Below are 284,345 nucleotides of genomic sequence, written 5' to 3' on the forward strand. Positions count from 1 at the left end.
TGTCTTTACATAAAATTTTGACCATTTGTGCATCATGGAGTTTTTGCATTATTTTAAAAAACTTAATTGCATTAAAATACCACTTATCTTGACCCTGAGATCTTTGGCCTCCCTTTAACTTTCACTTTATTGATTTATTGACTAGAACGTAAGCTACACTGAATGCAGGGAACCCTGTCTGTTTTGTTCACCATTCCCAGTTTCTTCAAAGGGCTGGGACACGGCAGCTGCTCAAAAAATATTTTATGAATAAAAGTTTGTCTTAGTGTCTTAAAGATGAAATAAAGGTGCTTCATTTCCACTGTTTAAACTTTTTAATTTATTTAAATTGAAAGCCTGTAAAATCGCAGGATAGATTCAAACTCGCTTGGCCCGCTGTTGTCATAGTTACAACATCCAAGGCGGGTCTCCTATTCCGAGAGTGGGGCGGGCCCTGGCAGTGGGTGGGAACTTTAGGCTCAAAACCTGGGAAATTGGCCTTGATCATAGAGTTACACCTCCCTAAATCCTAGAGGGCACTTCCCGGATGGTGATTTACTTATTGCTGCCCAGGCCAATCTACGAGCATGTTCTTTCTCCGCGGCTAAGTTTCCTGCAAACCTCTAGCGTGGGGTGGGGCCAGTCCCCCGAGCACGGCTTTGTGATTGGCGGTAAGGACAGGAGGCGGAGTTTGACGTGGATACGCCCCCGGCGCACGCGCGCTGGTCGGGCACGGCGGTCGCCGCGCGGGCCGAGTTGGCAGGGAGTAAATCTGGTGAGCATGGGTGACAGCGAGGGCTGAGGGTTGAGGGAAGGGCGGGAGGCTGCGGAACAAAGACTGCGCTCGGTCCTGGACGCCGAGACCTAGAACCCTGGCGTCCGTTTTCTCACGTGCCTCCGGTCCTTGGATTGGGGCGGGGTCACAGTCACTGAAACTCTTGGATTATGCTTGTCTCCTAGTCTGTTTCCTCCCTTGTGAAATGGGGGCAGGACTTCCTCCCTTGTCTGCCTCGGGTCGTTGTAACTGAGGATTTGTTAGAAATCTCCGAGACCTAATGAATCAGAAACTCTAGGGATGAGGCCCCATAATCAGTGTTTAATAAGCCCTCCAGGTGATTCGGATGCTTGCTTGAATTTCAGATCCACGGGGCTACCGGCATGTAGCAGGCTGTATTGAGGGACTTCCAAACCCGAGTTGGGAAGGAAGGTGAGAGACAGAAAGAAGGGCGTGCACATGAAAGAAATCTTACAGACAGACTCATTTACTTGGAGAGGAATCAAGGGTGAAGGTGTTTCTGGTTTGGGCCACGGTCCTGAGGTGGGGCCTTAAGTGGTGGTGCCACGAGTGAACCAGACATGCTCTGCCTCCAGAGTCTGCACTTTTCTACTCAGTCACATTAGGGCTCCCATCCTTTTTCAGGTCATAGGCCACATAGGAAATGATACTGTTTGTACAGTGCCCGGGGGAAATGGATGAAGCTGCTTGAGGTTGGAGTGGACCAGCTGTGGGATGTGAAGCCGCTGAAAGCTGGAGGGAACCACCTGGGGAATTTGACATTCCCAGAGCGGCAGACTCCCTTCTGCCGAGAATGGGAGTCAGTAACCCATTCTCGGCATAAGGCTGGAGAACTTTGCTCCATGAGGATATGCTGGAGATTAGAGGTGCTCGTTTTATTCGGCAATAAATCAAGAACCTTGAAAGGGTTTATATACTTTTTGATGCAGTAATTCCATTCCTGAAAATCTCTCCCAAATATGTAACAAGAAACCCTTCTGTTTATTGTAGATTATGTTATAACAGAAAAAATTGGTAACTCTGAAGAATCATTTTTGTTTTTTTGTTTTTCTTTTTAGGGCCACACCTGCAGCCTATGGAAGTTCCTGGGCTAGGGGTCAAATCAAAGCTGCAGCTGTGGGCCTACACAGCCACAGCAACTTGGGATCTGAGCCATGTCTGCAGCCTACACTGAGTGAGGCCAGGGATTGAACTTGCATCCTCGTAGATACTAGTTGGGTTTGTAACCCACTGAACCACACGGGAACTCCCCAGAGAATTGTTTTTTGTTTTTTTGTCTTTTGTCATTTTAGGGCTGCACCCTCAGCGTATGGAGGTTCCTAGGCTAGGGGTCCAATTGGAGCTATAGCTGCCGGCCTACGCCACAGCCACAGCAACGCCAGATCCGGGTGGCATCTGCGACTTACACCTTAGCTCACGGCAATGCTGGATCCCTAACCCACTGAGCGAGGCTAGGGATCGAACCCACAGCCTCACGGTTCCTAGTCGGATTCGTTTCTGCTGTGCCATGATGGAACTCCAGGAATTGTTTTTGATTTAATCAGTGGGATATTGTGCTGCCCTTAGGAATGTGTAAATATTTTATAAAATCAGGCAGAGCTTCTTTGCCTGCCCACCTGCTTATATCCCTCACAAGCATTCTGTCTTAATAAATCTATTTCTTGCCTAAAAAAAATAAAATCAGAGCTCCTGTTATGGCTTAGCAGGTTATGAACCCAACCAGTATCCATGAGGATGCGGGTTCCATCCCTGGCTTCATTCATTGGGTTAAGGATCCTGCGTTGCCATGAGCTGTGGTGTAGGTCGCAGATTCAGCTTGGTTCCTGAGTTGCTGTGGCTGTGGTGTAGGCTGGCAGCTACAGCTCTGATTCGACCCCTAGCCACGGAACTTCCATATGTTGTGGTGCGGCCCTAAAAAGCAAAAAATAAAAATAATAATAAAAAATAATAAAATTATCCAGAAAGCTACACGCTCATAAGCCCCTGCTATGTGACAAGCAAGTGAGATATGGCCCTTGCATGCACAGCCGAGTGCCTGGAGGAAGACCAGCGGCCAAAGGAGCAGTAACTCCAAAGACTGATTGGTGTTCCATGGGGGAGAGGGGTGCTCCCACAGGAGAAACTGGTCTTTGGGGTATGGGACGTGGGTCCAGAAAGGTATCCCAGACGACAGGGTGGCACTCCTGAGGCCTGGAGGGTGAGTAGACGTCAGTACGCGAGGGGGAGAGGAGCATTCTATGCAGAGGGGACTGTGTTTTAGTGCTGCAGCTGGAGCACGAGAGGGCAAGGGTCCGAGGAGGCCAGAGGGGACCAGCAGGCAGCTCACGTGGGGCCATGGGCACCATGAAGGTCGAAGCTTAGACCTGATTCTAAGGGTAGCAGGAAGCTTTTGGAGGATCTTTTTTTTTTTTTTTAACATATAGTGATTTTTATTTTTTCCATTTTAGTTGGTTTACAGTGTCGTGTCAATTTCTACTGTACAGTAAAGTGACCCAGTCACATATATACATTCTTTTTCTCGCATTATCCTCCATCATGTTTCAGAAATGACTGGATGTAGTTCGCTGCGCTATACAGCAGGATCTCATTGCTTATCCACTCCATGCTGGAGGATCTCAAGCAAGAAAAGCTGCTGCCGTCTTTGTTTTGGATGTGTCCCCTGTGACGGCAGAGTGGAGAATGGGCTGGAGGGGAGTGGGTATGGAAGCTGGGGGCCCAGGTGAGAGATGATGGTGCCCTGCATCTGGGCAGAGGAGATCCCCCCCTTACCCCACCCTCATATACCCACCCTCACCAAGCCCTCTGGACCAGCAACGCCGGATCATTAACCCACTGAGCAAGGGCAGGGATTGAACCTGCAACCTCATTGTTCCTTGTCGGATTCGTTAACCACTGTGCCACGACGGGAACTCCCAGATACCGTTCTAATAACATTTTATAACTTCTCTAAGTTCCCGCAATAGGAGTTCCCATCGTGGTGCAGCGGAAACAAATCCAACTAGGAACCATGAGGTTGTGGGTTCAATCCCCAGCCTCATTCAGTGGGTTAAGGATCGGGTGATGCTGTGAGCTGTGGTGTAAGTCACAGACGAGGCTCGGATCTGGCATGGCTGTGACTGTGGCATAGGCCAGCAGCTGTAGCTCCAATCGGACCCCTAGCCTGGGAACCTCCATATGCCTCGAGTGCAGCCCTAAAAAGCAAAAAAATAAATAATTCCCACAATAGACCTACAAGATAGGTCCTGTTGTAATACCATTTTATCGATCACAAGGAGTTAAGGTTCATGTCCCAAGGTACACAGAGTGTAGTTATTAGGAAGCCTGACTGGGATCCAGGTCTTCTGATTTCAGAGCCTGTGCCATCACCAGGCATTGGTGTCTCTGCAGTATGCTGTCGTCTTTTTATAAATGGGAAAATAGTGATTTTTTAAAAATGGCCGTAAGAGGTAAGCAAAGTAGTACTTTGATGGGCTAGCATATTAGAAAAGGAAGGATCTGCACCCACAAAATTGGTGGCTGTCTTAGAAGTCTGTTGGAGACCCGCAGGTGCTGGCTCCTGCCTGGTATCCGGTCACAATAAGTTAATGCTTATTTCTGCCTGGCTCGTTTTCTTCAGGCACCAGTGCCTCCCAGTGCTGGGGTGTCATGGAAGGGCTGCTGACAAGATGCCGAGCGCTGGCCACCTGCAGGCGCCAGCTCTCAGGGTCCGCTCCTCACAGGTTTCAGCAGGGCGCCCCAGGGAGAGGGAAGCGCTTGCTGCTGTCCCGCGTGTTCCAGCCCCAGAACCTTCGGGAAGACCAGGTGCTCTCTCTCGAGGGCAGACCTGGCGACCTGACCTGTAAGAGCCAGCGGCTGATGCTGCAGGTGGGCCTGATCCACCCGGCCAGCCCTGGCTGTTACCACCTCCTGCCTTACACCGTCCGCGCCATGGAGAAGCTCGTGCGGGTGGTAGACCAGGAGATGCAGGCCATCGGGGGCCAGAAGGTCAACATGCCCAGCCTCAGCCCAGCAGAGCTGTGGCGAGCCACCAGCCGGTGGGACTCAATGGGCAAGGAGCTGCTCAGACTTAGAGACAGGCACGGCAAGGAGTACTGCTTGGGCCCAACTCACGAGGAAGCCATCACGGCCCTGGTCGCCTCCCAGAAGACCCTGTCTTACAAGCAGCTCCCCGTCCTGCTGTACCAGGTGACGCGGAAGTTTCGGGATGAGCCCAGGCCCCGCTTTGGTCTCCTCCGAGGCCGAGAGTTTTACATGAAGGACATGTACACCTTCGACTCCTCCCCCGAGGCCGCCCGGCGGACCTACAGCCTGGTGTGCGATGCCTACGGCAGCCTCTTTGACAGGCTGGGGCTGCAGTGCCTGCAGGTCCAGGCAGACGTGGGCAGCATCGGGGGCACGATGTCTCACGAGTTCCAGCTGCCGGTGGACGTCGGGGAGGACCGGCTTGCGCTCTGTCCCCGCTGCAGCTTCTCGGCCAACGTGGAGACCCTGGACTTGGCACAGACGAACTGCCCTGCTTGCCAGGGACCACTGACCGAAACCAAAGGCATCGAGGTGGGGCACACGTTTTACCTGGGCACCAAGTACTCCTCCATCTTCAATGCCCAGTTCACCAATGTCCACGGCAAAGCATCCCTGGCTGAAATGGGGTGCTATGGCTTGGGGGTGACCCGGATCTTGGCCGCTGCCATTGAAGTCCTCTCTGCAGAAGACTGCATCCGCTGGCCCGGCCTCCTGGCCCCTTACCAAGTCTGCCTCATCCCCCCTAAGAAGGGCAGCAAGGAGGAGGCAGCCGCAGAGCTCACAGGGCACCTGTACGACCACATCACCGAGGCGGTGCCACAGCTCCGTGGGGAGGTCCTGCTGGACGACAGGACCCATCTGACCATCGGGAACAGACTGAAAGATGCTGACAAGCTCGGCTACCCCTTCGTGATCATCGCGGGCAAGAGGGCCCTGGACGAGCCTGCACATTTTGAGGTTCGGTGCCAGAACACAGGCGAGGTGGTCTTCCTCACCAGAGAGGGAGTCCTGGAATTACTGAGCCAAGTGCAGGTGGCGTAAACACGCCCCCCTCATATCTCACCGCCTCAGTGTCCATCCTAACGCTGCCTTACCCGCAGGAGCTGGTCTCCCCAGAAACAGGGCAGCTCATGGAAGGTGAGACCCTGTGAGGGAAACCAGTTATTCAGTCATTTGTTCAGACGCTTTGTATTTAAAGTTGTCACCTTGAGAAGTTCCCGTTGTGGCTCAGTGGTTCATGAATCCAACTAGGAACCATGAGGTTGCGGGTTCGACCCCTGGCCTCCCTCAGTGGGTTGGGGATCTGGCGTTGCCATGAGCTATGGTGTAGGTCGCAGACATGGCTTGGATCCCGAGTTGCTGTGGCTCTGGCATAGGCCGGCAGCTGCAGCTCTGTTTGGACCCTTAGCCTGGGAACCTCCGTATGCCACGGCTGCCGCCCTAGAAAAGACCAAAAAAATAAAGTTGCCACCTTGATCCCTTTGTCTGCACTGGCCCTACTGCCACGTACCATTCCTTTTGTATTCCACTGTGGAAGCTTCTGTTGGAGGTGGAGTGGCTAGAAACAGCCAAGTTGTCATCTTGGCCTTCAAGTGAGTCCCTTCCTGTCTCCCAGGAGAGGTTCCCATGCATCGGATGCCGTGGCTGAGGAGCGAGGCTCCTGGAGCTCTGACAGTCTGACCACGGGCCTCTTGCAGCTTTCAGTCCAGAGAGGCGGCCTGCCAGCCCTCCTCCGTTGAGAAGATGGGCTGAGAGTCTGGGTAGAAGAATCAGGACACCTGGCCGCCCCTGACTCACTGATGACTTGGACACGACCCCTCCCCTGCTGGGGCCCCGGTTTCCCCATCTATGCCATGAGAAAATGGAACTGGATTTGTTAGTTCCTCGGGGCCGTGACTGGCAGATCTGGTTCCTCTGGTCCTCCATCATTTAAGCTACCCAGAAAGTTAATATACTTAGCTAATGGCCCCCAAACCACCTCCAGAGACCCGGCCCTATTGAGGCGGTTTAGCCCGAAGATCGTATTATATTGGTTGAATAAAGTCGAGCTGTTGGGATGAGCTTTGCGTGTTAATTGGAAACAGTTCTGGGAATACCTGCCATTTTAACAGTGCAGCGGCTTCCTGCATGGAGCCTCTTTGCTCGTTCTCCTGTTTCTCCCAAAAAGAAAACTGAGTGGCTGGGATAATTGTGTGTGAAACCATTTCTTCCCACACGTATCAAGGGCAGCAGGCTTCATGTGCCACGGTGACCTCGTCCTGGGTGCAGAGTGGGATCCTACCTGGAGCCCCGCACGACAGGGGTGAGTATTAAGAGGTCTCTGCCTGAATCCTGGGGCGTACGGGCAGCGGCCTTGAGCTGCCCTTGTCGGGCCCCCCAGGTCATGAGCAGAACCCGGTTCTCCATCCTTGGCCCCTCCCACTCGGCACTGATGCCCTTCCTCCTCGCTCGGCAGGCACGGCCCACCCACCGGGTGCAGGCCAGCGGCTTGTCGTTGATGGTCAGCTTCCGGAGGCCAGGGTTGATTCTTGGCTTATGGCGAAGTACTTGTCTCGGCCAAATGTTCTACCTGCCAGACAGCTTCCCAGCAGCTTCTGACTGCTGTTCCAGCCAGAGTAACCTCACCCCCAGCACACACCATCAGGTTCCTAATGAGTGTAGATGCCAAGCACTAATGACTCCCAGGCTTACTGCTGGGCTCTGGGCCAGCACTCAGGCCAGGAGACGGGGATTCTGAGAGCAAAGCTAGAAAGGCTGGATTTTTAAAGCAGGGATCTTAGCCTTGGCTTCACAGTGGAATCCCCTGCGTCCCACCCAGAGGTTCTGTTCTGGGGTGTGGCCTGGCCATTGGCAGTTTTAGAGCGCCCCCGATGCTTCTAATTTGCAGTGTCCATGGAGCACTCATGGTACAGGTGACCACCTTCTGAGACCACATTGCAGTTGAGTGTGAGTCGTTTCGGTTGTGTGTTAGTAGATTGATGTGAGCGCTGCTGTCACTGGCCTGGTCATTCATTTGTTGCGGGCCTGCATGTGCCCCTGCTGTGAGGCACTTTTGCATGCCATGTTCAGACCTTAAAACTGCAAGGTAGGTGCCATGAAATCCTCATTTTACAGATAAGGAAACCTGAAATTCCATTAAAGCAATTTAATCAAGGATGCACAGCTATTCACATATCAGAGCTAGCATCTGAGTATTGACCCAAACCTGTTTGCACCCTTCCTGCTACACCACATGGCCCCTATGTGGGCAAAATGATTCCAATAAGTAAAATGGATCATTTGGCTAATCAGGCTCGCCTAAAGCAGATACGAAGTTACAGTTCACACAAACGGGCGCATTACATATTTTTAAAATTTTAAACTTGTGCTCTATCAGCTTATTTATGAAAGGCTAGCCTAATGTAAGAATAAGCACTTTTGAAAACTAGATTCAGAGACTAGAGAGACAGTCAATGTAAACGCTCAAAAAATGTGTGCAATATAAAATGATTTGAGGAACTTTAAGAGAAAGTGGAGCCTGCCTGTCCAGCCCTCATTTCACAGGTGGGAAAAAAGGCCTGCAGTGGGAATTAACCTGCCACCACCCACCTGGCTGGCAGACCGCCTGATCGCAGGCCGGGTGCTACGACCCCTAAACTAGGCTACCTGGGGTCGATCTTGGTGCAGGGAGAGATGTCCGGCTGAGTCAGCCTTTGAGCTACAGGGTGCGCTGTCGATTTGAAACAGGTACCCATCTATTTTCCAAGGGAGAAGCATACAGAGAATACAGTGATTTGCCTGAGGTCAAGTTGAACTAAAAACCACATGTCCTGATTACCTAGCCAGTGTTTCCTCCAGTAGCCAGAGGTGGTACAATTGGGTGGAAAGATCAGAACCTTGAAGAGACTGCCCTAAATCCACCACTTAGCAGGGATGTGACCTTAGACGAACAGCTTGCCCTTTGTGCATCTCCGAATTCTTTGTAAGATGTGCTCGCGACAGTGGTACCCTCTCCCAGGGCTGTCTGAGGGTTGCTGAGCTGACTTATGTGAAATGTTTAACCCTGAGTGTCCTCACAGGAAATACCTTACACCAGATGATTTAGGAAGTGCCTCCATTGGGATCTCAGGCTCCGCTGTTAACATCATCTGGAAACCTGGGTTTTGTTTTCTTGCTTCACAACCTTCCCAGGGAGTGTCTCGAGCAAGAATTAAGTAATGGCTGCAGAATGGTTCCATCTCCTTAGAGGAAAGATGGAGCTATTCAAACCATGTACCTTCCTCTCTCCTTTCTGAACTTGCCTTTCTTTACCTCTTGCCATAAATTGATGAAACAGGGCTGCTGGCAAAATAACAGGTACAGGCTGTATTATCACTGCTCATTCCTTGGGGAGATGGAGAAGGAGCTGGCTGGGAAATATTTAGCAGAATTAATATTTGGGGACAAAGGCTGGTGCATAACCAAACCATCTTGTAAATCAAGCTTAGAATGTAAATCAAGGGCTCCATTAATATTCGGTGTTTTAATGGAAGAAACACCTGCTGGGCTGTCAATAAAGGAGCTTGGCTGCTTTTATCTGTTGAAATTGTCATTTCCTTAACTGCTTGAGTACCAGGTCTCTTCTCAGAGTGCCTACCATCCATTCTTATACTGAGATGCCAGAATGCTTTTTAGAGTGGATTGTTACACATCCAAGGGCATGTGCAGCTTTTTTTTAGAATTAAGAAAAGGATTTTTTTTTAAGTTTTCTTTCATGTGGAAAATGAACAAATAAAGATTTTTATGATGTTATTGCAGACTTTGGGAACATTTGAGAAAAATCAAAGTACCCCGTTTAACCTAAAATAATGGCTTCCATCACAGTGACCCAGACTAGAGACTCTGGCTTCAGACTGCCTGGGCCACTTAGTAACTTTGTGACCTTGTGCAAGATACTTCTCATACCCCCTGTGCTTCTCGTAAAACAGGGACAGGAGTACCTACCATGGCAGGTGCTTGGGAAGTGGCAGCTGCCCTTACGGAAGGTCCATTAGTCCTTTGCTCTTAGTAGGTGGGTGGGTGGTGCAGCGGGGGCAGCACAATGGGGTGGCACCTTTAGGCTGCCACATCCAGGCAGCACCTCGGTGTGGGCATGGTGTCCACTCCTTTTTTTTCCCTTAAGTTTTATTCAAGTATAGTGGATTTACAATGTTGTGCTAACTTCTGATGTACAACACAGTGATGCGGTTATATATGTACACACATCCATTCTCTTTCAGATTCTTTCCTCACGTTGGACTTCCCGTGTGGCACACAACAGGTTCTTTTCGGACACAGATTCTCATAGAATATTGGGTAGAGTTCCCTGTGCTCTACAGCAGGTCCCCATTGGCCAGTCATTCCATACACCTCAGTGTGCATGCGCCCGTCCCTAACCCCCAGCCTATCCCTCCCTTGCTACAACTGTCCTGTTTGGTAACTGTTAAGTGTTTTGTTTTTTTTTTTTTTTGTCTTTTTGCTATTTCTTTGGGCCGTTCCCATGGCATATGGAGGTTTCCAGGCTAGGGGTCGAATCGGAGCTGTAGCCACTGGCCTACGCCAGAGCCACAGCAACTCGGGATCCGAGCCGCATCTGCAACCTACACCACAGCTCATGGCAACACCGGATTGTTAACCCACTGAGCAAGGGCAGGGACCGAACCCGCAACCTCATGGTTCCTAGTCAGATTCGTTAACCACTGCGCCACGACAGGAACTCCTGTTTTGTTTTTTAAATGGTTTTCTTTTTTCGTTAACTCAATGAATTTTATTGTATTTATAGTTGTACAACCATCATCCCACCCCAATTTTACAGCATTTCCATCCCAAACCCTCAGCCCATCCTTCCCCCACAACCTGTCTCCTTTGGTAACCACAAGTTTTTTTTCTTTTTTTTTTTTAACCAAATTTATTTATTTGTGTGTGTGTGTGTGTCCTTTGTCTTTTGAGGGCCACACCCATGGCATATGGAGGTTCCCAGGCTAGGGGGGTCTAATCGGAGCTACAGCTGCCGGCCTACGCCACAACCACACCAGATCTGAGCTGTGTCTGTGACCTACACCACAGCTTACGGCAACACTGGATCCTTAACCCACTGAGCGAGGCCAGGGATCAAACCAGCAACCTCATGGTTCCTAGTTGGATTCATTTCTGCTGCGCCACGACAGGAACTTCAGGTAACCGTAAGTTTTTCAAAGTCCATGAGTCAGTTTGTGTTCTGCAAAGAAGTTCATTGTATGCTTTTTTTAGATTCCACGTTTAAGTGATAGCATGTGACCTTTGTGTCTTACTGTCTGCCTAACTTCAGTTAGCATGATAGTTTCTGGTTCTATCCATGTTTCTGCAAATGCTGTTATTTCATTCCTTTTTATGGCTGAGTGATATTCCATCGTGTGTATGTACCACATCTTCTTTATGCACTCCTCTGTCGATGGACATTTAGGTTAGGTCCATGTCTTGGCTATTGTACATAGTGCTGCAGTGAACACTGGAGTGCATGTATCTTTTCGAGTCATGGTTTTCTCTGGATAGATACCCAGGAGTGGGATTGCTGGGTCAAATGGTAATTCTATTTTCAGTTTTTTGAGGAATCTCTATACTGTTTTTCATAGCTGTTGCACCAGTTTATATTCCCACCAACAATTTAATAGAGTTCCCTTTTCTCCACACCCTTCCAGCATTTATTGTTTGTAGACTTTTTGATGATGGCCATTCTGGCTGGTGTAAGGTGGTACCTCATAGTAGTTTTGATTTGCATTTCTGTAATAATTAGTGATGTTGAACATCTTTTCATGTATTTTTTGGCCATCAGTATGTCTACTTTGGAGAATCTTCTGCCCATCTTTTGATGTGGTTTTTTTTTCCGTATTGAGCTGCAGGAGGTATTTACATATTTTGGAGATTAATCCTTTGTCCATCATTTTGTTTCCAAATATTTTCTCTCATTACGTGGGTTGTCTTTTCATTTTGTTTAGGGTTTTCTTGCTGTGCAAAAACTTTTCAAGTTTAATTAGGTCCCATTTGTTTATTTTTGTTTCTTTGTTTTTTTTGTCTTTTTTTTTTTTGTCTTTTTGGGGCCACAGTGGTGGCATATGGAGGTTCCCAGGCTAGAGGTTGAATTGGAGCTATAGCTGCTGGCTAATGCCACAGCCACAGCAACACCAGATCCGAGCCATGTCTGTGACCTACACCAGAGCTCACAGCAATGCTGGATCCTTAACCCACTGAACAAGGCAGGGATTGGGTCTGTGTCCTCATGGATACTAGTCAGATTTGTTTCTGCTGAGCCACAACAGGAACTCCCTATTTTTGTTTTTATCATCATTGCTCTAGGAGGCAGATCTGAGAAGATATTGCTGTGGTTTATGTCAGAGAGTGGCCTATGTTTTCCTCTAAGAGTTTTATAGTTTATTTTTGTGTATGGTATTAGGGAGTGTTTTAATTTCATTCTTTTACATGTAGCTGTCCAGTTTTCCCATTACCACTTATTAAAGGGACTGTCCTTTCTCCATTCTATATTCTTGACTCCTTTTCCATGGATCAGTTGACCATAGGTGCATGGGTTTAATTCTGGGCTTTCTAGTCCACTGATCTATATTTCTATTTTTGTGCCAGTACCATACTGTTTTGATGACTGTACCTTTGAAGTATAGTCTAAACTCAGGAAGCCTGATTCCTCCAGGTCTGTTTTTCTTCCTTAGTATGGCTTTGGCTATTCAGGGTCTTTTGTGTTTCCAAACAAAAGTAAAATATTTTGTTGTAGTTCTGTGAAAAATGGTAATTGGTAATTTCATAGGGATTGCATGGAATCTGTAAATTGCCTTGGATAGTATAGTCATTTTGACAATATTTATTCTTCCAATCTTGTATATCTTTCCATCTGTTTGTGTTAATTTTGATTTCTTTCATTGGCATCTTATAGTTTTCAGAGTACAGGTCTTTTGTCTCTTTAGGTAGGTTTATTCCTAGGTATTTTATTCTTTTTGACATGATGGTAAATGGGATTTGTTCCCTAATTTCTCTTTCTGATCTTTCATAGTTAGTATCTAGAAATGCAGTCAATTTCTGTATATAAATTTTGTATCCTGCAACTTTACCAGAATCACTGATGAGCTCTAATAGTTTTCTGGTAGTGTCTTTAGGATTTATTGGGTATAGTATCATGTCATCTGCAGTCAGTGATAGTTTTACTTCTTCCTTTCCAATTTGGATTCCTTTTATTTCTTTTTCTTCTTTGATTGTCATGGCTAGGACTTCCAAAACTTTGTTGAATAGTAGTGGCAAGAGCAGACATCCTTGTCTTGCTCCTGATCTTAGTAGGAGTTCTTTCAGCTCTTCACCATTGAGAATGACGTTAGCTGTGGGTTTGTCATATATGGCCTTTATTATGTTAAGATAGGTTCCCTCTTTCTGGAGGGGTTTTATCAGAAATGGGTGTTGGGTTTTGTCAAAAACTTTTTGTGCATCTATTGAGAGGATCATATGGTTTTTATTCTTTAGTTTGTTAATGTGGTGTATCACACTGATTGATTTGAGGTATTGAAAAATCCTTGTATCCCTTGGATAAATCCCACTTGATCATGGTGTACAATCCTTTTAATGTATTGCTGGATTCAGTTTGTTAGTATTTTGTTGAGGATTTTTGCATCTATGTTCTTCAGTGCTTTTGGCCTGTAAATTTCTTTTTTTTTTTTTCTTTTCTTTCTTTTTTTTTGTGGTATCTTTGTCTGGCTTTGGTACCAGGGTGATGGTGCCCTCATAGAATGAGTATGGGATTGTTCCTTTCTCTGCAATTTTTTGGAATAGTTTCAGAAGGATAGGTGTTAATTCTTCTCTAAACGTTGATAGAATTTGCCTGTGAAGGAGTTCCCATCGTGGCTCAGCAGAAATGAATCAGACTAGGAACCATGACGTTGCAGGTTCAATCCCTGGCCTTACTCAGTGGGTTAAGGATCTGACGTTGCCATCAGCTGTGGTGTAGGTTCAAGATGCAGCTTGGATCTGGTGTGGCTGTGGCATAGGCTGGCAGCTACAGCTCTGATTCGATTCAATCCCTAGACAGGGAACCTCCATGTGCCGTGAATTAAGCCCTAAAAAGCAAAAAAAAAAAAAAAAAAAAAAAAAAAAAGAATTTGTCTGTGAAGCCATCTGGTCCTGGACTTTTGTTTCTTGAAACTTTTTTTTTTTATTAAAGTATAGTTGATTTACAATGTCGTGTTAATTTCTGCTGTGCAGCAAAGTGACCCAGTCATTCATATATATATATGTATATATGAATACATGTTATAAATGAATATATATATATGGAATACATTCTTTTTCTCATATTATCTTTCCTCATGTTCTATCACAAGAGATTGGATATAGTGTCCTGTGCTATACAGTATGACTTCATTGCTTATCCATTCTAAATATAATAGTTTGCATCCACTAACTCCAAACTCCCAGTCCATCCCACTCCCTCCTCCTGCCCCCTTGGCAATCACAAGTTTGTTCTCCATGTCTTTGAGTCTGTTTCTGGCCAGTAAATAGGTTCATTTGTGCCATATTTTAGATTCCAGATATAAGGGATATCATATGGTATTTGTCTTTTTCTTTCTTACTTCACTTAGTATGAGAGTTTCTAGTTCCATCCATATTGCTGCAAATGGCATTATTTTGTTCTTTTTTATGGCTGAGTCATATTCCATTGTGTATATGTACCACATCTTAATTCATTTATCTGTTTAGGTTGTTTCCATGTCTTGGCTATTGTGAATAGTGCTGCAGTGAACATATAGGTGCCTGTGTCTTTTTCAATGAAAGTTTTGTTAGAATAGATGCCCAGGAGTGGGATTGCTGGATCATATGGTAGTTCTATATTTAGTTTTCTGAGGTACCTCCATACTGTTTTCCATAGTGGTTGTACCAATTTACATTCCCACCAACAGTGCAGGAGGGTTCCCTTTTCTCCACCCTCTCCAGCATTTGTTATTGTAGACTTTTTAATGAAAGCCATTCTGACTGGTGTGAGGTGGTACCTCACTGTAGTTTTTAATTTACATTTCTTTAATAATTAGTGATGTTGAACATTTTTTCATGTGCCTCTTGGCCATCTGTATGTCTTCTTTAGAGAAATGTCCATTCAGGTCTTCTGCCCATCTTTCAATTGGTTTTTTGTTGTTGTTTTTGTTGTTTTTTGTTTTTTTGCTTTTTTTTTTTTTTTTTTGCTGTTGAGTTGTAAGAGTTGTTTGCAAATTTCGGAGATTAAGCCTTTGTTGGTTACATCATTTGCAACCATTTTTCCCATTCTATATGTTGTCTTTTTTTTTTTATGGTTTCCTTTGTTATGCAAAAGATTATAAGTTTTTGTTTTTGTCTTCTTTAGCGCCACACCTGCAGCATATGGAAGTTCCCAGGCTAGGGGTCAAATCAGAGCTACAACTGCCAGCCTGCACCACCCCTCATTGCAATGCCAGATTATTAACCCAGTGAACATGGCCAGGGATGAACCCGCATTCTCCTGACTGGTCAGATTTGTTACTGCTGAGCCACAACAGGAACTCTGAAAGCTTTTAAGTTTGATTATGTCCCATTGGTTTATTTTTGTTTATATTTCTATTGCCTTGGGAGACTGACTTAAGAGACCATTTGTACAGTTGATGTCAGAGAATGTTTTGCCTATGTTCTCTCTAGGAGTTTTAAGGTGTCTGTCTTACATTTAAATCTTTAAGTCATTTTTAGTTTATTTTTGTTCCTGGTGTGAGGAAGTGCTCTAGTTTCATTGATTTACATGCAGCTGACTAGTTTTCTCAGCACCACGTGCTGAAAAGACTGTCTTTTTCCCATTTTATATTCTCCCTCCTTTGTTGAAGATTAATTGACCCTAGGTGTCTGGGTTTTTTTCTGGGTTCTCTATTCTGTTCCACTGGTCTGCATGACTGTTTTGGTGCCAGTACCACACTGTCTTGATTACTGTAGCTTTGTAATATTGTCTGATGTCTGGTAAAGTTATACCTCCTGCTTGGTTTTTGTTCCTCAGGATTGCTTTGGCAATTCTGGGTCTTTTGTTGTTCCATATAAATTTTTGGATTGTTTGTTCTAGTTCTGTGGAAAATGTCATGGGTAATTTGATGGGGATTGCATTGAATCTGTATATTGCTTTGGGTAGTATGGCCATTTTAACAATATTACTTCTTCCCATTCAGGGGCATGGAATATCTTCCCACTTCTTCTAATCTTCTTTAATTTCCTTGATTAATCTTTTATAGTTCTCAGCACATTTGTCTTTTACCTCCTTAGTCAGGTTTATTCTTAAGTATTTAATTTTTTGAGGGTGCAATTTTTAAAGGTATTGTATTTTTATATTGCTTTTCTAAAATTTCATTGTTAGCATACAGAAATGCAAATGATTTCTGAATGTTTATCTTGTATCCTACTTTGCTGGATTCGTTGATCAGTTAGAGAAGTTTTTGTCTGGAGTCTTTGGGATTTCAATATATAGTATCATGTTATCTGCATAGAGTGACAATTGTACCAGCATTGCCAAGAGCTGTGGTGCAGGTCACAGACGCGGCTTGGATCCAGCATTGCTGTGGCTGTGGTGTATCTTCCAATTTAGATACCTTTTATTTCTTTTGTTTGTCAGATTGCTGTGGCTGAGACTTGCAATACTATGTTGAATAAAAGTGATGAGAGTGGGCATCCTTGTCTTGTTCCAGATTTTTGTGGAAAGGCCAGCTTTTATTTTTTTATTTTTTAGGTTTTTGTTGTTTCTACTATAGTTTATTTGCAAGCTTTTCTCCATTGAGTATTATATTGGCTGTTGGTTTGTCATAATGGCTTTTATTATGTTAAGGTATGTTCCCGCTATACTCATTTTGATAAGAGTTTTTATCATGAATGGATGTTGGATATTGTCAGATGCTTTTTCTGCATCTATTGAAATGATCATGTGGTTTTTGATTTTTCTTTTGTGTTTTTTTTTTTGTTTATTTTTGTTTTTGTCTTTTTAGGGCCACACCTGTGGCACATGGAGGTTCCCAGGCTAGGAGTCAACCGAAGCTGTAGCTGCCAGCCTACACCACAGCCACAGCAATGCTGGATCCGAGCCACGTCTGTAACCTGCACCACAGCTCTTGGCAATGCTGGATCCTTAACCCACTGAGTGAGGCCAGGGATCAAACCCACATCCTCATGGATCCTAGTTGGGTTTGTTAATCGCTGAGCCACAAGGGAACTCCTGACTTTTCTTTTGTTAATGTGGTATATGACATTGATTGATTTGGGTATGTTGAACCATCCTTGTGAACCTGGGATGAATCCCACTTGGTTGTGGTGTATGATCTTTTCTATATGTTGTTGGATTCAGTTAGATAAAATTTGGTTGAGAATTTTTGTAGTCATCAGAGATATTGGCCTATACTTTTCTTTTTTGTTAGTATCTTTGTCTGGTTTTGGTATTAGGGTGATGGTGGCTTCATAGAATGTCTTTGGGAGTGTTCCTTCTTCAGCCTTTTGGAAAAGTTTAAGAAGGATGGAAATAAGTTCTTTGTATGTTTGGTAGAATTCACTTGTGAAGCAAGCCATCTGGTCTTGGATTTTGGCTTATAGGGAGTGTTTTTATTACATATTCAGTTTCATTTCTAGTGATCAGTCTGTTCAATTAATCTATTTCTTCTTGATTCACTGTTGGTGGGTGTCTCTAGAAGGTTGTCCATTTCTTCTAGGTTGTCAAATTCGTTGGCATAAAATTGTTCATAGTATTCTCTTATGGTTTTTCATATTTCTGTAATATCCGTTGAGATTTCTCCTTTTTCATTTCTTTTGTTTATTTTAGTTTTCTTTCCTCTTGGTGAGTTTGGCCAGAGGATTGTCAATTTTGTTTACCCTTTCAGAGAACTAACTTTTAGTTTTATTGATTTTTTTATATTGTTGTTTGAATGTCTATTTTATTGACTTCCTCTCTGAGTCTTTTTGATTTCCTTCCTTCTGCTGACTTTAGGTTTTGTTTGTTTTCTAATTCTTTTAGATGGTAGGTTAGTTTGTTGATTTTTGATTTGAGATGTTTCTTTGCTTTTTTTTGCATTTCAGGGCCTCTCATACAGTATATGGAAGTTTCTAGGCTAGGGGTTGAACTGGAGCTGCAGCTGCTGGCCTATGACATAACCACTGCAATGCAGGATCTGAGCTGTGTCTGCATCCTACACCACAGCTCACAGCAACCCTGGATACTTAACCCATTGAGTGAGGCCAGGGATCGAACCTGTATCCTCATGCATACTAGTTGGGTTCCTTATTACTGAGCCAAAATGGGAACTCCAATATGAGGAAGGCATATTGCTGTGACCTTCCCTCTAAGAACTGCTTTTGCAGCATCCCATAGATTTTGAGTGGTTGTGTTTTCATTATCATTTGCCTCGAGGTATTTTTTCATTTCCTTTTTGATTTCTCCATTGACCCACTGGTCTTTTAGTAGCTTGTTGTTTACTCTTTATGTAGATAGTTTTTTCTCGTTTCTTTTCTTGTGGTGGATTTCTAGTTTCATGCCATTGTGATCAGAGCATATACTTGAAATAATTTCTGTACTCTTGTAATTTGTTGAGATTAGTTTTGTGCCCCACTGTTCATTTAATCCTTGAGAATGTTCCATGTGCACTTAAAAAGAACGTATGTTCTGATTTTCTTGGATGTAGTATCCTGAAAACATCAATTTTTAACTTTTCTATTGTGTCATTTAGGATCTCTGTTGCTGTACTGTTTTTCTGTCTAGAGGATCTGTCCATTGATGTAAGTGGAGTGTTAAAGTCTCTTACTATTGTTGTATTCCCATCAATTTCTCCTTTTATGTCTGTTAGTATTTGTTGTATGTATTTGGGTGCTCCTATATTAGGGGCATATATATTGACGAGTATAATGTCCTTTCCTTGAATGGATCCTTTCGTCATTAAATAGTGTCCTTCTTTGTCTGTCGTCATGGCTTTTGTTTTAAAGTCTATTTTGTCTGTTATGAGTTTTGCAACTCCCACTTTCCTGTCTTCTCCATTCACATGAAATATCTTCATCCCCTTACTTTCAGTTTATATGTCTTCTTTGCCCTAAGGTGAGTCTCTTGTAGGCAGCATGTTGTAAGCTCTTGTTGTTTTTATCCAGACTGCCACTCTATGTCTTTTGATTAGAGCATTTGTTCCATTGACATTTAAGTTAATTATTGATAAATATGTATTTGTTCCCATTTAAAAACCTTTTTTTCCAGTTGATTGTTTTTCCTTTCTTCCTTTCTTCCTTTTTTTGGTTGGATGATTTCCTTTTATTTTATCCTTGTGCCCTCCTCTTTTTAGTTTTTGTGAGCATATTGTTTGGTTTTGATTTGTGGTTGCCCTGTTAAGCTCTTCCTATATCTGCTTGCTTTATCCTGATAATCATATAAGCTCAAACACATCTTTTTTTTTTTCAATTTTTTTATCTATTGTCTTTTTAGGATGCCACCCGTGGCACATGGAGGTTCCCAGGATAGGGGCTGAAGTGGAGCTGGGGCTGCCAGCCTATGCTACAGCCACAGCAACATGGGATCTGAGCTGCATCTGTGACCTATACCACAGCTTATGGAAACACTGGCTCTTTAACCCACTGAACAAGGCTGGGGATCAAATCTGCATCATCATGGATACTAGTTGGGTTCGTTAACCACTGAGCCACAACAGGAACTCAACACATTCTTAAAAGAAAGAGAGAGAGAGTCAAGATTTTCTGACTCTCCTTTCCCACATTTTATGATTTTGATGTTCTTTTTAACATCTTCGTATTTATCCTTTTGCTGTTCTTTGTGTTTATTGTTGCTTTTACAATAGGTTTTTTCTTTCCTTTTAGATCTGTATACCAGCTTATTTAAGTGATTACTTTCCAATTGTGATTTTCTCCATCATGTATCTTCTTACTTCTTTCCTATTTAGAGGAGACCTTTCAGTGTTTCTTTTAGAATGGGTTTAGTATCACTGTATTCTTCTAGTTTTTGTTTGCTGGAGAAATTCTGTATTTATCCTATTTTAAATGATATTCTTGCTGGGTAGAGTATTCTAGGCTGCAAATTTTTCCCTTTTACAATTTTGAATATAGCTTGCCACTCTCTTCTGGCCTGTAGTGTTTCTGTAGAGAAATCAGCCGATAGCCTTGCTTGTGTTCCCCATAATTAACTTTTTGTTTTTGTCTTGCTGTCTTTGGAATCCTCTTTAATTTCTGCCATTTTTGTTACAGTATGTTTTGGTGTTGAACTGTTTGGTTTCAACTTGTTTGGGGCCCTTTGTGCTTCCTATATCTTGGTATCTGTTTCCTTTAGATTAGGAAAGTTTTCAGCCATAATTTCTTCAAATGTATTTTCAATCCCTTTCTCTCCTTCTGAAATCCCTATTGTGCATTGATTGGCCCACTTTATGTTATCCTATAGATCTGTTCATATTGCTTTCATGTTTTTTCATTTGGTTTTCTGTCTGCTGTTCTGATTGGGGGATTTCCATTATTCTGTCTTCCAAGTCACTTATTCATTTCTCTGCATTATTTATTCTGCTGTTCATTGCCTTTAACTCAGCTTTCATCTCTGCAAATGGATTTTCCGATTTTTCTTGGCTCCTCGTATTCTACTTCCTTTCTAAAGTAATCTGCATTACTCTTGATATCCAATCTTATAATTCCTTCAATATTTTCATTACCTCCTTTTTGAACTGGGTGTCTGTTAAACGCTAGAGGTCTGTTTCATTGTTTGCTCTTTTGGGGAATTCTTCTGTTTTTTTAACTGGGAATGGTTCCTGTGTTCTTCATTTTGCTTTTATTTGTCTTTTTTGTTGCTGTTCTTTTTAGTTGGTTTACAGCCTTCTGTCAACTTTCTACTGTACAGCATGGTGACCCAGTTACACATACATGTATAGATTATTTTTTCTTACATCATGCTTCATCGCAAGTGACCAGACATAGTTCCCAGCGCTATACAGCAGGATCTCATTGCCTATCCATTCCAAAGGCAATAGTCTGCATCTATTAACCCCAAGTTCCCCATTGCTTCTATTTGTCTTATTCTGTTAGTTTAGGGAAACCAACTATCCCTTGTCATCTTGGAGGGCTATTTATATTGGGGAGCATCCCTGGGTATCTTGTAAGCTACAATTTTCTTTTTTTTTTTTTTTTTTTGGTCTTAGGGCTGCTTTTGGTTTGGATGCTTGCTGTCTCTTTCTTCAGTTTGTGTTGGCTATTATCTCCTTGATAGGGGGTGTCCAGGTTTATGGCCTGCATGTGCTTCCAGGGCAATGGGAGCACCGGACATTGCCCGTAGCCATTTCTTGGTTGCTGGGCCCCTGGCAATGGTGAGGACACACAGGGAGGTGGGGGCACAGGCTGTTCCTGGTTGCAGGGCCTTTAGCATTGGCATTAGCTCTCAGTGTGGTGCCCAGAGCCTTTGGCAGCGGCAGCAGTGGGGTGTGTGCATCCCCAAGGGGGTGAGAGCAATGAGTCATGATTGGTTGCACAGCCCTCCATGGCAGCAATCCCTGAAGTGACTGGGGCCACAGGTAGTGCCTGGTTATGGGACCTTTAGTGGTGGTGGGACACTTCAGGAGTCCAAGATGGATATGGCAGTTTCACCTGCCCCTGCAGCCCACTTAAGAGGCACCACCCTGCTCATGTCCCCACTCGTGTGCAGGGAAAGATGTTCCTATGGCCATCCTGCCCCCCATCCTCTTGCCATCCCTAACAACGGTTCCTTTCTTCTTGCATGGGCCCAGGCCTCCTCTCACACTCACTTGGCTAAGGACACCTAACTGATGGGGAGATCAGCTGAGACAGAGGGGGAGCCTCAAGGCCTCTGAGAAAAGTGCAGCAGCTGAACTGAGAAGGGCAAAGCAGAGAGAGTGCTGCACAGACCGTTGGTACCACTGTGGGGGACACCACAGCCAGCTGGGTGCTGAGACTCTGGCTTTGGAGGTCAGTTCCAGGGATAGGACTAGGGAGAATTAGTGTGTGCAGACACCTGAGCAGGCCTAGGGGCAGTGCACCCCAGGGTGGGGAGCAGTGTTCCACAGCCTGTCCTGATTCCTTTTTTTCTCTTTGTCTCTTCCCCACCCCCTTTTGTTCTACCAGTTACGTGGAGGGTTTCTTGCCCTTTTTAGAGGTCTGCGGTCTTCTGCTGGCATTCAGTAGATGTTCTGTTGGAATTGTTATATATGTAGATTTTTTTTTTTTGGAGTTCCCGTTGTGGCACAGCAGAAACAAATCCGACTAGGAACCATGAGGTTGTGGGTTTGATCCCTGGCCTTGGTCAGTGGGTTAAGGATCTGGCGTTGCTGTGAGCTGTGGTGTAGGTCACAGACGAGGCTCAGATCTGGCTTTGCTGTGGCTGTGGGTGCGGCCCTAAAAAGACAACAGACTATATATATATATATATATATGGATATAGATTTTTTTTTTTGATGTGTTTGTGGGAAAAGAAGAGTGACACTTCTAACTCCTCCACAGTCTTAATCTGTTTGTTCGAAGTTTTTAAATCACAGTTTCAATTTCAGTACTTGTGTTTGGTCTGTTCTTTTCTCTTCCTTCCTGGTTTAGTCTTGGAAGATTGTACCTTTCTAAAACTTTGTCCGTTTCTTCTAGACTGTCCATTTTATTGGTATATAGCTGCTTGTAGTAATCTCTTATGATTCTTTGTATTTCTGTGATGTCTGTTATAACATCTCCGTTTTCATTTCTAATTTTATTCACTTGAATCCTTTCCCTTTTTTTCTTAATTTGGCTAAAGGTTTATCAATTTTGTTGATCTTTTCTGGGAACCAGGTTTTAGTTTCATTGATCTTTTCTATTGTTTTCTTCATTTCTATTTATTTCTTCTCTGATCTTTCTTTCTTTCCTTCTACTAACTTGTGTTTTGTTTGTTCTTCTTTTTCTACTTACCTTAGGTTATTTCAGATTTTTCTTGTTTTGAGGTAGCTTGTATTGCTATAAACTTCCTTCTTAGAACTGCTTTCCCGTATCCCATAGGTTTTGGATCATTGTGTCTTCTTTGTCATATGTTTCTCGGTATTTTTAAATTTCCTCTCTGATTTCTTCAGTGATCCATTGGTTGTTTAGTAGCATATTGTTTAGTCTCCATGTGTTTGTGGGTTGTTTTTTTTTTTTTTTTTTTTGGCAATTTTTTCCTTATTGAGTTCTAGTGTTACAGCATTCTGGTCGGAAAAGATGCCTGATATGGTTTCAATTTTTGTAAATTTACTGAGGCTTGATTTGTGGCCCAAAATGTGATCTATTCTAGAGAATATTCTGTGTTTGCTTGAGAAGAATGCATAATCTGCTTTTGGATGGAATATTCTATAAATACTTACTACGTCCATCTAGTCTGATACATCATTTAAGGCCTGTGTTTCCTTGTTGATTTTCTGTCTGATCTGTCCTTCACTGTAAGTGGGGTGTTAAAGTCCCCCACTGTTATTGTGTTATTGCCGATTTCTCCTTTTAAGGCTGTCAGCAGTTGCCTTATATATTGAAGTGCTCCTATTTTGGGTGTGTATGTATTTACAATTGTTAAATCTTCTTTGCTTGATCCTTTGATCATTATATAATGTCCTTCTTTGTCTCTTGTAACCATCTGTTTTGTCTGTGATGAGTATTGCTACTCTTTTCTTTCTTTTGATTTCCATTTGCATGAAATATTTTCTTCCATCCTCTCACTTTCAGTTTGTATGTGTCCCTAGAACTGAATTGGGTATCTTGTACACAGCATATACATGGGTCTTATTTCTGTGTCCATTCAGCCAGTCTCTGTCTTTTGGTTGGAGCATTTAGTCCATTTAAATTTAAGGTAATTATTGTTGCATATGTTCTGATTGCCATTTGTTAATTGTTTTGGATTCGGTTTTGTTGGTCTTTTTTCTTCCCTTTTATTGTTCCTGTCTCTTGTGGTTTGAGGACTGTCTTTAGTATTGTGTTTAATTTTTTTGATTTTTGTGTGTATTGTAATTTTTTGTTTCTGGTTACTATGAGGTTTTGATGCAGGAGTCTGTCTCTATGTAAGATTTTGGTAAGTTGTTGGTGTCTTAACTGCAGATGCATCTCCAATATCCTGCATTTGTACCCTCCTCTTCTCATGATTGCTGGTATCATATTTGTGTGTGGATGGTTTCTTACCTTTACTATATGTTTGCCTTTACCAATGAGCCTTCTCATTTGTAATTTTCTTGTTTCTAGTTGTAACACCTAGAGAAGTTCCCTTAGCATTTCTTGTAATGCTGGTTTAGTGGTTCTCTTAACTTTTGATTGTCTGTAAAGCCTTTGATTTCTCCATCAAATCTGACTGAGAGCCTTGCTGTGTAGAGTATTCTTGGTTGGAGCGTTTTTTCTTTCATCATTTTAAGTATATGATGCCATTCCCCTCTGGCCTGCAGTTTCTCCTGAGAAATCAGCTGATAAACTTATTGTGATTCCCTTGTATGTTGTCTCTTTTCCCTAACTACTTTTAGTAGTTCTCTTGTTCTTTAATTTTGGTCAGTTTGATTATTATTTATCTCAGGGTGTTCTCCTTGGGTGTATTCTATATGGTGTTTGTTGTGCTTCCTGAATTTTAATGAGTGATTCCTTTTCCACATTAGGGAAGTTTTTGGCTGTTATCTCTTCAAATATTTTTTCAGGCCCTTCTCTCTCTCTTCTCCTCCTGGCTCACCTGTAAAGTGTATGTCAGTGTGTTTAAAGTTCTCCCAGCATTCTCTTAGGCTGTCCTTATTTCTTTTCATTCGTTGTTGTTTGCTCTGCGGCAGTGATTTCCACTAGTCTGTCTTCCACCTCACTTATTTTGTTTCCGCCTCCTGTATTCTGCTATCAGTTCCTTCTAGTTAATGTTTGATTTTGATTATTGTATTTTGCATCTCTGCTTAATCTTTAAATCATCTATTTTTTTTTGTTCTAAAGTCTTTTTCATGAGGGTCTTTATCTCCATTTCATTTAGCTGTTTTTCTGGGGTTTTGTCTTTTTCCTTCATCTAGCTCAGATTTCTCTGTCTTTTTCATTTTGTGTAGCTTTTTGTGTGGTCTCTTTTGTAAGTTGCAGCTCTCTTGATTCTGGTGTCTGCCCCTAGTGTGTGAAGTTAATACAGGGGCTTGTGATGGGCTTCCTGATGGGAGGAACTGCTGCCTGCCCACTGGTAGATGGAGCTGAGTCTTGTCCCTCTGTTGGATGGGCCTTTGGGTGGGTGTGATTAGAGGTGGCTATGTGCCTAGGAGGACTTAAAGCAGCCTGTTTGCTGATGGGTGGGGCTGTGTTCCCACCCTCTTTGTTGTTTGGCCTGGGACTTCTCAGCCCTGATGGGTGAGGCCAGATTTTTCCAAAATGGCAGCCTCCAGGGAAACTCACACTGATGATTATTAGATGATTATTGCTGGACTTCCTCCTCCAATGTCCTGCCCCCACAGCAAACCATAGCTGCCCCCCTGCTTTCCCAGGAGACCCTCCTAGACCCACAGGAAGGTCTGACCAAGATCGTTATGGAGCTTCTGCCTTGCCATGGGACCCAGTGCACATGAAACCTTGTGTACGCCCTCCAAGAGTGGAGCTCCTGCACACACCCTACGGGCCTCCACGCTAAATGCTCTGGGAGCTTCTTCTCCCAATGCCAGACCCTCAGATTGGGAAACTTGACATGGGATTTGCACTCACTCCTGTGGGAGAACCTCTGTAATAATAGTTATTTTCCAGTCTGTGGGTCTTCCGCCTTCGTCTTTGGGTGTAGGGTATCTTTTTTGGTAGTTTCCAGTCTGTTTTGTTGGTGGTTGTTCAGCAGTTATTGTAACTTTGGTGTTTTCATGAGAGGAAGTGAGCTTAAGTCCTCTATTCTGCCATCTTGTCCCAATCTCTGTCTGGTGCCCACTCCTATTAAGCCAGCAGCAGCCCTCAATGCTGCCAGTGAGCTTCTGTGGTTAAAGCTTAATTTCTCTTGGCTCATTCAAACCATGTCAGGCTGGGAGAGGTGAGGGCACTAACTGGTTAACGGTAACTGAGGACACCCTGTGTGCAAGGGGCGATCTTGTTGCCCAGCTCACCTAGAAAGCTTGTGAGCAGATGGGAATGCCATGCACAGGATGTTGGATGCTGGCAGGGGGTTCTGCAGACTGGATTCTTCTGCCCAGGCAGACAGGTCGGGGACATTGCAGGTCACAGTGCCAGGACTTTACCATAACCCTGGAGTGAGCAGGCAAGGGTTTCTGGGTTTATTGCCAATGTGGAGGCGGGGGCTCAGTCTTGGTACTATATATATATATATATATAAAATCTCCTGAGGAGTTTTCCTGAATCCAAGTTCTGGCTCTACCTTTCACTAGCTAGCTGGCTCTGTAAGTTACTTACCCTTTCTATGCTGCTTATCAGTAAAATGATGCTGTGAAGCTCATTGGCTCCTGGAAGTGTTGCCAGGATTGAGCCTGCCCTCTTGAAGCATGTGGATGCTATCTGGCATAGCCTAAGCACTCAAGAGATGGCAGTTGTTACTACTGAGCCATGATGAAGGAATGGGGAGCAGAGGCATAGACAGACTAGCTTGTTTTGGCTGCATTTCTCTTCACTGGAGCAGTTCGCAGCCAGGGTTAGGTTTATGACACCCACTCAACTGTGTGACCCTGAGATGCACTGCAGCCTTGATGCCCATTAAACGTTTGTGAAGAAATGGTAGGAAAGGAGCACGGGAGAGAAGGCAGGTAGACTCTGGAGTGAGATGCTTGGGCTCATCCTGGCTCTGACAGTCCCTGTGAGGCAGCATGCCACCATCTCATTTATAAAGTCGGGATCATAGCCCTGAGAGCATGGCTGTTAGGATGAGAGAATTCAGGTACAGTTGCATGGTGCCAGGACTGTTGATGGCCACCATCACCTCCCTGCTGTGCCTTTGTGTGCCTACTGGCACATCTACCCACTAAATGCCAACAGCATGCCACCAAGTTGACAACCAAAAATGTCTCTAGATATTGGCAAATGTCCGCTGGGGTGCAAAGCTGCGCCTGGTTGAGAATCACTGATTAGTGCTACTGGTCTTCATGGGTGTGCCCCTGGGTAGTTCACTGAGTTAGGAGCTGTTCTTTGAATAATTATGTGCCAGGCACTGCACTGAGCACCTTGCATATGACATCTGCACAAATCTACATCAGTGTGCCCGTGAGGGGGCCACAGGGAACTTTTTACAAAGTAGACGCCACACAGCCACCCCTCAATCACAGTAAGTCAGCAGCACCAGGATCCCACCTCTGGTCTAACAGTCCAGCACCCCAAGTCCCTTTTCTCTCCTTTGCGCCTCTGTCCCACCCTGGCAGGAGCAGTGGCAGGGACTGAAGAGCAGGTGGAGCAGAAGCGGCTCAGGACCTGGGTGACAGGGATGACAGTCACATAAGGACCATTCTCAGGTATGTGTATTTTGAACGTATAATGTACTCTCTCATCTGGCATCTCACCCCAGCCTCAGTGTCCAGAGCAGAGTAGGGTAAGAAGTTTCTGTCACATGAGGCAGTGCCCTGGAACCTGCATTGCCCCACGAGAGCACAGTGGTTGCTGAGGCACCTGCTAGGATTGCTGCTGGCTAAATGTGAGCCTCTGGCACAATGTGCAGGGTCTAGCTGAGAAGTGCGAGGATGGCCTCAGTGTGGCCAAGCCAGACTTAGGATGGATTGGGGGCCACAAGCCACAGGCAGGACCTGCACCTGGAATGAAAGGTCCCTGGTTCTTTGTAAATATTCCACAGCAAAGTGCCCTTCAAAGATGGCAAAGCACACAGCACCAAATCCCAAGTCAGTCCACCTTAAGGGCAGCAGCTGGATTCAGTTTTCTGATGTATTAGTTAGCCTCACTATAGTAAAAACCCCAAAGGGTCAGCACTTACTACTGCAAGATTTACTTCTCATTCAGATTACAGCCCATGGTTGCAGGCCAGCTACTTGAGCTCTGCTCCACTGTCTCAGCATCTGGCACCCAGGCTGAAGAAGCAGCGCCTCAGGAAGTGTTCTCATGGCTGAGGGAAAAGAGCATGAGCCCACCACACGATGCTCTGCAAGTTCCATCTGAACGTGTCCGCTCCTGTCCCTTTCCATCAGGCGTGCGGAAGGGCACTCCTCCCTAGGGGGTGAGGTAGGCACTGCCAGGTAAGGATATACGGAATCCTCTAGGAACGAGGAAGAGCAAATAGCTGTAAACAAAAATACAACTCATGACAGTGACTCAACATGCAAAAAGATTTTCCAGTTTATAAGGCACAAAATCCTAAAATGTGGAAACTGGAGAGAAACTCAAAGCCACCATCCAAGAACAGTCACAGCTCTCCATACGGCAAAGATCAGCAAAACTGGCAAACTGTTTAGGTGTTCTGGAAGACCCTGGTGTGGAGGTCTTTATAGATGCAGAAACAGGACCCCCTTCCTGGCCCCATTCTCATCCCAAGGCATTTATAGCGTCCCCACAGAGCAGCCTGCTGTGCTCATGAAACAATGGGAGGCCCGAGTCTCAGCTCTAATCCCTTACATTACACGCTTGGTTTGTGTACAGTGCAGTGTGAGGCCTAGCTTCTCCAGGCCTCTGACTCCACAAAGCTTCAGACCATGTCACTGGATCCTGAGTCAGTTTCCGCAGGCCAGTGCGTTTCCCAGGTCAGAGATGGAGGCTGGAGGCCGCTGGGTCCAAGGGTGTCATGACCAAGGCACACAGTTTTGTATCGAGAGGAGAATGGAGTTTTCATCGTGGTGCAGCAGAAACAAATCCAACTAGGAACCATGAGGTGGATTTGATCCCTGGCCTCGCTCAGTGAGTTAAGGATCTGGTGTTGCTGTGGCTGTGTCGTAGGCTGGCAGCTGCAGCTCCAATTAGACCCCTAGCCTGGGAACCTCCACTTGCCACGGGTGTGGCCCTGAAAACAAACAAACAAAAAGAGTGAAGACCAGGGGAGCTCAGCACTCTGACCAGAAAGGCTGCAGTTCTGGAAGTTGACAGCTCTTCCCCACCACGATGTGGGGAAGGCCTGTCCTCAGGGTGATAAAAATAAAGTGCTAGATTCTAGGAGTAGGACCCACTGATTCAAGTGTACTGGACTCCAGGCTGCGGAGGCGGAGGGAGGAGATCTAGAGGCCTGGCTCCCACAGCTTGACCCGATCACTTTATCTGGTGCACCTTTCGCCCCCGGAGGTAATTCCTGCAGAAAGCAGAGGATCCTACACAGACCAGAAATGCTGGCGTCAGGGCTTTTACAGAGTACCTGCAGTGAACACAACAAAAGAGAGGGATTCACTGAGTTGCAATCTGAATCGTCCATGGACGTTCCCAGCAACATTCAAGGTGAACCTTTGGGCATAAGTCAACATTCAAATGCAAGGTAGCACATTTATTTGTTTGGTTTCTTAATCTGCAAATCAGCATGACCTTCTGCCCCTTAAAACCAAGCCAGAACCTTTGGGCCAGTCCTGTAGCATCATGTATGTCTGTGGCTAAACATGAAATGAGACCATGCTTTCATTCCTTCATTCAACAGTGAGTGTCCAGGGTAAGCCAGGCCCTGTGCTGAGAAAACAGATGAAACAACAAGCAAAAGCCACCATCCCAGCTCTCAGGTACTGAGGGGAGGGCAGTAAATAAACCAGGACAGCAGGGCACAACTATAGAAGCATCTGCGAGGTACAGTGTCAGCCTTTAAGGGATATTATTCCCTCTATGGAAAGGGAATTGGGAAGGACTTCTGGAAAGCAGTCGTGTCTCAGCTGGCTTTAATTTGGAAAAGCGTTAGTGACGGGGCAGGAGGGAGCCAAAGCCAGGAGGTGCAGGTCACTAAGGTGCTTGCAGCTGCTGGGCAAAAAGCCAATGAAGTGGGCAGACTGGAGGGCAGGCAGGGCCTTGGCTTCTCAGGTCGAGGGATGTTAGCATCGCTCAGTGAGCTCGAATCTGGACAGCAGGGCCTCTATCTTGGCCTAGCACCCAACTCAGGGCCTGAAGTTGCCAGAAACCTGTGCTAGGTAGCCTCTTGCCCATGCTAGTCATTTAAAAAGTAATCACTTCCAATGCACTTATACTGTCTGGGGAGAACGAAACTGGTTTTTCTCCACAAATCAGTCAGCTTTCTGTTTAGATTTCTCCATTTGGGGGAGATGGTGTAGGGTAGACCTCAGGCCTTTAAAGAATTCTGGGTAGTTTGCTAACAACAGAAAGAAATGAACAGCTAGAAACCTGTCTATGAACTAGAAGGGAGATTTGGGGCTAAGGAAAAAAAAAAAATACTGCCAATTCATCAATGATACTTGAAGAAATTGCCACCTGCTGCCTGCCAGGCCAAAGCAGAAGCATCAAGACTAGCTGGACACCCCCCCACCGAGTCAGTCAACACATCCCCGGCCCCTATTCAACCTGCCTCTGCAACGTCTCCCCCATCCCTGCCCCTACTTCAGGCCTCACCACTGAAGAGTGCACTTCAGATCTGTACATCACATGCTAAGTTTTACCTAAACAAACAGCCTCTGGGGCTCCATACACCATCAGGATACGGAACCCTGCTCCATAGCAGGGTGCTCAAAGCCTTTGCACGTGGCCGTAACCTCTCCCTCCAGCCTCATTTCCCACCACGCCCTTTGCCCTAGAGCATTGGACTCTCTCAGCCTAAATGTAAGACATGTGCTCTGCTCAAAGCTTAGAAGTAGGCCAAGAGTCAACTAAGAAAGCTACTGAGGGCATCCCCTTATAACCTAGGAACATGGCCAACCCCCCCCCACCCCCGGTCCCCAAAGCTGAACAGAGACAACTGCCAAATCCATCTGGTTGCCACTGTGACTAACAAAGACTCCCCCTCACAGCAAGACCACCCCTTTAGTTTATCAGAGTACACGGGCTCCTACTCTTGCAAACACCTGAGACGTATGCAGGCCAAGAGTAATGATCCCCATTTTAAAGAGGGAATAGCCTCAGAGTCACACAGCCAGTAAATGATGGTGCCTGACTTCGAGAGGCACTGCTGTTTCCAGATGATGGTATCAGGCATCCAGGCACAATCAGGAAGAGGAACTTCTGCGTACAAAAGTCAGGCAGCTTCTTCCTTCCCAACCAGCCCTGTTCCTCTCCCAGTCTGAGGGTGTCCTGGCTGCAGTGCAGGGGGCCAAGTCATCACACTGCAGCCTCTTTGGCTGCTGGCCCAGGCCAGTCTCCTAAGTTACTGTCTCTCAGTTTTGTGTCCAGAGCTGAAGGGAGAGGACCCCGTACCAGGCTAACACTCAGAAGTGGAATAAGAACCTGGCAGCATCCCAAGGAAGGTGCCTGAGCATCTTTTCCTGGGTCTACTCACCTGGGGTGCTGCAGCACCTGCAGGAGGGTGCTCTTGGGAGGTACCTGGTATAGTTCTGCCCTGTCCTCATCCTCAAAGTAGACCTGCAAGAGGAAGAGAGGAGCAAGAGTCAAGATATGAATAAAGGGCTTCAGCACTGGAGTTCCCGTTGTGGCTCGGAGGAAACAAATCCCACTAGGAACCATGAGGTTGTGGGTTTGATCCCTGGCCTCGCTTGGTGGGTTAAGGATCTGGCATTGCCATGAGCTGTGGTGTAGGTTGCAGATGAGGCTTGGATCTGGCGTGGCTATGGTGTAGGCCAGAAGCCCAGAAGCTGTAGCTCTGATTCGACCCCTAGCCTGGGAACTTCCAGGTGCCACAGGTGCGGCCCTAAAAAGCAAAAAAATAAAGCGGGGGGTTTAAGCACAGCTAGGCATGATGACAGGAGGGGGATTAAATATGGGGAGATTGATAAAATAAGTAATTAAGAATAAAAGAAGCCACTGTTAGAAATATGGGAAGAGAGAAAAGAGGTCCTATGGTGTTGGGATTATAACTGGAGAAACCAGTGAGAGCTCATGTTTTCACACACACACGGCACTGGAGCAGTGAGCAGCCCTCTCCTCACCCTCGTGCTACACAGATTTTGACTTCAAAATACCATTTTCTACTAAAAAGAACCAGGGCTCCTTGGGAAAAAAGGCTGATTCTAGAGCTGGGGCAAAGAAAGCACAGTTTGAGCCTGGAACATCTTGTGACAGGAAGCAAGGAAGTGCTTAAGATATGGGAGACAAATCGAAAGGACACAGAAGCAAATCTGAAGGCATTCCCATGGACCAAACCTGACACAAGCTGAGCATAACATATCATAGTAAGAGATTACACCTCAATGAATAAAACAGGAAACCATAAATCCACTGATACAAACAAGTTAAGTGGATGGTTGATGAACAGTGAACTACTTAGATCATTCAGAGTACCTCCCTGTAAAATACTAACTACAAAGGGGAAAAGGTTAACTTTATAGTAGAGAAGCCTAGCAGGCCCTTACCTCAATCAAGTGATTAAAAGTGAACATCATCAGTAATGGGACATTTGAAATCATGTGTATCTGATGAGATGCAACAAGACGACAGTATTGCTGCTCTGATGTTCCAAACATGCACAATCCAGGCCAAAGCTACACGGAAACAGGAGTTCCCACTGTGGCACAGTGGGAACGAATCTCACTAGTATCCATGAGAATGCAGGTTAGATCCCTGGCCTCAGTGGGTTGGCGATCTGGCGTTGCTGTGAGCTGTCCTACAGGTTGCAGACATGGCTCAGATCCCGCATTGTTGTGGCTGTGGTGTAGGCCAGCAGCTGTAGCTCTGATTCAGCCCCTAGCCTGGGAACCTCTGCAGGTTGGCCCTCAAAAAAAAAAAAAAAAAGGACAATTCAAATGCCAAGATAAAAATTGATTTAGATGCAATGGTTACAAGACTTAATGACAAAACAGGCCAGTTGGATTTAACTGATATCTACAGGACCCTATATCCAAAATAAACAAACAAAAAAAACAGATTCTTTTCAGGCAGGCATGGAACATTCTCTAGGATAGACCGCCTACTAGGACAAGCCTCAACAAATTTAAGAGGACAGCAATTATTTCGAGTGTCTTTTCTGACTACAATGGTATGAAACTGTAAAAATGAACCACAGAAAAAAATGGGAAAAGAACAAAAACATGCTACTAAAAAATGAATGGGTCAATCATGAAACCAGGGAAGAAATTAAAAAAAACCTTCAGACAAACATCAATGAAAACACAAAACTGAGTGATACAGGAAACAGTTCCAAAGAGGGAAGTTCATAGCAATACAGCAGGCTTTCCTCAAAAAACTAGAGAAATGGCCAATGAACAAGCTAACCTACTTACCTAACAATCAGAAAAATACCAAAATCCAAAAACAAGAGCTGGTTTTTTGAAAAGAGAAACAAAACGAGCAGACTTCTAGCCAGGCTCACCAAGAAGAAAAGGGTGGACCCAAATAAAGTAAGAGATGAAAGAGGAGAAGTAACAAATGATGCCACAGAAATACAAAATCATGAGTCTACTATGAACAGTTATATGCCAACAAACTGAACAAGCTAGAAGAAATGGGTACTAAGCTCCTAGAAGCACAAAGCCTGCCAAAACTGAGTCAAGAAGATAGATAATTTGAACAGACCAAGCAGTGGAAATAAAACAGAATCTGTTTTTTAAAAAACCTCCCTGCAGGAGTGCCCACCATGGCTCAGCAGAAATGAGGACACAGGATTGATCCCTGGCCTTGCTCAGTGGGTTAAAGGATCTGGTGCTGCTGTGAGCTGTGGCGTAGGTCACAGATGTGGCTCAGATCTGGCGTGGTGTAGGCCACCAGCTTTGGCTCCATATGCCATGGATGTGGCCCTAAAAAGACATGAATAAAAATGAATAAAAAATTAATAAAAAAACCTCCCTGCAAACAAAATTCTAGGACCAGACAGCTTCACTGGAGAATTCTACCAAACATACAAAGACGAAATTATACCTGTCCTTCTCACACTCTTCTGGAAAGTTGAAAAGGAGGGGAAACTCCCAAATTCATACTATGAAGCCACCATCACCCTGATACCAAAACCAAAGACACTACAAGAAAATAACATTACAGGTCAATATCTTTGATGACTATAGATGCAAAGATCCTCAAAATATTATCAAACCAGGAGTTCCTGTTGTGGCTCAGCGGTAACAAAACCCCACTATTATCCATGAGGACGTGGGTTTGATCCCTGGCCGTGCTCAGTGGGTTAAGGATCCAGCATTGCTGTAAGCTGTGGTGTAGGTTGCAGGTGCAGCTCAGATCCCATGTTGCTGTGGCTGTGGTATAGGCTGGCAGCTGCAGCTCCGATTCAACCCCTAGCCTGGGAACGTCCCTATGCTGCAGGTGTGGCCCTAAAAAGCAAAACAAAGCAAAACAAAAAATACTACCAAACCAAATCCAACAACACATAAATAGGATCATACACCACGATCAAGTTGCATTCTGTCCAGGGTCATAAGAATGATTCCATATATGCAAATCAATCAATGTAATCCACTGCATTAACAAAAGGAAGGACAAAAAACACGTGATCATATCAATAAACACCAAAAAAGCATCTGGAAAATTCAAGATGTGATAAAAATTCTCACCAAAGTGGGCACAGAGAGAACATATTTCAACATAACAAAGGCCATTTATGACAGCTCGCAGCTAATATAATATTTAGTTGTGCAAAATTAAAAGTCTTCCCACTAAATTCTGGAATAGGACAAGGATGCCCACTCTCATCACTTCTATTGAACATAATAATGGAAGTCATAGGCATAGCAGACAAAAAAAATAAAAAGTATCCAAACTGTCCCTACTTGCAGATAACATGACAGTCTATATGGAGAACCCTAAAGTTTCTACACAAAAACTATTAGAATAAGTGAATTCAGCAAGGAAGCAAGACAGAAAGTTAATATATTGAAATCTGTTGCAATTCTTTAACATAAAATATAAAAAAGTAGAAAAAAAAATCCTGTTTAAAAACCACGGCTAAAAACAAAAAAAAACCCACCTAGGAATAAACTTAACCAAGGAGGTTAAAGACCTAAGCACTTAAAATTATAAAACACCGATAAAGTATATTGCTGACTGAAAGAGATATAAAGCAAGCCCATGCCCTTGGATTGGAAGGATTAGTATTGTTAAAATGTGCATGCTGCCTGAAGCAATCTATAGATTTAATGCAATTCCTTATCAAAACATCCAGGACATTTTTCACAGAACTAGAACAAATAATCCAAAAATTTATATGGAACCATAAAAGACCCAGAATTGCCAAAGCAATCCTGAGGGGAAAAAAACAAGGCAGGAGGCATAACTCTTCCAGATTTCAGACAATACTACAAAGCTACAGTAATCAAAACAGCATGATGGTACTCGGGCAGGGCAGGGGGGACAGACACAGAGATCAATGGAACAGAACAGAGTCCAGAAATAAACCCACACACCCCGGAGTTCCGGTTATGGCTCAGTGGCAAAAAACCCAACTAGTATCCGTGAAGATGCGGGTCCAATCCCTGGCCTTGCTCAGTGGGTTAAGTAAGGATCTGGCACTACCGTGAGATGTGTAGGTCACAGACACAGCTCAGATCTGGCATTGCTGTGGCTATGGCTATGGCTGGGAACTTCCATATGCCACAGGTGCAGCCCTAAAAAGCAAATAAATAAACAAACCCACATGCCTCCATTCAATTAATGCAAGAATATACAATGGAGAAACGACAGTCTCTTCAGTAAGTGGTGCTGGGAAAGTTGGACAGCTACGTGTAAACCAAGGTAATCAGAGCAGTCCCTCACATCACATATAAAAATAGAATCAAATGGTTTTAAGACCTAAATATTAAATATGACATCATAAAACTCCTACAAGAGGACACAGGCAAAACATTCTTTGACACAACCATTGTAATATTTTCTTAGGTCTCCCAAGGCAAAAGAAATAAAAGCAAAAGTAAACAAATGGGATGTAATCAAACATGAAAACTTTTGCACAGCAAAAGAAACAATCAGCAAAATGAAAAGACAACCTGCAGAATGGGAGAAAAATATCTGCAAATGTTGTGACTGACAAGGGGTTAATATTCAAAGTTTACAGCCACTCATTCAACTCAGTATCAAAAAAACCAACAACTCAATCAAAAACGGGCAGAGGACCCAGACAGACATTTCTCTAAAGATACACAGATGGCCACGAGGCACGTGAAAAGATGTTCGTCACTTATTATTAGAGAAATGCAAATCAAAAACCACAATGAGGTATTACTCACACTGGTCAGAAAGACTATCATCAAAGTCTACAAATAATAAATGCTGGAAAGGGTGTGGAGAAAAGGGAACCCTCCTGCACTGTTGATGGGAATGTAAATTAGTGCAGCCATTATGGAAAACAATATGAAGATTCCTTAAAAAATTAAAAATAGATCTACCATATGATCCAGCAATCCCACTGCTGGGCATATATCCAGAAAAGAAAAAACCTCTAATTCAAAAAGATGCATGCTCCCCACTGTTCACAGGCGCACTATTTATAATAGCCAAGATATGGAAACCACCCAAGTGCCCATCAACAGATAACTGGCTTAAGAAAACATATACACACAGACACACACATATATTATTCAGCCGTAAAAAAGAATGATATATTGCCATTTGCAGCACACGGATGGACCTAGACAATACTAAGTGAAGTAAGACAAAGACAAATATAAATATTATATGATATCACTTATGTGTGGAATCTAAAAGAAATAATACAAATGAAGCTACATACAAAATAGAAACAGACTCAAACACAAAACAAACTTTGCTATCAAAGGGGAAAGGGTGAGAGGGAGGGATAAATTAGGAGTTTGGGATTAACAGACACAAACTGTGGCTCAGTGGACATGAATCTGACTAGCATCCATGAGGACGCAGATTTGGTCCCTGGCCTTGCTCAGTGGGTTAAGGAGCCGGCATTGCCGTGAGCTGTGGTATAGGTCGCAGATGCAGCTTGGATCCCACGTTGCTATGGCTGTGGTATGAACCAGCAGCTACAGCTCCAATTCGACCCCTAGCCTGGGAACCTCCATATTCCCTGGGTGTGGCCCTACAAAGCCAAAAAAAGAAAAAACCAGATGCAAACTACTATACATAAACTATATAAGCAACAAGGATTTATTCTCTAGCAAAGGGAATTATATTCAATATCTTATAATAACGTAAAATGAAAACTATATATAAGTGAATCACTTTTCTGTATACCTGAAACTAACAGAATACTGTAAATCAACTATACTCCAATTAAAATTTTTTTAAAATAGTAGTATGCCCAAAAAAAGAGAAAAACACAAACACCATATGCTATCACTTATGTATGGAATCTAAAAAAAAGGATACAACGAACTTATTTGCAGAACAGAAACAGACTCACAGACTTTGAAAAACTTAATGGTTACCAAAGGAGAGAGCTTAGGGGGCAGAGATGGGCTGGGAGTTTGGGATGCAATGTTCTAAAATTAGGTTATGATGATGGTTGTACAACTATAAATATAATAAAACTCACTGAATTAAAAAAATAAAATTTTATTTATTTATTTATTTTTTTGGGGGGCTTTTTGCTATTTCTTTGGGCCGCTCCCGCGGCATATGGAGGTTCCCAGGCTAGGGGTCTAATCGGAGCTCTAGCTGCCAGCCTACGCCACAGCCACAGCAACGCGGGATCCGAGCTGCGTCTGCAACCTACACCACAGCTCATGGCAACGCCGGATCCTTAACCCACTGAGCAAGGGCAGGGACCGAACCCTGCAACCTCATGGTTCCTAGTCGGATTCGTTAACCACTGCGCCATGACGGGAACTCCTAAAAAAATAAAATTTTAAATACACTAAAGAAAAAAAAGGACATTGCTGGGGGAAAATTTGTGAAAACAGAATGGAGTCTGAAGATTAGCTGGTTAGTAGTGTATCAAAGTTAACTTCCCAATTTTGATGACTGATTGGGATTATGAAAGAAAATGTCCTTGTATTTAGGAAATAGACACTAAAGTATTCAGGGGTACTGAGGGCATCAGCTGGCATCTTACTCTCAAATAGTTAGAAGACAAATTCTTTTTTTTTTTTTTTTTTTTTTTTTGTCTTTTTATGGCCACACCCACAGCATATGGAGATTCCCAGGTTAGGATCCCACTAGCTAGGGGCTGAATTAGAGCTGTAGCCCCTGGCCTACGCCACAGCCACAGCCACATCAGATCCAAGCTATGTCTGCAACGTACACCACAGCTCATGGCAACACTGGATCCTTAACCCACTGAGCAAGGCCAGGGATCCACTCCGCATCCTCATGGATACTAGTTGGGTTCGTGAACCACTGAGCCACAATGGGAACTCCCAGAAGACAAATTCTTTGTTCTATAAATTGCGATTATTTTTTTTTTAAGAGTTGCAACAATGGAATGTTATTCAGCCTTAAAAAAGGAAGAGGATTCTGACATGCTACAACACAATGAACATTAAAGACATTATACCAAGTGAAATAAGCCAAAAGGACAAATACTGTATGATTCCACTTAAGTGAGGCACCTAGAGCAGATAAATTCAGAGACAGAAAGTCGAAGGGTGGATGCCATGGGCTGGGGAGTAGGGAGGTAAAATAACTCACTATTTTCATTAATAGGGATAGAGTTTCAGTTTAGAAGGATGAAAATGGAGACAGGTGGTGGTGTGATCAACAAGGTCACTGTACCTAATGCTACTGAACTGTGCACTTAAAAATTGTTAAAATGGTAAATTTTATGTTCTGTACATATTACCACAATTTTTTTTTAAAAGGGCAGTGAATTCTAGCCGCATCCCCTGTTCCCCTGCTCCCCCAATTCTCATGGAGGAACAAAATAAAACTCTTACCTCTAAATTATCAGGGCAGTATTTTTGCTCTAAGTCCCAAGAGGGCGTTTCACCAAACATCACCATTAGGTGATCAATAAACCTAAGGAGATAAAATATCAATTGATCTGGGTATCAATAACTCATGCTCTGTTTTTCACACACCACAGTCCCCAGACACCAAATCACAGAGATACTAAGAATGTATAAATCATGAAATGCAGGATTAATGCATTTTGAGAGCAGTGCCCAAAATGTGCGTATCACTAGTTTTATTATGATACAGTAATTCTCTTTAAAGGGACTCAAGATTAACAACATTCCCACACTGACCCTATCAAATCACGTTAAAATAGCCAGTTATATGTTTTCTAATAAATACACTCTTCAATTACTATGCATGTACTACCTCTATGACTTCATCTCTCACCAGAGAGAAGTAGCAGTGCTTGACACTGTACATGATATTACTATGAAGGTGAGAAAGTATCTGTCACTGCAAAGCTACTTAGTCAAAGGAGAAATCAGCTATGGGATAGAGAGATTATGCCAAACCAAACTGTGCAAAACCCTCTAAAACCATTCTCTTCCCTCCTCAACCAAAAATCTATCTATCTGTCCTGCTGAGACAGCAGGAAGCTCAGAAGCATAAGCAGAGGGCTCCTGGGGAAGGAAGTACCTGGAGTCCTCGTGAAAAGCAGAGATGAAGTCCGACTGGGCATACTCCGGGTACAGAAAGAGCACAGGCCAGCTCAGTCTGCCCTGGTCATCTACACTCAGCCTGGCTCCATAGGGGTTCTCAGAACTGAGCCCATTCAGGAAAAGCTCACCAAGACCTTCTGAGGCTGAATCTTCATCTTCTCCAGCAGCTTCAGAGACTAGCCTGATGCTCCTAGCCTGGGTTATGGACAGAAGCACATACATTATACATGGAAGGATGCAAACCCCTTTCACTAAAAAGAGAAACCAAAACACTGCGAGCTCCCTGAGGGCCAGCTCTACATGATTCAGCTTCATTATCCCTGAGGCCTGGCACAGAGCAGGCATCATCTGTTTAACTCGCCTTCACTGGGCACCTACCACATGCTAGACTCTGACACAGAGATGAACTAAATGTGGTAATAAGTGCGACATGAGGGAAGAAGTAAAGTGGTGGAACTGCAGACCATGAATAATTCATGCAGCCTGGGGGCTGCAGGTGACTGAGGAATGCTAGGCCTTGAACAATGATTCTGAAAGGCAGAAAAAGTGGAGGCTGGAGGGAGTGGGAAGGGCATTCTGCCCCAAGGAACAGCCAAGTAACACCATGTGCAAAGGTACAGAAAGATGCAGAGTTCCTGTTATGGCTCCGTGGGTTAAGAATCCAACTAGTATCCATGAGGATGCAGGTTTGATCCCTGGCCTCATTCAGTGGGTTAAGGATCTGGTGTTGCCACAAGCTTCGGTGTAGGTCACAGATGAGGCTTGGATCCCAAGTTGCTTTGGCTGTGGCGGAGGCCAGCAGGTGCAGCAGACTCCTAGCCTGGGACGTCCACATACAGCAGGTATGGCCCTAAAAAGAAAGAGAAAACAAAAGAAAAAAAAAAGTACTGAAAGATGCAGAGAGTGGAAGGTACAAAAATGGCAAATGTTGGGAGTTCCCGTCATGGCTCAGCAGAAACGAATCTGACTAGCAACCATGAGGACACAGGTTGGATCCCTGGCCTCACTCAGTGGGTTAAGGATCCGGTGTTGTTGTGAGCTGTGGTGTAGGTCACAGACATGGCTCAGATCCAGCGTGGCTGTGGCTATGGCTGTGGCACAGGCCAGCGGCTCCAGCTCCGATTTGATCCCTAGCCTGGGAACCTCCATATGCCACAAGCACATGGCCCTAAAATGACCAAAAAGGAAAAAAAAAAAGAGAAAAAAAAAAAAAAAAAGGCAAATGTCTCAGTTTGGCCAGGACATGGACACTAAATATAATTCACATGCTGGCTTAATCTTGACTGTCTCATGGAAATAAGGACAAATCAAAGGTCTGAAAAGTAAAGTCACCTCTTACGTATGCTGTGTGGAGGTTCATAAGGCTAGCACCCAAGGGGAAAATTACATGTAATCAAAATTACTTCAATGGTATCTCATAAATCAGGAGTTGGCAAGCTTTCCCTTAAAGGGTCACACAAGAAATACTTAAGCTTTGCAGGCCCAATGGTCTCTGTGCTATTACTCAACTCTGCCATTGTAAGTATGAAAACAGCCACCAGTACATAACACATACATAAGCAGGCATGCCGTGAGCCATTGGCAACAGCTTGCTGACCCTGCTTTAAATGATTAAAATACCATATATACAGCTTTGTGTATATTACCGTTGAGAGTAATTCTTACCTACACTGAAGTCTGAGATGCAGAGTTAAAGGAGAGACCCAAAAGAAGGTCTGTATGCAAATGTCTGGGCATTCCAATATTCTACATTTTAGATCCCTCTAGAGTATTCCCTTCTGTTTAGTCTGTTAATGTGTTGAGAGATTTCTTGTTGCCAGGAGGGACAACTGGAGTGCATCTTAGTAGTATGAAGTTCTCAAAGTCAACAAGTAACTTAAATAGGCAAATAACTTAACAAAGAATCAAACAAAGAACCCATCCCCAAACCTCATGGCCAAGTATTACTTCCCTTGTGAATCCAAGGCTCAGCAGGTGACCTTTGGGGTATCCAGGTGAAAACAAAATCAGACTATATTCATTTAAAATGCCAGAAAGAGAGGAAGGGAGAGGTAGAATTTTGTGTGGTTATTACAATTACAAGAGCAACATCCTAAATATTCAGGCTTTCTCAGGACGCAGTATAACACAGGGGCTAAGAGCAAGGACCTGGCTCTGAAAAAGTAGCTGTGTGAGGTTTCTTCATCTCCCTGAGACAATGTAATCATCTACCAAAACAGGAGCAGGAGGACTTACTTCAGAAGGCTACTGTGAAGATTAGAGAATCTTTAACCCATGGCAACTATTCAGTGTATGTTACCTGAGACCAACACAGGTACACAAGTCAGAAGCCGACTGAACACAGGGGGTCTGACTTGTCACACCACTTTACCAAAAGCAGAAAGAGAATTCAGGCAAAGCATCCCCAGAAAGGTTCCCAACAGGTTTCAGGATTAGGGGATTTCACAAGACCCATAGGGCCTAAGGTTTGAAGACTCACCTTGATGGCCTGGAGTAAAGCCTCATTCTGATTCTGCTCCTTCTTTTCTTTCAACTTTGCTTTCCTTATATCCCTCTGTTCAGTTCGCTGAAAGTGAAATTCAGATGCATCAGCTCTAGGGAACTTGCCTCCTCTTCTGATCCCAAATAACTACTTCTGTTCTCTATTCAACCCAGGCTGCTGTACATCAAGGCATACCAGAGGCTGGATTCAGTTCCAGCCAAAGAGCTCAGTCTACCGAGGGGGACAGACACGTAAAAGGTCTGCTATGTGTTACCCTCGTTGTGTCCATCAAGGGTTAGGAAACACAGAGCAGGGAGGGACTGATGCTGCCCCACCTCGGAGGTGGGTTTAGACAGAAACCAGATGAAAGAGAAAGGGCACTCTTGGTGGATGGACTGACACAGGGCCCACGGGGCATTTTAACTTTCTGCTATGGCTGGAATATAGGGTTACACTGGAACAACCCAGGCCAAGAACTTACCAGAGGCTCTGCCTTTTGACAATTATAGTCCATGAGAGAAAAATACCACCAGTCTGCTTCATTTCACAGAAAATTTCCATTTCCTCTTCTGGCTAATCTACCAAAAAAACAGTTGATGCTACTCCTACCCTCAGGATTGTGGATGAATAGGGGCCAGCCAACTTTTTCCGTAAAGTGTCAGATAATAAATACTTTAGGCTTTGCAGACCATGTATGGGCTCTGTCATATTATCGGGTTTTGTTTGTGAAAAACATTCTTGGTTCACAGAATGTACAAAGAGAGGACACAGGGTGGATTTAGCCTGTGGGTCAGTTTCATGAGCCCTGCTCTAAAATATAGCACGACCACCCTTACCTTCTCCAGAGAAGCCCCACAGATGCTAACACAGATTTTTTTTTTTTTTTCCCCTCATGAAGAGTCTAGCTCCTTTCAAGAAACAAGGGCTGATAACTCTTGGCCATGACTTCTCCAATCGAGTCTGCCAAAGCAACTGCAAAAGCCCTTTCTGCTGTTAGGAAGTTTGATGACACCATCAAGAGTAATCAAACCCCACCCCATGTACGCTATTACAACTATGTCCAATTCTGCCCTCACAGTGAGCTGAGCCACACTAACCAGCCACATTAGAGAATGATAAGGTAGATGATTAAGGATGACTTGAATTTTGTCCCGTGTTGTTTTTCTTCTGATTTACAGACACAAGTGGGTGGGTGTGGCTTCCCTGCTTCTTACCTGAAGTTTGGGCCACATAAAGCCTCTATAACCCCCAGGTCACAGGAGCCCTAAACTATGGAGTTTGCTGCCCTTTATTAAAAAAAAAAAAAACAAAAAACACTCCAACTAAGACAGAGAACATTTCTATTCCCTGGAAAGCTCCCTCATATCCTCATACCCCTTTGCAGTCACTGATAGGTTGGTTTCTTTTCATTACCAAGTCATATTCCATTGTTTGAATATACCACATTTTACCTATCCTCCTACTGTTGGACACAAAGCCTGTTTCCGGATTATTATGAATAAAATAGGCTATCAACATTCTTACACAAGTCTTTTCATGAGCATGTTTTCATTTCTCTTAGGTAGATACCTACGAGTAAAATTGCTGGATCAAAGGTATACGAAACTGTCAAACTGATTTCCAAAGTGGTTGTACAGTTTTATATCCCACTGGGAATGTATGAAGAGTTCCAATTCCTCCACATCTCCAGTATTTGCTATTGTCAGTCCTGTGAACTGGGATCTTTACAGATTTACCTATTTTGGATATTTCATATATATATGGAATCATACAATATATGATCTTTTATACACTGCCTTCTTTCACTCAACATAATGTTTCTGAGATTCAGCTACACTGTAGCATGATGTATCAGTACTTCCTTCCTTTTTACAACTGAATAATATTCCACTGTATGGACATACCACATTTTATCTATCATCAGTTGATAGACATTTAGATTGTTTTCAGTTTTTGGCCATTGTGAATAATGTTGCTATGTACATTTATGTACAAGTATTTGAATACTTGGTTTCAATTCTCTTGGGTACATACCTAGGAGTGGAAATGCTGGGTCATGTGGCAATTCTACCATTAATTTTTTGAGGAACTTTCAAATTGCCTTCCATGGAGGCTGCACCATTTTATATTCCCACCAGCCATGTATGAGTGTTTCAGTTTCTCCACATCTTTATCATTTGTTATTTTCCTTGAAAAATTAGAGCCTTCCTAGAGGGTATGAAATACTATCTCCCATTCTGGGGTTGTCTCTTCACTTTCTTATCAAACCTGGGATATTTTCAGATATTATTTCCTCAGATATTCCTTTGTGTCTGTCTCTCCTCTCCTGGGACTCCCATTATGCCTATGATATGCTTCACAGCATACCACAGGTCTCCCACTTTCCACCTTTCTCTGTTCTTTTTTCTTTCTATTCCTCAGGCTAATTACCGTTGACCTATCTTCAAAGTTCTACTCTTGAGCCCCTTAGTGAATTTTTTATTTCATTTGTTCATTTTTCTTTATTGATATTCCCTATTTGATGAGACACTGTTCTCGTTATGTCTTTTTAAAGTTCTTTAGGCATTGTTTCCTTTCATTGCTGGATGAAAGAATGTTCCTTTGTAGACAAAGAATGTCATCTGCCATTTCAGTGAACAAAAGACACTGCAGCCATAAAGCCATCAGCCACCGCAGCCACCCCCAGTGGTGCTCCCTGAGGGAAACTCAGGATGGAGAAAAACAGGGTACCCATATCAAGCCATCAGCCACTGCAGGCACCCTTGACCATGGACCCTGAGGGAATTCAGGATGGAGAAAAACAGGATACTGGCTCTAGATATTTGCCATGCTGTTATCAAAGGAATAATTTCAATAATCCCAGACTCTTTACATACACAGAAAATCACTGAAATCTTTAACTTGAGATATCTGTTGCTTTAATTATAAGTAATCTTTTGATGTTCAAGTACATACTTTGTTTGTTTTGCAAAAATTCCCATATACCTTAGCTCCTCCCTTGCCTCTTTGATCAGTCCCTCAGAACTATCTGACAAGCTGTATTCCAGGCCTAAGTCCTCAGTAAGTCAGCAGAAAAAAATACAATTCTCAACTCTTTAAGTTGTGCTTTTTTCCCCCAGTCAACAATTCTGGTAACCATAAAGGGACCAAGAGCAGACTTCTCTCTGTCTGAACTCTACAAGGAGCCAGAGCCTTAGTACCAGCAGAGGCCTCTTGTGCCTGTTTGCCTCAGAGGGTTCAAATTTGGGTGAGTCCTCTTGCTTCCCAGATCTCTCAATTATTGGTTGATGATCCTGAGTTTTAGTTGGTGGTATATATATTATCAAAATTAAATTTATAAAAGAGCTCCATTTAACTGACTTAAAAGTAAGCACTTACAAATTAAATATTTCTAAATACAAAGGAAACTGGCCAGAACAAATTTCAGGTTCACATGATCTAGCAAATATTCAGTATCAAATTAGTATCTGGTATTAAAGGTGGCTTAAACATGCAGTATAAACATATCTGTCTTTTTTATTTTTTTTTTTTTGTTGCGGCCATAGTATGCCGAAATTCCCAGGCCAGAGGTTGAACCCACAGCACTGCACTGACAACACCTAATCCCTAACTGCTAGGCCACCAGGGAACTTCAATGCAGGTCTTACTTGACTGTACTTAGATTGTACCTAGGTTAACCCAAGTTCATGTTATTTCTGTTGCAGAGCTTGCTGGCAAGAAATTAACTTGGTATTGTCAACAGAAGAAAAATGGTACAACCTAAAAGTTGAGAATTATGTTTTACACAGAGGACTTGCTGAGGACTTAAGCCTGGGGAGGCAGTCTCTCAGATGGCTCTGAGGGAAAGCTCTGAAGAGATAAATAGAGGAGGAACAGGATATTTAGGAGTTTGCAAAAACAACAAACAAGTAGTCAGAACCACAAAATATTGTTAAATAAAAACAGACAATGTGAGTTAATGAATTTAGAGCTTTCCTGTGTATGGGAAGACTCAAGAGTCTAGGCTCACTGAAATCATTCCTTTGATATGCATCTAACTATTTAGGGCCATGGAGTTTCCTTTGTGGATCAGCAGAAAATGAACCCAACTAGTGTCTGTGAGGACGTGGGTTCAACACCTGGCCTCGCTCAGTGGGTTAAGGATCCAGCACTGCCATGAGCTGTGGTGTAGGCTGGCAGCTGCAGCTCCAATTCAATCCCTAGCCTGAGAACTTCCATATGCCATAGGCATGGCCCTAAAAGACAAAACAAAACAAAACAACCATTTAGGGCAAGTATCCTGTCCCTTCCCCTCCCCCAAAAAAGCTGCAACATCTTCTGTTTACTGATATGGCAGGTGACATTCTTCATCCATAGTATGACGATATTTTCACAAGTTATAAAGGAAAGGTAAATGCGATAAGAGTAGGTGAACTCTTTAGGAATAATTATGTTTGGGATATGCTTACCTAAAAAAGTTTCTCTAGTGACTTGAGTTTTGCTAAGTTAAATGATGGAAATTCACTGAATATCCAGATCATTTCAAATAAGATAAAATACTGGAACATTAATTGCTAAACAGGTCTAAATTTACCTACTTTTGTCTCCTTACAAGAGGAAAACTAAAGATGTTTGGCTTTTTTAGACACATCTTGTACCACACTGAGGAAAGAAATTATGCTATGTGAAGATGTATGTTTCTATGGGTTTTAGAATATTCCTAAACTTGCCTATTAGGAAATGCTAGTATGAAAACAGTTCACAGTTACTTGCTGCTTGCTGGCTTTTGCTAGAGATTGAGGTTTTTAAAGGTTATGTTTTCAGCAAAATAAAGTATGAGGAATTGAAATACACTTTAAGGGGAACATGTGATTTTGTCCCAGAGCTCACTGTTTCTAGATGGAAAAATAAGGAATAAACTAGTTTAATAGAAAACAAAGTTTTGGCATTCCTGCCGTGGCTCAGCAGTTAAAGAACCCAACTAATATCCATGAGGACACAGGTTCAATCTCTGGCCTTGCTCAGTGGGTTAAGGATCCAGTATTGCCGTGAGCTGTAGTATAGGTTGCAGACACAGCTTGGATCTGATGTGGCTGTGGCATAGGCCGGTGGCTAGAGCTCCAATTTGACCCCTAGCTGGGGAACTTCCATATGCCATGGTGTTGCTCTAAAAAGACAAAAAAAGAAAACAAAAGTTTTCTTGGAATACTGCTTTTGATAACAGATTGTATGAGTTTCTTTGCCTTTAAGTGATCTATATTTGCTTTCTGGAAGTCTGTCACTTTGGTCAAGTATTATTTCACAGTGACTCATGATTCTATTTGACCAAGAATTTTGAAAACTTTTTGATATTTTTTGACAAAATTCCCAAATATCAAATTCTAATTGAAGTTCTTTTGACCCTCAGCTAACTCTGGGAAGTTTCAAAGGAACCCTGAGGCATCTAAGAGGAATATTAAACTAATTAGGTTTATTTGGTAAATTCAGTTACTTAAAAAACATTGTCAAGTGACTGGAGATAAACCTTCTTAGACTGCATGAGTAAATGTCATTCATATAGATATTCCAAAATTTATACAGCATTCCTAAAAATCTGATATATGGAGTTCCTGAGTTAAGGATCCAGCATTGTCTCTGTGGCAGCACAGTTCGATCCCCAGCCCAGTGCAGTGGGTTAAGGATCTGCTGTTGCCACAGCTATGGCGTAGGTTGCACCTACAGCTGGGATTCAATCCCTGGCCCAGGAACTTCCATATGCCATAGGTGCAGCCAAAAATATTAAAAAGAAAAAGAAAGTCTGATATGTCTTGGTTTAATGTTATGCTAATTATTATCTTAAAATGTTGTATGGCAAAGAAATAACCAAGTTTCTTGTCAATTTCATTATACTCAGATCTTTAACCATGCCATTTTAAGTCTTTTGTCATTCATAGACAATCGCTGTTTTACTTTGATGCTTTTATAAAATGAAGATCTCCAAGAAGATTCATAAAAGGGACTCTGACAAATATAAACTTCTGGTAACTTACCACTGAACTGGGTAAGAAATTACAAAACAATAAAGGAAAACGTGATGAATTCATCTAGATCAACAGGAATTAATTACATGCTACTGAATGAACTTTGATTAATATGACTTCTAACTTCATGACTCTTTTCTGAAATATACTGGCTGGGTTTTTTTTGTTTGTTTTTTGTTTTTTAATGGCTGCACCCGTGGCATATGTAAGCTCCCAGGTGCTGGATCCTTTAACCCACTGCGCTGGGCCAGGATTGAACCTGCACCTCTGCAGCAACCCAAGCCTCTGCAAGTCAGATTCTTCCACCCACTGCACCACAGCAGGAACTCCTGAAGTATACTGGCTTTTAATCTTTGTGTTCCAGAAAACCTTTTCTCTTATGGTAACTATGACCTACAGCACATATAAAAAGTATACCTTCATAAACAAAGATGAAACATTTATTTTTTCTCTCTGCTTGATCCCTCCAGAATTTGGCTTCTACAGCTGGCTCCTCTGGGAACTTGCTGGCTTATCATGACCAGATTACAACTAGTTACACGAACCACTGTTTTTATTTGCTCTCTCATTGTTTTCAAGTTATTTGTACCCCGTTCCTTTCTTTGCTGCACTATGACTCCATTAATGCTACTGCCTGTATTACCTACATCCTGTCTGTTTTAGAAGATTGTCGTCTCTTGCACTACCCTATTGTAGCCATGATTCTGACAAAATTAACGACAGCTAAACATCTTGAAGCAGTGGATCAAATATTTAACTCCACATAGAATAATTGTAACCCTAGATGTGGGAAGAAGACATAAGTGAAAACGTTTCCTGGGTAACAGACTAGTAAAACAGGCAATCCAGAGAATTTTAGATCATCAACTGGTCCTGATCCAAAAATTAGTGCCCTGAGTGGCCTCTCAGTAGAATCTTTGCCTGTTCTAGGAATGAGCCTTCCTTTGTCCTATAGGACAAAACTGGCCATGAAATACCTTCCAACCATTGGTTAAATTTATAACCAAGAGGAAGTGGTGTAGACAAAGAATGTAACCTGCCATTTTAGCAAACAAAGGATGTTGCAGTCATAAAACCAGCAGCTACTGCAGCCACCCTGATGGTGCACCCTGAAGGACACTCAGGAGGGAGAAAAACAGGATAATGATCCTACAGTTAAGGTGCATATCAAAGGAATAATTTCAACAGGGCCAGACTCTTGTATCCTCTCATACACAAAAAAGCACTATATTCATTAACTTGAGATGTCTATTTCTTTAATTAGCAGTGATTTTTTGATGTCCAACTACATGTTTTCTTGTCTTTTATTTTCAAAAACTCCTAAATCCTTGCTCCTCCCTTACCTCTTCAGAACAGTCCTTTGATCTGAGTGGCTGTATCCCAGGCTTAAGTCCTCAGTAAGTCTGCTGAATAAAACTTAATTCCCAAGTTCTAGGGTGTGCTCTTTTTTTTTTTCAGTCAACAGTTCTTAGAACATTTTAAATAGTTTTAAAGTCTTTGTGTTTTTTCTTTTTTCTTTTTAGAGTTACACCTGTGGCATTTGGAAGTTCCCAGGCAAGAGACCAAATCAGAGCTGCAGCTGCCAGCCTACACCATAGCCATAGCCATGCCAGATCCAAGCTGCATTTGCAACCTATGCCACAACCTTCGGCAACGCCAGATCATTAAACACTGAGTGAGGGTAGGGATCAAACCCACATCCTCATGAACACCACGGTGGGTTCTTAACCCACTGAGCCACAACAGGAACTCCATGTCTTTGTATTTTAAGTCCCACACCTGGACTTCCTCAGCAAGTTTCTGTTGATTTTTATTTCCTGGGTATGACCCATACTTTTAAGGCAGGAGGTAGATGGGCTCCAGGATAGACATTCGCAACTAGCCTCTTAGTTACACTTCCTGAGAAAGGAGATAGGTAGGCTCTGGGATAAATGTTTATAACCAGCCATCTATCTATACTTCGAGATAGAAATAACAACAGGCACAAGGCAAATCACTGGTACATGTCTCCTGTGAATTTGTTAAACAGTTGTAATGACAGGTTCAAAAGAGGGGCTGAGCCCTGCTGGGACGGAAGAACAAGGAGGTCCCATACCACCCATCCTCAGGAACAAGGAGACCCCAACTACACACGGGCAGAGAGACCCTCTGGGTCAGAAAGGGAGGAGGTGCCAAGCCATAAGAAGTCTGGATAACCATCCCGCCATGCTTGCTTTGGAACCCATCTTGGCCAAAAGATGCACACGCAGATCAGGGAAGGGCCCTGGGTCTGGTCAGGTGTAAAAGAAAGCAAGACGACCGACTAAAGGAAGCTGAAGACCCAGAAAGAAAGACTTCCCCATATAAGTGCTTAAGTCACCCTCTGGCATGCTCCTCATTGAGGCGGATGCCCACACCCTCACTCCTGTGGCTGTGGGTTACTGCTTTATTTCTGCCTTAGATAAAGAGACGACTTCTCTGTGCGCTCCCACATGCTGTACTGTGTTTCTACCAATAAACTTTCTACCTGTTTTTACAGTCTTTGCCTCCTTGAAGCATTTTTGCTTTCAAAGGGGGCAAGAATCAGGGCAACTCTGCTTTCAGCCTCTACCTAGTCTAGTGGATAGGATTTCTGGTTTTCATCCAGGCTGTCCAAGTTCAATTCCTGAGCAGAGAATTAAGATCTCGCTTTTAGCCATCACCCACTGCTGTCTCTCTGAAATCACTTTCTTAATTATTTACATATCTTGTGATTTTTTTGTTGAAAACTGGACATTTAAAATAATATAATGTAGCAGCTTTGAAAAGCATTCTCTCTTATCTCCCCAGTGTTTGTTGTTGCTGCTGTTTAGTGGTTTTCCTGAGTTGATTCTTGTAATCTGTTGTTATGTGACTACTAAAGACTCCAATCAGTTAGCTTAGTAGTCAGTTTTCCCTAAATGCCTGAAGCCAAAAAGTCTGCCTGTCTTTACCAAAGGGCTCTGCATGCAGGCTTTTTGACAAGCCTTCAACAATCATTCCAGCAAGTTCCAGTCATAGTTCAGCAGGTTACAAACCCAACTAGTATCTGTGAGGATGGGGTTTGATCCCTGGCCTCGCTTAGTAGGTTAAGGATCCAGTGTTGCTATGGCTGTTAGGCCAGCAGCTGCAGCTCTGATCTGACCCCTAGCCTGGGAACTTCCATATGCTGCAGATGTGGCCCAAAAAAAAAAAAAAAAAAAACACTCCAGCAGTTAACAATCCAGCCTTAGCCTTCACTTCCTGCTTAAAGAGTTTCCAAATCAGCCAGAGTAAGAACTCAGGATCATCTTAGATCTTTAGTGAACACATGCATAGTCAGAGCACATATATATGACCTACGTTCCCAGAAATATGTTGGAGGTTTTCAAAGCCCCTATAGAATCTCGTTCCCTAGTTTTTCCGTTTAAGTTTTCTGGTAAACCTATTATTTGCCTCAACTATTTTCCACTGCTTCAGGCAGATGCAATCTTAAATAATAGCTTCAAATTGTTTTTAACAAATGCTTTCCACCCCAACCCTTTGTGAAAAAGCTTTTCAACTGGGATAGTTCCAAGATGGTCAAATAAAAAGTTTGTAAGTGGGGTTTTCTAGACGATCAAATGATGACAGTTCTCTGGGAACTGGACTGTGAAGGAGCTCCAATCCTGTTCTGCTTCCTCTGGTGGCTGCCAGGGTGCTCATTTTCCCCATGATTGTGGGCTGCTGGCTTTCATCCAGCTACTATGGAACCCGTAGCAGAGTGGGGGTGGGGGGAGACAGGAACAGGGCAAGTTAAAATGGCATAAAGCTTGCTGTTCTTATGGAGGGTCGGGCATCCTTTTTTTTTTTTTTTTTTTTTTTTTCTTTCCCCAGGGCCAAAAGTGCAGCATGGCCACAGCAAAGTGAGATCTGCACCAGGTCTACAACCCACACCACAGCTCGCATCAATACCAGATCTTTTTAACCCACTGAGTGAGGCCAGAGAGCTAACCCACATCCTCATGGGTATTAGTTGGACTCATCTCCACTGAGCCACAACAGGCTCCTCAGCCAATCTTCTTGAATAAACATTCCTCAGATTATTGCAAATCTTCAGTTCATTTCAGGGTTATGAGAAAGCTGATTCTACTATTTCTTTGCTGGTTTTCCATTGACTTTATGGAGAAATTTTTGCAGGTCTTTAGTTGGCCATTTTTGCAGACATCACCTCTCTACTGAGTCTTCACCTACTTATTCTGATAGGGATAGAGTAAAGGGATAAAGCAGGTGATTAAATGGTTAATCTCACCAGGAGACTGCAAGAAAAGTATGGGAGACCCCTGTAAGGTAATGATCACTCAAGAAAGCAGATTTACTTAACAACTAGGCAGGCTTGCTTAGCCACAAAAACCTTGCAGTAGAAGCACTAGGCATACCCCCAAACAATAAAACAATGGAATGAGACCCACATCCTGCCCAGTGAGGTCAGTAAGTTAGTGACTCCCAGGACACACTCCTCTACACACACTAAAACAAAAATATAAGGAAAGGTAACATAATAAAACCGGTGATGACTGACCGTATTCTAGTATATGTTACCACCTTTTTGCTCATTTCCACTGCACCATGACAATCCCACCCTGACTGTGTAGGGAGAAGAAAACTCCCGATGTGGAGGAGGAGCTGACGGTGGAAGTCTGACATCTACTCAAGACTGAGGGAGCAAGTGGTCCCCACGTTTCCTTGGATTATACAACTGTAGCCCACCACGTGCTCAGCGTGGAACCCTCTTGCCCACCTGCTTATAAATCTCACAGGTGTCCTATGCTAATAAACTCTTTCCTTATCTGTCTCTCTGCCTCTCGCTGAATTCCTTCTGTGCCGAGTCAGAAGAACCTACACTTTACTAAGTCCTGAAACACACTTTACGGTTTCAATTCTATCAATTACTCTGAGAGAGGGATGTTGACAGCTCCACCTATTTCTACATTTGTCTCTTCCTTCTTTGAGTTGTCAATTTTTTGCTTCATGCATTTTGAAGTTCTGCTATTAGGTACATACATATTTAGAACTATTAAATACTCTGATTAAACTGACCCTTTAATCAAGATCCTGCTTGATCTCTGGTAAGGCTCACTGCCTTGAAATCTATTTTGTCTGATATTAACATAAGCACATGAGGTCTACTGCTTACATACACCAAACACATGGGAATCCAGAATCAATTTATACTCGGATAAAAGGGAATAATCCTGATACACAGCAAGCAATGTCACCTATACCTAATGTCGGGCTTTTGAGCCCTGAAATCTCCCTTTAATTATGCCTGTGCTGCAGGGCCTAGAAGCTTTCATTGAGGTCCAACAAGGGTTTTTCTGTGGCTAAGCCTGGTGATGGCTTCCCACAGCAGCCCTCTAGACATTCTCTCCTTTTAGAAATTCTAGCCCATATCCCCTCACCTAGGCTCAGAATTCTATCCATGTGGGTCTGCACATATCTACTTTTTCTACCATTTCATGTGACCAGAGTGACTTCTGAAGAAAACTGATCCCTTATCCCTGTATAGGGCCAGCACTAGGCTCCTAGGCGTCCATTCCACAGTGTAAGCAGTGATGAGGGACCCAGACCAAGAATCAGAACTTAGATCTAGTTCTGGATTTGTACTGAAAAGGCATGTGAGGCAGTACTGCACAGGGACCAAGAGTATGGACTCTGGAGCCAGAATGCTTGACTTCAAAGCCCAGCCTCACCAACTGTGTGACTTAGGAAACTTCCTGAGCTCTCTGTGCTTCAGCTACCTCACTACTGGAAGCTGAATTAGAACAGTGCTTCCTTATATGACTGTGCATGGTTTAGATGGATTCATTTAAGTAAAAAAAAAAAAAAAAATTTTTTTTTTTTTGTCTTTTGTTCTTTTAGGGCCGCACCCGAGGCATACGGAGACTCCCAGGCTAGGGGTCTAATCGGAGCTGTAGCCACTGGCCTACACCACAGCTACAGCAATGCCAGATCCGAGCCATGCCTGCAACCTACACCACAGCTCACGCCATCACCGGATCCTTAACCCACTGAACAAGGCCAGGGATTGAACCTGCATGCTCGTGGATACTAGTTGGATTCATTTCTGCTGCGCCAGAATGCAAACAAAGGGTTATGTTTTAAAGAAGAAAAAGTTTACAACGACCCAAGATGTGACCTAGGCTGTGCTAATTAATTAATGTTAATTAACAAATACCAAGTGACTACTAATTTTGCCACCAACCTTCAACTTGTCTGCTTTTGCCCTCATTTCCAGAAGCTTCTTCTCTGTCGCATCTATCTGCAGTCCCTCATCACACCAAGTCACAGCTTCACCGTAGTTTTTCAGTTCCAGATGACACAGGGCACCTGTAGAAGCCAGAACCCTTAGTATCCTTGGACAACATGCATGGAGAGAACCCCCGCCCCCAACCAGCCACAGCCAGTACCTTGAAGGGAAAATGGATGATAGAGCCCCTTGCAGTGCATTCCCCAGACAAGGAAGAGTACTTCTTGTACCTTAGATCAGAAAGATTTCTAGGGCCCATTCAGCTTAAAATGCCTGTGAGCCTTTCTGACATCAAGGACCCTTAAAGTAGGGAAAGCTACAGCTTAGGGGCAAAGAACATAGTTTTTGGAATCAGACAGATCTGGGCCGGAAATCTGGCTGTCATTTACCAAGGAAACAGCAGACAAAGGACTGAGTGTCCCCGACCTTCAGGTTCCTTGTCCATAAATGAGAATAAGGCCCATCTCAGACGACTTTTTTTAAACGGAGAGAGAAAGCAGAATTCACCTCGGTCTTTCATAAAAGCAATGGCAAAACCAAAGACATTAGGTCTCTCCTAAAACTATTCCTGATGGCTACCAGTTTAAGCTGCCTCTCCTTAAATCATGTTTTTCCTCCAGTTAGCCTCTTTGGGCTTTCCACAGAATTTAAAAATCTAAGATCTGTAAAGGCTTAAATGTCAAATGAATCCAACTTCATCTTCCAGAGACAGGCAAACTGGCAGGGTGGGTGTCTTGCCAAGATAACATGGTAACGTAAAGCTGACAGTTCCGTCAAGGTATAGACTTCTAGCCTGTGGCCAATTCCATAGGACTATGCTCAATTCACTTGCCCATCTCTGTTTCATACCGTCTTTCCTACAGTGAAGGTCATGGATCTACTTAAACCCCCCAACCATGAATCCTTAACAATGCATAACTTTGATAAAGCGTTTTAAGTTGGTCCATGGCAATGTAGAGATTAATATGTGATGAATAAAGTTTACAAAGCATCTTTGAGCATCTCAAAGAAACGGTGAAGTATAAAAGCAATAAAAACACTATTATTACACACAAAGGTCAGATTACAGTAGGAAAAATAATCTGGGAACATCTCAGCATTAGAGTTACCAGCAAAAGTCCCATAACTTGTCTTTTAATTAACATTAACATAGAATTTGAGGAGCTAGGCTATACATCAGCTAATCTGGAAAAAAAAATAGAATGTGGTTTTTTGGAACTGCTTGATTTTAATTAATTTTATTCTTTATTAATTTAAAATGAGGAGCTCCCATTTCCCTACAAATTTTTAAAACACAGATGATTGGGTTATTCTCTGGGTGGGGAATTCTTTTAAAAATATCATGTTGTTGATAAGAACCAAGAACTTAATATCAAAATTGCGAAAATAAGGTGACTTCATTAGCATCACAGCACAGTAATTAGATTGAAATACTTCTGGTGCAGGGCATGCCAACTTTTCTGTGATGACAATCAGACTATAGCTCTCCAAGACTTACCTCTTACTATCGCTTTGAGGTGGCAGGGTTTTAGCTTTCTGGCAGCCGTCACATCATTGAGAGCAGAACGAAAGTTGCCTAGTAAGACATTTAGTAAAAGAGAAAATAAGTTTTGAGAGCCAAATTATTTCCAAAATGTTGTGTGCAGAAACAAAAACACTCTTGACAATCTTGGAGAAATATAAATCAGAGCAACTGTTTATAGAAAAAAAGCCTTAGAAATGTTTGCAACATCAGGCAATCCACCAAAAAACTAGTAAGCACATGGAGATGCTCAACATCACTAATCATTAGAGAAATTAAAATTAACATGAAAATAGTAAAAATTTTAAAGATAATGTTCAGTGAGTTCCCACTGTGGTGCAACAGGATCGGTGGCATCTCTGCAGCACCAGGATGAAGGTTCGATCCTCAGCCCGGCACAGTGGGTTAAATGATCCGCAGTAGCATTGTCACAACTGTGGCGTGGATCTGATCCCTGGCCCGGAACTCCATATGCTATAGGGTGGCCAAAAAAGAAAAAAGAAAAAAAAAAAAAAAGATAATGTCCAATACTGGTGAAGATATAGAAAAAGGGCACCCTAAGAGTAAACAAGAGGATGAAGTGGCATGAACTTCTTGCATACTTTGACCCAACAACACTCCTCTAAGAATTTATCCTTACCGAGTTCCTGTTGTGGCTCAGTGGTAACAAACCCAAATAGTCGATCCCTGGCCTTGCTCAGTGAGTGAAGTATCCAGCATTGCCATGAGCTGTGGTGTTGGTCACAGGCAAGGCTCAGATCTGGTGTGGCTGTGGCTGCGGCATAGGCTGGCAACTGCAGCTATGATTCAACCTCTAGCCTGGGAACTTCCATATGCTGCACCTACGGCCCTAAAAAGAAAAAAACATTTATCCTAAAAATGCTTGCAAAAATGTGCAAGGATAAATGTAAAAGCATAGTTAACTGCAGCATTATTTTTAGTTATGAAAAGTCAGAGATAACCTACCATATCCTCAAGTGACTAATGATTAAATTACGGTGAATCCATAGTATTGAATACTATGCAGCTATTAAAAAGAGTAAGCTAGGAGTTCCCGTTGTGGCACAGCGGAAACGAATCCGTCTAGGAACAATGAGGCTGTGGGTTTGATCCCTGGCCTCACTCAGTGGGTTAAGTGTGGTGTAGTCGCAGACGAGGCTCGGATCTGGCATTGCTGTGGCTCTGGTGTAGGCCGGCAGCTGTAGCTCCGATTAGACCCCTAGCCTGGAAACCTCCATATGCCTCGGGTATGGCCCTAAAAAGACAAAAAAATAAATAAATAAAAATTTAAAAAATAATAAAAAGAGTCAGCCAGAGCTATATGTAAAAGGAATAACAGGAGTCGCATGGCACAGTGGTTAACAAATCCGACCAACAACCATGAGGTTGCGGGTTCAATCCCTGGCCTTGCTCAGTGGGTTAAGGATCCAGCGTTGCCGTGAGCTGTGGTGTAGGTCACAGACGCTGCTCGGATCTCGTGTTGCTGCGGCTCTGGCATAGGCCGGTGGCTACAGCTCTGATTAGACCCCTAGCCTGGGAACCTCCATATGCCACAGGAAGCGGCCCTAGAAAAGGCAAAAAGACAAAAAATAAATAAATGAATAAAAGGCATGACAGGTTTCTGTGTTATATTGTTTTAAGAGGTGGGTCAGTATGAATAGAAGCCTATATTTATAAAACAAACAAACCAATCTAAATATATGGATACATATATGCACACTTTTTTTTTTTTTTTGCCTTTTCTAGGGCCGCTTCCTGTGGCATATGGAGGTTCCAAGGCTAGGGGTCCAATCAGAGCTGTAGCCACAGGCCTACGCCAGAGCCACAGCAACACGGGATCCAAGCTGCGTCTGCGACCTACACCACAGCTCACGGCAACGCCGGGTCCTCAACCCACTAAGCAAGGCCAGGGATCGAACCCACAATCTCATGGTTCCTAGTCAGATTCATTAACTACTGCGCCACGACGGGAACGCCCACACATATATGTATTTAAGTGCATCTAAAACAGGTTTGCAATCATATATACTGGTTATCCAAACTATGAAGCATGAGGCACACTTATACTTTCTGGCTTATACTGAAAACATTACCTAACAGTTTGGTATTTTCCTATTAACTTCACTGCTAAAACTCTAGCCCAGGGTCAGCAAAATTTTTCCTTAAAGTGCCATGTAGTAAGATTCTGCAGGCTACATATGTTCTGTCACACACTCTTTGTTTTACGATCCTTTAAAAATGTAAAAAAACACTTTTAGCTCAGAGGAGGCCAGGGATCTAGATGTAGCCTATGAGCCAAAGTTGGCCAAACCCTGCTCTAGCCTAAAGAATAATCAGAATTATTGGAAAAACTTTATCACTAACTTTATTTTTGCATTACTTAAACCTAAAAGCAGTTATATACACAATAGCAGAATAGTAAAGCAAATAGTATAAACACTGATTTGTCCATATGATGTATGTTATGTATCTATTAAAACAGCATTCACTGGAGTTCCCATCATGGCGCAGAGGTTAACGAATCCAACTAGGAACCACAAGGTTGCGGGTTCAATCCCTGGCCTTGCTCAGTGGGTTAAGGATCTGGTATTGCTGTAAGCTGTAGTGTAGGTCGCAGACTCGGCTCGGATCCCGAGTTGCTGTGGCTCTGGTGTAGGCGGCGGCCACAGCTCTGATTTGACCACTAGCCTGGGAACCTCCATATGCCTCAAGAGTGGCCCTAGAAAAGACAAAAAACAAAACAAAACAAAACAGCATTCATGGAGTTCCCACTGTGGCTTGGGTAATGAACGTGACTAGCATCCATGGGGACACAGGTTTGATCTTTGGCCCCACTCAGTGGGTTAAGGAAAATGCAGAGCTGTGAGCTGTGGTGTACGTCGCAGAAACAGCTCAGATTCGACCCCTAGCCTGGGAATTTCCATATGCTTAAGGTGCAGCCCTGAAAAAAAAAAAAGAAAAAAAACAGTATTCGCAAATAATTTAATGACAAGTGAAACTGTTTATGTTATAAAATTAAGTGATAAGAACTGAATACAAGATTGGAAGAATATGATCTTAACTATGGGAAAAATACATATAAAAGAAATTCAAAAAATTTTGGTTAAAGGCAATAGACTGAACATGCATTTCAACCCCATCCACTGCCCCCCCCCATAAGTCCACAAGGACAAGAACATAGAACACACTTTTTTTTTTTTTTTTTTTTGTCTTTTTAAAGCAGCACCTGTGGCATATGGAGGTTCCCAGGCTAGGGGTCTAATCGGAGTTGTAGCTGCCGGCCTACACCACAGCTCATAGCAACACCAGATCCCCAACCCATTGAGCAAGGCCAGAGATTGAACCTACAACCTCACGGTTCCTAGTCAGATTTGTTTCTGCTGCGCCATGACGGACACTCCATAGAACACATTTTAAAGCTGAGAAACAAAGAAACACAGGCTAAATGACTAAACAAGCTTAAGAAAAATGAATTCTAAGCCAGCCGAGGGAAACTCAAATGCTATCAAGCTACAGCACGGAAGCTAGAAAGTACTCAGTACTCAGCTATGGAATCAAGAGCGCCAGGTACCTCCAGAAGTGTGGCGAAAGGGGTCTTCCGTTTAGTGTACTTTGAATCAAACCAGATTCTGCATTCTAGTCCTAGCACCGTGTATCTTCAGACAATTTATTTGACCACATCTACTACATTTTACCAGTTTCTTATTCTGCTAACTAGGAATAAAGCTGTTAACCTCACTTACCTTACAAAGCTGCTATGAGGTCAAGAGAGAGAAAAAAACGGCAAAGTGCTTGGTAAGCCGTACCAGTGACATCATTTAAGGAATGTCTGATTATTACACATTTGCTCCTCTGGTATCATACACACACACGGTTTTTCTTGAAAAGTGCTCTGGTCTGATTAGCCCTGTCTGTGACCATTTTTAAGTTCCCCAAGGAAAGGAACTATGTAGCTCTTGTTCACAGTGCAATGCCTGGCATACAATAAATGCCTGATGGTTACTTACTGAATAAGTAAATGAATGAAACTCCTTTAGGGAAAGGTCAGGTCTCACTCATTTCTACGATGCCAGCGCCCAGCACAGAATAAAAACTCAGTTTGCAGAATTAAGAAAATGTATTCCCCCAGAAGCTGCAAGACTGGGTTTCTAGTCCAGGTTTTAGCAGTAACCAAAGGATCCCTCTCCAGGCCCATGTAAAATGAAGGTGCTGGTTGGCTCAAAGAACATACAAAGTTCTCTACCACTCTTACGTTTTAGAATTTTATAATGAAATAGGCTAAAGGAGTAAAGAGTTGGAGCAAACGATGATTCAGGAGAAGCTCTGCTCCAAAGATGATGAGTCCCAACAGACTTATCCTAGCTAGACGGCAAGGCTTATTCTCTGCCAGTCCCTCAGACAGCCTGAGGTCATTCCCAGGTCCTCTCTAAATGCTGTGGTAAGAAACGTGGGTCTAACGTGACCAAGACCAGTCACCAGCAATCAGGCCACACAATGTTTCCCAAAGTCATGTCTGCAGAACAGTCCTGCATGTTATTAAGTGTTACTTGAAAAGGGGCTTACAAAACCTGAGAATCACGGGGTACAGTTCTCTGCTGTAGGCTATCTCAGTGTTAACATGATAACGTGCACTGCAAATCTCCCATGAAGAAGCAACACTGCACATTCACTAGTCCAAAGAATATGTTTTACGTAAAAAGTTCCTCAGAATACCCTTTGAAAAATTCTCCCTTGGATTAATAGTTTCTCTCACACAAAGAATTCTATTGCCTTCATTCTTCTAGTATCCTTAAGAGGGTAAAAGGCCAGAAAAAAACTTTTTGAGAGAGATTAGAAGCACATGGGCTCAAAAATCTCAGATCATACCAACTCATGTATTAAGGTATTTGATGTTACTCATTTGGGTCAGATAATAAAACTATACAATCTACCTGGTTTCCCTCTTCACCAAGTCTACCTAGAAGATCAGAGTTCAACTAGAGTCAACTATCCTAGGTTTCTGGGATAAGCAGCTCCTCTTCCACTGACATTCTCAAACCCTCTACTAGCTATCATGTAATGCTTTTTATCATAAGTTAATTTTTTAGAAAGCACTAAATAATGGAATAAATTACCCAGGTAATACTGTGCTGCTGCCCGGTTGGTGTAAAGAACAGCATTCAAATCAGGGTCTGCACATTTCTTCTTTAATCCTTCCGTGTAAGAAATCACAGCTTTCTTATAGTCTTTTTCTTTAAAGTAATCATTGCCCTCATCTTTATAGGTTTTGGCCTGTTCTGCAAAAAAAAAAAAAAAAAAAAGGAAGAGAGAGAGAGAAAAAATAATCACTATAGCCTATTTTTTAAAGGTTCATTAAAAACAGATTCTAGGGAGTTCCCATTGAGGCTCAGTGGTAATGAACCCAACTAGGATCCCTGAGGATGCAGGTTCAATCCCTGGCCTCACTCAGTGGGTTAAGGATCTGGCGTTGCCTTGAGCTGCAGTGTATGTTGCAGACGAGGTTTGGATCCTGTGTTGTTCTGGCTGTGGCACATGCTGGCGGCTGCAGCTCTGATTCCATCCCTAGCCTGGGATCTTTCATATGCTGCACCTGTGGTCCTAAAAGGCCAAAAAAAAAAAGGTTCTAAATCATGCAATAATGTTGATATATGATAAACCAAACAGAAGAAAACAACAGGGCAAGAAAACAAAAATGAATGCTGTAAAACTGGGTATCAACATAGAGAAATTTTTTTTTTTTCTTTTTAGGGCCACACCTGTGGCATATGGAGGTTCCCAGGCTAGAGGTCCAATCAGAGCTACAGCTGCCAGCCTATACTACAGCCATAGCAACGCCGGATCCTTAACCTACTGAGCGAGGCCAGGGATCGAACCCACAATCTCATGGTTCCTAGACAGATTCCTTTCCGCTGTGCTGCACTGGGAACTCCCAACATGGAGAAACATTAAGTCACATGTACTGAATGCTAAAATCAATCCCAAATAGCTTACAAGGTGTAGATTATTAAGTGCTTACCAAGAACAAGAAGCATAAAGGAGGAGTTCCCGTCGTGGCGCAGTGGTTAACGAATCCGACTAGGAACCTTGAGGTTGCGGGTTCGGTCCCTGCCCCTGCTCAGTGGGTTAACGATCCGGCGTTGCCGGGAGCTGTGGTGTAGGTTGCAGACGCAGCTCGGATCCCGAGTTGCTGTGGCTCTGGCGTAGGCCGGTGGCTACAGCTCCAATTCAACCCCTAGCCTGGGAACCTCCATATGCCGCGGGAGCGGCCCAAGAAATAGCAACAACAACAACAACAACAACAAAAAAAAGAGGCAAAAAGAAGCATAAAGGAAAAAAGATGCTCATGCTAGCTCTTGAAGATAGGACTTTTTTTTTTAATTACTGAAGAAATAGGGGGAAATTACACTTCTGCTTTTGTGTATGTTGTTTGATTTCCTGCAATGCAAATTCCCCCTCATCACCCTAGCCAAGAGCCTATAAAATTGTTACAATTCAGTTCAAATTTTCAATCCACTGAAAGCCCATTCCTATCTCCCCGGGCAGCACCAGGTGTTCCGGCAGCTCCGAGAATATTGCTAGGTTTGCCCTGATCACACACAGCTGTCCTGATGCTTTAGGAAGATTTGTCCATCCCTTGGAATAGGACCTTTCTCCCAAATCCCCAATGGCTAGTGTTTAGCGGGTATCCAAAGAAGTATATCCGCAATAATAGTGACACATTAGCTTAGGCTAACTACTTCTTGTTATCAATCAGAACCTTTCTGACTCACGCTTTATCTCAATTTAATGGAGAAGCAAAACAAATGTTAGAGTCTTTGAAGATACCTTCTGGAAATCGTTCTTCATCAAAAATAATTGACTGGAGGCAAGCCAAGTCAGGATTCTCTTTGGGATCAATTTCTGATGGTGCTTTCTTCATAAATAGGGGGATCTTTTCAAATTCCTAGAAGAGAAGAATGAACTGTACAAATAGGATTTCCTCCCAAATAGATCCAATTCCATGTTCCTACATCAAAGTTTTCTCATCATGATTTGCAAATCATCGTGATTGACTCTATCTCTTCCTAGCCAGGCCTCAGTTTCCTATCTGTAAAAGAGAGTAGAAAACCCCTAAAGATCCTTCAGTTCTCACATTCTTACAAAAGCAATAATAATCATCATGAGTTGAGCACTCATGTGCCCGGCACTTTCCCCACCCTCTCACTTTAGCTTCGCCGCAACTCTGGGGATTGGTGCTCGAGTTAGGGGAATTTTACAAATGAGGAGACGGGCTCAGATAAGTGAAGTAAGTAACAGCCAGTAAGTAGAATCACCGGTGTCTGACCCCAAAACCTGCACGCCTAAATGTACCTGCAGCTTAAGAAGACCCTGGAAACTCAGAGGCCGATTTTTCACACTCAAGTAGAAACCATCTATCCTCCGGCAGCGCTAGAAGTGGCGAGGGAGGCACCTTCGGGACAGAGGAGGCCCCAGGAGTTCTGACGACGCCCCCCGCCCCCCACGAGACACACACACACACACACACACACACACACACACACACACACACACACACGTGCGGAGACCCCGGGCCCACCCACCTCCTCCCATTGGTCCTCGTGGAAGCCGCCGCTGTAAGGCTGGCTCTGAAACTTTTCCAGAAACGAGTCCATAGCGTCGTCTGAACTGGCCTCCAGCTCTGGGCGCTCCATGGCAGCTCCTCTGTCCCACCGCCACGGTCTAGGCGCTGAGAACCACTCGGCCACTTCCGGCGGCGCGGGTGCTCTTCCTTCAATCTTCCGGGCGGCGCCGGCCCGCTGGCCTCGCGTTCCGCTCTGCTGGGGGCGTGGCCGACCCGACTCCACCCTTCCCACTCTACCCCGCCCCCCCATCCCCAAACCCCGGGCAAGTTGTTGGCCCGTCCCACCCCTCAGTCATGCTGCTGCCCTGCCCTCAAGAATAATTTTGGGGTCGTGGATGAGCCCAGGGCCCCACAATACTATCACTTCATTTACTCATTCAGTCAGTCAGCACCTATTCCTAAGCCCCTTCTGTGTTTCAGGGCTGTTCTAGTCGCTGGGTGTACAGTGCTGGACAAAGCAGGTATAATCCCTGCCCTCTAGATGATAAGGCAGAGGGAGAGACAGACAAAACCTGAGAGTTTGTCAGAATTGTTGAAGAAAAGTGTTAAACAGGGTGTCAGGCATTCAAAAGCAAAGAAAGAGGCCTGGGAATGGCCAGGGTTTTTCTAGGGAAGAGCATTCCCCATGGAGGGAACAGAGAGGGCTGGGGTGGTGGTTGCAGCAAAGAGTGTGAGCAAAAGGCAGGTGGGAGGGATAATAGGCTGAGATTCTGCAAGCTCGGGTTTTCCTTGGGTTTCAGAGTGCAGTGTGCAGTGAGACCTTTCAGAGAGTTTTTGGTTTTGTTTGTTTGGGGGGCACCCTTGGCATGTGGAAATTCCTGGACCAAGACTCAAACCCACCCCACAGCAGTAACCACAGTAGTGACGTTGCTGGATCCTTAACCTCCTGAGCCACCAGGGAACTCCCTTTTGGAGAGCTATGAGAAAAGGGGTGATGTGATCAGACTCTTTCTGAAGTTAACCACCCCTACTCCCAGCCCGCACAGCAGAGATGGAAACAAGTCCTCTGGGCCAGGTGTGCCTTCCTACAGTCACTGAGTTACCCAGTAAATGATTGCTGGACCCTGCCTTGGGTGCTATGCTCTGAGGAGCTTATAGCCTGATCTAGAAGGAAGAACAGGTAGGCAGCAGACCTATCTCACCTGGGCTGGTCACAAGCCTGCACGATGGAGGCACAGGGACTTGACAATCCCTGAGGTATTCGGGCAGGTTTCACAGAGGAGGTGATGCAGACCTAAGAGCAGAGATGGGGTAGGTCTCTGCAGACAGATGAGGGCTGCAGGGAAGTTGGGCATTTTAGGCAGTGGGAGCCATGTGCAGAGACATGGGGGTGGGCAACAGCCTGCATGCTGGATACTGCAAGAGTTAAGAAAAAGGCTGACTGCCCTGTAGCCCATTATCCTGCAGAGAAGAGTGAGCCCCTCTCAGATCTGAGGGCAAATTTGTTTCAGGAAGGCCTGGGTTGCCAGGTGAAGGATGGATGGGGGAGGCTGGGTTAAGAGATGGACAAGGAGGGCGCTGGTGAGAGGCCAGGGAAGAAAAGAGATCTAAAGCCCAGAAGCAGAGCTGGCAGGCTTGCTCATTATTTGATATGAGGATGAGACAGACAGCAGGGCTAACGATGACACATGAAGGGCCATGAGCCTTCCAGAGCCAAGACTGTGTCTTTTCCCTTCTACTTCGCCCACACCCAGCAGAACACCTGGTCCAAATGCTCCCTTTCCTCCAAATCCAAACCTCCTTTGCCACTTCCCTCTCCAACAACGTACAGAATGGGAGAAAATAGTTTCAAATGATGCAAATGACAAGGGCCTAATCTCTACAATATACAAACAACTTATACAACTCAACAGCAAAAAAGCCAACCACCCAATGGAAAAATGGGCAAAAGACCCGAATAGACATTTCTCCAAGGAAGATATACAAATGGCCAACAAGCACTTGAAACAATGCTCAACATCACTGATTATTCAAGAAATGCAAATCAAATCCACTTCCCTCTCCAGTCTGCTCCCTAAAGGTCCCCTTCTTATTCTCCTCTTCCTTATCCTTTCCCTTCTTGCATACAGAGCCTACACAGTCCTTCTGCTTCCATTTAAAAATTTGATTCCTCGGAGTTCCTGTCGTGGCTCAGTGGTTAATGAATCTGACTAGGAACCATGAGGTTGAGGTTCGATCCCTGGCCTTGCTCACTGGGTTAAGGATCTGGCATTGCCATGAGCTGTGGTGTAGGTTGCAGGCGAGGCTTGGATCCTGAGTTGCTGTGGCTCTGGTGTAGGTCGGCAGCTACAGCTCCGATTAGACCCCTAGCCTGGGAACCTCCATATGCCGCGGGAGCAGCCCTGGAAATGGCAAAAAAGATAAAAATAAAAAATAAAATAAAAAAAATTTGATTCCTGGAGGTTCCCATGTGTGGCACAGTAGGTTAAGGATCCTGAGTTGCTCAGCTGCGGTGCAGGTTGCAGCTATGGCGTGGATTTGATCCCTGGCCTGGGGAAGCCAACTGGAGATTACTTGGGGCCCTGGGCCAATAACTGAACCTATCAGCCTCCATTGTGCTTCAAGACCACCCAGACCCAGAATGTGGCAGCTGCTGTCAAAGCTACTCCAGACCTGGCTTCTGGCAGCAGTGTCTCTGGTTGGAAAGAGCTCAGGCATGGGAATTGGGGGGCTCTGGAATCCACATTTCTATTGATTCCCTTTTGTGATCCTGGACAAGACCTACCCATCTTTGAGCCCCGTCCTCATCTGTGGAATGTGGGCAGTGAAGCTTGCCTGCCTTCCCCATAGCTCCATGCGGCTCCTGTGAGACTCCAACGAGGCAAAGCTTGTGAACATTCTTGGCCATGGACAGGGTTATGCAATAGGACCACCCCATTTCCGACTCTCTCTTAGGCCCAGAATCCAGATGGCCTTGGCCTACATTTACTGGGGGATGATCATGTGGTCAGATTCACGGGTTCCTCATCCCCAGCAGGAGCTTAGATGGAGGTGCTCCTCAGGCCTTCAGCTCTGCACACTCACCCAGGGAAGCTCAGCTCACACCTGTGCACAGGTGGATCCAAAACCTGTTTCCATCTGAGAGCCCTCTGTTGAGCTCCACTGCATACAGCCAGCATGTGGGGGATGTCTCCACCAGCATGGCGCACAAGCCCTGCTTCACTACGTCTGGATCAAAGTCATCCTTCTGCAGACCCACTCCAGGTTGCAAGGGACACTCTGGCGGCAGGGGGCTGGGCACTGTTGGCCTGGTCATCCACCCAGAAACCTGGGTACCATCCTGATGTCTTGCTCTCTCTCCCTTTCCTCCATCCTGTCAACCACCAGATGCTGTAGATTCTCCTTCCTTGATCTCCCACAGGTCCAGTCACCCCCCTCCATCCTGCACTGCAGCTCAGGCCCCCGCCAGGCCCTGAAGTCTCCAGCTGGGTCTCCCTGTCTGGGCTCATGTCAGTCCCCCCACCAGCACTTTCACTTCACTCCTGCGTGAGCTTTCGTCCTCTCCCTTTTCCATGTATTCCCTTTGCTGCTCCAGAGCCCTCCTCCTTTTCCCCTCCTATCACTCTCATGCGTTTTCATGGGCCTTTTCAGTTTATAAGTGTTCCTGAAAAATGCAGCCTTTCTGGGAGTTCCCGTTATGGTGCAGCAGAAACAAATCCAACTAGGAACCATGAGGGTTCGATCCCTGGCCTCGCTCAGTGGGTTAAGGATCTGGTGTTGCCATGAGCTGTGGTGTAGGTCGAAGAGGTGGCTTGGATCTGGCGTTGCTGTGGCTGTGGGGTAAGCTGATAGCTGTAGCTCCGATTGCTCCCCTAACCTGGGAACCTCCATATGTTGTGTGTGCGGCCCTAAAAATAAAAAAATAAAAATCAACTTTTTTTTTTTTTTTTGTCTTTTGTCTTTGTTGTTGTTGTTGTTGTTATTGTTGCTATTTCTTGGGCCGCTCCTGCGGCATATGGAGGTTCCCAGGCTAGGGGTCTAATTGGAGCTGTAGCCACCGGCCTATGCCAGAGCCACAGCAACGCGGGATCCGAGCCGCGTCTGCAACCTACACCACAGCTCACGGCAACGCCGGATTGTTAACCCACTGAGCAACGGCAGGGATCGAACCCGCAACCTCGTGGTTCCTAGTCGGATTCGTTAACCACTGCGCCACGACCGGAACTCCTAAAAATCAACTTCTTATGTGCAAACGTTTTATATACTTTTCTCCCTCAGCACTCTGTTTTAGCTCCCATCTGTGGTGCTCCATGTACCACCCCCCCACCCCCGCGCGCCTCTAACGGCTGCGTGGGACTCCATGGTGCCCCCAAGGATGGATCTGCAGGCTGCCTCCTCTCCCAGGCACCACAAGTAACACTCCCCTTACAGACCTGTGGGAAGATATCCCCAAAACACGTGTCCAAGAGTACAGTTGCTGAGTCATGGCCACGCATAAACCTCGTCCGACTGAATAGTGACAGATTCCTGTCCAGGTTGGCTACACCGTGTACCATCCCACCAGCAGTGCCTGTACCCACATGAAGAGGGCAGCTCTCTAATAAACATTTACCCACGTCTCTCCCCTGCTCGCCTCTCCCTTCCCACCATGCCTTCCTCCCTGAAGGCTTCCTCCTTAACACAGGCTCCAAGGCCATATTGACCCAGCCCTTGTCCCCATCTCCCCTCCCCCTCTGGGCTCCAGTGCACCCACCTCCATATCTGCAGTTGGTCTTTGGTCCCCTGTGCCCTGCTCTTCTCCACACGTGCCTGTCATGTGGTCATCTTTCCGAAACCCCCTGGATGGGTCATCTCTTCTCTGGGAAGCCTCTCCTGACATCCCAACCCCCAGCTGGCCAATGTACCTCCTCTGGATTTTACAGCTCCCATGCTGCCCTTTGTCACAGCTCTGACCTGCTGGGCAGTTGGTGTCATTATATGTCTTCCATACTTCCGTTAGGCCAAAGTTTCTCAACTTCAGTACTTTTGACAATTAAGAATGGATAATTCTTTGCTGTGGGGCTGTCCTGTGCACACATGGCCAAATATTCCTGGGGTCTCCCCACTTGAGAACCACGGCCTCAGACTATGAACTGCCCAGGGCCTGGGGCTGCGTCTCGTTCACATCTGTATCTCTGGCACCCAGAGCAGGCCTGGCCCAGGTTAGATGCTCAGTAAATCTTGTTCCAATGTGTAGTGGCCAGTCTCCAAGCAAAGACCCACGAGTGGCAGTCTAGAGATCAGGATTCTGGGATATGTGTGATGTCATGGGGTGGGAGGAGTCTCTACTTTTCCTCCTCCAAAAGGCTACCCAAACCATCCTCTTCTTTTGTCCTTAGCCTCTCCCTGTAGGGGAGGGGAAACTGAGGCTTCTAGCAGACATACTGTGTGGCCTTGAGCAAGCTGCTCCACCTTGCTGAGCCTCAGCTTATAAGATGTAACTGGAGTTCCCGTCGTGGCTCAGCAGAAATGAATCTGACTAGTATCCATGAGGACACAGGTTCAATCCCCGGCCTCGCTCAGTGGGTTAAGTAACTGGCATGAGGTGTTCCTGTTGTGGCGCAGTGGCTAACGAATCTGACTAGGAACGATGAGGTTGCAGGTTCGACCCCCGGCCTTACTTAGTGGGTTAAGGATCCGGCATTGCCGTGAGCTGTGGTGTAGGTCGGCAGCTACAGCTCCGATTTGACCCCTAGCCTGGGAACCTCTATGTGCTGCTGGAGCAGTTCTAGAAAAGGCAAAAAGACAAAAAAAATTACAAAAAGGATCTGGCGTGAGCTGTGGTGTAGGTCGCAGAGGTGGTTCAGATCTGGTGTTGCTGTGGCTGTGGTGGTGTAGGCTGGCGGCTGCAGATGGGATTCAACCCCTGGCCTGGAACCTCTATATGCCACAGATGTGACCCTAAAAAGACAAAAAAATAAACAAGATGTGGACAAGACAGCCTATGTGCACCTATAAATGTTGACTGAGTCAAGGATGCGCATCTCACAGACTGGCACAATGCAAGGGCTGCTCCTGAGTCTGGGGCATCTCCCACAAGGAAATACTCCACAGGGAGAGGCAAGCCACGTGGCATTTATGAGCACGACTGGGGCTGTGGCCACCCCCGAGAAGGGCTGGGGGCGCAGGAACCTCACTGCTTCATGGACATCTTCCAGGAGCTCAGTGCCTGCATGATCCAGGAGCGCCGCTGGTGGGAAGTGGGCAGGTTCTCACAGCTAGGGTTCCAGCGGTGTGTGGTGGCCGGGTCACACACCCATGAGTCCCCATGCGGCAATGGCCAGGAGTTCCGCCAGCAGCTGGCCAGGATATTGTCCTGGGCCTGGGCTGCGTGGATGCACACCGATGCTTCTGGGTCGTGTCTCAAGTTTTCCAGAGCTGAGTCATGGGGAGGGGAAAAGCTGCTTGTTACGACCAGATCCCCTCATGAATCTCCCACCTCATCCTTCTCATTTCATGCCTTGGCTTAGGCACTCTGCTCAGCATCCCCTCATCTCCCAGCTCTTCAAGTGGTTCACGGCTTTCAAAGCTTGAATCAAACCTCCCTCTTCCAGGAAGCCTTCTTGGATTGCCCCAGCCTAGCATCATGCTCCCGTCAGCTTTTCTAGTTACACAATAAACATACCCTCTTAAAGGTCTGAAGTACTCTCCCTGCACTAAATGATTTTTGATCTGGTTTCCTGGACTCTAAGTTCCCCTAGGATGCAGCTGTGTGTTCTGTGTCTTGGTGACCACATAGTACCTAACAGGTACTGGCCTGGGACTGAATTGAAGCCTCTGGTCTTGGGACATAAGCCTTCTCTTTCCTCTTATCCACTGTGAGCCTATTCATTCTCTCACGGGCCCCTGAAATCTCACCAACTCAGGGCAGAACTTACCAGCTTTAACTTCATTCTGACGATCTTCTGTCATGATACTCTCCATGCAGGGGACCAGGGACCCTTGAGCACAATCCAAGAGATGAGTGCATCCACCCCCCCACTGATTCCAACCCCCAACCTTTGGACCAGACCTCCTCAGAGAAGCTCTCCCCACCCTCCTCCAGCCCTGTAACTGAGGACACAAAGGGAGAGCCTAATCTTGACCCTGGGACAGATTTCCCCCAGAGGGGTCCTAGGAGAGGTGGCAGGTCCAGTGGGCAAGGATGGTACCAGGTCGGGGGCAGGAGCTGGGCTGCAGCTGCCTCTGACAGGTGGCCCCAGGCTGGTCCTTAGTGTCCTCATCCAAGATTCAGGGAGGTGCTGCTTCAGCATCCCCTCCCCCAGTGAGTTTGAGCCACCATAATATGAAGGGTATCAAGTGCCTTACATACTTTCCAAGCCAAGTGGCTGGTGGGGCCCCGGAGGGGCTGAGACTCAGCAGCTTGGCCACACGGCTCAGCCATTCCCTCCCCGCTCCTGGCCTGTGTGCCAAGCTCCCAAAGTGCCTACAGATGCTTGAATGAACTATACATTTCACAACGCCCTTCCCACATTTCCTTGCCTCAGACTCATTCCTACTGTCCTTGAATATTCAGTTTGACACAGTTGCTGCTCTAGGAGGTTCTTTCCAACCCTGCTCCCAAGCCAGTTATGTGCCTCTCTGGGTTCCCAGAGTCTCTGCATTTCTCTCTACCTGCATATACTGTGTTCATTTTACTTGTGATTTATAAACATTTCCCACCAGACCAAGAGTTTCCCCAGCTTAGATCCACTGGAGATGGAGAATTGGGTGGAGCAATATTTGAGGATCTTTAAAACACATGCACGGAGTTCCTTGGTGGCTCAGGGGGTTAAGGATCTGGTGTTGTCCCTGCTGTGGCTCGGGTCACTGCTGTGGCATAGGTTTGATCCCTGCCCTGGGAATCTCCGCATGCCATGAGCATGGCCAAAAAAAAAAAAAAAAAGAGAGAGAGAGAGAAAGATAGAGGGACATGCACAAGTGCATGCATATGTGCATTTTTCTTTTTTTTTTTTTTTTTGGTCTTTTTTCCTTTTGTAGGGCCACTCCTGCAGTATATGGAGGTTCCCAAGCAAGGGGTCTAATAGGAGCTGTGGCTGCCGGCCCTTGCCAGAGCCACAGCAACGTGGGATCCGAGCCGCGTCTGTGACCTATACCTCAGCTCATGGCAATGCTGGATCCTTAACCCACTGAGCGAGGCCAGGGATCGAACCCGCAACCTCATGGTTCCTAGTCAGATTCGTTAACCACTGTGCCATGATGGGAACTCCCATATGTGTATTTTTCTAGTGAAAGTGTTCATAACTTCCTTCAGGACCTCACAAAAGATCCATAACCCACAAGAGGTTAGGAATCAAAACACCACACTGGGGGCTGTCCGTGGGCAAATGCAGCATTCCCCTACTTTGTTTTTTCAGCACAGACCCTGACCCAGAGAAGACTGTGTTGGTCAAACACCAACATTTTTAGACGTGATTAGTGTGGAGCAAGATTTAGAGAAATCAGAATCCAGGAAAAATAAAGTCACTCTGTGAGAAGCTGCCCCTGAGCAGACGCCCACAGCCCGAGAGATGCCCCCCATCCTGGGCATTGCTCAACTGTCCTGGAACTGATCATGTTAATAGCACCCTCTCCCCTGACGCACCTCCACCCCCAACCTCCTGAAAAGTTTTTTGTTTCTCTAGACGAGGCACAGTGCCCGACACAGAGCAGAAGATCATCAGTATGTGTAGCATAAGCCAATGAAATGCAAGTGCGGATGACCAGGCAGATGTGTGGATGACAGGATGGATAGAAGACTCCAGTGCACTGGGGGAAGGTACTAGAAGAAACTTCACGGAGGGGACAGGATTAAGATGGTGGAATAGAAGGACTGGAGCTCAACTTCTCTCCTAAAAACAACAAAATTCACAACTAAAAGCTGAGCAATCTCCACCCAAATGGACCAGAAACCTTAAAAAAGATATCCTACTCCAGAAGACAAAGAGGAGGACACATCAAGAGGTAGGAGGGGCGATTTCATGATACAAACAACCCCATAACTCCTGGGTGGGAAGCTCTACAGACTGAAAACTAACTGGTTCACAGAGACTCACCTACAGGAGTGAGAGTTCTGAGCCCCACATCAAACCCTCATGTGCGGGGATCTGGCATTGGGAGAAAGAGCCCCTGGAGCATCTGGCATTGAAGGCCAGTGGGGCTTGTGCGCAGGAGCTCCACAGGACTGGGGGAAATGGAGACCCCATTCTTAAAAGGTGCACACGGACTTTCACGTGTACTGGATCCCAAGACAGAGTGAGGTCTCCATAGGAATCTGGGTCAAACCTGACTGAAGTTCTTGGAGGACATCCTGAGAAAACAGGGGTGAATGTGGCTTTTTGTGAGGGAAGGACACTGAAGGCAAAGCTCTCGGGAATATCCAGCAACTGCCTTTCTCTAGAGGTGGCCATTTTGGGAAAATCTGGCCCCACTCGACAGTCAGTGCTGAGAAGCCCCAGGGCAAACAACAACTCAGGTGGGATCACAGCCCTGCCCCTCCTCAGTAAACAGGCTACCTAAAGACCCCTCAGGCACACAGCTGCCTCTAATCCCATCCAGAGACTAAGCCCAACCCACCAGAGGGATTAGAACCCTAACCCTAACCCTAACCCTAACCCTAACCCTAACCCTAACCAGTGGGCAGGCATCAGTCCCTCCCATCAGGAAGCCTACAGCGAGCCCCCATACCGACCTCAGCCACAAGGGGGGCAGACACCAGAAGGAAGAGAGGCTACAACTCTATTATCTGTAAAAAGGTCACCACACCAAAAACCTATAAAAACGAAAAGACAGAGAACTATAACTCAGATGAGGGAGAAAGGAAAAACCCCAGAAAATCAGCTAAGTGAGGAGGAGATTCTTAGCCTCCAGGGAAAAGACTTTAGACTGCTGATGCTGAAGATGATGCAAGACATTGGAAATAAACTGGAGGCAAAGATGGATAACTTACAGGAAACACGGAGCAAAGAGATACAAGATATAAAACTTAAGCAAGAAGAGATGCAAAATACAACAACTGAAATAAAAATTCACTACAAGCAGCCAACAGCAGAATACAGGAGGCAGAAGAATGAATAAGCCAGGTGGAGGACAGATTAGTAGAAATTATGGATGCAGAACACAAAAGAGAAGAAAGATTGAAAACAAATGAAGAGAGTCTCAGAGAACTCTGGGACAACGTTAAACGCACCAACATTTGTATTATAGGGGTGCCAGAAGGAGAAGAGAGAGAGAAGGAGACAGAAAAAATATTCCAAGAGATAATAGCTGAAAACTTCCCTAGCATGGGGAAGGAACCACTCACTCAAATCCATGAAGCACAACGAGTACCATATAAAATAAACCGAAGGAGGAACACCCCAAGACACATATTAATCAAACTGACCAAAATTAAAGACAAAGAGAAAATCTTGAAAGCAGCTAGGGAAAAGAAACAAGTAACATACAAGAGAACCCCAATAAGGTTATTGGCAGATTTTTTAACAGAAACTCTGCAGGACAGAAGGGAGTGGCATGATATACTTAACGTGATGAAAGGAAAAAACCTCCAACCAAGATTACTCTACCCAGCAAGGCTCTCATTCAGATTTTTTTTTTTTTTTTTGTCTTTTTGCTATTTCTTTGGGCCGCTCCAGCGGCATATGGAGGTTCCCAGGCTAGGGGTCGAATCAGAGCTGTAGCCACTGGCCTACAACAGAGCCACAGCAATGCAGGATCCAAGCCACGTCTGCAACCTACACCACAGCTCACGGCAATGCCAGATCGTCAACCCACTGAGCAAGGGCAGGGACTGAACCCGCAACCTCATGGTTTCTAGTCGAATTCGTTAACGACTGAGCCACAACGAGAACTCCAGGAAGGAGAAATCAGAAGCTTCACAGATAAGCAAAAGCTGAGAGAATTCAGCAACACTAAGCCAGCCTAACAACAAATACTAAAGGAACTTCTTTAGGCAGAAAAGAAAAGACAGGGAGTTCCCGTCGTGGTGCAGTGGTTAACGAACCCGACTAGGAACCATGAGGTTGTGGGTTCAGTCCCTGCCCTTGCTCAGTGGGTTGACAATCCGGCGTTGCCGTGAGCTGTGCTATAGGTCACAGATGCAGCTCGGATCCTGCATTGCTGTGGCTGTGGTGTAGGCCGGCCACTGCAACTTCAATTTGACCCCTAGTCTGGGAACTTCCATATGCCATGGGTTCAGCCTTAAAAACAAAAACAAAAACAAAAAACAACAACAACAACAAAAAAACCTGACATAGTCTCTGTGAGGATGTGAGTTTGATCCCGGACCTCACTCAGTGGGTTAAAGTCCAGCATTGCCGCAAGCTGCAGCATGGGTGGCAGATGTGGCTTGGATCCTGAATTGCTGTGGCTGTGGTGTAAGCTGGCAGCTACAGCTCTGATTTGACCCCTAGCCTGGGAACTTCCAGATGCCTTGGGTGCAGCCCTCAAAAAAAAAAAAGAAGAAACCTCACTTTAGAAGATGGTGGGCTAGGAACATCCTCCTCTCCAAGTCTGTCTGCAGCAGGGTCTCCAGGGCCTTGAAGGGGGTGTGGCTCTTTGGGGGAGAGGAGGAGAACAGCCAGGAATGCCAGATGGCATGCCCTCAGGAGGGTCCTGTGGAGTGATTCTGAGTGAGGGGAAGCTATTTGTTTTTTTCCCAGAAAGGCCGAGGTTGGGACTGTAGGAAGAAGAATGAAGATGACTACCACTGTGTCAGCACCTGTATCTTCCACTCATCACGTGAAACGTGTATTCTCATCCAGTCCACGAAATAGGAGGTGATCCCCGTCTTACCGATGACCTTACAGATCTTACACAGGAGGCTCCGTGGGAGTCAGTGACTTAGTTGGAGTCACCCAGAAAGGGGATCATGGAGCTGAGATTCTGGTTCACTTTTCCACTGTGCAGCTCAGCGCTTCCTGCCATGATCAATGGCAGGCAGGCACCTGCTGGGCCTGGGCCCACCCTGTACTCAGGGGAAACGCAGCAGTTCTGCTGCATGTGGGTGCCAAGGTGGTGACATGCACAAGGACCCCAGGCTGAACCTAGCCTGTGGCCCACTTCCCGAACAGTGATCTCAGAGGAGAGGAGACTTGTCTAATTTATATCAAGGCTGTCTGCTGGTCAAGCCTTGTACCTGAACCTTCCACCCAGGTGCCAGAAGGATGGCATGAGAAGAGGAAGAGGCAGGACTAACTCTTCCAGGGCGGGTTACCTATGAACATGACTGAGGTCTTCCGGAGGGAGGCTCGGGAACTCTTGGCGAACTCCAGGCTCTGGCTGAGGAAGGTGAAGGCGCTGTCTCGATGGGTGTCCACCTGGGACAAAGAGAGACCCTCAGAGTTCTGGGCCCTCAGAGCGTCTAATTATTCATCTACCCATCCCAAAGCTGGGAATGGGGACTCTCAGGTCCCTTGTTCTTAAATAGCTCCGCCACCCATGCTGGACTCTCCCAAAGGCCAGGCCTCATGTTCTCTTAGCTGATGCAACAATTGTGTCAATGGTCTTCCTGCCTTGAGTGTCTCCTCTTACGGCCCATCCACCTGCTATAGTCAGAAGCTAAGTTCTAAAATTCAAGTCCAGCCAGAGGTGAGAATAGACATGACATGTGAGATATGTGACTAAGGAAACGGGTCTGTCCAGAGTGAAGGATTCAAGTTACAGAGCGGTAGGGAATAAACTAGAGATTTAGGGGGGTCTTCAAAGCCCCTAAAATTCAGACAGGAATAGGACTTCCTTATGCATTAAAAAATAAGAAGCCAACATTCTTCTTAATAGGGTAATGACAAAGCAATGTTTTGAGCAATATAGTCTGGCAGTGGTGTTCAGGTTGGGTTTGATCAAGCAGAAACTAGGGGGCAGGCAATCTTCTAAGAGACTGTTGAGGAGATGAGACGTCTGCTCTGATCACTCTCCTGTTGACAATCTGCATGTCGGGGAGTACGCTCCTGGGCCTAGTGTGCAAAGCACTCACGATCATGTCCTTTCTCAGCCTTGACTTCCACTGCCACCTCCACCTACCATGCACACTGTGCTCCAGGCCCAGGCCATGGCCCAGCTCTCCCCAGATCTGTGCCTGGTACCAGCCATTGCTCCTGACTGGAGTGCTCTCCCCTCTCACCTTCACCTAAGGAATTACTTCTCATTCTTGAGGCTCAACTCAGAAACCATCTCTTGGAGTTCCCATTGTGGCTCAGCAGTAACAAACCCAACTAGTACCCATGAGGACATGGTTTGATCCCTGGCCTCCTTCAATGGGTTCAATGCCGTGAGCTGTGGTGTAGGTCACAGACACAGCTTGGATCTGGCATTGCTGTGGCTGTGGCATAGACCGGCAGGTACAACTCCAATTTGCCCCCTAGCCTGGGAATTTCCATATGCTGTGGCTGTGGCCCTAAAAAGACGAAAGAAAGAAAGAAAGAAAGAAAGAAAGAAAGAAAGAAAGAAAGAAAGAAAGAAAGAAAGAAAGAAAGAAAGAAAGAAAGAAAGAAAGAAAGAAAGAAAGAAAGAAGGAAAGAAAGAAAGAAAGAAGGAAAGAAAGAAAGAAAGAAAGAAGGAAGGAAGGAAGGAAGGAAGGAAGGAAGGAAGGAAGGAAAAGGAAAAGGAAAAGAAAGGAAAGGAAGGAAGGAAGGAAGGGGAAGGGGAAGGAAAGGAAAGAAAAGAAAAAGACACCGTCCTCTCCCTCAATAGAAGCGGCTTCCCACTCGGTTCAGAGTCTTCCGCACCCTGGACAGAGCTTGGCATTGTACACGTGCCCAGAAAGTGTTGGATGAATGAATGAATGACTAGGTTACTGACCCCTTCTCCAAGCTAAGGCTAGATATTGACCATGTATGAGCAGAGCTGCTGATGCCTGGAGAGAAAAGGAGAGACTGAGAGTGCAGGGGGTCTGATGTAGCAGCCACAGGCTAGCAGCCCACAGGCCACAAGTGGCAGGCAGGGCAGTAGCCAACACAACGTTTCAAATGAGCTAAACTGATTATGAAATTAATGTCTAAAACAAATCTAGCTTTTCTTGTGAATCTGGAGGCCCTGATGAGAGTGGGCTGCACGACGAGCACGCTTTCAACAGAGACTGGGCCCTCCAGGTTGCCATGGCCCCACCACTTCCATGACACTTACAGTGTTCCTGGGCACTGGCCACCGGAAGTATTTGAATTAGTGACCCTGGCCAAACACTTCTCCAGGGCTCTTTGTGTCCTCTGTAAAATGTAATATTAGGCACTGGATTGCAGAGGTTTTGGTTATTGTGGCAAAGTCATGATCTGGTACTTAGTATATTTTCATTAGGTTGGTAGGCATGGGGGTGGCGCATACCCCACCCAGGTCTCCCTTAGGGTGTGAAGGACTTATTCCCCCAGATTGGATCGCCTCAGTGGAAGAGCTAGCCCAAGGTCACGTCCCTTCCCCAGGTGGCTGGCATCCAATGCCAAGGCGGTCCACAACCTTAAGACCATCTTCGGAGTTCCCGTCGTGGCTCAGTGGTTAACAAATCTGACCAGGAACCATAAGGTTGCAGGTTCTATCCCTGGCCTTGCTCAGTGGGTTAAGGATCCGGCGTTGCCGTGAGCTGTGGATTAGGTCGCAGATGTGGCTCAGATCCCACGTTGCTGTGGCTCTGGCGTCGGCCGGTGGCTACAGCTCTGATTTGACCCCTAGCCTGGGAACCTCCATATGCCGCAGGAATAGCTCAAGAAATGGCAAAAAGACAAAAAGACAAAAAACAAAACCCAAAAAAGACCATGTTCAAGGGGCAGGATCAGAAGCTGACAGACAGCTCAGTCTATGTGGAGACCTGATCCCTGGTGCCAGGGTGTCGGCTGAGATCTCCCCTGAAACTACACTGCAGCTTGACCCCTCCCTCTGCCACTCTGACTCCCCGCCTCTCCTTCTGCAGGGGCTGATCCCCAGGGTTTGCTCCCCAGTAAACCTCCCGCATGCTAATCTCTGCCTCAGCATCTGCGTCCGGGGGAACATGGCCCGTGACAACAAGGAAGGTAGATGGGACTAGATGGCAAAGCTTCCCAAAGGGTACGTGGGGGAACCGGGCTGCATCTTGCAGTGCAGCATTTCACTGTGGGCACGGCTCTCTCTTACCTCAGGAGGGTCTCAGGTGTTACCCGGAAAGGGGGTTCTGTGGTTAAATAACTTTGAGAAACCATGAATTAACCATGAAACACTTCCTCAGCACAGAACATCTCGGAGCTATAATGGGCTGATGGCACCACAAATCTCTAAGAGGTGCGATATTTCCCAAACTTACCATCCTGGAACTTCCCTGTGGGGCATAGCTGGTAGGACTAGTATCTCAGAGAATACACACTGGGAGTTACTGTTACAGGAAAGGGAGCCGGTGGAGCTCTCAGGCAGGGATATAATATAGCTAGACTCATGGTTTTGTTTTGTCTGCTTTTTAGGGCCACACTTGTGGCATATGGAAGTTCCCAGGCTATGGGTCGAATTGGAGCTACAACTGCCAGGCTACACCACAGCCACAGCAACTTGGGATCCGAGCCACATCTGTAACCTGCACCGCAGCGCACAGCAATGCCAGATCCTTAACCCACTGAGCGAGGCCAGGGATCGAACCCACATCCTCATGGACACTAGTCAGGCTCTTAATCTGCTGAACCACCATGGGAACTCCTGGCCGACTCATGTTTTTACCAGATCATTCTGGTGGCCGGTATGGGGAATGGATGGATTGGAGGGGATGAGATGCATGGCTGGGGGACCCACTGAATGAAGGGACCCACTGAATGAAGGGACCCAGGGCCCGGCTGAGAGATATTCATAAACTGAACTAAGGATAATGCCAGTGAAGAGGAGGAGGAGAAAACGGATTCAGAGGTAGTCAGGATGTTTAAGATTGATCCAAGGTGAAGGTGAGGGAGAGGGAGAAGTCTAGGATGGTTTTAGGTTTCAGCTCTGGGGATCTCGAGGGACAGGGTAGCTGACATGGGAAGGTCATAAGTTCGGAGGAGACGTGCTGATCTTGAAGTGTGTGTGCTTCATCGGGGAAGATGTCTGGAGAGGAGTCAGAGCCCAAGAGGAACCTCCAGGAGCCAACAACTTGTAGGTGGTAATGGAATTGTCCGTCAAGATGCTCACGCAAAGAGCAGGAAGAGAAAAGAAAGAGATGGCCACTTCCAACACTCACAAGGACCCACGGTGGTCTTGGAAGCACTCACAAGGTATTTGCAAATTTTGGCCACTGTCTGCTGCTGGTAGTCCCATGGCTTCCGGCTGTAAGCTCTTTTTGGCAATTCCCAAGCCATGAAGCAAGAACAGCGGAACAGGGTCTTCACGCATTTCTGGGGACCAACAGGAAGAGAAAATTAGAGCTGTGGATTCCAGGACAGCGAGAACATGTTCCAGAAAAAAAAAAAAAAAAAAAAAAAAAAAAAAAAAAAAACCTGTGAAACTGGGTTTTAGAAAAGCAATTTCTAATTGAAACATACAAGTGACGCTGACTGTTTTGAAGAGAAATACCGACATGGGTACATTCGAGAAACAAACTTGGCCAGACATAAACTGCCCCATGATGGATGGTCTGTGATTCCAGGTTGGGTTCTGTAAGATAAGGTGCACCCTCGAGGCTCAGGGCTATGCACACTCACCTGGCTCACCTTGGCGTTGCCCTCTTGCATGGTCAACAGCAGGGGCACCAAGGTGCTGACCAGCTGCTCCTCCATGGCCGAGGTGCGGGGTGACCGCAGCTTCTGGACCACCTTGCCATACATGTTGATGCAGGAAGAGCGCACGTCCTCTCGTGACTGGGGCAGATCCAGAGGCTCAGGTGTGCTCCATCCTCCAGGAGGCTCCCTGGACCTCTGTGCCCTACGTGGAGGCACATGGCCTTCCTTCCACTCATTCCAAGGGCCTCTCCCGGTGCAAGAGGCACAGAGATGGGAAGAGCGAAGGCCACCTGGTAGGACTGATCTGGAGCCAGCATCCTTCACGGGGGCCTAGGTCTGGAGCTCTGCCAACTCTTCCCAGAGGGGCCCCCAGCTAACTGGAAAGGTGCCTTAGTGCCAAGTGGAAAAATGCCACCCCCCACTACAACCCATCAAAAAACTGTGACTCCTCTGGGTGGACCAGTCACAGGGAGGCAAGTATCTGATGAGACATGATGACACAAGAAGACCTGCCTCTGTGAGAACCAACTAGAAAAGGAGCTTTCTCTGTGCAAATCAACTACAAAGAGACGTGGACCAGTTGGGACAGGTGCCCCTTCCTCTGGGCTGACTCAGCCCTGCCCAGGTCCCAGCGGGCTGTGGGAGCTATTGCAACCCCCCAGAGTAGTAAAGAACAGCCCTCCGGATGCCACCCCACCCCATCCTTCCACCCTGTGGGATTCCCTTACATCACTGAAGTGTGGCAGCAGGACCTGCAGCATCTCCACGTAGACCGAGCTATCCGTCAGCTTCCGGTCCTGCCCCTTGAAGAGGGTCTTGAGGCTGTGGACCGCCTCCACCACCAGCAGCCCGTCCACACTCTTCAGACCCTTCACCATGGAGGGCAGGAGGGCCTGCACCTTGGCAGTCTGTGAAGAAGGAGCCTTTGGGGTGGGGGCTCCTATCTGTGCTGACAACGGGGGGACACCGCCTCTGAGTCACTGAGATGAACTTGGCCAAGCAAGCCCCACCTCCGGGCCTTTGCTCAAGTGGGAGGCCCTCACTGGAGCTCCTGCTGTCCCCAAAGCCCTCTTTGGCCTAACTGGCCCCTTCTTAGCCTGGATACCTGAGGCCCCGTGTGGTCTCCCCTCTTCTTGGCACTATACAGATGACACCATGCATTGTTAGTTAGCTTTCTGAGTCTATGCCTTCTCCTTGTGTTCCTTTAAATCATGAGCTGCAACAATGGTGCCCAGAAGAGAAAAACATAGCACTTTAAAAAATGCCAATGATATACTGACAATCTGGGACTCAGTTTCCTAACCTGTAAAACAGGAGTAATTACAGCCATTCCCAGTCCCTCCTATATGCACTGCCTTTAGAGCCATTGTGAAAAATCTGAATTTAGAAGCTATTTCTTGAAGAATAACGTACATAGGGAATTATTAAGGGATACCCATTTTACAGACGGAATAACTGAGGCCGAGACAGTAATGAGCTCTGATTCCAGCCACCAGCACCTGAGAGTCGAGGATGGGCAAGCCCCATCCTTCCTCCTGGCGGGGGCTTCGTGGGGCCCTGGTGGGGAAGGCTTTCCCCCACCCTCCACTCACCTTCTCAGTCCTGCGGGCCAGGATGACCAGTCCTCGGATGGACAGCACCTTCATGATGGGGTCCCGGTGGCCCAGGCCTTCTGCCATCCGTCCCAGAGAGTATTCCTCAGGGATCCGCCGCACCTGCTCCATCTGGAGGAGCTGAGGGAGTGAGGGTTCTTAGTCCCCAGGCTGAGGGCAGAGCAGCCTCTGGTCTCCCCATGCACTGGGAGTCTACACTGGATGACAAGGGGCTGAGTGTGGGGCATGAGTCCTTGCTCTCTGGTCAGTGCTGTCCAATGCAAGTTAAATTTTTCTAGCAGCCACATTAAAAAAGTAAAAAGAGGAATTCCTTCCATGGCTCAGCAGAAATGAATCTGACTAGCATCCATGAGGATGCAGGCTCAATCCCTGGCCTAGCTCAGTAGGTTAAGGATCCGGCATTGCCGTGACCTGTGGTGTAGGTCGCAGACAAGGCTTGGATCTGGCATTGCTGTGGCTGTGGCGTAGGCTGGCAGCTGCAGCTCTGGTTCGACCCCTAGCCTGGGAACTTCCTTATGCCACGGGTGCAGCCCTAAAAAGACAAAAAAAGATTTTTTAATTAAAAAAAGTAAAAAGAAATAGGCAAAATTAATTTTAATGATACATCTTAACCCAATATATCCAAAATATCATCTCGATATGTAATCAGTATAAAGTTATTGTTATATTTTATACTCAAAAAGAAGTCTTGTTTTGTCTTTCTACAGCCATGCCTGCGGCACATGAAAGTTCCCAGGCTAGGGGTCCAATCAGAGCCATAGCCACCAGCCTATGCCACAGTCACAGCAGTGCCAGATCTAAGCCACATCCTCAACCTATGCCACAGCTTACAGCAATGACAGATCCTTAACCCACTGGGAGAGGCCAGGGATCTAACCCATATCCTCGTGGATTCTAGTTGGGTTCTTAAACCACTGAGCCACAACAGTGAACCAACTCTGAAATCTGGTGTGAATTTTATATTTGTAACACTTATATTTACAATACTTTCAATTCAGACACGGCTACTATTCAAAGGCTGAATGGGCCCCATTCAGTGGCTAGTGGCTGTTATATTGGACAGCACAGGTCTAGTTAATATAAGCCACTGGCTCCTGTCTCCACCCAGCACTCCTGTTGGCAACCCCAAGCCCTCTCTTCCCCTCTGTCCCAATCTCCTTGGTGAGCTCCCTGTCTCAGGATTTTAATTGCTGTCCCTGTCCCTGGGCAAATAACTCTCAAAACCCTATCTCCAGTCTCAGCTTCTGTCCAGAGCTTCCAATTTGGAAAACCCACAGTCTCCTAGCTTTGCCAGTGCCTCCTGGCAAAGCTGAATTGTCGCTCTCCAGAGCTCAGGGACCCCTGTGGCCCTCTTTGACTTCCACCCTCAGGCCCTGTCTGCCTCTGGGGCTTCATCCACACCTGCCCACTCTCTAGCCCACATTCGCACCACCACCCAGCTCCTAACCATGCTGCCCATCATTCACAGAATGACCCAGACTGTACTGTCCCCTCCGTGCAGGCAGGGTCCCCTTCTGCCAGGGTTCTCACCTCCATGCTAGCCTGGCTCCCCCTCCAAAACTTGACGCATGCCTCCCCTGCACCCCCACCCCACGGAAGCCATGTTTACCAGTGGCCCCAGGCCTCACCCAGGCTGACTGCCCCCTTCTCTGGGCCTCTGAGGGCCCTGAACCTGGAACCCTTAGTGCCCCCACCTGCTTATGCATCTGCCTCCCGTAACCTATCCCACTGGGCACCTCCTTGAGGACACCAGCTGAGTCTTCCTCCTTGGGTGCCTGTTCCGTGCCATGAGCTCTGGGGTGGGGTATGTGCCCAGGGAACACTTGCATGAATTCACATCCAGCTTGAACTTTGGTTCCTTTCCTCCTGAGAACTGCCCTCCTCCAGTGTTTACCGTTGCAGGGTTGGCACCACCAGCCCCTCATTGTCCCAGCCCCACACCAGACATTGCTCTCATCCACTTCCTCCCCCTCGCACCCCCTTCCCCAGCAACCAACCCGCCTTCACTTCCTGCTGCGTTGTCCTTATAAGCACTTTTCCCATTGGTTCCCTTGCCCTGTTTCTACTGTGGTTCTTGAGACCATGTGTTTATGATAAGAAGAGTGAGCTGGAGAGAGGGTGTGGGATGGTTGATGGGATGGGGGGTAGGGGAGGCAAGAAAATGGGGGTTCCACCTACCACCCGCCCTCCACCCATCCATACAACCTACACCCAGCTGCTCAGCACCTAGTTCTAGGCTATGCACTAGAGACACAGACAAGAGTAATGATGATGATAATAGCAGCAGAGCTGACTCAGAGAGCACTTCCTGTGCGCCGGCACTGTTCAAGTGCTTTCCATGGAATTGGTCCTTATTAAAACTCTATGAGGGGAGTTCCCGTTATGGCGCAGCGGTTAACGAATCCAACTAGGATCCATGAGGTGGCGGGTTCGATCCCTGGCCTCGCTCAGTGGGTTAAGGATCCAGTGTTGCCGTGAGCTGTGATGTAGGTTGCAGATGCAGCTTGGATCCCAAGTTGCTGTGGCTCTGGCGTAGGCCGGCGGCTACAGCTCTGATTAGACCCTGAGCCTGGGAACCTCCATATGCCGCAGGTGCAGCCCTTAGAAAAGACAAAAAATAAAATAAAAAAACAACCCTATGAGGTGGGCCATCCATCATCCTCATATTATAAGTGAGGAAAGCGAGGCACAGACAGGTTCAGTGGCTTGCCTAAGGTCACACAGCTCCCTTGAGGACTTCACTTGCCAGTGGGAAAAGCATGTGTGCACACAGTCATTAACACAGGGGTGGGGAGTCAGGGTCGGGGGAGAGAGGCTCTGAGATCCGAGGAGGGACATCTGAGTGACGTCAAAGCACCACTGTGAACATGGTGGGCCTGCTCTGGCTCCTCTGGGGAGGGGCAGAAGGACTGGAGTTGGGTGAGGACCCCTGCCCCGGGGAATGCTGGGAAAGGTTAAGCCGATAGTCCCTGACCTTGCAGTGGACCCAGGAGTTCCAGCCTCCACCCCCTCCCCCAAGAACCCGTGTGGCAGCCACTAGCACACTGAGAGACGAGTGCCTCTCCCATGAGACTGATCAGAGTAGCGGAGCCGGGCAGGCAGACCCAGCCTGAATCTCTCGGGACAACGTGAGCTGTGTGACCTTGAACACTGCCTCGTGGACACACAGGCTTCCCCATTCCCGCCTGGCAGCGCTGCTGCGCAGATGAGCGGGTAGCATGTAGAAGAGGCCCACACGAGGTTCAGCACGCGGCAGGTCCTCAAGAAATGGCACTTTCTCTTTCATGGGGGAAATTAGAAGTAGATCCTGCCAGGAGTTCCCGTCGTGGCTCGGCAGAAACGAATCTGACTAGCATCCATGAGGACACAGGTTCGATCCCTGGTCTCGCTCAATGGGTTGGGGATCTGGTGTTGTAGTGAGCTGTGGTGTGGGTGTCAGAGGCAGCTCGGATCCCATGTTGCTGTGGCTGTGGTGTAGGCAGCAGCTACAGCTCTGATTCGACCCCTAGCCTGGGAACAACATATGCCCCGGGTGTGGCCCTTAAGAAAAAAAAAAAAAGAAGAAGAAGAAGAAGTAGATCCTTCCAGAACTGGGGTGGTAGCCCAGAGTCTTGGCTCCAAAACACACTCTTGTCCTCCTAGAGATGACACTCTCTGCTGGTGCCTGTAGAGCCAGGCAGAGTGTTCACCTGGGCACTCACTTATCGGTCCTATCCCCCTCCTACGGGCCTTCTCAGGGCTGGGTCTAGCGATGCACCGCAAACACAAGGTGGGCCCTGCTCCCCAGACTCACAGTCCACTGGAGAGAAAAGGTGCAAGAAATGCCAGAATGCCCTGCTGCCCTGTCACCTGGTAATCTTTACTTACCTGTCAAGGCCCAGTTCAAATGGCACCTCCTCCAGGAAGGCTTCCTTAACTTTCTTTCTTTCTTTTTTTTTTTTTTTTTTTTTTTGTCTTTTCTAGGGCCTCGGCTGTGACATATGGAGGTTCCCAGGCTAGGGGTCTAATCAGAGCCGTAGCCGCTGGCCTACACCACAGCCACAGCAACGTGGGATCTGAGCCACATCTGCGACCTACACCACAGCTCACGGCAACACCGGATCCTTAACCCACTGAGCAAGGCCAGGGATCGAACCCGCCACCTCATGGTTCCTAGTCGGATTCGTTAACCACTGAGCCACAATGGGAACTCTGCCTTCCTCAACTTTCTACTCTCTGAGCAGACAGTAAGCCTCTGAACCCCTGGGTGCAGACTCTGGTGATAGCCAAGGACCCTGCATGTCAGCCAGCAGGTCGCAAGAGGAAGGAAGGGGTGGTGGTTAAGACCGTGGGTTTTCCAAGTGTCCATCAGCTGAAAAATGGAGAGACAAAATTTGGTATGTACACACCACGGGTTTTTTTTTTGTTTGTTTGTTTGTTTGTTTTTTGTCTTTTTGCCATTTCTTGGGCTGCTCTCACAGCATATAGAGTTCCCAGGCTAGGGGTCTAATCAGAGCTGTAGCCTCCAGCCTATGCCACAGCCACAGCAACGTGGCATCCGAGCCATGTCTGCAATCTACACCACAGCTCACAGCAACGCTGGATCCTTAACCCACCGAGCAAGGCCAGGGATCGAACCCGCAACCTCATGGTTCCTAGTTGGATTCGTTTCTGCTGAGCCACAACGGGAACTCCACACCAGAGGATGTTATTCGGACTTTAGAAAGAATGAAATTCTGACCTGTGTTACAACATGGATGAGCCTTGAAGACATTGTATTATTAAGTAAAATAAGCAAGGAGTTTCCGTTGTGGTGCAGCAGTTAACAAACCCAACTAGTACCCACGAGGATGCAGGTTCAATCTCTGGCTTCGCTCAGTGGGTTAAGGATCCAGCGTTATCGTGAGCTGTGGTGTAGGTCACAGATGCAGCTCAGATCCCACGTTGCTGTAGCTGTGGTGTAGGCCAGCGGCTACAGCTCTGATTCGACCCCCAGCATGGGAACCTCCATATGCCGCAGGTATGGCCCTAAAAAGACAAAAAAAAAAAAAAAAAAAGTGAAATAAGACATAAAAGGACACATATTGATGATTCTTCTTGTATGAAAACTAATGAATAGTCAAATTCACAGTGACAGTAGAACGGTGGTCACAGGGGCTGCAGGGACAAGGAAAGGGGAGTTATTGTTTTATGGGGACAATTTCAGCTTGGGAAGGAAGACGAAAAACTTCTGAAGATGGATGGGAAGGATGGTTGCAAAATAGTGTGAAATTGCTTAATGCCACTGAGCTGTACGCTTAAAAAAACAAAAAAATTTTTTTAAAAAGCCACAGCTGCAGCATCTGGAAGTTCCTGGGCTAAACGTCCAATCAGAGCTAGAGCTGCCAGCCTACACCACAGCCACAGCAACGCAGGATCCTTAACCCACTGAGCAAGGCCAGGGATTGAACCCACATCCTCACGGACACTAGTTGGAGTCTTTTCCATTGCGCCACAGTGGGAACTTCCTAAAATGGTTATTTTTATGTTGTCTTTATTTTTACCACACATACAAGCACAAGCACACACACAAAACTAAATAGAAAGAGTGTACCTTAGAGCCCAGGGTCTGGGTTTGAATCCCGGATCTGTCACTGATGAAGTGCACAGCCTGGGGAAAGTTTACTTAAACCTGTGCCTCAGTTTCCTCTGCTAAAGTCGAGGATGGACTCTTACTTGCATCATAGGATCACTGGGAGAATTAAATGGATCACTATGTGGAAAGCCCTTAGCACATGCCTGAAGGTGGTAAGTGCTCAATACATGTTGGCTATTATCATTGGCGAGGCTCCCCTTCTGGGTCCGACCCCGCCAGCTTTCTCCCAGCACCCCCTCCAGTACCCCCCAGGCATTCACTCAGCCTAGGGGTCACTTCCTCTAGGAAGGCCTCACCGATGCTCCCCCCACCAGCACATCTAAGGCTTTTGTTCTCCCAGCACAGCCTGAATTGCCCCTATCATAGCCCAAGTCACTCTCTGGTACCCGGTGTTATAATTGGGGTGTCCTCCCTCTCCCCTGCCATACCAAGAATTTCTTGAGGGCAGGGCAAAGTCAACTTCATACTGGCATGTCCTATCTGGTACCTGGCACAGAGGTGCCCAGCAAAGATTGGTGGTTGCCTGGGGGCATGGGGGTATCTGAGAAGAGTGGAAGAGGGAGGAGAGAGGGAGACCGCTCAGGTCTTTGTACTCAAGAGAAATCATGCTCCGGAAAGACAAACTGTGAAGTACTTATTGTCCAGGAGGAATGACCAGCAATGAGAAATGAAGCCTATGCTCAGAGCAAGGCTTGGGGGAGCCCCTGCCCCATGCCTGCTGCTGGGTAGGTACCTCCACGAAGAAGGCGGTGGCCGTGATCTTGTGCTTCTCGTCGCCACGCTCCAGGAGCGGAATGAGCAGGTAGAGGATGCGGCAGAGCTCCTGGCAGGAGTAGTGCACCATGGCCCTGGGGTGGGGCAGGCAGATCCCTCAGCTCTCTGGCCCCAGGGGGGACCAGCTGCGTGGGGGTCTGGCCCTGACACTCAAAAACTCGGGGCAAGGAGTTCCTGTGGTGGTGCAGCAGAAATGAATCCAACTAGTATCCATGAGGATGCAGGTTTGATCCCTGGCCTCACTCAGTGGGTTAAGGATCCCGTGTTGCTGTGGCTGTGGCATAGGCCAGCAGCTACAGTTCTGATTCGACCCCAAATCTGAGAACCTCCATATGCTGTGGGTGTGGCCCTAAAAAGATAAAAAAGAAAAAATACAGTCTGGATTCAAATTCTGGCCCTACCACTAGCTGTGTGACTTTGGGCAAGTCACTTAACTTCTCTGGGCCTCAGCTTCCTCATGGGTAATGCTGGGACAATAACAGTGCTATTGCTATTTCTTTGGTCATGGTGAGGGTTAAATGGAATAGGTCACATACGTAGGCTCCTTGCATGGTGCCTGGAGTATAGTCAGTGCTCAATAAATGCTGTATATCCTGACACCCCCAGGGAGAGCACCATTCTGGACCCTTAGGGCACAGGGCTAAGACACAGGCAGGAGTCACATCAGTGAAATCAAGGTCCTTGCCCCCACGGCTGGCCCGCTGCTGATCCTGAGGAAGTCTGTGTGTATCTGGGGGAAAGAGCCCTGATCTGGGTCAGCAGGTCATTTTCCAGCCCTGCCACTTCCTGGCTGTGTGACCTTTAGTACCTAATTGTCCCTTTCTAAACCTTAGCATCCACCTCTGCAAAATTTGCCTCAATAATTCCTGCCCCATCCGTCACAATAATGACCATAAAAGCTAACCTGAGTTGAGCTCTTATCCTTTGCTAGGGGTTGTTCAAACTACTTTAATCCTCACCCCAAATCTTGGAGGTAAATCCTGTTATTATTTCCATATGGCTGACGGAAAACTGAGACAACAGAGAGGGTGAGGAATTTGCCCTGGGTCACACAGCTGGGAAGCGGTGAGCTGGGATTCAGGCGCAGGCAGCCCTGCTCCAAAGCAACACTGTAAACTGCCGGGCTAGACCATCACTTCTCTATTAGCGCGGGAACTAAATTCAGAATGCAGTGAGAAAAGTCCCTTCTAAATAACCTAAGTGCAGTGCCAGGTCCTGCAGTGCCAGGTCCTGTTATAACCACAGACTGGAGAGTGTGTGCCATCTTTCAGGTTGGTCTTGCCCAGAGAGAGATGCAAACCCAAGTCTGTCTGAAGATGCTGAGGTCCCTCCCCTCCCTCCAACCCATGCCCCAGGGGTCCCCAGCCTCACCTGGCCAGCAGGGACACTCCACGGTGGTGGTTCTCCGCCTGCCCCATGAGCTCCCAGCCGCCCTGGTCCTCCAGAAAGGTCGCCTCATATGAGCAGCCCATCTTCAGCAGCAGGGTTTTCACCACTTTGACCACCCAGCTGCCAAGACAAGGGGGCTCAGAACTCATGTCACCCAGCCCCAACAGGCCAGACCTGCCTCCACTTGAGCCCCTCCCACCATCAGCTCCATCTGGCCAGACAAGCTTCTCTCTGCACCCTCAGCATGTGGTATTGGGCTGTGATGCAATCCTATCTGGTCCTTATAACACACCCATGGGGTAGGACTCACTTACTCTATTTCATAGGCAAGGGAACTGACCGGCCAAGAGGTTCGGTTGGCTTACCCAAAGAACAAAGCACTATTATGGGGCCAAGACTCAAACCCAGGGTGTACTGACTTCAAGCAAGCTCCACAACAGCTTGCCCTCTGCCCTTCAAAATGCACGTTACTTTTCTTTTTCTTTTCTTTTTTTTTTTTTTTTTTGTCTTTTTGCCTTTTCTTGGGCTGCTCCCACAGCATATGGAAGTTCCCAGGCTAGGGGTCTAATCGGAGCTGTAGCCACAGGCCTATGCCAGAGCCACAGCAACACAGGATCCGAGCCACGTCTGCGACCTACACCACAGCTCACAGCAACGCCAGATCCTTAACCCACTGAGCAAGGCCAGGGATCGAACTTGCAACCTCATGATTCCTAGTCAGATTCATTAACCACTGTGCCACGACAGGAACTCCTCAAAATGCATGTTTCTGAACATAAGACACAATAGAGGCCAAAAAGGAAAAGATTAAGAAGCTCAACTACAAAAAAAATTTAAATTTCTCAATAGCAAAAGACCATAAAATAGTTGCAGGTTAAGTGACAAACTGGAATACAAAGGACAAAGAGTTAATGTCCTTAATATGTAAAGAGCTCTTATGAATTAATAAGAAAAATATCCAACAGTCCTATATAAAACTAGGCAGAGAACAAGAACAGGTGGTTCACAGAAGAGGAAACATAAACGTCCTTTAAACCTCAACCTCATTCTTTTTTTTTTTTTGTCTTTTTGCCTTTTTCTGGGGCTGCTCCTGCAGCATATGGAGGTTCCCAGGCTAGGGGTCTAATCGGAGCTGTAGCCACCGGCCTATGCCAGAGCCATAGCAACGTGGGATCCAAGCTGCGTCTGCAACCTACACCACAGCTCACGGAAACGCAGGATCCTTAACCCACTGAGCGAGGCCAGGGATTGAACCCGCAACCTCCTGGTTCCTAGTCGGATTCGTTAACCACTGAGCCATAATGGGCACTCCCTTTCAACCTCATTCTTAATAAAAGAAATGAAAATAAAATTTACAACAAAATACCATTTTTTTCAACTTTTGGATTGGTGAAGATGAGAATTTTTATACCACACTGTGTTGGCAAAGCTTGTGGGGGTGGTGGGGAGGAACAGTGTAGTATACTACTGGCATCAGTGCCCGCCATGGGAAGCAATTTGACAAATTGGGTGCTTTAGAAAACACTTCATTTTCCCTTTACTCACTGGTCAAGAACTTATTCCACCAAATAGTCCTGTTCCACTGCATGATTTAAATACAGAAACCTTTTGATGCACCCATTCTACTTTCAGGAATTCATCCTACGTATACAATCCCATGTAAGCATAAGATATATGAGCAACCTCACTCTCTGTAGCATTGTCTGTAATTGCAAAATGCTGTGAAGCACCTAAGTTTAGAGATTCCTGGTTAAATAAATGACAGATTTTAGAATTCTTCACAGAGTTCCCATGATGGCTCAGTGGTTAACAAACCTGACTAGTATCCATGAGGACGCAGGTTCAATCCCTGGCCTCATTCAGTGGGTTAAAGATCCGGCATTGCCGTGAGCTGTGGTGTAGGTCACAGAGGCAGCTCAGATCCAGTGTTGCTGTGGCTGTGGTATAGGCTGGTCGCTGCAGCTCTGATTTGACCTTTAGCCTGGGAACCTCCAGAGGCCACAGGTGTGGCCCTAAAAAGACAAAACAACAACAACAACAACAAAACCAAGAAGAAGGATTCTTTGCAGAGGAATATTATGCAGCTGTTAAAAATAATGAGGTGGGGAGATGGGATTAAGATGGCAGAATTGAAGGACTGGAGCTCAACCTCTCTCCTAAAAGAAACAAAATTTACAACTAAATGCTGAGCAATCTTCAACCAAATGGACCAGAAACCTTCAAAAAGATATCCTACTCCAGAAGACAAAGAGGAGGCCACATCAAGTGGTAGGAGGGGTGATTACTCGATATAAGCAACCCCATATCTCCTGGGTGGGAAGTCCCACAGACTGGAAAGTAACTGGTTCACAGAGACTCACCTACAGGAGTGAGAGTTCTGAGCCCCACATCAAACTCACCTATGGGGATCTGGCACCGGGAGCAAGAGCCCCCCAAGCATCTGGCATTGAAGGCCAGTGGGGCTTGTGCACAGGAGTTCCACGGGAAAAGGAGACCCCATTCTTAAAAGGCGCACACGGACTTTCACGTGCACTGGGTCCCAGGGCAAAGCAAAGTCTCCATAGGAATCTGAGTCAAACCTGACTGCAGTTCTTGGAGGACCTCCTAGGAAAACAGGGGAAGGACATTGGAAGCAAAGCTCTTGGGAATATTCAACAGCAGTGCCTTTCTCTGGAGGTGGCCACTTTGGGAAAATCTGGCCCCACCCATCAGCCCTGAGAAGCCCCAGGCCAAACAACAATCCAGGTGGGATCACAGCCCCACCCTTCAGTAAAGTGGCTGCCTAAAGACCCCTCAGGCACACAGCAGCCTCTAATCCCATCCAGAGACTAAGCCCCACCAACCAGAGGGATTAGAACCCTAACCCTAACCCTAACCAGTGGGCAGGCATCAGTCCCTCCCATCAGGGAGCCTACAGCAAGCCCCCGTACCGACCTCAGCCACAAGGGGGGCAGACACCAGAAGGAAGAGAGGCTACAACTCTATTATCTGTATAAAGGTCACCACACCAAAAACCTATAAAAATGAAAAGACAGAGAACTATAACTCAGATGAGGGAGAAAGAAAAAAAAACCCAGAAAATCAGCTAAGTGATCAAGAGATTCTCAGCCTCCAGGAAAAAGATTTTAGACTGCTGATGCTGAAGATGATGCAAGACATTGGAAATAAACTGGAGGCAAAGATGGATAACTTACAGGAAACACGGAGCAAAGAGATACAAGATATAAAACCTAAATAAAAATAATGAGGTGGAGTTCCTGTAGCGCAGCGGAAATGAATCCAACTAGGAACCATGAGGTTGCAGGTTCGATCCCTGGCCTCCCTCAGTGGGTTGAGGATCCGGTGTTGCCGTGAGCTGTGGTGTAGGTCACAGATGCGGCTCAGATCTGGTGTTGCTGTGACTGTGGTGTAGGCCGGCAGCTATAGCTCTGATTCGACCCCTAGCCTGGGAACCTCCATATGCCGTGGGTGCGGCCCTAAAAAGACAATAATAATAATAATAATAATAATAATAATAATAATAATGAGGTAACTCTATTTGTAGTGATTTCAGAGATATGGTATATAATAAAAGCAAAACCTGTAACTGTGTAAGGTTAACTACCATCAGTATAAAAATAGAGGATGAAAATATGTGGGTTTATCTCTGTATCCACCCTCTCTGGAAGGGCAAGAAAGAACCGGATTCTTAGGGTAGATAACTGGGGCAAAGAGAGGAACACAGACTCCCTTTTAATGTCTTTTGAGAGTTTTACCCACGTGCCTATATTACCCATTCCAATTAATAAAAATCAAATGGTTGGGCCTTGGATACAAATCGAATGCAAATAATATCCCTAGGGAAGGAGGAGGAAAATCGAACAGTGAGCTCCTTGGGGGAGGCTCATTCTTTCCTGCCACCCAGCACGAAGCAGAAGACACACACAAATAGTTGTTGAGCGTTTGATTGGCGCTCTCTGATGAAAGTGCACTTGTGTTTTCTCCTCTAGTCCCAAAGCCAATTTCTACTGATCGAGTGCCCTGAAGACCTTGGCAGGGCCCTCGCTGGTGGCCCACCCCCTGCCGGGGACAGCGGGAGCCTACCGTACAGGCACAAAGCTGGAGGGCTGAGCATCCTTCTTAGGGTCCTTGTGGGAAGCCACGCGGCCGGGCAGGTTGAGGCCGATGTGGTAATGGACCTGAATGAGCAGGGCCAGGAGCAGCTGCGGGTAGATGCGCCTCACTCGGCCCATGCAGCTGTTGACGGACAGGAGCTCACACAAGCCGCTGGCTGCCTGGGGACAGAGGGATGGCTGGTGGAACGTCCTGGCCCGCTGGGCCCACACTCCTGGCAGGGCCTGGACTACTTCTCTAGGAGGTTCGACCTGGATCTTTGCTCTTCTCTGACCCACCTTGGGCAAGCCCAGATTCCCCATCACCACCGCCACTGTCCCCCAACTCCTGGTTCCCTAGACAATCACGGCAGCCCTTTGACATTGACACACCCCGGAAGAGTCATGGCAGAGGGAGCTCTTCCCGCATTTGTGAATAGAATCTGGCAAGGAGATCAGCTCAGAGGGGGAAGAGACTGGCCCAAGATCATCCAGCTTCCGGGGGGCAGAGTTAGGACTTGAACCCAGCATTTCAGACACAGCCTGGAATGAGCACTGCCTCCTGGTTCAGAACACAGAGCAGAGGTGGTGAAGGGCCCTGGGGGCCATCAAACTTGGCTGCCTCACTGCCTCGCCATGTGGCCAGCAGCCCAAAGAAACAAACCCCAGCTGGAGCAGGAGCCAGGGAGGACCTGTCCTGGACTCGGCCACCCCGCATCTATCTGCCCTGCACCCTGTGCCTTCCAGACCGTGGCCCCACACCAGCCCTCTGATGTCCTGGAGACTTGAAGCACTTTGGGTTTGTTGGCATTTGGTCCATGTTATTTCCCGGGACCCCATCTGCACTTACCCTGCCCCTTCTCCACCTGCCAGCTCTGCTCTGGCTCTGGACCCACTCCTCACACTCTGCCCACCAGGGCCTGTCTAACTGGTGGGAAGACAATGCAAGTGGTAGGGAAGCTGACCAGCTGGGGTCCCAAGACCTGATGGCTCATTCTGGCTCCACCACTCCCTACCCCTCTCTGGCCTCACACTCATCCTCTGTAAAATGGGTTACTGGTCCTAGTCCCTCCAGCTTCAGATGTGTGGTGGAGATGAATGAGAGAGAAGGTCACAGTGCTTTATTAAAAAATGGTTAAGATTTGTGCCACTGAGAATCTGTGCAGCTAACCAAAGGAAAAATATTTTTTTAAAGCCATTTCCATGGCATGTGGAAGCTCCCGGGCTGGGGATTGAACCTGCACCACACAGCAGCGACCCAAGCCACTGCAGTGACAACACCAGGTCCTTAACCTGGTGCACCACAAGAGAACTCCAAGGGACAAGCATTTAATTGTGAAATTAAAGAACCAATGGCACGTTCCCATGGAGATTAGTGATATCATGTGGCTAGAGGAGAACAAAAAAGTGGTATTTGTACTTTACAGTTTAGGAAGCCCTTTCACATATGCTGTCTTAGCATTCTCAACAGGTAAGATGGACAAGGCAAGAGTCATTACTACCTATTTTACAGATCTGAATACCAAGGCAGGGCGAGTGCTTGACCTGGTTATATAATGAGGCAGTGGCCAAGCCTAGACAAGCCTCTTAGAGGCAAAGCCTTTACATTTTTCAGTAACCCAAAGCCAATGACTATATCCAAAGAACACAATTCGTGGTGTAGAGAAAAGTCTCTAGTGATGGACCATAGGGCTCTGCTCATGGCTCTATCTTGTTCAAATGGTTTCTCAATACCGTAAGATAAAAATTAGTCCAAGCTGCCGGAGTTCCCGTCGTGGCTCAGTGGTTAACAAATCCAACTAGGAACCATGAGGTTGCAGGTTCGATCCCTGGTCTTGCTCAGTGGGTTAAGGATCTGGCATTGCCATGAGCTGTGGTGTAGGTCACAGACACATCTTGGATCTGGCATTGCTGTGGCTGTGGGGTAGGCTGGCGGCTACAGCTCCAATTAGATCCCTAGCCTGAGAATCTCCATATGCCACAGGTGCGGCCCCAGAAAAGGCAAAAAGACCAAAAAAAAAAAAAATTAGTCCAGGCTGTACCTATGCTCAAACTATGCTTGTTGAACACACCAGCACACACTGATTGGAGGAAGAGTACACGAATGTCCAGACGTAGGAAAGAATGGGTCCTGGTGCCTTAGCCATAGAGCTCAGTGCTGGGGGAGAGAGGGACACGCAGGATTTGGGGTCAGGAGATCGGGGTTTGAGTTCTGGCACCACCACTCCCTAGCTGTGTGACCTTGGATGAGTCATGTCAGTATCTTCCTCTGTAAAAGGATCATATCACCTGCTCATCACCTACCATGTCTCATTCATTTGCTTCCCTCCACTGGACTGTCTTGCTCTTTGCTGAATCTGCAGAGCTTATAAGTATGCCTGGCACAGAGTAGGGGCTCACTATTTGTTGAGTAAATAAATCAATCCAGCAAAAACGATTTTGAGCATCTACTGTGTGCCAGGGATATGTCAGACTTTGGGCATATCGGGCTTGGGCACTGAAGTCATGCATCTCACAGATTAATCAAATGACCCCCCCGCATACACACTATTGTCAAATCACAATGTATCCCAAGATAAAGTATATGAAGCAAAGTATAATCTGCACAGGGATAAATAGACGTTAACTACTTCTAGATAATATGCGGGCCAAGGGATGAGTAGAAGTTGATTTGGTGGAGAGCAGTCTAGGCAGAGGAAACGGCGTGTGCAAAGGCCCTGTGGCAGAAGCTAGCACAGTGTATAGGAAGATCTGACAAGGAACAACGAGGATGTAGCCATGCAAGCAAGAGGACCATGGAGAGTAGTGAGGCTGGTAAAGGGTGCAGAGCCTTGCAGCACCAGTAGGAGTACGATGTCACTCTCAGTATCAGTGGGAAGCCATTGAGAGGGTTGAGAGAACAGATGTGCGTTTCTCGAGGATTTTTTTTTTTAGCTGTGGTACGAGTCAGAGGAGCTGGAATGGAAGCAAAGAGATGGGTGGAGGTATTACCCAGCCAGCTGGGACTAGGGTGGCAGTGACAGAAGCAGAGAGAAATCTCTCTCCCACCCAGTCCCCTTCCTGCAGTCAGAGCCCTTTCCCCCTGTGTTCCCAGGGCTGACCTCTGAGATGGGGAGCAGAAGGCCTTAAACATTTTACATTGCTAAATGAATGAATGAATTATCTTGTTTAATTTTCATTACTGCCATATGAAGTGGATATTATTATTATTATTATTCATTTTTTCTAGGGCCGCACCCACAGCATATGGAGGTTCCCAGGCTAGGGGTCGAATCGGAGCTGTAGCTGCCACCCTACGCCAGAGCCACAGCAACACGGGATCTGAGCCGCATCTGCGACCTATACCACCGCTCACGGCAACGCCGCATCCTTAACCCACTGAGCAAGGTCAGGGATCGAACCCACAACCTCATGGTTCCTAGTCGGGTTTGTTAACCATTGCACCATGACGGAAATTCCAAGGTGGATATTATTATTTCTTTCTCTCTCTCTCTTTTATTTTCTTTTTTGCTTTTTAGGGCCGCACCTGCCGCTTATGGAGGTTCCCAGGCTAGAGGTCAAATTGGAGCCATAGCCACCGGCCTATACCACAGCCACAGCAATGTGGGATCCAAGCCACGTCTGCGACCCACACCATAGTTCACGGCAACGCCGGATCCTTAACCCACTGAGCAAGGCCAGGGATTGAATCCACAACCTCATGGTTCCTAGTCGGATTTATTTCCACTGCACCACAACAGGAACTCCGGATATTATTATTTCATTTACAGATGCAGAGACTGAGCCTCAGAGAGGTAAAGTGACAAATAGTAACAAAGCACAGTCAGTTCCCAGATTAAGATCTGTGAGTTCCAGGTCATTCTGCGTCCACTATTCTGGGCTGCTGCTTTCACTGCTAGGACTCGTACCATTGTCACACGAGCAAGAGCCCAGGGACAGAGACTTGCTCAAGGCCACGCAGCTAGTTCCTGGCAGAACAAGGCACTGGAAGATGGGTGCGCAGAGCTCAGCGGGAAGGGAGGAGGGAGGCGGGCAGGATGGGGGAGTGATGGGCAGGTGGGTGGGTCCTCACCGCCAGGGGCACGATGGAGGCCCGGCCCTTCTTGGTGACGGGTTTCTCCTTCAGGCTGGTCAGGAGCAGATCCAAGAGATCTCGGACATCACAGCTGGGCTTGCGCAGTATCAGCTGCCTCCACATCTCTGCTCCATTGCTGAGGGGTCAGGGGCGGGGATGGTTAACAGGGACCAGGGCGGCGGGGGCGGGGGGGCACCCTGCCTCCCAACTGAGGAGGAAGAAAGGAAGGTGCTTTTGAAAAGGCATCCATGGGCGTGCCAGCAGATTTCTGAAACGGTTCAGAAAACCCTCCCTAAGAGACGAGGGGCTAAGAATAATCAAAAACCCTGTTTCTCAGGGACTATGCCAGGTGCTTTGCAGACAATTTATTACTTCAGCAAACATTGAGCATCTGCTGTCTGCCAGGGGACTTGCAAGACATTCAAGGTCACCGAATTCTTACCATGCCTCTCAAGGTAGGTCATTATTGTCATTCTACAGATGCAGAGTTAAGGCTCAGAGAGGTAAAGTCACCAGTCCAAGACCACACAGCTAATAAGCTGCAGAGTCCTGAAGGGACCAGATCTGATGACTCCAAAGCCCATGTCTGTGCCTCTTATGCCAAGGAGCCCTTCGAGGCCTGGATCTGTCCCAAAATGTTAAGGAGCACTCACTACTGTCCCTTACAAGGCAGCATGCCAGGCAAGGGAGAGCGTCTGGAGAGCAGGCACCAGCCTGTAGGCACTTCTCTGGGGAAAGATGAAAACACGACAGGCCAACACACTAAACGGTTAACAAGATGCTTTCGCCCTTCACTTGAGATTTGAAACTTCCATTAACTTTCCAGCTCTGTTCCCCTGGAAACCTGATAAAGATAGTATGTCAACTATGTTGCTAGGCAACATTGCTTATGGTAAAAATGACCCAATTGGTAAATTGCATCTGGGCCGGGAGGAACTCTAAATTAACTGTAAGAACCACGGGGAAGGCTGTAGCTTTGAGCTTCTCAGGGTGCAGGGACTCTTGTGACTGAGCTTGTCCCTGTGGGGGACCCTGGAAAGAAAGTCTGTAGAGTCAATGCAAGAGACACTAGTTGTGGAGTTCCCGTTGTGGCTTAGTGGTTAATGAATCCGACTAGGAACCATGAGGTTGTGGGTTCTATCCCTGGCCTTGCTCAGTGGGTTAAGGATCTGGTGTTGCTGTGAGCTGTGGTGAGCAGCAGACGAGGCTCAGATCCCAAGTTGCTATGGTTGTGGTGTAGGCCAGCAGCTACAGCTCCAATTAGACCCCTAGCCTGGGAACCTCCATATACCACGGGAGCAGCCCTAGAAAAGGCAAAAAGACCAAAAAAAAAAAAGAAGAGAGACACTAGTGCTCCAAGTCACCAAAGCCAGGGCAGCTCCCAGGGCCAAGACTAGGGTGCAGAAAGTGAGGTGTCCAGGGCACAAGGGCACAACATTTAAGGAAGTCCTCGCTCTCAGACTCAGGGAAGCACAGGCGTGGCCTCCTTAAATTTTGTCCCAGCTCTGTCTGGTCTGCTGCATGGGCTGCTGCAAGGACACTGTCCTGTCCTATATTCTGCATAAATGAGGTCAGGTGTAGCCCTGGAAGTCTTGAGTCTGAATGTTTAGTGACTTCAAGAAGAAAACCCCCTGGTGGGCGGGAAAGCCAGAAAGGGTTAAATTCCTCCAGCGGGGAGATAGGGGCGCGTCGCCCCAGTGCTCACCATCCCGGCTGCTCTCCTGGGTAGAAACACACCCCTACTTCCATGGTTCTGCTGATTCCTTTCCGTTCCCTCTCACCAACCACCTTAAGATGTAGATCACACACTTCCGCCTTGTTTTTTTCACTCTAAGGTATGGGAGCCTTTCCCGGGCTGGGAGGCTGGAGCAGTCAGACGGGTGTCTTGGGCCTGGGAGCTCATTATCAACTGCTCTCAGTCCCCTCTGCCCATCTGACCAGAGCTCCCTGAAGGCTGACAGCGTGGGCTGTGCTCCTGCAGAGCTAGCCCCCAGGCCCGGAAAGGCTCTGAGCCTGGCTGGATGTGTTACTTGTCACAACCACCTACCGAGGGTGAGCATGCAGGAAGTATTTCCTTCTTTTGCATATAGGGGAAAATTGAAGCCCAGAGAGGACAAGCAGGCTACCCAAGATCACACAGCAGCTGGAGGAAATCAGGACCAACATTCGGTGCTCCTTTCTATGGCATCATTGAAGAGCTCTGGGCCTGGGGTTGGTCAGATCTGATTTTAGGTCCTTATTTTGTTGCTTGCTCAGTAGATGCCCTGAGCCTTAGTTTTCTCATCTGTAGAATGGGGTTGCTATACCAGTGAAAGAATGTCTAAATGTGCAGCACAGACACCCGGCCATGCTCGGGAAGGGTCTCATGTTTGGCATAAGCACCACAGTTCATGGAAGAGGGACCACCTGGGAGGGTGGCGGGCTCCTCTGGGTTCACAAGGAGGGATTCCCAGCCCAGGAGTGAGGCTGCTTCAACCATCTGAGCTGTAGTGGCTGGAAGCCCCCCTCCCTGGTACCTGTCCAGCGGGAGGGGGCACATGAGCAGGGCCACGACGACCTCGGTCATGAAGGAGCTGGCCAGGAGAGAGATGGGCAGCAGGGCCACCTCACGGGCCCGTGGCTCCTGGATGTGGCTCAGATGCGCATAGATGCCCTGCATGATTTCTGGGATCTAGGGCACAGCCAGGGCCGCCGGGAGCAGGCAGAGGGCCAAACGGAGAAGCCAAGAGAAGTGCAGGGGAGTGGGGAGACGGGGGCAGGAAGGAAGGGGGAGAGAAAGGGGCAGAGAGGATATCCAGGAGAGAAATGGGGAGACAGGCAGCACCTGCCCCTCCCCTGAGAGCGAGATGTCTTCGCTGCCCTCCCCCTCCCCTACCCAGGCCAGACAGCTGAGCTGGAGTTAGAGTCAGGCGAGTGAGTTCTTTCTCACCGGCATGCTGGGAGCACCTAGAACTCAGCGATCACCAGTCCTGCCCAGCAGGCCCTGTGGGGTCTCCCTGGGCAGCCCCTGCCCCCGGAGGACCTTACCACCTCCAGCGCCCTGTGGCGGTACCACTCCAGCACCGAGGTGAGCGTGATCTCCGATGCCAGCTGCATCATCTCCCCCGAGTCCTTCCCCCGAGCCTCTGAGCCACCTTTCAGCCCTTCCAGGGCTGCTAGCAGCAGGTCCTTTACCTGCTGGGGTCCCAGGAAGTCTCCAAATTCCTGAAACAAAGACACAGAGATCCTGACACACAGGGCAGACAGCAGCGCCTAAGCAGACACCAACAGCTCCAGATGCATGCAGAGGTCAGCAGGGGACCACAAACTCCGTTAATTAGTGAGTAGTGAACACTTTCGGGAGGAGCAAAGAAAGAAGAGGTGACATAGCCCCTGCCCCCAGAGCTGGGTGTCACAGCCACCTGCTGTGGCACCAACCAGAGGGGTTGGGAACCCACAGGATGGGCCTGTGAGTTGGGGAAGACTCCTTCTAAAGGGGCACTTGAGCCTGGAAGGATGGAAGCCGGGGAGGAGGCACTGGGGCAGGTTGGCGCTGCCCCTCCCCCTTGTCCCTGTCCCCCAGGAAGGCCCCGGGCTGGTGGGCGGCAGGCGGTCACCGCGATCACACGCAGAATGTTCTGGCATGGGCTGACGGGGTTGTAGGGCCCCAGGAAACGCTTGTTGCTCTCATACAGCTCCTTCCTATTGGTCTCTTCCTTATCTCTGGCTCCTGTAAGAAAGGAACTTCTTCAGAGAGGCCTGCCCACCTAGTCCTTTGTTTTAACTTTTAGTTAAACATAGAAGTTGGATGTGCATGAAATCATAGGTAACCAGCTTGATACATTTTTTTTTTGTCTTTTTTTTTTTTTTTTTTTTTTTTCTTTTCTAGGGCCACTTCCCGCGGCATATGGAGGTTCCCAGGCAAGGGGTCTAATCAGAGCTGTAGCCGCTGGCCTACGCCACAGCCACAGCAACAGCAACGTGGGATCCGAGCCACATCTGCGATCTACACCACAGCTCATGGCAACGCCGGATCGTCAACCCACCGAGCAAGGCCAGGGATCGAACCCGCCACCTCATGGTTTCTAATCAGGTTCGTTAACCTCTGCGCCACGGCGGGAACTCCCAGCTTGATAAATTTTCACAGTGAGCATGTCCCTGTAGCAGGCACCCATGTCAAGAAACAGAACATGGGAGTTACCATCGTGGGCAGCGGAAACGAATCCAACCAGGAACCATGAGGTTGCGGGTTAAATCCTTGGTCTGGCTCAGTGGGTTAAAGAATCCAGCATTGCCATGAGCTGTGGTGTAGGTCGGAGACATGGCTGGGATCTGGCATGGCTGTGGCTGTGGTGTAGGCTGGAGGCTACAGCTCTGATTCGACCCCTAGCCTGGGAATCTCCATATGCCATGGATGCGGCCCTAAAAGGCAAAAAAAGAAAGAAAGAGAGAGAGAGAGAGAGAGAGAGAAAGAGAGAGAAAGAGAGAGAGAGAGAGAGAGAGAGAGAGAGAGAGAGAGAGAGAGAGAGAGAAAGAAAGAAAGAAAGAAAGAAAGAAAGAAAGAAAGAAAGAAAGAAAGAAAGAAAGAAAGAAAGAAAGAAAGACACGATCAGCATCCCAGAAGGCCCCCCTGCGCCCGCATTCCAGTCCACTATCTTCCTCCCCCACCCCGGGTGACAACCATTCTGCCTTCTAAACCCACAGATTAGAGCTCCTTGCTGTTGGACTTTATACAAATGGACTCATACTGTACATTATCCTTGGGGTCTGGCTTTCACACAGCATTGCAAGGGCGAGATTCATCTCCACTGCTTCAATTTGCATAGGTTCATCCATTCTCAGTGCTGTATAATTTTGCATGATATGAATAAACTACAATGTATTTACCTGTGCTACTTCAGATGGACAGTTGGGTTATTTCTAGCTATTATGCTCAGTGCTGATAAGAGTGTTCTAGGATGTCTGGTCCATGCCTTTTGGTGAATGTAGGTACACATTTGCAGGCACATAGCTAGGACTTGTGTCCACGTCTCATCAGGGCATTATCCGATCTATTTCTGCCATTTGGGGGCAGGGGACAGCAGTGTATGGCAATACCTCTTTTAGGTTCTTTTGTTTTGTTTTGTTTTGGTCTTTTTAGGGCTGCACCTGCAGCATATGGAGGGTCCCAGGCTAAGGGTCAAATCAGAGCTGTAGCTGCTGGCCTATACCACAGCCACAGCAACACAGGATCCGACCCATGTCTGTGACCTACACCACAGCTCACGGCAATGCTGGATCCTAACCCACTGGGCAAGGCCAGGGATTGAACCGAAGTATTCATGGATGCTAGTCGCGTTCGTTAACCACTGAGCCATGACGGGAACTGCGGCAAAACCGCTTTTAAGCTGCCCTTACCCCTGGCATTCCTGTTTCCCCTTTCCTGCTTTTTTCTTTTTTCTTTAACACTAATCATCATCTGACTTAGTGTATGTTTTATTTATTTTGTTCACTGTCTCCTGACAACAAGAAGATAAAATCAACAGGCAGATAATTTCATTAACCTTTTTTTCTTCTGTATCCCCAGTACCTAGCATAACACTTGGCACATGGGGGCTCCTTATTTTCTGTTAAAGAAAACACATTTCAGGCTCATTTCCTGAGCCTTATTGTGGCCTGGCTTGGGTCCTACCTGGATCCACCAGGCTATGCAAGACACAGTCATAAGAAAGGGCCAATGAGGCTAAATGACAGGGACTAAGCCTGCAGGTTCTTTGTAAAGGGAAGTGCTTGAGACCTGGAATCAGGAAGACCTGGGTTCGAATCCTAGTTTTGCTGCTTCCTACAATCAGGGGGCCTGGACAGAACACCTCACTCCTTGAGACTCTAACAGTGTCCTGCTGTGGTACAGCAGAAACGAATCTGGCTAGGAGCCATGAGGTGGCAGGTTTGATCCCTGGCCTTGCTCCCTGGCTTAAGGATCCAGCATTGCCATGAGCTGTGGTGTAGGTCACAGATGTGGCTGAGATCTGGTGTTGCTGTGGCTCTGGTGTAGGCCGGCAGCAACAGCTCCGATTAGACCCCTAGCCTGGGACCCTCCATATGCTGCAGGTGCAGCCCTAAAAAGACAAAAGACAAAAGGGGGGGGTTGGGGGGAGGAACAGGGTGGGTTTGTCCTAGGGTCACTAGATAAAATACAGGATACCCAGTTAAATTTGAATTTCAGATAAACATTTTTTTTTTTTTTGCAGAATTTAAAGTTGTGTCTCAAATATACCAAAATGAATTTATTGTTTATCTGAAATTCAGACTCACCTGGGTGTCCTATATTTTTATTTGCTAAATCTGGCAATACTGCTTTGGTGCATCCTCCTCTTGTCCCTAAGACTGATCATTAATGTGGCCTTTATCCATCACCCAGGGGGTCTGAGTGATTCCTGGGCAGCAGAGGAAATCTCCTAAGGGCTGAATCTTTGTCCCACAAGCTAGAGAAGAAGAGCAGGGACACTGGACATGTCCCCAAAGGCTGAAATCGATAAGATAATCCTTGCAGGGAGGGGGGAAAAGGAAAGTCTATCTGGCAAGTGCCTACAATGTGTGAAATGAGCTGGTCACACACACACACACACACACACACACACACACACACACGCATATTTTTATGTAGATATAAAACGTCATTTAATCTTGCCAAAAGCTTCAGAGTTATATCCTACTGTACCCTTCTTACAGATGAGGAAATCTAGGCTGGACAAGAAAAGTACTTGGCTGAGGTCACACAGCTAGGAAGGGCTGGAGTTAAAATAGTGTGCCAGGGTCCCTTGGTTTGGAGCAGAGTTGGGACGCTTGAGAAAGCAGGCAAGTAAGAGTTGACCCTGCCATGCTTCCAGGTGCAATGCCAACTGGGTATCTGTGTCAGCCCAGACCATATCACTAGCACCCTACAGCTGACTCCTGAGATGTTCTCCCACCTACAGGTTTTAGCCCCTCCAGGTTCTAAGCCAATACCTGTTCTTTGTTTATTCATCCAATAAATATTCACTGCGCACTTACCGTGTGCCAGGCCCAGGGCTAGATCTTGGGAATACAGTGGTGAACAAGACACAGCCTCAAATGGAGTGATAGACTAGTGGAGAAGACAGACCAAAAAAAAGTAGGGGGAGTTCCCGTCGTGGCACAGTGGTTAACGAATCCGACTAGGAACCATGAGGTTGCGGGTTCGGTCCCTGCGCTTGCTCTGTGGGTTGATGATCCGGCGTTGCCGTGAGCTGTGGTGTAGGTTGCGGACGCGGCTCGGATCCTGCGTTGCTGTGGCTCTGGTGTAGGCCGGTGGCTACAGCTCCGATTGGACCCCTAGCCTGGGAACCTCCATATGCTGCGGGAGCGGCCCAAAGAAATAGCAAAAAAAAAAAAAAAAAAAAAAAAAGAAAAGAAAAAAACAAAAAACAAAAAACAAACAAAAAAAGTAGGACAATGGGGCTATCGTGCCTGCATGTACATGGTGGCATGGGAATAGGAAAATGAGCGTGACAAATTAAACTCGGAAGGATGAGGAGAGGCATCCTTCTATCTGCTTAATAGAAGCATTGCTGAAATCAAAACAGGACTGTTTGCTGTCTCTGTGTCTTGGCTCTGTGGGATTAAGTCTTTACACTGATTTCCACAGACCCCATCAGACCCCAGGCTGGTCTCTTCCATCTCCCGCCAGTGCCTTGTCCTAAGGCTCCATTTGATTCCCAGGCTGAGTACCTGCTCAGAAGCCTCCTTTTAGAGGCACTCCGAAGGGCTTACGTTTCTGAAGCTCCAAGATGGTGTAAAGGATGGTGATGCCGTCCAGAGCCTCCCGGCCAATCTCCTCATCAGGATCCCCGATGCGAAGGATGAGCCTCCCCAGCAGAAGCCCCAGCGCCGGGAACCCCGAGGACATCTGTTTGTGTCATAATCTTAGGGATTGAGACTTATAGGTTCAATGATGCTATACAGTAAAGAGTGAACAGCGCTACATGGTCTGATCGCTGAGGATAAGGAGGACCACAGAGAATCTCTGGACAGAGGCACAGGCTCCCTCAGAGCTTGAAAGATTTTCCCGAGGAGGGTTTCCCCACCTCCCAGGGCCACTCACAAAGAAAGGCAGGGTCAGAAGCGTGTGGTTCAACACAGAGACATTGATTTTCACAGCCCGTGCTCTCTCATGGGCCTTCCCGGAGTTCATCCAGGGCCCCAGAGGCTGTGGGGAAAAGGGCAAGACTCAGAGCCACAAGCTGGGTGCCAGCCTCCACTGCCTGGATGGGCAAACCAGGCTTCACCACTCATCAGGAAACTTCCAGGAAGGGCATACAGGCAACCCGCCACAGCCCTCTTCCTCTTCTTGGAGCAGGAAAACATGAGGTCCAGGAGCTGAGAAGAGGACTGGAGGACCAGAGGGAGGACAGAGGTCAGTGGGGAGAGAGATGGAAGGTGGAGGGTCTCGAGGACGGGAGAGAGAGAGAGGGAGACAGGGACAAGAATTTAGAAAGCAAGGAAGCAAGGGGGGAGAAAAGGGGAGTTCCTATTGTGGGGCAGTGGAAAGGAATCCGACTAGGAACCATGAGGTTGCGGGTTCGGTCCCTGGCCTCGCTCAGTGGGTTAAGGATCCAGCGTTGCCGTGAGTTGTAGTGTAGGTCACAGATGTGGCTCAGATCCTTCATTGCTGTGGCTGTGGTGTAGGCTGGCAGCTGTAGCTCCAATTTAACCCCTAGCCTGGGAACTTCCATATGCAGCAGGTGCGGCCCTAAAAAGCCAAAAAAAAAAAAAAAAGAAGAAGAAGAAGAAGAAGAAAGAAAGAAAGGATATGGGGGCAGCTATAGCAGGAGTATGGGGAATTAAGGAGAGAATGAAGAGGCAGGAGTTTGGGACAGGGCCTGTGAAAGGGGCAGAGAAGCAGAAGCCTTGTACAAGATAACATCCTGAAGTCAAATCACTCTTTCTGGGTCCAGCCCCGCTCCCCCAGTTCTCTGGAGTCGATTCTCCATTCCACTCTGCCCTTCCTCCCCTCCCTGCCCCCACACCTCCAAGATGCTCTTCAGCCCAGCAGGAGTGGGATCCTTAACAAAGAGGGCGTTGAGCAGTGTCTGCAGGGCATCGAAGGTCTGATGGTAAAGTGTCTGTGGACAGGAGGAGGACCAAGCCACTAGGGGGCCTCTGGAGTAGACCCCAGACCCTGGCAACCCCTGCTGTGGGTCTGGGGAGGAAGAGGTACTCAGACCCAGGAGAACTGCTTTCTGATCTTACCTCTGAGACGAACCTCGATTTGCGATATTGGACAAATTACTTCCTCTCCATGGGTGATAATTTTCTCATCAAACAATTGCTTATCCCTATGCTTCTTCACTTTCAAAGGGAGGAAGCAGAGGCCCAGCCTTTACTGAGAATCTGCCATGGGCCTGGTGAGTGCCTTGTGATTTGCACAACCATATCACTTGGCCCTCAAAGTGTTTCCCTCATTGTACAAATGAGGAGGCATGAGTGTGTCCAAGGCCACCCAACAAGGAAGTTTGAATTTGTGAGGCTCAAATGAGAAGATGGGTAGGATAACGCTCTAGAACGGTGAGCCTTTTATTACTGAACCCGAGAGGTGCTATGAGCCTTTTTTAAACTGCTGGTCCTAGACCCAAAGACATCTTCTAAGTTGCTCCTTCCAGGAGCCATCTGTCTCCTTTTCAGTTGCCTCCTTCTTCATCCACACCCCAGTTTAGATTGTCTTAGGACGGTGCAAGCATTACACAGACACAAGGCTGAGCAGTGTATGTGAGACCCTCTCTCCCCTGCCTCCCCTCTTTGCACCAGCTCCCCACATCTACCTTCCAGGTTGTCATTGTCCAGGCTCCCGGAGTCTGTGCACACCAGGGTTACTCCACCACCACCAACCAAGCCTCACGAACCAACTACCTCCTCCTTCCTGTCCAACTGCAGCCCATCCCTGGGCAGCACTGACCTCTGCTGGCCTGTTGTGGTACTACAAGGTGGCTCTCCACCCTCTTCGCACCCAGCAGGGATTTCCTGCCTCTCCTTGGGGACTTCTTTCAAGGATACCACTTGGAGTTTGACTTGGACTCACCACCTTGGACCCAGGGCCCTCAGGCTGTAGCTGGTCTGGTCCCCACTGCTCTCTCACCTTGTCCCCTGGGCTCCAGCCATACTGCCTCCTCGTCATCCTTGCAGTCACCATGTTCTCTGCACTAAGGCTGTTCCTTCTGTGCACAGATTGTTTCTTCTGCCACCCACTTCAGCTAGTTAGCTCTTCTGTAAACTCTCACCTCCAGCACCATGATCCCTTGCCCCCAGAAAGGCTCAGGGTCTCCCATTCCAGGCTCTTTATAGCACCAAGTACTTCTTGCTTACAACATTTGCCACTGTGGTAATTTTGCACTTATTTGTACAATATTTTGATAATGTCATTTCCCCCGTGCCCTCAGTCCTCCTATATCTCACTCCTGTGATTCTGGATTAGGCACTTAGTTTATACTTACTGAATGCAAGGATGCATGCATGTGCCTCTCCCAGAGCTGAAATCCCTCTCCCCTACCCTGCTCTGCTGACCCTATCCCACACTAAAGGTCACCTCTGATCACTCCTCCTGGGACAATCCTGCCAGAGTTTGAAGAGCCCATGGGAACCCCTTGAGGTTCTATTTCCAAGACTTAGCGCCAACTCTCCCAGTCCTCAAGCTTTTTCCTCCTAATCCTGCCACCTCCTGAGGCTGTGCCAACATCTGCCCACATCCTTCTCATAGGGCAGAGCCCAAAATGGGCAGTGCTTCAGATGAGGGATCCTTTATGCTGCAGAGTCATTCACTCACCAAATATTTCCCGAGTGTCTCAGGTCGGGAAAGGGGGAAGTGAATTGCCCGAGCTGCTTGAGTAGGAGGGTGAAGAGCCAAATTCACCTCCTAGGGAGTTCCCATTGTGGCTCAGTGGGTTAAGAACCTGACTAGTATCCAGAAGGATGCAGGTTCGATCCCTGGCCTCTCTCAGTGGGTTCAAGATCCAGCGTTGCCATGAGCTGTGATGTAGGTCACAGACATGGCTTGGATCTGGCATTGCTGTGGCTACAGTGTAGGCTGGTAGCTGTAGCTCCAATTTGACCCCTAGCCTAGGAACTTCCATAAGCGGAGAATGTGGACCAAAAAAGCAATAAATAAATAAATAAATAAAATAGAAAGAAAGAAAGAAAGAAAGAAAGAAAGAAAGAAAGAAAGAAAGAAAGAAAGAAAGAAAGAAAAGAAAAGAAAAATCTACCTCCTAGAACACCCTTCCTAGCCCTGCTGGGAGTCCAGGAATGTGCCTCGCTCTGAGGACACTCGACAGCCCCAGGGTCCTGCCAGGGAGGACCCCGCCTCACCTGTATGGCCTCAGCCTTCGCCTCGTCCTTCTCCTGCATGGCCTGCACAGAGGGCAGGGAGAAGACACTCTTCACGCACGTGTTCACCAGCTCCGACCGCTCCTGCAGGCCCAGGACCGGCTGGGAAAGACTGGGGAAGAGACAGAAGGCAAGGGCATGAACGGAGGCAGGGGCGGGGGCCTGGGGCTGGGGCTGGAAGCGAAGGACGCAGGGCTGGGATGAGGGCTGAGATTCAGATCCACACAAGGCAGGGGCTGGGCAAGGGGAAAGGAAAAGGCGCGGGAGTGGGCCGGGGGGGCACAGAGACAGGCTCCAGAAGAGACAGGCGGAGCCCCTGGGTAGAGGGAGGGGCCGTGGTCACCTCAGCTGGGTCAGGGTCTCCATGGCCTGCTGGCGGATGGAGCTCGAGAGGGAGTCCAGAGGCTCCTCCTGGATCTGCCTCTGGACAGGGAACCACAGAGTGAGGGGGCAGGCGGCTGCAGACCACCAAGGCCAAGGCCACCCCTCCTCACAAGGAGCGGGCAGAGGCAGCCCCTCAGCCTGGGCCTTCACTCCCTGCCTGGCCTCCCATTGGGGGAAGCAGCCAATTGCTCAAACCCTGCCCAGAGCCCTAGATCAAGGCCACAAAGACACACCAAGCCCTGACCCATGGCACCCCCACAGGCAGGGCTCAGCAAGAACTGTTTCCGCAGCCTCGTGGTGGGGAAGTGTGTCTAAGCCACGGACTGGCCCAAAGCAAAAAAACACCATGCACGGCCCGTGAAAGGCATCCAGCTGAATTCCCTTAAAATGTACTTGTAATTACTTCAAATTTTGATCTAGCACCTACACCAGGTAGGTGCTCCTTTAATGATCATTCAATGAAAATATCAAAGGCAAGGGTTTGTTTGTTTGTTTTCCTGCTATTTATAGCTAAATATAGTCCTGGAAACTTCAGTGGTTATCCCAGCCCAAACATTGTGGTGGATAACTGAGAAGCGATTGCGTTTAGCAAAGTGAAAAGGAAACACTCAGCCGTTCTCCACCAGGAGGAATCTGGGAGGAAATGATGTATAAAATAGTAAGGGCTGCTTGCAGGTGCCTAAGGATTTACAGTGACCGAATCTTTGGTGGCATCCTCCCAACAAGCCAGTGACACAGGTAGTGTCACAGTCATTTGCCAGAGGATGAGCGAGGCTCAGAGAAAAGGAGCGACTTGGGGGCGCTCCCTCAGGGTAGGTGGGGGGCCGTTAGAGGTGGAGCTGACTCAAGCCCGAGGGTGCCGCCTCATCGACTGTCCTCTTCCCATTTCAACCCGCACCCCGCCCCCACCCCACCCCCCCCCGCCTCCTCTGTGGGTGGGCTCAGGACTCCCGCCCCCTCCCCACCCCAATGCCACAGACCCGCACGCCGCTCCCGCACCATCATCTTCTTCATCGTCATCTTCTTCCCTTCTTCTCCATCCAGCACATCCTGGTTCCTCTGGAGGCTGATGACATTCTTCGGGGCAGCAGAGGGTAAAGCCACAGGGTGAGAGGCACACTGAACCTGGTCCTGAACCGCCCATCACCCGCAGGCAAGCCGGCGTGCTCCTCCCCAGCCGCCAGCCCCCCAGCATCAACTCAGGAGCAGCAAGGGACCCCGGGGGAGCTGGGGGTGGGTGAAGATTTGAGGTGATGGTGGTGGCAGCAGAGAGGTTGGGGACAGTCCCTGTAAGGCGGTATTTGGGGGAGGACCAGAATCCAGGGACTGCGAAGCACTCGCTCCTCTCCAGGCCGGTGAGGGAAAAAAGGCAGGAACTGATGGGACAGCAAGGGTCCCGACCTTTCAGGCTGAAACCCCACCGTGAGGAATGCCTCCTAGGAATCCCACACAAGCCTGAATGAGGCATTCTGCGTCCAGTCAATCTTTTACCTCTCATTCCCTCCAGGCAGAAGAAGGAGAAAACATGAAATAGATAAGACGCACAGGGAAAAAAATAAATAAATAGGTCAAATTAAAATTTTTAAAAAGGAGTTCCCTTGTGATGCAGTGGGTTAAGGAGCTGACATTGTCATTGCAGCAGCTCAAGGTGCTGCTGTGGCATGGACTCCATCCCTGGCCCAGGAACTTCTACATGCCATAGGCATGGCCTATGGCGTGTGTGTGTGTGTGTGTGTGTGTGTGTGTGTGTATGAGAAAGTGAAACAAGTGAGTCTGGTGGACAGTGTGATGGGTTAAAGATGCTACAAGTTCTTTCCCACTCCTCCTGTTAAGAGAACAGATGCCCTTGACTCTGGGCTCATTCCAACACTTGTTTGGACTAATCGAAGGATGTGGAAGTCTGTGCTAGACCCTGGCCCATCCTGAAGGGAACTAGCAGCTTTTTCCTGCTGGAATCCAGCCACCATGCTGCTAGAAAGCCTAGACCAGACCACAAAATGAATGAGGACACCACGTGAGATTCCCTAGAAGATCGGGGTAATCACGGATGGTTCAGCCCCCCTCAGTGAGCTCGGTCTACACCAGGCAGAGCCGAAGAACTACCCCACGGGGCCCAGACACCTTTTAGAATCAGGAGACATTGGGTCCCTCCCATCCTTACTCCCCCAGCAGCCAATGGAAATTTTAAACCATTAGGTTTGGGGGTGGCTTGTTAAATAGTAATTGATAAACTGCAAAACTGATGGTAGAGGGACAGCTAATTTAGACTGAAAGTCAGGGAAGGCCCCTTAGAGGAGGTGACACTTGGGCTGAGTCCTGAATGACAAGAGGTAGCCATACGAAAAAACTAGGGGGCGGGTCTGCCTGTCTACCTTGGACGGAATGTCACTTCGCTGTTGTATCTCTGGGGCCTGAAACAGTGCCTGACACACAATGGGGACTCCATACAATTTGTTGGAGGATGGCAGTAATAAGCCCTTTGGGTGGCCGGTACCATGCCCAGTGTTGTGCATACTTTATCTAACACAGGCCTCTCTCCAACCTTACTATGCCCATTTTATGGATGAGAACAACCTTCCTGACAGGAGGAATGACAAGTGCAAAGGCCCTGGGGCAGGAATGAGTGTGGCACGTGTGAGATAAGAGAAAGGCCTGTGTGGCAAGTGCAAGGTGGACAGCTAGAAGAATGGCAGAGCATGAGGACAGAAGCTCTCCAAATGCAAGACTGTTCTTGGCCCTGTGACCTCCTCCCACCTCCATTCCCCCCTCCCCCCGTGTTACCCTGCGGACTGGAACTTGCTTTACAGCAGCCTGAGGGCAGGTCCTCTCTCCTGCATGGCCTGGCCTGGGTGGACCCTCTGCCTCTAGACTCTGTCCACCAACCAGGCGGACCCACCACACTCCGTGTGTCACTTGCACATCCACTAGCCGGTCCGGTGGCCCTCACCAAGACCTGTAGATGCTGGCTTTCTCTGGCCTCCCAAGGCCTGCTGTGTGGCCAAGATCTGGGTTGGGGCCTGTGTCCTGAAAAAGGTCCTTTCTAGCTTTTCTTCCCCTTTTGAGACCCTCTCACAATCCATTCAGTTGTTTAAAAAAACTTAAGGAGGCCCTCTGATCTAGGCACTGCTCTGGATGCTGGGAATACAGCCGGGAAGGAGACAGGCAAAAACGCCTGATGTGTGGAGGATGCATCCCCGTGCGAGAGACTAAGGAGCAATAAGGTAACTGCAAGGAACTAGTAAAGCCGACTGCACCTCGGATGGTGATGAGTACCGAGGGAAGAAGAGCGGGGCAGAGAAACGAGGAATACTGGGGCTGCAGACGGGGTGGGAGGGTGGGGGGAGAGGGCATCCTAGGAAAGTCAGGTGGGGCTTGGCAGGAAGCATACCAGAGCCATTTTGCTGCCATCTGCTCTCTGCTCTGGCACCTTCACCAGGCACGAGTCTACTTCTTCGAAGGTTCCTGCACACCATGGTTCCATTGAGGAGAGAGGAGGGGAGGCACAAACATGGAGAAACACGGTCCTCTCTCCCTTCCCCCACTGCCCCCCTCCAATCCGACCTCCTCCAGTAGCCAAGCTGAGCTCCCATCCCTAACACACCTTCATGGGCACCCTACCCCCCTGAGCATAAAGCCAGCATCCTTGTTAGTGCCTTTAAGGTGCTTCCCGTCTGTCTCCCCTGCCCACCTCCCCAGCCTTGCCTCCCCCTTCTTCCCCCTCGCTCACCATGCTCCCACCACTCCGGTCTCCATACAGGCCCAGCAAGCTTCCCCCTCAGGGCCCTTGCACAAGTGGTTACCTCCACCTGGGCCCCTCCACCGCCATATCCCCGTGTCCAGGTAGAGCCCCATCCTTCAGGGCTCTGCTTGCCTGCTGCTCCTCAGAGAGGCCTCCCCTGACCTTCAAGCTAATGGAGGGCCCACTGTGATTCTCTCAGGTGCCATCCTATTCTCTTCTTCCAGTTGTTATCACAATTTATAGCTAATCTCTTCTTTGTTAGAGTAGACATGCACTATTTTGTCAGCCCCAGATCTGCTTATCTTTCTTCTGGTGAAAAAGCCCCTGTCTTCCCTGTGGGATACTCATTCCATGTAGCTAGGTGAAGCTGAATTCTGCAAACTCCACCCATCAGCCTTCTTCATTTTTTTATTTATTTTTGTCTTGTTGCCATTTCTTGGGCCACTCCCGTGGCATATGGAGGTTCCTAGGCTAGGGGTCGAATCAGAGCTGTAGCCACCAGCCTACGCCAGAGCCACAGCAATGCGGGATCCAAGTTGCATCTGCGACGTATACCACAGCTCACGGCAACACCGGATCCTTAACCCACTGAGCAAGGCCAGGGATCGAACCCACAACCTATTGGCTCCTAGTCGGATTCGTTAACCACTGCGCCACGATGGGAACTCCAAAACTAATATAATATTGAAAATTAACTATACTTCCATAAACAAACAAAAATATAAAGGTGGACCTGGAACCCACACTTCGCCAATTAGAGATTCCTGTGCCCCCAGCCAGAGGGATTGGTTCAGGTATGGGCAACGGCTGAGCAGGGCCAATATAGCCCTTAATTTAAGGGGTTGAGGGGAAGCCCAAGAAGGAAGACCCTAGAACTTCAGGGGCATCTTGGCCACCAGAGGCTGCTGGAAGATGAAGACAATAGTGAGAAGCAGAGACACCTCAATAGCAGTGAATATAACTAGCACCAAAATCTTGGCTTCTAATTACCATTCTCCACTAAAAGATACAAGGCTCCTTGGAGAAAGGGCTTATTCTAGGACTTGGGTGGAGAAAGTACAGGATGAACCTGAAACATCATATACCGGAAAACAAGGATGAGAGCTCAAGGAATTATGGGACCATCTCAAAGAGACACAAAAGCTTGCTCAAAGAGGATGCCACTGGTCAAACTGGGAAAAGTCTGAGTATCACATGAAATGATGGTAGCAGCAGATTATAATCCATTGAGTAAACCAGGAGGCCACAAGTGAAAAGACGGCAAATGAAAGTTTGATGAGAAATGGGGTATTTACAAAGTTCCAAAGTACCTCCCTAATTTTTTTGCAAAATACTAAATACATGGTATATATCACAAAGGAGTAAACAATAACATTAGAGTGGAGAATCTTAGTAGAAACCCTTGTCCTCAAGCAATTGAAGTAACATCACTAGTAATGGATCAAAATCATACACCGCCGGATAAGTTGCAGTGAGAAAAACCCAGCATCACGCCTCTGCTCTTCCTGCCAAAGATGTATGACATGAATCCGATCGAGCAGAAACATCAGACAAACACACTTAGGCACATCTTCCAAAGGAGCTGGCCTGTCCTCTTCCAAGGTATCGAGGACATGCCAGTCAGGGAAAGTCTGAGGACGGAGGGAAACAAAATAGACCAGACAAAAAAGTGCACTGTGTGATTCTGAGCTGGATACTTTTTTAAAAAAATAAAGAACATTACTGGGATAATTGGTGACATTTGAATGGGGCCTGAGGGTTAGATGGTAGCATTTTATCAGTACTATTGTCATGACTTTTGACTGCTAACTTTATCCTTTTTTGTAAGAAACACACAATAAAATTCAGGAATGATAGGGCATCATTTGGCTACTTATCAAATTATTCAGAAAAAAATGTTCATACATTTTTGCATACAGTGTTTGTACTTTTAAATCTTATGCAAGTTTTTATTATTTAAAAAAATTTTTTTGTCTTTTTTTAAGGCTGCAGCGGCAGCAGCATATGGAGGTTTCCAGGGGTCGAATCAGAGCTGTAGCCACCAGCCTACACCACAGCCACAGCAACGTGGGATCTCAGCTGCGTCTGCAACCTACATCACAGCTCACGGCGATACCAGATCCTTAACCCACTGAGCGAGGCCAGGAATCAAACCCGCATCCTCGTGGATACTAGTTGGGTTTGTTAACCACTGAGCCACGAAGGGAACTCCCTATTTAAAAATTTTTTAAATAAAGTACAAATAAAAGCATTTTCAGAAAAAAAATGCAAAGAGTTGGCCATCAGCAGAATTTGCTAAAGGAAATTCTAAAGGACACAATTAAGGCAAAAGGAAATTAATCCTAGATGGAAAGTTTGAGATGCAATAAGCAAATAAGGAAAAGAAAGAGGTTAATAGTCATGTAACTATAAGGATATTAACTATATAAATAATAATAACGTGGAGTTCCCGTTGTGGCTCAGTGGTTAACGAATCTGACTAGGAACCATGAGGTTGTGGGTTCGATCCCTGGCCTTGCTCAGTGGGTTAACGATCTGGTGTTGCCGTGAGCTGTGGTGTAGGTCGCAGATGCGGCTCGGATCCCAAGCTGCTGTGGCTCTGGCGTAGGCTGGTGGCTACAGCTCCGATTGGACCCCTAGCCTGGGAACCTCCATATGCCGCGAGAGCAGCCCAAGAAATGGCAAAAAGACAAAATAATAATAATAATAATAATGTTTACAGGATTAAGAAAAAGACAGGATTAATATATATTTCCAGGAGAGCATATAAATTATGGGGTGAGGTGTTAAATGGGATTAGCATATGTCTTAAACTGTTTGGGAGGAAGATAAGTGCATTGATTAATTTGGACTTTGATCAATTAAATATGCACACTGCAGCTTCTAGAAAATCACTAAGACTAAAAGAGTATATGATTTCCATACAAGTAAGGGAGAAAAGAGGGAGGCAAAAACAAACAAACAAAGAACCCAAAAGGAGAACAAAATAAACAGAGAGCAAGAAAACAAAGAACACAAACATAAGATGATAGCTATCAAATTAGCCATAACTGTAAATCTCTACATTTCAATAAAAAATTCTAAAAACAATTTTAAACTATGCATAATTACATTAAATATAAATAGACTATGGGTTGGAAAACACAATATTTTTTTTAAAAAGACACAGTGCAGAGAGTTCCTGTCCTGGTTAACAAATCCGACTAGGAACCATGAGGTGGGAGGTTCGATCCCTGGCCTTGCTCAGTGGGTTAAGGATCCGGTGTTGCTGTGAGCTGTGGTGTAGGTCACAGATGTGGCTCGGATCTGGCGTGGCTGTGGCATAGGCTGGAGGCTACAGCTCTGATTAGACCCCTAACCTAGGAACCTCCATGTGCTGTGGGTGGGGCCCTAAAAAGCAAAAACAAACAAACAAACAAACAAAAAACCAATGGGACCTAATCAAACTTAGAAGTTTTGCACAGCAAAGGAAACCATAAAAAAAAAAAATGAAAAGACAACCTACAGAGTGGAAGAAAATAGTTGCAAATGATGCAACCAGCAAGGTTTTCATCTCCAAAATATATAAACAACTCATACAACACAATGGGAAGAAAAAAAAAACAATCAAAAAATGCGCAGAAGACCCAAACAGACATTTTTCCAAAGAAGACATACAATGGACAACAGGCACATGAAAAGCTGCTCGACATCACTAATGATTAGAGAAATGCAAATCAAAATTACAATGAGATGACATCAACTGTACAAATGTTTTTGTAGGTCAGTCTCCCAAGGTAACAGAAATAAAAACAAAAATAAACAAATGGGACCTAATCAAACTTAAAAGCTTTTGCACAGCAAAGGAAACCACACACACACACACAAAGACACCCTACAGAATGGGAGAAAATAGTTTCAAATGATGCAATTGACAAGGGCTTAATCTCTATAATATACAAACAACATACACAATGCAACAGCAAAAAAACCAACAATCCAATTGAAAAATGGGCAGAAGACCTGAATAAATATTTCTCCAAATAAGATATACAGATGGCCAACAAGCACATGAAGAAATGCTCGACATCACTAATTATTAGGGAAAGGCAAATCAAAACAACAATGAGGTACCACATCACAGCGGTATCAGAATGTCATCATTAACAAGTCAACAGGAGTTCCCATCGTGGCTCAATGGTTAACGAACCCAACTAGCATCCATGAGGACTCAGGTTCGATACCTGGCCTTGCTCAGTGGGTTAAGGATCCAGCATTGTGGTGAACTGTGGTGTAGGTCACAGATGCAGCTCGGATCTCAAGTTGCTGTGGCTGGAGTTCCCGTCATGGCGCAATGGTTAACGTATCTGACTAGGAACCATGAGGTTGCGGGTTCGGTCCCTGCCCTTGCTCAGTGGGTTAAGGATCCGGCGTTGCCATGAGCTGTGGTGTAGGTTGCAGACGCGGCTCGGATCCCGCGTTGCTGTGGCTCTGGTGTAGGCCGGCGGCTACAGCTCCGATTCGACCCCTAGCCTGAGAACCTCCATATGCCGCGGGAGCGGCCCAAGAAATAGCTAAAAAGACAAAAAAAAGAATCAAGTTGCTGTGGCTGTGACGTAGGCTGGCAGCTGTAGCTCTGATTTAGCCACTAGCCTGGGAACTTCCATATGTTGTAAGTGCGGCCCTAAAAAGATAAAAGACAAAAGAAAAAAGAAAAAGAAAAAAAGAACAAGTCAACAAATAACAAATGCTGGAGAGGGTGTGGATAAAAGGGAATGGAAATTGGTACAACCACTGTGGAAAACAGTGTGGAGGTTCCTCAGAAAACTAAATATAGAACTACCATGTGACCCATCAATCCAACTCCTGGCATTTATCTAGACAAAACTTTCATTGAAAAAGATACATGCACCCCTATGTTCATTGCAGCACTATTCACAATAGCCAACCTAAACGTCCATCAACAGATGATTGGATTAAGAAGATGTGGTATATATACACAATGGAATCCTACTCAGCCATAAAAAGAACAAAATAATGCCATTTGCAGCAACATGGATAGAACTAGAGACTCTCATATTAAGTGAAGTCAGAAGAGAAAGACAAATACCATATGATATCACTTATATCTGGAATCTAATATATGGCACGTATGAAACTTTCTACAGAAAAGAAACAAACTCACGGACTTGGAGAACAGACTTGTGGTTGCCCAGGGGAGGGAGTGGGATGGACTGGGAATTTTGGGTTAGTAGATGCAAACTATTGCACTTGGAGTGGATAAGCCATGAGATTCTGATGTATAGCACAGAGAATAATACCTAGTCACTTGTGATGGAGCTTGATGGAGGATAAGGTGAGAAAAAGAATATATATGTGTATATATACATACACATACACATATGAATGATTAGGTCACTTTGCTGTACAGCAGAAATCAACTATGATAGAAAAAATAAAAATCTTAAAAAAAAAAAACTATAATGAGGTATGACCTCACCCCAGTCAGAATGGCCATCAATTAATTGACAAATAACAAATGCTGGAGAGGGTGTGGAGAATAGGGAACCCTCCTGCACTGTTGATGGGAGTGTAAACTGGTACAACCACTGTGGAAAACAGGATGGAGGTACGTCAGGAAACTAAATATAGAACTACTATATGATCCAGCAATGCCACTGCTGGGCATACATCCAAACAAAACTTTCCTTTTTTTTTTTTTTTTCGCTTTTTATGACCACACTTGTGGCATATGGCAGTTCCCAGGCTAGGGACTGAATTGGAGCTACAACTGCACGTCTATACCACAGCCACAGCAAGGCAGGATCCAAGCTGTATCTTTGATCTATACCACAGCTCATGGCAATGCAGTCTCCTTTAACCCCCTGAGCAAACCCAGGAATCGAACTCACATTTTCATGTATGCTACTCAGGTTCTTAACCCACTGAGTCACAATGGGAACTCCAAGACCAAACTTTCATTGAAAAAATACATGCACCCCTATGTTCACTGCAGCATAGTTCACAATAGCCAAGGCATAGAAACAAGCTAAATGTCCACTGACAGATAAATGGATTAAGAAGACGTGGTACATATACACAATAGAATACTATTCATCCATAAAAAAACACAACAAAATAGTGCCATTTGCAGCAACATGGATGCAGCTAGAGAGTCTCATGCTAAGTAGGTCAGAAAGAGAAAACAAATACCATATGATATCACTTACATCTAGCATCTAAAATATGGTACAGATGAACCTATTTACAGAACAGAAACAGACACACAGATTTGAAGAACAGACTTGTAGTTGCCAAGGGAAGGGGATGGAGTGGGATGAATGGGGAGTTTGGTACTGGTAGAGGCAAATTATTACATCTAGAATGGATAAGCAATAAGGGCCTGCTGTATAATACAGGGAACTATATCCAATCACTTGTGGTAAAACACGATAGGAGATAATATGAGAAAAAGAATATATATATATATATATATAAATATAAAATATGTGTGTGGCTGGGTCACTTTGCCGTATGCAGAATCTAACAGAACATTGTAGATCAACCATAATAAAAAATATTTTTAAGAAAAAATTAAAAATGAGTGTTACTGAACTTTTTTATATGCATAAGTGTAAACAAAAAAAAGTTAACTCAAAATGGATAAAATATCCAAATTTTAAAACTGAACTTATCAAACTCTTACAAGACAACATAGGCATAACTATGATCTTAGATTAGGTGATAATTTTTTTTGTTCGTTTTTGTTTTTAGGGCCACACCTGCAGCATATGGAGGCTCCCAGGCTAGGGGTCAAATTGGAGCTACAGCTGCCAGCCTACACCACAGCCACAGCAACGCAGGATGCAAGCTGAGTCTGCGACAGCTCATGGCCATGCCAGATCCTTAACCCACTGAGTGAGGCCAGGGATCAAATCTGCAACCTCATAGTTTCTAGTTGGATTTGTTTCTGCTGAGCCACTATGGGAACTCCTAGGTAATAACTTATTTTGCTTTTTTGTTGTTGTTGTTTGGTTTTTGTTTTGTTTTGTTTTTTGGGGCCACACCTGCCGCATATTGAAGTTCCCAGGCTAGGGGTCAAATCAGAGCTGCAGTGCAGTCAAATCAGAGCTACACCATAGCAACAGCAATGGGGGATCCAAGCTGTGTCTGTGACCCACACCACAGCTCATAGCAATGCTGGATCCCTGACCCACTGAGCAAGGCCAGGAATCGAACTTGCATCCTCATGGATACTAGTCAGATTAGTCTCTGCTGCGCCACAATAGGAACTCCAATAATTTCTTAACTATGATGCCAAAAGCACAAAAAATAAAAGAAAAAATAGATAAAATGGACATCATTGAAGTGAAAAAAATCTTTGTTTCAAAGAATGCCATAAAACAAAGCAAAAAGACAGCCCATAGGTTAGAAAATACTGGCAAATTATATATCTGATAAAGTATGTCTCTTATCTGGGAATAAGGGATATAACATATCTGGAATATATAGAGATCATTTACAACTAAATAATAAAAAGACATGTGGGGGGGTTCCCTTCGTGGCTCAGAGATTTATGATCCCAAGATCCATGAGGATGCAGGTTTTATCCCTGGCCTCACTCAGTGGGTTAAGGATCTGGCATTGCCATGAGCTGTGGTGTAGTTCAAAGATGCTGCTCGGATCCTGCATTGCTGTGGCTGTAGTGTAGTTCGGCAGGTGTAGCTCTGATTGGACCTCTAGCCCTGGAACTTTCATATGCCATGGGTACATCCTTAAAAAGCAAAATAAAAGTAAAAAATAAAAAGATCTATGGGAGTTCTCCTGTGCCACAGTGGGTTAAGGATCCAGTGTTGTCATTGCAATGGCTTGGGTTCCTGATATGGTACAGATTCAGTCCCTGGCCTGGAAACTTCCATATGCCATGGGTGTAGGAAAAAAAAAAAAAGACACGTGACCCAATTTTTTAAATGGGCAAAGTTTCTGAACTGACATTTATCCACAGTAGATATAGAAGTGGCTGATGAGCATATGAAAAGTCACTCGATATTATTACCCATCAGAGAAATGCAAATCAAAACCACATTGAGATACTTCATACCCACTAGAATGGCTATAGTGAAAAAGACAGACCAGGGAGTTCCCTTCATGGCTCAGCAGTTAAGGAACCTGACTAGGATCCATGAGGATGTGGGTTCAATCCCTTGCCTTGCTCAGTGGGTTAAGGATCCAGCACTGCCATGAGCTGTGGCGTAAGTTGCAGACGCAGCTTAGATCCCATGTTGCTGTGGCTGTGGCATAGGCCAGTGGCTACTGCTCTGATTTACCCCTAGCCTGGGGCCTTCCATATGCTGCCAACGTAGCCCTAAATAGACAAAAAAAAGAAAGAAAGAAAGAAAGGAAAATTAGAACCCTCATACACTGCAGGTGGGAATGTAAAATAGTTCAGCAACTTTGGAAAACATTCTGGCAGGTCTTCAAATGATTAAACATAGAGTTACCATATGACCTAGCAATTCTACTCCTAAGTATATACCAAAAAGAAATGAAAACACACCCATTTAAAAATTTGCGCATGAATGCTTAGAGTAACATTATTCAAAATAGCCAAAAGCTGGAGTTTCCTTATGGCACAACAGGTTAAAGATTGGTGTTGTTACTGCAATGGTGCCGGTCACTACTGTGGCACCGGATTCAATCCCTGGCCTGGGAATGTCCACATGTCTAAAGAAAGCATGGCCAAAAAAAACCCCAAAACTAAAAACAACACAAATGTCCATCAATTGATGAATGGATAAAATGAATGTGATATATCGATGCAGTGGAATATCATTCAGCGACAAAGGGGAGTGAAGTACATGACACACAGGCTGCAACATGAAGGAGTCTTGAAAACATCTGGGTGTGATAACTAACGGGTTTGGGATTTTTTGGGGGGTGATGAAAATATCCTAAAATTGATCGTGGTGATATTTGCAAATACTGTGTATATTTTAAAGTCATTAAATTGTACACTTTGAGTGACTTTAATGATATGTAAATGTTATCTCAATAAAGCTGTTTTGTTTTTTGTTGTGTTTTGGCCGTGCATGCAGCATATTAAAGTTCCCCGGCTGGGGATCAAACCAAAGCTTCAGCAGTGACCCAAGTTGCTAAAGAGACAACACCAGATCTTTAACCCTCTGTGCCACAGCAGGAACACCAAAAAAGTTGTTTTTTAAAAAAAGATCAACTTGGGAGTTCCCATTGTGGTGCAGTGGAAACAAAACCAACTAGTATCCATGAGGATGTAAGTTCGATCTCTGGCCTTGCTCAGTGGGTCAGGGATCTGGCATTGCTATGAGCTGCACTGTAGGTCACAGGTGAGTCTTAGATCTGGCCTTGCTGTGGCTGTGACATTTGCTCGATCCCCAGCTCAGCACAGTGGGTTAAGGATCTGGTGTTGCCACAGCTGTGGCTTAGGTTGAGACTACAGCTTGGATCTGATCCCTGGCCCAGGAACTCCATATGCTGCAGGACAGCCAAAAATGAGAAAATAACTAACTAACTAACTAACTAAATAAATAAATAAATAAATAAATAAAATCAGATCAACTCCCATAAATAAAGTTCCTCTCCATCATTAGCATCATCAGGACAAAATAAGAATTATATTAGAAATGGATACAAAATTAATACACAGAAACTGACTGTATTTCTATACAGCAAAAGATCAGAAAGAGAAATTAGGGAAACAATCCCATTTACCATCACATCGAAAAGAATAAAATACTTAGGAATAAACCTACCTAAAGAAACAAAAGACCTGAACTCTGAAAACTATAAGATGCTGATGAAAGAAATCAAAGATGACACAAAGAGATGGAAAGACATACCATGCTCTTGGATTGGAAGAATCAATATTATCAAAATGACTATACTACCCAAGGCAACCTACAGATTCAATGCAATCCCTATCAAGTGCCAAGGACATTTTTCACAGAACTTGAACAAAATATTTTAAAATTTGTTTGGAAGCACAAAAGACCCAAAATAGCCAAAGACACTCTGAAAAAGAAAAATAGAGCTGGAGGAATCAGGCTACCTGACTTCACTATACTACAAAGCTACAGTCATCAAAACAGTATGGTACTGGCACAAAGACAGAAATATAGACCAGTGGAACAGGCTAGAATTAAACCCATGTACCTACAGTCAACTAATCTATGACAAAGGAGGCAAGAATACACAATGGAGAAAAGACAGCCCCTTCAATAAGTGGTGCTGGGAAAACTGGACAGCCACATGGAAAAGAATGAAACTAGAACCCTTCCTAACACCATACACAAAACTAAACTCAAAATGGATTAAAGGCCTAAATATAACATCAGATACTGTAAAACTCTTAGAGGAAAACATATGCCAAACACTCTTCGACATAAACCACAATATCTTCTCAGATCCTCCTCCTAGAGTAATGACAATAAAAACAAAAATAAACAAATGGGACTTAATTAAACTTAAAAGTTTCTGCACAGCAAAGGAAACCCTAAACAAAACAAAAAGACAACATGCAGAATGGGAGAAAATCTTTGCAACTGAAGTGACTGACAAGGGATTAATCTCCAAAATTTATAAACACCATCTGAAGCTCAATACCAAAAAAAAAAAAAAAAACCAAACAACCCCATCAAAAAATAGGCAAAAGATCTAAACAGACAATTCTCCAAAGAAGACATGAAAGATCTTCAACATCACTAATTATTAGAGAAATGCAAATCAAAACCACTATGAGCTATCACATACACCAGCCAGAATGGCCATCACCACAAAGTCTACAAACACTAAGTGCTGGAGAGGGTGTGGAGAAAAAGGAACCCTAGTACACTGTTGGTGGGATTGTACATTGGTGCAACCACTGTGGAAAACAGTATGGAGATTCCTCAGGAAACTAAACATAGTTGACTCAGCGATCCCACTCCTGGGCATCTATCCAGAGAAAACCATGACTCGAAAAGACACATGTACTCCAATGTTCATTGCTGCACTATTTTCATAGCCAAGACAGGGAAACAACCTAAATGTCCATCGACAGAGGAGTGGATCAAGAAGATGTGATTTAATGGCTGATATTACTCAGCCACTAAAAGGAGAGAAATAACAGCATTTGCAGCACCATGGATGGACCTAGAAACTATCATGCTAAGTGAAGTCAGTCAAACAGTGAGACACCAACATATGCTTCACTTACGTGTAGAATCTGAAAAAAGGACACAATGAACTTCTTTGCAGAACAGACACTGACTCACAGACATTGAAAAACTTATGGTTTCCAAATGAGACAGGTTGGGGGGTGGGGGGATGCGCTGGGGGTTTGGGATGGAAATGCTATAAAATTGGCTTGTAATGATCGTTGTACAACTATAAATGTAGTAAAATTCATTGAGTAATTAAAAAAGAATTATATTAGAAACTAGGATACAATGAGGTCCTGCTGTAAAGCACAGGGAACTATGTCCAATCACTGTGATAGAACATGATGGAAGGTAATATGAGAAAAAGAATGTATATGTATGTATGACTGGGTCACTTTGCTAGACAGCAGAAATTGACAGAAAACACTGTAAATCAACTATACTTTACTAAAAATAAATACTAAAAAATAAAATAATAAAATTTTGAAAAAGAAAATAGGATACTATTCCTGGTAGCAATAAGAACTACAAAGTACCTAGGAATTAATCTACCCAAAAATGCACTAGGGAGTTCCTGTTGCAGCCCATCAGGTTAAGAACCTGATTAGCATCCATGAGGATGCAGATTTGATCCTTGGCCTCGCTCAGTGGGTTAAGGGTCCCGCCCTGCTGCAAGGTGAAGTGTAGGTCACAGATGTCACTCAGGTCTGGTGTTGGTGTGGCTGTGGCATAGGCCAGCAGCTGCAGCTCAGATTCAATCCCTAGTCTGGAAACTTCCATATGCCACAGGTGCGGCTCTAAAAAAGAAAAAAAAAATGCTCTAGTCTTTTACAGAGAATTTTTAAAATTCTAGTAAAGGACATAGTCTATAGAAAATAAAAGTTGAAAAGATGGATAAATTAAAAACATTCCAATAAAAATGCCAGAAAGAGTTTTAGAGGACCTAGACAAATGTATTTTTAAATTTATATGGAAAAAATGAAAGTATTTTAATAGTTTCTAGGGCATGGTGTGGATGCTGTTGTCCTCAGAATAATTTTGAAGACATTACAGAGGGAGCCTCACTCTATCAGATATGAATGCAAAGCCATGGTATTTTTATTAATTGCCGTATGGTATTAGTGCATGAACAAACAAAATATCTGGATATATAAATAACTGGAAGAAGATCTTTACAACATCAAAAACTAATTAATTTACAGAATTAATTTACAGAACTGCACATCAGAAATGAGACACAGATTCCAGATAGTTCCCCAAAGGTTCACTTAGATGGGGATCTCAAAAACTCATACCTGCCTGCTCCATCAGTCCAACTTGACCTGAGAAGCCAGGTCTGAACTTTACCAAGAAAGAAAGGTAGGTCTTGTTAGTGAGTTGACTTGTAATTTGGACAGAATGAAAGCATTATTATGTGGACATACTGTACTACAGTTAAGAAAATTGAAGCTCAGAGAGATTAAGTAACTTGTCCCAAGTCACACAGCAAGCAGAGGCTGAGCACTAGATCTCTTATGTATAATTAATACGTTCCATGTTATCCATTGTATGCTGTGCCCGTCCTTTCCCCTGTCTCTTCCCTTCCATGTCCTGCAGGTCTGAATAGAGCCCTTCCAGGTCAGTGTCCTCTCCAGGACTGGCACCCTGGCCTTACTCACCCTGAGGGATGCTCTGGAAGGCCGTGGAGTCCTTGTTTGTGGTGTCGCTGGTGGGAAACCCCAGTGGGAAGTGGCCCACCCCGACGCTAGGCATCTCGCTCCAGCTCTCCAGCTCCTCCGCCAGCGGCACCGTGTGGAGGCTGTTGTCCTCAGAACAGTCCTGCTGGCTGCTCAGTGTCAGGGTGGAGGTGTCACTGAAGATGAGGCTGGAGCCCAAGCTCAGAGTCTCATTGGAGCCCAGGATCAGGGTCATGCACGAGGGTGGAGAAAGGGTGGAGCTGGGTCCGTGGGTGCTGGAGTGCAGGCTGATCGCATCACTGGAACCAGGAACCAGGGTCAAGCATGAAGCCTGAGTGACAGTCATGTTCAAGTCAGACCTGGGATTGCCGTTTGCAGCCACGCTGATGGTTCCCTTCGAACTCGTGTTCCAGGCTGCAGCTAAGGCTCTCTTTGAAATGGACCCAGAGAGGTTCTGTGAAACCAAAGTGACGGTCTCCTTCGTGTCTGGGATTAGGGACCCGTGAGAACTTGCAGCTGCAATCAGGTCCACCTTGGAGATGTCTCTTGAGCCCACGCTGAGCAGCTGATTGGAGTCAGGATCCAAAGAAGCGTTTGAGGCTGGAATAAGGAGCGCTTTTGAGCCTGGCCTGGAGATGCTGTGGCCCAGAACAAGGTCTTCTTTTGAATAAGGCCTTTCAAGTGGGTTTGATTCAGGCCTGGAAGGGTTGGAGTTACTCTGACCCAAATCAAAGGGTTTGCCTTCTGAGTTGAAAGCCACCTCAGAATTTGGCCCAGAGTGGTTCCCTGAGCTCAGACCCTTGGCCTCTGTAGAGCCAGGGCTCAGGAGGAGGCTTGAGGCTGCACATAGGGCCCCCTGTGAGGGAGGCCTCGAGACCTGATTGGAATCCAGACCCGGGTCTTCGCCAGAGTGGGCAGCGGTGATCTGGAGGGAGGCTGGAGCCGAGTCCCAGCTCTCATCAGGTCTGGGGGTGTTATCAGACCCCAGGCCAGGGGTCTCCTCTGAGACAGGACTTAGAGTTGGATTAAGATCTGGAACGAGAGCCAAGCCCGGACTCGGGGGTAGATTCAATATAGGAGCAAGGTCCACGTCCGGGTTGGGCCCAGAGATGGGGCCGGAGGCTAAACCTGGGAGTTGAGGACTGGGTGGAGCGGAGTTGAGACTGGGTGTCATATCTGAGTCTTCGAGGGGGGCCAGACTCGCCCCTGGACACAGAGCCATGCCTGGTCTGGAGGTCCCTCAATGCCACTGCCCCTTTTTCTCCAGTAGCCGACTGTCGAGCTCCCTGCAGTGTTCCTGAGGGGGAGAAAAGGCAAACTCAGCCATGGCTCACCTGTGGGCACCCTTCCTGACGTCCAAGATGGTCCGTGACCCTGCCCAGCCCACCTTGCCAGCCTTGGCCTAGGGCTCTCCCACCACCCCCACCGCCACCGCCCCAGGCCAGCCGCACGCCGTGTTTCTCTTCCTTGACCACACCCTGCTCCCTCGCAGCTCGTGGCCCCTAAATGCAGTTCCCTTGGCCTGGAACCTTCTCCTCCTGTCCTTGCCCATCTCATTCCTCCGAGCAAATGATTCATGGCACTTTATTCCAGGGACGGGTTTAGTGGTCTAGCCCCTGCTAGAGATGAGCTCCCCACTGGGGAGGCCTAGGCACATCGTATCCCCCGGGCATCCCCAGCATCTAGCACCATGCCAGGGCCAGGGCAGGAAGTCCACAAACACGAGGCAGATGGGGACACTCTCCCGCCTTAAGGTAGAAAAAGGAAAGGGCGAGCCTCCTTACGTACCCTGCTTCCAGCCAGCCCCTAAGTTGTCAGAAGTACTCTGTGAATGGCTGTAGCACTAGATTCCCAAAGCGGCCTTGGCAGAGCCACCCGCCACCCTTAACAGTTTGCTCTGGATGAGGCAGGCTACCTGGAGGAGCAGGCAGTCATCCAAAAGAGAGCCTGCCTCAACCCAGCAACCTGCTGCTGGGGCAACTCCCCCTACCCCACCACACCCCCACCCTACCCCCAGGCCTGCGGGGAATCCTAGGGACAGCTCACCTGCATGCATGGTGTTCTTAAGCAGGACTGGGCCCCTGGGAGAGGCAGAAGGAGATCAAGTCAGGCAAGGGAGGCTTGTTCAGTACTTACAGAGCAAAGTCTAAGGGCCAGGCATACGTATCTGCTAACCAAATGCCCCTACACATATCCACACAGAGTCCAGAAGTTAGGTATGGTTATTCCATTATATACTAAGGAAGCAGAAGTCAAGGAGAGGAAAGTCATCCAGCCCCCAGGCCCTCAGGCAGCCAAGACCATCTCCTTAGGCCACCCATGGCTTCCCGTTGTCTTCAGGACAGCATCCCCAGTCCTTAGCAAGATGGAAAAAAGGCCTTCCTGTTTCTGGCCCCACCTCCCTTCGCATCCTTCTTGCTCCGCGATACTCCCTCCCTCTCCGCCCGCACCACCACCACCACACCACAACCATTCCAACATCCCTCAACTCCCTTTGAGTTTCTCCAAAGAGTCAGACTCCCAGGTTAAGTCTGGCCTTCCTCGGGTCAGGCTCCCCGCTTCTCCAGCCTCATTCCCTGGCTAACACCTACGACGTCACCCCTGCAGATCTGAGCTTTGATGTTACAGGCCTTCCAGATCTCCCAGGTGAGGTCGACTTGTCCGTTCCCAGGGCATCCTGTCCATTTCCCCTTCCCTGGGAAACACTAGCTGGTTTCCCTACCAGACAGTAAGATCCGTACGAGTCTAGCACAGCACCTGCCACACAGTAGATATTCAATAAGTGAGCCTGAGAGTTCCCATTGTGGTTCAGCAGGTTGCAAACCCAACTAATATCCATGAGGGTGAGGATTCGCTTCCTGGCCTCACTCAGTGGGTTAGGGATCCTGCACTGCTGTGAGCTGTGGTGTAGGTTGCAGATGCGGCTCAGATCTGACATTGCTCTGGCTGTGGTGTAGGCTGGCAGCTACAGCTCTTTTTCAGCCCCTAGCCTGGGAACCTCCATATGCAGCAGGTGCAGTACAAGAAAGAAACAGAGAAAGGAAGGAAGGAAGGAAGGAAGGAAGGAAGGAAGGAAGGAAGGAAGGGAGGGAGGGAGGGAGGAAGGAGAGAAAGGAAAGACAGATAGATATAAATTTTTCTCTGCATTCTTACGGCTTGGCTTTGGGAAAACCAGATTTGGAGTCATGTTGTCCTGGGTTCAAATCACAGGTGGTCCTCTTATTAGCGTTAGTAAACTTGGGCAAGAGACTTTCCCCTCTGGCTCTCATCCTCCATATCTCTAATACATGGTGAGCACAAAGCCTGCCACCCAGGGTGACTGAAGTCTCAGTGTCCGGCAGGGGCCACTTGGCCCACTGAAGGTCATCTCCAGACATTAGTTACTTGTTCTGTCCCTCTCTGCCAGGTACTGTGCGCAGAGAGGAATCAAGTGCTGACAGCCCAGCAGGACCCACCTTCACAAGCAAGCAGTTCATGCACAGCTTTGCAACCTACCTCAGAGCAAGGACGGGTTCACCTACCATTAGCAGCAAAGGGGATATGACCCTGAAGCTAATGAATTTTAAAATTTCAAGGCTCCTTGCTTATACAGTTCCTTTCCAAAGTGACTGCTCTTAATTTTATGTTCACAATTCTGTCTTCTACTTATGCTTTGTTTGTTTGTTTGTTTTGTCTTTTCTAGGGCTGCACCCATGGCATATGGAGGTTCCCAAGGCTAGGGGTCTAACCTGAGCTGTAGCTGCCGGCCTGCGCCAGAGCCACAGCAACACAGGATCCAAGCTGTGTCTGTGACCTACACCACAGCTCACGGCAATGCCGGATACTTAACCCACTGAGTGAGGCCAGGGATCGAACCGGCAACCTCATAGTTCCTAGTCGAATTCGTTTCCGATGAGCTGCAACAGGAACTCCTCTGTCTTCTACTTAAAGATGAGCCTCAAACTTATAAAAAGGCTCAACCCCCGAAAAACCCAGGATCACCCCTGCTGCCTGTGTGCATACTCGCAAATCTGCACATGTACACACATACACACAACACACACACACACACACACGCACGCACCATAGTTAATAAAGGGAGGTATTTTCAACCTGGAAAAATGTGAGTCAGGTACAGCCTATGAGACAGAAAGCCTAACCGGTTCAACCTGTGGAAGGGAATAATCTTTCCCCATCTGACACGGCAGGTGCACAATAGGGGGTCACTAGGCACAAAGCCGTAAGTCTCAACCCTGGCTGACCCTCCTTGATCCATGAGAAAAGAGACGATCTTCCCCCCTTTCTCCTGTTCCCTCAGTCCTCCTCCTCCACCCTGCAACAGACAGGCAAGGCTTCAGCCCGACAGTGACAGGGCAGCCCACACCTTCACCTCCACCAAGAGGATGTTGTGTATGGGGAAGAGTGTGCATGGTTGTTGAGGGCCTGGGGTGAGACCCAAGGAGCTAAAGGAGGTTACCACATAGTTGGCCTTGGCCCCCAAGCCCGGGGGCCCCAAATGAGGAGGATAGAGGATGGCCCTAAAACACTTTGTCCAGTCAAAGACTAAGGAATCATGGACTGAATCCTTACTCTCACCTCCACTTCTATGAACCCTTCTAGGCCCTAGACAAGGGTTCTGGAGCTCTCGGGAGGAGGAACTCTCAGTGGACCTTCTGGGTCCTCATGAAGAACGTGATGATCAGATATATGGGCCTGAAATGTGTTAGGGGCTCATGTGAATATGCGTGTCCCACCCCACACACACAAACACACAGACACACTCTGGCATTGAGGTATCTCAGACCTAGAGAATCCAAAACAGAATTTGCCATCTTCCCCCTAAATTCGACCTTCATATTCTCTTCCATTGTAAGGAATTGGCACAAGTACCCAAGCCAGAAACAGTATCAGCATTGACTACTCTCTCCTGCACTTGCTGAGTCCAAATTTGGCCAAGTTTTGCTAAGTCTGGCTACAGAAAATCTTCCAAATACCTCCCCGTATCTCTGTCATCACTGCTAAACCCTAGTCCAGCTCCCATTGGTTTGGGGTTTGGTCTTGGAACTGCCCTCTCAGCAATGATCCCTGTATATAAGGACAGCTCCCAGCAAACCATTTTCCAAGTTGAGCCTCAAGTATCTTCCTTTGAAATTACGTTCAAAAGTATGATACCAGGAGTTTCTGTCGTGGCGCAGTGGAACCAAATCCAACTAGGAACCATGAGGTTGCAGGTTTGATCCCTGGCCTCAGTCAGTGGGTCAGGGATCTGGTGTTGCCGTGAACTGTGGTGCAGGTTGTAGACACAGCTTGGATCCTGCATTGCTGTGGTTGTGGCACAGACTGGCAGCTGTAGCTATGATTTGACCCCTAGCCTGGGAACCTCCATATGCCATGGGTGCAGCCCTAAAAAGCAATAAATAGATAAATAATATAAGTTAAAAAAACTAAACAAAACAAAAAATATTATGTTACCAGCAAGGGGATAGACATATGGACCAATGGAGTGGAATTGAGAGTCCAGAGAAAACAAGCCACACAACTATGGTCAATTGATTTTTGTTTTGTTTTGTTTGTTTTGGCTACACTGGCAGGGGATGTAGAAGTTGCTGAGCCAGGAATCAAACCCATGCCACAGGAGCAACCCAAGCCTTTGCAGTGACAATGCCATATCCTTAACTCACTGCACCATAAAAGTACTCCTACAGTCAACTGATCCTTGACAAAGATGCCAACCCCATTAAGTGGGGAAAGAATAGTATCTTCAACAAATGGTGGTGAAACAACTGGAAATCAACATGCAAAAGAATAAATTTGGACCCCCTTCACACTAGATACAGAAGTTAATGCAAAATGGATTAAAGATCTAAATATAAGAGTTAAAATTATAAAACTTAGAAGAAAACATGGGAATAAAAATCTTAGGACCTTGAATTTGGCAATGATTTCTCAGATATGACACCAAAAACATAAACAACAGAAGAAAAAATAGGTAAATTGGACCTGGCAAAATTTAAAATCTGTGCATCAGAAGATACTATTAGTGAGAAGATGACCTACAGAATGGAAGAAAATATGTGTAAAACATATGGCTGGTAAGAGTCTAGTACCAAGGAGTCCCAGGGCAGCTGGTTAAGGATTCTGCATTGCCACAGCTGTGGCATAGGTTACAACTGTGGCTTGGATTCAATCCCTGGCCCAGGAACTTCCATGTGCCGGGGTACAGGCACAAAAAAAAAAAAAAAAAAAAGCAGAAAGAAAAAAAAAGCAGGGAGTTCCGTTGTGGCTTAGCAGCAACAAACCCAATTAGTATTCATGAGGATGCAGGTTCAATTCCAGGCCTCACTCAGTGGGTTAAGGAACTAATGTTGCCATGAGGTGTGGTGTAAGTCGCAGACAAAGCTCGGATCTGGTGTTGCTGCGGCTGTGGCGTAGGCCAGCAGCTACAGCTCTGATTTGACCCCTAGGCTTGGAACTTCCATATGCCACAAGTGCTGCCCTAAAAACACCAAAAAAAAAAAAAAAAAAAGAAGAAGAATATTAAAGCAGAGGGAAAGAGGTTGTCAGGGGCAGATGAAAGGACAGAATAGGAAGAGACTATTTAAACTATATAGAGTTTCCAACCTAAATGTCCATCGACAGATGATTGGATTAAGAAGATGTGGTATATATACAAAATGAAATACTATTCAGCCATAAAAAAGAACAAAATAATGCCATTTGCAGCAACACGGATGGAACTAGAGACTCTCATACTAAGTGAAGTAAGTCAGAAAGAGAGAAAGACAAATACCGTATGATATCACTTATATCTGGAATCAAATATACGGCACCTATGAACTTTCCACAGAAAAGAAAATCATGGACATGGAGAACATGTGGTTGCCACATGTGGTTGTGGCAAGGGGAGGGGGAGGGAGTGGGATGGACTGGGAATTTGGGGTTAATAGATGCAAACTATTGCCTTTGGAATGGATTAGCAATGAGATCCTGCTGTACAGCACTGGGAACTATGACTAGTCCCTTATGATGGAACCTGATAATGGGAGAAAAAAGAATGTAGACATGTATGTGTGACTGGGTCACCTTGATGTACAGTAGAAAATTGACAGAACATCGTAAACCAGCAATAATGGAAAAAATAAAAATCATTATAAATGGAAAATAAATAAACTATATAGAGTTTCCTTTTGAGAGACAAAAGTGCTCCAGAACAAGATAATATGACTATTGTACAATATTATGAAAGTACTAAGTGTCACTAACAGTAAATTTTATGCCGTATATATTTTAATCACAATTTTTTAAATGCATGTAATAGACTAGAAGGTGTAGACTCACTCTTCCTTGCTCCTCTCTTCTAACTACAACTAAATATCCTGGAAATAATTCAACAGACAACCAAAAAAGAACTCTGAAATCTAAAAAGAGCTGGTGGGCTAGCAAGGAATCTTGGGACTAGAGGAATGACATGGTAGTAAGTTCTCCAGGGTTTTCTTTTTATCTCCCGCATATCCCTGACTGGGATCTGGGTAACACTAATCTGTCAAGAGTGTGTACACACACATGCAAGAAAAGAAAAGCCTGGAGTTCTGGTTGTGGCACAAAGGAAATGAATCCGACTAGGAATCATGAGGTTGCAGGTTCAATCCCTGGCCTCACTCAGTAGGTTAAGGATCTGGCGTTGCTGTGGCTGTGGTGTAGGCCAGCAGCTATAGCTCTGATTCGACCCCTAGCCTGGGAACCTCCATATGCCATGGGTGCGGCCCTAAAAAGCAAAAGAAAGAAAGGAAGGAAGGAAGGAAGGAAGAAAAGCCTACTCTCTCTGGCCAAGGGTCCAGAAAAGGGGAAGTCCAACACAGGGGGAGCCCTGGGGGAAGCCCTAGTCCCTACTCCATACCCAGGGCAGTGGCAGTAGCAGGGTCAGCAGATCCTGCATCTTGGGCCCTCCGCCTAATCCCAAAACACTTACTAGGGTCCACAACTTCTGGCCCCCCAGTCACAACTGTTGGCCCAGAGAAGCACCTTATTCCTCTGCAGGCAACACCAGCAGGAATAAACAAGAGCCTCAACAGTACTGGAAGAACAAAGCAGACTAGTGCTCTGAAAACTATCACTGGGGAATTCCCACTGTGGTACAGTGTAGCAGCTCAGGTCACTGTGAAGGCACAGGTGAGATCCCCAGCCCAGTGTAGTAGGTTAAAGGATCCGGCATTGCCATAGCTATATACAGGTTGCAGTTGCAGCTTGGATTCAATCCCTGGCCCTAGAACTTCCATATGATGTGGGTGTAATCATAAAAACAAACAAACAAACAAAACTACCCTTGGAACTACAGTCAACAAAAGTAGGACAGAACCTACAATCCAAACCTTAACCAGTTGACTTTCTGCTAAAAGAGAAGAATTAAATAGGATCAAGAATCTCTGAACATGATATCCAAAATGTCAATTATAAAATAAAAAATGATTTGTCATACGAAAAGTAGGAAAATTTCATCTTGAGAAAAGATAGCTGACATAAACACTGAGATGAATTAGGTGTCAGAATTTGTGATAATGATTTTAGAGCACTCATCATAAAAATACTTCAACAACCAGAGTCTCTATGTAGCTCAGGGATTTAAAGATCCAACATTGTCATTGCAGTAGCTTGGGTGGCTGCTGTGGCATGGACTTCATCCCTGGGAACTTTTGCATGCCATAGGCATAGCCAGAAAAAAAGAAAACAATAAATTCTAAATCTTTCTGAAACAAATGAAAAAAAAATTCAACAAAGAAATTGAAGTTATTAGAAATACAATAATCAAGAGTTCCTGTTGTGGCTCAGTGGAAACAAACCCAATTGGTATCCATGAGGATGCAGGTTTGATCCCTGGCCTCATTCAGTGGGTTAAGGATCTGGCATTGCCATGAGCTTTGGTGTAGGTCGCAGGTGTGGCTCGGATCCCATGTTGTTGTGTCTGTGGTGTAGGCCAGCAGCTGCAGCTCTGATCTGATCCTTAGCCTGAGAAATTCTGTATACCAAGGGTGCAGCCCTAAAGAGAAAAAAAAATACAATAACCAAATTTAAATAGAAAATATTTAATTTCCCAGGCTAGGGGTCGAATCTGAGCTGCAGCTGTGGCCTACACCACAGCCACAACAACACAATGTCTGTGCCACATCGGCACCCTACACCACAATTCACGGCAACACTGGATCCTTAAGCCACTGAGTAAGGCCAGGGATCGAATCTTCATCCTTATGGATACTAGTTGGATTCTTAACTAGCTGAGCCACAATGGGAACTCCTAAATAGAAATTATTTTTAAGTCACAATAACTGAAAAAAAAAAAATTCAAACTTGCTAGATGAGCTCAATAGTAAACTGGAGATGACAGAGGAATGAACTTCAGCCAGACTAATAAAATTTACTTCATCTGAAAACAGAGACATGATAAACTAGAAAAAAAAAAGTGAACAGATCCTCAGGGATCTATGGAACAGAACAAAATATCTGACATTAGTATCATCAGAGTTCCATAAGGGGAAGAGAAAAATACTGAAAAATATTCAAAGTAGTAATGGCTGAAAACTTCCTAAACTTAGGAAAGACAAACATATGGATTCAGGAAGCTGAGAAAATCCCAAATGGAACAAACCCAAAGATATCCATCCCAGAAGACATCATGATTAAATTTCTGAAAACGAAAAGCAATGGAAATAAATCTTAAAAGCAACCTGAGAGTCTGCCCTAGGAAAACACTAATTAGAAGGAAAGTAGATGTCTTATCTGAAGCCACAGTGGCCAGAGAGCAGTGGCACATATTTTTCAAGTGCTGAAAGAAAGGAATTGTTAACCATACATTCAATAACTGACAAAACTATCCTTTAGGGATGAAGGAGAAATAAGGATGCATGGAATGCATGCAAATTCAACCATGCCATTCTCCTCCTAGAACTCGTCCATGACTTTGTACGGCTTTTTAGTTTGTGGGGTGGCGGTAGAGTTTATGTTTTGTAAAAAGACAGATGTTCAGGCCCCACCCTCAGAAATTCTACTTTGCTGCTCCGAAGTAATCCAGGAATCAGTGTTTTCTCAAAACTCTCCCCCTGCTGCGCCTCCCCAAAATGATGACCACAGAGCTGGGGGACAGGCCACAAGGGAAGACAGCCTGATCTGTAGTCTGATGTCTACATTTCTTTGATCAGGACCCTCAGCCCACAGGCTTCAGTGCTCCTCCCTGTCCCCAGCTACATCCACCCCTTCCTCAGCCCTGCCCTTGAGCCACTTGCAATTTCTCCTACTGCTTCAAATGTGCTGGCATCCCTCTTAACATGGGGCCTTTGCAAATACTCTTTCCTCTTCCCATCAACTTCCCAAAGACAACCCACCTAAACCTCCATCACTTCCCCTGCCTAATGTCTAGTCACATTTCAGGTGCCAGCTTAGGTGTCCTTTCCTCCAGGAAGTCTTCTTGGAACCCTTAAATGTGGGCAAGGTGCCCTCATGTGATCACCTTGTATCAGAGGATTGCTCTATTTCTTTTTCTTTTCTTTTTGTCTTTTTGCCATTTTGGGGGCTGCTTCCGCAGCACATGGAGGTTCCCAGGCTAGGGGTCGAATCGGAGCCGTAGCCGCCAGCCTACACCACAGCCGCAGCAATGCTGGATCCGAGTCGCGTCTGCAACCTACACCACAGCTCATGGCAATGCCAGATCCTTAACCTACTGAGCAAGGCCAGGGATCGAACCCACAACCTCATGGTTCCTAGTCAGATTTGTTAACCAGTGAGCCACGATGGGAACTCCTTGCTCTATTTACTTTAGAAAGAACTTAGTGTCTGTCTGTTACCTCTGTTTTCCCAGCACATGGCACAGAGCCTAACACACAGAGAAGGTGCAGAAACATGGAGTAAGGGAATGAATGAATGATAATTCTTCAAGACAGGTATCATTATCCTCATTTACTGAAAAGTTAATTTAGTCACTCAGGAACATAAACTGATTTTTACAAAGCTCTCAGCAAGTGGTAGAAGAAGGATTCAAACCTAGGTACTCAGGAGTTCCCGTCGTGGCTCAGTGGAAATGAATCTGACCAGTATTTATGAGGATGCAGGTTCTATCCCTGGCCTCGCTCAGTGAGTTAAGGATCCGGCATTGCCATGAGTTGTGGTGTAGGTTGCAGTCATAGCTCAGATCTTACGTTGCCATGGCTGTGGTGTAGGCCAATAACTGTAGCTCTGATTCAACCCCTAGCCTGGGAACCTCCATATGCTGTGGGTGCAGCCCTAAAGAGACAAACAAACAAACAAACCCTAGGTATTCTTAGCTCACAATTTCCCTACAAGACCCCAGAGATTCTCGAGGTATGAATCACTCAGAGAAGCCACATTTTCCCATTTCTCATTCCCCATTCCCTTTGCCACTGTTTTTTTGTTTGTTTGTTTGGTTGGTTGGTTGGTTTGGTTTTGGTCTTTTTAGGGCCACAGCCACAGCATATAGAATTTCCCAGGCTAGGGGTCGAATCGGAGCTGTGGCCATAGCAATGCCAGATCTGAGCTGCGTCTGCAACCTATACCACAGCTCACAGTAGTGCCGGATCTTTAACCCACTGAGTGAGGCCAGGGATCGAACCTGTGTCCTCATGGATCCTAGGCAGATGTGTTTCCCCTGAGCTACAACGGGAACCTCCCCTTTGTCACTCTTAGGCCTCTAAACTAGAGGAGAAGCACAGTGAAAACCACACACCCCTCTGGATACCCAGCTATAACGCACACACCCAGGGCTTTGGGGTCAGTTAGACCTGCATTCAAAACCTGCTCTGTCTCTTACCAAAGGTGAAGCCTGGCCAGGAAGTCTCCCCACACTGTGCGTCTATCTTAATATTCAATCCACAAGGTAAGTGCAGCAAATAAAATAGGATAATGGAGGAGTTCCCATCGTGGCTCAGTGGTTAACGAATCCGACTAGGAACCATGAAGTTGCGGTTTGATCCCTGGCCTTGCTCAGTGGGTTAAGGATCCGGTGTTGCCATGAGCTGTGGTGTAGGTCGCAGACATGGCTTGGATCCTGCGTTGCTGTGGCTCTGGTGTAGGCCAGCAGCTACAGCTCCCATTGGACCCCTAGCCTGGGAACCTCCATATGCCGCGGGAGCAGCCCTAGAAAAGGCAAAAAGACAAAGAAAAAAAAAAAAGATAATGCACAGTGATGATCACAGAGCCTGGCCCCCAAGAGTTTCCCAGTCCATGTCCATCCTCACTGTCCCTTCCTTCCTCTGGGTCGGGGGTCTTGAGAAAAAGACCAAGTCTGGCTTTTAGGTTCTCTGCCTCCTCTTCCCCTAGTCTATGCTATACCCTCCCTGTGTCTTCTCACGTTCCCTCTGCTCCCCAGGACACCCCCACCCCACCACCTTCTCAGAACTTGATAGCCTAAATTCCTTTGTCCCCGAGCCTTAAGCTGCTGATGTAAAGTTCAATGCGTTACCTCCACCTGGGGCATCCACATGGTAACAGAAAATTCAGTCTTAAGTCAAAGATATGAAGCTCTAACTGTGGAATTACAGCCAGAGGGGGGGAAAGACCTTTACCCGGGGGGGGGGGGGTCAAGGTGGTAACTGCCTTGTGGAGGCTGCCCCCACCCCTGGGACTTTCTCAGAGCCACCCCACAGCTTACCTAGGCTCCCCCCATCTCGGGCAGTGTTACGGTCTTTGTGAGGTCACCATGACTCAGAATTCCCAGCCTATGAGGCCCCTTCTCATGCCTACACAGTGGGAAGAACAGGGAGGCGTCCTTTCAAAAGAGGAGCTATCTTCAGACCCTCCACCATGGCCTGGAAATAACCTCGCTCAAATGAAGACTGACCCCCTTGCCCGCATTCCAGCCTCCCCATCAAGCCCTTCACCCTGAGACATCATGCTTCCATTTATCTTGGGTGACAGATTCGAGGAACACTGCAAGTCTGGGGCGCAACAGACCTAAGATGTGAATCCCCTTTGTAATCCGATGGCCTGTAATGAGGAAACCCGCAGAGGGAAAAGACTGGCCCAAGGTCATGAGCAAGGGCACTGCCTGTGTCCTTTGTCTCTTCCCTGCTCCACCCTCCCTCCACAGGCACAGGTAACAGTGTGGAGCAGGGCAGGAAGGAGGGCCGGGCCAGGATACCCAGGAGGTGAAACTTGGCCTTTTTTTTTTTCTTTCTTTTTTAGGGCCATACCTACTGCATACAGAAGAAGTTCCCAGGCTAGGGGTCAAATTGGAGCTGTAGCTGCCAGCCAACACCTCAGCCACAGCAACGCTGGATCTGAGCTGTGTCTGTGACCTACACCACAGCTCACAGCAATGCTGGATCCTTGACCCACTGAGCAAGATCAGGGATCAAACCTGCATCCTCAAGGATACTGGTTGAGTTCATTACTGCTGGAGCCACAATGGGAACTCCCTGAAACCTGGATTCTGTGATAAGGAAATGAAGACATTATCTTCTTAAAGAAAAGCTGTTTAACATGAGCAATAACTAAGCTAATTAAGGTAACAGTCAAGGAACTGTGCACAAAGCTGGATCCCCGCTTACCCAGATCATTAAATCCTAGGATAGTCTGTGTACATCCTGTGAGGTTTTGAGCACTGTAGCCCAGAAACCTGCCTCGTCACAAGCCGTCCCCACCCGGGGATTCCCTCTGTCTACCTGGGATCTTGCCTTTTCTGCCCCACCCCTGGCCCCCTGGTCCAGCTCCTGGGCCTGCACCTCCCGCTCCCTCTACTGCTTAGGCGCCTCCACCTCTTTCTTTCCCTGGCCTCTCAGTGCAGCCTCTCCTTAAAAATCCTTCCAGCAAACTTGCTTTTCTCCCCGCAGCCCCTCACTCCCCCTTTAGCTGCAGTGACAAGAACCTCCCCCCTTTTTTATGGCTGCACCCATGGCATATTAAATCTGAGCCACAGCTGTGACCTGTGCACAGCTGCAGCAATGCCATCTCCTTAACCACCATGCCACAGCGGGAACTCTGACCTTTTTTTTTTTTTTTCCATCTTTTAAGGGCCTCTCCTGCAGCATATGGAGGTTCCCAGGCTGGGGTCAAATCAGAGATGCAGCTGCCAGCCACAGCCACAGCCACAGCAATGCTGGATCCGAGCCGCGTCTGTGACCTACACCACAGCTCACGGCAACACTGGATCCCTAACCCACTGAGTGAGGCCAGGGATCAACCCTCATGGTTCCTAGTTGGATTTTTTTTTTTTTTTTAAGGAACCCTTTTTTGACTCCTCCCCTGGCCTCATGCACCCAATTACCCACCAAGTCCTCCTGTCTCTGTTCTTTTTTTGTTTTTGTTTTTGTTTTTGTCTTTTTGCCTTTTCTGGGGCCGTTCCCACAGCATTGGAGGTTCCCAGGCTGGGGGTCTAATCAGAGCTGTAGCTGCGGGCCTCTGCCACAGCCATAGCCACAGCAACTCGGGATCCAAGCCGTGTCTGCGACCCACACCACAGCTCACAGCAACGCTGGATCCTTAACCCACTGAGCGAGGCCAGGGATCGAACCCACAACCTCATGGTTCCTAGTCGGATTCATTAACCACTGAGCCATGACGGGAACTCCAATCCTCCTGTCTCTGAATCCATCCTGTCCCTCCAACTCCATGCTTTCCATCCTGGGTGAGGTCCTCCTTTTCAGAAGCCCAGATTCTGATCAGTCTTCTCAATAATGTCCTGCAGGACAGGCTCTCCCCACTGCCAGCTACCTCCATCCTGCAGCCAGGAAGCACCCCTGACAACTCATTTCCCCCTTAACACCTCCCACTGCCCACGAAGTCAGGTCCACGCTCCTCGGTCTGGCATTGAGGCCCCTTTACAGTCTGCCTTTGCCTGCCTGTCCACCTTGTTTCTGCTCCATTTTTCAATGTGTTAAATGTGTCCCAAAGCACCACATATATATATACACGGAAAATTGCACGTGCCATGTCCCTTGTGATGAATCTTCATGGAGTGAACACCCACTGGCACCCAGATTTAGAACACACCCAGGACCCCAGAAACCCCCAGTCACTATCTTCCCAACCAAGGGGAACCACTATTCTGACTTCTAACAGTACCATTTAGACTTGCCCTTTTCTCTATATAAATGGAATTACATAGCACAGACTATTTTGCTGCCGGCTTCTTGGGTTCAATATTAAGTTTGTGAGATTTTTACATATTTTCGCACATGGCAGTTGCTCCTTCTCTCAGTGTTGGCCCCCCTCTGGTCTCCTCCTGCTTCCAATCTCTCGCCATCGCCTTCGGGTAGTTGTTCTTATATATTGTGTCCAGAGTTCATAATTTTTACCTCTAGGAGGGTCGGTCTCATAGGAGACCTTGCCAACATCAGAAGTAGAATTTCTCCTTTTTAATCTTATTTTTCTCTTTTTTGTCCTTTCTTTAGGATTATTTACCTTCCTTTTCTTGCTCCTTTTTTCCCCTTTTTCTTTTTTCTGCCTCACCCATGGCCTGAAGAAATTCCTGGGCCAGGGATCGAATCCTAGCCACAGCTATTAACGAGGGGCGAAGCATTGACTACACTGGATCCTTACCCCACTGAGTCAGGAGGAAATCCCTACTCTAGCCTTTTTTTTGGGGGGGGGTGTCTTTTTTGCAGCATTTGGAGTTTCCCAGATTAGGGGTCAAATCAGAGCCATAGCCACCAGCCTACACCACAGCCACAGCAAAGCCAGATCCAAGCCGCATCCGTGATCTATGCCACAGCTTGCAGCAATGCCACCAGATCTTTTACCCCATGAGCAAGGCCAGGGATCTAACCCACATCCTCATGGATACTAGTCACATTCTTAACCCACTGAGCCACAATGGCAACTCCTGCTCTAGCCATTTCAGCAGGCATGCTTTACACAGAAAAATCTAAAATGAAGTAATGCTATTATCCTCCTTCAGAAAAATCAAAAACCAAAAGACACAAGGACCTTAGAAGAGTTAATGCTAATCAGTCAACTAATATACTATTGTTATACTTTATTTTGGGTCTGTTCTGTTTTTTAACTCCTATCAATTAAACATCATTGTTTTATGCAATTTGAGTTTGTTTCAATTTAACCACTATCTCACCAATATTTTGGCTGACCACATAACAGAGCAGGAACACATGGGCTTCTAGAGGCAGACCCTCCCCCTCCATGTCCTCCACCTGTCTACTGTTTGTAGAAAAACTTTAGCTTCCCAGGCTTCTCTGAGTTCCCATGAATAAATTTAATCAGAGAAGTGAGAAAATGCAGAAGAAAAGGAAAAAACCGTCCAGACAAAAAATAAGTTTAGCCATTAGACAAAGTCAAGGACCCTTAGTTCCTTCTCAAGGGCTGTAGATAATATTCTGAGCCATATCTTTGAGCTGCAGATGCTAAAACCCCCACGAGGTGGAAGAAGCTAACGTATGCTGCCCTCAAGCAGGTACATCCCCCATCTTTTGCCACCAGCAGGTTGATGATATTGACTGCGATGACCTCACCGCCAACCAATCAGAAGAATGTCCACAAGCTGGCCGGGCACCCCACAACCCCCTTCCTTCACCCTCTCTTTATTTATTTTAGTCTTTTTAGGGCCACACTGAAGGCATATGAAGGTTCCCAGGCTAGGGGGTGAATGGGACCTGAGGCTACCGGCTTACACCACAGCCCACAGCAACAAGAGCTCCTTAACCCACTGAGCGAGGCCAGGGGTCAAACGGGTGTCCTCATGGGTACTAGCCAGATTTGTTTCATGCTGAGTCACAAAGGGAACTCCCACCATGTCTTTAAAAACCTTTCCCTGAAAGCCATCAGGGAGTTCAGATCTTTCACGTACTAGCTGCCTGAACTCTGCTTGGCGCCTGCAATAAACGCTACAGTTTCTCCCCCACAACCCTGTGTCAGCAGAGTGGCTTTATTGCACGTAGGTGGGTGAGTGGACCCCAGTTTGTTTCGGTAAAAACTGTTTTTAATTTAATCCCCAACCTTCCATCTGGGATCAATTTCCTTCTGCCTGAAAAAGAACCTTTATAAATTCCTTAATAAGAGTGTATACTAGTGATAGGCTCTTTTACTTTTTGTTTTCAGAAAACTATTTTATTGGAGTTCCCGTCGGGACTCAGCAGGAACTAATCTGACTAGCAACCATGAGGATACAGGTTCGATCCCTGGCCTTGCTCAGTGAGTTAAGGATCCGATATTGCTGTCAGCTGTGCTGTAGGTCACAGACAGGCTTGGATCCTGCGTTGCTATGGCTGTGGTGTAGGCTGGCAGCTACAGCTCTGACTCGACCTTTAGCCTGGTATGGCCCTAAAAGGACAAAAAAAAAAAAAAAAAACTATTTTATCCTCATTCATGAAAATATTTTCAGGAGTTCCCTCTGTGGTGCAGTGGGTTAAGTATCCAGTGTTTCAGTGCAGTGGCTCTGGTTGCTGCTGTGGGGCGGGTTCAGCCCCTGGCCTAGGAGCTTCCCCGTGCCACAGGCGTGGCCCCCCAAAAAAGAAAATATTTTCACTTTATGTAAAATTCTAGGCTGTCTGTTATTTTATCTTAATATATCAAAGTTAATATCCCGCTGCCTTCTGGCTCCCATTGGCATTTCTCATTCATCACCCCACTGGAATCATTCCCCAGGATCACTTCCTACCATCTCCTCCTACAGTTTCTGCTTTAGCAGCACTGGTTTCCCCAAACTCACAATATCTTTCTTGCCTTTGTACCTTTTCTCATGCTGTCCCTTCCATCCAGAATTCTAATTCCTTCCCGTTCCTCCTAATTTCATTCGGCATAACTCCTTCTCATCTGTCAAAACCCAGAGGTATCTTCTCTAGGAAGTCTGCCATGAGCCCATCCCCGTGGCTTGGTTAGGATTTTCTCCTCTGCTCTTGCAGCACAGATCAGAACCTTCTGGCAGTGTGCTATAAACTTCTGGTTACCTCCTCATTTCCATCATTAAACAAAGAATGCTTCAAGAATTCTTTAGGAGCAGAGACCATGTCTTAGCATCTTGGCATGCCTGGTGCTGGAGGCCTGGTCCATACTTTGTATCGAAGGTCTTTAGCAAGTATTTGCTAATGAAATGAGTCTTTTTTTTTTTGGTCTTTTGTCCTTTTAGGGCCACACCCTCAGCCTGTGGAGGTTCCCAGGCTAGGGGTCTAATCGGAGCTGCAGCTGCCAGCCACAGCAACACTAGATCCTTAACCCACTGAGCGAGGCCAGGGATCGAACCCGTGACCCCATGGTTCCTAGTCAGATTGGTTTCCGCTGCACCATGATGGGAACTCCAAGAAATGAGTCTTATTCTTTTTTTTTTTTTTTTTTTTCCCACTGTACAGCAAGGGGGTCAGGTTATCCTTAGATGTATACATTGCAGTTACAGTTTTTTCCCCCACCCTTTCTTCTGTTGCGACATGAGTATCTAGACATAGTTCTCAAAGAGTCTTATTCTTACTCTGGCCTCCTCTGCCTCAGTCTATGCTCTGTGCCTCAACAGTCTGATCTCTCCACTGCGGCTTTGCCTTTGAGGACATTGCCCAGTTGAAAGCCTTGTCCTCCGTCTTCATTCGCTGCCTTCTCTGGAGCATCTGCTATGCACATTTTTTTTTTAGGGGCAACACCTGAAGCTTATGGAAGTTCCCAAGCTAAGGGTTTTATCAGAACTGCAGCTACTGGCCTACACCACAGCCACAGCCAAGCCGGACCCGAGACACACAGATTGGGACAATGCTGAATCCTTAACACACCCAGCGAGGCCAGGGATCGAACCTACATATTTATGGATACTAGTGGGGTTCTTAACCCGGCTGAGCCGCAGGGGAACTCCCTTGCTATGCAATTTAAGATTTTTTTTTTAAGGGCCACACCTGAGGCATATGGAAATTCCCAGGCTGGGGATCAAATCGGAGTTGCAGCTGTCAGCCTACGCCACAGCCCCAGCAACTGGGGATCTGAGCTGCTTCTGTGACCTACACCACAGCTCACAGCAACACCGCATCCTTAACCCACTGAGCGGGCCAGGGGTCAAACCCACTTCCTCATGTATGTTAGTCAGGTTCGTTACCACTGAGCCACAACGGGAACTCCAGGCTTAAGACTTTCGTAAGTCTTTCTCCCTCCTTGGCCCCTGGGGTCCTTCTCTCTGCTGGTTCCCCCTCTTGCCCTAGATTCTTTTTCTCTTAAGTCCTTCTCAGAGTTCCCATCCCCTGCCACTCCCTACGTCTGTGTCCCCTAGGATTCTGGCCTTGGGTCTCCTCTCTCTTACTTAAGGCCTCTTCCATTATGGCTTCCATCCACTTGGTTCTTGGATCAGTCAGGGTCCAACCAGGAAAGCAAGCAACCACACTATGTATTTGAAACAGAGGGAACTGGTTCTACAGTGAGCGGTGAATTGAGATGCTAAAAGGGCAGGAGGCAGAGATACGAGAGCCCAGGTTCCTGGGTCACCCGGCAGGTGTGGGAGCCACGGGAAGATGGAGCCATTCCTGGCTGGACCCGATCCCTGAGGCAGAGGGAGAAAGATGACAAAGCACGCTGCCTCCCTTCTTCTCCCACCCGCCATGCTCTCAACTGTGCCTCCCGTTGGCTGAAACGGCTAGAAGGAGACGGGGAGGCTGGGAAATGCAGCCCGCAGGGTTTAACTCGGCACACGGCAAGAGACAGTCAAGAGTGGATCTTCAGATCCCCGGGTTAGGTCTAACACAGCCCCAGTCCACTTCCTGCCCCAGCTTGTCACCATCCACATAGCCCACCACTTACAGGACACCTGTCACTCAGCGCATCTCGGCTGAATCTCCTTCCTGCAGGACGGACTCCTCTTCCCAGCTTCCTTATTTCTATCAAGCATTTCTGATGCTTGCAGAGACAGGCTGAAAAGCAGCAGGGCCTCTGGCTCCTCCTTCCTCTCCCTCCACCATGTGATGTCAATTTCCAGGTCCAAAAGCTCTTTGATGGAAATACCTGCATATCCCCCCCCTTTCCCTTCTTACTGCCTCCACCTAATTCAGATCGCCTCTTGTCTTGCTTGGCTTCTTCTTCTTCTTCTTCTTTTTTTTTTTTTTTTTTTTTTTTTTTTTTGGTCTTGTAGGGCCGCACTCGTGGCATATGATGGTTCCCAGGCTAGGGGTCCAATCAGAACTGTAGCTGCCAGCCTGCACCACAGCCACAACAACACCAGATCTGAGCTGCATCTGCAACCTACACCACAGCTCATGGCAACGCCGGATCCTTAACCCACTGAGCAAGGCCAGGGATCGAACCCTCAACCTCATGGTTTACTAGTCGGATTCATTTCTGCTGCGCCACGACGGGAACTCCTTGCTTGGCTTCTGACAAGAGCTTCTTCACTGGGTTCCCCACTTGTGTTAGCATTTCCCTGATTCATCCTACATTGCAGCAGATCCATCCTCAGAGCACAGACCTAAGAGTGTCATTAACTTGTTTAAAAAACCTACCCATCAGAGTTTCCTGGTGGCACAGTGGGTTAAGGATCTGGTGTTAGCACTTCTGTGGCTCAGGTTTGATCCCTGGCCTGGGAACTTCAACATGCCATGGGTATGGCCAAAGGGAAAAAACAAAAACCAAAAAACCTTGCCATCACCGGAGACTCAAACATGCCTCCTCTGGCTCTGCAGTCTTAGGCCCCACCGCGTGCTCACTCGGACCTAATGACCAATTAAACAGCCTTCTCCCCATCCCCCTAGGGTGTCCTGTTCTCTCTCACTCTGAGCCTTGGGTCATCCTCAGATGGCACTGCCTCTTCGCACCTCCTCCAGGGGGAACGCCACCCAGCCCCACAGCTCCACACTGATGTAAGTCTTTCGGAATGAAATTTTAACAGCAGATTCCAAAAGCCTTAAAAACGTGCTTATCATTTGACCGAGCAATTCCACTTTTGCGGATCTGGCCTAAGCACATAATCAGGAAATATGGCCAGAGATGCTCACTGGAACATCTGCTTATTAGTACAAGACTGTAAACAATCCAGGATCCAGCATGGAAGGCAGTGGTTCCTTAAAACATGGAAACAGCCATTGAACGAGATTTTATGCATCCATTAAAAATGAAAATTACGGACTTCCTGTGTGGCTCACAGCACAACTACTCCGAGTTGCTTCTACAGTGGCTGTGGCTCAGCCCCTGACTCATGAACTTCCATATGCTGCACGTGTGGCCACTTGTTTAAATAATAGTAATAATAAAATAAAAATGAAAATTACAGGAATTCCCACTGTGGCACGGTGAATTAAGAATCTGACTGCGGGAGTTCCCGTCATGGCTCAGTGGTTAACAAATCCGACTGGGAAAAATGAGGTTGCGGGTCCGATCCCTGGCCTTGCTCAGTGGCTTAAGGACCCAGCATTGCCGTGAGCTGTGGTGTAAGTCGCAGATGCAGCTCGGATATGGCATTGCTGTGGCTCGGGTGTAGGCTGGTGGCTACAGCTCTGATTCAACCCCTAGTTTGGGAACCTCTACATGCTGCGAGCGTGGCCCTAGAAAACAAGGAAAGACAAAAAAAAAAAAGAACATGACTGCAGCAGTTTGGGTTGCTATGGAGATGTAGGTTCAATCCCCAGCCTGAGGCCGTGGGTTAAAGTATCTGCTGTAGGCCACAGCTGTGTCTCAGATTCAATCCCTAACCCAGGAACTTCCATATGCCTCTGGTGTCGTCATTTAAAAAAAAAGAAGAAAAAAAAGGAAAAAAAGAAAAAATTAGAGGAGCTCCCAGTGGTTCAGAGGGGGTAAGGATCCAGCATTGTCACAGCTATGGCTTCAGTCCCTGCTGTGGTGCTGGTTTGATCCACAGCCCAGGAACTTCTGCATGCCCCGGGCACAGCCAAAAAAATAAAAACAAAAAGCCAACCAGAGTTCCTATTGTGGCCCAGCAATAACAAACCCGCCTAGTATCCATGGGGACTCGGGTTCGATCCCTTGCCTTGCTCAATGGGTGAAGGATCCAGTGTTGCCATGAACTGTGGTGTTGCTGTGGCTGTGGCGTAGGCCAGCAGCTGCAGCTCCTTTCGACCCCTAGTCTGGGAACGTCCATGTGCTGAGGGTGCAGCCCTATGCCACAGCCATAGCAGCGCCAGATCTGAGCCTCGTCTGTGAGCTACACCACAGCTCATGGCAATGCCAGATCCTTAACCCATGAGCAAGGCCAGGGATCGAGCCCGCAACCTCATGGATCTGAGTTGGGTTTGTTAATCACAGTCATGAAGGGAATTCCTAAAAATAAATATATTTTTAAAAATAAAAATAAAAAGCCAGCCCTCACCGTGATAGGTAGAATAATGATTCCCTGGAGTTCCCGTCGTGGCGCAGTGGTTAACGAATCCGACTAGGAACCATGAGGTTGCGGGTTCGGTCCCTGCCCTTGCTCAGTGGGTTAACGATCCGGCGTTGCCGTGAGCTGTGGTGTAAGTTGCAGACGCGGCTCGGATCCCGCGTTGCTGTGGCTCTGGCATAGGCCGGTGGCTACAGCTCCGATTCAACCCCTAGCCTGGGAACCTCCATATGCCGCGGGAGCGGCCCAAGAAATAGCAACAACAACAACAACAACAACAAAAGACAAAAAGACAAAAAAAAAAAAAAGAATAATGATTCCCAAACACAGCCACATCCTAGGCCCTGGAACCCGTGGATAAACTACTTTATATGCAAAGGAATGAAGATTGCAGCTAGAATTAAGGTTACTAACTAGCTGATCTTAAAATGGGGAGGTGATCCTGGATTGTCTGCCTGGGCTCAGTGCAGGTGTAGAAGTCCTGATAAATGGACGAGGGAGGCAGAAGAAGGGGAGACAGAGATGGTAACAAGCAGAGGGCTTGGCCCAGCCTTGCCTGCTGCGGAGATACAGGAACGAGGCCAGGAAGCAAGGGAGGCAGGCTCTAGAAGGCTCTAGAAGACTCTAGAAATTGGAAAGGGCCAGGAAACAATTCTCCTTCTGAGCTTCCAAAAAATCTCAGCCACTCCACCATGATGATTTTGACCCAACCAAAGCTATTTCAGACTTCCAACCTCCAGAACTGTAGAATTAAAAGTGTCCTGTTTAAGCCACAAAATTTGTGATAATTTATTGCAGTAGCAATAGAAAACACATCCACCGAAAAAGCAAAACAAAAATTCCAGTCATAAATGTCCTTTGAAAAAAGATTGGAACATCTCTAATAGTATGAAGACAATCAGTTATAACTAGTTGGTGAATCTCTCTCTCTCTTTTTTTTTTTTTTTTTTGCGTTTTAGGGCCCCACCTGCAGCACATGGAGGTCCCCAGGCTAGGGGTAGAATCGGAGCTACAGCTGCCAGCCTGCACCACAGCCACAGCAATGCCAGATCCGAACTGTGTCTGCGACCTACACCACAGCTCACGACAATGCCGGATTCTTAACCCACTGAGCGAGGCCAGGGATCAAACCTGTGTCCTCATGGATGCTGGTCAGATTCGTTAACCGCCGAGCCACGATGGGAACGCCATCTCTTTGTTTATTTTTAAAGAATGATCATTTCCTAAAGGAAAAAAGAAAAGAAAAAAAAATAGAAAAACACCAAAAATTAAAAATAAATTATGTTAATGATAATTTATTTTCCACATTTCCAAATTTCCCAGTATTTGTTTTTGGTTTCGTTTTTAGCTGCCCCACAGCATATGAAGTTCCCAGGCCAGGGATCAGTTCTGAGCCATGGTGTGAACAATGCTGCAGCTATGGCAAAGCCGGATCTTTTAACACAATGTGAGGGGCCAGGAATCGAACCTGCATTCTAGCACTGCAGAGACACCACGGATCCCATCCCACCATAGCAAGAAGTCCTCCTGATACATATATATTTTATTTTTGTACCATTTTTATAAGGGGAAACTTTTATTTTCTCTCTTAGAGATCATATCCATCTTTTAAGGTCCAGGTCAAATGCCACCTACCCCAGGAAGCCTCCCAGATGTCTTAGACTTGGTCAGCAGTGACCTCTCTGCTCCTACAGCCTTAACACTGCACTTGGATTCACAGCAATGCTGGATCCTTAACCCACTGAGCGAGGCTAGGGATCGAACCCGTGTCCTCATGGATCCTAGTGGGGATGGTTAACCGCTGAGCCACGAAGCGAACTCCTGCACCTGGATTCTAAATGCCTCAGAAGCAGGGTCCATATGGATTCTCCCCAGGACTCAGGGGCCTCAGCCAGTGCATATTGAATGTTCAGGAAGTGGATTCAGGAACAATTAATCATCTTTCCTGAGGTAATGCAAGGGTGTATTTCCCCACCGTCTGATGGGATTGTCAGAGTGGAGAAGGGGAGACTCTGCCTCACAGCAGCTCTCAGGGCACAGTGAGCAGAACTTCCTGCACCAGCTCTAAAGATCCCTGCTCCACATCTGAAATGTGGGTGCTTCCCAACAACCTCTAGTTTTTCTCCCTACCGTATGTCGGGGTACAAGGTGTAAGCAGACAGGGTCGGGGGCCCTGGAGAAAGAGAACCAGGCATGGCTTTCTTGACATAAGAGAAGCCATTTTGTTTGTTTGTTTGTTTTGTCTTTTCTGTCTTTTTTTTTTTTTTTGTCTTTTTACCATTTCTAGGGCCACTCCCGCGGCATATGGAGGTTCCCAGCCTAGGGGTCTAATCAGAGCTGTAGCCGCCAGCCTACACCACAGCCACAGCAATGCAGGATCCAAGCCACATCTGTGACCTACACCACAGCTCAGGGCAACACCAGATCCTTAACCCATTGAGCAAGGCCAGGGATCGAACCCGCAACCTCACGGTTCCTATTTGGATTCGTTAACCACTGTGCCATGACGGGAACTCCAAGAGAAGCCATTTTGGACAAAGCCATTCTGTGATCAAAGCCTGGCCACAGTGCTCGCCCTGGAACAGGTCTCAACAATTAATGATGGAAAGGGGAGGGAGGGAATGCAGGAACAAAGGAAAAGCAGTCCAGAAAGAGTCCATCGATGATAAAACGGAGTCCTAGTTCCTCCTTAAGGCATATACATAACAATCTGACACTTTATCTTTGAATTCTGCAGGAGCTAAGGCCCCCACCCAGGTTGAGGGTGGAATCACGGTGTTGACTTTTCCTGACCTTCAAGACTTGAATCAACTAAAGCCTGGACACGGTTGACCTCTGTCCCAATTCTATGCGGAATTCTCCCCTGCTCAAAGCCCTGCATGAATATGCATGTACCCTGAGTTTAAAAGTTCTGCAATTTGGCTATTCGCGGAGACGCTGCTTTGGGAAAGCAAGTGTTCTCCATACCTGCTGCAATTTAAAAAAAGAAAAAACAAAGAACCCTTCTCCGAGTCTTTGGCTAGGTGGTATCTTTTGATTCAACTCCAAGAGGTGAGCCCAGTGTCCAGGTAACAGGTGAGGGGTGGATCGAGGTAACGCAGGTAATGGAGGCTGGGCCTGTGGTTATTCTGAGGGACGGCATGGGAGGTCACAGGGCCCCGTGGTATTGGGGGGTGCAGTGCTATGGTGGCCCTGGTGCCTGGGAGTCCAGCCTCCTCCAGCCATTTCTCAATAGTAGCTTCCAGGATCATTCTCCAATGTGCAAAGCTGATCATGTCTCTCTCTGCCTATCCCACAGGTGAAGGCTCCCCAGACCCTCCAATGGAGCCGAGCTCTTTACCGGGATGATCCAGCCCTGCTCGCCTCCTCCAGGGCACCCGTTTCCCACCCGGTGGGGTCCAGTCCCACTGCACCAATCCCACCTGAGCAAGCCCTTCTCCCGTATGCCTTTTTTCCCCCTTTCTTTTTCTATCTTTTCTTTTCTCTTTCTTTTTTTCCTTCCTTTCTTTTTCCTCTTTCTTTTTGTCTTTTCTAGGGGCCGCATCTGCCACCTACACCACAGCTGCACCTACACCACACCTACACCATACCTACACCACAGCTGGATCTTTAACCCACTGAGCAAGGCCAGGGATCGAACCCGAAACCTCAGGGTTCCTAGTCGGATTCGTTAACCACTGAGCCATGACAGGAACTCCTCTTTCGTTCTTTTTTTATTTTCTTTCTAGGGCCACACTTGCAGCATATATGGAAGTTCCCAGGCTAAGGGCTGAATCGGAGCTGCAGCTGCCGTCCTATGCCACAGCCACAGCAACGCCACATCCAAGCCTCATCTGCAGTCTGCACCACAGCTCACCACAGTGCCGGATCTTAACCCCCTGAGCAAGGCCAGGGATGGAACCCGCATCCTCATGGATACCAGTAGAGTTTGCCAGCCAATGAGACGCCACCGGAACTCCTTGCTAGGACTTTCCTTCTGGAATCAAGAATACCTTATCAATACATACATACATAAAAAGAATACCTTATCAAGTAGTTAATATCTTCCATTAGTTGGGTGTTTCCTGCAGAAGAGCTCAAAGATACTGTTATGTATATTCCTTGAGGAGGAACCAGAACTTGCCCCAAGGCTGCGCTGTTGTTTCTGGACTGCTCCTCCCCGGTCTCTGCATCCCTTCCCTTCTCTGATTAGCAACTGTTTGAACCTGCCCTTTGGAACTCAAGGAAGCTCACGGAGGCTGAATGAAGCCTGTTTCCTATAGAAAAGATAGGGGGGTGGGGTGGCGGTGGGACACGGAAAGGATTTTGTGTCCAGGAGCCCCGCAGGTCCTGCTTGGTTTCACTCCCTGGACCCCTTTCCCAACCTCTCGCCCTCTGTCCCCTGATGTTTGATTCCTCTTTCCCCTCCAGCCCTAAAGTCAGTGGTCCCCAAAGCTCTGTCTCTACCCTCTTCCACCCGCTTTGGGCAGAAAATGATGCTCACCCCATTATCTTTGGCCTCAATATCCAGTTCCTTCCTGCGCGGCTCTTCAGAGCTGAACCACAGCCCCTGTGACTCCAGGAGACCTGAACCAAACTCCCTCCCCACTCACTCCTCACTTCCACCTGCCTGCTTGGGCTTCACCCACCCCTCTCGTCACTCTTACACGCAAACACTACGGTCAGTCACCAGGGGCCCTGCTGGGTTGGACCTCGGTAAGCCCAGGTCCCTGCGCACATTACGGATGATTCTTGGACTCATTTAAACTCCAGGATCCCTGAAATAGGGACAGCTTCTGTCCCCCCAGCCCACCACACCCCACCCCACCCCACCTGCTACTTCTCCGCCCTGGGGCCCCTAGGACACCTCTGTGCCAGGTGGTGACTCAGCCCCTTCCTTGTGGACTCGCTGCCTCAGGAGTGGCCTGCAGCCACCCAGGCCAGCATGCCAGACCTATCAGTTTCAATCACAGGGAGATAATCTATCTATCTGGGGTGGAAAGCAGATTCGTGTTCTAATCCATCCACAGTCACCCACCCTTGTTTGACCTTCGTGACTCCCTGGGGCAGGGCAGAAAGAGGGAAGGAGCATCCAGCTGCCTCCTTTCATGCAGGGGAAGAAAACCTCCAGGTCTTCAGGAAAGCAAGGTCAAGCAGAGTCTAGATCCCTGGTCTCGCAACGCCCAGGCAGGTGCAGTCAGGCTGCCGGTGGGGGCTCCGTCTAACATCCTCGGCTGCCTCTGAATGTGCTCAAAGGTCATTTTGGGGGGGTGGCAGGATTTTCTGCTTGACCTGTTAAGATCCCAGGAGAGAGAGGGAAGAGGAGGGCGGGGAGGTGGGAGGGGCCTCGGGAGCTGTCTTATGGGCCATCCAGGCCCACAGGATCAGGCCTGACTCCAAGAGCATTGGGTGCTGCTGGCACTCCTGCCTCCCACCAGATCCCAGCTCTCAGAGCCTCAGCAGACTCTGCACCCTAGGGACCTGCGGGACATTCCCCAGAAAGGGTCATCATGGCCTGCAAGAAGGGGTGCTCCAAGTGGTCCCTTGTCACGGGTGCCTGTGTGGCTCTGGGGTTTGCCGTCATCATGGTCCTGTGCTTCACGCTGCAGAAGTGCACCCAGCCAGGTAGGTCTCCCCCCAGCCTCCCTCCCTCCCTCCTTATCCCCACCAAGGCTCTGTCCCCATCAACCTCTCTGATGGCCTCCACTCGCATCCCTACCTGGACACGATCCTCCATCCAAAGTTGTCCCATCACCAACCCCCACCCCCGAGACTTGGCCCCATTACCTTTCCTTCCCCTCCTCCTTTACCAGTTTTGAGCTGCCTGAGGACCACTGAATCTTCAGCCCAGATCTCTTCCTGTGCCCCCATGAACGTTTCTTCTTAGAGGGTCATGGGGGCCTCCTATCTCTGCTGAACTTCCCCTCTCCGCCCACACCTGCTTGTCCCTGCGCCCTCCCACCAAAGCATCCTCCATTCACACCAGGCCTGGGAACAGCCTCCTCCCCTCCTTCGGCCTCATGCCTGTGTCCTCTTGTGCCTCGAGGCTTCTTCCTTCCCATCCCCACCCTCCCTCCCTGCCCACCCTGACCTCTCTGGCCATCTCCTGCTGGACCCCTGTACCAGCCTTCCCGCTCCCAGCATCTGCCACCTGCCCACTGGCGCCAGCCCAATGCTTGCTCTGCCACCAAGATTTGTCTAAACCTTGTTTGCTGCCTCCAGCACACACGCAACTCCTTTGTGGGTGCCCAAGGCCTAATGACAGCCCTCTTTGCCAGTCATGCCCTATTCCGTTTCTCTACGTCTGTACCAGGCCAGTGGCCCTTCCTTTAGGCAACCAGCGTCTTCCCCATGACCAAGCCTTTGCCTCTCCTCTTCTCTCTGCAACTACCTGTGGTCCCCTCTTCTGGTGAAAGTTACACACCCATCCTTCTAGGTCTCCCTTAAATGTCCCCTTATCAGTGAACTTCCAGAAGTCCCCAGGCTGGTTCAGAGCCTCCTTGTACCTAGGAACTCTCGCGAAGCACTGATGAGTCTGGGGTCTGCTGTCTCTTCTCAGAAGCAGGCAGGATACGCCCTGGGGGACCAGGGAGGGTTTGTGGGATGTGAGGACTCAAGAACTGATGCTCACTGCCCCTCTGGCCTCGATTCCAGGCTGTGTGCAGGCTGCAGCCTGCCGCTCTGACGCAGACATGATGGACTACCTGCTGAGCGTGGGTCAGCTCAGCCAACGGGATGGCCTGCTGGTCACCTGGTACCACGCTGCCAACAGCCAGAAGGAGATGCAGGCAGCCCTCAGCAGTAAGTCCAGTTACCAGGACCGGAACTGGCCGGGGCAGGGGTGGAGGAGATGGAGGGAGAGCAGAGGTGGGCCTAGGACAGCATTACCTCCGAGGGGGCATTAGGATGGGCATCGCTGCGTTCTTGCCACTCTGCCCTTGAGAAAATGGGGGCTCAGGTTAAGTGACTGGCTCAGGTCGTGCAGAGATGTCTGGCCCGAGGTCACTCCTCCCAGGAGTTGTCAGGCGAGAGCTTCCCTACTGAGGAGGCCTTTGCCCTCAAAGTCTAAGATGTGCTTGTGTCCCAGCACAACCAAAAATACGCTGTGAAAGCCCAAGCAGATTGTGTAACTCCCGAATCTCCCACTTGGAATGATTATGGCAACCCGTCAGCTACAGCTCCCTGTGGGGACAGACACTCACATTCCATGCGGATTCTCCTAGGACTATGAGCAGCCTGTTTTTTTGTGGGTACATTTGATAGAAGGAAAAAGGCTCAGAAAAGTTAGGTGACTTACCTAAGGTCACGCTGTTGGAAAACGGCTAAGCCAGAGTTCCTGTTGTGGCTCAGTGGTAATGAAACTTGACTAGTATCCATGAAGATGTGGGTTCGGTCCCTGGCCTCACTCAGTGGGTTAAGGATCCGGCATGGCCCTGAGCTGTGGTGTAGGCTCAGATCTGGCGTTGCTGTGGCTGTGATGTAGGCCAGCAGCTGCAGCTCCAAAGATTCGACCCCTAGCCTGGGAACCTCCATATGCGGCAGGTGCAGCCCTAAAATGATAAAAGGGGGAAAAAAAAGAAAGTGGCTGAGCCAGCATCAGAACCCCTAGTGGTTGGCCCTACGCTCTGAATCACTGTGTGCCTGGCCCTTCAACAGGGAAGACCCCTTCAAGACTGTGGGGAAGTTCATTAGAAAATGTTTATGAATGCACCTGTAAACTCTATAAAGAAGCAACTATTCAAGATGAAAGGAAGGGTCCCCACATTTGAGCCTGCTTTGGAAGACTCAGATGACTGGCCCCACCTCTGGAGTTTCACCTTCACTGGTTCGGGGGTGGGGCCTGAGAATTTGCATTTCCAGTAAGTTCCAGGGGACAATGATGCCCCTGGCCCCAAGACCACTCTTGGAGAACCACTGCTCAACCCAAATCTCTCCATTGCAGGCAACTGGGATCCAGAGTGGGGAGGGGGTCTGGTTCAAGGTCACACAGCAGGTCTGCCTCAGAGCAAGACCTACATGCCAGGCCTCTGGAGCTTATTCCTGGCTCTCACACCTGCAGAGCCACCAGCAGAGGGCCTGGGTGTAAGTGTCTGGGGGAGTCTGCAGAAGGAATGAATGCATGAGTCTTTAGGAAGACTTCCTGGAGGAGGCAGGCTCGGTCCACAGGCTGGGTGGAGCCAGTCTGCAGCTGCTTCAGGACAGGGAGGCTCACAGACAAACCTGGGTGAGAAGGAGGACCGAGAACTCCCTCAGAGTTCCCGTTGTGGTTCAACAGGTTAAGAACCCAACTACTATCCATGGGTTCGATCCCTGGCCTCACTCAGTGGGTTAAGGATCTGGTGTTGCCACCAGCTGCAGTGAAGGTCACAGGCAGGGCTCAGAGCCTCCATTGCTGTGGCATTGGCTTGCAGCTTCAGGGCCCTAAAAAAACCAAAACAAACAAACAAACAAACAAACATACACACAGAGAATTCCCTGTTGAGGGAACCAGGCCTCGAGAAGCCTCCTTATCTGGAGATAAGGCTGAGGGAAGGCCAAGACATCTGCCACCCCAGGCTCATTTCAGGTCAGCCCTGGGGCAACAGATAAGGGGTGAGGACCTTGGCCCAGAAGAAAGCTTGAGGATGCCAACCAAGCAGTGCCCAACAACATGGAGCGTGCAGAGGCACCCTTCGAGCTGCAGGGATCTGGAGGAACCCATGCCCAATCTCTTCTCCCTGGGGTCCGGCTAGGTCCCGGGGCAGGTGTCTGGGAGGAGGGCGGGGCACAGCTGGAGTGGGGGCCCTGACGAGAGCCCGTGGTAGGCCAAGATTAGGCTGGAGAAGTCACCTTGGACATGACTGAATACCCACAAGGAGGGGAGGGGCCAGAGCAAAGGTCTGGGAGGCAGACAGAACGGGGTTCAAATTCTACCTTTTTTTTTTTTTCTTTTGTGGGGCCACACCTGTGCATATGGAAGTTCCCAGGCTAGGCTTCAATTCAGAGCTGCAGCCGCCAGCCTATACCACCGTCACAGCAATGCAGAATCCGATCCTCATCTGCGACCTATACCACAGCTCACGGCAACTCCAGATCCTTAACCCACTGAGTGAGGCCAGGGATGGAAGCTGCATCCTCACAGATACCAGGCAGGATCTTAACAGACTGAACCACAACAGGAACTCCCTGTTTTGTTTGTTTTGTCCTTAGGGCCACACCCGAGGCATATGGAGGTTCCCAGGTTAGGGGTCTAATCAGAGCTGCAGACACTGGCCTACACCACAGCCACGCCAGATCCGAGCCACGTCTGCGACCTACACCACAGCTCACGGCAACCCCGGATCTTTAACCCACTGAGTAAGGCCAGGGATCAAACCTGCAACCTCATGGTTCCTAGTCAGATTCGTTTCCACTGCACCAGGACAGGAACTCCCCAGGCCTGCTTTTCACTGAAAGGCCTCAGTTACCCCCAGCCTGGAGCTGTCAGGGCAGGGATCCCACAGCCACCAGACAACGTTAACTGCCTGCATTTATTTATTTGTTTATTTATTTTGTTTTAAGGGCCACACCCACAGCATATGGAAGTTCCCAGGCTAGGGGTCAAATAGGAGCTACAGCCACCAGCCTACACCACAGCCACAGCAAAGCAGGATCCGAGCCGTGTCTGCGACCTCCACCACAGCTCATGACAACACCAGATCCTTAACCCACTGAGCAAGGCCAGGGATCGAATCCACAACCTCATGGTTCCTATTCAGATTAAGTTCCACTAGGCCACGACGGGAACTCCCCAATTACCTGCATTTAAAAGACAAAAACGCAGTTCCCGTCATGGCGCAGCAGAAGCGAATCTGACTAGGAATCATGAGGTTGTGGGTTCAATCCCTGGCCTTGATCAGTGGGTTAAGGATCCGGTGTTGCCATGAGCTGTGGTATAGGTCACAGACGTGGCCCGAATCTGGCGTTGCTGTGGCTGTGGGGCAACGGCTCTGATTAGACTCCTAGCCTGGGAACCTCCATACGATGTGGGTGCAGCCCTCAAAAGACAAATAAATAGATAAATAAAATAAAAATAAAAGACAAAAACAACAGTGCACACTGCTATAAGGGCACCAGAGGTAGACCAGCTTATGTACTTCTGGTGGAAACATGAGTTAGAAGAATTTTTCTAGAGAGTAATTTAGTAATGCGGTTTTAAAAAATGGCCCTGTGGGTGTTCCAGCATCTATAGCTTTGATTAGACCCCTAGCCTGGGAACCTCCATATGCTGCAGGTACAGCCCTGAAATGACAAAGACAAAATATAAAAACAAAAAAAAAAATAATGAGATGGAGTTCCCAATGTGGCTCAGAGGTAATGAACCCTACCAGTATTTATGAGGATATGAGTTCGATCCTGGCCTTGCTCACCAGGTTAAGGATCTGTGAGCTGTGGTATAGGTCACAGACATGGCTTGGATTTGGCATTGCTAGCTACAAGTGTGGCCCTAAAAAGGAAAAAAAAAAAGAGATGCAGAAAAGATTATGAAAATGCATCATAATATTGACAGAAAGATTATAAATGCAGCATGGGAGAGTTCCCATTGTGGCACAGTGGAAATGAATCCAATTAGTATGAGGATGCCGGTTGGATCCCTGGCCTTGCCCAGTGGATTAAAGATCCAGCTTTGCCGTGAAGTGAGGCACAGGTCACAGACGTGGCTCAGATCCCAATTGCTGTGGCTGTGGTGTAGGCTGGCAGCTATAGTTCCAATTTGACCCCTAGCCTGGGAATCTCCATCTGCCGCAGGTGTAGCCCTAAAGGGCAGAAAAAAAAAAGGGAAGAAAATCCATCAGAAAGTGAACTGATTGAAATGTGGGTGAATATTTCCCTCTCTGCTTTGCTGTCACCAAATATTTAACAACAAATGTGTTAACACTTCGATGATGAGAAAAACTGCTTTTAAAAAAGAACTTGATTAGAGTTTGTCCTCTGGCACAGGTGACATCATGGTCCTGGAGGCAGATGTCACGGTAGAGGGGCTCAACACAGCCAACGAGACCGGGGTCCCCATCATGGCACACCCCCCAGCCATCTACAGCGACAACACCCTGCAGCAGTGGCTGGAGACCGTGCTGGCCTCTTCCCAGAAGGGTAAGAACCTCAGCCCCTTCCAGCTGCCCAGCCCTCTGGTTTTCAGGCTGCACGTGCAAGGATCCCTTCACTAGGAGGCAGGTCCAGTCCCGGTCAGGCGTGGCTCGTTGCCTTGGCTTCCCAGCCACACGGCTCTAGAGGCCTGGGCTCGTGGAAGATTGTGAGCTGAGGGGTGTAAAGGGGCAGGGTAAGCTGCAAAGGGCCAGACTTGTTCAGGGCGTTCTCCCCTGAATCCGAAGAACTGGATACAACATGCTCAAAGCCAAATTCCACCTTCCCCCATGTCCTTTTTACCAGTCACAGTCAGAATCCAGGCATCACTCTGATGCCTCTCTCTCAACCCCCACATCCACTCAGCTGCTGCGTCGGCCAGTTCTAACCCTGACCCCTACCCCCTGATCCAGTCCCAGGCACATCTTCTTTCTCCTGGACCTCCTTCCTCACTGGCTTCCTGCCTCCAAACTCAGCCCTACTTGAGTGAGTTTTCAAAAACGCCAACTGTTGGAGTTCCTGTTGTGGTGCAACAGGATAGGCAGCATCTCTGGAGCCCTGGGATGCAAGTTTGATCCCTAAGCTGGCACCGTGGGTTAAGGATCTGGCATTGCCACAGCTGTGGCCTAGGTCACAACTGCGGCTTGGATCTGATCCCTGGCCTGGGTACTCCATATGCCTCAGGGAGGCCAAAAAAGAAAAAAAACAAACAAAAGAAAAAAGCCAACTGTCATGTCACTCTCCTACTTCAACCCTCCATGGCTCCCCATTGGCCTCAGGACAAAGTGTGATCTCCTTAGCCTGGCTTTCCACATCCTTAACTTCCCAGCCTCACCGCCTGCCGTTCCCTTCATCCTCAGCCTGTCACCACCCAACAGGATGGGCCATTGTTCACACTGGGTCTTCCTTTTATATGTCCTTCCTCCACTCAAACACCCCTTCTCAAAGGCCCAGTGCCTCCCTACTGAATCCAGAGGCTTAGGACCCTCTGAGCCTGCCCGTCCAAGAATCACGGTTCCTTTTCATCCGAAACTTGAGAACCCCTGCCCCAGCTCCAAGTCCCAAGGCCTAATGTCCTCTGCTTCCTCCCCACAGGGATGGGGGATGGACCCACTCCTGCAGAGGCAGATCCTTCCTCTCCAGTTCAGCTCTGCCTGTTTTTTTTTTGTTTTGTTTTGTTTTGTTTTTGTCTTTTTTTGCCTTTTCTAGGGCCACTCCCTCAGCATATGGAGGTTCCCAGGCTAAGGGTCGAATCAGAGCCACAGCAACTCGGGATCCGAGCCGCATCTGTGATCTACGACACAGCTCACGGCAACGCCGGATCCTTAATCCACTGAGCAAGGCCAGGGATCGAACCCGCAACCTCATGGTTCCTAGTCAGATTCGTTAACGACTGCACCACAACGGGAACTCCATTTTTTTTTTTTTTTTCCAGCTCTGCCTGTTTGAAAGCCCTTCTTCACATCCAGAGCCAGAATCTGGTCCCCGTCTTCCCTCCCCGAGCCCTCCCCCGACCCCACACACCATACTTGCTCTCTCTGCCTTAGGAAGTCATGTCTTCTGGTTCCTTCTTCCTTGAGCACAAGGCGACCGCCCCTGTCCCTGTTCCCACAGGCATCAAGCTGGATTTCAAGAGCATCAAGGCCGTGGGCCCTGCCCTGGATCTCCTGCGGCGGCTGACGGAGGAGGGGAGAGTTCGGAGGCCTGTATGGATCAATGCCGACATCCTGAGAGGCCCCAACATGCCCATCTCAATAGAGGTCAATGCCACACAGTGAGTGTCCGCCTCTCTGCGCCAGCTGTGCCCAGTCCCCTTCCTTCAACATCTGGCACAGTAGGTGCTCGAAGGACCTTTGCTGAGTGTGCCTCCAGCCTACCACATACATAGTCTGACCTCTGAGCCTTAGCACATGCTCTTCCCTCTGCCTCAAATGCCTTTCCCCCATTTCCTGATGAGCCTTTGCCCAGTCATTACATGCCCCCAGCAAATTCCCTGACATCCAAGATTGCGGAGGACTCTCACCCACACTATGTTCTAACGCGGTCCTGATTTTGCTGGGACATCACCGGATTACAGCCGTGTCGCCCTCACTACACTCTGGACTCCAGAGGGCGAACAGGGCCTTGTCCAGTGACCCAGGCAGCACTTGGCCTGCTAGAAAAGCCGAAAGTGCTGACTCCTTCCACAAACCCCCTCCCCTGCAATCCCAGCACAGCCACCCAGAGCCCCCACATACACCAGTGCGCTCCAGTTTACAAAGGGCCACGTGAAAGGAGAGAACGTATCTGAGCTGACCTTCGCGTAGTGACGCCAGGTAAGTTAGGAGCATTTTTTCACCCCATTTTGCAGATAAGAAAGCTGAAAATAGGAGTTCCCCTCGTGGCGCAGAAGTTAACGAATCTGACTAGGAACCATGAGGTTGCAGGTTTGATCCCTGGCCTTGCTCAGTGGGTTAAGGATCTGGCGTTGCCGTCAGCTGTGGTGTAGGTCGCAGACATGGCTCGGATCCTGCAATGCTGGGGCTGTGGCGTAGGCAGGCGGCTACAGCTCTGATTCAAGCCCTAGCCTGGGAACCTCCATATGCCATAAGTGCAGCCCTAGAAAAAGACAAAAAGACCAAAAAAAAAGAAAGCTAAAAATAATTGAGGCTCAATCTGTCGAATGTTTATTATGCGTCACAGGATCTAGTTGTTACGTACTATTTAACTCTTACAATGAGGATGAGGTAGGTAAATTTTCATTTTATTAATACAGGAACTATCTCACTGAAGCTAATGACCCGCCTGAGTCTAGTAATCGGCAGAGCAGAGACTCAGAGGCAGGCCTTTCTGATTCTACCCCCCGTGCTTTTTTCACCATCCATCCTTCCATCCATCTATCCAGCCAGCCAGCCAGCAACCCATCTAGCCGGCATTTATCTTGATTCTCAAACTGAGATGCACGTAGAAAAGCAGGAGTTGGAAAATATAGTCAGTGGCCCAAGATAAATACGATGCATCTTCTTGGAGTGATTTTACTCAATAGTTCAGGAAGAGGGAGAAGGTAACTTTATTTGCCTATTAAAATCTGCATCAGGGCAAAATTTGAATGCAATTTTAAAATAAAATCTAAAAGTCCAGAGATCCATGCCTAGGGCTCTGGATTATGTTCTCTGTCCATGGGGGTGTTTAAGAAGCCCTGCGCTGCCTGAAAGGATGCCAGCTTTGAGAACCAAAGAGGTTGGGTGAGCCACCAAGGTCACAAAGTCAGGACCCAAATCCAGATGTCCCTGACTCCAAAGTCCATGCCCTGCTGGGGGACTCTGACCTTATGTCCTAGATGCCATAGGCCCTGCCTCTTCTTAGCACCATGATGGGAACTCAGGAAATGAGGCGGGGACTCTAAAAATCAGCATCTCTGATTCTCTGCAGGTTCCTGAACTTAGTCCAGGAGAAGTATCCTGAGACAACCCTGTCTCCAGGCTGGACCACCCTTTACCTGCCCCAGTTGCCGAATGGGACATACAGCCGAGCCATGGTGGAGAAGATGCAGGAGCTAGTGGGACCAGTGCCACAGAGGGTCACCTTCCCTGTGCGGGCTGTCATGGTGCGGGCTGCCTGGCCCCACTTCAGCTGGTTGCTGGGCCAATCTGAGAGGTGAGACCTCCCAGGCCCCTGCCACAGCTCCCCCTCCCTCCAGACCCACTCCCATGTCCCAGGAAGATCCCAGGTGCCGTGGCTAGGAGGGTCTCAACGATCCTCTGGTCCAGCCTCCCCTGGTACTCACACCCTCTACACCTTCCCCGCTTTCTGCTTGTATACCTCTAGAAACAGGCAGCTCACTACCACCTGAGGCAGCTAACTCTCCCGGTTGGGAAGTGTTTATGCTGAGATACAATTTTCCCCCCACAGCTTCCTCTCTGTGGGAGCCAGCGGTTACCTGGGGCTGCCCACAGTGCACCCGCAGTCTCTGCCCCAGGACAGCTCTGTAGGGATTGGGGAACTCCCACCCTCACCCCTGCACTCTGCTCCCCAAGCTGCCCAGCACCGCCTTCTTCTGCCTCTGTGCACACGAGGCTGGAGGTGGCCCCGTTCCCCTCTTCATTCCTGACCTCGAGCCTCATCCCAGGTGCCCATCTGTTCTATGCTTGTCTCCTTCCTAAAAGGGGACCCAGAAATACACACTCTCAAGTGAGGAGGCAGCACAGGCCATCGTCCCTGCGGTAGGGCCCCCCCCCGCCGCCCCCCCCGCCCAGCAAAGGTCCAGTTCTGAGCACCAGAGTGGGGCTGAGGGCTGCCGGGCCCAGGCAGGCGCTGAGCCAGCTCCCTGGGCCCCAGGTATAGCCTGACGCTGTGGCAGAGCGCCTCAGACCCCCTGCTGGTGGACGATCTCCTCTACGTCCGGGACAACACTGCTGCTCACCAGATCTACTACGACATCTTTGAGCCGCTCCTGTCGCAGTTCAAGCAGCTCGCCGGTAGGGCGGGGTCTGGGGAGGATCGAGAGTGGGGAGGTGGGGGAGCGGGGTGGGGGCTGAATCATAGGCGAGGCCGCACCAGGTGGACACGGGAGCAGAGGTAGCGGGGGCAGGTCACTGGAAGGGGAAAATCCTAGCCGGTAGGAAGAAGGCATCACTTAAGCATCACCTGAATGCCAGCCCCCAGTAAGGGAGGCTAAGCTTCACAGATCCCGGAAGCAGGGATTCCATTTTATAGATAGGGAAACTGAGGTTCAGAGCAGGTAAGTAATTTACACAAAGTCATTGAGCTTGAATGTGGCACAGCTCAGAACGGAACCAGCGGAATCCAAACCCCATGTGCTTCCCCTTGCATCACAGTTGCTCTGAGGGTTACTCCAGGATTTCAGAGTATGGCCCCTCCAGCGTACCTGGTAATCACTGATCCAGACACCACCTGTCCCCTTGTCCAAACCCCTCACTCCCTTGACTCCCAACCTAGGAGAGACTCTAGTTAAACCAACCCAAAGGAGACCCATCAGACCCAACATGGACAGACCTGGCTCCATTGGGATCTGAATCCCAACAGCTCTGCCCACTGCCTGTAGAGTCTCAAGCAAGGCACCTATAACCTACAAAACGGAATTACAGCTCCCTGGAGGCTTGCTATGCAGCTTAGAGAGGATGTGAGGTGCGTGGAAGGTGCTCCATGAGGCGGTCGCTTCACCTTGGCAATTTGCCCCACAGCGAATACCTCACGAAAGCAAAGCTACTACACCGGGGGCAGCCTGGTCCCTCTTCTCCAGCTCCCAAGGGAGGAGGGTGTGAGCGTGGAGTGGCTGGTTCCTGAGATCCAGGGCAATGGAAGCACAGCAACAGTGCACCTCCCAGGTAAGGTCTGCCCGCAGCCCCTCTGCTCCTAAGCTTGGGGAAGCCACAGCAGGTCTCTGTTACCATGGCAATAGGGTTGTGATGGGGGTGTGTGTGCAGAGTTGGCAAGAGTGCTGTCTTGAGTGTGGAGCTCCTGGCCTTTAGACCAGCACCTGTGAGCCCTCAGTCACATCACGCTGCAGGAACGGCGGGCGCAGGAACGGCGAGCACAGTCCCGAGGGTTGAGCCGCAGGCAAGGCTCAGAGCTGAGCTAGGGGCTTATTGTGTCACTTTGAGCCCAGGCACATTGATAAAGCAGCCCTTCCACTTGGAATCCAGATCCGATCCACAGATCCCGCTACCCCCCTGCTGTCCCTTCAACTTCAGCAAGGGTCTTGACACCCCATGATAACTTAAACCCTAGACACTGTTGCCTCCACTGCCTCTTCCAGACAGAGAAGGCATGATCCTGCTGAATGTTGGCCTTCAGGAACCTGCAGCTGGGGACCCTGTGGCCGTCGTACGTGCCCCAGACGGCCGTGCCCTGACGCTGGAGTCCTGCTTGAGGCAGCTGGCCATGCGCCCTGGATCCTGGGGCGTCCACTTGCACATGGCAGTGCCCACAGCCCTCCGGCCATCCCTGGCCACACTGGCCAACCTCTCCGCCCTTGGCCACCTGCTTAGGCCTGTGTGGGTTGGGGCCACAATCTCTCACGGGAGTTTTGTGGCCCCTGGCTACGTGACCGGCAGGGAACTGCTTGCAGCTGTGGCTGAGGTTTTCCCCCACGTGACCGTGGCACCAGGCTGGCCCGAGGAAGTGCTGGGCAGTGGCTACAGGGAACAGCTGGTCACAGACATGCTGGAGCTGTGCCAGGGCCTCTGGCAACCTGTGTCCTTCCAGCTGCAGGCTGGGCCGCTGGGCCAGAGCACAGCTGGGGTCGTGGCCAGGCTGCTGGCGGCGTCCCCCCGGGCCACTGTCACAGTGGAACACGGCCCTGGCCGGGGCCACTATGCATCTGTGCGGGCAGCGCTCCTGGCAGCCAGGGCTGTGGACAAGACCCGAGTCTACTACAGGCTACCCCAGAGTGACCGTGCAGACTTGCTGGCCAATGTGGGCAGAAACTGACCACCCAGGGGTGCTGGGCAGCAGACCCCCGGGTCAAGGCTTCCCACGGGGGAGGCGGGAAGGAATAAATGCCTCTGTCTTCCTTAGCGCACGGCACGTGTGTCCTCTAGCAGGATGGAGTGGGAGTGGGCGAGAGGTAGCCATCGAAGGTGCCTAGAGAGCCTGGAGGCTGGGGGCCAGATCATTCCGGTTGTCCAAGAGGAACTGCTCACAAGCCTTGAAGGTGGTGTAGAACTCAGAGGACAGGCCAGTCACATTGGTGGTCACGTAGTTGAGAAAGCCCGGGGTGGCCTGGTTGTAGTAGGACACCTGCGGAATGGGCAGCCACACTCAGGGGCTGGGAGGGGCAGGGGTGGGAGCCAGCTGGGACAACAGTGAACGAGCCAGCATCCAGGGCCTCAGAAGGCGGCACGACTGGCAGGTGTGACCTTCAGCTGGTCTCCCCCCGAACTCCCCTTCGGGGGACTCACAACCCTGGCTTCCCTCTGTCACCACACACTGTGCTGTCAACCTGTGTCTCTCCTGTCAGCCTGGAGGCCCTGGAGGACAGGGACTGGGTCTCTAGAGCCCAGTAGAGAATCCACTTTTATTGTTATTTTTTTGGCCATGCCTGCAGCATACAGAAGTTCCTGGCCCAGGAACTGAACCCATGCCACAGCAATGCCTGTGCCAGATCCTTAAACTGCTGAGCCACCAGGGAACTCCCAGAGACCCTTTAAAAAGAAGGTGCACTAGGGCCATACAGAAGCTAGAATAAGCCCAGAGATAGCCCTGAGAAGCTGTCAGTTTAAGTGTATTAAGTTAGCAAACACTGTCTAAGCCCTAGCTGCTGGGAGTCTCAGGGCCCTAAGAGCTGCTGTGAGCTGAGGAAGGGGAGCTGGGCTTCACCAACCCACCCACTGACTGCCCTGAGAGCTATAGAAAACCTTCCCAGGGTTTCCCATCGTGGCACAGTGCAAACGAATCCAACTAAGAACCATGGGGGTTTAAGGTTCAACCCCGGCCTTGCTCGGTGGGTTAAGGATCCAGCATTACCATGAGCTGTGGTGTAGGTCACAGACGCAGCTCGGATCTGGCATTACTGTGGCTGTAGCTTAGGCCAGTGGCTACAGCTCCAGTTAGACCCCTAGCTTGGGAACCTCCCTGTGCTGCAGGTGCAGCCCTAAAAGGAGACAAGAGAAAAAAAGAAAATCTTCCTAGACAAGAAGGGCATGGAAGGAAGGAAATGGAATTTTAGATCAGAACCCAGGCCTTCTGCCCTGTGTCCAGCGCTTTTTTTGGGGGGGTGGGGGGGAGTCCTGCAGGGGCCTCGGGCTTATCTCTGCACATTAGATCTTAGTGAAGGCTCATTTTTAGCCCCTGATACTCTTAGGTGCCTTCAAGCTGGAAGAGAGAGCCTGTTAGGGGGCAGGGTGCACAGGTCTGGTATCTGAGCCAGACAGCCCTGAGCTCCAGACATCGGTGTGGCTTCGGGCTGAATCTGGGTGGGGGCGGGGGGAAGGGGACACGGGTGCTCACCTTGGTCAGCTGGTCCCCCTCGCGCCAGAAGCAGAAGCCCGAGCAGAGGGTCTCTCCGCGCCTGTACTCTGGCATCTCACGGTGCGTGGGCAGCGTGACTGACCTCAGCGCAATGACATAGGGGTCCCTGGAAAGGAGGAAGGGCAGGGAGGAGGCACAGAAGGGGATGAGGGCCTGGCTCTAGCCAAGCTGGGGAGAAGGGGCCTGTGGGTTAGCAGCTCTGAATTTGCCAGGAGCCAGCATGCCTGCACAGCACATTTTCTGGAAAAGGCCCTCCAGGGCAGACGCTTAGCAAGCAGTGCTAGGCTTTGGGACTTCCATGCTTCATCTTTGTTTTGCTGGACTCTAGAAGAGATGCTGTCTCTCCAGCAGCCTCCACACCCTCCAGCCAACACAGGGCTTTCAGAAGCTGGAGCCAAGGAGTTAGCCCAGGTGAGAAATGGCCTATTCCTGGCCTGCGGCAAGGCACCCACCACCCCAGGGACAGAGACTACCCTGCCTTCGAGGGTGAGCTATCAGAGGGACGTCCCCATAGCCTCCATTCTATCCACAGTAAGAGCTTGGCAGCCAGTTTTACCCTGAGGTCCCATGGCCAAGGGGAAGCCGAGCACTGATGTCCCCTCCCCAGGGGACAGGGAAGAGGATCCCTGCCCACCTCCCACTGCAGCAGGCAGGCACGCACCCGTTGTCACAAGGCTTCCGCCGAGAGGCCAGGATCACGAAGTCCTGGGGCTTGGGGTCATCTCCGATGGGGGGGCTGATGACGTGGTAGATGGCATCGTCCTCGTCCACCTGCTGCACCAGCTCCACGCTCCTGTGCAGAGCCCACGGGAGTTACACTAGCTCCTGGTGCGGGAGCAGGTCCTGACCCAGGCCCTCCTGTGCTTCAGCTTCCCTGAGCAGATGTCTTCGGGCCACTTCACCCCCAACACCACTCAGCAGGGACCACAGGAGGGCAGGAAGGCCTGGCCAAGACAGACACACAGACACACACACACACACACAGGTGCACACAACGTACACACACAATGTACACATGCAAATGCAAGCACACACAAAAGCAAATGCACACACGGGCACACACACATGCAGATACAGGAGCAGACCCAGACAGGTACAGACACATGCACATCTGTGGGCACACATGTGCGGATACAGATACCCACTGATGCACACACAGACCCATGGGTGTCTGTCCATGTCTGCGGGTGCATGCTACGCAGATGTGTGATTTAGTAGCTGTACTTAATATTTAGTGAGCGCCCACTGTGCCAGGCACTGTTCTAAGTGCTTCATGGGTCCATCTCACTTAGCCCCACAACAGCCCATGCAGATGGACTCTCGGTATCCCCACTTTATAGAGAAGGCTGATACTCAGAGAAAAAACTTGTCCATGGCTACAGAATAAGGAAGCAGGTCTGGGATGTGCTCAAACTGTTGGGTGCTGGAGCTGTGACCCCCCCAGGCTCAGGCACACTGCCCAGGTAGACACACCTAGGCTTAGACCAACACACATTCACCCACGCAAGGACATCCACACAGAAACGACCATGTCCAGACCCACCACCTTTTCCCTGCTCTCCCCCACCCCAACCCTAGCAGGTGCCTCAGGAACAGGGCACCTGTGGGCAGAGTGGGAGGAAGTTGCTAGGGACTCCCTTTCCCTCAGGACACCCCCGCCCCCAGTCCCCTCAAGTATCAAGATCTGATGGGGACTTCAAGGCTCACACCAGCCTGCCACCTCCAAGACGCCTTCCAACTACATGCCCCACCCCCTCCCCCAAAGGTCCGCCACTAAAATCACCTTCCAGCAGGCCTGGGGGCACCCAGACCAGGGCTTTTTAAAGGAACACAGCCCTTTTTACAAAACCGTAGGCAGAACAGCTACAAACAGACCTGCTTTGGTGGAGAAAGGTGGGGGTAGGTAGTGGAAGGCCAATTTGTCAAGTATCAACTCACCAAAAGGACCTGCTTACTGAATTTCCATATACACAGATCCTCCTTATGGAGATACTCAGGAATATAGGCTCCTCTCTTTTTTGGCTGTGCCCACAACCTATGACGAAAGTTCCTGGGCCAGGAATCGAACCTGTGTCGCAGCAGCAGTCCAAAGCAGCTGCAGTGACAATACTGGATCCTTAACCTGCTGTGCCAAAAGGGAACTCCTTCCAGGTTCACAAAGATAGTTCGACATACACAAATCAATCAATGTCATACACATTAACAAAAGGAAAGTCAAAAACCACATGATCACCTCAATAGATGCAGAGAAAGCATCTGACAAAGTCCAACATACATTCATGATCAAAACTCTTACCAAAATGGGGATAGAGGGAACATACCTTAACATAATAGCCATTTAAGACAAACCCACAGCAAATATACTCAATGGAGGAAAGCTGAAAGCCTTCCCACTCAAATCTGGACTAAGACAAGGATGCCCACTCTCACCACTGTTATTCAACATAGTACTGGAAGTCCTAGCCACAGCAATCAGACAAAAGAAATAAAAGGCATCCAAATAGGAAGAAAAGAGGTAAAACTGTCACTGTATGCAGATGACATGATACTATACATAGAAAACCCTAAGGACTCAACCCAAAAACTGCTCGAACTGATCAACAAATTCAGCAAAGTAGCAGGATATAAGATTAACATTCAGAAATCACACTTCTGTATACTAACAATGAAATATTAGAAAAGGAATACAAAAATACAATACCTTTTAAAATTGCACCCAAAAAAATCAAATACTTGGGAATGCACCTGACCAAGGAGGTGAAAGACTTATATGCTGAAAACTATAAAACATTAATCAAGGAAATTAAAGAGGATTCAAAGAACTGGAAAGATAGTCCATGCTCCTGGAGAAATTAATATTATAAAAATGGCCATACTACCCAAAGCAATCTACAGATTCAATGCAATCCCTATCAAATTACCCATGACATTTTTAACAGAACTAGAACAACCAATCCAAACATATATGGGACCACAAAAGACCCAAAGCAATCCTGAGGAGCAAAAACCAAGCAGCAGGCACACTGCTTCCCAGACTTCAGGCAATATTACAAAGCCACAAAGACAGTGTGGTACTGGTACCAAAACAGACAAACAGACCAATGGAACAGAATAGAGAATCCAGAAGTAAACCCAGACACCTACAGTCAATTAATCTTTGACAAAGGAGGCAAAAACATAAAATGGGGAAAAGACAGTCTTTTCAGCAAATGGTGCTGGGAAAACTGGACTGCTGCATGTAAATCAATGAAACTGGAACACACCCTCACAGCATGCACAAAAATAAACTCGAAATGGCTAAAAGACCTAAATGTAAGACAAGATACCATCGAACTCTCAGAAAAGAACATAGGCAAAACATTCTCTGAAACCAATCTTACAAATGCTTTCTCAGGTCAGTCTCCCAAAGCAAGAGAAATGAAAGCAAAAATAAACCAATGGGACCTAAACAAACACACAAGCTTTTGCACAGCAAAGGAAACAAACAAAAAAGACAACTTACACAATGGGAGAAAATAGTTTCAAATGATGCAACGGACAAGGGCTTAATCTCTAAAATATACAAACAACTTGTACAACTCAACAGCAAAAAAGCCAACAACCCAAGTGAAAAATGGGCAAAAGACCTGAATAGACATTTCTCCAAAGAAGATACACAGATGGCCAACAGGCACATGAAAAAATGTGCAACATCACTGATTAGACAAATGCAAATCAAAACTACTATGAACCTCATACTAGTCAGAATGGCCATCATTAATACGTCCACAAATAACAAATGCTGGAGAGGGTGTGGAGAAAAGGGAACCCTCCTGCACTGCTGCTGGGAATGTAAGCTGGTACAACCACTATGGAAAACAGTATAGAGGTGCCTTAGAAAACTATACATAGAAGTACCATGTGGGATGCCCAGCAATCCCACACTTGGGTGTATATCCAGACAAAACTTTCCTTAAAAAAGACACATGCACCCACATGTTCACTGCAGCATTATTCATAACAGCCAAGACATGAAAGCAACCTAAATGTCCATCAACAGATGATTGGATTAAGAGGATGTGGTACATATATACAATGGAATACTACTCAGCCATAAAAAGAACAAAATAATGCCATTTGTAGCAACATGGATGGAACTAGAGACTCTCATACTGGGTGAAGTCAGTCAGAAAAAGATGATATCACTTATATCTGGAATCTAATATACAGCACAAATGAACCTTTCCACAGAAAAGAAAATCATGGACTTGGAGAATAGACCTGTGGTTGCCAAGGGAGAGGGGAAGGAAGTGGGACAGACTGGGAATTTGGGGTTAATAGATGCAAACTATTGCCTTTGGAATGGATAAGCAATGAGATCCTGCTGTGTAGCACTGGGAACCATGTCTAGTCACTTATGACAGAGCCTGATAATGGGAGAATAAAGAATGTGTACATGTCTGTGTGACTGGGTCACCTTGCTGTACAGTAGAAAACTGAACGAATGCTGTAAACCAGCTACAATAGAAAAAATAAAAACCATTATTAAATTATTTAATTAAAATAAAAAGACCCAGCATAAAAAAAGGGGGGGACTCCTAGGCTCCTCTTAATAAACCATTGGAAAAATGATCAAAGAACCCCCAAAGGAGGGTGTTGGCATAACAGAAGGTGACTTGAAAGGGATTTGAAAAAATAACAGCTTCAACCTTAACATTCCCGTATTAAAGATTGACATTTTGGCTATTTTCCTAAGAACAATTTTTTCTTCCTTGACTAAATTCAAAAAGGATATATTCACATGGAGAATCAGTAAATTGGGGGAACAAATGTATTCACAGGAATAACATCTTCATATTCAGTAACTGACTACATTCAAAAATAATATCCATGGAGTTCCCGTTGTGGCGCAGTGGCTAACGAATCCGACTAGGAACCATGAGGTTGCGGGTTCGGTCCCTGCCCTTGCTCAGTGGGTTAATGATCCGGCGTTGCCGTGAGCTGTGGTGTAGGTTGTAGACGCGGCTGGGATCCCGTGTTGCTGTGGCTCTGGCGTAGGCCGGTGGCTACAGCTCTGATTGGACCCCTAGCCTGGGAACCTCCATATGCCGCGGGAGCAGCCAAAGAAATAGCAAAAAGACAATAATAATAATAATAATAATATCCTCATGTGCCTGTCCATTCAAAGGACTGCCAAGCTTGGTAAATTCAGCAAACTGGCCATTCTGTTCGCATCCTGGGGTCGGGGTAGGAGTCCCAGCCACCCCCTCAGCCTTCCAATTCCCACCCCAACCGTCCCTGAGCCTCCTCTGGGAAGGCAGAGAACAGTTTGAAAGTCACTAACCTCTCCCTAGGTGCAAATCCAAGATCCATACCTCCAAGTCCTCATTTTAAGAGGAGGGAAACGGAGGCCCAGAAAGGATGTGACTTGCCTATATCGTTAGTTGGGTCAGGAACAGGACTTGAACCTAAGCCCTCAACTCCAGTTCCAGGCTCAGTCCCCTCCCTGAAGGCTTAGAACACCCTTGACTCTGACCCTCACCTAACACGTGACCACCGCCACCCTCAACTAAAGGCCAGCAGGAGCCGAGCACCCTGGGGCCGCCCTCCCCGCTGCCACTACCCACAGTGCCCCCTGCCCTCACCTGTAGTGCTTGTCCCACTCGGCCCTCCGACGGAGGTCTGAGAGCAGCAGGAAGGCCTGGGCTGCATCCACTTGCACCAGCATCTCCATGTGGAAGGAGAGGAACTTGTCGTCCTCCAGAGTGTACACTCGGAACTGCATGGGACAGAGCGCAGCCTCGTTCCCACGTCTCCTCAGACGACACTGGAGGCCGGAGCTGGGAGCTCAAGGCTGCCACTCACGGCTGTGTGACTGTGAACAAGCGACTCAACCTCTCTGAACTTTGGCTGCATGCCCGTGAAAATGAGAGATGCAGCACAAGTGGACAGGAAAGCATTGGTCGGAAGCAGTGACTGACCAGACAAGCACACTGTGGTTGGATGGAACGGTCCTCGGCTAGGAGATGGAACAAGCTCAAACAAGCACTCAGCGACACGAGTGAGTCTCAGCTGCACCGTGCCAAGGAAAAGAAGTCAGAGTCCCTGGAGTTCCTGTTGTGGCTCAGTGGATAGCGAATCCAACTAGGAACTGTGAGGTTGTGGGTTCGATCCCTGGCCTCGCTCAGTGGGTTAGGGATCCGGCGTTGCCATGAGCTGTGGTGTACGTCGCAGACGTGGCTCAGATCCTGCATTGCTGTGGCTCCGGTGTAGGCTGCCGGCTACAGCTCCGATTAGACCCCTAACCTCGGTACCTCCATATGCTGAGGGTGGGGCCCTAGAAAAGACAAAAAAAAAAAAAGAAGAAGAAGTTGGAGTCCAAGGACACATCCTGTATGAGTCTCTCTATTGGACATTGTCAAATAAACAAAACTAAAGGGACATGAAACCGATTCGTGGTTTCCAGGGTCGGGGGTGGGGAGAGGCATGGCTGCAGTGGAGAATGAGAGCGTTTGAGGGGATTACAGAACGCTTCTGTATCTTGATTCTGGTAGGGATTATATAACTGCAGGTGTTTTCAAAACTAGTCAAATTAAACACTAAAGAGGGGAAATTTTAGTATATGTAAAGGATGCCTCAATTTTTTAAATGTGGGGAAAAAAAATTTTCAAGGAAGAAAAAGCAGCAGTGCCTGATGCGACAGTGGAATGGATCCTCAGAGCCAGAAGTCCATCCAACCCCTTAACGTCACTGTGAGAAGTGGGCATCCTGGTACACAGACAAAAGTGGCAGAGCTCAGGTCCTGCCCCCACCCACCCCTCGCCCCATCCCTGCAGCGCCTCCGTAAAGGAGCAGAGAGAGGGAGGAAGCAGCCGGCCAGCAGCGGCAGGATGAAATGGGGGGGCAAGAAGGTCGGTGGGCAGGAGGGGGGATGGGGTGGTGAACCCCCACTCCAGGCCCTAGGGGCAGGGGGCAAGTATGTTTCTATAACTGGGCTGGTTTCATGACCCTGTCCAGTTCCTTTTAAGGAGGCTTCTCTGACCGGAGTGGTTCGAGAGGGTTTCTGTGGCTTGAGGTCCGCCACCTCTGGTTGCTCAAAGGAGGAAGGCAGGCTGGGGGCTTGGGGGGGACGGCTACCTGGTTGATCTCTGAGGACAGCACCCAGTTGTCCTTGGCCACGAGCATCTTCAGGGAGGAGACGTTGTTGTAGCTCAGGTACACCTGGACAGAGCACACAGAGAACCTGACCTTCTCCCCTTCCTCGGGGGCTCCTTGCTGGGCGAGTCTGGGGTGGGGAGAGGGCACCGGGCATGAAAGAAGGAGCCCTGGGCTTTGCGAAAGGAAGTCCGGGCCTGGCCAGACTCCCTCTTCCTCTCAGGGCCTCAGATCCCTCCAGCCAAACAGGGGGACACAGGAAGGCCCTTGGCTAACTACCAGTCTTTTTTTGTTTTTGTTTTTGTTTTTTCATCTTTTTAGGGCCGCACCCACGGCATATGGAAATTCCCAGGCTAGGGGTAGAAGAGGAGCTGTAGCCGCGAACCTACGCCACAGCCACAGCCACAGCCACACAGGATCTGAGCCTTGTCTGCGACCTACACCACAGCCCACGGCAACGCCAGATCCTTAACCCACTGAGCAAGGCCAGGGATGGAACCCGCATCCTCATGGATACCAGTCAGGTCCTTAACCTGCTAAGCCACAACAGGAACTCTTAACTACCAGTCTTGAGGCAGTGGCCTTCCATACCCTCTGAGCCTACACCTCCAATCCCACTCACAAGAGGGGAGGGCCTGAGGGCTGCCCCCTCAGAGCAGAGGCCTTACCTGGTTGCTAGGGTCCCAGGGGACAGAGAGAGGCATCTCTGCCTGCTTACAGGACACGATGTACTTCCTGGGGGAGAGGGAAGATGACAACTTTGGTCCCTTGGGGGCCTATCTCTTTCAAGAGGCCTCGCTGCAGGCTTGCTGTGCACCAGGCCCTGTGCTCGGCCCAGCGGGGCAGGAGGGACCCCTGGGAGACTGGACGGGCACACAGAAAACAGAGGCCAAGAACATACACAGGCAGACACCAGGGGGGGCCAGGGGAAGGGCACAGACCCCACACGCTTGCTGAGCGACTTTACCCTGGCTAAAGCGACTTCACCCTTATGCCTCAGGGTCCTCTTCTTCTTTTTTCTTTTCTGCTTTTTAGGGCCGCACCTGCGGCATATAGAGGTTCCCAGGCTAGGGGTCAAATCAGAGCTGCAGCTGCCGGCCTACACCACAGCCACAGCAACGCAGGATCCAAGTCGTGTCTGCAACCTACACCACAGCTCATGGCAATGCCAGATCCTTAACCCACTGAGTGAGGCCAGGGATCAAACCCGCAACCTCATGGTTCCTAGTCAGATTCATTTCTGCTGCACCACCACGGGAACTCCAGGGTCCTCTTCTCAAAGTGGACTCAGCAGTCACACCTGCCTGCCCTGGGTCATCACCAGGAGAACAGTGCTTGGCATAAAGTAAACCCTCCACAAACATACTTTGTTTTTATTAACGTCATATGGTGACCCCTGGTGACTTCACAGCATTTTCGAGTTTGCAAAGTGCTTTCACGGCACAGTCATTCACACCCGGGTTTGCATCTTAAGCAACTGCATCTCCTTGCAGAGACTTTCTCCTTCTTCTTTCTTTTTTTTTGGCCACGCATGCAGCATGGAAAGGTTCCCAGGCCATGGATCAAACCCGTGCCACAGCAGTGAGCTGAGCCACTGCAGTGACGATGCCAGGTCCTTAACCCACTGAAGCACAAGGGCACTCCTCAGAGCCTTTCTTTCTTCATCTGCCAAATGGTCATTAGAGGCAATGGGAGGAAGACTAGATTTTAATTGGCCAGATCTGGCCAGGTTCGAATTTTCATTCTGCTGACTATTCCCATCTGTGTGCCCATGGCCACCTACTCCCTTTGTCCTCAGTGTTCTCACCTGTACATGGGGCCGGTCAGACACCATGTAACAAGGCCATGACGAGAGGCTGCCTGGGTGTAAAGGCCCAGCCCAGCGCCCAGCACACGGCCAGAACCGAAGACTTGCATGTTCCCGGGGCCGGGGAGCAGATGGACAGCCCTGAACCCGTGTCCCTTCCCACTGCTCGGCCTCCACTTGCCTGTCCAGGCGGATCTTCTTCCTGGCACTGGCTTCTCGGTATCGCCGTTCACCATCCTGCAGAGAGGAGCAAGGTGTGGTATGGGCGAGACTAACCAGTGTGCCCCCCGCCCAAGGGCCCAAGGAGACCCTGCAGCCCTAGAATGGAGATCAGGTCTCACAGGGGTAGCCTGGACACGAAGGTGCCTGGTCACTGAGCTGCAGCCCCGGCTCCCTCTTAGACTCTCTGAGTGCCTCTGGGAACACCCCCCGCCCTCACTGCTTCTCCTCTGCCAAAGGGGATCCCCGAGGGCGCTGACAATGCTACGAATCCATATTCATTGAGCACTTGCCATGGGCGGTCTTCTCAAGTGTTTACCACGCCAAAGGCCATCCAAGCCTTCGACAACCCTCTGTGGTTGGCACTTGTAGTATCTTAATTTGACAGAGGAGGAAACAGGCACGGAAGGGCTAAGCGGCTCACCCAAGGTCAAGGGCTAAGGAGTGGGGCCAGGAAGAGAACCCAGACACCTGGCTTGGAGCCCACCCTCTGAGCCACTGCTTCTAATGTCTCCCCACTCATCAACATTAAATGGCAAAGGCCCGAAAGGCACTTCGTGAACTGTCCACTGTCCCATCATCTGCCGGCTCCCCGCTCCTCACCCACCACCCAGGTGCCTAATGCCCAGCTGAGAGAGGGAGTTGTCACAGCGCATGCTCCATCCGCCCTGGGAGGCTGGTGGGCAGGCTGGGGACCTTCCTAGAGAAAGGGAGCCACTGCCCCAAGGTCACTCTCTGGCCCCCAGAAGCAAGCCAGAGCCTGGTCCACAGGAAGCAAAGGGGATTTTTTTTTTTTTTTTTAGCTGTAACCATGGCACATGGAAGTTCCCAGGCCACGGATTGAACCTGCGCCACAGTTATGGCTTGTGCCACAGCTGCAGCCATGCTGGATCCTGGACCCCTGCACCACAAGAGAACTCCCAGACAAGTAAACATTTTTTAAAAGCCAGCTTTGAATCCAGGTCGCTGACTCTCATCCCTATGCTCCTTGCTCTCCTGTCACGTGGCCAGAGCAGTGGCCATGTACTGAGGCAGACACAGGGTCGGCACTACCCCAACAGCCCACGAAGCAGGAATGGCACAGATGCCCTCTTTACAGATGGGGCCTGAACACTCAAAGAGGACACCCGCTAGAACACGGCCAAGGTGGGGGGTTCTGATCCACCTGTGACCGCAAAGCCGGTGCTCTTACAGTTCTGCAGGCCCATGACTAACTTAACCCCTAGGGACGAGCCAGCCCCACGTGCGTGGGCCCCGAATTCTATCAGGAAGCTGAGTGCCTTCTTTGCATCCCGGGGGGTCACACCAGGCCCCTCGGAGCTGCCTGGGCCTGAGCCCCTGAGTCCCGTCATCCCCGGGGCAGAGAGGGAGGGGGGAGGGGGCAGGGCTCTGCCCCCACTCACCCCAGGCTGAGGCCGAATCCAGGGCAGTATCTGAGGCTGGTCGTCTGCATCCAGGACCACGAAGGTCATGAAGGCGCTGTTGATGTGCCGCCGGTGGGTCTCAGCCTCCTGGCGATAGGCCTCCACGCACACGCCCACCTCCATGCTGAGGGCGACGGAGGGCTGCTCTCAGCCAGTCGGACCTTCCCGTGGCCACCCCCTCCCCAACACACGCACACGCACACGCACACACACTCCTGCCATTCCTCCGGCAGCCCAGATCAGCATCCCATGGGCAGGAAACCCAAAACTATTCCGTTTCAACAATGTTTACAGAGCACCTGCTGCCCACCTGGCCCCCTGCTCGTCACTGGGGTCACAGAAATGAATAAAACGCGTCCAGTCCAGGCCCTCTTGGGCTAATAGCTCGAGGGGAGCACAAACATCTATACAAAATACTTAATGACGGAGTTCCTGTCGTAGCTCAGTGGTTAACGAATCTGACTAGGAACCATGAGGTAGGGGGTTCGATCCCTGGCCTCACTCCATGGGTTAAGGATCTGGCATTGGTGTGGCTGTGGCGTAGGCTGGCAGCCGTAGCTCTGATTAGACCCCTAGCCTAGGAACCTCCATATGCCGCGGGTGCAGCCCTAAAAAACAAAAAACTAAGCTAAACTAAACTAACAATAGTAGCAGAGGCCGTGGCTGGCCATCACTGAATATCCTCTCTGGCCTTCTACAGGTAACCCCTTATTGAATCCTCACAGCCATGAAGTAGTTGTGAGTTCCATTTTACAGGTAAAAGAATTAAAGTTCAGAGGGGTGAAGGGACTCGCCAGAAGTCACACAACTGATAAGAGGCGAGCCGCATTTGAACCCAGGCAGCCTGGCTCCAGATCCTGCAATTTTAACAACTACACTATCATTGAAAATCACCAAAGCTTTTTTTTTTTCCCCGCTTTTTAGGGCTGCATCCGAGGCATATGGAGGGAACTCTGAAAATCACCAAATCTTTAAAATCACCAAAAGATGCATATTTAAAGTAAGCTTTCATGAGGGGGAGAGTTCTCCTGTGGAGCAATACATTTTGGATCCGGGGCTGTCACTGCAGCAGCTTGGGTTGCTGCCATGGCACAGGTTCAATCCCTGGCCCAGGAACTTCCACATTCCACAGACGCTGGCAAAAAATAAGTAAATAAATAAAGATTTCATAGGGGGATCAGAATTCATTCCAAAGGTAAGGACTCAGGGAACTAATTGCTGATTAGGAAGAGGGGAGGAAAGGGTTTGAAAGACAAGGGAATACTGGCAAGAAGTGGCCCTGTGACCTGAGCATCCACAGTGAGGCAGGACTGGAGCCAGGGGGAGAGGCACACACACACACACAGCACACGGTATGACTTGACAGTGGCAGCCCCAGGGCTGGGGAGCCGGGGGAGGGAACATCAGAGCAGAATCCTGGTGCTGGTGAAGGGACCCAGCAGCCGGGCAGGGTTGAGAGCTCCTAGGCCTCATCTGCAGACGGTTCCTGCGGGTCAGGAAGACCTCTCAGCCCCAGGGAGCCCCGTCTCACCTGTGCTTGAAGGCGTTGTTCACGATGGCTTTGAGCACCAGGCGATCCCCCACCTGGGATGGGCCCCGGAAGTGGAACATCTCAATGGCTTTCAGCGTAGGGTGGGCGTGGCACAGCCGGCTGGAGGGGGCCGGGGTCAGGGAGACAGGACAAAAGCCCCCAGTGCTTCAGCCCCTGGCTTGGGTCAGCCTGCTCCCTCTGCCTCCATCCCCAGCCCCAGCCCAGAACCACACGTACGGCCCTCTGGCCCACCCCCTCCCACCTAACCGGTGACAAGGAACGGCGGGGCGGGGGGGGGGGGGGGGGGGGGGAGGGGGAGAGCAGAGGCGGAGGCAGCGCTCTGACCTCACCTGGCTGCAATGGTGGCCACGTTCTCCATCCAGGCCATGATCTGGCCCCCGAAAGTATTGCCCTGGTGATTGGCATGGGGGGGCAGGACCAGCTCCACACTTTCCACTCGGGTCTTCTCGGCCGGCACCATGCGGCTATAGTCTTTGCTCTCCAGGTCTGACCAGGGAGGAGGGAGGTGGGGAAGTGAGAAGATTCCCAAGGGCTGAGCATCCCAGGGGTTGCCCCGAAGCACCTATCACCACTCCACCCCATCCAGATTCTTTGTTTTTTTCCTGCTTTTTAGGGCTGCACTTGTAGCATACAGAAATTCCCAGGCTAGGGTTTAAATCGGCAATGCCAGATCCAAGCTGCACCTGCAACCTATGCTGTAGCTCACAGCAATGCCAGATCCTTAACCCACTGAGTGAGGCCAGGGATCGAACCTACATCCTCATGGACACTATGTAGGGTTATTAACCTGCTGAGCCACAATGGGAACCACTCCCCCCCACCAGGATTCTTTTATTTGCTCAGCACCAGTGAGGTGCCATGGATCTCCAATCTCTCAGGGAGAGCGAGCTGACAGGAGACATGGAGGGCCTGTGAAAGAGGTGGCCTTTCCTCTGACTTGCCAGCTGCTCAGTGATGCCACGGGCAGGGAGGAGGGGCAGTTGAAGGCCTGAGCCAAGGCTGGGAGACTGGACAGGCAGGGCAGTCACAGGGACCAACAGGGTCTCTGCCCAGCTGGAGCTCAGGGCAGGTAAAACGATGACACGAGAGGAGGCTCAGCCAAGGGCCCGGATGCCAGGCTAAGGCATCTGGATTGACCCTTGGGTAGAAGGGCTGTCGAGACAGCAGGGATCTAGAGGGGCTGCAGTGGGATGGAAGGTTCCAGGAGGCCTTGACGGCAGGAAGAACGGGGCCTGCCCGGCCACGGCCTCGGGGCCCGGCATAAACAGAGCACATAGAATTCAGAGCACAGCTCACTGCTTTCCCTGGGGTTCGCTACTTCCGCCTGCTCTCTCTCCACTCTCGGCAGCTGAATTCCCCTTGATTGTCCTAAAATGGCCCTCTTTAGGTTTCAAGGAAGACTCTGCCTTCTAATGGTCTAAAGATCAATGAACACATCCAGGAGCTCCTGTCATGGCTCAGTGGTTAAGGAATCCGACGGGGAACCATGAGGTTGCCTGGCCTTACTCAGTGGGTTAAGGATCCGGTGTTGCCGTGAGCTGTGGTGTAGGTTGCAGACGCGGCTTGGATCCTATGTTGCTGTGCCTGTGGCATAGGCTGGCAGCTACAGCTCCGATTAGACCCCTAGCCTGGGAACCTCCATATGCCGCAGGAGTGGCCCTAGAAATGGTAAAAAGACAAAAAAAAAAAAAAAAAAAAGAACAAATCCAAGGTCACCCCTCTGGGCCTTTGCCCAGCCCGTGGTCTCTGTCAGGAAAACCCTGCCTCATCTCTCCACCTGTCAAAACCCTCCCGTGCAAAGCAGATCTTTGTGTGCTGGTACTGGACAATCTCCATCATATGCTTTGCAGGGGACAGGAGCAAAGTACAGAACAGTATGTGCCAGATGTTCCTTTCTGGGTAAAAAGAGAGGGAAAAATAAGAGGCAGGATGCTTAAAGATGCAGAGAATACTTCTGGAAAGACGGCTCCCCATGGGTAGCAGGAGCTGCCTCTGGAGGGGCCCAGGTTCTGGGGTAGGAGAGAAAGTCCTGCTTTTTATTCTATTTCTATCTCTACCCTACACCTATCTCCACCTATCCAGCTACCTATTTATATGCTTCCCCCCACACTTTTTTAAGTTTTATCCAAGTAAAGTTGATTTACAGTGTGTGATAATTTATATCCTTTTCATTTTTCATGTTTTTATTTATTTATTTTTTTTTTTTTAGGGCCACACCTGCAGCATATGCAAGTTCCCAGGCCAGGGGTTGAACTGGAACTACATCTGCCAGCCTCCACCACAGCCACAGCCACGCCAGATCCGATTGACGCCTGCGACCTATACCACAGGTCACGGCAACGTGGATCCTTAACCCACTGAGAGAGGCCAGGGATTGAACCTGCCTCCTCATGGATACCAGTTGGGTTAGTTTCTGCTGAGCCCCCACAGGAACTCCTGTGTGCTTTTTAAAAAGTCCCAGGCAGAACCTCCCCGCCTGCCCGCTTGCATCTCTCACAAGCATCTTATCTTAATACATCATTTCTTGCCTAAAAAAAAATTAAAAATCCAAAGTCCTAGGGGCTTCAAGGCCAAGCTCAACACTACCTTCCTTCTTGACTCCTAGAGACCCAAATGCATCTTATGGATGATAAAGGGTTTTCCATAATTCTAGCTCCATCTTCATGGCTCCTGGGAGCTGGGCAAGAGGTCCAAACCCTCCCCTTTCCGCGAAGGGACCCCGAGGCAAGAGGGCCATCCAGGCCTGAGGCCACCAGTCAGTGGACACCCCAAGCACATCCCCTTCCGTCCTCTGCCCAGCGGGGGCCAGGACAGAGGGAGGCATGCAGGACACCAGCTGCCCTCCCCACCCAAAGCCGCTCACCGTCATGAATGACGTAGTGGGCCAGGAGGTCCTTGATGGTGTCCGCGTAGACCAGCCGCATGCGCCGGCGCTCGGCCGCCACACTGTGCTCCATCTTCTCCTCCTCTGTCCGCGGTGTAGTTGGCTTCAGCTTCACCTGTGCCAGGGGGTCGGGTCAGGGTGCTCAGGACAAGTTCCCCTGAAACATCACAAAGGCCTGTCCCGCCAGGGGCCATCTCACACCTGGGGCTGCTGGATGGTAACCAGTCTTATCCCCTCTCTGTCCCGATCGTCCTGTCTCCGTGTTGACTGACAAACCATGTGCATCCTCCAGTGTCCCCTGTCCCCATGCTTGGGCAAAGGCCCTGTGGATGGAGGTGCTGAGGCAGGACACGGAAGGGAAGGAAGAGGCCTGGACAGCCCTTGTGTGAGGTGCACAGGGAGCGGTGGGGGAAGTGCCTGGGGTTGGGGGCTGTGGGTTCCCCGCAGTGCCCCCACCTCCACCCCTCCAGCCACCCAGGCGCCCAGATAGCTTGGCAGCATTGGGTGGCAAGGTGTAGCCGCCTACTTTGGAGAGCTCGCGGTGGGCCACGAAGGTGGCCAAGGCCTTGCAAACGTTCCACTGCTTCTCAGAGCACAGGTCCTCGGAGGCCACCTGGATGCCCACCTGGAGAAGAGCAAGGTGGACGAGTGAGCAGGGAGGAAAGAGCACACCAGCCCCACAGCTGGACCCAGGACGTCCCATCCCAGGCCTGGCCTCTGCCATTTCTTTCTGTATCACCTACCAAGTCCGGGGGGCCAGAGAACTGGGGTAGGTTCTCATTCTGCCCCTGGCTCCCTAGGAAACCAAGTTACTTCCCTTCTCTGGGCCTCGTTTTCTCATCTGTAAAATGGGAATGATCATACCTACCTTCACCGGGTTATTGAGAGGATCAAAATGAGACGGTGTCTATGAAAGGGCTTGAAGTAAAGTGTTGGCTCAATTGAAAGAACACATGCCTTGGGGGCCTCTGGGGGGGAGGGTCCCTGAGCGTTTCTGGGGCACCAAGAGAGACAGTCAGGACTCTGCTACCCCACCCTCAGTGGCCCCTCAGTGACCACTGGCCCAATTGGGTAAAGTTGCCTGAGGTCCATAAGTGGGAAGCAGAGGCCCCTCTCCCGAGCTCTGAGAGCCCTGTATACACCAAGGGGTCCGCCCCTTAAACCTTCAGCAAGGAGTTCCCGTCGTGGTACAGTGGAAGCAAATCCAACTAGGAACCATGAGGTTGTGGGTTCGATGCCTGGCCTTGCTCAGTGTGTTAAGGATCCAGCAATGCCGTGAGCTGTGGTGTAGGTCACAGACGCGGCTCGGATCTGGCGTTGCTGTGGCTGTGGTGTAGGCTGGCAGCTGTAGCTCCAATGTGACCCCTAGCTTGGGAACCTCCATATGCTGTGGGTGCGGCCCTAAAAAAGGCAAAAAGACAAAAAAAAAAAAAAAAAAAAAAAAAACCTTCAACAACCCTGCAGCATAGGAATTATGTTCCCATTTTACAGACGGGGAGATAGAAGCTGAGGGAGGAGGGCTAATGGACCAAAGTCCTGCTCCAGCCCACAGCCCCCAGGGTCAGGCCAGCGGCTGGTTCCCTGCATTCCTGAGACCACCTGGCTGCTGAAGAGAGGGTCTGAGACCAGGAGACCCAGGAGGCTGAGGTCAAGGCCCACGGTGGCATCTACCTTCCCTTCCCTGGGCCTCAGCTTTCCCTTCAGGGTTACAGGTGTTGGGCAGGTAGATCTTCGGAGCCTCCCAAACCTGCCAGCTGCTGCAGACCTCCACTGCCTCAGTCGGGATGCTGTGTGTGTGCCCGGGCTGGGGACCGAGAATGAAGAGGAGGCAGAAAACCCACCCACCTACCCACTCACCTCCATGCTGGAGTTGAAAGCCCGGTTCACCTTGGCCTTGATATTCACCACGTGTCCAACACTGAGGAGAGACAAGCAGGAGGTGAGCCTTCCAGAGGGGACCAAGGGAGAGAACGGGGGCCTCAGATACTTGTGGGGCCTCTGCCAAGGGCAGGAGAATGTCCACGGCCTAAGACGCACACTCACATGTACGAGGTCGGCGAGCCAGCAAGGCGGTGTCAGCATCCCATGTTACAGGTGGGGAAACTGAGACACGAGAAGTGGCACAAAGCCCTTCATCTCCCCCGGTCCAGGGAAGCCTCCAGCTTCGCTCTGCTCTCAGCTGGGCAGTCCCTCCCAAGGAAAGCCCTCCCTGCCCTCCTGCAGCCACATAAGGTCCCCCTCCTAACACTTCTTCCAACAGAGGGATCTCTGTCTCCGCACAATCTTTAAGCTCCTCTGGGAGGGACAAGGACCACGTCTGTTTTGCTCACCGCAGAGGAGACCATCAGAAAGAGGGGTCGACCGAATGCACTCATTCCCCAATTATCCAATACTTACTAAGCACAAGATGCCATAGACAGAGGGTAGGAAGGGAGAGGAAAACATTTAAAGGATTTCGACTATGTGCCGGGCACCGTGCATGACCTCATTTGAACCTCAGAACAAGTTTGGCAGGTAGTTTAGGGAGGACTGAGCATCAGAGAGGGTGAGCCCTTTGCCTACGGTCACCCAGCTAAAAATGGACAGAGCCAGGGTTCTAGGCTAATTCTACTAACTATCCTAGACCTGCTCTGTCGAGCTGCAGCTGTCCCTCTGGAATGATTCCTATGTCCAGATGACAGTCAGATACCCTGGAGGAGCCACCTTGCCTGCCCTGTATTGACTTGTTCATTTCTGTTATTATTAATTCTAGTAGTTCTAAGAGTCGTGGAGGGGAGTGTCGTTTTTAGAAGATGCATGGTGACATGTGGGGGGATGAAGTGTCATGACGTCTGCAACTCTCTTTCAAATGGTTCACACAAGGAGTTCCCACTGTGGCTCAGCGGTAATGAACCTGACTAGGATCTACGAGGACGTGGGTGTAATCCCTGGCCTCACTCAGTGGGTTAAGGATCCAGCGTTGTGGTGGAGGCCACAGGTGCAGCTCGGATCTGGTGTTGCTGTGGCTGTGGCGTTGGCCAGCAGCTACAGCTCCAATTCAACCTCTGGCCTGGGAACTTCCATATGCCACAGGTGTGGCCCTAAAAAAGAGAAAGAAAGAAAGAAAGAAATAGTTCATACAATGGTGATATTGTGGTTTCAGTTTGAAACCACCACAATAAGGCAAATACTGCAATACGGTGAGTCACACAAGTTTTTTGGTTTCCTGGTGCTTATAAAAGATATGTTTAAAAAAAAAAAAAGATATGTTTATGCTACACTGTAGAGTATTAAGTGTGCAATAGCAGTATATCTAAAAAGCAAGGTACATACCTTAATTAAAAGATACTTTCTTGCTAAAAAATGCTAGCCATCATCTGAGACTTCAGCAAGTTGTAATCTTTTTGCAAGAGTAACACCAGAGACCACTGATCACAGATCACCCTAACAGATATAATAATAACGAAAAAGCTTGAAAAAAGAAAGCTTGAACTATTGCAAGAATTACCAAAATGTGACAGAGACACTAAATGAGCCAATGCTGTGAGAAAAAATGGAGTCAATAGATTTGTTCGAAGCAGGGTTGCCACAAACCTTCAAGTTGTAAAAAATGCACTCTCTGCAAAGTGCAACATATTTATCCATGTTCAGATAAAGCAAATTTAGCAAAATGTTAATTACTGAATCTCTGTGGTAATGACAACAGCACTACTAAAGTTTTCTAAAGTTTTTGTGATAAAAAATTAGGAAAAAAATTCCATGATCCGCCCCCCCCCAGACAAATATGAAAGTTTAGGAGTCTCCTGGTGGCCTATCTATTAAGGCCTCAGCGTTATCATGCTGTGGGTCGGGTTACTGCTATGGCCTGGGTTCAGTCCCTGGCCTGGGAACTTCTGTATGCCAAGCGCATGGCCAAAAAAAATTTTTAAGTCTATTTTTTGCAGTGCTAAAAAAAGAAAAAGGGAGTTCCCTTGTGGCACAGTGGGTTAAGGATCCAGTGTTGCTACTGCAGCGGCTCAGGTCGCTGCTATGGCTCAGGTCGCTGCTATGGCTCAGGTTTGATCCTTGGCCTGGGAACTTTCACACGCTGTGGGAGCAGCCCAGAGAAAAAAAGAGAGGGAAAGATAAAGGTTTGTGGCCCTTCTCCTTCCTCCTCCTCCTTCCTCTCTAGCCACCTCCCCTAAAGCCAAAGAGTCACCCATCTGGACTCCTGAGCTTCTCCTCCTTCCTGACTGTCCTCCACTGCACAGCTCAGGCCCAAACTGGCTCTGTCCCCAGAGTCACTGCCCAGCCTCCTTGGGAACCCCTTCAAGGCCCTAGTTTCCCAACACCCCTCCAGAGGTGCTCCTGTAAGTACATCTGACCCCTGTTCAAGTCCTTCCCCAGGACCGATTTACTCTCAGGGGACAGAGGAACACATTAAATGACACCACGATGATGCTAACAACAAAAGCCAGGTGATGGAGAAGTCCAGAGAGCAAACGACCAGGTTTCTTCAACATATAAACACCAAGGAAAAAGAGAGGGAGAGGGAGAAGGAGAAGGAGAGGGTGGGGGGAGATGTAGGACCTACAGGTTAGAAAAAAAGACTTGGGACATAGCAGCCAATTGCGACCTCATTTGCATCCCGACTTGAGCAGCAAAAATAACTATAAAGTAAAACAAAATTTTAAAAAACCCAATTCAGGAGATAGTGTGTGCAACGGAATGCTGCCTGGATATTTGCTGTTAGTGAGAAATTGTTCATTTTGTTTGTTTATTTATTTTTTGTCTTTTTGCCTTTTCTAGGGCTGTACCCATGGCATATGGAAGTTACCAGGCTAGGGGTCAAAAGCAGAGCTGTAGCCGCTGGCCTACACCACAGCTGCAGCAACACGGGATCCGAGCTGTGTCTGCGACCTACACCCCAGCTCACAGCAATGCCGGATCCTTAACCCAATGAGCAAGGCCAGGGATTGAACCTGCAACCTCATGGTTCCTAGTCCGATTCGTTGACCACTGAGCCATGATGGGAACTCCAAATTATTCATTTTGTTTAGATGTGGTAATGGGGTCAACATGATGATTAAAAGAGTTCTTATCCTTAGAGATATATCTTGAAATATTTTTAAATGGCAAAAGCAAAAACAAACACAAAAACCTTCTCTAGGAATTCCCATCGTGGCTCAGGGGGTTAAGAACCCGACATAGTGTTCGTGAGGATGCGGGTTTGATTCCTGGCCTTGCTGAGTGGGTTAAGGATCCGGTGTTGCTTCACAGCTGCAACATAGGTCACAGATGTGGCTCGGATCCAGTGTTGCTGTGGCTGTGCCGTAGGCCAGCAGCTGCAGCTCCAATTCCACCCCTAGCCCAGGAACGTCCCTATGCCGTGGGTGCAGCCTTAAAAGTGGAAAATAAAATAAAAAACCTCCCCCAGTTTTCCTCAGGTGCAGCTAGGTCTTTCCTGGCCACCAACCATGCTCCAGGCCCCTCCCCAGCTTGCCCTCCTCCCCAGGATCCTCTCAGGCTTTCCTTTCCACCCACGCCCATCTCTGCCCAGTCTCACCTTCACTCCACTGGGTTCTGCAGCAGGTCCAGCCATTATGCCCACACCCTCGCCCCAGCCTTCTCTATCTCTGGCTTCTTCAAGTGCCAGATCCTATGCTGGCAGCAGAGACCCAGAGGCAGCTCCACTGGCCTACTAATTGTCACTACATGCAATACTGGACCGGTACTGGAACAGCTCAAACACCTCCTCCAGGAAGCCACCCTTGACTATTCTGTGCCACTATACCCACCCCCAGACACATAGGCCATGTCGCCCACTGTTTAAGAGCAAGGGCTCTGGGGCCAGACTGCCTCTCTGGTTAAGTATATCCTGGGCTCTCCCCCAGCTCTATGACCTTAAGCAAGTTACTTCACTTCTCTGTGCCTCAATTTCCTCATCTATAAAATGAGAATACCAAGAGCCAGGACCTCACAGTGTCGTTCTGAAGATTAAGTGAGTTAATGTATTAAAAAGGCATTACAGGAGTTCTCCTTGTGGCTCAGTGGTAACAAACCTGATAATATCCATGAGGATGCAGGTTTGATCCCTGGCCTTGCTCAGTGGGTTAAGGATCTGGTGTTGCCGTGAGCTGTAGTGTAGGTCACACTCGCAGCTGGGATCTGGTGTTGCCATGTCTGTGGTGCAGGCCGAGAGCTGCAGCTCCGATTCAACCCCTAGACTGGGAACTTTCATATGCCGTGGGTGTGACCCTTAAAAAAAAGGGAAAAACAAACCAAAAAAAAAGGCATTACAAGTAAAGCATCAATACTGGTTCATTAATTGGGACAAAGGTACCATACACATGTAAAACGTTGATAATAGGGGATCTGGGAGTTCCCTGATGGCTCAGTGGGTTAAAGATACGGCTTTGTCACTGATGTGGCTCGGGTTCATTCCCTGGCCTTGGAAATTTTGGCCACAGGCATGGCCAAAAAAAAAAAAAAAAAAAAAAAGGGGATCTGGGTATTGGGAATATGAGACCTCTCTGTACTATCTACAGGTTTTTGTAAATCAAAAACTATTCGTGGAGTTCCCATCGGTGGCTCAGTGGTTAACGAATCCAACTAGGAACCATGAGGTTGCAGGTTCCATCCCTGGCCTCAATCAGTGGGTTAAGGATCCCGTGTTGCCGTGAGCTGTGGTGTAGGTCACAGAAGCGGCTCGGATCTGGCGTTGTTGTGGCTGTGGCGTAGGTGGGCAGCTGTAGCTCTAATTGGACCCCTAGCCTGGGAACCTCCATATGCTGCAGGTGCAGCCCTAGAAAAGACACACACACACACACACACACACACAAAACTATTTGAAAATAAAAGATACTTCGAAAAAGTACTAGAAACACCATATGTCAGAGATCATTACCAGCACAGAACTCACCCCTTTGAACTGAAATTATGTTTCTTTATCTGCCTCCCTGCTGACTGGGTGCTCCTGGGGCACAAGGACTATGTCCCAGCTGACCTTGTGACCCCGAAGGGGAGGGTAGACCATGGCCCAAAAAAGGTGCAAGCCGAGATGAATGACTGAATAAACGAATACAGGCGCTCGCCAAACCTCTGCATCAGCCGCACTCATGGGGCATCAGGAAGGCCCGAGTAAGCCCTTGGCACTTGACGTCCCAGGCATGGATAGCCCAGGAGCAGGCCTGGAGGCCAGAGCACCGCATGCAGCCCCTGCAGCCTGTCCTGGGCCAAGGGTTCAGCACACTCCTTGGGTCCCAGCAAAGCTGTGAGGAGACCAAGCTCAGCACAGTGTAATGAAGCGCTTTCTAAAAAACAAAAGCGAAAACTAGGAGGTGATGAGCTCCTCATCCCTGGAGGTATGTGAGCAGAGGCTAAATGACCCGAGCTTCTGGCTCAGGCTCTGCCAAGGCACCTTGTCTAGCGACCTCCCGACAGTCCAGGGACCAGGGACCCACCGGTATGCCCAAGCTCAAAAAGGCATTCGCTGATGGTCTAACCTCTTCCATTTTGCAGACAAGAAAACGGAGGCCCAGAGACAGCCCTGACTTCCCCCCAAGTCACACAGCCCCCCCCCAGGTTGCCTCAGCAACGTCTAGCTCCAAAGCTGGCTGAGGGAGCCCACCCCATGGCACCTGATCGCAGGGCAGCTCCCAGCCCCCTGGGTCCCAGAGACCTTGCAGAGGGGTCCCTGCTCCCCCAAGGCTGTCCCCCTCCATCAGCAAAGGCCCACAGTCCGCTGAGTCAGGGTCCAGGCAGTGCACAGGTTGCCCAGGCAGGGGACGGGGGAGGGGCCCTGGGCTCGTGGGGGAGAGACCAGACGGAGAGGCGGGGGGGAGGGGTGCTTACCTAATGGTGTGCTCAAAATAGATATCATCCATGGAGGCTGTGACGCAGGGACAGCCAGCATGCCTCTCCGCTGGCGTCAGGGGAAGAAAGCCAAGCATTAGCAGCCTCCCCGTGGCCCCGGCAGCTGATCAAACATCCAACCGCCCAGCTAAGGCCCGCTCCTCGCCCGCAGGCCCAGCTTCTCCTCCTTCCTCAGCAAGACGACACCCGGACCCTCTCTTACAGATGGAGGTTCTGTCTCTCTACTGCCTCTCTCTTCGGCTAGACTGCAGGTCGCTTGAGGGCCAGGATTTTTGCCCCACCTGTTCACCTCTGCACCCCCGTCCTGGAGCCCCGCCTGGCACGCAGTAGATGCTCAATAAGCAGCTGTTGAAGGAACACGTGACCCTGCCCCCGCTATTCTACTTCCTGATCTCGAGTGCCCCCCGCACCCCTCACCTGCCTCTGTCCCCTTGCCTGAGTCATCCTTACCCTCAGGCCCCTGCTGCTGTGCCTCAGGCCCCCTAAAATCCCTTCTGTGCCCCCCCCACAGCTGGTTCAAGTTCTCTGGCCTGTTCTCCCACAGCCCCTCTTCCACCTCCCTTTCCCAGCCCCCATCAAACAGTGCTGGGGGGCAGCCCGTCTGTCCCCCCACAGGCAGGCTGCGAGCTTCCTGTGGGCTGGAGACTCCTGGGGTACTACAGGAACAGAAGGAGCTCAATTCAGCTCCACTCAACTCTCCCCAATGTTGGGAGCTGAATAAGCCCGAGAGCCATGGGAGATGGGCAGCACTCGGGGGACCGCCCATCTCTGATAACAGGCTGCTCCTGGGGTGTGGGGGGCCCAGACAGGGAGGGCCGCTGTGCCCCGTGCAGCCTCACCAGACAGGCAGGCCGTGGCATCGATCCACTTGAGCAGCTGCCCGACGCTGAGCTCGCCACGCTGGTTGGTGTGGCAAGGCAGCACCAGCTGGCTCATCTGCACCTCCGTGGGGTTCCGATAGCCCTCGCCGTCACCCATGTTGTTGTTCTCAGAGCGGGGGGCCGACTTCTTGGATGCTCGGTTGGAGAACACAGAGGCCAGGCCCTGGGGAACAGAGGGGCCGAGAGGTGAAGTCACAGCAGGATCTCCCAGGCCAGTCAGTCCCCACAGACCCCACCTCCAAGAGGGGCCAGCACCCTTCAGCCCAGGGTCTCAGACCCTAGGGACTCTCTGGATGCCCAACTTCCTTGTGTTTTCTTTCTATTTTTTTTTTTTAGAGCTGAACATGCATCAAATCGGAGCTGCAACTGCTGGCCTATGCCACCGCCACAGCAATGCCAGATCCGAGACATGTCTGCAGCTTCCACTGCGGCTTAAGACAACTCTGGGGGCTTAACCCACTGAACAAGGCCATGGATTGAACCTGCATCCTCAGGGTTAGGGTTAGAGTTAGGGTTAGGGTTCTTAACCACCTGAGCCACAATGGGAACTCCTGCCCAGCTCCTTTTTGGCCCAGAACTCCTTGTTTATGCAAACTTGGACCCTGGGGTTTGGGGGGGAATTTGGCTGGTGTGCGGGCTTTTTAAAATTTTGCCTCAGGAGTTCCCGTCGTGGCGCAGTGGTTGATGAATCCGACTAGGAACCATGAGGTTGCGGGTTCGGTCCCTGCCCTTGCTCAGTGGGTTAATGATCCGGCGTTGCCGTGAGCTGTGGTGTAGGTTGCAGATGCAGCTCGGATCCCACGTTGCTGTGGCTCTGGCGTAGGCCGGTGGCTACAGCTCCGATTCAACCCCTAGCCTGGGACTCTCCATATGCCTCGGGAGCGGCCCAAGAAATAGCAACAACAACAACAACAACAACAACAACAACAAAAATTTTGCCTCAGGAGTTCCCATCATGGCGCAGTGGTTAATGAACCTGACTAGGAACCATGAGGTTGCAGGTTCGATCCCTGGCCTTGCTCAGTGGGTTAAGGACCTAGCGTTGCCATGAGCTGTGGTGTAGGTCGCAGACGCAGCTTGGATCCCGTGTTGCTGTGGCTGTGGTGTAGGCCAGCAGCTGCAGCTCTGATTGGACCCCTAGCCTGGGAACCTCCATATGCTGTGGGTGTAGCCCTAGAAAAGAAAAAAAAAAATTTTTTTTTTGCCTCAGACTTTTTTTTTTTTTTTTTTTTTTTGCTTTTTAGGGCTGCACTTGCAGCATGTGGAAGTTCACAGGCTAGGGGTCAGCAACACTGCAGCTTGCAGCAATGCCAGCTCCTTAACCCCTGTGCGAGGCCAGAGATTGAACCCGTATCCTCAGAGACACTAGGTCGGGTACTTAACCCGCTGAGCCGAAGGAACGCCACACCTTCATTCTTGAAAGATTCCCCCGCTCTATTCTGAGAGGCCAAGCAAGCCCTACAGCAGTCAAGCCTAGGGATTTGTTCTCAATAAAGTGTTTCAAGAAGTAGCTCCCGTTTCATCCCATAAGGGCCCCCTCCTCGGGCTCCTCCTGCTTCAGATGACGGGGGAAGCAGCACCTCTGCTGGGTGCTCATCCGTCTTCAGCATTTGGCTCTGCTGACAAGGAGGGCTCTGGGCCGTCACTGAGCAGCTGTCTGATCCTGGCCAGGGCTGCGGCAGCTGCCGGCTGGAGAACCAGCAGAGAAAACCCTCAAACTCATGAATGAGAGGTGGAGTTTCTGCCCAGGGCCCAGCTTGTCTTACTCCCCAGGCAGCAGAGGTGGGGCATGCCTTTGGATGGGGTGGGATGAGGAAGGGGAGCCCCTCTGCCATCCTATCTCTCAGTGGCCTCGTCAGACCATGAGCAAGAGCTGGTGCCACCTGCCCAAGTGAAAAAGATGACAGGAGGGACAGGACATGGGTTCCAATTTTCATGGCCAATAGCAATTGCGGTGACAACAGTCACTGCTAACACTTATAAAGTGTGTATCAAGTATCAGATATTCTTCTAAGAACTTTACAATTCGACTTTTAACTGTACTACAAACCTGAGAGGGACATTATTATTCTCATTTTAAAGAGGAGGAAATGGAGTTCCCTTGTGGCTCCGTGAGTTAAGAACCTGGCATTGTCACCGCTGTGGCTCGGGTCACACTGTGGTGAGGGTTCAAGCAATGGCCCAGGAACTTCCCATGCCACAGACCTGGCCAAAAAAAATAGATCAATGCAATAGCAAGATGCAGAATCCGAGACCCAAATAAGTGCCAAGCCCAGCTGTGACCCCCAGAGGTCTAGCTACGGAGCGTGGGGTCCTACTCGCCACACTGCCCTGCTTGCTGGGCTTCCTGGGGCCCGAGACGAGGAGTCCGAGGCTCTGGATGCAGACTCAGCAGCGAAGAGTGCCATGACCCGATGCTGGCCCTGCCAGTGCGGCAGGATGGGGGCAGGGATGGCTAAGGGCAAAGGTGGGACTTGTGCTGGGGGTTGGGAGCCTATACCCTTTGGATAATTCCCCTCACAAAGACCTCGTAGCTAATTCCACAAATTCAAAACACATCAAGGGGACTTGTTTAAAGTCAGGGAACTCCCAAAGTGGTAGAACTGGGATTTGAACCAAGCCATTCAGACCCAGATCAGCTTATGGGTTCCCAGAGAGGCAGCTTATCCCCAAGAACCCCTGGGTACCAGGCTCAGTGCCAGAAACCAAAAGGAGAGAGAGGAGGGTGGCCACCCCAGGAGTCCCGTGAGTGCCAGGCTGCCAGCCTTGCAGACTCTTGCAGGCAGCTCGCTGGCCGGCAGCTGCAGTCCAAGCAGCATGAACTGTCACCATGGCAACCACGGCCAAGGCATTTCGGGCCTGGTGTGCATCGGGGTCGGGGGGCAGGGGGGCTGGCTGGATGTGGATGCTGATGCGGATGGCTGGCTTTCTGGGTGTGGGAGGCGGAAGAGGGAGAAGGCAAGCAGGCTCCGTTCACCTGCACTCTTCCCAAATGCCTCCCACAGCTAGGGGTTCTGGGCAGAACATGCCAGAAAGCAGCCCTGGGGAAAGCTAGGGCAATGGGGGAGGTAAGATGCAGAGGGTCAAGGGAGCAGAAGAAAAAAAAAGCAGGCTGTGCGGAGTTTCTGGATAGACGCTCAGGGAAGCCCCCCACTCCCCACCCCCCCACCCCCGCCCCCATGCCCCTGTTGACAAGCCTATTTTCCTCACTGGATCCAGGCAGGCAGAGGGTGAAGTCCATTTATCCCATTTCACAGATGAGAAAAGTGAGGATGGAAAAAGCCCTAGACCAGCAGTCAGTACCCCTCTCTGCTTCCCACCTAGCTTATCTCCGCTCCTACCACCTCCTATTTCCCCTTCTATGAAACAAAAGTCCCACCCACGGGAGTCTATATGCCTGGAGGCAGGATCTTTGCCTTGTTCATTCATTCAATCACTCATTCATTCACCAAGTATCTCCTCCATATCAGACCCTCTGCCAGACACTGAGCACCTGAGATAAATTGGGCCAACCCTCTGAGACGCTCCTGCTCTAGTGCTCATGCACACAGTAGGACCTCAACAAAGCTCTGCAGAGGGATGTCTGGAGGCAGACTTGCATTCAAATCCTAGCTCTGTCTCTCAGGTGCTATGTGATGCTGAGCAAGTCTCCTTCTCTCATGAGCCTCATCTGTCACATACCAGGCAGGGGCAAGGGGAGAGGACCAGTCCCCAAGGTACCCCAGCCCTGATTCCAGGATTCTGTGGTCTGATCCTGCAGGCTCTGGCACGGCCAGCTGAGATTTCCAGTGAGGAAGCTAAGGAGCCCCGACACACAGCAAATACTGTGCTCTGAGCCGGGTGGAGCTCCCACCCCACCCCACCCCACCCCCCAAGGCAAGCTGAGGGACAAGTCCCACGGTGCTGTGCCCCGGCCGGCTTCCCTAAGACGAGTTCAGAGCCCCTGGGTGGGAGCACGGGTCGGGGGATGGCAAAGGAGCTGTGGTGGCCGCAGGCACAGCCTCCAGACTCCCAACTCCTTCCTTGAGATCCGAGGCAGTCTGCCATGTCACAGCAGGCCAGGCCAGGCCAGGCCTCCTCCTAGTCCCTAGGCCCGCAGGCAGCCAGCCAGCCCGGGAGGCAGGGGGCGTGTTGTGGTCCAGGCAGGGCTTGGCCAATGGGGCCCCAGAGGCGAGCCACTCCCCTCTAGGTCCAGTCACGGGGAGAGCAGAGGCCCTGGACAGTCAGGGCCTGGGCTGGCCAGGCAGGCTGAGCCAAGACAGCTGATGGGGAGGGCATCTGAGGATCAGAGACGTGCACTCTCAGACAGCAGCCATGCCAAGCGCTGGCCCCCCGCCGCAACAGACATGGCCAGATCGGATAATCCCAGGCCAGGCCCCAGCTGGTGACACGGTGGGCTCTGTGTCCCTTCTCCTCGGCCAGAACCGTGTGACACACCAGCCGGGTCAGAGCAGGAAAGGCCACTCGGCCCAATCCCTTCACAGCTGGGCAGACTGAGGCACGCAGAGGGAACACCTGGCCCAGGGCAAAGCCTCCTGGGCCGGGGTTCCTTCTGGGCAACCTGTCGACAGGCCCACACCACCAGCCTTAACCTGATTCCCTCCATCCCCCAGGTAGCACCCTTGCTCAGGCCCACACCCTGCTGGCTCCCTGGGTTGTTTCCACAGCCTGTCCACAGGCCTCCAGCCTCCCCAACTCCTCCTTCCAGCCTCTATGCAGCACTAGAGGGATCTTTCCAAAACCCGAATCCACCTCCTGCACCCTGCCTTGCAGGAGACCCCACCCAGTCCCTGCAACTCCTCCCACTGTGGAACTTAAGACCACACAAAACTTCACTGATGAGCAGGCACCTCCCCTGCTCAGGATTGCCCCAGGGCTTCCTACCCCTCTCAGGTTCAAGGCCTTCCTCTGCGGCTCCTGTCCCCGCCCCCGACCCCGCCGCCCCCCCCCCCAGCTTCAGATCTCATTCAGCAGCTCAGAGCACACGCTGACCCACCTCCATTCCTCTGCCACGTAGGCGCTGCCTTCACCTTGGACCCCTGCATCTGCCGCATCTGCCCCATCTGCCAAGTGAGTTCCTCCTCCTCCCGCTTCTGCCCACCCACCCCCATCCCAGCCTCTTCCCCAGAGACAGTTAGGGCCCCCCTGGCCCCACAGGCTCACTTGTCTGCATCACAGCCCTGACAGAGCCGTGCTGTCACTGTTTCCACAGATGCCTGCCCCATCAGACAGGGACAGACTCAGGCCTGGCACAGAGCAGGTGCCGAATAAACACTTATGGAGGAGAAAAAGATTTATGACAGGGGCGACCTTGGAGCTGAGACTTGAAGACAAGGACAGTCTAAGGTCCAGAGATGGCTGAAGAACAGCCGAAAGGAAAAGCAGGAACGGCAGGTTCTCCAGGAAAGGGTGTGGCTGGGGCAAAGGGAAGCAGGTGGGATGGCACAGGTACCCGTGTGGGTAGAGACAGAGGGACAGAGGCCAAGGAGTCCCCAGAAACCAAGAAAGCCCCCTGGAGAGGGGAGTGGCCTGCAGTGATGCGCCAGATGTGGAGACCGGCCAGCAGAGAAATCTTAGTGCCTTCAAGAACCACCTCGAGCAGAGGAGACCCCCTGCCCTGGAGGAGAGGAGCTGACCTCTCAGCTCTCCCACCCTTGGCCTGGGCTCACGTCCAATTCCACCACTAACTGTGTGACTTCACGCAAGCTGCCCTGCCCATCTCTGTGAGCCTCAGGTTCTTCAATTGTAAAAACAGGATTCTAGGTGTTCCCTGGTGGCTCAGCAGTTAAGAATCACATTTTTGTCACTGCTGTGGCTTGGGTTGCTGCTTGGTGAAGAAGGTTCAATCCCCGACCCAGGAATTTCTGCATGCTGCAGGTGTGGCATAAAAAGGGGGGTGGGGGGTGGGGAGGGGAGTTCCCTTCGCGGCTCGACGTTTAAGGAACCCAACTAGGATCCACGAGGATGTGGATTCAATCCCCGACCTTGATCAGTGGGTTAAGGATCCTGCATTGCCATGAGCTATGGTAAAGGTCGCAGACGTAGCTCGGATCCTGCATTGCTGTGGCTGTGGTGTAGACTTGGATTTGTAGCTCCCATTCGACCCCTAGCCTGGGAACTTCCATATGCCATGGGTATTGCTCTAAAAAAAAAAAAAAAAAAAAAAGGCAGAAAGAGGCCAGGGGATTATAATACCTACATCCAAGGGTCAGGATGGGGATGAAGTGAGCAAGTGTTCAAAGCTCCTAGCACACACCCGCCACGTGGCTAACATTTATTGCACGTTATGCTAGCATTAGCGAGCGGAGTGGGCTTCCTACAGAAAGGTATCTGGGAGACACCTATATAGGAGCTCAAACCTGACTGCTGCCGTAGTACTTTCTCACACGAGTTCACCAGAACCTCGCAGCAAGCCCAGGAGCTGGTTTGAGAGGTTCTGGGAGAACTCAAAAAGCCGCAACAGTGGAGCAGAGAGTCAAGTGCAGGGAGCGAGACGGCACAGCCCTGCTTCACCCACGCTTCCCCCCCGCCTCTCCAGTGGGTGGGCACTGGAAGCCAGGCCCCAAGGGGCTAGGGAGTCCTTGCCTTGGCCCACTGCCAGCCAGCACTCCAGCAGTATAAGGGAGCTGCCCAAGCTGGTGCCCTGTCCCCACAAAGGTGGCTCTAGGCTCTGAGAAACCAGCGTCCTCTCAGCGGTTTTTCCCACTAGCGAGGCAGAGGCGTTTGCCAACCTCCTAAACATCCCTTCAAGCCTAGCCCTGATCTTCTTCCCAAAAAAGGCTCTGAGGTTGCCTGCGCCTGTGCACAGACCATGCACACAGAGGGACTTGAAATGCAAACAGAGCTAAGCGGCCAAATAAGGGAGGAGCGATTAGGCTAGGAATCCAGCTGCACAAAGGTGCTGCCATAGAGAAGGGCATTTGGCCTTGAGATTCCCAGTAGACAAGGCTAAGAAGGGTAACAGTGGGAACCAAACAGATTAAAAGAGGGTGGCTCGTCTGTGAGGCCAGAGGAAGGGCTGGGATAGGTGGCCTGTTGCACAGGCTTCTGATTATCATGCCACATCAGATAACATCTTCATTCTGGAAAACAGATAATGATACTCAGGGCTCTGTACACACACGGTCTCATTTTACTTCTAGCTACAGGGCGTGTTGGCACCTGACAAGATTCAGGGGTGGGGAAGGTAGAGAATTAAACCTTTTTTTTTTTTTTTTTTTTTTTTTGTCTTTTTGCCTTTTCTAGGGCCACTCCCACGGCATATGGAGGTTCCCAGGCTAGGGGTCCAATCGGAGCTGTAGCTGCCAGCCTATACCAGAGCCACAGCAACGCAGGGATCCGAGCCGAGTCTGCCACCTGCACCACAGCTCACGGTAACGCTGGATCCCTAACCCACTGAGCAAGGCCAGGGATCGAACCTACAACCTCATGGTTCCTAGTCATATTCGTTAACCACTGCGCCACGACAGAAACTCCTAAACCATTATTTTTTATGAAGCACCTCTTATATGCCATTCATTTGGTTAGCACTTAATTGAACACCTACTATGTACCAAGTTCTATACTAGAAGCTTTCTCGTGTATTATCTCAATTCTTACACCTATTATCCAAGGCATTGGTTTTTTGTTTTTTGTTTTGCTTTGCTTTTTAGGGCTACACTCATGGCATATACAGGTTCCCAGGCTAGAGGGTTGAATTGGAGCTACACCTGCAGGCCACAGCCACAGCCATGTGGGATCCAAGCCACATGTGCGACCCACACCACCGCTCACGGCAACGCTGGATCCCTGACCAACTGAGCAAGGCCGGGGACCGAAGCTGCATCCTCATGGATACTAGTCAGATTCGTTTCTGCTGCGCCATGATGGGAATTCCCGAGGCATTGCTATTCTACCCATTTTACTGATGAGCAAACCAAGGCTAAGAGTGAGTACATGAATTCTGAGCATCTGGGAAGGGACAGAGTTTAAGACAAGCCCAGACCTACCAGCCAAGGCTCACGTTTATATCTCTATAGCCGTTCCGCAGGCCTCAGAGATGGAGAAGATGAAGAAACTCTCCCATTTGAAACTCAGAGAGGGGATGCAAACTACCCCACGCCACACAGCCAGGCAGTGACCAAGAAGAGCACAGAGGCCGGCGCCCTGAATCCCCGCCTGGAGCCCAGAGTCTGAAGCAGGCTGGCCAGGGGTGGGTCATCCCCTTCTGACAGCTGCTCTTGTGCCCTCCCTGTGTGGACGAGGGGATGGGAGGGCCTCCATGCTGCCCCTGGATGGGAAGTGGGGGAGGGGACATAACTGACATCCTGAGCTAAGCCTGCCTCACTAGAGCCCCATCCCTCCTTTGGTTTTTTGGGTTTTTTTTGTCTTTTTTAGGGCTGCACCTGCGGCATATTAAGTTCCCAGGCTAGGGGTCAAATTAGAGCTGCAGCTGCCAGCCTACACCACAGCCATGGCAATGCCAGATCCGAGCAACGTCTGTGATCTACACCACAGCTCACAGCAATGCCAGATCCTTAACCCACTGAGCAAGGCCAGGGATCGAACCTGTATCCTCATGAATACCAGTTGGGTTCTTAACCCACTGAGCCACAACAGGAACTCCCCCCATCCCTCCTATGCAGCAGAGCTTCAGAAGGCATTCCAGCTCAGTGCCTTCCTATAAAACTGAATATAGGAGTTCAAAGGGAACTCACTGGTTAATGAACCTGACTAGGATCCATGAGGAGGCGGGTTCAATCCCTGGCCTCGCTCAGTGGGTTAAGGATCCGGCACTGCCGTGAGCTGTGGTGTAGGTCGCAGACGTGGCTTGGATCCTGCATTGCTGTGGCTATGGTGTAGACTGGCAGCTGCAGCTCTGATTCAACCCCCTAGCCCGAACCTGTACATGACCTGGGAACCACCAAATGCCATGGATGCGGCCCTAAAAGAGAAAAAAAAAAAAAAAAAAAAAAAAAGAATATAAATGACCCTTTGATCAGCCCATCTTCCGCAGGAGGCTTGGGTGAGTTATTTTACTTCTCTGTGCCCAGTTTCCTCAGTTGTCAAGTAGAGCATTTAACTAGGGAATCTCTAAGCCTCTTCCCAACCATGAAAGTGTCTGGATTACTGGAGGACCTCCTTGACAAGGCCCACGAGCCCCCAGCAGACTCCCTGCTGCACCCCAGGCTTGCTCACACCATGTGCCCAGAGCCACACTGGCCTCTCAGTCCCTCACACCCATCAGGCCCCGAGCACCACCAGGCTCTTCCCAGGCCATGCCTCTGCCCAGAGCACCCCTCCCTCTCCTCCCCCCTCCACAACTCACCCCTCAGCTCCATTCTCTCTTCCCCAATCCTTGTGCTCCAGGCCCTACGGACCTCCCTTCTGGAATGCTCTCCATTGTGACAACGTTCGTTTATTGATTGATTGATTGATGGATTGTCTTTTTGCCTTTTCTGGGGCCACTCCCGCAACTTATGGAGGTTCCCAGGCCAGGGGTCTAATTGGACCTGTAGCCACCAGCCTACACCACAACCACAGCAACATGAGATCCGAGCCACATCTGCAACCTACACCAGAGCTCACGGCAACGCCAGATCCTTAACCCACTGAGAAAGGCCAGGGATCGAACCCACAACCTCATGGTTCCTAGTCGGATTTGTTAACCACTGTACCACAACGGGAACTCTGTGACAACGTTCATGTAATCACAGGGGGACTTGCGGGCCATTGGACATGAAGATCCCCCAGGCAGGAGCCCTCTCTCTCTACTGGCGTCCCCGGGGCCCAGCACAGAGCCTGGCTCCCTGTGGACCAACTGAACGAGCTTGCTCAGAGAGCCCCCAGTTCCCGCCATTGCCACCCCTTGTCGGCAGGGAGAATACAGGCACGAGGCCGAGAGATGTTCCCCACTAGAGGATCTGCCCCCTCACCCCATTCTAGAAGAGAGCATCCGAACATCCCTGCCTCCCTCCACCCCCAAGGGGAAAAATAGCCTCGTCTGGAACCTGAGACCCACCTCCACTGGGAGAACTTCCCCTGCCCCACTGAGGAGCCAGCCGGGGGCCAGGGGGCCACTTCCTGAACGCTTGCCCTCTCCTGTCTCGTCTGATCCACAAGACCCATCTGAGGTGTTGTCACCGACAAGGTACAGAGGAGATGCAGGGACGTCCCAAGTCCAAGGTCGCCAGCTCTCCACAGGGCAGCCCTGGCCTCGGCACCACAGGAGTGAAAAGGGCTTGGAAACTGATCACAACCGCCAGCTGGTGCGGACAGTGAATCTGAGGCTGGGGGGGGGGGGGGCTGTCTGTCCAAGGTCTTAGGCGAAGGGCCTCGAGTCGGGCAGAACTTGGGTAACTTACTGAGAAGCGGAGGACCACCCCCACCTCGTTTCCAGCCAAGAGTAGTGAGGGTTAAAGGAGACCCAACCTGAGGATGCTCGGCTGCCTGTGGCGTTCCGTGCCCTGTGAGGGAGGCTGCACAGGACGGGGCGGTTGGGCTGAACCACACTTGTCTCTCCTCCAGCAGCCTTCTCACTTCACTTCTGGAAAAGGCAGGGGATGGGGGAGTTCCTACTGTGGCTCAGAGGGCTACGCATCTGACTAGTACCCATGAGGATGCGGGTTCGATCTTTGGCCTCGCTCAGTGGGTTAAGGATCTGGCGTTGCCATGAGCTGTGGTGTAGGTCGCAGACACTGCCTGGATTCCGTGTTGCTGTGGCTATGGTGTAGACTGGCAGCTGCAGCTCTGATTTGACCCCTAGCCTGGGAACTTCCATATGCCTTGAGTGTGGCCCTAAAAAGCAAAACAAAAAGAAAAAAAAAGAAAAGAAAGAGAAGGGGAGGAGAAAGTGCCTTGGAAACTGCAGTGGCTCAGCCTTCGTTTTATTCCAGTACCTCTTGAGTCTGAGGAGGGCCTGTCTGCAGGTGTGGGACAGCCCAGGTGGGTCCTGGCCTTCACAGAACCAAGACAGGGGTGACCTGGGAGGTCTTAGGACACGGAGGGGCAGCAGGGGCTGGAAAATTGATGGAACCCGCAGGGACTGGCTGTGGGGGGTTCCAGTTAGCCTCAGCCAACATCCTCAGTTCTGCTTCTCTGCATTGTCCAGGCACTGTCCCTGCAGCGTGTCCCAGATCTAAACACCGATGGGCCGTGAGCAAGTTTTTTCATCTCTCTGGCCCCAGCTTCCTCGTTTATAAAATTGCAAGGGTAGGTACGCAGGTGAGATTGAGAACAATCTCACTCCTTTGCTGAATTGTTGAATATGTGCCAGTCGCCATGCAAAACATTTTCTATGCTTTATCTCTTTCGAGTCTCACCCAGCCCTGAGTTGAATGGTGTCACTACTCCCATTTTACAGATGGGGAAACAGAGGCTCAGAAAGGTTAAGTATCATGCACACACACAAGTCACATTGCCAGTAAAGGGCAGGGCTGGGACTTGAACCCAAGTCTATTCAGCTCAAGGGCTGAGGCTGCTTGGGCACGTTGCTGTAACTGCCCCCTTGTCTGACGGACAGGACAGTCCGTGCTGCATCCCAGGCAGCTGTGCCAGGCTGGACCCGTTCAGATAAGCTCTCCTCCCTTTCGACCCGCACAGCCTCTGCAGGAAACAGTGATGGTATCTGCACTTCCTCCCAGCACAGTCCAGGGTCTTGGCACTTGTACTACTGGATGCTCAAGGCCAGCAGCCCGTGGGGGAGCGAGGCCACCAACCCCAGTGTGGAACCTGCAAGCTCTCTGTCAGCGGAAAACAACTCTGTAAATGCTCAGTTGTGAGAATGGGAGGAAACCTCAGGGACAGCAAGATATGCCCTCTCAGGTGCAGAAAACTCAGCTGCAATCACTCCCCATGCCAGGAGCTATCCAACATGCGCTTGCTTGCTCCTAGAGACAGGAGGCTCACTCCCTGCTGGTGTAGACACCCCCGAGGAGCAGGTCTGCCTATCGGTTTTTCCATCTATCCCTCCCTTCAGCTTCCCTCCTTAGGGCTGTTTGCCACCTCCCACCCCTACCTCCAGCAGACCCCAAGGAGAGGCAGGAGGGGTCTGTACACAGGCAGCCTGACCCCAAGTGTGACCGGCCCCCACTCTGTGGCCTCTCAGGCAGAGCCCCTCTGACCGTACCCAGCTTGGAACCCACATCCACAGGCAACCTCCCCCACCCCTGGCAGTGAGGTGGGTCCTTCAGGGACTGTGGAGAACGGGGCTAGCCTCTCTCCTCATCAAAGCCCTTCACGCCCTCCCTGCCAGACAGGCAAGGCCGCTGCCAGACACCGCCCCTGAGTCACCATGGCAACGGGCGGCCAGGCCAAGGGCCAGGTCCCGGCATCCTGCAAGCAAACACGGCATCCTGCAAGCAAACACGTTTCTTGGAGCTGGGACACTAGCTACAGAAATCACAAGTCCCTTCCGGGAGGGCAAGGGGGAGAGGGAGAGGGGAGCGGGGAGAAGAGAGGGGTCAGAGAGAGAGAGAAGGAGAAGAGAGGGAACAGCAAAACCATGAGGTCAAAGAATAGATGCTGGGAGGGAACAGAGCAAGTGGAAGAGAGGACACACACACACACACACACCAAGAAAGAGAAGTAAGGGAGGCAGGAAAGGGGCCTCCTCCCAGCCTCCCCCGCTGCTCACATTCCTCAGGCCTGAGCTGCTTTCAGGCCTTTGGGATTCTGGCCGCAACTGGGATTTCCTGCCCCAGGAAGCTGGCAGCCCCGTGGCCCCTTGGAGGCCCTAGCTGCTGCTCTGGCCCCTGCGGTCCCCTCCCGCAGAGCGATGGTGTTCGCCCTCCCCAGCAAGTGGGGCCCCTGCCCCAGCCCCTCAGCAGCACCTACAGGCTCAGTCCCCATGTTCCCCAGAGGCCACAGCTGGTCCCTGGGTCCCCTGCCCACCCAGCCCTTCTGTCCTCTCACCCAGCTCCCCTCCCCTCACACAACACACAGACGTCCCCCGACGCCGCAAGTGTGCAAGGAACCATTCCCAAGCAGAGCAGAGCCGTGAGGACCGGAGGTGTGACTTCATCCAGAAAAGGCATTTCCTTCCACGAGGAGTGGACCTCAGGAGGCCCAGCAAGAGGACACCAACACTCCAGGGGCTGCTTCTAAGGCCCCAAGTCAACAGGGGAAAGGTGGGACCCAGAGCTGGGCCTGGCCTGCTCCCTGGCAGGGACTCCGGAGCTGAGCAGGTACCCAGCAGCTCTCTGCTCGGCACTGACCACGTTCCAAGTCCTTCCTCAGCCTCGGGCTCTGTGGCTGCAGCGTGGCCTTATCATTCTTCCCCAGTCCCGCTCCCCCGAGCGTGGGCCCTACATTGTCTCAGAGGACTCTGACCCCATAAACGAGGTGGTGAGCAGGGCAGAGGGAGAAGAAGGAAAAACAGGAAGGCACAGGGCGCTGGCAAGGGGGACACAGGCTGTGCAGGAATCCCAGCCCCACCTCTGTCTCCCTGGATAACCTTCACCACTTACGTAAGCCATTCTGAACCTCACTTTCCACATCTGTAAAATGGGAATAATAGTATCATAGTGATATTTCAGGAAGAGTACACACCAAGGGCTCCGGTCAGGATCTGACTGGTAGAAAGTGCCTGCAAAGCATCAACTCTCCATGGTGTTAAAAGCCAAGGCATGTGTATCATTTGTTTTTTCAGGTTCCATATAAAACTGAGAGAGAGTCCCTGATATAGGAAACACACTTAGGATTACCAAAGAGGAAAGGAGGGAAGGGGGGGATACATTAGGAATTCGGGATTAAGAGATACACACTACTGCATATAAACTGGAAAAACCACAAGGACCTACTGCACAGCAGAGGGAACTATATTCAATATCTTGTAATAACCTAAAATGGGAAAGAAGCTAAAAGAATATACGTGTGTGTGTGTGTGTGTGTGTGTGTATAATCATTTTGCTGTACACCTGAAATACAACATTGTAAATCAACTACACTTCAATTAAAAAAAAGAAAAAAAGAGAGTCAAGGCATTGCTGAAGGACAGAGGAAACTGTCCCACCAGGAAGGGTCTGCACAGATCCCTGGGGAAAGTGATGCCCACTGTGACTAGCCAGGTGGCCCTGGCAGAGCCCAGGCCAAGGTTAAGGATGAGGAGGCAGGCTTCCAGTGGACAGGAGAGTTGCGGGAAGCTCCCAGCCGTGGTGGGGGCTCAAATGGGCCTTTCGGCCCTGGTCCAGGACCATCACGGCAAATGTGCCCTCTGTCCACCACCAGGGCTTCAGCTGTGGATCAAGATGTGGAACAGGACGGAGTCTGGACACCCACGGAAGCCTCCCACGGATGACCCTCGTAGACCAGCCAGACTCAGCAACTTCTCATCTCAGGGCCCCTGAAAGGCTCCAGACAGCTGGCAAAGGAAACGGCTTCTTAAAGCAGAAGGCAGTGATCACCAGACCCAGCCCGGGTGCGTGGAGCAAGGCCTTCCAGGCTCACGGGGGCAGGAATGGACTTATCTCGCCTTTGCACAGACCCAGGCCAGTGTGGGTGTTGAGCAGACATAAGTTAAATTGAAGCCGGGAGTCATCTTCCCTGAGGTCCCACATTCGCCTGCTCTTCCCAACTTTCGGTCAAAGGGCCTGAATGAAGACACATCTGGTCTAGATGGCCACCTGAAAGGTTGTCACGTTTAGGAGTTCCCACTGCAGGGCAGTGGGTTAGGAATCCCGACGACAGCAGCTAGGGTCACTGTTAAGGCCTGGGTTCAATCCCCAGCCCAACACAGTGGGTTAAAGGATCCAGCATGGCCACAGCCGTGGCAAAGGTCAAAGATGAGGCTCGGATTCAGTTCCTGGCCTGGAAACTTCTATCTGCTGTGGGTGTGGCCAATAAATAAATAAATAAAATTTTTGAAAGGTTTCACATTTAAACGTAAAACCTAGAAGATGAAAATAAACAAGATCCACGCTATCAACATGCACTGAAGTTGCTCTGTTGCTGTCCCTTTGTTCTAAGCTAGATGTGTGCTGTGGTGGCTCTAGTTTAGTGGCTGGAGGGGCCCTGTGGCTGCTGCAGGCCTCGGTGGACGTGAGGGATGGAGACGTGTTCAAGGCAGGAGTGATTTGGTGGCAGGGAGGAGACAGCCTCCAGCTGGGGTACAGCAGGCAGTGTGGGGCCCAGCCCTGTGAGGGGGGGACAGGGAATGGGACAGGCCAGGCAGTAGGGGGGACAGTGAGGGAGGTGGGCTACTTGTGTCCTGGGTGACAGGCTTCTGGCTGCAAATGTGAGGGCTGGTTGGGTCAGAGGACAGGAAGGTCCTTATAAGGAATAAAACCAAGAACAAAGAGGAGTGAACAAAGTTAGAAAGAGGCCAATTCTGGCTGAAGATCAACATTAGTCTTTCTTTCTGTCTTTTTTTTTTTTCTTTTTAGGGCCACAAGTGTGGCATATGCAAGTTTCCAAGCTAGGGGTCAAATCAGAGCTGCAGATGCTGGCCTACACCACAGCCACAGCCACAGCCACAGCAATGCCAGATCTGAGCTACGTCTACAACCTACACCACAGCTCACAGCAACGCTGGATCCTTAGCCCACTGAGCGAGGCCAGGGATCACACCCACATCCTCATGGATACTAATCAGGTTTGTTACTGCTGAGCCATAACGGGAACTCCAACATTAGACTTTTTTAAAACTCCCATTCCTTCCTTCAAGGTGCAGGGAATACAGCATTGAACAAGACCCAGACTCTTTATCAATCATGAATAGACAGTAACAAAGGAACAAGATGATCTCAGAGTGAAAAGGGCTCTAAGAGGCACAACAGTGAGTAGCACTATTTACAACAGCCAAGGCATGGAGGCAATCTGAGCATCCATTAACAGATAGATGAATGGATAAAGATGTGGTACACACAATGGAATACAACTCAGTCATGAAAAAGAATGAAATAATGCCAGGTGCAGCAGCATGGATGGATCTAGAGATTATCATGTTAAATGATGTAAGTCAGGCAGAGAAAGAGAAATATTATATGATATCACCTATATGTGGAATCTTAAAAAGGGATACAAATGAACTTATCTACAAAACAGAAACAGAATCACATACAAAATAATCTTGTGGTTACCAAAGGGGATAAAGGGAAGGAGGGATAAATTAGGAGTTTGAGATTAACATATGCACACGACTATACATAAAATAGGTAAACAACAAAGATCTACTGTATGGCACAGGGAACTATACTCAGAATCTTGTAATAATCTACAATGGAAAAGAATCTGAAAAAGAATATATATATATATGCACACACACATGTGTGTGTATATAATTGAATTGCTTTTCTGTACACTTGAAACTAACACAACAGGGGAGTTCCCATCGTGACGCAGTGGTTAACAAATCTGACTAGGAACCATGAGGTTGCGGGTTCAATCCCTGGCCTTGCTCAGTGGGTGAAGGATCCGGTGTTGCTGTGAGCTGTGGTGTGTGGGTCACAGATGTGGCTCAGATCCCACATTGCTGTGGCTGTGGCGTAGGCCGGTGGCTACAGTTCTGATTAGACCCCTAGCCTCGGAACCTCCATATGCCGCAGGTGCGGCCCTAGAAAATGCAAAAAGACAAAAAAAAAAATTTTTTAAATAAAATAAACTAAAACAAACTAACACAGCAATGTAAGTTAATTATACTTCAGGGGTTTTTTTGGTTTGGGTTTTTTTTTGCTTTTCAGGGCCACAGTTGCAGCATATAGAGGTTCCCAAGCCAGGGGTCTAATCAAAGCTACATGTGCCAGCCTACAGCACAGCCACAGCAACACCAGATCCGAGCCACGTCTGTGACCTACACCACAGCTCACAGCAACACCAATCCTTAACCCACTGAGCGAGACCAGCGATCGAACCCGCAGCCACATGTCTCCTAGTCAGATTCGTTTCCACTGAGCCACGACGGGAACTCCTACACTTCAGGTTTTTTTTGTTTTTTTTTTAAGTTTCAAAAAAGAAGAAATACAGCAGGGGTGATAGAGAGAGAAGGTGGGAGACCAGAAGGAGCTCTTTTAGGTTGAGTCATTGCAGAGGCTCAGGGCCAAGATCTGAATAAGTGACAAGTAGAAGCAACTGGGCAAAACTCTGGGGGCAGAGGGTGCCAGGCAAGGGAGCAGAGGGTGGAAAGAGCCCAGGGAGGGACAGGAACAAGCTTGGCTGCCAGAGGAGCAGCAGGGTGGCCCGGGTAGCTCGAACAGCATCAGGGATTGGAACAGACAGGTCCCATGCCACCCAAGGCCTTAGGTCACAGTGGGGATTGGATTTCAATCCAGATGGGAAGAACTGGAGGCTGGGAGGGAGGAGGGAGGCAATCTGACCTGCATTTTAAGATCCCTCTGTGGCTCCAGCTCTGTGGGGGCAGGCTGCCGGATGAGAGAGAAGCAGGGAGCCTCCCCCGTTGGGGACCGCTTCCGTCCAAAGAGAGGTGATGCAATGGGGCGAGGCTACCATCTGTGAGATGATGACTGTGTGCCTGAGTCAGAATCCGGCCAGGTGGAACCATATGACATCACCAAGGGAACGCTGGTTGGCTTCCAATAGCCATTTCTCCAGCATCCCCACCAGCCAGCCGCTGCACAGCAGGACCGGGGCCTGGGGTGAAGATACCTTTGTCCTAGGACACGGGGAGTGGAGAAAGGCGGCTGCCCCTCGCCCGCCATGCACTGCACGTTTGTGGGGAACCTGCTCCTAGGTCAGGGTCCCAGACACAGCAGAACAGCTCCCTTGCTGCAACCTACCGAACATCAGCCCTCGACACAGGGTTTGGAAAAAGACCAAAAATATGCATATATATTTTTTGAATCAGAGAGATGATGGACTCGGGTATACTTGGGAGGCAGATTCAGCCCCACTTGTGGCTGGCTCCCCTGAGGAAGAGTGAGAGAGGGTGCAGGGAGGACTCAGGCTTTGGACAAGCGGCGGGCAGATGGAAGCGATGGTTACCGAACTGGGGGAGACCAAGGGAGAAAGGAATAGGGGTAGAATCAAGAATTTCTGAGATCCTACGAAACACTTACAGAGAGATGTCAAGGAGGAGACGAATGCTCCAGTTAGGAGGTCAGGGGAGAAGCTGCACCAGGGGATGTGAGAGTTCACGGGCATTTCAGATCCACAGGACTCTGCAACCTCATGGCTGGTCTTTGCTACTCTTCCCTAGACCCCGGGTCGGGTCTAATCCCCTTCTCTTGAATCTGGGTTCCGCTTAGTGGCATTTCAAGTGGTGACACTTGAGACCATATCATGAGAAGCCCGGCAGCCTCCACCCAGGGCTCTTGGAACTCTCGCTCTGGTGCAGCCCACAGCCAGGTGAGAAGTCTGACCCCGAAACCATCATGCGGAAAGGCCCCAGGTGGCTGTTCAGAATGACGTGCCCATGAAGCCCACCTTCCAGCCATTCCCAGTAAGGGGCCAGATACCAGCGAAGCCACCGTGGACTCCCTAGCCCTGCCCATCCACTGGCTCAACACCAACAAGTAACCTCCAACCACAAGACAGAGGGCAGAAGCATCTCCCAAATTCCCGACTTACACAATCTCAAGACATAATAAAAGGGTCCTTGCTCTAAGTCACTGTGTTTGGGGGGAGTCTGTCACCCCGTCATAGCAATAGAACAGACAGCATCCAAGGAGAGAGCAAAGACAGAGCTAAAGACGGCAGGTGGGAAGAAGGAGCCTGCGAGGGAGACAGGGAGCCTTGGGCGAGGTGGGAGGAGCACCCTGGGGGCGGGGGGGTGTCAGGAGGAGGGAGGCCTGCAGGGGGGTGTCTAAGGGGGCGGGAAGGAGGGATGGAGGGAGGAGAGAAGAGCCCATTTGAGTGGACCTAAAGAAAGAAGCGGAAGCAGGACCACAGGAAATTCTTTCAGATTCTCGTGGGAAAGGGGAGCAAAGAAAGAACACCATAGATCCTGCTGTGTAGCACTAGGAATTATGTCTAGTCCCTTGTGATGGAGCATGATGATGTGAGAAATAAGAACGTATACATGTATGCGTGACTGGGTCACCATGCTGTACAGTAGAAAATTGACAGAACACTGTAAACCAGTTACGATGAAAAAATAAAAATCATTAAAAAAAGAAGAAAGAATGGACTATCTGGGAGGGGACATGGTGACAAGGGGGAGGTGAGGAGATATTAAACCTCATTAGTTTGCTAATGGGACAGAGCCAGTAGGAGAGGGGTCCCTTGACAGCACGGGAGATGTCTGAGAATTGCTCTTCCAGAAGCTCAAAAATCCCTTTTTTAGAAATGCCAGGCCTTGTTCTTGGAGGTCCTTTAATTCTCAAGTCCAACCTGGAGCAAGAAGCCTCACTGTACAGTTGAGGACAAGGAAACTCAGGGAACTAGAAAGAGCTACCAGTAGAAGGCAGAGCCGAGACTGGGCGTGGGTTCTTCCAACACCAGAGCCTGGCAGGGGTGCTGCAAGGGGACACCAGCCCTGGAGGAAGATCAGATCCCCCAGCCCAGGGGACTTGTGTGAGACAAAGCCTGGCGCTTGGAAGACCCTCCATCGGCTGCCTCCCAGCTCTTCTGCCTTCCAGGTGTGAACTGCCACCAGCCACTACATGGAGTAAAACAGGAGCCACTGCAGCTGCCGACCCACAGTCCTCCCGGAGCAGGGCTCAGGGTCGAAGCCAGGAGCGAGCCACTCGGTGCTCTGGGAAAACTGGACCAACAGGTCTTCAGATAGTTAGATATTTTTAGATTTTATGAGCCCAGTTCTTGCATCTCCTCACATCTAGAAAAACGCTAAGATCCTTTAACGATGACTGATGTCTGCAATGAGTAGTAACTTTCATGAGACCAGCAGCAAACTTCGATAAAATGTGTGCCTAGCTGCTTACACCTCCCCTTCGCCTTTGTGACACGTCTTTTTTTCTTTTTTCTTTTTTTTTTTTTTTTTTTTTTTGCTTTTTAGGGCCGCATCCAAGGCATATGGAAGTTTCCAGACTAGGGCTTGAATCAGAGCTACACCTACCGGCCTATGCCACAGCCACAGCAATGCAGGATCCAAGCGACATCTGCAACCTACACCACAGCTCACAGCAACGCCGGATCCTTAACCCACGGAGCAAGGCCAGGGATGGAACCCTCCTCCTCATGGATGCTAGTCAGGTTCGTTAACCAAACCGCTGAGCCACAAAAGGAACGCCTATGACTTCTATCTTGATATTCCCTTTCCTCTTTTGGGAAAGAGCTATCTGAAATACTGGCCCCTGGACCCATTATTAACTGAGGCTGGAAAGGGGCAGCCACTAACCCGGAACCAGCCGGATCGTTCTGACTCCAGACCCCCATCCCTCCCAGCGCCCTGGGGGGGCAGCATCACCAGAGAATGAGGGTCTCTCCGCACCCTCCCTAAGGGGTCCAAGGGAAATTGAGACCCACCTGGTCTGGCTCAGCCCTGGAGCAAGCTGGAAATCTGAGGCTGCTTTAGGAAGACTTGAAAGCCACTGCCCTTCCGCAGGGCCCCACCTGGCCAGGCCACACCCCCAGGGCGGATCACAGCCCCTTCTGGAGGTCACGAATAGAATGCCAAGGCGTGGAGAGGCCAGGGTTCAGCACCACCACTCAGCACCCTCTGGGGGCCACTGCAAGGGTGCTGCCAGCCAGCCAGCCTGCTGACTCCCTGGACTTTGAATAACCAGACAAGGTCAAGTGCTTACAGGCACTCTCTAGACTGTAAAGGGGGTGCACGTATAAAGAGATAAACTCCTTGAGGACAGGAGCAAGGCCACCTGCCTCTCTAGAGTCCCAGAGCCTCACAATAACTTTTTTCCCAGCTCTGCTGAAATACTAACATAGGAAGGAAGGGGGCAGGGCACAACCTTTCAAAGAATGACATAGCCATTGAAGATGTGACCAAAGCTAGTTAGAACCAATCGGGCCCAAGATGACAGAAGATCTGACATCCAAGGGACTTTAAGCCTCAGGATACACTCATTATAATACATTAGCATATGCTAAGTGACCCTCTCACAGGCACCATGACAGTTCCAAGGCCAATAAAGAGTGAGCAGTGGCCCAACTGCCGGAAACCCTCACCCCTTCTTCAAAATAATTAGGAGTTCCTGTCGTGGCTCAGTGGAAATGAATCTGACGAGCATCCGTGAGGACACAGGTTCAGTCCCTGGCCTTGATCAGTGGGTTAAGGATCCCGCTCTGCTGTGAGCTGTGGTATAAGTCACAGACACTACTCAGATCCTGCGTTGCTGTGGCTGTGGCGTAGGCTGGTGGCTACAGCTCCGATTCGACCCCTAGCCTGGGAACCTCCATATGCCACGGGAGCAGTCCTAGAAAAGACAAAAAGATAAAAAAAAAAAAAAAAAGAAAGAAAGAAAGAAAGAAAAAAAGATAAGATATCATTAACTACAGTCACCATGTTGTACTTTAGGCCTCCTGAACTCATTCATCTTTTAACTGAAAGTTTGCACTTTTTTTTTTCTTTTTACTGCTACACCTGCAGCATATGGACGTTCTCAGAGTAGGAGTTGAATCGGAGCTGCAGCTGCTGGCCTAACCCACACCCATACCCATAGCCATGTGAGATCTGAGCCATATCTGTCACCTACGCTGCAGCTTTCGGCCACACTGGATCCTCAGACCAAGGAGCAAGGCTAGGGATCGAACCCGCATCCTCACAGACACTCTATCGGGTTCTTTACCTGCTGAGCCACAATAGGAACTGCTGGAAGTGTGCACTCCTTGACTAGCCTCTCCCCCCACCCCACCTCCCACTATACTTTTTTAAGCGCCTACTATGTTCCAGGCATTTATATATATTATATAATGGCTTTATTCCATAATATCATTTAATCCCCACCAAAATCCTAGGGACAATTATGCCTCTTGCATAGAAAAGGGAACTGAGACCCAGGCCAGCTGAGGGCTCACGGCTCTGGGCGGTGGGAGAGGGATTTCGCTTTTCTCACTACCACAGCTCTTTCTTTCTTTCTTTCTTTGGCCATGCCCAGGCATGCAGAAGTTCCTGGGCCAGCAGCAATCCCAGCCACTGCAGTGACAATGCCAGATTCTTTCTTTGTTTTCTTTTAGGGCTGTACCTGCAGCAGGTGGAAGTTCCCAGGCCAGGGGTGGAATCGGAGCTGCAGCTATAGCAACTCGGGATCCAAGCCACATCTGCAACCTACACCCCAGCTCAAGGCAATGCCGGATCCTTAACCCACTGAGTGAGGCCAGGGATCAAACCCACATCTTCTTGGATACTAATCGGGTTCATAACCCCCTGAGGCACAAGAGGAACTCTGCAACCCCAGATTCGTCACCTCCAGCAGGAAACTCTCTAACACAGCTCTTTCCGCTCACTCACTAGTCTTCTTCTCCAAAAGAGATGCTCCATACTTAATGTCTACTGACATGAATTAACGTCTGCCTTGCTGAGAGCAGATTATTACTAATGAAGAAGTCGCGGGCAGGATATCAAGTGGGCAAGGGGGCTAGGGAGGAACTCCTCAAGGGGTCATTGCCAAATGTTCTCCCCCTTCCTTGGGAAGGAGATTTTTCCCACATCTCATGTACAGGTGCCTCTGCCTGGACCATGCTTCCCAGCCTGGAAAAGTTTTCAAGGCTGAGCTGAGCCACCCCCGGGAAGACCGTCCTCTCCCCTAGGCTGTGAGGGGCCAGCTCTGGGCTTCCCTCTGTCTCAGCCTGGGCACACTGTACTGTCGCTGTTGGTTGGTACCTCTCTCTGTCTCCCCATCCGCCTGGGGGCACCTGAGGACAGGTCCAGTCTGACTCATCCCTGTGTCCCCAAAACACCGGACTCTGCTACTTTCCATTACTGCCCTGATGCCACCTCCTACGCATGAGGAGGCTGCTTCTGGGAATGGCGGGAGCATGCAGGCCTGTGGCCAGGGAGCTGGCAGAGGACCCAGCCAGCAGCACCATCTGTCCCTGGAGTCACGGGATAGAGCAGGCACAAGGCAGAGGTGTCAGTTCCTCGGCACAGCCAGGTCGGCCCAGGACAAGGAGAAAAGCCACACTCCCAGGGCAACGGCCCAGCTGTAGCTTAGTATCAGACAAGCCTTCAAATTCTCTAACCAGCTCAAAGTGACTCAATGCCAGAGCCTTAGTCTTCTTAGCTGTGAAGCTAGATGGATACTGCTAGTAGCCTTTAGAGCTCTCAGGAAATTTAGATGTGCTAACAGCAGGTGCTCAACAAAAAGCATTTTTACCATCTCATCTGACCAACCAACCCTGCCATTGGCCCACTGAGGAAACTGAAGTCCAGATGAAATAAATGGAAAGAAAAGAACCAATATGGAGTTCCCGTCATGGTTCAGTGGTTAACAAGCCTGACCAATATCCATGAGGACGCGGGTTCAAGCCCTGGCCTTGTTCAGTGGGTTAAGGATTCACAGTCGCCTCTGTGGTGTAGGTGGCAGGCGTGGCTTGGATTTGGCGTTGCTGTGGCTGTGGTGTAGGCCGGCAGCTACAGCTCCAATTCGCCCTCTAGCCTGGGAACCTCCACATGCCATGGGTGCAGCCCTAAAAAGTCAAAAGACAAAAAAAGAAAGAAAGAGAGAGAGAGAGAGAGGGAGGGAGGGAGGGGAAGGGGGAGAGAGGGAGAGAGAGAGAGAGAGAGAGAGAGAGAGAGAGAGAGAGGGAGAGAGAAAGAAAGAAAGAAAGAAAGAAAGAAAGAAAGAAAGAAAGAAAGAAAGAAAGGAAGGAAGGAAGGAAGGAAGACAGACAGAAAGAGAGAGAAAGAAAGAAAAAGAAAAGAACCAATATTTACTGCGGCCAGTTACATGCCAAGTTCTACACTGGTCCATGGTCTTTAAACTTGCCAATGATCTAGCAAGATCTGCAGGAACAGACCTGGTTCACGGATGAGAAATTGGGTCTACAGGAGTGAAGTGAGTTAAGGTCTCTAAGGCAGTTATCTGGACTCTAACCACAGTCCAGCAGAGCAGGTAAGCAGCAAGTTAAAGATCCAGGGTTGTCCCAGCTGTGGCACAGGTTGCAACTGTGGCTTAAATCTGATCCCTGGCCCTGGGAACTACATATGCAATGGGGCAGCCAAAAAAAAATTTAAAAATCCTGGGAGCAGCAGGATGGGGGGTTTGACGGGGAATGGTGGCTGAGCCGGATTTGGAAGGCTGGTGTGTCCTCCAAACAGAGGAAGAACAGGAGTTCCCATCATGGTTCAGTGGTAACGAACCCAACTAGCATCCATCAGGATGTGAGTTTGATCCCTGGCCTCACTCAGTGGGTTAAGGATCTGGCATTGCTGTGGCTGTGGCGTAGGCTGGCCGCTGCAGCTCCAGTTCGACTCCTAGCCTGGCAACCTCCTTATGCCACAGGTGCAGCCCTAAAAAGCAAAAAAGAAAAAGAAAAAAAAAAAAAAAGATGAAGGACAAGGTCATCTACCCAAGGCTGAGACTGGGGTTTGACTATGGCTCCCACATAGGCTGAAACTAAATGTCTGAGTCTCGCCTCCTCCTCCAAGAAGCCCCCTCTGAGCCCCCTTGGCCACTTCTCCATTCACTAGTTTTTGTGCTCCTGTGGCATGAGCGGCACGGCACTTTACATGCACAGGTCTCAGTTTCTTCACCACACAGCAGGTTCCTCGAGGGAGCCAGGCCCCTGCTTTTCACCGTCAGGTTCAAGCTCAAGGTGTTGCACAAACCCTTCACAAACATCCACGGCCTTCCAGCATGACCTTCGGCAAGTCCTTAAGCGCTCTCAGCTTGTTTATAGCTGAGGACATGGAGATGATGACAGCACCCATCTCACAAAGAACTGAGCGAGTTAATAGACTCAAAGCACCTCGTGTGGCGCCTCGTGTGGTCAGTTGCATGAGGTTTGCCTCTACTGTCATCTCTATAAAACAGTGATAAAGATACCTCCCTCCCCACTGCCTTCTCCCCAGTTACTGACGAGGATCAGTGGGGAAAGAGTCATGAAAGCTTAAAGATGACAGGGCACAAGAGAAGACACAGAGAGCCCCACTCGCCTGCAAGATGCTCTCTACCCTGCGCTCAGGGCACAGGAGCAAGAGGCCCTGCTGCTCAGATCCCATCCTTGGCCTCACTGACAACCTGTCTGGGCCCAGGGGTTCATTACTCATTCCCTCGGGCTCCGGCCAGGTCCATCCCTGTGCTGGGCGCACCAAGAGCAGCCTCGTGGAACTCACGGGCCGGTGAGAGAGGGAGATGTGTAAGTTCACCACCCAATCCAGGGCTTGCTGTGTCGAGAGACATCTGGGAAGTCTTTCCGGAGGAGGTGGCATCTGAGCTGAGGTCTCAGAAGAAACTTTCCAGGGAGACAAGTTAGTGGGGGGGGGGAAGATGCCTGGGAGGGGGTGGTCACTCTAGCAGAAAGTACAACAGTCCAGAGGAAGGAACGGCGGTGGTACGTGGAGGCAGTGGCAAGCTGTTGAGTACGGCTGCTATACTGAATGCAGAGGTGCCGGGCAGGTGGGATAGGAGGGACAGGTGGCCCAGGGGACAGATCACCAAGATCTGGTTGTGTCAGGTAAGGAATGTGAACGTGAATGGGAAGGCAGCCTCTGAGCAGGTGAGGAATAATTACGTTTGCCTTTTATTATTTTCCCCCCCTCTTTTTAGGGCTGCACCCACAGCATATGGAAGTTCCCAGGCTAGGGAATCAGAGCTGCAACTGCCGGCCTATCCCACAGCCATGGCAACGCAGGATCCGAGCCACATCTGTGATCTACGCTGCAGCTTGCGGCAGTGGATCCTTAACTCACTGAGCGAGGCCAGAGATCGAACCCGCATCCTCATGGATACGAGTGACAGGGATGGAGTAGGTACAGGTAGTTGTAGAAGTCCCAGCAAAGGACCATAGAGAGAGAGGGAAATCTAGGGAACTTTGGGAGATCACTGTAAGTTAATAAATTGCTCAAAAAAGCCATCGGAATGAGGCAGCCCTTGAGATCCTGCTGTGTAGCACTAGGAACTACGTCCAGTCCCTTGTGATGGAGCATGATAATGAGAGAAAAAAGAACCCATACATGTATGTGTAACTGGGTCACCATGCTGTACAGTAGAAAATTGACAGAACACTGTAAACCAGCTATAATGGAAAAAAATTAAAAATCATTACATAAAAAAATTTTTTAAAAAGAAGGAGGCAGGCTTGCTTGACCAGTGGTGGCACGAGACATCGGTGGGGGGTGGCGCGAGGCCTGCATTCAGAATCAGACCAAGGGCAGGAGTTTGAGGACCGCCCTTCGGCTGATGTGTATACACACCTTATCGGATGCTAAGGAGGAACTACTGCTCCAAGAAAGAGCAAGAGGTGGTCTTTTCCGACCCCCACTCCCCTTGGAGGATAAAACTGTAGCCCACCGGATGCTTGGGGCAGGGCCTCCTCACCTGCCCTCTTGCACCTCTTACGAGTATCCTATCCTAATAAATCTATTTCTTGCCTATCACTCTGTCTCTAGCTAAATTCCTTCTGCGAGGAGGCATGAACCTGTGAGTCCAGTCACTGGGTGAGTGATTCTAATTTAAAACCATGGGTTCAAGTCCTAGTCTGTGTTCTGGCTGGGTTCAGGTGGTTACGGCTGTCCGTTTCACCAGTCAGGTTCTTTTTTTTTTTTGTCTTTTTGCCTTTTCTAGGGCCGCTTCCCACGGCATATGGAGGTTCCCAGGCTAGGGGTCTAATCGGAGCTCTAGCCACTGGCCTACACCAGAGCCACAACAACGCGGGATCCGAGCCGCGTCTGCAACCTACACCACAGCTCACGGCAATGCCGGGTCCTTAACCCACACTGAGCAAGGCCAGGGATCGAACCCGCAACCTCATGGTTCCTAGTCGGATTTGTTAACCACTGAGCCACAATGGGAACTCCACTAGTTGGGTTCTTAACCCACTGAGCCACAACAGGAACTCCACATTTGCCTTTTAGAAGCATCCCTCCAGCAGAGAGTGGATTGGAGGGGTGGACGTGGGATGGGGAAGCAGGGAAGGGAAGGTGCTCTGGGCCAGGTGAGGACAGTGTGGCAGGGGCTGAGTGGCGGTCACACAGGTGGAGGGAGGGGGAGGAGGAGACATGTCTTTATTTGCCCCTGCCGCTTTTAAAAGGCTTTTCCCTTTTTCCTCTTTAGAGGACATTCGCTCTCCACCCAGCACAGCACCGTCTTTCCTGAACCTTCTCCATTCAGCAGATCAAAGGCCCCCCGCCAGGCACCGCTGAGCCCTTGGGTCTGTCTCAAACCTCAGCATTTAATCTCAGCTCCAAGAGGTTCCAGGAAACATTCCCTGTGAGGTCACCTTGCAGGACACCTTGCCAGCAGCCCTCGCTTGGTCCTGCACATGCTCTCCCAAAGAGGTCATTGTCCCCGAGAACCCCGGCTTCACCCTGACACACTCACTCACTCCTACCCACAACCGCAGCCTGTAACTTGCAGCCTTCGAGTCCTGAACCCTGAGAGCAAAACACCCCAGAGCCGCAGAGAGTCGGGCAAAAATCGGCACAGAACTGCGGGGAGAGACGCCCGCCCCCAGCACTGAATTCCAGACGCAAACAACTCGCCAAAGACGAGTCCGCTCCACGGAGTCCGCCCCCGGGGGGAGAGCTCAGGGCCCCTGGGGCTTGTTCGCGGATTGTTGCTTCTCATGATCCAGCTGGGGAGCTGCAGAGAGAGCTAGCAAATGGCCCGAGCAAAGTGACAGCCAAGAGGTCGAACTTCTGACTTAAAGCGGAAACCAGCCTCCATCCGCCCGGGACCCTCCCCGCCGCCTCCGACCCGCCCCCAGCCCACCCTCCGTTCCCTCCCTACCCTTCGCAGGTGATTTCCCACATTCTGGAGCATGGCTGCCCGGACCCCGCGGCCTGGTCGCATAGACGCCTGTCGCACTGGTCTCCTGAGCGACCGCGGCCCCGGCTCCCAAGGAAGCAGGTCCGCAGCTCCTCCCGCCGCTCCTCCCCAGCCCCCGTCGGCCCCTCCTGAGCGCAGCTGTTATCACCGCCTTTCCTCCGAGTGCCCTCGGCCCCCCTTCCCCTAGAGCCCTGCACAGAGGCTGCAGCCGAGGGACGGAGGCTGCCAGCTGGGCCACAGCCACATCAGGGGGCCCTGTGCCTGCCCACCGGGCACCTAGCCAGACACTGACTGCACCTCCAGCCACAGCCAAAGTTGGTCACCCCACTTCCAGCCTCCCCACAGGGCCTCTGGCTTGGGGCTGGCTCTGGCCCCAGCCAGTGAGACAGGCTAGACAGGCACCAAGTTTCCACCCGTCCACAGGGGGTCAGGCCGGAAGGTGGCAGGAAGCCAGGGAGCTGCCAGCGGCCTCCCAGACCAGTACCAGGCCCACCTGCTAGGACTCTTCATCTGGGGGAACACCACCCCACCGCTCCAGCCTGCCAGCCTCCAGCAGCTGGCCAGGGACAGGACACACCCCCTCACTTCCTTAAAATAGGTGGGGAGACTTTTCTAAAAGTGGCGCCTGCTAAATTCCCCCCATTGGCTCCCCTGGGCATCCACGGCAGCCCCCCGGTTGCCCCCACTGTCTAAAAGATCACCAGGATTTTTCCTTCCCCCTCTCACTTCTGCAAGAGACGTCGTGAAGTGGCCTGGACACTCACGCTGGACTTCTTCTGACCGGGCAATAAAATCAAGTGCTTGGTGGTTAAGGGAAGAAGGAGGGGCGCAGAATCCAGGCAGAGAGCCGGGATGGACAAGCGGATGGTGAATGATAATGGGCACCTCACAATAGCCCAGCATCTACTGTGTGCCAGCCCTCGCTATGTGCTCATTCCAACCTCCCGCCCCCCAGAAGGTGGCTTGGGGAGAGTAGGTGAGGTGCCCCAGCTGGCACAGCTTTTGGGCGCAGAGCTGTGCCGGAAGAGGTCAGCCCGATTCTGAAGCCTCTGCCCTCTCCTCTGCCCCTCATTGCCTCTCGTTCACACTTCACACCCCTAATAATGTCTCCCCCTGGGCCTGAGACACCCTGGTTCTGGGCCTGTTTCTTTCACTAATGTGCTGTGTGACCTGGGGCAAGTTTCCTCCTCTCTCTGGGCCTCCCTGTTCTAGGAGTAAAGTCTCTAATGTCCATCGCTGTAAGCTCAAGGCGTTCCCTTCAAAGAGTTTATGGTCTGTCAACACTTCAGTGTCTACAAATGAAAAATTAAAGTCCCACCTTAAGGATGGCAAGATGGGGAGGTCCCGTCGTGGTGCAGTGGAAACAAATCCGACTAGCAGCCATGAGGTTCTGGGTTCGATCCCTGGCCTCACTCAGTGGGTTAAGGATCTGGCGTTTCTGTGAGCTGTGGTGTAGGTCACAGACATGGCCCGAGTTGCTGTGACTGTGGTATAGGCTGGCAGCTCTAGCTCTGATTGGACCCCTAGCCTGGGAACCTCCATATGCTGTGGGTGTGGCCCTAAAAAGTAAAAAAATTAAAAAAAAAAAAGATGGCAAGATGGTCCAAGAATGGCGCTGAGGGTTGAGGCAATCCAGGAGGCGTCCTGGAGGAGGTAATGTGAGAAGACTGAATGGGCTTGGATAGGCTGAGAAGAGGGGTGAGGTGGGGCCTAATGGGAACAGAACAGGATGCAGTCCTAGACAGAGAGGATCTTCATTCTGCAAAAAAAAAAAAGCAGGAATCGAGCATGGAGGGCCTCGAACGCCAGGCAACAGGGTTTAGGCATCAAGGAGCCTCTGAGGTTGAAGAACACGCTCGACGTGATAAGGTCCAGGTGACGTGAAGAGGACAAGCGTCATGAGACCTTTCTGGACAAGTAAGGAAACCAGCCCAGACAGAAGACAGCTCATCTCACTGGATCCCAATCTCAGCGGATAAGGCAGGCAGTGAGGACAACGGCAAGGTCCCCACCGTGCAGATGAGGGGGTGGAAACCCAGGGAGCTCCTGGTTCCCGACCCTCTCCTCTCTCTAGAGATGTCTGCAGTCAGACTCACTGGACTCAGTCCAGCGTCCCCCCCCCCCCATCTTACAGATGGACATACTGAGGCCCAGGGATGAAAAGTGAGCCAACCAAAGTCACGCAGGGAGGAGGTTGTCCAGAAGCACCACTTTGAACCTCAAGTCTAGAGCCCTGTCCACCCCATACCACAACAAGGCATAAAGTAAGGAAGGCTTCAGTTCAACTTAGAAGAGGACTTGCAGCAAGGCTGAATCAATCTACTTAACCTCAGAAACCTGATGTTTCTGCAGAGGCCCCTCCAGCCCACAAAGGGCTCCCTCCCCTTGGCTATTTATTGCAGAACTAAATCTTGAGTCTCTTCAGCTGCTCTATTCCATCTGTTACTCCAGTGAATATTTCCATGGGGGTCTGTCTCCCCTTCCCGGCGCACCTGGAAGCCCCCTAATGGCAGAAACCACATCTCACTCATCTCTGTGCCTCTCCCCCCAGCCCCCAGACCAGGGCCCTAAATGCAGAAGGCATGAAATGCACCTGATGAATCCTAACCCCGGAAAAGCAAATCGAGAAGAAGTCTTAAGTGATAGCTAGGTCAGTGGTTTTCCAACTCCAGCCTGCATCAGACTCACCCTGACAGCTTTTTTTTTTTGTCTTTTGGCCTTTTCTAGGGCCGCTTCCACGGCATATGGAGGTTCCCAGGCTAGGGGTCGAATCGGAGCTGTAGCCACCAGCCTACACCACAGCCACAGCAACGTGGGATCCGAGCCGCATCTGCAACCTGCACCACAGCTCACAGCAACACCAGATCCTTAACCCACTAAGCAAGGCCAGGGACCGAACCCGCAACCTCATGGTTCCTAGTCGGATCCGTTAACTGCCGAGCCACGACAGGACCTCCCTGACGGCTTATTAAAACACAGATTGCTGAGACCCATCACCAGCAGAGCTTTCGTAGAGCCAAAGAATTTGCATGGCTAATAAAATCGCAAGTGATGCTGAAGCTGCTGGTCCAGGGACCACCCTTTGAGAACCAGGAAACTAGGTCAGTCCTCTCACTTCAAGCTGGGGAGCATGATTCCCAGAGGTTTTTAAAGACGGCAGTTGACAGTCTATCACTGTCATCATTGTCACAATCATTGCTGTCCTCATCATCGTCATTTTACCCTGTCATGGTAGCCCTTCTGACCTGCCCAGCACTGTGCAAGCACTTAGTGTCCATTACTGTCTCTGGACTTGCCCCTAAGAGGAAGGTACTGTGATTCCTATTCCCCCCAAGAGGAAAGGACAGAGGCAAAGGGTCATTTGTTCAAAGCCACACAGTGAATAAGAGTTAGCAGTAGAATTTGCACCCTGATCTAGGTCCAGAGCCCAGAAGCTTAACCATCACTCTATACAGTCTGCTTATAGCCTATGCTGACCAAGGAATTCTCGCGAGGTTCCCAAATCTAGCAGGCCCATTTCTGGTGCTGGATGAGCTTGTGATGCCCTCAACCCAAAGGCCTGGTCCATGTCTGGAGGAAAACTGCCTCTTAAGCCCTGTGAACCTGGTGTATTTTCTCCCACAAACACTTTTTTTTCTTGTTGTTTGTTTCTGTTTTGTTTTTGCTTTTTAGGGCCACCCCCACGGCATATGGAGGTTCCCAGGCCAGGGGTCGAATTGGAGCTGCAGCTGCCGGCCTACGCCACAGCCTCAGCAACTCGGTATCTGAGCTGCATCTGCAACCTATAGCACAGCTTGTGGCCACGCTGGATTCTTAACTCCCTGAGTGAAGCCAGGGATCAAACCCACATCATCATGGATACTAGCTGGGTTCTTAACCCACTGAGCCACAGTGGGAACTCCCCACAAATACTTCTTTTCCCACATTACATCCTTCATCTGGCCCCACCGATAGGGCCTTCCTGGCTGGTGGACAAATATCTGTATTAATTCTGCAGATCCGTGTCTCACTCTGCCCCCCACTCCATGACAAAACACAATGAAACAATCTCCATTCCTAAGCCATGGTGATACTGGGGGTTGTCACCCTCAGGCATGGGTCTGCTCCCCCATCAGACTGGCAGCACGCAGGTGCAGGGACCTCATCTGTGTCCTCTGAGTCCTCAGCACAGGACCTGCCCGGAGCAAGAGGTTAGTGACTTAAGCGATGAATGAATGAATGGGCGTAAGAATACCTGAGGGAATGAGTGAGTGAATAAATAACCCAGCTCCCAGGAGTTCCCTCTGCCGGAACTTACGGCCTTCCCAGATAGGACCACAGACTCTCTGGGGGGGAGGGCACCTCTGACACCTCCGGCTTTCAGCACTGTCCCCGCTGAACCCCTAGGGCCGGAACCTGCAGCTCTTCCCTCTTCACACGCACAGCACACCTAGTGGCTCCACCTCCATTTACATACCTCCAAGACTGAAGAACTCACTCCGCCTAAGGCCGCCTGTACATTAAAGAGCACTAGTATCCTCAGAGACGTTACCACGATCCCTAGCCACAGGGATAAAGCCACCACCTCAGGACCAAGGCTCTGGGCTCCTCAGAACGAAGCTGCTGCCCTGGCCTGTGACAGCTGGCAGAGACGGCGGGGGAGCACACAGCCTGGTCTCTGGTCTCCCTGTCCAGACTTATTTCTTCTAATCCCCCTCAGGCCATGAACAAAGTATTTTCATACACTTGGGCTTTTTTTTTTTTTTTTTTGGCTTTTGGTCTTTTCTAGGGCTGCACCCACAGCATATGGAGGTTCCCAGGCTAGAGGTCCAATCGGAGCTGTAACTGCCGGCCTAAGCCACAGCCACAGCCATGCCAGATCCGAGCTGCTTCTGCAACCTACACCACAGCTCACGGCAATGCCAGGTCCTTAACCCACTAGGCAAGGCCAGGGATTGAACCTGTAACCTCATGGTTCCTAGTCGGATTCGTTAACCACTGCGCCACGATGGGAACTCCCAGATGGTGTTGATTCATCAGAGTATCCTGCCCCCTCTCACTGTACTCTCAGGTCCTTGAACACAGTAGCTGCTCAGTAAGCGTCTAGAGAATGAGGGAGTGAGTAATGGAACGGGAAGGAGCAAGGGAACGTGTGAGTGAATGGAAGTAACCGCACGAGTAAATGCATCATCAAAGCAGTGGATGAAGGAATGGCACTGTGCTCTCCTGTTCTCCAAACTAAGACCAGCCCTTCCCCTGGGGCTCCTGGGGATCGGCACGGCAGAATAAGGGAAGTTGTGGGATAAATGGGGAGGGGGCAGGAGGGAGGAACAAAGGAAGGGGGTTGGTGGAACCAGCGAGAGAGGAAGTAGAGGTGCCTTCATTGTTTCAAAGCCAGGCCCCCCCTTAGAAGCACAGCCATTTATGCACAAGCTGGGCAAGAGCAGGGAGAAGCCCAGTGAATGGTCCCGGAGGAGAGAAGACACCGCGGCGGGGGATGGAGCGGAGGAATGCCTACAAGTCTGAGGCCAGGGGCATGCGGGATGCGTGAGCTACGTGCCGGACCTATCCAGCCAGGCCTGAGCTCTATCCTGCCAACAGCTCAAATGTGCTCTGCCTCGCCCTCTCCCACCACCTCCTCTTGCAGGAGCTGAACCCCATTCCTTGGCCCAAATGCTGAGGGTCTAGACCCAGCCTGACTCCCAGGATTGGGCCCTTGCCACGGACTTGTTCACCCACAGACTGGGACTCCTCCACCCCACCCCATGCCAGAGTGAGTCACCCCTGGGCTTTTGCGCTCCTGGGCACTGCCCAGGGCCAGCCTCCCTCACCCTAGTGAGAGGCCCACCCATCCCAGCTCAGACCCCAGGATGCTTCACGTCCCAGCCGGCCCAAGCAAGAGAGCTGCCGGCCACCACCTGGCTTATGCAGAGCCGGTCCTAAGGCAGAGGCAGGCAGATCTGCCTGGAGAGGGTGCCGGGGCCCGAGGCGGGGGCAGCAGCAGGAGGATCCCAGGAAACGCGGAAATGTCCCTCGGGTGATTAGGCGGTGGGGGAGGGGCTGCGGGCGGCAGGAGTCTTACCCCAGTGGTGGGACCCTCTAGACCCAACAGCTTGCAGGGCGGAGGCGGGGAGCCTGCTGCGGACGTCGGAGAAGCGGGTCTGTGGGGAGAGGCTCAGCAACGCTCCCCCCTCCCCCCCACACACGCACGAAGTCCCAGAGCAGCCCCTGGTGGGGGCGGCTGCAGGAGGCACAGGAAGAGGGCAGAGGCACAGGCAGGAGCGGTCCAGGCCAGTTCCTGGACGAGTCTGGTCCCCTCCCCTCTCCCGGCCAGGTGGGTGGGGCGGCCCTGGGGCTGCCGAGGGCCTGCGGATCACAAAGAGCTGGGCCACCGGGAGTGGCGCCAGACACTCCGCCCCCCACGAGGCATCAATCCTGGGACACCCGGCAGAGGCGGAAACGCGGGTGGCAAGACCAGGCGGGGAGATAGAGGTGGAGCCAGACAGACGCCTGGGTTTGAGAGCTGCCTCCCTGCCCCGTCATTTCTAAACCCTTACAGTTTTCATTGAAAAGTAATAATGCTAGTCATTCGTTCACACCTTATTGAACACCTACTATGTGCTGAACACAGAGCTAGGTGCTGGGATGTTGTGAACAGGACACACTAGCCTTGCCTTTATGGGCATTGATAGAAAAAAATTAAAATGGAGTTCCCGTCATGGCTCAGTAGTTAACGAATGTGACTAGGAACCATGAGGTTGCGGGTTCGGTCCCTGGCCTTGCTCAGTGGGTTAAGGGTCCAGTGTTGCCATGAGCTGTGGTGTAGGTCGCAGACACAGCTCGATCCTGTGTTGCTGTGGCTCTGGTGTAGGCCGGCGGCTACAGCTCTGATTCGACCCTTTGCCTGGGATCCTCCATATGCCATGGGAGTGGCCCAAGAAATGGCAAAAAGACAAAAAAAAAAAAAAAAAAGAAAGAAAGAAAAAAGAAAAAAATTAAAATGGACAGTTCAGAAGAGAAAAAGAAAATGAATACCTCCCATGATCTCTTCACTCGGGGAGAATCACTGCTAATATTTTCTGAGTGTGTGCTTCCAGCCAGACTAGAGCCGAAAGACATAAAGATCCTGAGGGAGAAACGGAGGCTCCCCCCAACCCGCTCCCCCGTGTATGAGCACATATGTCATATGATATGATATGAAATATATGATATGATCATAGGCACAAAAGAGCTTCCTGAAAGACTCTCCATCAGGACTCATGTTTGGGATGCAGGCTCATCTGGCAGACCTGGAAGGGACCTTGGCAGAGGGTGCTGGTGGTCCCTGAAAGACCACTATCACAGGATGAGGAATTTGGCAGGGACAGTGTGTCCCACACCAGACCAGAAAGTGGGAGAGATCAGTCATTCCTGACACCTCCCAGAGGCTGCTAGACACCTGCCCAGACCCCCTGAACACAGAGGGTTGCCATGCTGGGCTCCCCACACCTGGGGTCCAAGCAGCTCTACTCTGGGGACATCTGGCTGGGTAACGAGATGGGGAACTTCCGTCATCATTTGGCTCCTGGAGCGTCCTAAGCTGTGGGCATCAGGGCTGAAATGGTGGGCACCCCGTGCGTGGGGCTTTGGCACAACCTGGACAGTAACCCGGGCCTATCTCTGGCTCAGCCAGCAGCATTCGCGCAGGAGCCTCAGCTCAGCAGAGGCCCCAGGTGTCCACAACATCAAATGACATCTGAGACGGCCTTCCGCGTGCAGTGCATTTGGGAACACCCAGAAACACACGGGACAGGTGGCCTTTGCAGGGAAGGGGAACTCCCGCACAGGCAAGGATGGCTCTGGGCCGGCCCAAACCGTGGTTTCATTTTAATGAGATATTATTTGTAATCAAATGATGGATCCTGCAGATATTCAGATAATCTTTGGAAAAAGTGGCCCTACTGGACATAGTGTTTTATAATCTGCTTTTTTTTCCCCCCTCTCAACCATTATCATAAATATCTTTCCATCATTTTTATTGCTACATAGTATTTCTCTCCTTATGAACCGATTCGAATTTATTTAACCAAACTTTTGCAGCTTATTTTTGTAGTTTTATTGAAATATCATTATGTATAAGAAACTGCCCATCTTTAAAGTCTACAACTGGATGAGTTTTGTCATATGTATCACATGTATGAATATCTATTCATGACATCACAACAATCAAGGTCCTGAAGATATTCATCAACCCTGCAGTTTCCTGACGGCCCTTGATAATTTCTTCCTCGGCTTCACACTGTTCCCTCCCCCACTGCCCCAGGCACAAACTAATCTGCCTCTGTCACTAGATTAATTTACATTGTGTAGAATTCTATATAAATGGAATCATACAGTACGTATTCTTTTTTTGTCTCGTTTCATTCACTCGGCGTAATTATTTTGCAGTTCATATATACCGTGGCTTACATCAGTAATTTGTTCCTTTTTATTGCCGAGTAGAAAGTCACCATGTGGCTATACCACAGTTTGGTTATTCATTTACTTATCAGCGGACTTTGAGTTGTTTCTACGTCCTGACTATTATACAAATAAAGCTAATACGCACATATATGTTCATTTCTCTTAGGTAAATACGTAGGAGTAGAAAGCAGGTTTAACATTTTAAAACTGCCAAAATTTTTCCAAGATGGTAGTATCATTTCACATTCCCACCAGTAGTGTATGAGAATTCCAGTTCCTCTGTATCTTTGCCAGCACCGAGTTGGTCAGTTTAATCTTAGTCATTTCAATGGCTTCATAGCAGTATATCATTGTGGGCTGGAGTTCTATTTTCTTGTTCATTGATGAATAAGAGTACTTGAGCTGATCAAATATCAAGATTTTTTTTTTTTAGGGTCACACCTGCAGCATGTGGAAATTCAGAGGCCAGGGGTCGAAGCCTACACCACAGCCACAGCCACATCAGATCTGACCCTCATCTGCGACCTACACCAAAGTTTGTAGCAATGCCAGATCCCACTGATCGAGGCCAGGAATCCAACCTGCATCCTTATGGATATTAGTCAGGTTCTTAACCCTCTGAGCCACAATGGGAGCTCTAGTAGACTTTTTTTTTTTTTTTTTTTTGTCATTTGTCTTTATAGGGCTGCACCTGCGGCATATGGAAGTTTCCAGGCTAAGGGTCTAACAGAGCTGTTGCTGCTGGCCTACACCACAGCCACAGCAACGCCAGATCTAAGCCACCTCTGCGACCTACACCACAGCTCAAGGCAACACCGGATCCTTAACCCACTGAGCAAGGCCAGGGATTGAACCCTCAACCTCATGGTTCCTAGTAGCATTCATTTCCACTGCGCCACAATGGGAACTCCATTAGACTATTTTTTTGAGCGGTTTCAGATTTACAGAAAAAAACTGAACACAAAACATAAAGAATTTCCATGTGCTCCCTCCCTCCCTTGGTTTTTCCCCCATTATTAATATCTTGCCATAGCAGGGCAAGGTGATGAGCTAATACTGATACACTGGCATTTGCTAAATTCAGAGTTTATATGTTTGTGTTGTATATTCTATGAGTTCTGACAAACATCCATTTATTTGTTTACTTAAGACTTTAAAAAAAAAACTTTTTTAGAGCAGCTTTAGATTTACAACAAAATTGAGAGGGAGATACAAAGCTTTCCCATCTCTTCCCTACGCTACACATGCACAGCCTCCTCCATTATCAGCATCTCTCACCAGCATGTACCATTCTGGTAATGGACCATCTTTTTTTAAGCAAGGCTGAACCTACAGTGACATATCATAATTACCCAAAGTCCATTGTTTGTTTACCTTAGGCTTCATTCTTGGTGCTGCACATTCTATGGACTTGGACAAAAGTGTCATTTCATACGGAGCATTTTCACTGCCCCTCAAAGTCCTCTGTGTTCTGCCTACTTATCTCCCTACATCCCCCCACCCCCCAAGTCCTGGCAGCCACTGTTTTTTTGCTGCTTCCATAGTTTTGTCTTTTCTACAATGTCATATAGTTGGAGCCATACAGGACATGGCCTTTTCAGATTGCCATTTTTCACTTATGCATTTAAGCTTCCTCTATATCTTTCATGACTTGATAGCTTATTCCTTTTTAGTGCTAAATAATAGTTCATTGTCTGGATATCTTATAGTTTATTTATCCATTCACGGACCACAGGATATCTTGGTTGCTTCCGAGTTTTGGCAATTATGAATAAAGCTGCTATGGAGTTCCCTGGTGGCTCAGTGGCTTAAGGATCCAGTGTTGTCCCTGCTGGGGTGCAGGTTCAATCCCTGGACCAGGAAATTCTGCATGCTGAGGGTGCAGGGGGAAAAAAACTGCTATAAACATCCATGTGCAAGGTTTTGTGTAAACATAAGTTTCAACTCCTTTGAGCAAATACCAAGGAGTATGATTGCTGAATAATATGAGTATGTTTAGTATTGTAAGAAACCAAACTGTCCTCCACAGTGGTGGTACCATTGCCTTCCCACCAGCAACGGATGAGAGTCCCTATTGCTCCACAAGCTCCCCAGTATTTGGTGGTGTCAGCTTTCTGGATTTGCCATTCTAAAAGGTGTGCGGTAGCATCTTGCTTTAATTGGTATTTCCCTGATGACTGTGATGTGGCAATTCTTTTTTTTAGGGCCACACCCCCAGCATATGGAGGTTCCCAGGCTAGGGGTCCCATCGGAGCTACAGCTGCTGGCCTACACCACAGCCACAGCCACTCAGGATCTGAGCAACATCCTCGACTTACACCACAGCTCATGGCAACACCGACTCCTTAACCCACTGAGCAAGGCCAGGGATGGAACCCACATCCTCATGGATCCTAGTCTGGTTCATTTCCGCTGAGCCACAACAGAGAAATCCCTCTGTCTCATTTTTAATCAGGTTTTCTTATTGTTGAATTTTAAGAGTTCTTAGCATTGTTGGCTAAGTCCTTTATCAGATGCGTCTTTTGCAGCTATTTTCTCCCAGTCTGTGGCTTGTCTTCTAATTCTCATCAATCTATTTTTAATAATGTAATGAAGGAGTTCCCATCGTGGCGCAGTGGTTAACGAATCCAACTAGGAACCATGAGGTTGCGGGTTCGATCCTTGCCCTTGCTCAGTGGGTTGACGATCCGGCGTTGCCGTGAGCTGTGGTGTAGGTCGCAGACTCGGCTCGTATCCTGCGCTGCTGTGGCTCTGGCGTAGGCTGGCAGCTACAGCTCCGATTCGACCCCTAGCCTGGGAACCTCCATATGCCACAGGAGTGGCCCAAGAAATGGCAAAAAATAAAAAATAAAACTAAATAATAATAATAATAATAATGTAATGAAGACCCAAATTTCAGAGCCTTGGTGATAACTTTCATCTATCCATATCATCTTTCCCAACCTATGTCCCTCCCCAGCTCAGGGAATCACTGTCCCGCGTTTTGCATTTATCATTCTCTGGCTGGAGGAGAAGGTTTGTTGTTTTTCCATCACAAGTTGCTGTTATGAACATTCTCCTCCAGGACTCCCAGTGCAATACACGGAGCATATGCTTAGGAGCGGGGTTACACTTGGTAGGACTGCTGAGGCACAGGCTATGAAAATGTCCAATGTTTCAAAATAATAATAACTTGCCTCTCAAAGTGGTTGTATCCATTTGTACACCCACAAGCCACGTGTAAGCAATCCCATGATCCTTACTCATTCTACGTGTCAGGCTTCTGATGTGTGACAAAAGTTGTAAAACGACATTTTATTTATTTACTTATTTATTTTGTCTTTTGTCTTTTTTTTTTTTTTTTTTTTTTTTTTTTGTCTTTTTGCCTTTTCTAGGGCTGCTCCCACAGCATATGGAGGTTCCCAGGCTAGGGGTCTAATCAGAACTGTAGCCACCGGCCTACACCAGGGCCACAGCAACGCCAGATCCTTAACCCACTGAGTGAGGCCAGAGAGCGAACCCGCAACCTCATGGTTCCTAGTCGGACTTGTTTCCACTGAGCCACAACGGGAACTCCGACTTTTTTTCTTTTTTTTTTTTTTTTGCCATTTCTTGGGCCGCTCCCATGGCATATGGAGGTTCCCAGGCTAGGGGTCCAATCGGAGCTGTAGCCACTAGCCTAGGCCAGAGCCACAGCAACGCAGGATCCGAGCCGAGTCTGCAACCTACACCACAGCCCACAGCAACGCTGGATCGTCAACCCACTGAGCAAGGGCAGGGATCAAACCCGCAACCTCATGGTTCCTAGTCCGATTCATTAACCACTGCGCCATGTCGGGAACTCCCTGACATTTTGTTTTTGACTTGACTTTCATTTCCATGATTACTAGTAAGTTGAGCCCCTCTTCAGGTATTTATTGGCCACATACATGCTTCCTCCTCTAAGAAATGCCTGGCCATATTTTCCTTTCCCATTTTTCATTTGGGCTTGTTTTTCTCTCTTACCAGTTGTACATGTTCTTGATGCAAAGAACCTTCTAGTCACTACATACATTGAAAATATGTTCTTGTGTCTACTTCACTTTCTTTAAGATTTCTTTTGAGGAGTTCTCATTGTGGTGCAGCGGAAACGAATTCGAGGAACCATGAAGTTGCAGGTTCAATCCCTGGCCTCACTCAGTGGGTTAAGGATCTGGCGTTGCCGTGAGCTGTGGTATAGGTCACAGACGTGGCTTGGATCCCGTGTTGCTGTGGCTGTGGTGTAGGCCAGCAGCTGTAGCTCCGATTAGACCCCTAGCTGGGAACCTCCATATGCCACGGGTGCAGCCCTAAAAAGACAAAAAAAAAAAAAGATTTCTTTTGAGAAAAAGGAGTTCTGGGCTTTAATATAGTCAAATATATCAATGTTTTGTGTTTATCGCTTCTGCGGTCTTTTCAAAGAACCACCCCAAAGTCAGAATGCTGTTCACTTACACTTTCTTCTCAAATTTTCAAAGGGTTACTTTGGACATTTAAGTATTTAACCCATTAGAAATTGACTTGTTGGTAAGAATGTGGGTATGAATTCAGGTTCATTTTTCCATATCTACAGCTAAGTGGTCTGCTTTCATTTATTAAATAGCCCCTCTTCCCGCTCCCCACTGCCCCCCAGGGGAAACTAGGCCAGAGAGATTCCGCAAGTTACCCAGAACCACAGCTAGGAAGTGTCAAAGCCAGGCAGCCTGGCTCTGGAACCTGCCATCCTATGAATCACGCTGATAACTGCCTCTTGCTTCTGTCAGGCAAATTAAACCCAGAGTTCTGTGTCAGGCTCTCCCTCTATTTCACTGGTCAGTCTGTCCCTTCCTGAGCCACCCCACACTGTTTTAACTATCAGGGCTTAATAATAAATACTGATATGTGGCTGGGAAAGTCTACCTGCCCTATTCTTCAGAAAGGGCTTGGCTATTTTTTGGATCTTTATTCTTAGATATAAATAACAGAATCCATATGTCAAATTCCACAGAAATCTCTGTTGGACTAGTAGACTGTGGTTGCATTAAATATATTTATGTATTAACATATCGATTTGGGGACAACTGATCCCCTTATCAATGTTAAGTCCTTGCACTGAAGCCTTCTTTTTTTTTTTTTTTGCCACACCCATAAGGAAGTTTCTGGGCCAGGGATCAAATTCAAGACACAGATGTAACCTGAGGAGTTCCCGTCATGGCGCAGGGGTTAATGAATCCGACTAGGAACCATGAGGTTGTGGGTTCCATCCCTGGCCTCGCTCAGTGGGTTAAGGATCTGGCGTTGCCGTGAGCTGTGGTGTGGCTCGCAGATGCGGCTCGGATCCTGCATTGTTGTGGCTCTGGCGTAGGCCGGTGGCTACAGCTCCGATTAGACCCCTAGCCTGGGAAGCTCCATATGCTGCGGGAGTGGCCTTAGAAAAGACAAAAAAAAAAAAAAAAAAGACACAGACGTAACCTGAGACACAGCAGTGACAACACTGAGTCCTTAACTGCTAGGCCACCAGGGAACTCCTTGAAGAATTTTTTAATGTCCCTTGGTTATGTGTTAAAATTGTTTCTATGCCTTACGCATTTTTTGTTCCATACACGCTTTATTCCTTAGATATTTCTTTTGCTGCTAGGGTCTTTCTTCTTATGGTTTTTCAGCCTGGGGCCCACTGTCACCAAGGCATCCGCAGCTGGGCTCCAGGAGCTCTGTGAACCTTCTGAAACCATGCATGCATTCTGTGGAAGTACATAGCTTCCTTCGGATTTCCAAACCACCACCACCAACAGTACGAAATGCTTCTCATGTGCCAGGCACTCCCCCGAGCATTTTATAAGTCCCACAAATAGGAAACAGTTATTCTCCCATTTGATGGATAAGGATGCTTACTCTCATAGAGGTTAAGTACTTTGCCTGAAGACACACAGCTAAGAAATTAACAGCCAACGTTCCAACCCAGGAACGTTGAAGATAGACACGGGATCTCTGTAATGCATCACGTCCAAAGAGGTTGAGGACCCCTGCTCCAGGCCAAGGCACTTGGCCCCTCTGGGCTCCTGTTTGTTCATCAGTAAAATGGGTAGATGAGGGTTACTGCTCCACCTACCTCTCAGGGCTGTTCAGAGAGCCAGTTGAGGCCGTGGGTGGGAAGAGGCTCTGTAACTGCAAAGTGCAGCATGTGAGGCGGCAAAGGCGGCAGAGGAGGCAAGAGCTCGGCCATCCCTCCCACCAGCGCCCCCCCCACCACGGCCAGCTTCCCGGCAGCCCCTTCCCAGGAGATGGAGGACACACCAGCTGAGCAGGGGAGGGGCTGTCCTGCCTGAGCACCTGCTGTGCCCCAGGCCCTGTGTTGAGGTGTGGACACTGAAGCAGACATGGCCCCGGGGCGGGCAGGCCCACATCTGGGGTGTCTGACCATCGCAGGAGATGTCAAGGGGTGACAGTGCCACGGCAGCTAGGCCTGGAGGTGGCATAATCACAGAGATGCCTGATCTAGCCTGGAGGAACCAGGGAAAGCCTCCTGGTGGAGGGGACCATGAGCTCTCCTTGTGTCACCCTGGCCCGGTCCCCTCCTCTAGGTGAGCATCTTCTGCCTTCCCTCAGGGCCCCTCCACTGGCCCCTTTGCAGCAGCCATGGCAGCTTCTGAAGATGCTCATTCCAGGCCCCTGCCTAGGCCCCTCAGTGACCTCCGCGACTCTCACCACAAAATCCCCGTGGCCTCTCCATCGGGCCTCTGCCCCTCACTTCCTGGCCTCACCCTGACACTCATCACACCCCAGCCCCACTGATTTCCTGCAGCCTCACCAGCTCTTCCTGCCCCCCTCACCACCCCCACCTCAGTACCTGGAGCACCCCTCCCCCACTCTCTCCTTGGAAGGCTCATTCTCACCCTTTGGGTCCCAGCTGAAATGACGCGGCCTCAGAAATACCATCGAAAGAAGGTCTTCTCTGTGCTTTCTGTTCCCTCCCTCGGCCCCTAGTTGGTTGCTTCAACAGTTCTTTTTTTCTTTTTATCTTTTTTTGCCATTTCTAGGGCTGCTTCCTGTAGCATATGGAGGTTCCCAGGCGAGGGGTCTAATCGGAGCCATAGCCACCAGCCTAGGCCAGAGCCACAGCAATGCGGGCTCTGAGCCACGTCTGCGACCTACACCACAGCTCACAGCAACGCCGGATCCTTAACCCACTGAGCAAGGCCAGGGATGGAACCCGCAACCTCATGGTTCCTAGTCAGATTCATTAACCACTGAGCCACGATGGGAACTCCAGGAAGAGGGTTTTTTTGTTTGTTTTTGCTTTTGCTTTTGTTTTGCCTTTTCTAGGGCCACACCTGTGGCATATGGAGGTTCCCAGGCTAGGGGATGAATCAGAGCCGTAGCCACCAGCCTACACCACAGCCATAGCAACATGGGATCCGAGCTGCATCTGCGACCTACGCCATAGCTCACGGCAACACCGGATCCTTAACCCAGTGAGCAAGGCCAGGGATCAAACCTGCAATGTCATGGTTCCTAGTCGGATCTGTTAACCACTGAGCCATGATGGGAACTCCCACAGTTCTTATTCTAATTTCCAATTCTTTTGCCCATTTGTTTTTCTCTCTTCTCTCCCTCCCATTGCCAGGGGCATGGGAGGCCATGACGGGAACTCCCACAGTTCTTATTCTAATTCTCTCCTCTCCCTCCCATTGCCAGGGCTTCATGAGGGGTCATGCCTACCTTTTCTTGGTAGTCTGGTGCCTAGTCACACCAGGCACTCAGTACATATTTGTTGGACGAATGAATGAATTGGTAAATGAGTAAATGGAAAAACGGATGAACTGGACCTTACAGCATCTAGAGCCGTGTTGTCTAATACAATAGCCACTAACCACATGTGGCTGTTTAAGTGTAGATAAGTTAAGAGTAAATAAACTTACAACCCAGTACCTCAGTTGCACGAATCACATTTCAAGGGCTCAGTATCTCCTTGGGGCTGTTGTCTGGGATGGCACGGAGAGAGGACATTTCTGTCATCTCCAAAAGTTCTACTGGGCTGCGCTGCTCTGGCTGACTTTAAAGGCAGAGAAGGTGGAAAGGACCTTTGGAGCAAAGGGCACAGCATGTACCAAAACCTCCAGGTGCGAGAGAGCGTGGGGACGCCACGCTCTGGGACAAGAAAGGGACACGTCCTTCCATCTTTGCACAGCCCTGCTTGCTGTTAGAAGCTTGGCTTAAGGTAGCGAGTGTCAGAACTGGGGAGAGGGGGTCCTAAGAGAAAGCTGGTCCCCCTTCTCTTGGAAGAAAAAGAAAAAGTCATGTGAACGGGGAGGGAACGCGGGCCTTCTGACTCCCAGGTCCCCTCCCAGATTCACTGTCCCCTCTTTCCTCCTTCCTGGTCCTCCCCCCAACCGCAGCCAGGCCGTGGAGCCTGAGCATCCCCCAGGCCTGTCCTTGTCCTCCACACCCACACTGGCCGCCTTATTTACTCCTTAAAGCATCACAACCCCCCCACCCCCAGCGTATGACCCCTAGAAATTTTAGACATCCCAAGGAGAATAGCTGCTTATAACCATTTGCTAATTACACGTATGGATGTCAATTAATTCATTTAGCTAATTACCCACTGGATGAGCACCACGCACCAAAGAACTGTAAAAGACAGGCATATGGCGAGAGAGGGGGGCGCAGGGGCTCACGCAGCATGCAGGGACGGGGGAGGGAGGGCACGGTGGCTGCAGCGCCTCCCCGCCCCTGGATGAGTGGAAGGAGGCAGCTTAATGGCTGGGGAAACGGAGCTGCTGCTGCCATAAAGCATAATTACGGCTTTCCACTCATAGTGCTGGGCAAACACATGCACACCCCCAAACGCACTCACGAGCACAGACAAGCACACATACGTGTATGCACATTTCTGTTTACATACCCATTTACGTGCTCACAAACACAGCATGCACAGTGCACACGCACACACGCAGGCTCATGTGGAATCAAGGGACAGACATTTTCTTCAAAAATTACCTTCGGTGGAGGCTGGAGGGAGAGAACTCTCTCTCTCTTTTTGGTTGCTGTTGCACCCATGGTATGTGGAAGTTCCCAAGCCGGGGCTCAAACCCACGGCATAGCAGCGACCTGGGCCACTGCAGTGACAACACTGATCCTTAACCCACTGTGCCACCTGGGAACTCCCAGAACTCTCTTTTCTTTTTTTTTTTTTTGGCTTTTTGTCTTTTTAGGGCCACACCCATGGCATGTGGAGGTTCCCAGGCTAGGGGTCGAATCAGTTACAGCCACCATTCTCCACCAGAGCCACAGCAACACCAGACCCGAGCCGCATCTGCGACCCACACCACAGCTCATGGCGATGCTGGATCCTTAACCCACTGAGCGAGGCCAGGGATGGAACCCACAACCTCAGGGTTCCTAGTCGGATTTGTTACCCACTGAGCCACGACAGGAACTCCCCAGAACTCCCTTTTCTCACACCCAGCTTTGTGCCAAGTACTGTGCTCAGCCCTTCCATATGTTATTCCAATTAGCCTTTTTTTTTTTTTTCCAATTAATCTTCACTTAACCTGGCAAAGAATGAGTTTTCTTCACTTCACAGGTGAGGAAACTGAGGCTCAGAGAAGCCAAGACACTTGCCCAAGGCCACACAGCTGGTTAGGAGCAGAGGTGAGGCTAATCCCTCCACGTCCAGGACCCCGTGACCGGGGCAGGCGGAGGGAAAGGGGCGTGTCCTCTGCTTGTAGGCGGCGGGCTTTGGGGAAAATACCATTTTTCAGGGGGAGACCAGCTGGCAAGGAGTAAGAACACGTATGCCACAAAGGCGAGAGGAAAAATGGAACGCTGGTGAGAAAGAGGACTGACAGGAGAAGAGTGGGACATACGCTTGGGACTCTGCCACGAACGTCACTCTCATCAGGAAAGGGATCTCCTCGCAGCCCCAGCTTCATCCCATGAGTCTGCTCTGATGCTACTTCTGTGCCAGGCCTGGCACTCAGGACCCAGGGTACAGCTCTGAGCTTACAGCCTGGTGAGCCAGACAGAGAGACACGGGATGCCACCAGAAAAGCAGCATTCCACCCTGCTCTCTGGCCCAGAGCCCCAGCTTTCCCCACGTCCTGTGCTCCCTCTTTCTTCCTGCACAGGAGGGGGTGGGCTCAGAAGCCCAGGATGAACCCCTGAAGCTGCCTGCAAAGGACTCTACCTCCTCTCTCAGGCCTTCTCCCGGGGGTCCTGCCCTGGCCCTTCACCCCTTCCTCATCCTCATGGTAGGGGCCGGCCTTCCCCACAAAACAAGAGCACACGTTTCTCCAATTTTCGGGAAAAACAAAACAATTCTCCCGCACTCCTCTTCCAGCCTCTCCATTTACTAATCCTTGTGTCCATTCACCAAAGTAATAATAGGAGACCACAGGTGATACACGTATTCGCCTATTCACTTAACACTCCAGAGAATTCCTCTGGTCTAGGACTGGATGGTCTCAAATACTCTTTTAAGCCAACAAACAAAAACTTGCAGCTTTTGCCACTTATATCAGTTACAAATCTTTCTGCGGCCAGGACAGAAAAAAATCCAACACAGCTAAGTTTTCGGCAGGAGGAACATATTAGCTCAGATACGGAGAAGGCAAGAATTGCTGGCAGCTTCAGGCACAGCTTGATTCAGGGGTTCAAGCAACATCGTGAGGACCTGCCCCTCCCTGTGTCTTGTCCTTACTCTCTCCCCTGTGTCGACTTCATTCTAAGGCTCCACTTGGTGGTAAGCTTTTCTTCCTCTCAGATTCAAGTCCACCAGGAAGGAGGAGCTTTTCCAAGAGCTCCTACAGAAGCGCTGGCATTCACCGAGATGGGCTGGATGGGCTCTGGCACCCGCCCACCTCGGAACCAGTCACCATAGCCAGGTGGATGCCATGCTCATGGAAGGGGGCCGGCAGTGGGATGGGGCCAGGTGGAGCCCCAGATGTTGTCAGAAGAAGGGGGAATGGGTGGAGGACGAGGAAGCAAGCTACCAGGACCCACTCTAAGGTTCTTCCAAGCGTTCAAGGTCAGAAGGATAGGGAGCATCACCCCCGTTTTGCTTTGTTGGCCACACCCACATCATGCAGAAATTCCCGGCCCAGGGATCAAACCCACACCACAGCAGTGACCCCAGCCACAGCAGTGACAATGCTGGGTTCTTAACTGCTAGGCCACCAGGGAACTCCTCAGCCCCGTTTCGGAGCTAAGGAAACCGAGCCTGAGAAAGGAAATAAGCCCAAGAAAAATTATACAGCGAGTAAGCGATTGAGCCAGGATTTGAACCAATTCCTCTGCATTTCCTCCTTCAGCCCCTCCCCGACCACAAGCATCAGGCAGCGCCCTCCAGGCCTCCAGTCTAGAAGGAAGCACCTTCCCTAGTTCTGCTGTCCATTCAGGAGTCTGGGCCAGCAGGGCCTCCTGACTGCCTGGGAAAGGCCTTCCAGATGGGGGCCTTTGTGACAATTAGCCCACTGCTCCTGAGGGGATGGGAAGCAAGATGACAACCCCTCTCCCCAACGACGACCACCAAAAAAAGAACCTGCCCCCAGGCTCCCTGCAGTCCTCCTGGGGACCCAGAATGACAACTTCCCAGAGCATGATCCACAGGCTACAGGATCGCTTTATGCCACTTCGTTATGGGATTTTTTTTTCCATCTTTTTACAGCCACACCTGTGACATATGGAAATTCCCAGGCCAAAGATTAAGTCAGAGCTACAGCTGCCAGTCTAGGCCACAGCAACTCGGGATCCAAGCCGTGTCTGTGACCTACACCACAGCTCACGGCAACGCCAGATCCTTAACTTACTGAGCGAGGCCAGGGATCAAATCCATGTCCTCATGGATATTAGTAGGGTTCTTAATCCACTGAGCTATAACGGGAATTCCTTGTTATAAGATAATTTGATCCACACGCATTAAATAACTGGACACCCCCATCTCCAGACACTGCATTTTAAAGCGGTGATTCCGCCCCAGGCTAAGTCAGTGCACAGACGCCTGGCTCCTTGCAATCTTATCAATCGGATGGGTCCGTCTTTCTCCCCCTCCACCTGGAACAAGCAAGAGGAGTGGACAGGGAGGCCAAGCATGCTCATACCAATACATCTTCGACTTGGCCATGACGGGAAGTGCAGACAAGAGAAGACACTCCTGAAACCCACACCCTCCCACCTGGGCCTTGTTTTTCTCCACCTCTCTGCCCAGCTGCCCGTGCACAACCCCAATTCCTGTTGCTTTCTCAAGCAGTTTAGTCCTTCCTCCCCCCGCCCACCTCTGCCCCCAGCCCCACCCCACTCCTCCCCTCCGCCACCCCCAAGGTCTCGAGCCAGTAAGTGTAAATACCCAGGGCCTGGCTAAACAAGAGCCTTCTAGGCCAGCTTCTGCTTTTGGCAACACGGTGAACCAGCAGAAGCAGCGGCATTACAGCTTGTTGCTGAGCCTACTGAGTGAAAATGACAGGTTACCCCAGGAAGCAGCCTTGGCAATCGGGGAGGTGGAGGAGGGGGAACAGGCAGGGAGAAGGGGGAGGTCGGGGGGAAGAGGATAGGAATTTTCTAGTCTTTGAGTTTGACCACACCTGGAAGGAACAAGCGTCAAACTAGTTTTAAGCCAAAAAGGGATGTCGGGAGGTCACTGGCACAGCCCACAGAACAGGAGGAATCTTGGCAGGAGCCCAGACGGTGGCTCCGGGGGCCTTGGGAACCAGAACGTAAACCAAACTTTTAAGGACAATTATGTCTAGGGAACGGAATCGGGGAAGACATGCCTCCCCCCATATTGTTTGAATCTCTCTCAATAATCACGTATGATCAACAATAATAAAATTTCCCTTTAAAGAGAGTGAAAGATTTGAAGCAAGGAGAAGGATGCCCGGAGCCCCACAGCCTCAGCCCCTGCTCAGCCCCCACCACAGGGCCCGGGGACACCTCCGCAGGCTGAGGCTCTAGGTCCTCCCGCTCAAGCCTGCTGGCAGACACTAGGGTCCGGACCTGTTCAGGGTCTGGGCGCAGCCTCACCTGCCCTGACCCAGCCTCGGATGGCAGCCAGCACCCTGGGGGTCCACCAGCACCCCACGTGTAGAGACCTGGGTGCCCCATGCTAATCGCCTGCCTGCTGACAAATGATCTGCCTTCCCCCATGAGCTGTGACTTCCAGGCCCATCCATCAGCTGCCCAGCCAGTGCGATCAGAGTTTAATGATGTCATGACAGGAGTGATTACAGTTGTTAATTACCTCCCAGCCCTCAGCAGCCCCTGCAGGACCTCAGCCATGTGGTGGCTGCCATGGTCACCCTGTGCCTGCACATACCTTTCCTGGCCTCATTGACCACCCTGCTGTGCCCCCAAGGGCCCTGGGATATGGGGATGGGCTGGTGGTGGGGGATGTCAAGGCACCAGCATGGTCCCCAGACCCTGGTACCCTGAAGGACTGAGTGCTTTCCTCCCTGGTTTCGTCTGTAGAACCCGTGCTGTCAGGGGCCTGAGCGGGGACACTGACCACATCACCACCCGCTCACAGTCAATGGTTCTTCATTCCGACAGCATAAAATCTAAACCCCTTAGCTTGGCCTTTTTTTTTTTTTTTTTTTTTGGTCTTTTTGCCTTTTCTAGGGCCACTTCTGCAGCATATGGAGCTTCCCCAGGCTAGGGGTCTAATCAGAGCTGTAGCTGCTGGTCTACACCAGAGCCACAGCAACATGGGATCTGAGCCGTGTCTGCGACCTACACCACGGCTCTTGGCAACGCCGGATCCTTAACCCACTGAGCAAGGCCAGGTATTGAACACACAACCTCACGGTTCCTAGTCGGATTTGTTAACCACTGAGCCACGACGGGAACTCCTTTTTTTTTTTTTTTTTTTGCACACAGTGGCATATGGAAGTTCCCTGGCCAGGGATCAAATCTGAGCCGCAGCTGCAACCTGTGCCATAGCTCAGCAATGTGTGATCCTTAACTCACTGTGCCGGGCTGAGGATTGAACCTGAACCTCCTCAGGGATCTGAGCTGCTGCAGTCAGATCCTAAACCCACTGTGGCACAGCAGGAATTCCCAGCTTGTCATCTTAAATGTTGAGGGCTTCTGGAGTTCCTGCTGTGGCGCAACAGGATCAGCAGCATCTTGGGAGCACTGGGAGGTAGGTTCAATCCCCAGCCTGGCACAGTGGATTAAGGTCCAGCATTGCCACAGCTACAGCAGCTTAGGTCGCAGCTGTGGTTCGGATCTGATCTCTGGCCGGGGAACTCCATATGCTGAGAGGCAGCCAAATAAAATAAATGTTGATGGTTCTTGCCTTGCCTTCCCCTAGTTCTGTCTCCCATTTCTCAGCTCTGCACACCCGGGCCTCACCTCATCCTTTCCCAAGCCCTCACCTTTGCCCATGCTGTCCCTTCACCTGGACAGTCCTTCACCCAAAGCTCTGTGCGTTCGATTCCCATCTGTTCTTCCAGGCCTGCCCCATGCTAACTCTGCAGAATATGGCCCCAACTCTCCTCCGCCCCCATGCCCCGACCCCAAATAATTCTGGCCTCCTGGGATCCTCCCAAGCACTCCACCTGACCCTCGTTCCTTACATAGCAACCCCCTGTGTGTCTGAGTGGGTGTCCACACCCTGCCATTCCCCCAGCAGAGGAGCCCCCAGAGTAGGGCCTCAGCACCCCACACAGGACCTGGCATGGATAAAGGCTCTGCATCATGGATTCTGAGCCTTAGAGCTGGCCCGGGCGGGGGGGGGGGAGTAAAAATGGCTCAGAGTAAAAGGCAGCGCCTACCACTGCTTCCTCAGAGCCATAGCCCCTCACTGGTCTCCCCAGAGCCCACCTTCACCCTCCAGCAGCCAAAGTCAGCCTTGGCTGCCAATCAGATTCCACTCCTCCTTGGCCTGAAACCCCTCGAGGATAAGCCCCTCAGTTCAAGGATCTCCAGGACCTGAGCAGCTACTTCGAGGGCCGCCTGCACAGCTCCCAGTCGCCCCTCTCCTCTAAAGACGGCACCTCCGTCCCCAAGCCGAGGGCGTCACTGTCCCGTTTGTACCTCACACCCTCGCCCCGTCACAGGTGACAGGACCTCCCTGGACCCACCTGGTCCAAGTTCAGCCAATTTAAGTGCCCTCTCCCCCTCCGGGAAGTGAAAGGTGTATGAGCGCTCCAGGGCTCCAGGGCCAAGGGGAGGTTATCAACGGCAAGGGCCGATGGAGGGGAGGGGCAGGACGAAGGGAAAGAAGACAGACTCTGAGAGACAAAAAGATCCCCGGAGGTTTCATGGGCCACGCCCATCCCTCCCCCAGACCCAGTCCCATCCGGTTCCAGGAGAGGCTCCCGTTTCCTCAAACACCGTCTGGTTTCTGTGAAATGTGGAAAAGATGGAGCAAAGTTGGCTCATCTGGACACGTACAGTTTGGAACAAACATCATGTGTTTGTTTCTCTTGTTTTTTGTTTTAGGGTCGCGCCCACGGCATACAGAGGTTCCCAGGCTAGGAGTCTAATCGGAGCTGTAGCCGCCAGCCTACACCACAGCCACAGCCACGCCAGATCCGAGCCGCATTCAAGACCTACGCCACAGTTCACGGCCACACTACATCCTTAACCTCCTGAACCAGGCCAGTGATTGAGCCCGCATCCTCCTGGATACTAGTTGGGTTCTTAACCCACCGAGCCACAATAGGAACTCCCAAACATCGTGTGTTTGGAAGAAATACTCTTGAGAAGCCATTTGGGGAGCCATAGGGATGTGGGGGTGCACCTTCCAAAGGCTTATCCCCACTTCACAAAGTGGTGGGGAGGCTGCCCCTCCCCAAGCAGCAGGTGAAAGCATCTTGCTACTTCTAGAACAGTCTGTAGTATGGGTTCCAGAGAACCAACCATCTCTGTCTAACCCCTGCCCTGCCCTGCCACGGACTAACAGCCTAAGACTGGACCAGTTCTCTCTGGCTCTTTCCTCATCTGTAAAACAGGCGGGCTGATGACAATAGTGCCCACCTCGAGGGGGTTTTGTGAGGATCAAGAAAGTTACTGCGTGGAAAGCAGATGGCAGTGCCTGTCAAGGGCAAATACCAAGTCTTAGCAAAAGTGGGAACAGGTGTGACTGCAAAGCGCCTCACGGCCTGAGATAAACTCAGGTGTGTAAACTTAAGCCAGGATCTGGGGCACAAGTGAGTTTGAGAAAAAAAGAGCTTAAAGTGGATTATTCACCACTGCATTCCCGGGGGTGTCCTGGACACAAGGCAGCTCCCGTCCCTGCTCTCACAGAGCTCCCATTCTAGAAGGGGGCCGGCAATCAGCAAGGTCCCTGTAGATGACAACTACAAAGACAACAGAAGCCAGGAGGGTGACGAGGGTGGCTGGAGGGCTTCTTCAGGCAGGACTGAGAAAGAACGAACCGCTGCAGGCACCAGCCATGCGGAGGGAAGCTGGCAATAGGGAATGGCAGGTGCCAAGGCTGGTGGGGGGGAGCGATGCCAGCAAAGCAGGGAGCCACCGGTGAGAGGGCAGGACAGAGCCGATCCCCCGGGCAGGCAGCCAGGCAGGGGCACGGGAGAACAGAACGTCTCATACAGTTCTCTTAGGCCCTTTGCTGTAAAGCATGAACTGAAACAGCCCCGTCTGTCTCTGCCTTAACCTTCAGTCCACGCCACCTTGCTCCCGAACCCTTCCGGGCAAGGTCTCTTTCAGGGAATAGGGGAGATTCTGAAGTCACTGAGGAATAAAAAGCCAAGACAGCAGGGACAGCTACACAGTGGGGCGGCTGCCTCCAAGCCTCTCTTCCTCCAGACTTAGCCCTTCCTTAAAAAGAGTCCACGACAAGAGCCCAAGGCTGGTTAACCTGACGCAAGAAAGAAGCTGCGAGAACTCACCTTGGTCCCGGCTTCAGCAGGGCGGCTCCCTCAGGGACCTCGTGAGGAGAGGCAGGAGCGCTGGTCTGGGCGTCCAGCAGAGTGGGCATCAGTCTTTGCCACTTGTGTGCTGGATGCCTGGGCGAGTCTCCCGAGCACCTTGCTCTGTAAAGACTGGTTACGTGTTCCTGGGGAAGATGAGTGGGCCTTGAACACCACGCCGGAAGGTGTCCATCTCAAGAGACGGGTGCTCGTTGTCCCATTTTTCCCTCCTAGGGGGCGGGTCAGGGGGACAGCTACCCCTTGATGAGGGCTTTCTGGGTGCCAGGCACACGCTAAAGATAAAAGTAGCCATAAAGACTTTAAAAAGGAGTTCCTGCTGTGCCTCAGCAGAAACGAACCCGGCTAATATCCATGAGGATGCAAGGTCCATCCCTGGTCTGGCTCAGAGGGTTAAAGATCCGGAGTTGCCAAGAGCTATGGTGTGGGGTACAGATGCAGCTTGGATCTGGCATGGCTGTGGCCATGGCGTAGGCCAGCAGCTGCAACTCTGATTCGACCCCTAGTCTGGGAACTTTTATCGGCCTCACCTGCAGCCCTAAAAGAAAAAAAAAAAAAAAAGACTTAACAAAAAACAAGAATGAGCATCACATGGAACAGTTTTGCTACTGGGTAGGTCATCTGGCACAAAGTCCAGGTTCTAGGGGGTTGTGAGTTTGCTGAAGGAGAAAGGAATTAGGTTTTGGGGGGTGGCGTGTTGGGCCGCACCCATGGCGTATGGAAGTTTCCAGGCCAGGGATGGAATCCAAGCCACAGCTGCTACCTATACCACAGCTGTGGCAACGCCAGATCATTCAGTCACAGCGCCAGGCTGGAGATCGAACCCACGCCTCACCCGCTACCCGAGCCACTGCAGAGACGATGCTGGATCCTTAGCCACTGCAGCACAGCAGGAACTCCAGGAATTAGGGTTTTTAAAGCCAAAATACCAAGCGCTGCCTGCCCCGAGTGAGGAAAGCAAAGCCTCTGAGCTTCTTGTGAGGGGCCCATTTTAGGACGGTGGCATCTGCTGTACACAGAGCACACCAGGTCACAGTTAGTGGCGGAGTAGGTCTGTCCCAGTGTCGGCAGGCCAGGTGGTCAAGGCAGCGTAACACCCTGTACCCAGCTCTTCATCCATTGTCACTGAGATCCGTGATCATCCCTCGAAATACGGCTTCTTATCCCCATTTTATTTTTCTTTCTTTTCTTGTCTTCTTAGGGCTGCCCCTGTGGCACATGGAGGCTTCCAGGCTAGGGATCAAATCGGACCTACAGCTGCCGGCCTACACCGCAGCCACAGCATTGCGAAATCTGAGCCATCTCTGCGACCTACACCACAGCTCATGGCAATGCCAGCTCCCCAACCCGCTGAGCAAGGCCAGGGATCAGACCTGCATCCTCATGGATGCTAATCAGATTCGTTCCCGCTGAGCCATGACAGGAACTCTTCTTATCCCCCTTTTAAAATGGGAAACCAAGGCCCAGAGAGGTCAGGGACTCCTCGCCAAGGCCACAGGGTTGGAAGGCAGCTAAGCTGGGATTTGAACCTCGGTCTGCCTGGCTGCAAAGGACATAACTGTCACACCAAGCCACAGAAATGCCAGCTCTGTGGGAATAACAAGCAGACAAGTAGGCAGACTCCTCCAAAGTCTGAGGACGGGGGACAGGCAGGGAGGAACCAGCTCAGAATGCAGGGGCAGGGCTCCCTCCCAGGCCCCTGGAGCTGCTGAGAGGCTGGGCCAGGACGGCCAGGGAGAAATGTGCCATTTCTTCCAGGCTACACCCACCTCCCACCACCCCTCCCTCAGGATGCCAGGGGGTGGTTTTCCAACCCAGACTTTCCAACCTCACCCCTCCCTGGGCGGCCAGACGCCTGGGCCCCCCACAGCCCGCCACCAGCCCTGTCTCCCTCCTGGAGCGGCCGGAAGCCCGCAGTCGCTCTGCAGACACCCCCTGATGGAAACAGCTCATTACAGGGTGGGGGAAATGTGCTAGAACATTAGCTGAATAAATCAAGCGCTCCCAGAGCCCGCAGCCACTGCTGCTGCCGCCGCCCAGCAAAGCAGGGCCACGGCGCCCACCCCCGCTGGGTCCGGGGGAGCAGAGAGGGGGCAGAATGCCGGCAGGGCCAGCTTGCACCCTCACCCTGAAGCTGCCTCCCCGTGGAGCACAGAAGCCTATGTGTGCTGACGGCTTGGGAACCCAGGCCGCAGGGGGGGTTGAATCCCAGTGCTGCCTGCCACTTGTTAGCCTGCAGCCCAGAGTCAGGAAGGGCCTCCTGGAGCCTCTGCATCTTTATCTGGACAATGAAGCAATAACAGGCCCTACTGACGGAGGGCCTCTGACAGCCGGTGCCCCCCGCAACTCACTGCAACTACATGAGAGCCCGTGTCTTGCAGAATGGTGGGATTTAGAGCATGTAGGCAGGCTCTTTCCAGTGCTGCCAACCCTCTCCCCAAGGTCACTACCAACCCCTGGCACACCCACACACTCTATATGAGGGGAGACATGCGAGGCAGCCAGGTCCTGCAGGGTGGTGGCACCTGCAGGGCAACAGACCTCCCCTCCTGCGTATCCAGCAGGCTGGCTTCCCCACCAACTCCACCCCTCCTCAGACAAGGAGACCCCAACCAAGGGTAAAGGGGCTGCCAGGGATCAGGAGCCCCAGGTTTCCTGCACCCTGGCGCCCTTGTGTCCTTCCTAGCCTCTGCTCCCACCACAACCAGGGAGCAGTGAAGGCCTGGCCCCAGCTGCCGTCCCTTCTAGCTGCGGCTCAGGTGTGAACCCACTGACAGCCTGCAGAGACTCCTCCCTCCCTGGGCAAGACTCAGCCTAGAGGATCCTAAGCAGGCACCCACTTACACCCCTCCCCTCCCCACTGGTCTAGGTAGGGGTGGGGGGGTTGCAACACCAGAGCTCCTTAGCCGGGAAAGCCACTGCGAGAGAGCTAATTCCTCCTGCTCTCTGGGGGGTGGAGAGAGGGCTAGAGAGGAAAAAAAAAATTCAATTACTAGACCATCTATTTGTCAACTCCTCCCTTCCCATTGACTTAATTTTCTCCAGCCAGACCCAGAGTCAGAGAGGCAGAAGGAGTGAGCCCACCAGCCCGGCAAGGGAGGAAGAAAAGAGAACTGGAACAGGGAGACAAGAGGAAGCCCCCAAATGGACCCAGGGGTGAGCCTGTTAAATGCACACCAAGGCAGGATGCCTCATTTGGGCCAAGAAGGAATAAGCAGCACCAGAGATGAGGAACAGATATTCCTGTGTGTCTAGTCCTGCCCAGGGACTCAGAGCAGCATCACCTCCTCCAGGAAGCCTTCCCAGATCTCCCAGGCTGGGTTAGGAGCCTCCTCTGGGCTTCCACCACCCCTATGGTTCCCCCAATATGGGCTGTTAACTTTCATTCATGTACCCAACAAACATCTGTGGAGCATAGTATGTGCCTGGCTAACTGCTGGGAACAGAGCTGAAAACAAAAGCTATGGTCTACCAGGAAAGACTGATAATTAAATAAGTATAAACCCATGTGGATTATCTACTGCTGTGTAACAAATCGTATCAACCCTTCCTGGCTTAAAATAACAGCAATCGCCGTCTTCCCTCCCGTGATTTCTGTGGGCAAGGAAGTTGCAAAGGGTACAGCTGAGCCCTCCCGGCTCAGGGTCCCGCCGCCGGTGCTGGAGTGAGACAGCAGCTGGAGGCGGAACACCAGAGGACAGAGCCGACAGTGGGTGGCCTGGCACCCTCTCTTCATCAGGGCTCAGGACTTCTCCACGCCGCTCTCGGGGCTTCCTCACAGCTTGGCGGTTTTAGGGTAGTCATGGCAGCTGCCTTGCACCGCAGTGATTTCTCCAAGAGAACAAAGAAGACATGCTTGGCATTTTTATGACCTAGCCCTAGCCATAAAAACAGTGTCATTTTGGAGTTCCCGTTGTGGCGCAGTGGAAACGAATCTGACTAGGAACCCTGAGGTTGTGGGTTTGATCCCTGGCCTTGCTCAGTGGGTTAAGGATCTGGTGTTGCTGTGGCTGTGGTGTAGGCCAGTGGCTGTAGCTCCAATTCGACCCCTGGCCTGGGAACCTCCACATGCCATGGGTGTGGCCCTAAAAAGACAGTCGGTCAAGGCAGACATCAAGGTCCATCTAGGTTCAAAGAAAGGACACACAGGCTCCCTCTCTTGATTTGATAGGAAGAGGGTCAAAGTCACATTATAAGGGGAGCGTATGGGATGGTGATATTATTGGGATCACTTTTTGAAAATCCAGTCTGCTACCAAACGCCCTTCAATTTAAATCAGATGGCCTCGCAGCCTCCGTTCACCCTTGGAAGTTGATTCCTCCACGGGTCACATTTTGCACACTCCCCAGGGGCTGCCAGAGTTCCATGAACACCTGTGATTCCAACTCCCGGCCTTGGCTGCGTTTGCTCACTTTTTGGACTCTCTCACCGGCCTGGGGGTGCTGACTTTTGTCATAAGCCATGAGACTTTGAAAGAAACCCAACTCCTGGCCCCATTTTCCACCAAACACCCATCTAAGGCAAACGAGGACATGGGGGGGCTTTGCAAAGGGTGTAAGGAGACTGAGGAGCAGCTCCAGGGACTGGAAACTGACTGTGAAGACTTCTCTGCTCGTAACTGAGAGTTAGACTTCTCACTCTACCTACCTCACCTTATCTCGCATCTCCTCTCACCTCTTTCGCCCTCCTCTCTCTTCCTCACCCCTTCCTCACCACTCTGCTTCCCTCCCAGATTTTCACCAGGTATGGGAGTTCCCGCTGTGGCTCAGCAGTAAGGAACCTGACTAGTATCCACGAGGACACAGATTTGATCCTTGGCCCCGCTCAGTGGTGTAAGGACCCCACATTGCTGTGAGCTGTGGTGTAGGTCGCAGATGCAGCTCGGATCTCGCATTGCTGTGGCTGTGGTGTAGACCAGAGGCTACAGCTTCCATTCGACCCTAGCCCATGAACTTCCATATGCCACTGGTGCAGCCCTAAAAAGCAAAAAAATAATAATGATAAAAAAATAAATAAATATTTTTTTGTCTTGTTGCCTTTTCTAGGCAACGGCATATGGAGATTCCCGGACTAGGGGTCTAATCGGAGCAGTAGCCACCAGCCTACGCCACAGCCACAGCAATGAGGGCTCCTAGCCACGTCTGCTACCTACACCACAGCTCACAGCAACACTGGATCCTTAACCTACTGAGCAAGGCCAGGGATCGAACCCACAACCTCATGGTTCCTAGTAGGATTTGTTAACGACTGCGCCATGATGGGAACTCCAAAAATAAATAATTTTTTTTCACCAGGTAAGATAAGCAGTTCTTCAGAACCCCTGGCCCTAAACTTGACCCCTTTTGGAGGATTAAACAGGGGACATTCAAGTTCAGAGCCACTTTCCCTGGAAGGTAGGTATGGATCCTTTGATGCAGCGAGAGAGTTTTCCTCCATTACCCAAGCCAGGTCCATCAAAGTGGGCAGGGGCTCTGTTGGGGAAGGACTTTATAAGTACCATCTCATTTAACCTCTGGAATAGCTCTATTCTGTCTAGTCAGCCTCCCTTACTGCACCACGAGTCCTTGGAAGCAAGAACACGCTGAGTCGTTTGGGTCCTTGGAGCTCACACAGGGTAAGTATTCAGGAAAGACTTTTGAAATGACAGCAATTCAACGGCAGACACCAGGGAGCGAGGGCAATGGTTTGCCAGAGCTCAGGCCCTTCAAGACAACCTGACCCCCACCTCCCATGAGGCAGATGCTGTAGGCTGTCCTCATTGCTGATTGTGGAAATCCAGAAGAAAAATGTGCAAAGGGCACAAGCAATTCTCAGGAGAAGCCCAGGTGGCCAACAAGTACATGAAGAGCTGCTTATACTCACTCATAATCCAAGAAACACAAATTAAAGCACTGGCATCTTACATTCATCATACTGGCAAAAATTAGAACAAGGAGGAATACGAAGGTAGCAGCTCTCACCTACTGCTGGCGGATGCGCAGCAGTTCAGCCATCCTAGAAAGCAGCCTAACAACAATTAGTAAAGGTAAGTAGATATGTGTCCTATAAGGCAGCGACAGCACCCCTGGGGTGCCCCCGATATGCCAGGGAAATTCCCACATAGGTCCACAAGGGGACACGTCTGTGATATACACAAGGGTGTATGTCAAGGAATTATTTGTAGGAGGAAGAAATTCGAAGCAACACAGGGGTCCATCGCTGGGGGAATGGATGAGCAAAATGGGATGGGTGTCACTCAGAAACCTATAGTGTCACAGGAAGCCACAAAGAGGGCTTCAAACATGCAGTGTTGGGGGAGGGGATGAAAGATACAGAATGAGACCCCTAGCGCTCAAGACAACTCTCCATGTTTCACAAAGATATATGCATACTTAGGGTCACATGTGGAATTCGCCAGAGTGGTGCTCACGGCAAGAAGAGACTGGGAGGGGGCGTGGAGGATGGGGGGGGTGACCAGAAGGGGAAAACCCAACACACGTTGTGTATTTACTGTGAGCCAGGCACAGTATTCAGGGCTGTGTATTTCATCTTTGGAATAGTCTATGAGGTAGGTACTGCTGATAGAACTATTTTCTTCAGGTGAGAAAATCGAGGCTTAGAGAGGTCGTTACATGGTCCAAGGTCACACCACTACGGATGTGAGCGGAAGGGCCAGGTTGGACCCCAAGCCTTGGCCATGCTGTTCACGTCCCCCCTGCCCCGCCTGCCTTCACCCGATCCCAGCTCTGCAAAACGCTGGGGCTGTGACCTTGGGGTGTGCACTAGGCTGCTGGCATTCAAACCTCAGCCTCCTCTTCAGCTCTGCCTTTCTTCTGCCCCCCAGCTTGGCCCCTGCAAACCCAGCCTCACATGAGCCAGCAGCTACCAGCCCTCGCTCCCCTCCCCCAAGGAGGATGCCCCCAAGAGAAGCTCAGGTCAGCACTCTCTAGCTGATGCTCCCACCAGCTGTACACCAAGTCTGGCTCTAGCTGGGTGTTTGAAGCCCTCTACAGCTGGACTCAGCTCATCCGGGAGCCTCGACCCCCGTTATTCCCCTACATGCTGCCAATGCTGGCACCACATCAGACCAAGCTCCGGGCCTTGACATGCCATGGCCTTTCATACCCACCGCCTTTCAGCCCTTTCCTGCCAGTGGGACCCCCACTTCCTGTAGGAACCACCTTCTCCTGGGAAGCTAAATAGGGTCTCCCAGTGCTTTGGTGGATAAGTGATGTCAGACCAACAAGGACTTAGAGATGGACCACTTGGCCCTCCCTGCCTCCCACCAACTGTATCTTCCCTTTTTTCTTTTGTAATAACAACAAAAAAATATTTCTCAGAATATTTCAGACCTAAGAAGTACATGCTCTGGTAGTTTTCTTGTCTGTTTTTTAATTTTTAAAAAATTGATGTTGGGAGTTCCCTGGTGGCCAAGTGGGTTAAGGACCTGGTATTGACACTGCTGTGGCTCAGGTCACTGCTGTGGCACAGGTCCGATCCTGGTCTGGGAACTTCTGCAGGCCATGGGTACAGCCAAAAAAAATCTGATGTATAATTTACATATAAGATCTTAACTTCAAAAAATTCAATGAGTTTTGATAATTACCTTCATCGCTTTGATAGCCATTTCCCCTCCCCGAGTCACAGTTTCCCATCTACAAAGCGGGGTGATGTCAAACGTATATGGTCGTTGTAAGAGGGAAAAGCGACATGACGAGAGGCCAGCACAGTGCCTGGCCTACAGCAGGCAGTCAGCAAATGTCTGTTCCCATTATTCTTCACAAGCGGCTTGTACCCAGTCTTCAACCACCAAAACTTAAATGAGTATCTACTCTGGGCCCCAGGTATGACCTGGAGAGCCCAGGGTAACTCAGAAATGGAGGCTGCAGCCTCCTAGGGACTATGAAACTACACTGAGATGGGTGCTGTGACAAAAGAAAGCACAAGGGACAATGAAAGGAAGAACCCAGGTGAGTTTGGGGGATCCCAGAGCGATTCCTAGGGGGAGTAACGCCTGAGCAGCATCTTGAAAAAGCTGATGGGTGAACCAAGAATGGGTGAGAGACTTGCATGCAGGGGGATAGGATTCCAGGCGAGCAAACGGTGCGGACACTGGATCTGGTGGTTGGAGGGAACACGGTCTACTGGGGGGAGTGCAGATAACTCAGTGGGCTGGAGGAACAGGAGTATGAAGGGTTTGGCTGAGATGAGCTGCAGAGGTCGGCGGAACGGACCACAGGGACCCTGAATGCCACGCCAAGGAGAGAGAGGGCTTGGAGCCAGTGAAGAGGTTTGGAGCAGGGATTCACAGGGCCACTAGATGTATATTTCAGAAAGTGCTTGGAGTTCCCGTTGTGGTGCAGCACAAACGAATCTGACTAGGAACCATGAGGTTGTGGGTTCGATCCCTGGCCTCGCTCATTGGGTTAAGGATCTGGCGTTGCCATGAGCCGCGGTGTATGTTGCAGACGCGGCTCGGATCCCGTGTTGCTATGGCTATGGTGGAGGCCGGTAGCTACAGCTCTGATTAGCCTCTCGCCTGGAAACCTCCACATGCCTTGGGTGCGGCCCTAAAAAGACAAAAGACAACAACGACAACAACAAAAAAGCAAGCACTCACTCTGCCTCCTGCATTCTGCCTTGACCCAGTTTCTTCTTTAGCCACCTCAGTCTGCACGCTGCTTGAAGGCAAGGACCCTATCTGATTTTTCTTTTGATCCTCTCTAGAATGAAACAGGGAATAAGAAGGTGAGATTAGGTAAATAAAAATAGTTATTTCTGGGGAGTTCCCATCAGGGCTCAGTGGAAACAAATCTGACTACCATTCACGAAGATGCAGGTTCAATCCCTGGCCTCGCTCAGTGGGTTAAGGATCCGGCGTTGCCCTGAGCTGTGGCGTAGGCCGGCAGCTGTGGCTCCGATTCGACCCCTAGCCTGGGAACCTCTGTATGCTGCAGGTGCAGCCCTACAAAGACAAATAATAATAATAATAGTCATTTCTGTGTTCCCAGGGCCTGGATGCAAGAGGGCGGGGGTTCCCAACATGCAGTCCAGCCCAGGGCTCAGAAACCTCCCGGGGCTCCCCAGGGACTGCCCGTGGAAATCACAGCCCCCGAGACCAGCACACAGGGCCCACCTTGACGGGGCTTCCTCTCCAGCCACATCTCCCCCTCTGCCCGCTCCCCTTACACTCCAGTTCTACCACCTTCGGTTTCATTTAGGGTCATGCTCTCCCACAACCGCTGCCTGCCCACGCTGTCACGTCATCCCTGTCCCTTGACTGTCTCCCCCGCAACCTCTGTGTATCTGGCCAATTCCTATTTCTTCTCCCTTGGGACTCAGCACAAGCATCACCCACTTCAGGGAGCCTTCTCTAGAAGTTCCCCTGTGGCGCAGCGGGTTAAGGATCCAGCACTGGCGCAGCTGTGGCACAGTCCCCAACTGCGGTTCGGGTTTGATCCCCCACCGAGGAATTTCCATACGCCTCAGGTGCGGCCCAAAAAAGGGATGGGGGAGCCTTCCCTGATTTCCCCCCAGGCTGGGCGAGGGTTCTCTTAAGACCCCATTCCACCAGCAATCCTGACATGACCACGTTTCTGGGTGCTCTCTGCAGGGAAGGGTGGTCTTGCTCACCTCGGTGTTCCCACGGCCTGGCAGGACCTGACAGTGACAGCCTGGGCGAGCCCAGGGAGCAGGGCAGGCTCTGGAAGTCACACGGACACAAAAGATGTGTCAGAGAGGCTCAAAATGAGACCGGCAAGATGGGAAGGGCCAGACCACACCGGGTCTCACCCGGCTGGGGCTAATCCCCAGAGCGATGGAAAGCAGGGTATGGACTGAAGCTGCGGAGGATGCGCTTTGAGGTTCAGAGGGCTTGGTGTGGAGCTCCTGCTGTGGCTCAGCGGTAATGAACCCAACTTGTATTGATGAGGACGCAGGTTCGATCCCAGGCCTCGCTCAGTGGGTTAAGGATCCAGTGTTGCCTTGAGCTACAGTGTAGGTTGCAACATGGCTTCGATCCCACATTGCTGTGGCTGTGGTGTAGGCCGGCAGCTACAGCCCCGATTTGACCCCTAGCCTGGGAACTTCCACATGCTGCAGGTGCAGCCTTACAAAGCAAAAAAAAATTTTAAAAAGGTTTGATGCAGGAGACAGTGTGAGGAAGGCTCAGAGGGGTCAGTTTAGAGTCCCCTGTAGACCAGCGGGCCTGCAGATTGGGGTGGTGGTGGAGGGACAGGGAGAAGGCAACCACTGGAGAGATATCTAAGGGGAGAAAAGATGAGACTGGGTGCCCGATTGTTCGTGGGCGGTAAGGGAGAGGGAGGAGTCAAAATGACTCCCTGTGCAGCGCCCCTCATCTCTAGGGAGAGAGGAAGGAGGCTGGCAGCCAGACTCGAATAACCCCCAGGGACCCTGCCCCCCACTGCGCTGAGCTGAGCCTCTGACAGAGCCCCCCTCCACATGCCCCGTTCTCCCAAGGGGTTGACTGGACGCTCTGCTGGCTCCGTGCCCACTGCTCCCTCCCTCCCGCAGTCTGCTCTGCGCCTGCCAGAGGGGAGGGGAGGCGAGGGGAGGGGAGCAGCGGCTGCAGAAGCTCTGTGGGGAGGGAGGAAGGGTGGGCTGAGGAAGCCAGCCCGGCGAACCCCCAACCTAGGAGCAAGCCCAAAGACCTGAGAGGGCCAGAAGAGAGGATGTGACAGACAAAAGAAGAGAAGGAGCAGTCCAGCGTCACCAAACACTGGAGAAGAAAGACACCTGCCGGATCCTCTTGCCCACACCCCATTTTAGAGACTGCGAAACTGAGGTCCAGAGATGGCAACAGTTAAGGAGCCTAGAACTCAGGTGGCAGCAGCCGCATACTCTTCTGCAGGGACCCCCTCAACCTGGAGCAGTCCCTTCGACCCTGGTCTGACCAGAATGGATACACAGCACGACAGCCACCACCGTCTGCCCCCCAAGTAGAAGAGGGCAGGTGAGCTGATGGTTCAGGTCCCCCGAAGTCCCCACAGTTGAGAGAGCTGGATTGAAAGACAAAGTCTTGAGGTCGCCCTCGGCTGCAGAACTGAGCAAGGCCAGCCCGCACTGATCTCTCACCTGTAAAATGCTGTATACTGAGCCACTGAGGGATGAAGGAAGACTTTGTGACTCCAAAGAAGGCATAAACCCATCTCTCTGAGCAAACTGCTCCCCTCTCCAGGACTCAGTTTCCCCAACTGCACAAAAGGGGGACTAGACCCATTGATCTTCAAGGTGCAGTCCATCACTGGACCCCCACAGCATGCTAAAGTTTTAAATTCTAGAGAAAGCATCCAAACCTCAGCACTGCATCCTCCTGGCCCCCAGAACTGGCGCTTGGAAGGCCTCCTCAGGCCTGTCACCAGGGGATCACTGCCACCCCTGCCCAGGTACCACTGGCTCCGTCCTCCAGGCCCCTCGTCTCCCAGGCTGCAAGGCGCCGGCGATGGCCCCTAGGGGGCAGTGTTGCCCCGAACTTGGGCTGCCGCAGCTGCTACCCCCGCCCCAACCGGCGCCACGAGAATACTTGAGTTCTGGGAATGTTTGACACCCCCCGGCACACAAACCGCCCCCCGCTGCCAGCCCCAGCCCCAGGGGCTCCCGCGCCGCTCGCAGCCCGCCCGGTACGGACTTGCTGCTGGCTCCCCCACCTCTCTCAGCAGAACACACTTCGCAAGGACAGGGCTTTTATTTTTGTTTTTCCGCAGGAGTGGGGGGCAGGTATGGTCTCAGGCTGCTCGCGCCGCCGACTAGGAAGTCTCTGTGCTCAGAGAGCCGAGGCAGAAATTGGAGGGGCGAGGGGGCTTGTTTTTCCAACAACCTGTCAGCTGCTTCCCCCGTCACCCCCGTATCCTTTTGATAAGGGGTTGGCGGGCATCCACCCTGCACCTCCGCCCCCAAACCTGTCTCCAGGGTTCTCCCAACCCCTCCAGAAAGCGCCCCAGGACGGAGGGTGGAGGCTGCAGGGTCCGATATTCTCGACCCCCTCCACCAGCCTGGTCTTCCCTAGCTCAAGCCCAGGCCCAGGAGCCTGGACACAGCGGGGGTTTGAGGGGCTGGGTTTAGGGGGTGACTTCTGCTAAGTCCCCCACCCCACCCCCCAGCTGTGAGCAGCAAAGTCAGGGTCTGGAGTGAAGACGGTCAAGGAGAAACGGAGGGAAAACCCCATTCAAGTTTGGTCCAACGGTTTAATGGGGGGGGGGAGCAGGAAGGATTTAAAAGCCCCGAACCCACAAAGCAGACTTTTTAAAAAATTATAATTGAAAACATCTCGAAGTAAGGGCCGCCAGGAGCGGGCCAGCTCCCCCCGCCCCATCCCCCTCTTCTGCTCCCCGGAGTCCGATGAAGTCATGATAAGTAGGCTGCAAAAAAAAAGGTGGGGGTGTTCGCTTGGAGGGACGGGGGGCACAGGGGTCCCAGGCTGGGGCCCCGCGCGGACACAGTTTGGATACTATGGTTACGCGATCCGACCCAAACAGCGAAGGCGGACAACAATAGCGGCCGCCAGAGGAGGAAATTCCTTCCGGGGTGGACGGCGCGGGGGGAGGGGCGCCTGGCTGGAACGCCGAGGCGGCGGCTCGGCCAATCAGCGCGCGGCCGCCGGCGGTTTCAAGGTGCCCCGCGCCGCGCGCCACCCTCCCCCCCGCCCCCCGCGCGCTCCGCTCGGGCGCTGGAATTGCTGAGACGTTTCCCTGCACGCGCCCGGGTAACCCTGCGGGGGCTGCTGCCCAGGCCGACCCCCTCCCCAGCCCTTCCCCCCGCCCCCCCTCCTGGAGCCCACCGCCCCGGGAAGGCTGAGCGTTCCGCTGCCTGAGTTGCTTGCACTTGAGGGAGGTGGGGGGGAGAAAATCCCTCCAAACTACCTCTTTCTGTGGGGTTGGTTCCTGCACAAGCCTGTTTTCTATTTTAAAGCATGTCTCAAGAAAAAATGAGAGAGGAGAGAGAGAGAGAGAACGGCGAAAGCGAAGGTCCACCCCAGCTCCAGCCCGGGAGGCTCTGACCCCTGCCTGCCTGGCTGCGGGGGCTGTTATATAATAAGTTGGGTTATTGATATTGGCGGCCCTGGCCGGGCATCTGGCATGCAGAGGTCCAAGGGCAGAGCTGGCGCTGGAGCTGGCGTTTAGAAACCACCCCCCTCCGCTCACGGTTACCTGCTTTATAATGGACCGGAGGAACCAGGGTCTCCCCCCACCCCAGCCGGCGGTCTGGGTTATTTACGTGGTGGCCATGGCGTGACCGTGCCGCCTCCCCCCCACCTACCAGGGGGTCTGTGCCCAAGTCCCCCCCTCTTTAGAAGCCTCAGATTGGCTCCCAACCCTTTTGCCCCGCGGCCAGGCCCTCCACGATGCCTCCTCTTCTGCCAACTGCCCAAAGCCGGCATCCAGTGCACTGCCGAGCACCGAACTGGTCCCGGTCCTTTTTTTAAGCTGAACCGGGTTTCTGCTCTCTGATGCCTCCTGAGCTCGGAGCACCAGTTGGATAAGGAGTAGGCAGATGCTTTCTTATTCATTCCATACTGAGAGATTCACTTCCCTGGAAGGCTCCAACGCTCAAAAAGTATTTGCCTTCCTCTCCCACTCTTTCTCTCCCTCTCTTCATATATAATGGGGATAGCCCTCATTCTCCAGTTCCTCGTGTGTCTCTTTATAAATAAATAATGAGATTTTATTAATTATGCACGTATAGTGTCTGCAAGCAGATTGCTCTGTCTCTTGATGCTTAATATTTTTTTTTAAAAAAAGGAAGAAAAACCCTCCATACTGAAGCTGGGTTTTTGTTGTTTTTTTATTCCCTGCAAGCAAACAAAACTTCAAGGGGCCATGCGCCCTCCAAGGGGGGGAGAGGAAGGCAGAAGTTGGGGGTAAGAAGGAGGGATTAAAGGGGGTTCTCTGCAGATTTTCCAGGCAGCTGAAGGCAAATTTCAAGTAGCCTGCTTCGTGTTTTGCGACTGAGCTGCTGGTCTGAAAACATACCAAGGTTCGCTTGGGCGTTTGTGTGCAAGGCGGGATGGGCAGCTGTTAATAGTAAACAGGAAACCAGTGAGAAGAGAGCTGGCTGCAGCCCAGTCCCTCTCTCGATTCCGTGCCCCTCCTCGGAGCCCCCGAACCCCAGAGCTTTCAAAACACACTTGGTTTCTGGGCACGTGTGTACCTCACCTATTTCCTGGGCGCCCGACACAATTTCTGGCACATGGTTAGGGCTCAGCAGATATTTGCACGTTGAGCAAATGGAGTGTGGAATACGTACCCAGGGTGGGGGGATGGTTGCACAGTGGCCAGGGCCTAGATCTTGGGGCCCCAGGCCTTGCAGGCCTAGGCGTTGGGGCTTCGGGCCTCAGACAGTGGGGGAGGGGCTCGCCCTCCAGTTTTCTGGTCCAGGAAGTGGCCGAGTAGAGCTGGGTGTCGAAAAACTCATCTGAACGAGAGACGCTAGAGAGAGTGGAAGGAGACAGGAGCCGCTGGCAGAGCTGGTGTGGTTAGAAAGGATATGGGAAGGGCTCCGCAGACCTTTAGCTCGTCCAGACGAGGGAGTGGGAAGGGTCAGAAATGAGCTTTGATTCAAAACAGTCCGGTTCCAGCTCTGAAGAGCAAGTCGGTATGGAAATAGAGATTTGGAAGGTGTGGAGAGGAAAGGCAGGGACTCCCATAGAACTGGCCCTTTAGACCGAACATTTTAAAGCAGAAAAAGAAAAAAATAGGAGATCCCTTTGTGGCTCAGCAGTTAACGAACCCGACTAGCATCCATGAGGACGCAGGTTCGATCCCCGGCCTCGCTCAGTGGGTTAAGGATCCAGTGTTGCCGTGAGCTGTGGTGTAGGTTGCAGACGCGGCTTGGATCTGGCGTTGCTGTGGTGTAGGCCAACAGCTATAGCTCCGATTGGACCCCTAGCCTGGGAACCTCCATATGCCGTGGGTGTGGCCCTAAAGAGACAGGAGAAAGAGAGGAAGGAAAGAAGAAAAAATTAGAGACCCCGAAAGAGGCATATATAATTGCCCGTCAGGTTGGTTGTCCGGGGGTTTATCATTTGGGACCCAGAGACCCCAAGAGGATCAGGGGCCCGTCAGGGGTCCCACAGCAAGACCTTGGCCCGGCTAGCCCACCACCTACATCTGCCTCCTCCTCAGGTAATTCGCACTACCCCCGCCTCCCAGGAGAGAAACAGTTTTTCTCACCCAGCCCAGGGCAGACCAAGCACCCTGACAGAAGGGTTAATTAAACTGGGTGTGTGTTGCGCAAGTTCAAAAACAAATTTTTTTTTCAAGGGAGACGTTCTGGATGCCATTTCTCCTGCCTGTGAGAGGTCTATATATCACCAAGGAGTTAAAACATAAAAATAAAATTGTGCTGGCTGAGGTTACCACAAAGCTATCAAGCTGGGTCTTGTTGCTGGAGTCCTGGCATCTGCTGTGTAATTTGGGGAACACTTACTCTCCCAACTGTGGGTGGGGGCGGCTGTCTGACTTCTCTCTTTGTATCTTCCTAATTAAAAGGGACCGGGATCCCTCACCATACGTGTTAGAGAACATCTCCTGTGCCAAGGAGACCCAGGAGACGCAGATGCTGCGGGCACTTGGGATCTGAGGAAGTGGGGAGCCAGCATGGAAAGGCCTCCCCGCCTGATGTGTCATGACCTTCTGTGTGACCTTGGGCAAGGCCCTCAGTTTTCCTACCAATCAAACTGAGATGCGGAGGGGAGGCCGATTGAAGATCAAGAATCCTTCTAGCTCCCTGGTTCTGAGAAATGGGTTCAACAGGACCTCAGGGCTCTCTTCCCCTGTGGTCGCTTAAAACCTCTGCCCCCACGAAGCCAGCATGCCCGATCCTGCCCCCAGTTCCAGTTATGGGCCCAGGTCCAGAAACGCAAACCACCTTTAAACCCCAAAGGTCCTCAAATTGTAGACATGCCCAAGCCCCAACAGATAGTGTCTCCTGCACACACATACAGACACCATCCAGGCTGTGCAGTCATAGGCCCAGCTCACCTGGGATGCGTATAAGCCCTCTGCAACATCCCAAGTGAGTGTTTGTCTAGCCCCTTCTTGAATGCTTCATGTGACAAGGAACTCACTACCACTGACGAACCCTAGCATGGTGTGCCCTAACCACTTACTGCTCCTGTCCACCAAGATGTCTTGCCAGAACCTCAAAGCCAGCCTGTCCCAGGATTGTTGTCCTCCACAGAGCTGCTCCTCCTCCCCCTCTCCCCATGTATCCTGGCTCAGAGAACTGGCGCCCCAAGCCGAGAACTTGGGACTCCTTCCTGCACTCCTTCCCCACCAGTGCATTGGTCCCCCAGTCCTGACATTTCTTACTGACGCTCCAGTCTGTACCACCTCTTCATCCCCGCTGCCTCCTCATCACTCACCTGTATGGTAGCAGCATCTGCTTCCTAGCTGGTTGCTCTGCCTCCTGATTAGCTCCATCCAAATTATCCTCCGTGCTGCCTACCAGAGGGCTCTGTCTAAATCCGTAACCTGAATAGGACACTCCTCTGCTCATAAATAAACAATGACCCGAGTTGCCCACATGACCAAGACCCAAAATTCCTTAGCACAGTCCTCAAGGCCTGTCTCCGTGTGGCACAGACCCGAGGCAATCCCACTGCCCACGGCTCCCAGCTAAGTTACTTCACACGGCAGCCACTCCAACTGGCTTGCTGTCCCCAGAACATACTTTGCTCTTTCATGCCTGGGTCTTTGTCTGTGCCGTGCCCTCTGTCTGGGACACCCTCCTCTGGGCACTGAAGAAAGAGAGGAAAAGTACAGGATCCCTGCCCAGAGGAACCGCGTTCTAAAGCTGCATTCCCGGGGGTGGGGGGATGTGCACGGGTTGTGGGATGGAAATCCTGTGAAACTGGATTGTGATGATCACTATACAACTACAGATGTGATAAATTCTTTGAGTAATAAAAAAATTAAAAAAAAACCAAAAAGTAAATAAATAAAAATCAGGAAAAATAAAATAAAATAATAAAAAATAAAAATAAAAAAATTAAATAAAGCTGCATTCCCCACTCTGCTAACCACTGACCATGGGGACAGGTGGAGCTTGTGAAATGTGGCTAATTCCAATGGGGGTGTGAGATTAGTGCAAAACACATACTGGATTTCAAAGACTTCGTACCGGAGTTCCTGTCGTGGCTCGGTGGTTAACGAATCCGACTAGGAACCATGAGGTGGCGGGTTCGATCCCTGGCCCTGCTCAGAGGGTTAAGGATCCGGTGTTGCCTTGAGCTGTGGTGTAGGTCACAGATTCGGCTCAGATCTGCCGTTGCTGTGGCTGTGGCGTAGGCAGGTGGCTACAGCTCCGATTCAACCCCTAGCCTGGGAACCTCTACATGCCGCAGGAGTGGCCCTAGAAAAGAGAAAAAGACAAAAAAAAAAGAAAAAAAAAAGACTTCGTACCCAAAATAGTAATAATAATATGTAAATTAGCTCAAAAATAGTTTGATTATATTAATTCTCTGTTTCTCCTAGTTTCGCTCTCTCGAGTTTAGCAAAGATCTATCAGCACAAGCAAGTCCATCTGCTCTTTTTACATTTTACAGTGTGGCTACTAAAGACGTTAAAAGTGCGGATGTGCCTCCCATTTGTGACTTACAGGATTCTGTCTGTGAGACACCGTGGCCAGGAGCACAGACACGGAAACCAGTGGTTAGAATGATGCTGTGGGGGGAGTGCGGGTGGGAGGAATCACAGAGCTCGAGGCCAAGGTGAAGGCAGCGCCCCCCACCCGATGGTGGTGGGTTTAGGCTTGGCCTCAGAAGGTACCTGGTCCAGCTGGCAGGCGAGGACGCGTGCTGGTGGAAGCAAGTGGGAAAGGGAGCTAAGGCGCGTTCAGAGCACACTCAGCTCTCACCCAGCCACTTTCTCTGGAAGCTGTCCCTGAGCGCCTGGTCCCCTGCCCCAGCCTGGGCGAGTCCACAGCCCCTCTGCCTTCCGGTCGCAGCCCTGAGCTGTCTGCGTGGTCATCGCCTTCCGTGGATGTGACCATCGGCCACCCCCACCCCCCCACCCCACTCCCACTGGGGTCCGAGGGCTGCCGAGGGCAGGTACCTGGCTTCCTCGCAGGTGGTGTCCCAGGGCTGGGCACAGAGGGGACCTCGGAGGCGAATGTTTGTTGAAAGTGGAATGAATTCCTTCGTTCAACAAACATTCACTGACCCTGAGCGACCTTTCCAACGACATCCTTCCAAAACCACACATCCTCAGGCACGCCCTCGACCCACCAACCGTGTGAACCCACGTTGCTGCCCAGCGCCGTGACGGTGCTGGGTTTCACTGAGCACCGACCCCAGTACGGGCGCGGATGTAGGTTTCATTTTCTCATAATCCCGAGACATAGGTTCCTTACGGCCCCATCTTTGTACCCATGCGGACCTTGAAGCTTGGCGAGGTGAAGGGACTCACCCGAAGCCCAAGGTCGCACTGCAGGGCTGGACGGAGCCACTTGCACAAACCCGCCCTCTGTTCCCAGGGCTCGGGCCTGAGGCCGGGCTCCTGCAGGGTGTTTGGGGACCATCCCCTCTTCTCTCTCCCTTTACTCACTCCCTCCTCCTCCTCCCTCCACCTCCAGCCTGTGAGAGGGCTGAGTTTAACTCAGACCCCAGCAGCAGGGAGGGCCCTACCCCACACCCCGTGCAGGGGAAGTGCCTCCCCCCAGATGCTGTGCAGGGGAAGTGCCTCCCCCCAGATGCTGCCCGGGGTTGAGCACCCCGCCCCCAGCTGAGGAAGGGAGGAGGGAGGGAAAGAGAAACCCACCAGGGCCTCTGGGGGCACAGCCCTGAGGAGCCCCGGTGTTTGGTTTCAATTAGGAGGACAAATTCCAGGAAGCCAGGCCAGGGCTTGGGGCGGGTGGGGGGGGCGGTGTGCACAGAGCGGGGCTCAGAATGAGGAGGCTCCGGGAATCTGGCCTCAGGAGGAGGCTCCTGGTGGGTGGGGGCCCACTGGGAAAGAAACCTGACCACTAGGGCCTGCCTTGGGTCCCAGTTCCAATGTATGGTGTGCCGTCAGGGAGTGGACAACGTGGGTCAGGTGCCTGGCACCCAGTAGGCGCTCCTGGGCTCAGAAGCGTGGCCAGCATTGCTTCTGTTCACACTTGCATGGCTCTACAAATGCCAGCCCTGGGGGGTGGGGGGAAGGACGCCTGGTGGTTGACAGCGCAACCTGTCCTGTGGCAAGCTGCGGGCTGGGCCCGGGGGCCCCAGGATGCCCGAAGCTCAGTGCTCGTGCACAGACCGGAGCAACAGGTACAAATAACTGCTGTACAAATAACTGCGTGGCCAATGTCAGAACAGCACCAAGCAAGAGCCCGGCTCTGGAGGCTCCGAGGAGAACAGAAGATCCAAGAGGGAGGGAACCGCACCCACAGGTTCCTGACGGTGTCACCCCCACCCCCACCCCCGACCCTGAGAGCATCATGCCTGGCACAGAGGAAGCACTCAATAGATAGCCGCTGAGTTAATGGGTGACAAACCCTTCTGGGAAATTTCAGGGAAAGCTTCTTAGAAGAAGAGTGCGTCTAAGCAGGGTTTTAAGAAATGAATCAAAGCTTGGAGACCAAGAAAGGAAAAAAGGGCATTCCAAGCAAAGGAAACAGCTGATGCAGAGATGAGGCAGCACGGAGCACGTGGCAGAGCGCTCGTTGATTCACTCATTCAACAGATATTGATGGTGTGCTTGTGACAGTGCCGGCGCTGTGCTCCACAGATGGTGGCTGGACTAGAAGAGGATAAGCTGGAGGAGGAGGCAGGGGCCAGACCACTGGGGTGGGAGCCCAGCTGGGCCCGCGTGTTTGGTAAGGGGGTCAGGACCCTGCCTTGTAAGGTACCAGGGGGCCCCTTAGGGTGTTGATAGCTTCTGGAAGTTATCCTGGTACCGCAGGACCTAGAGCGAGGGAGGGGAGGGTTCCGCCATGCCAATGAGGAGCCTGAGGCTCTGTGCAATGCTGGCACTTGCTCAGGGACATCCAGGTGGGCAGAAGAAGAGAGGGACCTCTGGGGTCCCACGGCACCGGCCTTGCTCCCCAGTATCCGGTCTCTTAGCTCCCCCCACCAGGTCAGCCCCACCCAGGTCAAAATCCTGGGGCCCTGGCTCCAGTTGGCTACTCCCTTTCTGAATGACCTTGACTGTCTCTCCTCCTCTCTCCAGACCATCAGGCTTGGCCTGAGGCAGAGTCTTCCGAAGTGTGGATCAGTTCACCCAGTGGAATAGGGGTGAGGCCAAGGAGGGCAGAGATCTGGCCAGAGATCATGAAACCTCAGCTCATCTCAGGAAAGTTATTGCTTTTCAGTTCTCGCTCCTAAGTCAAAGGGAAGGAGAAGGGCCCATTTTGAGACCAGGATGTCTTTTAACGCCCCTCTGATGCTTATTAATCTCCATTCATAGCAATGAGAGAGGCCATCTAACAAGCAAAAGTAATCTGAGCTAGAATTGCTTTGTTTTCATTGAATTTATTCTTGTATTTACCGTCTGGTTTTGGAAAGCCAAAAACATTTAGAGTACAAATACAGTTTCTTTTGTTAAAGTTTCATGAAAGCGAGTTAATGTAAAGAAAAGCATGAAGCAGATGAGGTAAGAAGACACACTAAAAACCGTGGGGGAGGCACTGACGGCCAGACATTCTGGCTGGGGCACCTCTTATGCTGCGGTCTTAACATCGGCTATTTTTCTGGGAAACGGACTTAGAGTTTAGACCCTGCTGTTCATCCTTTTGAAAAAGGGAGAGAAGGTAGGACTGTCACTGGGCATGTCAGGATGGAAGCAGCTCTCTTTACCAAGGAATTACTCTCAGCACACGTCAGTGCCAACTGACCATGCCCTCCGGGAAGGCGGGGATGAGGAAGGAAGCCCAGGCTGGGGTAGCCGATCCTGAGTCATTGTCAACCTCCTTCTTCTGACTCTGAGGGTGCCCCAGGGAGGGAACTCTGGGATCCCCACACCCCCTGTTGGGTGGGGGCCCCCGAGGCAAGAGCAAATGTCATGGAGCTCCTGTCGTAGCTCAGCAGTAACAAACCTGACTAATATCCATGAGGACCTGGGTTCAATCCCTGCCCTTGATCAGTGGGTTAAGGATCTGGCGTTGCCATGAGCTGTGGTGTAGGTCGCAGATGCTGTTTGGATCCTGAGTGTCTGTGGCTGTGGCCGGCAGCTGCAGCTCCAATTGCACCCCTAGCCTGGGAACCTCCATATGCCTTGGGTTCGGCCCTAAAAAGACCAAAAAAAAGAGAGAGAGAGAGCAGCTGTCAGAATGCACCCCTTGTGGTGAACTGGGGAGTAGGGCCAGTGCAGCCAAAGACCTATGAGGGCTCCTTCACCCCAGAATAAAGGGGAAGCTCCTTGTGTGGCACTCAAGACTCTTCCATGTCGTCCACAAATGGCCTTTCTGTGTGCCCCGTCTCCCTGATTCCTGCCGCCTTCTGCGGAGCCCCTTCTCAGTCTCCCCGGTACCCCCCAGTCTGTGTCAGGGCCTCCCGCGGGATTCCAGCGTCCTCAGGATCCCAGGCGCCTGTGTCATCATTGCTGGTTTGTGCGCCTGTTGACCCCAGAGATGGGGAGACAGTGCCTGTGTTGCCTCTCTCTCATCCCTCAGCACGGGGTCAGTACAAACAGATGCTCAATAAAGCTTTGCTGAACTGAAGGGAGGACGTTTTAGTGTGCATGGTGGTGACATCGTTCCAGTCCCTCTGGGGCCTTTCATGAGCTTCCTCTCCCTCTGTCGAGTCCTCTGAAGGGAAAGCTGCCCATAAAGTGTAGTGAGCGAGAGGCGGGGGAACGGCCTCTAACAGCCGGCGAAAATGTGTTCAAATCCTGTTCTGCGGTTCAAGTGATTTAGCTAAGCCAGAGGATGGTTAAAAGGGGATCCTAATCCCCATGACAGAGAAGGATAGGATGTGATAACTAAAAGATACCACTGTGAGAAGAGCCACATCCCCGGGTCAGGTGCACACTTGCTTATGAAGAAAAAGCGTTGGGCCTGCAGAAAGGGCAGGTGCCTAAAGGAAAGAGGAACTCATTCTGCCCAAGGGTCTGAAATAGGGAAAGCTCTCGACTTGAGGGGACTTTGGAGTTGGGCTTTGAAAGATAAATAGGAGTTTCCCATAAGTAGTCAGAGGACATTGAGATGAAACGGCTGCGAGTCACACAGGGAGGGTACCGTGCATGGAACTACAGCAAGCACAGTTTTAGTTAAGAAGAAGGAAGAGCTTCCCGCCCCAGAGCTTTGGGCATCATTCTAGTCCGCACTGGACGAAAGATGTAAAATGGCCCAAGAAGTGTCAAGGGCCCCTTCATCAGAAGTCAAAGGCCAACTGGTCCATCCTTCTATGGCTAAAGGCACCCAATTACTTTGTCCTTAAACCTGCTGCCTTTGTGCTAGAAGTGAGTCCCGCCCTGAGTGAGGAGGGGAAGAAGCAGGAGGCGCCCCTCTGATTCCTGGGTTTGTAGCCAACAGGCTGGGCCCAGGGCCAACCCCCCCCCCAAGAGCCTGATCCCCACCGAGCCTGACTCCTTCATTTCTCCCTGCAGCCTTGACCCAGGGTACTGATACCAAATTGGAAACTAAGCCCCCTCTCTTGGGCCAAAGAGGGACAGAGGAGGCAGAGCCCATTTCCGAGGTCAGCACTCTTTGGCCTTTCTCCCCTAGCCCATGTTTTTCAAAACTAGACCTTGGGGAGAGAGGGAGAGGGAGGAGTGTGGATGCTTTTGTGTGTGTGACCGAGTGTGTGTGTCTGTGTGGAGAGAGGGAGAGGGAGGGAGAGAGACAGAGCCTGGGAGGGTGTGTGTGGAGAGAGAGGGTGACACAGAGAGAGAGAGAGTGTGTGTGTGTGTGTGTGTGTGTGTGTCTGCGTGACTATGTGTAAGAGAGGCGTGTGTGTGTGTGTGTGTGTGTGTGTGTGTGTGTGACTCCAGCAGCAAGCTGTACCTTAAAGGCACAGACCCTGCCTCTGCCCTGCCCCCCTCCACCTCCACCCCTGGCCAGAACCACCTCCCACCACCATCAGCTGGGAACCGGGGTCAGTCCCCAGTGACGCCTGCCCGAGGAGGCGAAGCAAGCCAGCCCTCTCCAGGACTGAGGCTTTGTGAACTCAGCCACAGTCCTACCCGAGAAAGAGAGGAGCTTTACTCCTAAGGAAAGCAGGGCTTCCCAGAAGACTGGGGGCCGAGGAGGGCAGGAGGCCAAGCTCTCCACTTGCTCAGGTGCGGTGGAAAGAGGCCTTGACCTCCACACCTCTTTCACAGGGCGGGGACACGACCAGAGCTGTGCAGCCCTCCCCGACGGAGCCTGTGGAAGTACCAGCGGGCAGTGGCAGGACACCCAGGAGGGTCTCTGCTGCAGACAAGCCATCTCTGAAGCGCGTAGCAAGTAGCGAGCAGGGCTGTTTGTTTTCTTCCCACAGAAACCTGCCCCTCCCCCCACTCTCACACCGGGTTTTGGCTCCAAGAAGGGAGGTGAGGGGTGGAGCACTAGGAGGCTGAGGTCTGCTTTCTCATCCTGCCTGGGTCTCCGGCTCGCTGTGTGACCCTGAACTGGTTCCCCACCCTCTCTGGGCAGCCGCTGTCTGCTCTCTGTACTGGAGATGTTGGATACAGAGACTCTACCAGCTCGTCTAGCTCCGACATTCCCTAATTCCAGGTCCTACGATGGGCGTCATTTGATGAGAACATGTCTCCGTCGGAAGAGGCTGAGAAATTACCCAGCTCTGAATCCTCCCAAGGCCAATCCAGAGCCACCAAACAAGCAGCGTGCACTAAAGCGTCCGTGAAAATCTCCTGGTTCAGTGCCTCTGTTTCACAGGCGAGGAAACTGAGGCTGGGAAGGAAGGGAAGGATGAAGGGAGCGAGGTGCCAGAAATGCCCGGGGACTGAGAGCCCAACCCAAGGCTGGAGCCCTGGTCCCCTGGTCAGAGGGGGTTCCTCCAGTCAACTCAGCAGAGCCCCAGTCGCCAAAGGAGCAGCAGGAGCTGGGAGGCCAGCAGGAGGAGGAGCAGCCGGGGGCGCGCCCAGCCAGCCCCGGCCCCCGCGGGCCCCTTCCGGCCCCTCCCCCAGCCCGCGCACCGTCCCGCCACCTGCTCCCCGCCCGCCGGGGCGGGGCCGCCCCCACCCCCCGTCCCCATGGCAACGCGCGGCCCCGGCCGGCAACCCTGGCCTCCTCGCCGCCGCGCAGCCCATCTGGCCCCAAGCCCTCCCCAGCTGGGCCGCCCGAGGCCCCCGCCGCCCTGGGCCCTCAGAGCCCCCCAGGGGCCGGAGACTAGGACTGACTGGAGCGCCAGGCGTCGGGCACCTACCCGTGCCAGCACCTGGGCTGGCTGCTCGGCTCATCCTGATGGATCAGAAGTCAGAGCGCTGATGGGTCAGAGCCCTCCAGGGTCTCACAATCTACAGAGGACACCCCGCCACCCCTGCCACATGTCCACCCCACGCGGCAGGAGACAGCATCTCAGGATGAAAGACCGGCTTTCTGGAGCCAACCCCCTGGGCTCAAATCCCCAAGTAGTGTGACCCTGGGCAGTTTACTTAACCTTTTCCTCATCTCAAAAATGGAGGTGATCATAGATCCTGCCTCATAGGGTGGTGCAAAGGGTTAAATGGGTCAATAAAGAAAAGGACATGGAGTTTGCACTCAGAAACTATCAGCTATTATTATTACTGCAGGGGGCAAGTGCAGGAAGAGAGACTTTTGGAGCCCAGAGTAGGAGGCCTAACCCAGCCTGGACTTCCCAGAGGAGGCCAGGCTGGTTGGAATCTTAGGGAGTAGCAGTTAGCCAGGAAGCCAAAGGGAAGAGGGAACAGCAGCAGTAAAGACGTAGAGGTGAGGAGGTCTCGTCGTGGCACAGCAGAATTGAATCCGACTAAGAACCATGTGGTTGCGGGTTCGATCCCTGGCCTCACTCGGTGGGATGGGGATCCGGCGTTGCCAAGATCTGTGGTGTAGGTCGCAGACGCAGCTTGGATCCCGCGTTGCTGTGGCTGTGGTGTGGGTGGACAGCTGTAGTTCTGATTCGACCCCTAGCCTGGGAACCTCTATATGCCACCAGTGGGGCCCTAAAAAAAGACAAAAAGAAAAAAAAGGCATAGAAGTGAAAAGTAGCAGAAATTCGGAGGACTTACAAAGCCTCTCAGTGCTGCTGGAGAGTGCAGAAGAGTTTGGCTTTTTGTTTTTTGAGGGTTTTTTTTCACTCCCATGCCACACCACAGCAGCGACCTAAGCTGCTGCAGTGACAACACTGGCTCCTTCATCCACGGCACCAAAAGATAACTCGGAGTTTGGCTTTTAGTCGAAGGGCACTGCGACTGGAGCCACTGAAGAGTGTCAACAAGGCATGACATGTCCCTTGTTTTCCTAGACATCACTCCGGCTGCCACATATTCAGTGGCTTGGAGGGGCCAGCGGTCTTTGTAAGAGATGATGAATCCTGAACAGGGGACGACCTTCCATCCAAGGTCAGTGGAAGGCGGGGACTGATTCTCGGCTGTCAAGGAAGTAGACATGGCAGGACGGTGACCTGTGGATAGGATGTGGCCTGAGAAGGCAGAGGTGAGGAAGGCCACGGACGCTTAGGCGGCTGGTTTGGGCACTGGGGCGGGGGGGCAGCAGGGCCAGAAGAGTTCTGAGGGCGGGAAGGAAGATGATGAGCTGTGAGTGTGGAGCAAGGGGGCGAGGGGTACTGCCCGGCTTGGGGACACTTGACTTTGGAGCTGAGAGACCAGCATGGGAGACATCAGTGCCTGGATGGTAACCAACCCTCCAGGGCCTGAGCGAGGCCCCAGAGTCAGCCGGGGGTAGGGGCCCTCACCAGCCCACACCCTCTTGCACAGAGAAGAGGACTTGTGCTTAGAGGGCTGCCTTCTAAGCTTCCTTTCCCCGGGGCCAAGTAGAGTCTGTCTAGAAGACATTCAGGAATTTCGACCCACATTCTACATGTGCCATCATCTTGTTCTGAGGTTGCGGGGTTTTGGAGCGTTGTTTGGGGTGAGGGAGGAGCAGAAGAGTCCAAGGAGAGAGCCCGTTATGCTGACCTGTCGCAGTTCTGTCCTACAGCAGCTCTGAAGTCTTAGGCAGGTCTCCTCGCCAGCCTGTGTCCTCCTGGCTACCTCCTTTGCAGGGTTATTGGGAGAATTAAACAGGTTTCTGAACACAGAGCACCAGCATGGCCTCTGGCCATCTTTGTTAGACGTGGAAATTCCAAGATCTTCTCCCAGACTCAGGAATATGATTTTCCGCGGCGGGTGGGGATCTGGGAATCTACAGGCAAAACTGGTCCATCATTGGATCAAAGCGTCTAACTAACACCCTGGGACTTCCCTGGCAATGGTCCCTCCATAGGGCAGATCACCCCTCACGTGTGCAGCCCGGGGCAAGATCTCAAAGGCAGTCCACCTGCCGGGTTCCTCCTCTCCCCACTGTTTCCTCCCCACCGCAGAGTCCTTGTGTGCAGCCCCGTGAACCAGGCCCCGTGTCCAAGCTCTCAGGCACACCTCTCCCCCACCCCGCAAACGGCTTCCTTTTCCGCCTCGCAGGCTAGCTTGCACACACCAGTAGCACAGTCCCTTGGGTGGACAGACCCAGGTCTTGGGAGTGGGCTCAGGACCTTTTGGGCAGGGAATTCCATATCCCAGAGCCTGGAAGATAATCTAGAATGGTAAGCTCAGGGAGTTCCCATTGTGGCTCAGTGGTTAACAAACCCGACTAGGAACCATGAGGTTGAGGGTTCGATCCCCGGCCTCGCTCAGTGGATTAAGGATCCGGCGTTGCCATGAGCTGTCAGTGTAGGTCACAGACATGGCTCGGATCCTGCGTTGCTGTGGCTGTGGTGTAGGCCAGCAGCTGTAGCTCCGATTCAGCCCCTAGCCTGGGAACCCCCATATGCTTTGGGTTCGGCCCTAAAAAGACAAAAGACCAAACAAACAAACAAAGTTGGCTGGTATCCATGAGGACCTGGGTTCGATCCCTGGCCCTGCTTAGTGGGTTAAGGATCCCGTGTTGCGGTGAGCTGTGGTATAGATTGCAGATTCAGCTTGGATCCCGAGTTGCTGTGGCTATGGCACAGGCTAGCAGCTACAGCTCCGATTCGACTCCTTGCCTGTAAACTTCATGTACTGCGGGTGCAGCTGTAAAAAGACAAAAAAATAAAAAATAAAAAAAAAAATAGAAGAAGAAAGAAAACATTTAGAATGGTATGCTTGGGCTTCGGGGGCCATGTCCCCTTGGCCCCATGTACACCTCACCTTGCAGGGAGGAGTGGGGCTGGAGGAAGGCAGAGGGGAACCCTATATAACAGAGTTCAGGGCAGAAGCCCTGCTGCCCTGGTCTATGGGCTCCCCTGCCTTTGTGTCTTTCAGCCTCTCCCACCAAGACCCTCTGGCCAGCCCTGTGGTTCCCAGCAGCCATATTACGGAGGCTGCGGTCATTTGTCTGTCTGCTTACTCTGCCCAGCTAAGGTCACCTCAGACTTTGCCTCCAGCCCCTGCTGGCCCCGAGAAGTATGGGGTCCCTTGGCCTCCCTCACAGCCACCTCGAGGGCCCTCGGAGCCCTTGAATGACCAGTCCCTGGCTTGTCATGGGAGGTCATATTATTGTTCTCCCTCTAAAGTGAGGAAACAGGGAGTTCCCTTTGTAGCTCAGTGGGTTACGAACCCAACTAGCATCTATGAGGATGCGGGTTCAATCCCTGGCCTCCCTCAGTGAGTTAAGGATCCGGTGTTGCCGTGAGCTGTGGTATAGGTCACAGACATGGCTCGGATCCCACGTTGCTGTGGCTCTGGCCTAGGCCGGCAGCTGTAGCTCCGATTCAACCCCTAGCCCAGGAACTTCCATATGCCTCAGGTGTGGCCCTTGAGAGCCAAAAAATAATAATAATAATAATTCAACGTTTTTTAAAATAAAATGAAACAGGCTCAAAGAATGCAAAGGGGGAATTAGTATTTTAGAGCACCTACTGACGGCCACATGTAAGGCAGGGGCTTTTAAAGACATGACCATACAACACGCCTGCAGAATCGTACTCAATTTACATGTGAGGACCCTGTGGCTCAGGAAAGAGAGGGAATCGGCCCAAGGATCATCCAGTCCACAGGAGGCAGAGGCAGAATCCAAATTCAGACTGTCAGACGGAGGATCGCAGACCCAGGGAGGCATAGTAGGGCTTCAGGAGGTCTTGCCAAGAGGAGCTAAGGATGCTGGGAAACCTGGCCTGCTGTCTCCCGAGAGGGTCACGGAATGTGAGGAATGTCCGCCCCAGGGCAGGGCCCTGGGCAAGGTGACCTTTGGGGAGATAAAGTCGAATTCCAGGATTCAGAGGGAGACTAGCAGAGGTAAAGCCAGGGTGGTACGACCAGGGACGGGGACCAGCTGCAGCCGGGCACCGGCCCCCTAAGCCAATAGGTACGGCTGGGGCGTGTGATGGGGACACTGCTGCCCCTCTGCGGCTGCTGTTTCCTCTGTCGGAACCTCCTTCCCCCCACTCTGCCAATGACACCTCAGCCACTGTGCCTCTAACCCTGTCTCCAACAATCACCTGAGCATTTCTGCTTGGAGGGCCCTGGGGAATCTCAGCCATAACCATCCATAACTAAATGTGCCCCCTGCCCACTTCCCACCACCTCCTTGCTTCCACTTGACCGCTCAGAGGTCCAGCGCCAGCCTTGCCTCTTCCTTCTCCTCACTCCGTCCAAACTCAGTCCCTAATGTCTCTGCCCTCTCCTTGCTGCCTCTGACCTCCAATCTCAGATCCTCCAAGCCATCTCACCAGGGCAGAGTTGCCAGACATGTAAATAAAAATACAGGACTCTAGGAGTTCTCTTGTGGTGCTGCGGGTTAAGAATCCAGCATTGTCACTGCAGCAGTTTGGGTCACTGCTGTGGCGAGGGTTGAATTCCTGGCCCAGGAACCTCTGTGTGCTGCGATCGGGACCAGAAAAAAAAAAACCTCTTCAGTTAAATTTTAATTTCAAATTGGAAGTTCCCATGGCTCAATGGTTAACGAATCTGACTAGGAACCATGAGGTTGCAGGTTCGATCCCTGGACTTGTTCAGTGGGTTAAGGATCCAGCATTGCTGTGGCTGTGGTGTAGGCCGGCGGTTTCAGCTCCAATTCGACCCCTAACCTGGGAACCTCCATATGCCGTGGGAAGCAGCCCTAGAAAAGGCAAAAAGACAAAATAAATAGATAAATAAATTTTAATTTCAGATAAACAGTGAATAATCTTGTTAGTTTAGTATTAAGTATGTCCAATTATTACATGGGACATACCTAGACTGGAAACAAATTATTTGTTGTTTATCTGAAATTTAAATTTATCAGACGTCTTGTATTTTACCTGGCAACCCTAAGCCAGCATGTACTTCACCATTTAAAATTCCCCAGGAGTTCCCACTGTGACCCAATGGGATAGGTGGCATCTTGGGAGTTTTGGTTGCAGGTTCAATCCCTAGCCTCGCTCAGTGGGCTAAGGATCCAGCGTTGCTGAAGCTGTGGCCTGGGTCAGATCTGATCCCTGGCCTGTGAACTCCCTATGTCCTGGGGCAGCCCCCCAAAAATGACAATAAGTAAATAAACAAAACTCTCCAGTGGTTTCCTGGGGGCAGAGAATGGAGAACTGCCCCCTCCCCATTTGGAGCACTCTTTCCCTGCTGGTCCTTCTCTCCCGACATTCAGCTACCTTTCAATTCTCAGAAATCACCTCCTCCAGGAAGTCTTACAAAAAGCCACAGGCTCATGGGGGTGGGGAGGTGGGGGGCTGCTCTGTGCAATTAGAGGCCACCATGCTTCCCTTATCGAAACCCTAGCTGCACTGCTGGCCCCTTCAGTAAGAGGTCCCTGAGACCCACATCCTGTCCTTTGTCCAGTGTGTTCCCCAGCCCCTAGCACCGTGTGGAGCCTGGAATAATGGCTACAGAATCTTGGCTAAGCCCATCACCACCTTCTCTGGGCCCCAGTGTCTTCACCACCACAAGACAGGTTCCTCTCAAATGGCCTACGAGGCTCCTCCCAGCTCCCGTGCCTGCCCAGTTCAGCCAGACCCTGCACTTTGGCTTCGGAGATCACCAGCAGGGCTGGCATAGGCGAGAACTACTCCAGGAGTTCCCGTCGTGGTGTAGAGGAAACAAATCTGACTGGGAACCATGAGGTTGCAGGTTCGATCCCTGGCCTCGCTCAGTGGGTTAAGGATCCAGCGTAGCCTGAGCTGTGGTGTAGATCACAGATTCGGTTCGGATCCTGCGTGGCTGTGGCTGTGGCTGTGGTTGTGGTGTGGGCCGGCAGCCGTAGCCTGGGAACCTCCATAGGCTGCGGGGGCTGGCCCTAAAAAGGAAAAAAAAAAAAAAAGAACTACCCTGAACTCAGCTTGGAAGACCTGAAGCTCTGCCTGCTTGCAAGGTCCCTCTCCTCTCAGCCTAACGCTTCTCTTCTCTGCCAGGCTCTAGACAGTGGGGATGATGCCCCCTGCCTGGGGGTGGGGGCGGGGTTGTGGGGAGGTGGAAGGCAGAGAGGTAAGGCCTACAGCAAGGAGCAGGGAGCCGAGCCGACTGGGACTGGGAGGCTCATAAAGATCACTAGATTCCCGCCTGCTCTTCCCATTCCGCTGGAAGGCCTAACTGCCCAGGAGGGACTCCGGCAGTGGGGGCTGCGAGAGCTCCAGGGGGAGGAGGGAGGGGGAAGCCGGGCTGGGAGCATTCAGGCAAGACTTTAAATCTGGTCTTCAATTTATTTATTTATTTATTTTTAAAGGGCCTGAGCATCTTCCCTGAGAGACGGGGGGCGGGGGGGCATCAAACCAGCCCAGCAGAGGGGCACAACCTGACGTCAGTCAGTCTCCCCCTCCTTTGTGGGGGTTGCTTTTTCAGCCTCCCCAGAGGCCAGGGAACTCGGGGGTGGAGGGAGACCTGGGTCGAAAGAGACACCAAGTTGGGGGGCTTTGGGCAGCCTTAGCACTCCCATAATCCCCAGATGCCCCAGGCCACCCCAAATACATCTGGAGCTGGAGAACAGGGTGCTTCCTGACTTCAAGACAAGCTCACCCCTGACCCCCATTCCAGTCCGCTATCAACCCGTGGGCCCAAAAGGCATGGAATTCCTGGCAGGCCCCCGGCGCCACCCAACACTGTGACTTGCTCTTCCAGTGCTTGGACAGGGCCTTCCCAAGGACACTCTGGAGCAAGGAGGAGGATGCTTCTTCCCAGGACAGTCTGGGGGTCTGGGGGGTGAGACTGCACTGAGTAACTCGAGAGCTATGAGCCTCCAGGAAATGAATTCTTGCCTCTGAACAGAAACCTTAAGACCAGGCTCTCAGGCGGTCGCCTCCTTCGGCCCCTCCCTGTCCCCTCTCTGCCTCCTGCCTCCTCCTGTTCCCCTGCCTGTCTCTCCCAGCCCCTGCTGAACTGGCTTCCTGCGGCGTATCAATCCAGTCTGATCGGATCTCAGGACCAAAGGGGCAAGAGGAGGCAGGGAGGGCAGAGGACCAGAGCAGGAAGGGAGTCTGTCCATTGTCCCTGGGTCCCATCATGTCACCTTTGCCTCCACCAGCCCCAGCCACGTCCACACAGTCTATTTCACAGGGGAGCCAACTCAGCCTCCAAGAACGGAGACACTGTGACAGGCGCACAGCTGATAAGGAAGAGCTTTCTCCCTAAGGCTCCAAGGTGAAATCCAGGCGCTCACCCTGACCTGAGGGAGGAGACAGGCCCCCACATCCCGAGGCTGTGAGGCTCAGGTCTTTTGGGTCTGAAGCCAGTCTGAGCAGGTGGGAGGGCTGGGCTGGCCAGTCCCTGTCCCAAACAGGCTCTGAGACCTGAGGCGAGTCGCTTCAGCTTTTGGAAGATCCCTTTGTCCGGTTAAAATCTGTCCCGGAGTGACCTTTAGCGTCAAGGAGGAGAGGAGCCGTGCCTGGACTTTAGGTCTAGACTCGATTTCCAATCCTGGTTCTGCTCCTCCCTAGTTGAGTGGCCAGGGACACGGCCCCTTCCGATGGTCACGTCCCTCCCCTGGGAGGTGGGAGCCGTGAGGCCATCCCAGTGGGGTTTTCGGAAGACAGAGAGAGAGCAGTGCTCGGCCCCTTGGGGGCGCCACAGCTGGCGGGCGAGGGGGGGCAGAGAACCCAGTGAGAAAGTCTCTGTGACTTGGATCTGTGGGAGCCAGGCCATGGCACCAGGCAAGTGGCTTTCCCCCCACAAGAGGCCAAAGCACTCTTGGGCCTGGGAGGGCAGCCTAGGGACTCGTTTGTCTTACCTTTCACCCTCTGGGACCCTCAGAGAGAAAAACCTCACCCCATCCTGCCCAGATCCTCTGCGGACACATCCCTCCCGTTCTATTCGTCCCTGGGCTGGCCCAGGCTCCAGCCCCACCCCACCCCCAGAACAAAAGGAACATTTGACAGTCTTTGTCCTGTGCAGTCTCATTCTCTGAGAGTAGGACCCACCAGGCCTTGCAGCTGGGACCTGCCACCGCCACCCCCCCACCCCCTCAGTCCCAGCCCAGCTCTCCAGAGAGTCTGCAGGAGAGGGAGGGAGGGGCCTTAAAGGAGCAGTCATCTCTCAGAAAGCAGTCCCCACCTCCGCCATCAGAACGGGCAGGAAGGAAACCCAGTGGGGGCAGGGGACAGGGGCAGTGTCCAAGGAGGTTCCAGTCCTGTGACTTGTCTGAGATTGGAATGGGCACTAAACAGGCGCTAAAACCCACTCTTCTCCTGGCTCCCAGGCAAGGGCTCTTTTCATTAACTAGTATCTTTTAAAGGAACCGGTCCCAGAGTTCCCACTGTGGCTCAGAGGTGAAGAACCCGACTAGTATCCATGAGGATGTGGGTTTGATCCCTGGCCTTGCTCAGTAGGTTAAGGATCTGACATTGCCCTGAGCTGTGGTGTAGATCGCAGATGCAGCTTAGGTCTGGCGTTGCCGTGGCTGGGGTGCAGGCCGGCCGCTGCATCTCCAGCTCAACCTCCAACCCTGCCTTCGTTTGCTGTGCGGCCTTGAGTGAGTTCCTTTCCCTCTCTGAGCCCTGGTCGCCCTTGCATAAAAGACCAGAAGGAACTGGAGGATCTCTCACCAGAGAGATTTTCTGAGCCAGACCCTGGCCAAGTGCTGGGATGTTAGAGACAAGTCATACCCCAAGTATCTAGTCCTAAGATTCTACCAGGAAAGAGCACAACATAATTATCAAGGTAAAAGGAATATGTTTCCGTGAAAGTAGGACCCCCTCCCCAATGATGGAGGAGAACTACCCTCCTTTCCCTCCGACTGACATAGTCCTGCACAACCTCCAAAGCTTCATCTATCAACAGGCTTAGGAGAAAACCTAAAGAGTGTTTTCCTTTTCACAAACAAGGCTACAGGCACACAAAGGACAGGCCCCGACCCACTGCCTGGGAGTGGGTATCTGGAAAGTGATGCCGGAGCACAGAGCCCAGGGGGGAAAGGGACCCCAGGAGGGACCCAGTGACCAAGGGAAGGGCACTGTCCCCTCATGCTGCTGCTGTGAGTTGTTTGGCTGGAGCTTGGGGTTCGCCCGAGGGGAGCAGAGGGGTTTGCTGGAGGGCCCTGGCTGCCTGGCCTAGGAGTGCACCCTCTGGGTGCTGGGTGGCCAAGGGGGGATCTCATGCCACGCAGTGTGTACTCACTGCTGCTCTAGTAAAGGGAATGAATGGTGGGGACCTGGACAGAGACCAAGGGACAGCTGTACACACAGGTACTTTCTGACAAAGGGGCCCGTGGAGCCACAACACGCCATGGGGGAGGGGGAACGGAGCAATTCCTCCCGGGAAAGAGGGGAAGTGAGCGGGGAGATGAAGCAGGGGAGAGGAAATGAAAGATTAAGTGCATAAAGGCCATAAAGCTCCGAACGTCCAGGCTGGATGGATTCCCGGTTTATAGATACATTCATGTTGAAAGATGCCCATCCAGGCCTGCTACCCTTGCAAGAGTAGCCACCCAGGGAGGCAGAGGGGACACTGGGCTGGAGGGGACCCCTCGTGCCTCTGTGCTCCTCCCTTGCCCCCACCCCCAACGCCTCCTGCTGGCTGACAGCCCAGCTGGAAGCAATTGCGGGAGCCTCCAGCCTGGAGAGCTGTGTCCCACAAAGGGCCCTGGTAAATAGCAGCCCACACCCCAGACGGCCTGCAGCACCCCCCCCTGCACAGCCCCCTGCCCGGAAATTTAAAACAACTGCTCTACACAGTCTTAAATCCTCCAGGAAGGAGCTGGGGTTGGCAGGCGGGAAGCATGAGGCTGGCCAGGGCCCTGCCTGGAACACCCTCTCTCCCCGCTCCCACCCTGAATTCCCCTGAAGGACCACCTCCCATCTGCCCCCCCCCCCCCCGTCGCCCCCCGCAAAGTCTTGCCACCTTGGGCTTCCCGGCTCCTGGGCTTCCTGTGCTGCTGTTCCCTGCAAGGCACGGCAGCCATGGCCTGCCTGACGGGATCGCCAAGTGGCCTGTGAGCACCCAGAGCACAGAGCAGTCCTGTGCCTGCTTGTGACCAAAAGTAACCTCAAACGTTCAAGGTCTATGATGACAGGACATTATTCAGAGGGCACTGGGAAGCCACGGATGGGCTTTGGCAGGAGAGTGGCATATGGTAGGCATATTTCAGAACATTCACCCTGGCAGCGTTGTGTGGTTTATGGGGAGAAGGGTGAGGAGTCCAGAGACCTGGAAGGGGGCGGCTGCCTTTGTGCTGCCAGCAGAAGAGAGCGGCCTGTGTGTTTTTCCTCATGCTGTGCCATACCTGAGCTGCCCTGCCTCTTCCCAATCCTGCTATTTATTTATTTTTTGGCCACACCCACGGCATGTGGAAATTCCCAGGCCAGGGACCAAACCTGTACCACAGCTCCGACCCAAGCCACAGCAGTGACAATGCTGGTTCCTTAACCCACTGAGCCACCAGGGAACTCTCCTGCTTTTTAAAACTCACCCATCTTTAAGACCCAGTTCAGGGACCGTCTCTTGTATGAGGGCTTCTCAGGTGATCTCTGATGGTACCTTCATCACGGGACCAGTTTGAATTACTCTGTGTGTGCGTGTGTGTGTTTGTGTGTGTGTGTGTGTACATGCATATACTCTTGCCTGGGCTGTGAGCTCCTGTGGTCAGGGTGGGTGCCCCGCCCCTCCCCATATCATCTCTGGCACCCATCACCTGGCCGGGCCCAGAGGAGGTGCTGAGTACCTGCATGCGGAGGACCAAGGCTGCCAGAGCATCCCACCCCTCGAACCCACCTCCAGTCCAGGCCCAGCCTAACTGCCAATAGCCTTGCAACCATGGGCAAGTCCCTTCTCCTCTTTGGATAAACGTCTCCTTTGACTACATAGACATTGCTTCCATTATTTATTCTCAAGTCAGGACTCTAAAAGCGAGGACCATCCTTGGGCTTCTTCGCCAGCACCTCCCCTCTCTCAGCATTTCTTTTCCACGTGCCCCCCATCACAGGGAGCTGTTCACAATTCTCACTCCCACTAGAACTTGAGCTCACGGAGAATCTCACCCCTGGGTCCTGCTCAGTGCGCTCTGCTCAGAGGAGGCTTGACGAGCCTGTGTAAAAGGCTCTGGTGGGAATTCCCTTGTGGTGCAGTGGGTTAATGATCTGGCATGGTCACTGCAGCTGCTTGGGTCACTGCTGTGGCACGGGTTCGATTCCTGGCCCAGGGAACTTCCAAATGCCTCTGGCGTGGCCAAAAATAAAAAACCAAAACCCAAAACAATCATATAGAGGCTCTTGTGCACTCCTTGGTCCCAAGAGAGGACATAGAGTAGCCTCTCCACAAACAGTGAGATCAAATGTGCACCCTCGCGAGTGGCCAGGAATTTTCACTGCGCCAGCCCAGACCCGCCACGGCCCTACCTCTGTCTGCCCACCCTGCCCAGCCATCCTCCTGGGGCTAGTCTGGCCTCCCCCGAGAGGTGTGGAGAAGGGGTGCTGTCAGCAGATGGATCTTTAGCCAGCATTGCTCTGCCCCAGGCAAGCCCTACTCGAATCTCAGCCAGAATCCCCCTCCCATTTCCCACCCCCGTGGGCTGGGACAGACCTCAGCCAGCAGGCCTCCCAGCTTTGATCAATACAGGGCAAGCAGCCAAGGCGGCTGCAGGCTCCATCCTCCCAGGAGGCCCCAGCTCAGCCGGGGTCACATGGGGGAGGGGGCTGCAGCCTGGCTCAGGGACTCTGGGGGGTGGGGCAGGGCAGGGGAGAGCAGGAAAAGCAGGCGTCACTCACAGAGTCATTCCTTCCTTCCCCATTCACTCCTCCATCCACATAGGTTCCGTCCACAAATATTTAGTGAGCATCAACTATGCACCAGGCACTGTCATCCACTCTGGGGACACCGCGAGGACAAGACAGCAGCTTTTGTGGGAATGAATGTTCTAGTGGGGAAGAGAGACAACAGATGAAGGAATGAAAATGAGATGTAGTTTCAAAAGGTGATAAAAATACAATTAAGTAGGGTGACAGAGAGACGGGGTAGCATCTCCCCTCCCCTCCCACCCAGTGGTCAGGGAGGATGCTTGAGCTGCTGGAATGACCACGAGATGCCCACCAGGTAGCTCAGATCAGACTTCCAGAAGCAGACGCTGAGATGGAGATTTGCATGCAGGCAGCTTGCTGGGTTGCTCACCCCCACAAACACACGGAGGGGTGAGGGAGGGAGGCAGCGCAGAGCAACAAAGGGAGAAGTTGGGCCACGTGCAGTCACAGCAAAGGCCTCAGCTGACCCCCATGGGTCCAGGAGCAAGGATAGCCTTTCGGAGTTGTCCCACTCCAGGCAACCGGGCCAGCCCTTTGTAACACCCCACTGACCAGCCACAGGGTAGCTGCCCGCAGGAAGGGGTAAGACTTTGGGCTGTCTTCAGCGGAGGGTCCTTCCCATGGGGTCTCAGTGCTCTCAGCAGCTGCGGGAAGGAGGACCTCCTCCTCCGCTTCCACGAAGTGTGCCGAGATCTGGGGGAAGAACGTTCCAGACAGAGGGAACAGCAAGTGCAATCTCCCTGACGCAGAGACGCAAGCTAAGCCTGACCGAGGCACAGACAAGTCCAGCGCGGCCAGTGTGCCTGAGTGGAGGGGGACTCAACAGGCTGGCAGCCGGAGAGGCAGGCAAAGGCCAGTCCAAAAGGCCCTGTGAACCGTGGGACTTTATTCCAAGTGTAAAGGGTCACCCCAGGAGGGCTTTAAGAAGAGAGTGATCTGATAATTACCTATTAACACCACCCAGGCTTCTGGGTGGGAAAGGGGCGGGGCCAGGTGGGCGGAGAGAGCAGTTGGGAGCTGTGGGCGGGGCCAGGTGGGCGGGGAGAGCAGTTGGGAGCTGTGGGCGGGGCCAGGTGGGCGCCGCTGGCGGCTCAGTCCGGACGTGGGAAATCCCGGCTCAGTAAGAGAGGAGGGAGCCCCGGGATGCTGCGGGGGTTCAGGGAGAGGATTCCAGACCAGTCTGGGCTGCCAGGGGAAGTCCTAGAGGCGCTTCCAGTGTCCTGTGGCAGATACTAAGCCAGGTGAATTTGATTTTCCTACCCTTAAAAATCCTAAAATTGGGAGTTCCCCGTTGTGGCTCAGCTGAAACGAACCTGACTAGTATCCATGGGGATGCAGGTTCAATCCCTGGCCTCACTCAGTGGGTTAAGGATCCGGCGTGGCCGTGAGCTGCGGTGTAGGTCACAGCTAAGGCTGGGATCTGGCATGGCTGTGGCTGTAGCTGTGGCGTAGGCTGGCATTTGCAGCTCTGATTTATGCTGCAGGTGCAGCCCTACAAAGCAAAAAAATAAAAAAATTAAAAAATTTAAAAAATTAAAAATTAAAAAACCTAAAATGTGGATTTGGGAAGGAACCTCAGAGACACCTAGTTCTCCCTCTCCCAAGCTGGTGGCTAGCGATCACACAGCCCCTGTTCTGTACCACAAGGGATAAGGACTTCCTCCTGGATCATCTTCCTGGAAAGTTCTGAGAGCTGCCTCCATGCATCTGCGCCCAGGGGCCTCTGCTCAGCTCTGGGCCACACTAGGCACATCTGTTTTCCCTGTCCCAGAGGTCCCCGGAAAGGAGACCAGGCTCCCGTCTCCACATCTTCTTGCCCTATGGTTTATCCCTGGGAGGACCTCAGGCGGTGCCCGCTCTGCCCCGAGCCCAGTTCCTGGCTGGCCCACTGACTCACTGCTGTGATTTGCATCTGATGGCGAAAGGTATGGAGAGAAATCGCTTTATAGAATTTGTAAGAGATGCACATTTTCGTCCAAGGCTTGATGCCCGTGGAGGCAAAACCAGGCTTTGAGCTGAAAGAGCTGAGTTCTAGCCTATCCGTGCAACCTTGGATCAGTCCCTTCCTCCTCTGGACTTCGTGTGCTCCCCTGGAAATGAGGCTGGCCAGCTGGGTGGTATTGAAGAGCTGAAGTAAAATACTGTGAGTCCATTTGCGGGTCTGCCCTTGTTCATTCTGCAAAAGCGAAGCCAAGGGATATTCTATTTGCTTTTGTTATGACTCCTGGAATCAGAGAATTCCAGAATCTTGGGGCTAGAGCGAAAGGCATTGAAAAGTCTAACCAACTCCTCCTGCTCCATGACACCTGTTCTGCTGACCTTTGTTTCAACATCACTATCAGCTGACTGTCTGCTTCCAGAGCTTGTATACCTCCAGACATGGTGTACTTGAACTTCTTGATAAGATGGTTCTATTAGACTTTATACTGACTCACAGACTTCGGAAAACTTATGGTTTCCAAAGGAGACAGGTTGGGCGGTGGGGGGATGGACTGGGGGTTTGGGATGGAAATGCTATAAAACTGGGTTGTGATGATCATTGTACAACTCTTGCAGTTGGAGTAGGCGGGCGGTGAGCTCCTGCTGTGTAGCACAGGGAACTGTGTATCTAATCACTTGTCATAGAACAGGATGGAGGATAATGTGAGAAAAAGAATGTGTATATATGTATGACCAGTTCACTTTGCTGTACAACAGAAATTGGCAGAACACTGTAAATTGATCAATAAAAAATTTTTTTAAAAAGATGGTTCGATTAGAACATTCTTCAGGAGTTCCTGTCGTGGCTCCGTGGTTAACGAACCACTGAGATTGCAGGTTCAATTCCTGGCCTCGCTCAGTGGGTTAAGGATCTGGCATTGCCATGAGATGTGGTGTAGATCAAAGTTGCGGCTCAGATCTGGCGTTGCTGTGGCTGTGGTGTAGGCTGGTGGCTACAGCTCCGATTCGACCCCTAGCCTGGGAACTTCCATATGCCGGGGGTCCGGCCCTAGAAAAACCAAAAAAAAGAAAGAAAGTTCTTCAGCTAAATGCAATGATTCTGTAAGTAGTATGGTGACTCTTGTCTTATCTGTGTAACTGCTCATCCATTCTTTCAAAGATATTTATTTAGCCTCCATCAAATGAAGCAAGGCACTCAAGGCGAGTGTTGAAGCCAAATCATCACTGTAAAGGTAGTTTATTTTTTCTTTGAGCACTTCCTGTGGTCAGCACTGTACTAAGCACTGCAGACATACCGTCTTGTTTAAGCATCACAGTTACCTTCCAGTTGACAAATGAGCAAATTGAGGGTTAGAAAATATGTGAGACTCGGTCCTTGTAGGAAGTAGATGGCAATTGAAGGTTTTTTTGGAAGAGAGTTTAATAAGAAGACTATACAGAGGTAAGGGCAGGGTTAAAGAAACCTACAAGTAATGGTGGGGTGTCCCAGGTTAGGTGCTGATCAGTCTAAAGGGACCAGGGGGCATTCCCATCATGACACAGCTAAATGAATCCGACTAGTGTCCATCCATGAGGATGCAGGTTCAGTTCCTGGCCTTGCTTAGTGGGTTGGGCATCCTGCGTTGCTGTGGCTGGGGCGTAGGCCGGCAGCTGTAGCTCCGATTCGACCCCTATCCTAGGAACTTCCATATGCCGCAGGTGAGGCCCTAACAAGCAAAATAAATTAATAAATAAAATAAATGGACAAGGGTTAGGAAGGTCGTACCTAGCCACCAATGAAGAGGGGGCTGTGAAAGAGGGGCCACCTGATGGGAGCTGGGGCTGGAGAGAAGGAGGGTGGAAAGTGGGAAATTCCACCCTTTCCTCCAGCTCCTGGTGCGACTTACCATCGGCTGAATCCATAGGAAAACAGAAGGCAAATTTTCCCAGGTGATGTCGTCTGCAGAGGTCCACTTTCTGGGACACACAGAAAGAAGAGAAAGAGAAGATCTTAGAGAGGGGGCCATGCAAACAGAATAACCAGCCCAGAGAGTTAGGGAAGTTGTCTAAGGTCTCAAGTCAGGGGTCAGGGAGTTGTGGAAGCATAGAAATAAAGACATAATGGTAATTGTGCCCTATTCAGTTTTTTTTGTGGGTTTTTTGGGGGGGGGTTGGGGTGGTTTTGTGTGTGTGTGTGTGTCTTTTTAGGGCCGCACCCTCGGCATATGGAGGTTCAAATCAGAGCTGTAGCGACAGGCCTACACCACAGCCACAGCAACGGGGATCAAAGCCGCATCCTCATGGATGCTAGTCGGGTTCGTTAACCGCTGAGCCACGACGGGAACTCCCTATCCAAGTTTTAAGAGTGTGAGGCAGTGAGGTGTAGAAAGGTTTCGGAGGGGCCAGAGGATGGTCAAGAGTTCGTGGAACAGAGAAGGGGTTGAAAGGACATTTCAGGGCAGCCCCCGCCAGGGCTGGAGATGTGCAAGAACACTGGTTTGGGGTAGAAACTATTCTCTGGGATTGGAGAGTTCTAGGAAGCTTCCAGAAACCTCTGCA

The 284,345-nt window shown here is 49.9% G+C and overlaps 5 protein-coding genes and 2 long non-coding RNA genes across 48 annotated transcripts; 3 read left to right on the forward strand and 4 right to left on the reverse strand.

Moving 5' to 3' along the window:
• Positions 1-678: 678 nt before the first annotated feature.
• PARS2 (prolyl-tRNA synthetase 2, mitochondrial) lies at positions 679-6,858 on the forward strand. 4 transcript variants are annotated; one of them, XM_084965012.1, is made up of 4 exons: positions 679-754; positions 1,120-1,186; positions 3,320-3,494; positions 4,392-6,858. In XM_084965012.1, the coding sequence occupies exons 3-4, from the start codon at positions 3,455-3,457 to the stop codon at positions 5,837-5,839; spliced, it is 1,488 nt and encodes a 495-aa protein (XP_084821138.1). In that variant the 5' UTR covers positions 679-754; positions 1,120-1,186; positions 3,320-3,454; the 3' UTR covers positions 5,840-6,858. The 4 variants fall into 4 exon arrangements, with proteins under 4 accessions (XP_084821138.1, XP_084821139.1, XP_084821137.1 ...); XM_084965013.1 differs by lacking the exon at positions 3,320-3,494; XM_084965011.1 differs by lacking the exon at positions 1,120-1,186.
• Positions 6,859-22,918: 16,060 nt separating this feature from the next.
• On the forward strand, positions 22,919-28,700 carry LOC146402952 (uncharacterized). Its single transcript, XR_014808257.1, has 2 exons — positions 22,919-27,189; positions 27,689-28,700. It is a non-coding gene; the product is annotated as an uncharacterized LOC146402952 (long non-coding RNA).
• TTC4 (tetratricopeptide repeat domain 4) lies at positions 27,998-63,238 on the reverse strand. Of its 3 annotated transcripts, XM_003127973.5 has the most exons (10): positions 63,080-63,238; positions 62,325-62,442; positions 60,614-60,775; positions 55,476-55,553; positions 53,933-54,057; positions 41,711-41,797; positions 39,209-39,426; positions 38,551-38,632; positions 31,092-31,174; positions 27,998-29,024 (listed from the first exon to the last, which is right to left on the reverse strand). In XM_003127973.5, the coding sequence occupies exons 1-10, from the start codon at positions 63,188-63,190 to the stop codon at positions 28,922-28,924; spliced, it is 1,167 nt and encodes a 388-aa protein (XP_003128021.3). In that variant the 5' UTR covers positions 63,191-63,238; the 3' UTR covers positions 27,998-28,921. The 3 variants fall into 3 exon arrangements, 2 of the variants coding, with proteins under 2 accessions (XP_003128021.3, XP_084821147.1); XM_084965021.1 differs by lacking the exon at positions 60,614-60,775; XR_014808228.1 differs by lacking the exons at positions 27,998-29,024; positions 31,092-31,174 and adding an exon at positions 32,472-33,501 and having other exon boundaries at positions 38,278-38,632.
• Positions 63,239-69,154: 5,916 nt separating this feature from the next.
• MROH7 (maestro heat like repeat family member 7) lies at positions 69,155-138,264 on the reverse strand. Of its 31 annotated transcripts, none has more exons than XR_014808214.1 (25): positions 138,210-138,246; positions 127,625-127,659; positions 125,561-126,875; positions 112,399-112,472; positions 110,010-110,087; positions 108,970-109,049; positions 108,609-108,738; positions 106,277-106,372; positions 105,352-105,456; positions 105,021-105,156; positions 100,868-100,980; positions 100,299-100,475; positions 99,788-99,942; positions 97,269-97,407; positions 93,189-93,379; positions 89,088-89,225; positions 87,676-87,790; positions 81,308-81,448; positions 80,444-80,623; positions 79,698-79,853; positions 79,269-79,391; positions 75,293-75,395; positions 74,550-74,691; positions 69,978-70,040; positions 69,155-69,477 (listed from the first exon to the last, which is right to left on the reverse strand). XR_014808214.1 is itself a non-coding variant. In XM_084965002.1 (25 exons), exons 10-25 carry the CDS (start codon positions 105,439-105,441, stop codon positions 69,233-69,235), a joined length of 2,265 nt encoding a protein of 754 aa, XP_084821128.1. In that variant the 5' UTR covers positions 105,442-105,456; positions 105,568-105,638; positions 106,277-106,372; positions 108,609-108,738; positions 108,970-109,049; positions 110,010-110,087; positions 112,399-112,472; positions 125,561-126,875; positions 127,625-127,659; positions 138,021-138,207; the 3' UTR covers positions 69,155-69,232. The 31 variants fall into 31 exon arrangements, 22 of the variants coding, with proteins under 22 accessions (XP_084821128.1, XP_084821126.1, XP_084821113.1 ...); XR_014808219.1 differs by having other exon boundaries at positions 80,444-80,659; positions 109,991-110,087; positions 138,210-138,234; XR_014808213.1 differs by having other exon boundaries at positions 138,021-138,211.
• A 14,537-nt stretch (positions 138,265-152,801) lies between these two features.
• FAM151A (family with sequence similarity 151 member A) lies at positions 152,802-165,400 on the forward strand. The gene is made up of 8 exons (XM_021096591.2): positions 152,802-153,404; positions 154,434-154,580; positions 158,739-158,891; positions 160,497-160,656; positions 162,294-162,518; positions 163,200-163,339; positions 164,066-164,209; positions 164,641-165,400. Exons 1-8 carry the CDS (start codon positions 153,290-153,292, stop codon positions 165,312-165,314), a joined length of 1,758 nt encoding a protein of 585 aa, XP_020952250.2. The 5' UTR covers positions 152,802-153,289; the 3' UTR covers positions 165,315-165,400.
• On the reverse strand, positions 161,526-261,793 carry ACOT11 (acyl-CoA thioesterase 11). Of its 6 annotated transcripts, none has more exons than XM_084965010.1 (18): positions 261,700-261,793; positions 252,249-252,351; positions 243,611-243,777; positions 190,546-190,750; positions 189,686-189,755; positions 183,731-183,791; positions 182,400-182,498; positions 181,853-181,988; positions 179,319-179,475; positions 178,969-179,088; positions 177,417-177,561; positions 175,976-176,031; positions 174,656-174,722; positions 173,970-174,053; positions 172,478-172,611; positions 167,515-167,646; positions 166,833-166,959; positions 161,526-165,623 (listed from the first exon to the last, which is right to left on the reverse strand). In XM_084965010.1, the coding sequence occupies exons 4-18, from the start codon at positions 190,682-190,684 to the stop codon at positions 165,468-165,470; spliced, it is 1,683 nt and encodes a 560-aa protein (XP_084821136.1). In that variant the 5' UTR covers positions 190,685-190,750; positions 243,611-243,777; positions 252,249-252,351; positions 261,700-261,793; the 3' UTR covers positions 161,526-165,467. The 6 variants fall into 6 exon arrangements, with proteins under 6 accessions (XP_084821136.1, XP_020952248.2, XP_020952247.2 ...); XM_021096589.2 differs by lacking the exon at positions 261,700-261,793 and adding an exon at positions 256,795-256,904; XM_021096588.2 differs by lacking the exons at positions 243,611-243,777; positions 252,249-252,351; positions 261,700-261,793 and adding an exon at positions 224,422-224,649.
• A 6,464-nt stretch (positions 261,794-268,257) lies between these two features.
• On the reverse strand, positions 268,258-278,067 carry LOC110261226 (uncharacterized). Of its 2 annotated transcripts, XR_014805176.1 has the most exons (4): positions 277,975-278,067; positions 272,391-272,541; positions 269,662-270,753; positions 268,258-269,147 (listed from the first exon to the last, which is right to left on the reverse strand). It is a non-coding gene; the product is annotated as an uncharacterized LOC110261226 (long non-coding RNA). The 2 variants fall into 2 exon arrangements; XR_002345182.2 differs by lacking the exon at positions 272,391-272,541.
• Positions 278,068-284,345: the final 6,278 nt, after the last annotated feature.

This window comes from Sus scrofa, chromosome 6 (assembly GCF_054392235.1).
Source record: "Sus scrofa isolate SSC_HxYL_T2T_F1_AM1 chromosome 6, Sscrofa_HxYL_maternal_Yorkshire_Landrace_v2.0, whole genome shotgun sequence".
Taxonomy (NCBI): Eukaryota; Metazoa; Chordata; class Mammalia; order Artiodactyla; family Suidae; genus Sus; species Sus scrofa.

Coding starts and splice junctions, on each gene's coding strand:
- PARS2 (XM_084965012.1), top strand. CDS start 3,455: ATGGGCTGGAGGGGAGTGGGTATGGAAGCTGGGGGCCCAG. Junction 3,495..4,391: donor TATGGAAGCTGGGGGCCCAG/GTGAGAGATGAT, acceptor CGTTTTCTTCAG/GCACCAGTGCCTCCCAGTGC.
- ACOT11 (XM_021096585.2), bottom strand. CDS start 218,384: ATGCGACCAGGCCGCGGGGTCCGGGCAGCCATGCTCCAGAATGTGGGA. Junction 189,756..190,545: donor TGCCACGGCCTGCCTGTCTG/GTGAGGCTGCAC, acceptor CCCTGACGCCAG/CGGAGAGGCATGCTGGCTGT. Junction 172,612..173,969: donor TGTCCTCAGAGATCAACCAG/GTAGCCGTCCCC, acceptor TGTCCCATGCAG/TTCCGAGTGTACACTCTGGA.
- TTC4 (XM_003127973.5), bottom strand. CDS start 63,190: ATGGAGCGCCCAGAGCTGGAGGCCAGTTCAGACGACGCTATGGACTCG. Junction 54,058..55,475: donor CCTCAAAGCGATAGTAAGAG/GTAAGTCTTGGA, acceptor TGGCTTCTACAG/GTGCCCTGTGTCATCTGGAA. Junction 31,175..38,550: donor ACTGCCCTGATAATTTAGAG/GTAAGAGTTTTA, acceptor TTCCTCTTGCAG/GTCTACTTTGAGGATGAGGA.
- MROH7 (XM_084964985.1), bottom strand. CDS start 126,800: ATGGCTCTGTGTCCAGGGGCGAGTCTGGCCCCCCTCGAAGACTCAGAT. Junction 97,408..99,787: donor TGCCCCCTCCCGCTGGACAG/GTACCAGGGAGG, acceptor CTGACCCCTCAG/CAATGGAGCAGAGATGTGGA. Junction 89,226..93,188: donor TCCAGCTTTGTGCCTGTACG/GTAGGCTCCCGC, acceptor TTGTCTTGGCAG/CTGGGTGGTCAAAGTGGTGA.
- FAM151A (XM_021096591.2), top strand. CDS start 153,290: ATGGCCTGCAAGAAGGGGTGCTCCAAGTGGTCCCTTGTCACGGGTGCC. Junction 158,892..160,496: donor GCTGGCCTCTTCCCAGAAGG/GTAAGAACCTCA, acceptor CTGTTCCCACAG/GCATCAAGCTGGATTTCAAG. Junction 160,657..162,293: donor ATAGAGGTCAATGCCACACA/GTGAGTGTCCGC, acceptor GATTCTCTGCAG/GTTCCTGAACTTAGTCCAGG.